The 243,190-nt window shown below is 49.6% G+C and overlaps 2 protein-coding genes and 1 pseudogene across 4 annotated transcripts; 1 reads left to right on the plus strand and 2 right to left on the minus strand.

Annotated features, from left to right (window-relative positions):
- Nucleotides 1-18,445: 18,445 nt before the first annotated feature.
- Nucleotides 18,446-46,072, plus strand: KCNJ1 (potassium inwardly rectifying channel subfamily J member 1). 2 transcript variants are annotated; one of them, XM_053659414.1, is made up of 3 exons: nt 18,446-18,641; nt 38,337-38,357; nt 44,522-46,072. In XM_053659414.1, exon 3 carries the CDS (start codon nt 44,543-44,545, stop codon nt 45,659-45,661), a length of 1,119 nt encoding a protein of 372 aa, XP_053515389.1. In that variant the 5' UTR covers nt 18,446-18,641; nt 38,337-38,357; nt 44,522-44,542; the 3' UTR covers nt 45,662-46,072. The 2 variants fall into 2 exon arrangements, with proteins under 2 accessions (XP_053515389.1, XP_036990139.1); XM_037134244.2 differs by lacking the exon at nt 38,337-38,357 and having other exon boundaries at nt 18,447-18,641.
- A 28,437-nt stretch (nt 46,073-74,509) lies between these two features.
- Nucleotides 74,510-188,460, minus strand: FLI1 (Fli-1 proto-oncogene, ETS transcription factor). Of its 2 annotated transcripts, XM_037134226.2 has the most exons (9): nt 188,191-188,459; nt 125,789-125,997; nt 116,789-116,943; nt 111,931-112,134; nt 103,791-103,856; nt 81,239-81,304; nt 79,618-79,677; nt 77,668-77,715; nt 74,510-76,489 (listed from the first exon to the last, which is right to left on the minus strand). In XM_037134226.2, exons 1-9 carry the CDS (start codon nt 188,206-188,208, stop codon nt 75,960-75,962), a joined length of 1,356 nt encoding a protein of 451 aa, XP_036990121.2. In that variant the 5' UTR covers nt 188,209-188,459; the 3' UTR covers nt 74,510-75,959. The 2 variants fall into 2 exon arrangements, with proteins under 2 accessions (XP_036990121.2, XP_036990122.2); XM_037134227.2 differs by lacking the exon at nt 125,789-125,997 and having other exon boundaries at nt 188,191-188,460.
- Nucleotides 166,844-175,752, minus strand: LOC119041076 (60S ribosomal protein L13-like; annotated as a pseudogene).
- Nucleotides 188,461-243,190: the final 54,730 nt, after the last annotated feature.

Here is a 243,190-nt window from a genome sequence, read left to right on the forward strand (position 1 = left end):
GAAGCGAGGCCTGGAGGGCCAGGCCCAGCGGGATCCGGAGTCTGCAGTAAAGGGCCGGTGCTGGGAGCGAGGGCAGCTAAAGTGTGAGGAAGTGATGACAGCTGGCTCTGATGAGCTGAGTGCCTACTGTGTGCTGGCTCTGCCAAGTGCTTCACGTAAGTAAAAGCTTGTACTTTCCCCAACGCCCTGGTGAGGGTGGTAGTATCATCCCCATTTTTCAGATGTGGAAACTGAGGCTCACCTAAGCTACGAGTCCTCTCATTGGTGCAGCGCTTAGTAGTGAATTTCAGAGCCCAGGTTGGTTTGACGCCAAAATTATATTTCTAAATGTTGTGTGCTGGATTGTGTCCCCACCCCCACCGCAGCCCACCCTCAGATTCAGGTGTTGCAGCCTTAACCCTGGTGCCTCAGAATGTGACTGTGTTCAGAGGGCCCTTAAAGAGGTGATTAAATTACAAGACCGTATGACAGCCCCTGACCCAATCTGACTGGTAATTTTTGCTTAAGAAAAAGACATTTGGACACAGAGAGACGCTGGGGATGCGTGCGCACAGGAGAAGGGCCGTGTGAGGATGCAGCTAGAAGGACGCCAAGGAGAGTGGCCTCTGGAAAAACTAAACCTGCCGACACCTCGACCTTGGACTTCCAGCCCCCACAAGCCCACTGGGCTGTGGTGTTACAGGAGGGCGGCCCAGCAAACCAATATGCTGACCGTGGTGGGCCCCCCTGTGCCTCTCGGAAGCACCTCGCATCACCGGCCATCGAGTGTGGCCTCTACTGTGCAGGTGGGAAGTACCCCCTGAAGATTTCTGAAGTGGGGAGAATTTTCAGAGTCATTTTGGTGAGGGTTTCCCTGGTGGTGGTTTGTATATTATTCATTCATTTATTGGTGCCAATGAGTAATGACGGAGCACCTACTTTGAGCCCTCTGCAATTGCAGGGACCACGTTTGTGGTGTTTGTGACTCAACACCACTCGCTGCCCCTGCCGAGCGGCGTTTTGGTACATAGTGGTAGGTCGTCCGTAAATTGTCACATGAAAGGAAAGTTGTGGGCTAGGCCCTGGGGATGGAAACGATGGCAAGACCAACACAGAGGTGGCCTTCAAGAAGGGCACTGTCCAGAGAGGACGGTGGCCAGTGCCTCGCTGGCCCACAAAGCAGTCAGTGCAAGTGAGGCAGAGATGAAGCAACGTCATCTCACGGAATTTTTGCAGTGAAAGAAGTGTTTTCTATCTGTTTTGTATCACATGGCCTGTGTGGCTGTTGAACATGTAAAATGCGACTACTGAGAATAAGAAAGAGAATTTTAAATCTTATTTCATTTGAATTGACACAGCCACTGTGGTTGGTAGCTGGCACACTGACCGTGCTGTCTGGGATTCATGGCAGGAGCTGCATTCGCGGGCCATGCCCTGGTGCCGTCTGTGCTGGTGACCGGGGCAGCGGAAGATGGAGCCTCCTGACTCATAGTGTGGCTACAGTCCAGCAGCATCAGCACCAGCCCCTGGGTGCTTGTGAGAAGTAAAGAATCACAGGCTCCATCCTAACCCTTGTCAGAGGGAAGCTTCATTGTAATGAACCCCAGTGATTCCTGGGCACATGGATGTTGAGAGATAGCGCGATGTGGAGGACACAGCTGAGAAAGATGCAAGGAACCAAGTATCGGACAGCACCTGGGGAGCAGGGGGGAGAGGCAGAGACCTGGCTGGCTTGTTGCCGAGCTGCACCGAGCTCCCAGGAACCCCCAGTGTGGATCCTGGGGGTCCACATTGCTCCTTTCACTTCTTTCCCACCAGCTCTGATCACTGGGTCCCGGGGGCTCCTTTACCTGCCTCTCCCCTCTCCCTGCAGCCTACAAGTTCCTTGAGGATGGGACCTTGTTTTTGAAATCCGTTGAAAGCCTGGTTTCTGGCATCACACCTTTTATTCCATAAATGCTGACCGAATGCATGCATGCCTGAAGACAGAAATGAGAAAATCAGAAGGAAAGGTAGCTCGGAAAGGAGGGATGCAGAATTCGATCCTAGATGCAGTGCATACCAACTGTAGGCTGGATACACCACCTAAGAGGAATAAGAGCAGGGAATGGATGCCCGGAGTTGAGTGGGGGGCGCTGCAGAGTTTGGAATGCCATCCACTGCGAGGAGAAGCCTGGAACTCCGAGGCTGGTGTAGAGACCAGGGGGAGGGCAGAAAGGCCAGAGCTGGGGCCACGCCCATGTCAGCGGCAAGGCGGGAGGCGGGTCCAGAAGGGGACCTGGCGTTGTGACCAGAATGGCTGGAGGATGGCCTGGCCAGTGTGGTGGCACCATGTTGAAAGGGTAAGAGTGACAGGAAGTCAGAGCGTCGGTGTACCAGGCTCGTTCATCAATAGATATTTTATTCGGTAGCATTTACCCGATGAAGACCTGTGCCCAGCACAGCAGAGGCCCCAGTTCCTGCTGGCCACAGATCCGGAAGTCAAGGGGAATAGAGCTTAGGAAAAAAAACAAACAAAAACCCCAAACACTGATCCGGCTCTCAGCAGGCCCTCAGTAACTGCAGAGTGTGTCAAACACCCCTGCGCCTCACTTCCCAGCAAACGGGCGTTCCAGTGTCACCCGAGGGTCCCAAACCACTCTCCACCTGATGTCGCCAATTTCTGACGTTAGCACCGACCATAGCTGTGACTTTCCTAAAATGAACTTCCCATTCCTGAGTTTCCTCTTATTCATGACTCCAGGCCCAGGTGCCTGAGAGACACTACACGTGGCTGCACAGCTGATTTTACTGAGTTCACACTGTGCTTCCAGAAGTCGGGGCAGTCCACAGCTGGAAGGCTGGGTTTGGGCTCTGCGAGTTGAGCTTTCAATGATTGCACCACTTGGGGCAAATGATTTTTCCTTCCTGTTCCGTGAGGAGGGATATTTAAAAATAAAAAATAAACAGCCATATTTCTTCCTAAGTCTATTGATAAAAATTTCACTTTATTTTTGTTTTGTAGAAAACTCTGAAGAAGCGCCCACTAGCAAGCACCAGCCCTTCCCTGCAGTTGCCATAAGTGGCTAATAGCACCATCTAGTGGTTGAGATTTCTCACTAAGTGGGATGCATTATTTACACTTCCATTCTTTTTTTCTTTTTAAAAAAATTTATTGATTTGAGACAGGGAAAGAGAGAGGCAGTGAGAGAGCAAGAACGGGTGGGGGAGAAACATTAATTTGTTATTCCACTTATTTATGTATTCACTGGTTGATTCTCGTGTATGTGCCCTGACCAGGGATCGAACTCACAACCTTGACATATTGTGACCACACTGTAATCAACTGAACTACCTGGCCAGGGCCCATTCGTTAATTTTTTTAGAAGATTTTATTTATTTATCTTTAGAGGGGAAGGGAAGGAGAGAGGGAGGGAAACATCAATGTGTGGTTGCCTCTTGCGCGTCCCCTGCTGGGACCTGGCCTGCACCCCAGGCATGTGCCCTGACTGGGAATTGAACTGCAATCCTTTGGTTCACAGGCCTGCACTCAATCCACTGAGCTCCACCAGCCAGTGCCCATTCATTAACTTTTATCTTTAGTTTTTGCTTTATTAAAGTAATGTATGCATATATTCAAGGCATCACCTTGTTCTAACTAGTTTGACAGTAAAAGGGTTGGGCCTCCTTTTTCCCCTCGGTCCATCTCCAGGACTACCACTTCCATCTCTTTGGGCAGTTTTTTTTCCTCCTTGGTTTTACCACCTGTCTTTAATTGCCCTGCTTGTAGTAACACTTGTAGATGCTTCCACTTTAGAGACATTACCAAAGATGCCCGCTCAGCTCCCATGCCCCCCCACGCCCAATACCCACGCGCACCCTTCCCACTTCCCATTCTCTGTTCTCCAGGGTGCTCTTGTGTCACCAGGTCTGTTGGACAAATGCTCAGGTTGAACGTCACGTTATTTACAAAATTCCCCTCACAGCTGGTCCACACAGTAACCCAGGCAGCTTTTTCTGCTCTGCAAAGCTTTTTGTTTTCCCTGAAGTCACTAATTTTCTTGGTTTTGTTTTTGGTTTGTTTTTCTCTCAACACCAATATCAACAAAAATTTCTGGCAGTTTCAATTGTCTCTCAAGATGTCTACACCTGTCAGGTGTCCTATTAATTTCCTGTCATGGAGAAACCTCTGCTGGAGCCTCGGTCCCCAACCCCCCGCCGCTGGCCTCCTGTCACCTCTCTCCTGCACTCTGTCCCCTGCTCCTTGTGACCCTGTGCCTCCCCCTCTTGGCTTACCCACTCCATTAGGAGGAACACACACTACAGTTGGTTCTTGGGAAAGAGGACATGGGAGGTAAAAGTCTTTGAGACTTTACATATCTGAAAATATTTCCATACTACTTGACCGACAGCTTGGCCAGGCACAGAATTCTAAATCAGACATCATTTTCCTTCAGAGTGTTGCAGGGATGTCCTCACCTTTGGACATGGTGAAGGTGTCCAGAGCTGGTTTCATTCCTCATCCTGTTATATGTCCTCTTTTTCCTTTCTGAAAACAAGCAGGAGTTCCTCTTTACCTGTAGTGTTCTGAAATGTTCCAGTGATGTGACTCGGTGTGGCCTGTGTCCCTGGCTCTGGGTATAAGGTAGACGTTTCTGTCATTCTCTTTCCTTCTGGGAATTTTTTTTACCTTTAAGACTTAGATTCTTTAACATGCTGATTTGATATCTCAAATCTCCAAGAGATGAATGTGGGGAGCAAGGGCTGGCCAAACGGATGAGGTCACAGAGCCCTTTCATTACCCCCCCACCCCCCGTCCCCCAAAGGACAGTTAGTCCACGGAAGGTGGTTTAGGGGGGACCGAGGAGCGTCCTCCCCAGCTCCTGTGTCCAGAGATCACCGAGGAAAGTGCCAACAGCTCGGATGACATGAGGCGAGTGGGGGACACTGCCCTGCGGGGGGTGAAAGATGCTCGTGGGCGGCTGTGATGTAAGCGAGCTGGTCTTGCTGGCTGAGTGTGCAGGTGACGACTGACCAAAGAGGCGTTGGACCCTGGAGACCTTCCAGGGCTGGGCAGCTGGACGACAGAGGGAGGAGTTGATGTGCCCGGGCGGAGAGAAAAGAGTTCTTGGCCTGCAATGTCTCTGGTGGGCCCTCTACCCCAAAAGGCCAAGACAAATGAAGTGAGATAGATACACTTTTTAAAAGAGCCCCCCTGCTCCACCTGCCTAGGGAGACCCTGGAGAAGAAGGAGCAATTTTAAAGTTAGGGTCCTCTTCGGGAAGGAAATAATCAAGAAGGCGCAGCGGGGGACGTTACAAAGGAAAGCTGAGGGTGGAGAAGTCGGGTGTCGGGGTTCCCAGAGCCCCGCGCAGAAGGGACTGACCCACTGACAGGAGCTGGGGCCCTGCCTTGGAGGCAGTTACAACTTCGGGAGACACAGAATAATCCCTCTCAATCTCCCTGAGAGACCTCTGACCCTGGAGCCCCAGATCCAGAAGCTGGGGGATGGAATGGAGGCACAAATTTCAGCAGCCAGAAGTAAGAGGGACATGGGGGCTGTCACAGGCGTCCCGTGAGGGCTCCGTGTGACAACCCAGGCCCAGGCAGCACTGAGGCCGTCCTGCCCCTGACCTCAGGGTGGGGCTGCGTCCCTGAGGCTGAGGTCCCCCAGGCTGATGTCTCCGGGCTTGCCCACCTGGTACCTGGCCCAGAGCCCAGAATTAGTGTATTTTACTTTTTATCTTTATTACGGCATCGTTGACAAACAAAACTGTGTCATCTCTGAAGGGTGCAGTGCGATGATGCGATCCATGTAGACACTGTGAAAGGACTCCCCCACGGGGTTAACCTATGACTTCACATGTTCACCCTTTTGGGTGAGGATATGTAAGTTCTACTGTCTTAGCCAATTTTAATACACAACACAGTTCTAGCAACATCCTTCTGGGAAATTGTCCTGCTATTATTTTCCTTCCTCTTATTCTCTCCCTTGGCTTGTTCCAGAATCCCTGTCACTTGAATTCTGGGCCTCTACACCTCTTTCTCTCGGTTTCATCTCTTTTGTTTTGTTCTATGTTCTAGAAGTTTTCCTCAAGGTTTCCTTTCATTCCTTCCATTGAGATTTTTGGTTTTGCCCATATTTTAATTTCCTAAAACCATTTGTATTCCCCTAATGTTGGGGACTGCCCTGCTTGGTTTCAGGAGCTGTAACCCCCTCACGGCTAAGGTGAGTGAGCGACCTTCGGACCATAAGCCACTAAGGAGACAAAGCTTATCTCCCTGGCAGGAGCTTCGCTTCTGCTTCTTTTTCCATAACTGGCCTCCAATGCTTGATCAGTTAGCCAACGATGGGTAAGATTCCCCAAGGGGGGGAACGACCTAAGGCAGGCATGATCCCCTGGAGGCCCCAGGGAAGGACTTGGGGGGCTACAGCAAAAGGGGGTGATAGACCCTCTCCCCTCAGCTTTAACAAAGCCTGAGTCCTCAGTCTTTCTGGGAGAAGTCTCCGAGAATTCCTCGGCTATCTGCCTCCTCTGCCTGACTTAAGCCTGAACAATAACAGAGGGTGGTGCAGCCCTGTGCTGGAAAGGGCGGGCTCCCCGGGAGATCAGGCCTGAGAAAGGATATGTGAAATCCTGTGAAGCCTGCCTTGCTAAGAATGCTCTAAATTAAATGATAAGGGTCCTAGCAGGAAACGAGTTTGTTTCCCAAAGTTTTTTAGCCTTTTAGCTAACAGACCCTGACTCAGAATAGGCCCTCAGAGTTCTTTGTATGCTCTCTATTGTTTGATCCTCACTGCCTGACAGTAATTAATGAACTTTACCTGTATTCCTGTGCTAACTGAACCCAATAAAAGCCTGCCCGGGCAAGGGTCTGCGTGCTCCCCCCTTGAGAGTGGCCAGGCCCCTCTGAAGTCCTCCCCCTCTGAGGGAGAGAGGGTCCCTCCTGTGCCGTCCCTTTTCCTCCACAGGACTCAGTAGTCCATGTGAATTTGTCTCGAATCCCATCCCTAACGCCACATACACTGCAGGCCAGTGCATGCTTCACCTTAAGGTTCCTTTATTATGATTTTGGGGTTGTATCTTTTCTATTTGCCGTTTTCTTCTCCCCACACAGTCTCTGTTTCCCCTTCTTTTTTCATATCTGTTTGCTTTGGCTGCTCAGATATCTGGTGACCCTCGAAGAGAATGTCCTGGGCCAGAGGGTGGGGCTTCGCCACTGCCAGGCCCCCTGGTGGACACTCTGGCTGAGCCGTTTCCTAGCAAGAACCCCTGAAAGCAGTTTTCCCTTTTGCAGGGATAGTTGGATTCCTCAGGAGCAGCTCTTTCCATCTCCTGCTTCAAGGGCCAAGTTCTGACTGCCCACTTCTGGACTCATTTGGGGAAGGGAATCGGGGCCCTTCTAGGCATAGGTTTACTCAGCCCTCCTTTGGGGACACTGAAAGAATCAGCTAACCTTTCGTGGTGCTGTGTCCCTCCACCCAGAGGCTGTGCTTTGTCCTCACCAGGGAATAAATCTCCAGTCTGTGCTGCAAAGGGCCAGGAGAAGTTTGCTGCCCGGGATCCGGAAGTCTAACTCCTGTCTTTCCTATGCAGACTCACCCCATCAGCCTTCTTTAGCTGCGCTGCCCGGCACCCGCTTGCAGAGGTGGACGGTGCTGCAGGTAGCCGAGGCTGTGGGGGTTCTGTGGCGTGCATTGTGCGGGCTCCTGGGGGAGGGGTTGTTTTTCCCTCTATAAGCGTAGACGTCATCTGCTTCCTGGTTTTCAGCCATGTTGTTGTTGCCTCCTGTCCAGTTCTCCTCACCCTGGAGGGCTAATGCCTGTTTTTAATGGGTATTTTATTGGGATTTCAGGTGGGAACACAAGCAGAAGCATTTCTTTAACTCACCCTCTCTGCACTCAAGCCATTCACTTCCAGTCACCCACCTGCAGACGTCTGCTGACCCCTTGCTCTGCTGGGGGCTCTGTGCCAGGATCTAGATGTGCAGTGATGAATAAGGCCCCAGTCCCAGCCAGCAAGGATGCTTACCCTGTGGTAGAAGTTCAGCCAATAGTTATACAAGCTTATATAGAAAGGGCATGTAGCTAATAATGATGCTACAGTGTGTCCATAGAGGTGGAAGCAGCCGTCTTTCGAGAGACCCCAGAAGGTGACACAGCCCAGAACATTTGCCAAGGTCCCCTTTGCAAATTCAGTTACCTGATTATAAGCACAACTAACTCCCAAGAGCACGTATTCAAGCTCTAGCTTCCTAACACTGGGGCGAGGTGGCTGGCTTATTAATTTACAGTGAGCACTAGGCCTGTGCTGGGAACTAGACTTCTCAGGGTGGCGACACATCTCTCCCTACGGGGAGAGCTAGGTGGGAAGCCCTGTCATGAGCAGAACATGGCGAGGCGAACCTGGGGTCCAGCAAAGGCCGCTCATTGCACATGGACTGGGTGGTTACTGGCCTTGGCTATTGAAGAAGAAGGAAGGTCATGTTCAGTGGACTGCAGTATTGAAGTCTGTTAAGTGAGGTTTGCCGTTCCCTAGAAAGTCCTTGATTCATGGTGTACCCAAGGCCATTTCAGGTACATCAGTCCAGTCTTTGAGTGAAGACCCAAAAGGGTTGGGCTTTGTCTCAAGGGGGTTCAGACTCTCTCCTCCCTGCCACAGCCACTCAGTCCCCCCCCCGACACACTGGCCTTGTGAAGTTCCACTGGGTGGGGGTGGGGGGGGCAGGTTCTGAATGAGATGCCCTAAGACCGTCTGACAGCTGCCAGGGGACCGAAGAATTTTCTGAGGTCAGAGGGGCTCTGGAAGGTTACAGGAAAAGACTACCTTGCCTCCTTTTGCAGTAACATCAGAAAATACAGTTGTCCCTGGAGAATAAGCTTTTCTCATCTCCAGAGAACGGGCAGTCACTCACCTCAGTGCCCCTCACAAAGGAAGACATCAAGCCCCAGAGCTGTTGGCGAGAGCAAGAACATGGACCTGACCCAGAGTCGAGAGAACCGAATCGTCACGCTCCCTGGCTTTGTGTAACTGGCCTCGTAAGAAAACGTTCACACAGGTGGTTTGCAAAGGATGAGGCAGATACAGGGAGGCTGCTGCTGCGAGGGTTACTGCAGAGGCTGATGCTTTTTCAGGAGGAGCATCCACTGTCGAGATTTTCTCACCTAAGGGCGGGCGCAGCCCCGCACCATAGAACCCAAACCAGCTCAGCCTGTTTGTGCTCTCTGGGCCCCAAAGAGCACCCTGGTGGCCCAATACCTCCTACCCACATCCCCTGTGTCCCCAGGACCCCTGGAGACAGCTACTCCACCCCCATGTCACATTGTGGGGAACACGGCCTGACCTCCCCTGTCCATTGGAAGAGGACTCAGAACTGAAACTACAATTTCCTAGTTCCTGGTTCTACCTGCTCTTGCTATTATTGCACATAGTAATAATGACAGGGATAATAATAGTGCTGTTGGCACAGCACCGAACAACAGCAGGGCACTGACACGGTATTGTGTAAGGCAGGTCGAGTCTGCCCCTTTTTCGAACGAGGAAGCTGAGGCTCCGGCGGCTGAGTGGCTGCCCCCGCAGCAGGCTGCGGCGGTGGAGTGGCGGAGGCCCTCTCCAGCCTCGATTTTCCTACTCCAGGCTCCACGTTTTTCCTGCTGCCCAAGCTCCCTTGGGGCTGGCACCTTGAAATGTGGGGCCCTTCTTCTAAAGCAGTTTTCCTCCCCTGAATGAAATCCTCATTACCTCGGACCCAAAGTCACAGTGGGGCCCAAGGGTCAGCAGGGACATCGGCTGGAAGGCTGGTGAGACCCGCTCTTTGGGATCCAAGGTTTAGATATCCTGGGAGGGCCTGGGGTTCGTGGGTTGTCCTTTACGGACGCTGGGTCCTGAAGACTGCCCCTCAGCCCTAGGTCTGGGTGGATCTTTGGGCCAGGTGGTGAGATGCCAGGCCGGTCACCACAGAGGGAAAAAACTGTTCACATCAGTTACCGTGGCTGAAAAGGCACCCACTTCAAGGTCACTGGACTAGCCCCAGGTACTGGGCTTTGTCACGGCAGAAGCTGGCAATTTCCAGAGCTGGGGTTTGTGTGCCAGAGTCAAGAGGCTGACCCTTATGAATACGTGAGCCTGGGCCAAAGTTTCTGCCAAGTCTCTGCACGAGGGGAATTTGTACCTGCCTCGTCCCCTGAGTGTTCAATGAGCCCAGGGGGTGACCGCGACCAGCGGGAAACAACTCGTGAACGTATTTGTCTTCACTTCTGGTGTCTCGGCCGCTCACACCAGGGGGAGCGACCGAGAATGCAGAGCACAGTGTTCGAGAAGGGAAGGGAGAAGCCCTAGAAAGCCTCGGACCAGAGTTGCTGCAACGCAGGATCAGAGATCCAGCCCCCAACCGCTCCCAGCAGGACCCTCTGGTCCCCGCCCTGCCATGCCCCCACCCCGGCCAGCTGCGGAACAGAGGGCAGACGGGTGTGGGGAGCAGGACTGTGGACCATCCCTGCCCTCTCTGGTTAGCTGCCCTGGCTTGACCTGCATGCTCTGTGGGGTCCCGGCAAGTCTGGGAGGACTGAGGGAGCCGAGGGTGCTTTTCCCAGAGTCCCTTGTAGCCCCAAGGGCAAGACGTCGGCCTGACTCTGTGACCAGGTAGCCATCCTCGGTCTTCCCAATGGAGGCATGATTGTGAGCACCCTGTGGTGGGGCCTCCGTGGGTGTGCGCGTCGGTCCTGGCCAGGCTGCCTGAGGGAGTTTCCGCAACAGAACCCCCTAAAGGACAGGTGCCTCCTTTGCTCACTTTGCCATAACCTGGCACAGTATCGGGGCCACTGAGTGGCACCCTCATGCAAAAAGAGCATAGGGTGCCCCGTGGGAGTGCCATCACCCTAAGGTGCCAGGAAAGCAGGAAAAGAAAAACTACAGGGTGCCACCTGGGACTGTACCTTGAGCACACTAGCTAACAGCCCCTAGAAGGACATTTCTTTTGGTGGCGCTTTACAGGGGAACAGGCATCTGACATTGGCAGGCTGTGCAAGGCAAAGGGAAGAGGAAACTTGATTTCGGTCATTATTTATTCATCAGACAAGACATCAAGTTTTGTAGCTTTAGAGCTCAAGGGTTTCTGGAGGAAGCAACGATGACCTGGAGGAAGAAGTCACCTCCCAGAAACTTCAGGAAAGCCATGCCCATGCATGCAATTAGCAAGAAAAGTGCCAAGCAGGATGGCAAGGGTTAGGGGAGAAAGACGTGTCTGTTGGCTCAGGGGTTGGGCGTCCCCGGCGGAGAGGCCCAGGAAGACAGCCTTCTGTGCGCTGGCTGTTGGTCTGTGCTTCCGCTCGCTGAGACTGAGGTCAGGAGAGTGGCGAGGCGGGGTCTTCAGATGGAAACAGGGTTTCGGGGTGAAGCCGCCTGGCAGCTCATGGGCTGTCCTCTGCCCTGTGCACAGTCATAGCTTCAGTCCAGACACTGCCTCTCCATCTGAGGGGCTAAGATGACCTCTCTGCCTTTTATCCTTTTCCAAAGACTTACTTTTGTATAGTTGCATTTTTCAAACTTATAGTAAATTGCCCACATTTGCCTTTTTGAAAGAGTTCTCAAGTTATAACAAAAAGTAACTTCAAAGAGAAGAGAAATGTAAAAGAAATTTCGAAAAGGAGAGAAGGACTCTCCACAACAGGCTTTGAGATGTCACTCTCACGCCCAGGGCAGCGCCCCGGGCACCGTGGAGAGAAGATCTGGGTCCTGCCTGAGGTCCACCAAGTTCCCTGCCCCGTGGCTGGGTGCTCAAAGACCAGGAGGGATACTGGAGGAGTATTTTATCTTTATAATTTGCTTAATATATAATGCCCGCGTTGCATGGTGGAGTCGGAGTCTTGGGTTTGAGTTCTGGGTCTTCTACTTACTTCTCTGTGGTCTTGTGCAAGTCAACCGGAAACAGGTTCTTCAAGGGCAGGCTGGGAGACGAATGGATTGTTCAACACCTGCAAACGAAAGCAGACAAAGCAAAACATAGGTCGTCTCTAGCTCAGTTTGAATCTCCTTACGAGTTCCCAGGGGGCATTCATAAGAACATTATGTCTAAGACGAAGGTGGTGGGGTCCCGCTCCACTCTGGCTGGTTGGAGGGCGCCTCCAGAATGCTGGCTGCAAAGGCCAGGCTTTTCAGCAGACTATGGGTGGTCTGCAGGGTTTGGGGTGATGTCATTGAGGTGGGGAAGCTCAGGAAATGTGGGAGGGCTGGAGGTGACTTCTAAACTCCCTGTCAGTGCAGGGGTTGCGCGAGTCTCTCTTTCCATTCCAAGAAGGCAGCTACCTGGGGAGCTGGGGGTGCAATGCTTTTCAGATTTCTGGTTTGGCATTTCATGATCCGATATACTGGTACTGCCAAGTTCACACAGTAACTGAGGCCAGGGCAGCCCACATTGACTGCCAACGCCAGGGTCCCTGTTGGAAGGGCCTTCAATGGGTGACCGGGATGGATCTCCCTGAGTCTCTGTGTCCTCCTCTCTGAAATGTGGGCTGGAACACACGTCCCAGAAGCCTCGGCACAGAACGTGGCACTGGAACAAGGTGCGGGCCCCGCAGACCCGGCCTCCGTCTCTTCGAAGGAACCCTTTCCTGCAGACAGCAGACGGCAGGGTTAAAAGTCTGAAGGATGGGAGGAGGCAGGGGTGGTTCAGGTCTCAGGGGTGACAGGTCACATCCCATCCTGCTCAGGACACAGGTCTACCTGATGGAAAGCGCCCATGGCCCCGATCTCAAAGGGCTGGGAGGAGGGCAGGTACTGCTGCTGCTGGCTACTGTTGAGGTGGAGCTTGCTTTAGGGAACCTACTGGAGTCATTTGGTTTCCCAAGCTCTACTGAGTGTCAAGAAGGCCTTGGGGCCCTGCTGAAGGGCAGTGCGTCTTTCTAGAAAACCCGGCAGGAGGAGGGATGGGCCCAAGTCTGCAGCCTCCCAGCCTCCCTTTTTGTTGAGTGTCACTTTCCCGACTGGCCGGGGGAGGGTGGGGGGCAGGGCTCCATCGGCAGCGCAGGTGCGCCTCTGCCGGTGAGACCTGGGTTTGCAGGGCATGCCCCCCCATGTCAGTCAGCAACAGACCAGCGATGTCCAAACATGCAGTCCTGTGTGTCGGGGGTAAACATGGCAATGCTCCTTCACGTAGGAAGGGCGAGACATGGACTGTAAGTGTCATCTTGTGTGGAGACCCATCGTTCCCGCCTTCCAAGTGTCTGTCCCCTCCCCCACAGCTGCAGTAGTGACACAGTGGGACACAGGTTAAAGGTCAAAATCCCAAGCACAGCAAGTCCTTCCGCCGTATGTCTCCACCCACTCCTGCCGTGTCCCACCTCCCGACACGTCTTCTCCTAAACCGACGTGTCTTCGCTGGAGAAGGCCCCGCACCCCAAAGCCACGTCTGCTCTCCAGGATTCAAGCCGTTTCTCTCCCTCATCTCTGCCCCGCCTTCCACAGCCGCCCGGGGCAGTCCCGCCCTGCTGGGAGGGTCCAGTCTAAAGAGCACCGTCTCTAAGAAACTCCTCCAGTTTTCCAGTTAGAAATAACCTCTTCTTCAGTGAATCTGACCTTTGGCGATAGAATGGATGGAACTGGAGACCATGACACTAAGGGAAGTGAGTCAAACAGAGAAAGACAAATACCGTATGGTTTCACCTATATGTGGAATTTGAAGAAAATAAACAAACAAAATAGAAATGGGCTCATAGATATGGAGAACAGACTGCCGTTTTAGAAGGGGGGGTTAGGGGCTGGGGGAAAGGGTGAGGGGTTAAGGAGCACAAATCGGTAGTCACAAAGTCACAGAGATGCAAACCGCAGCTCAGTGAATACACCTGATAATACTGAGGGTCAAGTGGGTACTGGAAGTACTGGGGGCACCACTCCGCAGAGTACATGATTCTCTGACCACTATGCTGAACATCTGAATTGAATAAAGAATAATATTGAAGTCATAACACCTTCCATGCATTTATTTCTTATTGTATTTGTGGTGGTCTTCACTCTACAAAATGTTACTCTCTCGAAGGGAAGGGCAAGAGCCATGTTTTTTCATCATTGTAAGGAATGGCCTCCAAAAGATTTTGATGAATTAAATAGAATTATTAAAATCCTCCCTTTGTCAAATTCTATTTCTTTTTTTACAGTGCCTTGGCCTGGCATTTTTCACAGAGTGATTTTCTTTCTTCATCAAAGGCTGTCAGGGAATGTTTGGGGTGGGGGCTTCCCCAGCACCTTGAGGCCTCCACCATATAAGGGTGCTCTTTTCCTTTCAGTGCCTGGGCCGAAGATCCAGTTCTCCTGGTGGAAAGCACTCTCAGATTACCACCATGCTCTCAGCGGACAGTGAGTCTCAAGACAATCACGGCACACAGAAGAAAGGACGTTTTTCCTCAGAGTCCCCCTGTCCTGTGCCAGTAAGGGGCTGGGAGGCCTGCGAGGCGGGCAGTGCATTTTGCTTGCATCAGAATTGCCACTGCTGCCCTTCCTGGGTCTTGGAAGTTGCCATCAAGGAGGGCAGTGGCCTGGGACACAGGGAATCTCTTCCCTTATGGACAGATGGGAGCAGCTTGCAGGTCTGTAGCTAGAGAAGTGAAAATTCCAACTTACAGTGTTTGAAGAACAGGTGGACATGCTTGTTTTGCAAAAAGCATTAGATTTTGGTGACAAAGTCGGGTGTCAGTAGGTCTCCAGGCTGACGCTGCCTGGCCCTTCCTGTTGGTGAGACCCAGGGGGCTGCAGAGGGTGTAGTCCGTGCAGCCAAAGGACTCATGACACACACACACCCCCCCCCCTGCCAAATCTGAGCACTGCCTCGGAGAGGAGGGCCCATGCCCTCAGGCAGACTTCTGGGGGAGGGGGCTGAGTGGGAGAAGACACGGTGAGGTGTCCACTTGCAGGTGTGGTCAGAGAGTCAGGGGAGGGCTCGTCCTCCTCTCCCTCCACCTGAAAGGTACAAACACGCCCAAGTCGCTCCGCCATTGGGTATGGGAACCACTTTCAGATGCTGCAGCTTTGATAAGGCATTCCTTAAATACTTGCCTCCTTCTTCCCCAATGAAGGGCTCATTCTGTTATACGAGTGTTTGGTTTTTCCACGTCAGACACTGTTAGTTGACGTCTTCATCAGGGAGGGGAGGAGCTGGCTTTCCCACCTCCTGCTCCCGGTCGGTCTCGGCTGTCCACCCTTTCTGTAAGTTGAAGCAAACATTTTATCGCCTCAAAACTCAGTGTTTACATCAATATGACTATATTATTCACAGCCAAGCGAGCGGTGTATTATGGATACATTGTGACGTATAGAAACGTGTGCAGAACCTGAAGCCTACACTCTGGTTTTCTCCAGAGTAAACCCCAAACCCTAGGCTTCTGTTTCCGACGAAGACTCATGACCAGTTTCCCGTGTTCCGGCCTCATATGTCAGCCCTGTCCTCTGAGGTACCCCGTCCTCTGCTGGCCTGTCCCCAGCCTTGGAGAGCTCTCCTCCGGCTTCCTGCTGCCTTCTCCCTGCAGGCACCTGGGGTCACCTCTGCTGCTCTGCCCCCCCACATTTGTTTTTCAGCTCCCTAATCCTTTGCCTGTGTTGTCTCCTTTCGCTTTGTCTTTGTCCTTGCTCCTTGGAACTTGTCCCCGTGTGAATGGAATGCCCATCTCCCCCAGATCAGACAGGCACCCCTAAAGACCTACTGTTCATCCAAATGGCTCCTGCTGGAATATTTGTCATGAATAGAAGCACGTCTTTGAAATGTTCCGAATTTCTTTGAAGCAAAGCTCTCCGGGGACCTCGCCCTGCAGGGCAGGTGCAGAGGTGGGAGGGGTGAACTCCAGGCTGACGCAGCGCCCCCCCAACGAGGAGGGCGGGCTCCGTGGGAGCAGCCTGGGGAGAAGCGGAGACAGGTGGTAGGGGGGAGTAGTGTTTCTGCAGGCAGACCGGGGGTAGGAGAGAGACCAAGAGGGTGAGTCGTGTTGGTTTTGCGGAAGGTGCACAGCTTCACCAGGTCTAATGTCTTCACTTGCACATTATAAGCAAGACCCTGCAACTGGAAGAAAGAATGCATAAGTCCTACCTTCCCAGTTGCTTAGCAACGGCCTTTTTCTCATTCCCTGCAGGTCCCACGGGGCTGTTTGAAGGTGGGGGCAAAAGGCCCCGGGCTGAGGTGAGGTAACTACCTGGTCTGCATAATCAGGGACCTGCTGTGCTGGAGGTACCCACCTTGCAAACAAAAGGGGCACTTCAGGGAACATTTATTTTCCTCATTTGAGGTTGGTTCTGTAGGTCTGAGAATTAACATTTACCCACGAGAGGTGTGGGTTTGTGTGTGTGTGTGTGTTTCCAGTCCTCTGGAGGACACCCACAGTTCACACTCAGAAGTCGGCCTTCTTGGGTCCCCGCTCTGGAAATTGTCCTGTGTGACCCCAGTGTCTCTCCTGCTGAAGCCCTCTGACAGCTCCCACCTGGTTGGAGCAGCCCAGGTGCCAGTCCAGGGCCCTGGAGAAGCAGACACCAAGACGGGGTTCACAGGGCCTGGAGGGGGCGGGAGGGAGGAGGGCAGGAGCTAGCTGAACCCCCTCCGGCCACTGCAGGGATTCAGGGCTGACCCTGAGTGAAGGACAAGGATAGATAGAGGGGATGCTGACACATCCTAGCCTTCCCTGGAGTTTAAGGAGGGCTCCAGCCGAAGTCGATCTCAGGGGAGCTCCCTCCTCCCAGCCAGGGCTTCTGGGTACTGGCGCCCTGCTCAGCCACTTCAGAGAGCCGAGCCAGGGCCCCGGCACAGTGCTGGCTGCACTGGTGGGTGGGCGGGGCCAATGGGCAGGGTCCCAGCCTGAGCGGGAGATGCTGACAGGTGGGGAAGGGGGACCCTGGGTTTGGGAGGCTGTGCCGAGAGGGGGCATGGAATACCTGCAAAGGCGATAGTGGGCCACGCAGGGGAGCATGGAGAGAGGGGTGAGGCTGGGGACAGGGGCGGGGGGGGGGGGAGCCAGAGGGGGAACTGGTAATGCTCACAGGAGACATTCTGTGAAGGGAAGAGTGATGTTTAGCACAAGGTTTAAACTTCTCCTTTTCTTCCCTGCCCCCAACCCAGGGTCCTGCTGCCCCCTAGAGTACTAGCTGTCCCACATGGGAAATCCTCATATAAACTGTTCTAATTACACCGCTCTACTCTTTTTCCTTTGCTGTGACGACTAGTTACCCTTACAAGTGTTGGAACAAAATCTTCTGCATGGTGACGACCAGCAGGAAAGGGGGCTGGGGGACGTGGCAGAGGGTAAAGGGGGGATAAATGGTGATGGAAGGAGATTGGACTTATGGCGGTGAACACACAACATGGTGCACAGGTGATGTGTTATAGAATTGTACCCCCGAAAGCTATATAACTTTATTAACCAATGTCACCCCAATAAATGCAATGCTAAACTATAAACTATAAACAAAAACACTTCTGTTCATCACATCAAGAAGAATAAAATGCTTAAGAATAACAAAGTTAGTGCAAGACTTGTACACTGAAAATCCCCCAAAACTCCTTTCCCCATGTAATCACGCGTTTGTTCCCATTTTGACCTCCCCGTGAAAACCGTGACGTACTAAGTACGTGTAACTGAGAGGTGTCGACTCTCTGGCATGCTGCAGCTCCTCCTGCTCTTTGGTCACGTGGACTCAGGTCAAGCCGGTACTTAACACCGTCTGGGGGAAGGAGACAGGCCGTGGAGGGAGGGGCGCCTGCTCCTGCTCACCTCCTGCTGTTCCAGGAAGCAGAAGGACAGCGTGCTGAGGACACTGCTTTCTGACGCTCTGCTGGTGACCAGCCATGGTCAATGGAGAGCACCATCCCAGCGAAGGCCTGAAAGACGCCCTTTGGGAGGGCGTGAGATAGGACCCCCGCTCGCAGGGGTTGGAGGATGGGGAATGGTGGAAAGAAACCTGACACTTGGGTTGTACTGATTTTCACAAGAGTTTACTCGATGCCAAGTATGTTCCAAGTGCATTACATGCATTATCTCACTCCCCACTGCAGACCTCTGAGGGTGAGAGGCTAAGAACTAGCCCCCAGGTGACAGGGTTGCTGTGACAAGGCCTAGCTCCCACCCTGCTCTGCTAGACAGCCTCTGCTGCAAAGCCCTACACTGCGCCAGGATCACAGACAGATGAATGGCCAAGGGTTGGTCAGGTCAGCCTGACCCAGGGCCAATGAGTGAGTCACAGAGAAACTTTGGAGGGGCTCTATGGGGACCCAGAATGTCCCCACCTGGGGACATCTAGCCGTGGTGCCTGTGTGCTCAACCTCACACATATGACTGGGTCACCGTCACCCTGAGTGTACTGACCATCCGCTTCCCAGTCACGGCTCCATGAACAAATCTTTCTTAATTAACGCCGGCAGCTCAACACCTCTGGTGCATCCAGCCCATTTTACCGCCACGCCTACTCTCGTTGGATCCGGTTCTAAAGTAAACTACGTGTTTGGAAAGCTGTTGCATACAGATGAGTAGGCAGCCAGTCTGAGCTGACCCACAGACTCATAAAAGCCAACAGGGCCTCGGGCACCTCTCACTCAGGACACCCAACCTCTTGGATCAAAGGCGCAAGGACTCGCTCACATTGAGGATCCAGCTGCTTTTGTGGGGACCAAGAAATTGAGTTTCTGACTCAATAGTCACTCTAGCAATCCATGAGGTAAGGGGGAGAAATGCCTCAATGCCCCTTGGTAGAAAAAAGGAATGAATTCTGGTGGAAATTGTAGACCTCTTTTTTTGTACTTCAAGACTAAGCAGAGCATCCATCACTTCCCAGGGGATACAAGTGTGGTTTTAACTCACTCACCTGATGCTCTTCATCTTCTGGTCACACGTGGATTACGCGCTGTGAGCTTCATCCCGCCCATCCTGAGTGGAAGAGTACCGGCAGCTTCTCCTCTTGGTGGTGGACAGGTGTGTAGGGCTCTGGTCTCTCATGGCATCTTCGGCTGCTGCAAGGCCTTGTGTAACAGCAGAACCTCTCTTGGGCCTTTCCCATCATTAAGGCAGAGGCTATGGGTGCTGGGGAGGTCTAGTATGGAGAAGGCTGAAGACTGGCCTCAGTGAAAGATGTTAGTAAGACATTTCACTTACCTTCATCAAAATGCCTCTCCTTCATTTTATGATCCCCAGTGGATGCATTTGGGTTGCTCAACATTCATTCAGCTTCCTAAATCCTGCTGGGGCAAATGCTCTATGACAGTGAATGCTGCTATTCTGCTTTATAGGAGCCCAGGAATGAGCCGTGTGGAGCCTTCTTCCCCAAACTCCTCTGTCTCGTAGATTCTGTGTATTGTCACTCAAAAGAAGTACATCTATTGAGATGCAAGTTTAAGGGAACCTGTGGGGTTTTTTCCCCCCTGTAGTAGGGCATACAAGATGGAGCAAAACCCAGTGATGGTGATAAGGAGGCTGTGGTAGACAGGGACTTACCCAGCCCTACTGTGGGGGGGTCGTGAGTCTGGCATGGGTTGTGTTACACTACGTCGGTCTGCAAAAATGTATCTGCACTAAATCAGCTCAGTTTTTCCGAGAACAGTGGGGAATCTGGGAAGGTGTGATCTGTCAGCAGAGGGTGGGGTTGGTTTTTTTTTTTTGATACTTAAAGCACAAAGATGGATTTTCCTATGCGTAAGAAAACACAGCAAGTCAGTTTGTATCCGGGGCTGAACTAGCAAAGAAGCCCAGTGAGTGTATCACTAGTGAATGAGTCTTGGAGCTCTGGTGCTTTTGGTGGCAGTTGGTTTTCTCTGCTTTTTCAGTGTAGATAACATGCTGTAACTGCCAAGCAGCCTTGCTCTGCAGCTTTGAGACTCAGAACTCCACAGCCATGCCCCTTTCCTTTGCTCAGCAATTCCCCTTTTTTTTTTTTGCTAGCTTACAGATCTACCCCGGACCTTTTCCCAGCTCAGCGGTTTTCCAAGGGTTCTGCTTTGACTCCAGTGCTTTGCCTTTTCCTCGTCCTGTGGCCTCCATGGGTCAAAGGTGTCCTCATCCCCAGAGTTCTCACTGGGTGGCTTATTCGTCTCAGTTGTTTGGTTGTGCGTGTGGTACAGCTTTCACTCCACCTATTTCTTCCACTTCAGATGCTAGTGACGACTGTCTTCTCTTCATTATTGTCCTTCTCACTGATGTTATTACACGCACAGGGTTCCCCCTCACTTTCCTTTCAACACACTTACAATGAGCACCCACGATGTTTTGGGGACTGTGCTGGGTCCTGGCCAGTTATGCAAAAAGCCCCTGTTCTCACGGCCCTTACAATCTAGTGGGCATGTCAGTCTAGCGGTTATGTACGTGGAAAGAGGATAAATGCTGTGATGAACAGGGAGAGTTACACTGCAATGTGATCAGGACATAATCATTTTTTAAAGATCTATTTATTTTTAGAGACAGGGGAAAGGAGGAAGAGCGGGAGAGAAACATCAATGTGTGGTTGTCTCTCTTGTGCCCCCTACTGGGGACCTGGCCTGCAACTCAAGCATGTGCCTTGACTAGGAATTGAAACAGTGACCTTTTGGTTCACAGGCCCATGCTCAATCCACTGAGCCACAGCAACCAGGGCAGACATAATTATTGCACTCACAGGAAGGACCTCCTCTTTTGCCTACAGAAGACCTCATAAAAGAATGATCCTAAACTCTTGGGGTAGGCAGGATGGGGCCTGCTGGGGCAGGAGGAAGGGCATTCCAGAACAAGGAAATGGCATTTGCAAAAAAAAGCAAACACAAAGGCCCGAGAGAGTATGGCACGTATAAGGAATACTAAGCTGGCACCGCTGGGGTGGATGCAATGGAGTCAGAGGAGGAAAGCTGAGACGAGACAAGTTACAGAATGAGACCACATGATGACAGACCTTCTGCGCGATGCTTAGGAGCGTGGGCAGCGTCCCGATGATAGCGGGAGACCGTGCAAGGTCATATTTTTAAAAGGCTGCTTTGTCTGTAAAGACCAAGGCAAGAAATTGCAGGGGAAGCCAATTAGGAGGTTGCTCCGAGGCAGGACATGCAAGGTCTAGTGGCAGACTGGCCCCCTGGGGTGAAGTGTGGCTCTGAAGAGGAACCTAAGACTTGACCTCACTCAGGAAACTTCCCCCAAAGTCCGAGTGATGAACAAACTTTGAATGGAGAAGAACGTTTTCTTTGCATTAACCCCTACCCCTCATATCCCTTAGTCTCTTGGCCACAGCGAGATGAGTTGATGGCCCCACATGTTCCAGGGAGGCAGGGATGGGGTGGGGCAGGGGGTGGTGTTTCAGCTGCTTCCTCCTCATAAATGAGCCCACGGTCTCTTGCTTTTCTGCACTTTTGCCCAGCGTGCATGTCTGGGGAGAAGGGGCGTTTTGAGCACTATGAGCGTGCATCTCTCTCCCCTGAGTGCCTGCGCCTCAGATGAGGCTGAGGGTGTCAGCCTCTTGGTGCACAGGACAGCCCCAGGAATGCCGTTGGAGCCCTGGGCTGAGGAGCCCGGGCCAGGCACACAGGCGGAAGGTGGCAGAGCCGGGCCGCAGACTTGCCTCTGCTGGGCTGCAGCTCCTGCATTCAGCCCTCCTCCTTCTACTTGGCAGGTGTGGTAAGAGAGCTTAAAGTATGAAGGGAGGCCACGCAGTTCAGAATATCTGGAAAAATGAGCACTTTGGGGTTTAATTCCTGACCTGCTTACTTCAGACTAGCCGCTTTAAGGAGACCTAGGACCTTCTCTCGAGAGCTGAAGTAACGCCCGGGGTCCCGAAGGGCACTCAGAGTGGCTCCAGCTCAGTTGCTGTGAGGTCCAAGAAGAACCAAGTGCCAGAATGTGCATTCTGATGTTAGCTCAAGTAACTGCTAATGAGTTTATTGGCACAAAACCTAAGTTTGCCCAATAATTAATTGGGGAAAGTTGACTATGGTAATTAGTTTTAAAGACTTCTGTGTACCGTCTTCTCCTGTGCTCACATCAGCTGGGTGTTTTCAGAGGTGGAGGTGATGGTGAACTTGACAAGGGGGCCAAGAAAAAGCCCAGAGCCCCCATCCACACACATCTCAGGGCCACCGAGGTCACTCTGACTTCACAGGTTGAGGGAAGGACATACAGGATGACGATGACTTCGTGCAAAGCTGGCAGTGAGAAGGCCCTTAGACCTTCCCGGTCTCCTCTGCCTCCTGGAATAGATGGTTCATGAGTAAATCGACTCTGGTCTAGAGAGCAAAGACTGGGTGGCTCAGTTACGTCGTTCATGAATCTTCCTGAACAAGCTGGGGGTTGTGTAGAAGTTGGAAAAACGAAAAAGAATAAAAACAAACACCCTAAAAAAAATGGCCCTGGCAGGGCAGCTCAATTGGTTAGGGCATCGTCCCATTATGTCAAGGTTGCAGGTTTGATCCCTGGTCAGGGAACTTGCAAGAATCCAGCAATGCATGCATCCACAAGTGAAACAATAAATTGATGTCTCTCTCCAATAAGTAAATAAATGAAATTAATTTTAAAAAAGATGAAGGAAAATTTAGAGTGGAGACTCAGAGAAAGGAGAGCCTAGAAAAGTCAACCGTATACAAACCCTTTAGGTCAAAGGGTGTATTGGAGTTTGTTCTCTGCTCCCAATGGAATGACCCTGAGCCATCCTTGCTGGGTTTATTATGAAGGATGTTCAGAGAATGAATGTCAACCTCCCAGTCATTGCCTTGTCAGAATCCATAAATTAACAGAGGGACTGATGCCCTACATGCCTCCCCGATTCTGTTGGAGAATAGCAGAAAGAAACCAAGAATAATGCAGACAGTGAGCAACCTCAAGACTATTGGGAATCAAAGATGCTCTACTCCAAGTATTTGCTTCTTGCAACTCTTACTAAGGGCTCTAGCTGTTAATATAAAACTCAATCCAGCATCACTACATTAAAAAATGGGGCACCCAAATTAATTTTAAGCAATCATCCTAAGGGACCATCATATCCAGCTCACCCATTGGACAAATGGAGAAACTGTGGCTTAGAGAAGTGCAATGACCTGCTCGGAGTCTCCAGGCAAAATATAAACCTGAATTCACCCACCATTGCTTTGGATCAATAATTTCCTCACTCAAAAGAAGCCTATTATCTCCCTAAATCCATTCCCCAGTGGGGACTAGACTGTCTCAATGTGTGTGTGTCTGCTCCATCCTGTGCCCTGCCGTTAACAAGCCTCGTAAGCTTTGCATTCCAGTCAGATGCATGTCACCCACCTCTGCTTGAAAGAGAAGGTGCTTTTTGAATACTCTGTGAGATAGCAAGCCTCAAATTTCAATTCTTTCAGAATTTCCCAATGTCCTTGACCCTCCTTCTTTCTAATTGCACAAACACCAGTGTTCCTTGGCTCAGAGTCAAGAATTATGTCTACCAGGTTATAGCAACATGCCTCCCTGTCCCCAGATTTAAATCTGGGGACAGATTTAAATGCGCAACACAACGCAGTTGAAAGCAACAGGTTAATACTGTCTTGCAGTTGAAACAACCAACGCTCTCTCAGGTGACTACCCCTAGGGGAAGATTCATGCTTCGCTGCCCTTGATTAAATTCTTGGGAGCTTTCTGGCTCTATCCAGATCTGCCATTTGTCCTTGGAGAGTTCAACAGAACTGGGAAACTATGAATAACTGTTGTTAGCTTCTCACAGGAAAAGACTCCCTGCAACTTAGCCCCTTGGAGTCCAAGACCAGTGATGAGATATTTGGAGAGATAAGCGTGGTCCCAGTCTTGTGCTGCAGGGTGCATTCGACCATTGCAGGCACCAGCGTATTCTGAGGCTCTCAGGGAGGTGGACCGCTGATGAATTATGCATAGAGTAGAGAGGGCTTGAGTTGGATTCCGAGATAAGTCACAGGATTCAGAAAGAAGTCAGAGGGTCACTTAGCAAACCCATGGGGAAGGCCAGGGTACGCTAACGTGTAAAGATACAGTCCCTACCCTAGGCAAGTTCCCATTGCACTGGGAGGGAGGCCCAGGTGACAGGCACATTCTACCTGGTGCGTCGCTCTGATCCAGGCTGTCTCTGGCAGCCCCAGAGGGATGCAGTGGTTGGTGGGAGAAGGCTCAGCTTTTCTCTCAGCTACTCCCTTCCTTTAGCTGGAGAGGAGAAGGGCCGTTTTGAGAGATGTTACCTCAGAATGCTTACCTGGAGCAGGTCTGCAAATCCTTCATCCAAACCCACTGTGTGGGAGAACTCCAGGTTTTCTCTGCAGCCTATGCAGATGCTCACCACTGCTGAGATGCAGACCGGATGAAGTCCGGTGGGGAGAGAGGGTAGAGGGGCAGTGGACAAATATGTGTTCACCATTTGGATTGTATTCCCCTTCCTATTAATACACGTGTTCCTTTGGGCTGGTATTTTATAGCCTATGGTGGTGTTCACAGATTTGGATTTTCACAGATAAAGGCTCTTCTGTAAGTGTCTGTGGCGCTAAGGGAAGGGGTATTGACAGGGAAGGGGAGGTGGCCCAGCCAGGCTGGTGCTTGGAGGGACCTGGCTGGGGAGATCTGGTGCTCAGGGCACAAAGCGGATCAGTTCCCTCCCACGGTCCCACGCACGACAGGGACAGCGAAGTGAAGCGGGAAAACAGGCTGTCATTTGAGAAGGTCGGCCGAGGGTTGTGGGCCAAAATTGCTTTTTAACATAGGAAGAGACCGGTTTTCTCACACCTACTGAGGACAGAGTGACAGTAGAATCCAACTTCAGCCTAAGGATGTGGGTTGGATATCAGGAAGCAGCTGGCACGGCCCAAGTGTTGAGAGGCAGGGACAGAGTTCAGAGGGAAATGGGGAGAAGCTGCTGACCGTGTTTCTGTAGAGACATGGATGGGGCCTCTGCCCGTCTCTCTGGACGGTGGTTTAGGGCCACCTGTTTACGGGCAAGGGCAGGGCTTGGCGCTCTTGGCAGCGAATTCTCATCCCATTGTCCCTGAATGGGCTTATCAGGAGCCCTCACTCTCTGCCTTGTGTTCTTGCTGCACCACAAGGTGAGTCCCCAGTGAGACCGCACTCTCTGTAAGCTTCAAAACAGCAAAGATACGTTTCTAATGACACACAGTGTAAGCTTGGACCAGGGACGGCCACTCCCGGCTAACTCCCCAGAAAGGTGAAGCCTTTCTGCAGGCTGCCTGGGTCTGCCCGCCCAGGAGCCTCGCTACTTCCTTGTAGCCTGAGGCCCCAGAGACCCAGCTTTCAACTCCGGGCAGCCAGTACCCTCTCCTCCCTCCGTGCCCTGCCCCCCTCTCTGCCTGGCTACTCAAAGCTCTTGCCTCCTCGCCCTGGTGCATCTCTTGTTCTGTTCTAAATGCTCCAGCACGCTTCTGTACATGGTGCCATCCCAGCTGACCCACCCCCTTCCGGTCACCTATGGTCCGAGCATCCATCCTCATGTACAATCTGAGCTGAGAGATGCTTCGTGAGGGAAGCCACCGATCAATCTCCCCTGCTGGAGCCTCACTATCAGGCAGGGCCTCTGCCAGCTCCTGTCTTTGCCTGCTTAACCACATGGGCGAAGGGGCCCCCTGGGGACTCTAATAGGTGGACCGTAGGCAGGGTAATTTCTAAATGCAGATACTGTAAAGGCCCTGCATTTACTTTGGTGACTAGAGACCGGATGCTGAGCCCTTTCCAGGCCTCGCCTGTGACTGGTGATGAGGAGCAGTCAGCACAGCCCAGAAAGAGGCCGGTCTTGCCACACACAGTAGAGTGTCCCTGCCTCAGAGGGAACAATAGTAACTGGACATGGTGGTAGCATGTTTTCGCTGTCAAACAATTCTCAGCAGGCCCGGTAACGTGGCCCCGTGTCCCAGAGAGGGAGGGGCTGTGGATGTGTTCAGTCCGTGGGCTGGTGGTCAGTGGAGAGAGAGCTGGGCTTCCTGGTGCTCACGGCTCTTTGGTCGACACCACACCTGGATTGCAGAGCCACCCTGCCTCTCTTTTCTGAGCAGCTCCAGACAACAGTGTCTTCTTCCCACCCTGCAGCTGGAGGCTCCAGCTGCTGTGTCCCCAGGCCCCTTGGTCAAGCTGATGTGAGCTGCAGGGACTCACCCTGGTGGCAGTAGTGGGCTAATTTTCAGTATTCCAACTGGTGGTACCTTCACTTTTCTTCTCAGAGAATCTTCCAGAGGCCCCGGCCTAGTACTAGCAAAGACTTCCCATATTCCTTTACCCATGTCTCCTGCAAGTCATGCCTATGTTAAAAAACTCACTCAATTTCTGTGTTTATTCACTCTGCACTGAAGACTGAGAAATGTCAGGCACTTATTTCAGGTTGATAATTGTTGCTTCTATTTTATTTTCCTTAAAAGTTTTTTTAAAAAAATTTAATATTTTTAGAGAGAGGGAAAGGAAGGGAAAAAAACATCAATGTGTGGTTGCCTCTTGCATGCCCTCTACTGGGGACCTGGCCTGCAACCCAGGTACGTCCCTGACTGGGAATCGAACCTGTGACCCTTTGGTTCACAGGCTGGTGCTCAAACCACTGAGCCATAGCAGGCCGGGCTTCTTCTATTTTAAGTTGTCAGGATAGCTAAGTTCTTCACTGGAAACCCGCTATACCATCATGTCATTCTTTCAGTAACAAAGCTCCTCCTTATGTCTAACTGAATTCCCTCTGGCTGCGATTCCAGCTCACTCCACTTACATAGTTTGTCACTCATGCACTTGAGTTCTCCCAAACACCACCTCATTTCATCTGTACGGTGGCCCTGCAAGGCAGATATTAGTGTTGCCATTTGACAGATGGGAAAACTGCAGCTGGATCTGTGCCTGTCCTGGAATAGAGGCAGGGCTCCTTCCCAGGCTCTGGAGGTTTCCTAAGCCTGTCTGGATCCTGTGACTCTGAACAGCACCCTCTGCAGGAGCCAGCGGGTGCTGGTGCAGGCGGTGAGGGAGGGCAGCCAGACAGGCCTGAGAGAGCAGGCAGAGTGTGGCGTGAGAACCTGTCCTCTCTATTTGGCACTGCTACCCCCACCATCTTTGAAATCCAGTGCCCTTCTGCTTACCAAGGTCACTCTAGTTACTGCAGCTTTCTTAGCCCTTATCACAATCTACCATTACCCTGTTTGCTTGGTTCCTTTTTAGTGTCTGTCTAGCTCGCTCCAGTTTTCTGAGTATCAGTCTTGTTAATGCTGTGCCTCCGGCTCCCAGCACAGACTGGCGATAAATATTTATTGACCAAAGGACAATGAGGAAGGGAAGAAAGCAGGGAACAGATCGGCGGGGCGGGGGCCGGGGAGGGGGGCTTCCCTCAGCCCGCTGCTTCTCCTGCCTGCCTTAGACCGGAATTCACCCATCCATGAGCCAAATCTTCAGGGACTGTGGTAGAAGGACCCAGTGCCAGCAGGGTTCCTGTCCCAGCTCTGCTGCATTGAAGCTGCATAACCTCTCTCAGCCTCAGTTCCCTCCCTTGCAAACAGAGATCATTACACTCCGTGGGGTCACCATGAGAATTAAATGAGATACTCTCTGCAAAGCCCCTGCAGAGTCTCTGCCCCTTTCCGCTGCAGTAACTGCGGCCCTTCAGCCCAGTCCTGCAGAGTGAACCCTCACACCCTGCCGTGCGCCTCCGGCCGCACAGGACAGGCGACCTTGGCCAGTATGAGGACCTTTCAGAGACTGTACCTCCAGCCTTCCATCTGTGCCTTGAAAGTTACTTTGAAAGGGATTCATTCTAATGAGTTTCCTCCAATTTAATTAAACTGAAGATGGAAACATATCAAACCAGCTGAAATGACTGTAAGCTGCATTCTCACTCCCCAGCCCTGTGAACTCGGACCAATAACCTGGCCTCTCTGATCTCTGGTTCTCTCCTTTATACACTGGGGACCATGATGACATTCTCTCTGTCACGTGAGAGTAGTTGTGACCATCGAGTTTACACATGGAGAGTGCCTGGAATACAGTAACCATCACAAATGTGAACGTTGGTCCATGGGCGGGAGAGAAAACCACCCTTAAGCTAACTACCCTCCAGAAGATTTTGTGGCCTTGGCCGGTGTAACTCAGTGGGTTGGGCATTGTCCTGAAAACCTGAAAGGTCGCCTGTTTGATTCCCAGTAGGGGCACGTACCTGGGTTTCAGGTTTGGTCAGGGCAAGTGTGAGGGACAACAGGTTGTGAGGGACTCACATCAAAGTTTCTTTCTCTCTCCCCCCACCCTCCACCACTTCCCCTCTCTCTAAAGTTAGTAAACACATCCCTGGGTGAAGATGAACAAAAATTAGCAGGTGATTTCTGTCGCCAGAGCAGCAATTCCAGCGTGATGGATGAAGGTGGCGGCCGTGGACATGGAGTGAGGGGGCAGCCGGGTTCTGCATCTGTTTGGGGGAAGCGCAGGCGAGGTTTGCTGATGTTGGTGGTGGGGTGGGAGAAAGAAAAGAACCAAGAAGGAATCCGAGTGTCTCTGGAAGCAGTGGGTGCTCATGGCACTTGCAGAGCTGAGGATGGCAGGAATTCAACATGATTAACATACAATAAGTCGTATTTAGTGCTAAGAGGGAAAGGAAGAGTGCGTTAAAAAAGCATTTCTAGAGAAAGAATTTCAGCCCAAGGTGGGCTGCCCTGGCGTGCCTCTCACACCTTCCCAGAGGTCACAGGGCCTGAACCCCTACTACCTGCTCTCAGGGAAAGGCCCGTGCCAGCATCAGCCCCCCAGCCCTGCGCTCCAGCTGCCTCTGAGTCTGCAGGGCTGGTCACGCCAACCTCAGAGGAAATTCAATTGGTCTGGCACAATTGGGTCTTCGAGGGCTAATCGAATCTCATCGTTTTCTGAGCAATTTTACTCTCTGGTCCTCGGCCTCTCCCCTCCTTTGTTAATTTTCCCCTAGCAGCCAGCCAAACAAAGCCTTCTCCTCTGGGCTTCACGTATACCAAAATGCACCTTACGTGTCCCCTCAAAGCTGCCCAGAGCCTGCTGTGCTCCCCATTCCAGAGGTTCTGGTGAAAGAACCTTCTTGATGAGCTGAGGGACAGGGACAGGGAGGCTGAAACTGCTTTCCAAGGCCTGGCATGTCCCCAGGCAGGACACATGTCCTTCCCCACACTTCCTCTGCAGACCATGAAGGCACTTCCGAGGCCGTCTTTGGGCCTGGTAACAGAGCAGCTGCCTGCTCAAATCCAGACGTGAGCGTCAGAATTATCCCCCAAACGCTGCTTGTCCTCTGGCTGTGGTCTCCCCACCTGGGCTCTGCAGACGTGCTTAGCAAGGAAGGAAGCCCCCCTTACGGAGGGTTCCCAGGGCTGGACCCTCTGCTGGGGCTTCTGACACCTGACCCTGGCTCAGCACAAGGGCACTGCTGTTCTTACCTCCATTTGGGTGGACAGCAGCCAGGTTCAGAGAAGCAAAGTAGTTCATCCTGTTGGCAAGTGGAATAAGCCGCGCTTAAAGCTGGGTGGTCTATACCACTTTCCAGCCTGTCCCTTCGCTACCCTCAGGATACCTGTTAAACCTCACTTTCACTTTGCCAGCCCCACCACTGGCCTTTGGGGGTGACGGTAGCTCGGTCAGTGCTGCCTGTAGAGTGGACCTCACCCCACCCCACCGCCAGGTGCTAGCAGGGAGGCATCATCGAGGTCAGTGCTAAAGCCAGTGGTCTGTCTTCACCATTCCCGGTGGTCTTCCTGCCGTCTTTTCTCTCCACAAGGCCAAGTGCAGCCCAGGAGCTTAGCAAGATGGGCCATGCCTGGCCTAAAAGGATGTGGGGGGGGGGGGAATGCCATAGAAAATGGGCACAGTTATTGGGAAGATGGAAAGACAAGGAAAGTGAAATTTTAGGTCTGGGCAAAGCAGCAAGACAGACACTTCCCTCTCCAACCTCAAAAAAAAAAAAGCAAACATAAACAGTGAGCGCCAGCATCCTTATCATTCATTGGCTTTTCTTAGTGACTTTTATGAGACTCTGTTTTCCAGTTAATCGATTATATTGGGAAATTAGCTCTGGAAGAGCACCAGCAGCCGGCTCGCCGGCTCAGTCAGGCAGCAGCCGGCAGCAGAGCTGGAATTCAAGTCCAACTTGGGCCCCAGGCGTCAAGGCCAGAGACTCTGGGGCGCCTGCACGCATTCCCCACGTAGACTGGCTTCGCTCCTTCCAGAGAACTGGGCTGCACTTCCGTTTTGGCCCCCTAACTGTTAGCTACTTAGGGTGCTTAGTAGGAGCCGGGTCTGGTCCTGGTGGGGTGTCATCTCACAGCCATTAAGTTTTGTATTGTTCCTGGTGAGGACAGTTTAAGGCAAGGAACTGAAAATAGAGATGAGGTGGCTCGGGACATTCTTTCTTGCTCCTGAGAGCGGCCCTTGCTCAGGAAGCACGCCAGCCCCGCCTTTGGGAAGGCGCCAGCCTCCAGGAACACATAGTGGGGGGTTTGCTCTCGTCCCTCGAGAGGCCCCGAGTGTGGCCTCCACACGTCTGCCCACCTGGCACCAAGGAAGCAGTGAGGACCTGCCCACCCCGTGCCAGCCCTGCTTCTTGTTCCCTCCTCGCTCTTTTGTGTGAGGGGCAGAGCGGGGAGGGCAGGGGAACGAGGGGCGAGGAGGAGCCTGAGTGGTCCCATGGGGTTCTGGCTCACCTCCCAGGTAGGTCTGTTTGTATCAGAGTCGGACGAGTAATGCCACTGACTCCCGGCTCAGAGCAAGGAACAAAATGCTTGAAACGCTAAGAACGAAACTGTGCTGAAGAGAAGAGAGAGAATGGAATTGAGCTCCTCCGAGAGGATGAGCAAGTGAGGGAGGCCAAGGTGAGGCTGCCGCTGTGGTGCAGCAGGCTGCGGCCATGGCCATGGGAATCCCCTCCTGCCCCACCTCTGGGCCATTCCCACCAGGAAGGTCATGAACCCGCAGGCCTGCCGCGCACCGGGGAACTGCTGACTTGGCTCCCAAGCCCACAACCTTAGCCTTTCTCTGGGCCTGGGAGGCGTGAGGGGTGAGTGGGCAGAGCTGAGTCGGGGCTTCACCCTGGAGCTGCCATACTGAGGTCATACTGTGCACAGGGCTCGGTCCTGTGGAGCTCGGTGAGGGTGGATGGGTGGGAAGTGTCCACGCCGTGCTCACTGGCTCTACCCCATTACCACCTGGACAGGTGGGGAAGAAGGATTTCTTCCATAGACGCTGGGAGTGCACCCATTCCTCTGTCTGCTAGCAGAGCTTCTGTTCCAGAGTGAGGGTAAGCGCCCTGGCTGGATGGCTCAGTTGGTTGAGTGTCGTCCTGTGCACCAAAAGTTGTGGGTTCAATTCCCAGTCAGGGCACATTCCTAGGTTGCAGGTTCAATCCCCGGTTGGGGCACATGTGAGAGGCAACTGATCGGTGTTTCTCTCTCACACTGATGTTTCTTTCTTTCTCTTCCTCCCATTCCCTCTCTCTAAAATCAATAAGCATGTCCTTGGGTGAGGATTTTAAAAATAGAAAAGAGTGAGGGTAAGTGGAAACATGCTTTCTGTACTCCCAGGCTTTTGTGACCAAGAAAATAATTTTGATGGTGCCTTTAGAACCACAGTGACCCCTCACTACAGGAGGGAGGTGCCAAGTTCAGCTAAGGGCCCAGCAAGGGTCTGGGGTAGTGCTTCTGGCTGGCGCTGGGGGAAGAAGGAGAACGAGAAAAAGAAGAATTGAGGACCCAGAAGAGAAGAGGAGGGATGAAGATGAACAGGGGGGATTGCCAAGACCCACGCTCAACATTAGAATATTTGTATCACCTCCAAAGGAAGCATCCACACACATTAGCCATCGTTCCACATTTTGCTTCTTCCCTCCGCACCTTGGCGACTGCTGACCCAACTTTCTTCCTCTATTGATTGGCCTATTACAGATTGGGCTTCTTTCACTAGCCCAGTGCTTTCCAGGTCTTCCATGTGGACTATGTAACAGCAGCCTTTTTCCTCACCACGTAATATTCCATTGCATCTACAGCCGCCTCTGATTTCTTGGTTCATCAGCTGATTGACATTTTGGTTGTTTCCACCTTTTGGCTATTACTGTATGAATAATGCTGCTATAAACATTTGTGTGTAAGTTTTTGCATAAGCGAGTATTTTCCATTTCATCCTCATAACCAATAGGCATCGTAATCACCAATTTATTATGAAAAACCACAGCTCAGAGAGGCTCAGTAATGTTTTTGAGATGGAAAGGCTTCTTTTGATTCAATTATGATAGAAGGAAAAATAAGGGGAAATAAAATGAAATGTACCTTCAACTTTTCCAGATTATTATACACACCATTGAGTAAAAAAAAAAAAAACGAAACTGAAAGGAATGAGAGAAAATGAGTCAGCAGGTCTGTGGCAGGCTCCATGGGCCTTCTCTTGGGAGCTGGGACTCAGTGAGGGTCCCCACTGGCCCTGCCCTGGCTGGCCATATGGTCTGGGCTGGTGCCCCCTTGTCCTGCTCACCCTTCTCTCATTGGCAGACCAGAGAAGCAGTAAAGGGCAGCACAAGGCCATTGCCGGAGGAGCTCTCCGGCCATGAGAGGAGCCTGGTGGGAGTCTCCGTGGCAGTGTCCCTGCACTGAGAGGGCATCCTGGGTGGGGGGACCCAGCTCAGGCCCAAGGGTGGCTCTGTGGCGTGGAACAACGGGGTCACCGAGACTCCTGGCTCTGCTTCCCTCTGCCTCTGGGGCTTTCCCAGAAAGCACTTGGACATGGGAATGTGGGTGACGTGCCGCCCCATTAATGGACCTGTGATGGCTTGGCAGGCCCCCAGCCGAAGCTGGTAATCATTGACCCTCAGAAGCTCCCCGGGGCGGGACAGGAGAGCCTGCAGGAACGCGGCCCTCCAGCTAGCCCCCGTGCTTGACCCTGGAGGCTTGTCCTTCTCAGGATCTTTCTGGGAAGTGCAGAGCTACTGTGGCCTAGACACTGGTGCAGAGAAGCCCAGAATGAAAGGTCCCGTGGATAATGACGTGATCGGATATCTTATTCTGTGCGTGGCCGGAACTTGAAGGAAGAACCAGAGCTGGAGGCGGTATTACCGAAGGTGTTAATAGCACGATCATTTTCCATGTCCAAGTGTTGTCTAAGCTCTTTGTGTCCATCTGTAAGATCCATATGAATGCTCCCAATTTTCAGATAAAGAAATGGGCACATCGAGAGGCCAGTTTGCACCTGGTTTCAGAGCTGACTCCAGATTCATACCCCACATACCCACTTCCTAACTCCTGCCTGGCCAGCCACCTGCCGCAGCTGTGACAAGGACACTTCAGACACGAGCTAGAGTGCAGGGCTGACTGCAAGGCATCTGGCGTACCCTCCAAATGCAAGAACCCGGGGTCCCGTGCCCCCTGCTTTGCCCACCACCACAGCGCCCGGCGCTTATATTTACAACATTAGCTCAATTATTCCCTTATTTTATCAATTGCCAAGGTTTGGAATCCTGTATGTTTCCTTAAAAACAAAATGTACTTGTTGCAGACACACAGGAAAAGTATGCTCAGGGCCTGCAGTCCCCATGGAATTCATTCCTTTCTGGGCTGAAAGAACCGAACTGATGTCATAACAGCTCAGACTGCAGAGAACTAGAAGGGTCAGACTAATTCCAGAATCTCGGCCCACACCATAAATACAACTTTAGGTAAACATTTAAATTCTTTCATTAAAATCCAGTGTCATTTGAGGTGGGCGGCTCCACAGATGAGATTTCAGAATTGTTTCATTGCAAATGGGTCCAGTTAAAAAACAACAACTTTCCCCTCAACACACATACTTTGACAAGGTAAAACAAGTGAGAGGGTGAGTATCTTATTTGCAGAAATTATTCTTCACTTTATAAAATAACTCAGCAAAGGATTCCATTCAATATCGAACATCTTAAGAAACATGACTCACTGTATGCAAGCAATGTGTGTTGACATACTGTCTTTTGAGAATATTTCACATATTGTTTTCAGTGTAAGATTATACTTCGAGACACATGCAATGATATTTTTAGTGCAATGGCATTGTTTTTAAATATCAATGAAAACAAAGGCCTAGGAAAGCCTCTGGGGTGTTGCGTCAAATTAATTTGCGGTCCTGAGCTCATCAAACACTCAGGTTCACCAGTGACCCATGGCTGGGGTGGGGGGGTGCTCCAGCCTGAGCGCACTTCAGGGTCTGGGAACTGGAGATAAAATCAGAATCCACAGGAAGCAGAACCCGCCTTTGTCAGCACGATTCCTGCTCGGAGGAGGCCTATCTGTTCCCAGGCCCATCTGACTGAAATGTCACCCAGGATTCTGTAGGGACCTGTCCTCCCTCTCCAGACAGTCTGAGTCCTGGCAAAGGCAGCTCGACCAATTCCAAACCCCAAAGAAGGGACTTCCACACCCAGCAGCTCCCAAGGGCCCCTCTGAGCCTCACTCCCACATGAAGTTTGGAACATCGTCTCCTGAACTCTTTGGACAGGGGTGAGTGGCTCACTGCACACGTTGCTTTCTCGGTGAACAAGCCGGTGGGTGAGCCAGGCTGCAAGAGAGCCGGGTACAGGTTAGGGTGTGAGGAGCCCAAGGGCACAAGGCCACATAGGCCAAGTGTCCTTACCCTGACTTTCCACCCTCTCGGAGTGCAAGGAGACTGAGTCCCACCAGGGGATGGGGGTGGTGGCTCTGTTACCCTCTCCACAGCCCCTCCTGCAAATCAAGCACTTTGAGGCTTTCTCGCCTTCGCTGTACTTGCTTCTGTCTCTGACAAATATTTCTTGAGCATCTACTCTGGGCCAGACCCGCAGCTAGGGGGGCACTGGGGGTAGAGCCATGGAGGGGATGGGTGGGGCTACTGCTCCCAGACCAGCACAGAAGCAAGTCTGTTACTTGAAAATCACTGTACATCCTACAAACAAAAAGGAAATGGTAGGATATAATATTGTAATGGGGGTACAACTTGACTTAAATGGGGCGAGGGGTGGTCAGGAGTTCCCGTTCTCTTTGAGGGACTGACATGTAAGTTTCTTGCTGAGAAGTGAGTGACATTTAAGTTGAAAAACCAAGAAGTCAGCCTGTTGGGGAGAATGGAGGGCCCGGAGTTCCCAGCGGGGGAAAGAGCACTTGATGCAGGCTCAGGAGGGTTGAGTTGCCTGCCCAGGTTTCTACTGTTGGTGTGAGGCAGGACTGGGCCAGTGTGTGTCTTCTCGTCTCTGTAGCCGCAGTCTGTCGTCTAGGCTTGACCTTGGCACTCACTGAGTATTGCTGAGCTGACTGACTCCAGGCCAGGATGCTTTGCCTTCTGCTAGAGCAGTGAGTCCGAAGGGCTCAGCTCACCGTCACTGGCAGATTCTCCTTGTTCACTGGGTGGTGTTGGGGGGGCTCCCCTCCTCCCACAGTGGCCATCTTCATCACAACAAATTTCTGATTGTAGAATATGCAGTAACCTCACCGTGCATATCCATAGGTGCCTCCAAATGGAAGATGGCATCCTTGTAACTTCAGGCCGATGCCCGCAACAAGCCAGGATGACCTCTAACCTTCCACTGTAAGCCCAGTGCTCAACAGAACATCTTCAGCTGCCTCCTCGGTTGCTTCCTAACTGCTGTAGCATCCTTACCATTTCTGAACTCTACCTGGCATTAGAAGGCCCTTCTCTGCCAACATGCACCGTTGCATCCAACGCAGTTGATTCTGTGCCGTCTCCAAGGGGCCCGCACCCTTCCACATGCCAGGCTTCTCTCTCTCTCTGGTGCTTTTTCTCATTCTCCTTCTTGTCCCTGAAAACCTGTCCCCTCTCCACTAATCTAGACCCTCGCTCTCCTTTCAGGTTCAGTATCTAAAAGAGATCTGATCTTTTGCCAACTCTTGCTCTTTTATGAGATCTCTCCATTAAGTAAGGAAATATATGGAAAATCTCCATTCCTGGTGCATACTAAGTAGGCTCTGAGTAAATGTTTGCCTTGGCTCTGCATTGTTTATTAACTATTTGAGGATGCCTCGGGGCTTAAAAACAAGGGCTCCTTGGGCCAACCTAGGTTCTTCTAGATCTTTCCTTCTTTTGGCTTTCTGCTTTGTGACCTTCTGCAAATTGCTTAAGTTCTCTGAATCTCAGTTCCCCACCTCCTAGGGTCGTTGTGAGAATTAAATATGTTAATGCACGTGAGAGATTCTGCTGTTGCGTCTGATGCCCCCTGGAGGCTCCAGGGGATGCCAGCTGCACTGTGCTCTAGGGGGCGCTGTTCACACAGAATGCACCAAACTCTGGCTCAGTCTGGTGCAGGACGCCTGCAGTTAAGAAGGGAAAATTCTTAGAAAAATCTCTACAAGACAGGCCAAGTGGATCCAACTCTAAGTTTCTCTTGGCCTCTACCGCTCTCACTCTCCTGTCACCCTCCCCGCCCTGTCCCCAGGATGTGTTGCTGTCTCTTTAAACTCTGAATCGGGGCAGAGGGGAAGCTCCCCCTCTTGGTCCTTGTTTGCAGGAGACACGCTTTTTCAAAATACTTCAGAAATCACTATAAAGACCCCTGCCTGGTGGAGCTCAGTGGATTGAGTGCTGGCCTGACAACCAAAGAGTCACTGGTTCAATTCCCAGTCGGGGCACCTGCCTGAGTTGTGGGCCAGGTCCCCAGCCTGGGGTGTGCAAGAGGCAACCTGACATCAATGTTTCCCTCCTTCTCTGCCCCTTTCTTTACTAGTAAATAAATAAAATGTTTTTAAAAGTCATTGTAAAGAGCCATAAGGAGACAACACTGAAAAGCACACAGAATAAGGGTCTAAAGGTCAGCTTCCAGCATAGTTTTCTAAGTCCACAGCAAATGCACGCTGGTTACCAGCCCCTGCAGACACCTTGCTTGGGTCCAGCTTCACTAGCTCCTGGCTGGCTGGACTGGTTGGGACATCATGTCTCCTGACACTTCCTGTTGGGGTGCCATGAAGAGGTGAGAGTGTAATTATCTCAGGATGACGAATGACCCAGGTACATAAGTTAACTAGATAGATTTTAAACCCTGACCTTGAGATTTTTAACTCTTTTAAAAAATATGTATTTATTTTCAGACAGAGGGGAAGGGAAGGAGAAAGAGAAGGAGAGAAACATCAATGTGTGGTTGCCTCTCATGTGCCTCCAACTGGGGACCTGGCCTGTAACCCAGGCATGTGTCCTGACTGGGAATTGAACCGGTGATTCCTTGGCTCGCAGGCCAACACTCAATCCACTGAGCCAGGGCAATTTTTAACTTATTTTAATGACTGTTACTATTTGCCTTTGGTGCTTTCCTTTATTCTTTACATCCTGATACGAAAGCAAACGTAAGCGCAAGGTATATACGTGTGTGACTTCTGGAACTGCTTCTCGCCGGTTGACTTGTGAAATGGCCTTGAGGGACCTGGGAAACCGCACCGAGGCAGGACGCTTCAGTAGGGTTGGGCTGGTTTTAGGTGACTTGGGGAATAGTGAAGGGAGCAATTCTTCGCTCTGGGTTAGATGTCAGGAAGCAGGGGTAATTCTATGATTGCGTATGTTAATAAACCTCATTGTTTTGAAGGGAAAAGACTGTTGTGAAGTCGTGGCCAATATTGGTGAAGACGCGGTGGCCCACTCATCTCAGCCAGGATGTGGGGTATTTGCTTGTTTTTGTGGTTTGGACCATGTGCACATTTTGTGTGTTCAGACATGACGATGGAGTGGCCTTGTCTGGTGTGGATGTCCTGTGAAGTTGGGTGCAACCGGAGAATGCCAAGACCTGGCTGTCGGGGCCCGGCCAGCTCCCAATGCCGGGGCTGCTTCCCTCTTTTCAGTGGGCACTGTACTTTGTTGGTGGTGCCAGCAAATCCTAGTGGGCGTCTGTGGTAAGAGAAGGACCGCAGCACTGCCCCTCGTACTGCGCCTCTGCTCAGCCTTGCCAGGGATAGCTCTCTCCCTCTCTCCTGTTCTGACCTCGCTAAGATGAGGCGGCTGCCCTGATTAGAGACAAATCCTTCATAAACACAGGTTTGCCATTCCCAGGTCTTCTATCCCACGTTGGGAAGCTGGGCTCTGATGCCGGCATAGTTCACAGATGCGGGTGGGTGGTCAGAGCCTGGTCGCTCTCTCTGGGAAGCCTTCTCCTTCACTCAGCTGTGGCCTCCCGCTCAGCCCACTGGACTGTGCATGCGAGACACTAAGCAGCCTGGGTCAGCGACTGCTGGTTAACTGCTAGCCGAGCTTCAATTTCTGAACTAATAACAGCAGTTGCTATGGTTTATTGCACAATTACTATGTTTTAGGAATTTCACTTATGCGACTGCATTTAAAACATACTGCCCTGACTGGTGTGGGTCAGTTGGTTAGAGCGTTGTCCAGTAAACCAAGGGGTAACAGGTCCGCTTCCCGGTCAGGGCACTGCTTGGGTTTCGGGTTTAGTGCCCTATTGGGGTGCCTTCAGGAGGCAACTGACTGATGTTTCTTTTTCTCTCACTCTCTCTTCCCCTTCCTCTCTCTCTAGAATCCATGAGTATATCCTCAGGTAAGGATGAATAAATAAATAAATAAAGTGTTTAAAAAACCATACTACAATCTTTGAAAATATTACAGCCATTTCACAAGAGAGGAAACTGAGGCTCAGCAAGGCTACAGGACTTCTCAGGTCACTTGGCCATTAAGCAACAGAACTGAGGTTCAAGTCCATGTCTCCGGACTTACTCAAGCTCGAGTTCCTTCCAGTCTGCCATGACCTGTGCTGTGAATGCCCTGGACCAGGTCTCCCACCCTCTCTTGGTCCCTGTGCGAGGCACAGCCCTTTGGTATTCAGACAGTCCTGCTGGACCAGCTGGTTCCAGAGATACCTGCAGAGCACGGTGTTCCTGAGGCGAGCGCCGGCCCCGGTAGACCTCGTGATGCCCTGGCTCTGGTTCCCAGACTCCTTCCCTGGACGGAACCAGGCCCAGGCCGCATTCCCACCCTGGGCTTCATGGCGAACAAGGCCTGTGCAGACACCCACCCCAAAGGTGGGGTGATCTGAAGTGCATTCCACAGTCCAGCCTGGAAGTGTCCTGAGGTTCAGATGCCCCATTACAAGCCCATGTGGCCAAAAAAAATTGTTTCCACTGGTCTTGCCAAGTTCTATTTAGAACCTATGCTGACCCCAAGTGAGCTGCCTGATAGTGCTAAAGACACCAGAAATAGCTTCCCTCAGAATTACCGAACAAAAGGGAAGCAATGCCTTCTGTCCACAATAGGTTCCAGTATGGAAAAAGTAGTTCGGCGAGCTAGATGACAGGAAGCTCCTTAGGGCTCTGAGCCCGGTTTGCAAATCCAGCCGGGTGGCTGTCCTCTAATAGCTTGAGACCATTTTCATAGCAAGCAGGAAGTCCCCTGAGGTGCATTTGTTTAAGCTCCTAGCAAACCTGTGTTGAAAGGTACCAGATTGACACCCAGCTTGCCTGGTCTCCTCTTTGATGGCTGCTTACAAACCCTGTTCTCACCCCTCTGAGGGCGGCGAACCTTCTGTGCTGCAGTTACTGAGTTCTTATCCTGGGAGCAACTTGAGAGCAAAGGCTGTTGCGTCCTTGGTTTCCTAGCCTAACACCGAATGCATGGTAGATGCTAGATACATAGAGTGTTTGCTCAATTATACTGGTTAAGAAGGCCGCAACCCTACCCCACGATCCAGTTCCATGCCTCACCATGGTTAGGGTCTCAAGAAATGACGACTGATTCAGACTCATCGGAAACAAAGCAGTGCATTTTCATGAAAACTTGGATTTCTTTTTTCACCACTGTGGCAAAGGGACTACAGAAAATCATTTGACTTCTGCTCACAGGCCCCGTAACACTATCACATGAAGTCTCGACTCTCAGAAACTTCCTGATGGGAACCAAGGTTGTGCATGAGCTTTGAGAGGTTTGGCTAAAAGGCAGACTGCGGTAAGCATATTTTCATCCAGAGAAGTGATAGCCTTTAAACTTCTAGAGAAGAGACAATCACAGCAATGTCCCTTACGTCTCTGACGCGGTGGCTGCAGAGCACGCGGGGACAGACGGAGGCGGTGGGAGATTGTTAGAGGAAATCCCAGGTTCACCGCGGCGTGTTCAAAAGTAGATGCCCGCCGAAGAACAGCCTCCGGACGGATTTTTCAGTATTATCACTGGGCAGGCACTCTACACACCTCGCTTAGAGCAAAGGGGGTTTGGTTGACGCGGCTGTTGCGTGCCGATGAAGAGGGCAGTTTCACGGAGAATGAAAGTGTGTCTGTTTTCAGGAATTTGAAGGGTGGTTAGATAGAAGAAACTTCCATCTAACTTAGAGACTGAGAGATGTAGAGTTGTGATGACTTGTCTTGGAAAAGGATCTAGACCGTCTTCCCTCTCCCAGTTTTTCCTCTAGGTCTGCAACCCAGCGGCCTCGCGCGGCCAGCTGAGTACCCCGTGCTGTGGCCCTGGCTTGCGGGGTCCCTGCTACTGCTGCCTGTTCCAGCCCCGGCGTGGCTCTCAGCTCCTACATGCCCTCTTCTGCTGCCCCTGCCTGGGCCGGCAGTGCACCGTGGTTAGTACTGTGTGCACGGGAACGTCTCTTCTCCTAAGCCTCTATAGGGATGCCCTGACTGGTGTGGCCCAGTGGATCAGGCATCATCCCATAAACTGGAAAGTCGCCGGTTCGATTCCTGGTCAGGGCACATGCCTGGGATGCAGGCCAGGTCCCCAACTGGGGGCATGTGTGAGGCAATGAATTGGTGTTTCTCTCACACATGGTTGTTTCTCTCCCTTCACCTCTCTCTAAAAATAGATAAATACAATCGTTTAAAAATATCTTTACAGGGAGCCATATAAGTACAGCAACCTCATTGCATTTATGCACACATCAATTAATTTATCACAGCATACTTATAGAGTTCGTACTAAGTGTGCCTCTAATGCCACCTTCAGGCTTTGGCCTTGATGGCACTTCTGTGCCGCCGAGACGCGGTGCCCCCCAGAACCCTCGCAACTGTGTCCCCTCCTGGCCACTGTTGCATGGACTGGTTTTCAGTTCGAAGGCTGGCATCTCCCACCCCACACTCGACTGGAAGCTTCCTCACGGTGACAAGGCTCGTGTCCATTCGGTAAACAACGGCTTCCCTGGTGTCTCCCGGCAGGTGCCCGGCACACGCACTAGTGTAGACATAATAGTGTCGGAGAATAATGGACAAATGCATCCCATGCACACAGAGGCGATGAGTGTTTCGCCTGTTGCCGGGTTTTCGCAGGGGATGGAGACCCATCTAATGGAGATCTTCCGGAAAAGGTTTTCCTTTGGGCATTAGACAAACCAAGCACATTGCAGTTGCCGATTTCCTGAGCTCACTTCCCTACTCGACTGGGAGCCCCTTGAGAACAGGAACAGAGTTCGATTTGTTGAAATCCCACACAATAAGCGTACGCTCAATGTTTGGAGAGCTTACAAGAAGTTCATTTGATGGGAATGGATGGTTTACAGAATGATAATGCTTAAATAATTCACTGGCTTTGCCGGGCCACTCAGAATACCTTGGTAAATATCAGCTAATACACAGCCCTTTGCTTGCTATTAAGATTTACTGATTTAAATAGAAAGTAACCTAAAAACTGTGCGTGTTACATAACCCAGACACCGGAGCCAATCTTAAATCAACAGATTGTTCCAAAAACACATGTTGGCTCTGTCTGTGGTTGGATTACATGCCATTGTCTAAGCAGAGCTGGGTATGTGCTGTGTGAATGATGAATTTATCCTGTGGTCTTACAATCTCGAGGTATAATTCTTCTCACTCTTTGAATAAATAAATCAACAGTACATGTGAAAAGTACCTTCACTAAATGCCAGATTTTATCACATAAATCCCCAAATAAAGTCTGCTTTTAAGCCTCAGTTTCTTACATAACAGGGAGTGTTGTATAGCGAGATTAACATGGTATCTCATTTCTTCCTGGTGTGACCTTCCTTTCATCTCACAAATATGTACTCATCTATGTCTAAATATTCCCCTGGGCCTTTGTCAACACGTGGAAATCTCAGCATCTCAGGGAGTTTCAGAGAATAGGCTGGGAGACTGATGACAACTAACTGTTTCTGGTGGAAAGTTATCAGGCACGACCTTGGAGAAAGCGCAGGAGTGCCACAGAGCGTGGCAAGGAAAGGAGAGAAGTGCCGGAACGCAGCCTGTGCCACTGCCCAGGGACCTCAGCCGGTGGCCGGGCATGTCTTAGCATGACGGTATTCAAGCCATGTGAGAGTTGGAAAGATAAAATATATACCCAGGTTGGGGCCTGGTCTGAGAACAACCAATTGCCTTGGTTTAAACCACACAACTCCACTATCCAATGAAGTGTTTTAAGCTAATACCAATTAGCATCAGTCCACTGACCCAAAGACTAAATTATATAAAGCTGGGTCTAAAGGAAGCCAGCCAGCATACAGAGACCAACTCCCAACACTGCTTCCTTGTTCTTCACAGCCATGGATGCTTCAGGTCAAAGCATGTTTAGGATTTTGGTAAGTGCGAACCATCTGGGGAAAGCAGTAGAAGCAGGTTGGTTCTGTCTCAGTTCTTTGCAAGGCAGTCTGATGATATTTTATTAGTAACAGGCATGGACGCCCACACTTATCTGAGACATAAGTCAAGGGGTACTTATTCACACAACAGAAATAGTCTTCATCTTCAAAAACAAAATGAGTTTAAGAGAGACAGGAGGAGAGTCGTAGGGAAGAAAAGCCCTCGGAAGTTGGCAGGTTAGGAGCTGTCTCTGGCATTATAATGCATGGCAAAGAGAATGTGGGTACAACTGATCATTGTTGGCTTTAGAATGTGTCATTTTATGTGAGGGCCACTCTATGAAGAGCGTTTTAGACAGTGTGAGCTTCGTGAGCCTGAGAAAGGGAGAGCACCCGAGGGATGGTCGGTGCAGGGAGAGGAGGCGTGTGCAGAGAAAGGGGAGAGACTGGGCAACGAGGCGTCCCTTTCTCCCTCCCTGAGCCTAACTTGGGACCATCACTGAAAGCTCTCCGAGGACTTGAGGCCAATGAGGGTTGGGGAGGGGTGAGGGCAGGCCCCTTTGAATGTGTGCACTGCTGTTTGCTCTCCCAGTAGCTTTTGAAAATATACGTTTCTTTAGAACCTGCCCTCAGAATTTCAAATCAGCCCAGCTGTGGTTTTCTCTTTGCCACTTCTACTAGGTGTTGACTTCTTGGGCTTTCATCCGGTTCAAGACCTTAAGCAAGAAACTGTGGAATATCGGTTTTGTTTAAAGTTTATCACTAAGTTGGTTTCGCTTCCTAGTTTGTATGAATAAACCCATTTTTGAAGGGGGATTTTGAGAGCTATTTTAGAAACATATTTGCATTTCATTAAAAATACCACGAAAACACTGCTAACTGGGGCGAACAACCTTAGAGTGGGGGGGCACACCTAGAGGACAAGGTAAGCTCATGTGTATGACCCCTTGATTTCATCGCTGTTGGCTGTTTAGGGGGAAATCCCCTCACTTCCTTGCTGTACAATGGGAGTCAAGATAATGTCATCAATAGGAAACCATTGATCAGATCTCATTTGAAGGGCTTCACTTGTTGACTGAATTAGTCCCTTTACGTTTTTCTAAATGAATACTAACACACAGAGTACGCTAGCAGCTGGGAAAGAGGAGTGAATGAGATGTGGTGTTACCTGTACGAAATGACTCTTTACACCAGGGCTCCCAGCCCTGCAGCTCGGGAGCAGGGGAGGAAGTGGGAGGTTCTGACCGACGGTGGCCATCCTGCCACTTTTGGGAGGATCCTGGCACATCGTGAACAGGGAGTGGAAACAGGGTGTGGGTGCACTGAGAAAACTTTAGAGATGACACAGTAGGACTTAACCAAACCGTACTGAGAAACTTTGTTCTAACCAGTGCTGGGCATTAAAGCCAAAAGGAAGTTGATTGATACTTGTCTTAAGATGTTTCAGGGAAATTTAACTTTAGAAGAGAAAATGTCATAACTGAGACATGGTATGATAGAGGCTCTGGACGAAAAGCAGGGGACATTAAGCTCTAGTTGTCATCCTGTCACTCATTAGATATGTGACTTTGACTACGTCATTGAAATTTTCTGAGTCTCCATTCCTTCATTTAATGTATGAGAGGACTGAACTGAATCAGGATTTCTCTTGGTAGGTAAGTACCAATAATAGCACCACACAACATGGTTTGGGCAGTATATTTACTGAGCTGGATTTTTCATAGTTGTTTATTTTTATATATTACAAAAAATGTAAATAGTGCATCAAGCTTCTGCTTTCACAGATATTCTTGCTTAACATGTGGTTAAATTTATTTTTTAAAAGGAGAGCTTATTTAAAAGAATTGTATCAAAAAGTTGTAGTACAGCTCTTGATGGCTATCACAAACATTTTTAACGTTGTGCATGACGGAGGTCAGAAACACTCTTAGGTTCCTTCCATTTCTATCTTATTGGAATTATTTTTCCTTTCATATTTAAGCCACAGGGTCTTCTGGTGGAGAGTGTCTATCGAAAATAGTGTTGGGGTATCCAGAATGAACTTGTCAGCTTGCCCAAATGGTCAGATTCCAGATCGTTTGGAACGTCTTTTCATACATAAGTAACTCTTTATGTGAGTCACCTACGTCACCGCTGCTATAAATATAATTTTGTTTTGTTTTTCTTTGATGTGTTTTCAGATCAAGGCGTTGACAGAAAGAATGCTCAAACATCTTCGGAAGTGGTTCGGCACTCGCTTTATCGGGCATTCTCGGCGAAGAACAAGGCTGGTCTCCAAAGACGGGAGGTGCAACATCGAGTTTGGCAACGTGGAGGCACAGACCAGGCTGATATTCTTTGTGGACATTTGGACGACCGTGCTTGACCTCAAGTGGAGATACAAGATGACCATCTTCATCACAGCCTTCTTGGGGAGCTGGTTCCTCTTTGGTCTCCTGTGGTACGCCGTGGCCTATATTCACAAAGACCTCCCTGAGTTCCATCCGTTTGCCAACCACACCCCTTGTGTGGATAATATTAATGGTTTGACCTCGGCTTTTCTGTTTTCTCTGGAAACGCAAGTGACTATTGGGTACGGATTCAGGTGCGTGACGGAGCAGTGTGGCACTGCCATCTTCCTGCTTATCTTCCAGTCTATACTTGGAGTTATCATCAATTCCTTCATGTGTGGTGCCATTTTAGCCAAGATCTCCAGACCCAAAAAGCGTGCAAAGACCATTACGTTCAGCAAGAACGCGGTGATCAGTAAGCGGGGTGGAAAGCTTTGTCTCCTGATTCGAGTGGCTAATCTTAGGAAGAGCCTCCTCATCAGCAGTCACATCTACGGGAAGCTTCTGAAGACCACAGTCACTCCCGAAGGAGAGACCATTATTTTGGACCAGACCAATATCAACTTTGTAGTCGATGCTGGGAATGAAAATTTATTCTTCATCTCCCCACTGACAGTTTACCACATCATTGACCACAACAGCCCTTTCTTCCACATGGCAGCAGAAACCCTTCCCCAGCAAGACTTTGAATTAGTGGTGTTTTTAGATGGCACCGTGGAATCGACCAGTGCCACCTGCCAAGTCCGGACATCCTATGTCCCAGAAGAAGTGCTTTGGGGCTACCGTTTTGCCCCCATAGTATCCAAGACCAAGGAAGGGAAGTACCGGGTAGATTTCCATAACTTTAGTAAGACCGTGGAAGTGGATACTCCTCACTGTGCCATGTGCCTTTATAATGAGAGAGATGCTAGAGCCAAGATGAAGAGAGGCTATGACAATCCCAACTTTGTTTTGTCAGAAGTCAACGAGACAGATGACACTAAAATGTAATAGTGGCTTTTCCACATGAGTACAGAGATGTTTGAACATACATAGTGACTAGAAGCATTACAAAGCAATCAACATTTGGGGGGTCTGAAAGTAGACAAAAGCTTTCCAAGTCCACCAGCACAATGCCCTTGGAATCCATAATCATGATCCTACAAGACACACGGCTGTACAAGCCTAGTGCGCATTGTATGTGCAGGAAGCTGGAACACAGAAGTCATGGGAGCTCACTTGTAACTTGAATATTACTGTCATTTGAAATTATGCGGTGTTGATAGGAACAGACAAAATCATCAAAAGTTTCATGAGATCTTTTCAAAAGTCTCCTTGAAGAAGTTACAAGCTTTACGTAGGATCAGGGAAAACCATAGTCTCATTTTGATTCTACAATAATAAATAGGTCACTTTGTTTTTTTGTTTTTAAAAAATTTATTCTTTTTATTTTTCCTGAATTTATTGGGTGACATCGGTTAATAAAATTAGATAGGTTTCAGGTGTATGATTTTATAATACACCATCCGTAAGAAGGTGGTCTAGTTTTATTTTTTAGCATGTATCTGTTCAATTTTTCCAACACCATTTATTGAATAGACTGTCTTTACCCCATTGTGTGTTCTTGCCACCTTTGTTAAATATGAATTGACCATAAAGTTTTGGGTTTATATCTGGGCTCTCTACTCTGTTCCACTGATCCACATATCTGTTTTTACACCAGTACCATGCTGTTTTGATTACTATGGCCTTGTAGTATAGTTTGATATCAGCTAGCCTAATTCCTCCAACTATATTCTTCTTTCTCAGGACTTCTGTGGCTATTCTGGGTCTTTTATGGTTCTATATAAATTTTTGGAATATTTTATCTAGTTCTGTGAAATATACCATTTGTATTCTGATAGGAATTCTGTTGGATCTATAGATTGTTTTGGGCAGTATGGACATTTAATGATGTTAATTCTTCCCATCCAAGAATACAGTATGTGCTTCCACTTATTTGTATCTTCTTCAATTTCTTTCTTCAGTTTCTCATAATTTTCCAAGAACAGGTCTTTTACATCCTTGATTAAATTAATTTCTAGGTATTTTATTTTCTTGTTGCAAATGTAAATGGAATTGCTTTCTTAGTTTCCTTTTCAGATAGTTTGTTATTGGTGTATAAAAATGCAACTGATTTCTGGACATTTATTTTGTATCCCACTACTTTGCTGAATTAATTGACCAGTTCCAGTAATTTTTAATGGAATTTTTAGCTTTCTCCATATACAATATCATGCCATCGGCAAGTAATTTTTCTTTTACCATTGACTTTTATCAAAGGAAAAATTGTCTCCTGAGTTTGGAGGAGCTGAACCAATCAAAGAGAATAAGAAAAGACTGTCACACAAAATGCATCTGTGCTACTTTGACCTTTTTGAGCCCTGGTCCTTGGAGCTTCCACCTTGGTCTGAGTCACACTGCGTTTCTGGAGGAGTGAGGGAAGGCTCAGTCCGTGGACTTGCATCTCCACGTGCTCCCACAGAGATGAGCCCTGAGCCCAACTTGCTCTGCACTGCATCCACACACTGCTGCCCAAGTCGAGCTTTGGCCTAGATGATCTCATGGTGTATTTAGCAGAAGCTAAGTCACCACTTCAGAATCTCAATGACTACTCTCCTGCAAGAAAGAATGCTTCATGTGAAAATCGTGGTGATATCTCTTTTAATTTGTATTATGGGGTAAAGGGCTACAAATATGTTAAAAGGGTGTCTCCTGATTTTCTAAGAAGGCAATGAGGAGTTTGAATAGGTAATGTCAGCTTAGAAGGCAAAGTGCCTCTAAGGCTTCTGGGAAAAAACTGCGTCTTGTCTTTTTCTGCCGGGTTTGCATCGAAACATTGTTTCAAAAAGAGAAGTATGACAGAGAAAGGAATGGCACGTGGCTTCACAGTGAGGGAAGGGCTGGGCCTTCCTTTCTCTAAGGCTGATACTGCATCTTCTACAAGGAACCAACTTAATATTAGAACTGACCTCTAGGGGGAGGTTTTACTGTGAATGTCTTATTTAATTCCCCACCCGTTATTGTGAATGTATTCTAGAAAGGATGGTACTCAAAGCTGCTTAGGAGTCAAAATGATTTCAATGTGTTGATTAATATATTAAATCTCTGAAACGGTGCACGTTCTTTCTAAAACTGTCAGTCATTATGCATCCATGGTGACAGAGCAGCTGACGGAAATCCCCTTGCTGAGGGTGGGCTTTCTCCTGGGAGTGGTGGGAGGGGAGGGAAGATGGCAAGTAGGATGCATATGTTGTCTGGGCTTCAGCTTCCCCGGGAGGAAATGACCTTGGCTGCAGACATGCCCTTCCTGAGCAGCTCCAGCACATCCCTCCAGTGTGAGGCTTTGCACATGGCGCAGCGGCGGCCAGCAGTTGTCGGTAGGGGGTGGCTTCGTTAGGCTGGGCCTGGGGTTGATTGCACTTGCACAAATCCATCCACACAGCCTGATCTTTGGGACCAAGCCCAGTGGGAAGTCTGGTGGGTTCACAGTTGCACCATTAGTCAGTGGCAAAAAAGAGCGGACACAGCTGGCCCACACGGGAGATTACTCTGTGCCTGTGTGTCGGCATCACGCTGGAACCTACTGATGAAGCTAAAGGAAATCAGGCATCTCAGGCTGGAGGAGCTAGAATTCTCTGCTGGCCCACTGTAACCAGGCTTGTGACTCTTTCCTCCCTTTGTAAGCCGGAGAGAAGATGCGTGGACTCGGTCCTTCACGTCAGAACACATTCTTCCTGGTCTGCTCTTCGCATTAGCAGCAGGCTTGGGGACTGCTGGAGGTCAAATGATCCAAAACAATCTGTTTCATTTGATTGCCAAGAATGCTGAATGACAACTGGAAGCTTTATGATGGGCATTTGTTTCTGGGTTATCTGATGGAAGCTTGCTTGCTTTCAAATACTCCTTTATTAGAATTAAGGCATTCTGCCCCTTGGAGTTTCCTTTTTAATGTAAATTCTCGCTGACCCTCTAGCAGGCAGGAACAGACATCCAGAAAAGCCCTTGGGAAGTGCCCTCCCCCAGGTACCCTAAGGGGTGGCTGGAACCCCAAAGCATCATAAAATCCCTGAGCATTTAAAGAGAGAGGGTTATCAAGGGCATGGGAGCTCAGTGAGTAAAAACATACATGGGAAAGAGAAGGTTCCGGAAGGCCGACTCAGCAGTGCTAAAGGCAGGCCTTTTGTTCTAACGTGGCACCATTGTTCCCAGTAGGATCTGACTACATCAATACTGCTACAGACCATGTTATTAAATTTACTGATTTATCCATTTGACAAGGAATGCAGCAGTGCTTATTACTTTTGGGAAAAAAAAAAAAAAGACTGCATCCCATGATGCATTACCATAGTCCCAGTTTCCCTTGGTGCTGATTCCACTTGACTTGCCTAATCTATCTCTGTTGCTATGGGGATTTCGACTGGGAGAGTCTGATCCTGGTTTATCTTCCTGGACTTAGGTTGGCTCCAGCTCCAGCAGTTCGAGTTAAGATTTGGGAGGCTGTCTAACAACTGATTCCTCAAGAGAGAAAGGGTGAGGGAGAGATCCTCTCTCAGTTGCCAGATCTTAGGAAGTGAGGCGGTTAGCGTGTCTGTTTCCATGGCTGATGGGCACGTGACAGACAGGCCAGCAAAGAACTTCCTTGGCGGGTTGGGTGGACCGTGGAGGGGCACCTTCCTTGGAGGTGTTTCCTAAAATGGAAGATGGGTCCTAGACAGGCTGATCCAGCGAGCAGCACGCGGAGTCTTCCCCCATTTGGAACAAAGGTTCTGAAAACCCCTGCAGCAGAGAAGGCCCATTGCCCTTGGCCCCGCCCCTGGGCCGCGGTTGCCTGCCATTACAGGAAGTGTGTGTCAATCAAAGCTTGACAGGGGAGATAGAGCATTTTATTTTGGAAGCCAGAAGTTTGAGAACAATGACTGGAATTTCCTCTTTCTGTCCAGCAAGGGCTGTTTGTCACTGGGGAGATAAAAGTCCAGGGGTAGGGAATAAAGGTTATCGGGAACTGCGCAACGCAGAGCCTCGGTGGGGGGGGGCGGTTACCCGGCGAGGAGGGGTTATGGAGGAAATCTATTTCAATGCCTGTCATTAAGTTTCCATTAAAAGAACATTCAGTTAGGAATTCAAAAATAATTTAATCTCCACAGCCAGATGCACCCAGCTGGACTCCTTGGAGCCGAGCCCCACCGAGGGAGATTGTGCTGGGGCTGCAGGGGAGGGCTGCTGCTGCGGGCCCCTTCTGTGCCCCCTCCAACGCACCCTTGGCCCCTGACCACACTGGATGTTCTAGAAGACGTTTGTGTCTTTCGAGCAAGGGAGAAACCCCAAGACTTGTGACAGTAGAAGAAACTTGCTATGCAGGCTACTTCCCGAGTCCCTGTAGGGGGTTCGGTTCCGTCTTAGGCATATGTGACCCCATTCAATTCTCCCAGAAACCCTATGAGGCCCTAATATTACACCAATTTAAAAAGCCGTCATCTGAGGATATCTTAATTGATTTTAGAAAGAGAGGAAGGGGGAGAGAGAGAGAGAGAAACATCTACGTGAGAGAGAAACATCAATCAGTTGCCTCCTGTCTGACCAGAACGGGAGACTGAACCCACAACCTAGGTGTGTGCTCTGACTGGGAATTGAACCTGCGACCCTTGGTGTGCAGAACGATGCTCCAACTAACTGGGCCACCTGGCCAGGGCATATTCCACCTATTCTTGACTCAAAGCAGCCCAGGCAAGGGACTGACTGATCCAGAGTCACTAGCTAGCAAACGGCAGGGCAAGGTCCCCAGCCCAGATCTGTCTGTCTGTCTTGAAAGCCCATGAATTTAAAATCGCTCGAGTCTACATCCTATCATGGATCACCCGTGAGAGCACTCTCGGGGCATCAGACATTTACCTAGAGCCCTTGGATGGTCGGCCCGTGTTCCTGGTTCTGTCTTATACTGTGGAGGAGCCCCTCATGGCTGAGCCAGGGCAGAGGCCCAGGCCAGTGCTTGGAACTTCTGTGTTCCAGGAAGAGGCATCGCTGTGCCAGGGCCTCTGGACCGGCTCCCCTCTGGCATCTGGAAGTGTCCGAAAGCTCTGCCTAGTCCGTTGGTGGAACTACCCTCCTACCTCACCTGTACACTAAATATGTATTCTGATCACAGAGGTGTTTTATTTCCATCTCTGAGTCATCTTTCATTTGAACTGGAGGCATGTTATTCCTATTTGACTGATGGGTAAATGGAGAACGGGGTCTGTCTTCTCTCTTCACCTCCTGTTTGCAACACCACCTAGTCAATAAACGGTCTCTGAGTCAGTGAGTGGAAGAGGTAACCCCCGATTCGCTTCAGCCAGCACAGTCAGGGACGGGTTTGAGTCCACATCTGTCCCAAGAGCGTTTGACTAAGCGACGTCACGCACTAGCAGTGGGACCTTGACAGACAACGTCAACAACTTTGCTTCTTTATTTGTAAAACAGAGTTTTAAAGTGGAGTTAAGGGGAGGAGTTGATGAAATAATCAGTGTAAAAATTCTTGTGTAAAATGTAAATGACTATCGCCCTGTGGGTTGGGCGTCATCCCACAAGGCGTAGGGTCGTGGGTTCGATCCCCAGTCAGGGCATAGCCTCACACTGGGTTGCAGGTTTGGTTCCCAGTCCGGTATATACAAGAGGCAACAGATCAACGTTTCTCTCCTTCTCTTTCTCCCTTCCATCCCTTCTATCTAAAAATATAAATAAATAAATATTTTTAAGAAAATGACTATTGACATGACAGAATAGGGCAGGAGCATGGGTTTGAACTCTGCTCTGCAGTAGACAGAGGCCGAGGAATCAGAGTCCTGGGTGGCACTGTGACCATGAACAGAGGCCTCCGGGGACCAGCGACAGGTCTCAGATGTCTGTCAGGTGTCGGACAGGCTCACTGGGGCCATGTGAGTAGAATCCTGGTGCCTTGAACTTCATTTCTGCCCAACAGGTGCCCACGAATCCTACCACACGAATCAGGTCCTCGGGACACGGGAACGAGGGAAGCCAAGCTGGTTTCTGCTGCTACAATGAAGGAGACCAAGGGCCTCGAACTGGGCTGGCGGCCCAGAGCCAACCCGGAGAGCTGCTGATTATGAAGAAAATAATTCTTTTGCCTAATGCAACATGCTTACAACTGTTTTTCCCTAAAATGGTATAGGGGCATTATGGCTAGCAATAAAACTATTGGTTATATTTTTTAAATTATGTGGGATTTTAAAAAAATGCTTTATAATCCATCCTCCTAGGCCTATGCAGTCAACAAACGAAAGTCACCTGAAGTAGTTCTTTTCCCTGTGTGACTGTGCACTGACTCGCCAGGGAGTTGAGTTCATTTGTTTCTATTTCCAATTACTTAGAGCTTGTTTTTTGTTTTCCTTTTTTCTTGAAAGATTTTATTTATTTATTTTTCGAAGAGGGGAAGGGAGGGACAAAGAGAGGGAGAGAAACATCAGTGTGTGGTTGCCTCTCCTGTGTCCCCCACTGGGGACCTGGCCTGCAACCCAGGCACGTGCCCTGACTGGGAATCAAACCAGTGACCCTTTGGTTTTCAGGCCCACACTCAATCCACTGAGCCACACCAGCCAGGACTGTTTTTCTTTTGTTTGATATAACAGTTTTCTTTTTATTAATTATGCAAAGAGTTGGTATGGTTTCAAAAATCAGAACAGTTTAGGAAACTCATTCCTATTCTCTATTTCATTCCTCTTACATAAAGGTGACCATTCTTATTAATTTTGTCATGTGGCCACTGTTTCTTTGGAAAAATGCAAGGAATACATATTTATTCATATCCCCCCCCCCCAGTTTTACAGAAAAGGTAGCTTTCCAGAAACACTGATCTGCAGGGTTTTGTTCACTTCCCCATGTATCCAGCCCACCACTGTATGGGGGTACAATTCCAACACCTGTTGTACCAAGGACTCCCCCTGTCCCCAGGCCTCTCCACTTTCCCTAGCTGATGCTTTTGCAAGAGTGCGCTGGGGTCTTGCTCCAGAGGCCCCTGTCCTGCCGTTCTGAGCAGGAGAGGTAGTGCTTGCGCCTGTTTTGCATTCCGGAGGACCCGCCTCCCTCTGCAGACTGCCTGCAGGGCTGCTCTGCCTCCTGAGCTGGGCTCTCGCAACCAGCCTTCTCTGTGGGAGACAATCTGCTGGGTTCTGGCAGCTCTTTAAGGATCAAACCTCATTGAAATTAAAGTCAAAACAGGTGTCCTCAAGAGAAATCCCCTTCACTCCCCTACATAGCCTGGGGGGGGGGAGTGGTCTCTGCAAAAGAGAGGAAGATGCCATTCTCCGAGCTTTCTGGATATTCGCCTTTTGATTACAGTCCCAAACCTACCATTATGTCCAAAAGTTTGTGCACAGGTATTATTACAGTTAAAACTAATGGAATACAGACAATCGCGGTTCGATTCCCAGTCAGGGCACATGCCAGGGTTGCAGGCAGGTTCCCTGCAGGCCAGTTCCCAGCAGGGGACGCACAAAAGGCAACCATACATTGATGTTTCTCTCCCTCTCTCCTTCCCTTCCCCTCTAAAGATAAATAAATAAAATCTTTAAAAAAAACTAATGGAATAAATTAAATCAATAAAATGCTGCAGTCGAAGTAAAATGAAAAGGGCGAGGGAGACAGATAGGGGCAGGCTTTGGATGAAGGAGGTAGCAGCTGACCTGGGCTTAATGGATTGGTGAGGTTTGGAAGATGGGAAGGGGATGGGTAGAGGGGTGGGTGGGCAGTGGGCACGCGCCCCAGACTCACAGAAGAACAGGGTGTGCATGTGCATGGGGCTTCTGGGAGGGAGTGTGCATTAGCATACAGGGGGTCGTGGCACTGTGTGGTCCGAGAAGGTTCCATGTCAGGCCCGAGTTGGGATCCCGGCTCCAGTAGGGATCACCAGAGTCTCTGAGAGGCCGTGGCATGATTAACAAGTATTTGATGAACATATCTCTGGTGCTGGGATATAGCATGAGGTTGGAGAAGCAACAAGAGATGGAAGTGAGCTTGCTGGGGAGGGAGAGAAAGTGCTACTGGTCCCATTGTTCAAGAGAGGAAACATGCTCAGGGCCATAGAGTCAGCGGCTTGTGTGCCAGGACCCAGGGCTAGAGTCTAGGGAAGGAAGAAGGCTCCAGATCCCTAAACTGGTTCCTCGGGGACACAGAGGCCACGTGCACCCACCTTCGCACTGGGCACCCAAGGAGCCTGGGGAAAAGGGGAGAGGCTTGTGTCCAGGGTCACAGAGGTGACTTCTACACCCAAGAAGGGGAAAGGAGGCCATTCACTAATCAGTGGGCCGTTTGGACCACCAGCAAGTCAGCTTCAGTTAAACTAAAAGTAGTTGTTAAAAGACAGTAATTATCCTGCTGGCTCTCTCTGTTCCCCTCATCACCGGTGGTGGCAGAGCCAGACTGTACCTGGGCCGCCTCTTACGGGTGCGCGCTGTTGAAAGCATGAAAGGAAAAACACGGGTAATGAAGGAGGGGAGGGGAGGCTAGATAGAGCGCAGCGTTGGGGCTTGAAGGCAGACTTGGTCAGACTCAGCTTCCCATTGGCTAGTTGTGTTGTCCACAAGGAATTCTTAACGTTTCTCAGCTTTTTCCCCCACCGGTTGTGAATAACAATTAGTGGCCCTCAGAAAGTGTCAATTGCTGACCCAGTCTGTGCTCCAGACACTCCACCGGGTGGCTAGGAGAGCAGAAACGGGTGTAGGTCTAGACCTACCAGAGAGGAAGGTGGGAGGAAGGGAAATCTCCAAAAGCCTGAATCCTAAGCAAGCCAGCACGTTCCATTGTTGCAGCGCGCCTCTGGCCAGGAGGTGGCGCCATCCGCTTCCAGATCACACAGGTGAAAGGGCCCTGATTGGAGAGGAGCCGCCTCCGCGTCCAGCAGTTTAGGTGCTAGCGAGGGCTCTGGTGTCCTCAGAAAGCTACGATCCATTACAGCACTGAGAGGGACTAATACCTGGGTCGTGTCATCACTGCTGGGCTGATAAACTGACTGTGAAGGATGTGAAAAATACATAAAGTGGCCAAAGAGAAAGTTGTCACAATGTATTAAGAGTCTGCCAGAGTCCAGGTGCTTTACATCTTCTCCACAGAAAAGTGGAAATAAAATTACAGTTCCCCTATCACAGGTGAGAAGACTGAGGCTCAGAGAGATTGAGATACATGCTCACGGTCCCTGTGTAGCTAGTGAGGGCAGAGCTGGTTATACAGCTGTGTAGTAGACACTTAAGCCTGGCTGGTGTAGCTCAGCGGACTGAGTGCAGGGCTGAGTGGGCTGTGAACCAAAGGGCTGCTGGTTCAATTCCCAGTGAAAGCGCATGCGTGGCAACCACACATTGGTATTTTTCTCCCTCTCTTCTCCTCCTTCTAAAAATAAATAAAATGTTTTTAAAATAAACATTTACATGTATTTTCTTATTGAAGCCCCATCACTACCTTGGGAGGCAGGAACAGCCCACCCACACACGCACACACAGGTCACGCTGTGTCAGAATTCAGGAGCTTGCCTCAGTAACAGGCCGACCTTGGGGTCCCGTGTCCGGGAGGCCTGGCTTCCCGCTGCGCTCTATTAGGAATTTGGTGCGTCACTTCAGCTCTCCGAGTCTTAGCTTTCTCACCTGGAAGATGAGCTCATAACCAGACCAGCTTGTGGAGAAGCTCACTAGGGAAAACGTGTTAATTAGAAAGCAAGACGCCACTTTACGGGATTATCTTTCCTGCAGACGCCTAATAGCTTAATTCACAAGAGGACATTCATGAAGCTGTTTGCTACAGGATTATGTGTGGTGAGGAAAACCCTAAGCGTACCACAGTAGGGAAAAGGGTGAGTGCAGAACGGACCGTAACAGGACAAACTCCGCTGCCACTTGTGACAAATACTCGGGCACTCGGCGAAGTCCTGGGCACACGCTGGAAAACAAACCACGCCAGAGGCTCCACGGGGCCCACGTTGTAGGAACGGTTGATGGAGACACAGTGGTCACAGAGGGGCAGGGTGCAAGGGGACCCAGCCCAGTCTGGGGTGCCCGGGGGAGCCTGCCTGAGGAGCGGAGGGCAAGGTGAGACCGGAGGCGCTAGAAAGAGTTAATGTGGGATGCGGGGCGTGCAGGGTGAGGGCCACTGGAGGGGGCAGCGCAGGAGGAGGAAACATATATCCACAGTGCAGGACAGGAGGGCGGAACACACGGCAAATCACACGTCAAAAACACGTGATGGTTTTAGACAAAATGTCAAATGAAATGAGTGTGAATCGAAAATATTAAATACTGTTTAGAAACCAAGCACCAACGTTTTCTGTGCACCTGAGGAGTCTTTGGGCTGTGGGGTTACTTGCTGAAGAAGCAGCGACAGGTTCAAGGGGCGGCCGGTGCCGTGGGCAGGACATTAGAGTAGAAGTCAGAGAGACTTCGGTTTTCCGTTTTGCCTCGAACTTCCTGTAGCATCTCAGGCCAAGTGCCTGACCTCGCTGATCTTTATTCTTCTTACATACATTAAAAAAAAAAAAAACAGCCCTGGCTGGTGTGGCTCGGTGGACTGAGCGCTGGCCTGTGAATCAAAGGGTCATTGGTTTGATTCCCAGTCAGGGCACGTGCCTGGGTTGTGGGCCAGGTCCCTTGTAGGGGACACATGAGAAGCAACCACACATTGATGTTTCTCTCCCCCTCTTCCCCTCTCTAAAAATAAATAAATAAATAAATAAATAAAATCTTAAAGAAAAAACCTAGATGATCTTTAACTATGTTTTAGGCTAAAAACTTTATGACAGTACAGCATTCAGAAAACAGTAATATAGTAATAGTAAGCCTCCAGATTAATTTATGAGTACAGTGACATATTCTAAATGTTTCCTTAAATTGTGCAGAATCAGGTTTTATCAAAACTACCTTACTGGGATTCTATTTTTTAAAAATAAGATGTGGAGCCCTGGCTGGTGTGGCTCAGTTGGTTGGAGTCTCGCCCTGTAACTGAAAGGTTTCGGGTTTGGTTCCTGGTCAGGGCGCACACACAGGTCACAGGTTCCATCCCCGTGCAGGCGCCCATGGCCCTCAGTCTGGGTGCACAGGAGAGGCAACCAACCAATGTTTCTCTCTGTCCCTTCCTCTTTCTCTAAAAGCAATGAAATAAATACGTAAGCAGGGTATGGAGAAAATAAATATATTTTAGTAGTGTGCAATGTATGACCTCAGAAACATTCTCCAAAACACTTAACTAAGGTTCACGGTGGGGGGAGGGGGACTTCAAGAGTTTTCAGCACCACTGTCTTTGGAAGCATCATTAAGAGAAAATCCAGCACATGGCAAAGGACGTTAACTCTTGATAAATTCCAAGTCACGATGCGTTACAAGGCCAGTAAAGTCAGACGAGCAAACCCTGAGCAGCAGGGTGAGGGCGGCCTGCTGGACAGAGGGGGCGGCCCCACACGGTGCAACGCAACGGCCCGCACCACCCGCCGGGCTCCTCTGAGCTGCACGCTTCCGCGAGGGGCTACCCAGCAGCACGCCCGGTGGATGCCTTTTGTGAGCCGATAGACATGTTCGGTTGCCCTTTCAAATAAGCCATATTACTATAATACAAGAGGAAACCATTAAAAAAAAACGTTAAACTCTATTTGTTAATTAAAAAGTTTAAATTTAAAATTGAAGTACTTTTAACACAAATAATTTTGTTGCATATGTATGTCTATACATACGTTTATATACACATGAACAGAGACAGAAGGAGCCACAAATCCATCCATTCGTTGATTCAGCAAATGGGCTTCGTGGGCCTACAGGGCTGGGGGCTGTTAAGGGCAGTGGGGACTCAGCCATGAAGAGAATCACCACAGGACCCACCTTCACAAACTTACTTTCCAGTGGAGGGAGATGGAAAATAAACGAATCCTTGCATACACTTAAAACAATTCAGAATCAGGAGACAGGCCGCAAGGACCACTAGAAGCGGGAGGGACGGAGAAAGGGTGAGGACAGGCTGCCTGGGGAGCGGCCCTGAGGGCGGACCAGTGGAGGAGCCGCTGTGCGAAGTTACTGGACGGGAGTGCCCCAGGCCTGCGGTCCTCAGCCTCGGCCCACACTGGCATCACCTGGGAGCCTCCGCAAATACTGATGCTTGCTGTCCCGAGGTTCTGATTTAATTCCTGGGCCCTGGGATTTCTCGGTCCTTCATAAGGACGTTGACAGACTTTCCCAGTGACACTGATATACAGTGAGTCCGAGAACCAGTGGTCTGGGCGGAAGCAAGTGTAAGTAACGCACGTTCATTATCCAGTCATCGTTGCGTGGTAGCATTACGATCATTTCGATTGTCTATTTTAAAAATATTCTGTGTTTTACAGGTTTGCTATTATAACCATGCATTTTTCTGTAGAATAATTCTAGGGTCCTAGAAAAAGATCCAGCCAGGCGTGTCCAACATTTGGGCGTCTCTGGGTCACACTTGAAGAAGAGTTGTCTTGGGTCACGCATTAAATACACTGAGACACCTAATCACACACACGAAATCTCATGTTTTAAGTAAGTTTATGATTTTGTGTAGGGCTGCATTCGTAGCCATTCAGGGCCACATAATGGCCCATGGGCTGCGGGTTGGGCACCCCCGACTAGGCCTTGAATTCTAGCACTGGACCTGAACAGCTGTGCAATCTTGGGCAAGTTATGTTACCTGTCTGGGCCTCAGGGTGTTCTGACCTCTGAGATTAACTCTAAATCCACGAATCTGTGACCTGGAGCTCTGAGCGAGGAGAAGCACCTGGCCAGACCGCGCCGTCCCAAACCTGACCACATAAGATGGGGAAGGCGGCAGCAGCCTCTTGTCTCCAAACTTCTGGGGTTTGGGAAGATCTTACCAGATGCTTCTTTTGCTATTTAATGTAGTTTTCCTGTGAGCTTAATTTCTGTTGTTTTCTTATTTCGAGCTGTGAGCAAAACACTGAAAGATGAACTGATTCTCCCAGCAGGACCTCCCTCTGTTGTCCACCCCATCGCGGGGCTGCCCCCCCCCGTCTCTGAGACCCTGGTCAGAACTGTCCAAGGCCAGCTGGCAAAAGGCCTTCTCTTTGGCGTTGGGAATTTGCCAAGACTGTACCCACGTTTCCCGGAGCCATTCTCTTGTCTCTTGCCCTTTGTCCCCAAAGAACACGGCCCCAGGAGCTGGGCCCGAGTTTCTTCCCCAATCACACCATGTTCTTCAGGACTCGGTGGCGCGGTAAGGAAGAAAGAGAGTCGGGCTCGGGTTTGTCACCTGTTCCACTTCCTGGCCCTGGTGGAAGGCTGACGTGTTGGGGGGCCTCACCCCTGGACTCTGTGGTCAGGATTTCTGCTACTAAGAGGACAGTGAGGCGTGGTGGAGCGTGAGGGTCACAGCCCCAAGTCCGGTTCCTCTCCCGGCTCTGCCCCCAGGAGCTGGGTCACTTCCGCACCGGGGGTCTCTCAGGAGGGCCCAGGTGGCAGCACCTCATTGGGTGACCGTCTTCCCAGCTCTGAGTTCAGCATCTTTGCCTGTGCTGCCTGAGATGGGCCGTGGGGGGAGCGTTTACACCCGGAAATCAGCAAATACATACAGCACACCGGCCCTCCACGCCCACCTCCCTGAAGAGCAAAGCAGTCCCAGATTTTCGAGAAAAAGAGAGATGTGCAGTTCAGGATTCCTCTTCGTAGCTACAGTCGCCAACCCAGGCCACTCCAGGTGGCAAATGGAAACAGGGTTTTTTACAGCTGAAAATGACCTCTAGGAACGTGCAATTCCTGGATTCCACCACTCATTGGTCAGAAAGGCCGTGTCTGGTACTTCGGACTCAGCTAGGGCTCTCGAGGTCCTGACCACAGAGGTCTGGGGCGGGGGTGCCCAGGGCTTCTGTGCGGGTGACGGTGAACACGCCCGGCCTGGCAGCGACCCTCGGTGGTTCGAGGGCAGATGTAGCAACAGGCTCTTCAGGGAGGTGGGCGTGGAGGGCCGGTGTGCTCTATGTATTTGCTGATTTCCAGGGTGTAAACGCTCCCCCCACGGCCCATCTCAGGCAGCACAGGCAGACCCTGAACTCAGAGCTGGGAAGAGGGTCACCCAATGGGATGCTGCCACCTGGGCCCTCCTGAGAGACCCCCCGTGCGGAAGTGACCCAGCTCCTGGGGGCAGAGCCGGGAGAGGAACCCGGACTCAGGGCTGTGCCCGTGCTGAGCCTGCCGATCCGTTTCCACCTTGACAAGGTAGTTACTGGTCCCCAGTTTCCAGGCAGCCGGATCCTGGGGTGAGAGTGCCTGTAACTCGCTGGTCCTCACTGGTGAGGCCGGGGCTGGGAGGCAACACAGGCAAGGCAGCCAGGGCTTCCTTTTGGAAGTGACTTCCCAGGGGCAAACGGAGGAGCATGGGAGCAGTGAGGCAGTGGCCGGTGTCCTTACGTGCCCTGGGTCCCCTTCTGGACGAGGAGTCATCCTTGCTCTCCAGGGACTGGCCTGCCACATGCCGGTCCTGCCACGTGCGACTTACTGGTAGCTCTTGCTGCGATCTGGGGAGGAGAGGACATCGCTCACCGCCAAGGAGAGACAAAGGCAGAGACGTTTTGGAGCAGGCACCCCCGTCCTGAAAGTCTGTTCTACAGCGCTTAGCGCACTGCCGGCGGCGGGGCCAGCGGCTCGGCAGCAGCCCCTTGCAGCAATGCTTCTTCAGGAAGGAGAGGGGGTGCACGGCTGGGGAAGTCTAATGGTCACTGGACAGGTGGGAGCACCAGGTCGGAAAGAAATACTTTAGGGAGAGGGAGGGAAACGTCAATTTGAGAGAGAAACACCCATCGGTTGCTCCTGCCTGTGCCCAGACCTGGGATCATGCCCATAACCTAGGTGTGTGCCCTGCCTGGGGATTGAACTCGCAACCTTGTGGTGTAGGGGATGATGCTTCAACCAACTGAGCCACCCTGTCAGGGCAGCAGAGGTTCTTAACAGCTGCAGAGTTCTTTCTTGAACCCTCTCCTGCCTCTGTTGGCCAAGCCACTCTGCCCTCCTGTGATCCGACCTTGACCTTCTATCTTCCTAGGTTAGCACGGAGCCTCTCTTCTTCCTGACCTCAGTTCTTCTGTCTGCCTTCCACGGTGGCTCTGAGTAGGCCCTTCCTGCTTCTTTGCTTCATAGCTTGTTCAGCCTCCAGACCTCTGCCCTTGGCATTGAGCAACCCCCTTTGGTTGAAGGCAGGGTGGGGTGAGGATGGGGACCCTGCCCGAGCCCCTTTAAGAGGTGGATTATGGCCTCAGGCTTTGGCCTCCATGCACTGAGGAGAGGGCCTCCCCCGGCACCTCCTCCCCTGGGCCCACCAGCCACCGCTGGCTCTCGGCAGGCAGGTTTGGCATCTGGAAGGGCAAGAAAGGACTTCTCGGAACCTGGCGAGGGACAGGGACATTTGGGGGTGCGCCTGAGGGGCGGTTTGTGCTGACCTGGGGGAGGAGACAGGGTCAGTTAGCACAGAGGTGGAAAGAGAGGGGACCTGAGTAGGGGTAGAAGCTTCAGCTTCTTGAACTGACCCCCAGTCTTACCCCCGCATTACTATCATCCTTTGAAGAAAGCCACATGTAACTGCCAGGTCACTTGAGCTCTCCACTGGGGTGGACTCCCAGACCAGCTGAGCTCCTGTAGCCCCACCAGGCGGGAGGCAGCCTGGCACAGCCTCTGTCCCTCGCCCCCTCCCCCTCCTCCACGTCTTCCTCCCCACGCAGCCCCCTTCCGCAACCCGCCCTGCTCTGCTACGCCTTCCCGACCTCCACCTCCCCACCCGTGTTCCCCCCCAGCCCCCTGCGCCCGCGCCCGGCTGGGCCCTCCCCGGGAGCCGGCGGCGGCTGGGCGGGCGGTGGGGCTGAGCCTAGGCCGGCTCCCGCCGTCTGCGCGCCGCGCTCCAAGGCAGCGGGGTGAATGGACAGCATCCAGTCCTGCCTGCAACTTGAAAATAAAAATAAAACAGAGAGAAAAGAAATAAATAATAAGGAGCGCGCCAGAAAGCCAAAGAAAATACAATTGCAAGGCCCGACCAGGCTTCGAGCCCGCAGTCGGCCTGGGCGGCAAGCCCTTGGCCTTGGAACCCGCGGGCCCTTTGTGCGCCCCCCCCTTCCCCTCGGCACCCCCTGAGCTGTCTGTCCCCGTTGAGGAAACACAATCCGGCCTGTGCTGCGACAAGCCCGCGCCCTGGGCCAGAAGAGGCCTTGAGCCGACCCAGGCCCGCCACAGGGGCCGCCTTGTTCTTTGTGAGGGCAAATATTTATTTTGGTTCAGGTGGACCCCTTTCCATAAAGACCACCTGGTTGTAATCAATAACACCTATTTTCAGATAATCTGCCTCTCTCTAGGCAGAGCCCACGGAACTCACCCAAACAGAGACCTTTTCAAAGGGAATTGTAAATGGGCTGGATTCACAGAGGGCTGGCGCAGGGACTGCGCAGCCGGGGGTGCAGGCAAGAGGGGGAGGGGCCCCACGGACCTGGGTGGTCAGGACAGAGTTGGGCCAGGTGACTGTCTCTGCTCAGACCTGGCGCAGGGCAGCTCCTGCTCTCTCGGTCCCCCCACCTACCAGCCCCACCAGCCGCACCCCAGCCCAGTGGGTGTGGGGCTGCTCCTTGGAGGTGGGGCGGAGGTAAGGGAGGGTTTCCAAGAACCTTTCTCAAAATGAAACACATTAAAAAAGTTTTCCCTGATGACCAAATGTTGCTGCTGAGGGGGACTTCTAGAAACAGCAAGAGCAGCTTCCTCTTCTGCCCAAGAGAACATCTACTTGGTCAGATCAGGCTTCTGAGATGAAGCACAGCCGGAGGCATTGGGCCCTGGGGCGTGCAGAGGGGCTTCCCAGACCTTACCTGCACAGGGCGGTGAAACCAGGGCGCCTCCTGGAGCACTCACCCCGCCCCCTGGGTGGGGGGGGGGCGTTGGCAGAGTTCCAAGTGCGGGGATAAGGCAGGCAGCAGAGTGGAGAGAACCGCGCCCTCCTGGTACTCGCATTCCAGTGGGGAGAGACAGACAATAAACAAGCGCGCGGGTAAAATACTTCGTGATGAGTGTTCCAGGAAAAAGGAGGCATGTGCAGATGCTTTGAAAACTGTAAAGGGCTTAGCGTTTCAGCTCTGAGGTAGAGTCAGCTGTCCCGCGGGGCCAGCTTGTTTCCTCTGGGGCACTTGTCAGGGAAAAGGGTCAGAAGGTGCAGACGGCTCCCTGACACCTCAAGGCCAGGCCCACCTCCTAACCGTCTCGAAGCCTCAGAATCCCCAGCTGTGCGTTGGGCGTGGCGACGCCAGCCTCACTGGGTTGCTGGAAGGGTCCAGCGAAAACCGACAGCACACTTGGCTCTATGTTAGCTCCTCCCGACACAAAATCCACATTTCAGTTCGAGTCCGGTGGAGAAGTAGTATCCTGTTTGTTGGAAATGCCATGTGTCATATGATATTTCCATAACATAAGATTTCGAGGTGAAGCGCGGGGGGCAACTAAGTCCTGGAAGCTGGGGCTCGGGGCTCCTTTCCTGGGAGATGCTGCTGTCCACCTTCCCACGCTTGGTTCAGGTCTGTCGGGGGAGCCTTGCCGTGGGCCCCAGACCCCTGGGAAGAAGCCTGATCAGTACCACGTGACCCTCCTGGCCACCGCCACTGGGCCCTGACCTGAGGTCAGCCAGTCTATGGACTTCAAGCAAACCTGGAGGTGATCGGAGTGAGGAGACAGTCATTAGCTGAGCAAGCAGTTGGCCGGCATCTCAGCTGGGAAACACGGAGACAGCACAGGGCAGTGGGAGCCCGGGCAGTGGGCGCACAAGCAGGAAACCTGAAGAGGGAGTTTGGTCACGGGAATCTCGGAGCTTTCCCACTTGAATTCCTTGGATCAGGATCCATGAGTCCGTCCTCCATTTTTACAAGGTTCTCGTCTCCCCCATCCCCTTGAATTGTTAAAATTTTTTTTATTGATTGATTTTAGAGAGAGAAAGGAAGGGGTGGGGGAGAGAGAAAAGAGATTTGTTGTTTTGCTTATTTACGCGCTCCTTGGTTGCTTCTTGTTATGTGCCCTGACAGGGGATTGAACCTGCAACCTTGGCATGTGTGGATGACATTCTAATCAACTGAGCTACCATGTCAGGGCCCGCCTCCCCCCTTGGGTGTTTTAGGGTACATTCCCAGTGCTTGAAGAAGCTTGAGGGAGTGCCTGTCCCTTACGACCCAAAGACCCCACCTTTGGTGAAGTCTGCCTGTATACTGTACACATGCTCTTTAACCGTATGTGGTGGTAGGGGATAGAGCAGATCAAGGACAGACATGCCATGTGCCCAATGGTGTTAAAGCCCCAGCAGATAAAACTGTTTCAAGAATGTTCCTTCTTTATCTGTTAATACGGCCCTCTGCAGTGTCAGAAGATCCACTGGGAAGTCCTGGAGAGTGGCTTCTTGGATCCCAGCGCTGCTTTCCCACCCCTGGAGGTGGTGGGAGAGAGGGGAAGTGGCTGATTCACTCGGTCTTTGTGCTGGTTGGGCCAGGCTGGGGCTGGACTGACGTCACTGCTCCTCCACGAGAACGTGGCTTTCTCCCTCCGGTGAGATGTCCTCAGCACTGGTCCTCAGCTCTGAGTTTGCTCAGAGATCAAACTTGGGCTCAGACACCCTGGTGGGTGGGGGTTGATGGCCCAGGAAACGGTTATGATGAGGAAGGGTTGAGGGGCAGGAAGAGGGCGGCGTGTCGGAATTTAGGATAATTAAATTTGCTGTACAGCCAGCACTGATGGCCTGGGTCATCTGCAGCTGGATCTTTGGTCATAAATCCACTAAGACCAGGAAATTCCATGTGTTTTCACAGAGACCAGTATGACTGAGGATTTAGTGAGGAAGGGTTTTCACCTTCTAAAGATGCTGGGAGTCTGCGTAAACTACTATGTTTGCATTAAGATTGTTATATACTCAGCTCCCGGAAAACCTAGTACCAGTCCCTCTGTCTTTTTGTCATAGTTTTTCTGGGGAAAACCAGCAGCCCTCCTGTATGAAGGACATTTGTCCATCTGCTGCGATTACCCAGAATGCTGGAGGTGGAACAGACTTCCTCCAGTGACCTGCTGCACGTGGTTACAAGGCCACGCCGTAGTCCCGACTCTCGCTTTCCCTTCGTTGTCTTTTGGGCCTTCGTCAGTGCAGAGCTGGGGGTCATTTGTAATGAACCCTCAATGAACGGAATAACTGACCTCCTGAAAACGAGACATTTTTTGTAAAGGAAGATTTAACCTAAATACACATTCCATGTGTATGTGATTTTTGTGGTACTTCCCGAGTTTTCTGGGAACCCTACTCAGGATATCCCTCTTGGAATTAGCCAAACCTCCCCATGAGGAAGGGGCTGGCATCTCCCAGGAATGCAAGGCTCCTAAGCGTGCAGAGCAGCTTAGTGATGACTTGGTCCTTGGCCATGTCATTCATCACGTGGGTGGAACCCGGATTTATTCTCCTGCACCCTCCTCGCTCCCACCTGTCCACAACGTTCCTTCCAGGGTCGGCCGTGAGTGTGAGTGGCCATCCTGCCATTTGGTTGCTAGCTGAAGCCACTTGAAAAATTAGATCCATTGGAGTTTTGTGTCTTGCATTCTGATCAGGTGATTACTGCTGTTTGCAACGGTTCAGTGTGAAAGGAAAAGATTGAAAATCATTGGGAATATTTTTTGAAAGCACATTTAAGCTATAATCCAACTAACGGCACTTTTCAGAAGTTACTGACATTCATGCGTCTTCCTTACAGACCAAGTGCTTCTGGGTAGAGTTTGCATTCTCCACATTTTAAAGTTCTCAAATGCGTGCTTGATGCAAAAGGGTTTCCTGGTGGTCATATATTCTATGATGAGTTTTTTAAATGAGTAAACTTTGAGTTACTCAGAAAAATACCAGATAACTAGAAGTTCCTAAAAAGACGGGAAGAGCAAAAGAAGAGAAAGTCGTCAGAAAAAAAGCTGAGGTGTCTGAAAATATTGCTAGAATACGTGTGATGCCTGATCACATATTTCCGAAAGCTGGGGTCTTGGGGCAATATCACAATCAGTGGGGCAAGAAGTCTTCCAGGGAAACCAATTAGCTAGCGCCTAACCCTGACTCAGCAAAAATCACCATGCAGATTGGAAGAGTGCTCTGGGCTATACTTCAACTGTCTCGCCCATGCGTTTTATTTTCTCTGCGTATCTCTGGAGTCAACTGTGAGGGAGCAGCGCAGACCCCTCGCCCTGCCTCTCAGAACTGCCGGGCAGCTGGGCTTTGGACATTTCTGCCCAGCCAGGGGCAGTTAGATAGACAGCAGGCGTGGATCCGACCCTTCTCTAAAGCCAGGCACTCGCGTGGCGCTAGGAATTCAAAAAAAGAAGGGAGACACAGTTCCTGCCCTTTCTGTCCTTCAGGTCTAATGGAGGATGCAGACATTCAAACCTGATAGATCCCAGGGTCTCTAATCGCTGTGTCTGAGCGCCACCCAGCAGCCAAAGGCAGCGACGAGGCCACAGCATTTCCGCCCCAGCCCTCCTCAGAGAGCTGCTTTTCCACACTCACCAGTGGCATCCCACTTTGTCTCCTTCCAGTCTCTCCCCTGGATACTTGGAAGACTTTTTTTTCCCTCCAAATAGTCCCCATTCCCAGCTAGCTCCTGGTTCATTAGCCTCCCTGGTTAACTCCCTTCCCTTTCTCTAACTGTTCTCCAAAGGCACAGAGGTGTGTGTCTCTGTGCACACACACACACACACACACATGTGGATGTGGGGAGGCAGAGGCAGGCGAAACCCACGACTGAAGGAACCTCACAGCCCCTTGCCTCCACGCATTGCCAACTCATACACACGTCAATGAAACGTGAGGTCTTAAATGTATTCTCGTGCATCTTTCTTTTTCTACATCCCTTCTTTCTCCTGCTTCCTTTTCCTTCCTTCCCTTCTGCTTCCCACCCTGGGGTATTTATTCCTGAAGCCATAGGTGGAACAGAGCAAAGTAAGTATCCGAGTGCAGTGGTCTCAGGGCCTGAAGAGGCTGACAAGAGCATCCAGGAGGAGGATTCTAGAGTGTGGCGTGAGTGCCCAAGTGGAGCAGAGAGAGCACTCCGGCGGGTGGGGGGAGAGCCTGCCGTGGGAGTCGGGGCTTGGGCAGGGTGAGTTGGGGGTCCCTTGCAGGGGGTGGCCTGGCTTGGGTACCAGACTTGAACAGCATTAGGAGGACACCCATGTGGATGCACAGGCTAGGTTACGGTAAGGAGGGTGCCTGTGTAATGGGGTGGCAGGATGGGAATTGAGCGCCAAGGCAGGGAATGAGTCACCTGGACATGGCAATGCAGCCAAGAGGGACTGGTAAGTACTTAATTATAATGAACGGAAACCATGTTTCTCATCGTTAAACAAAAGAACCACAAACAGGGACAGGGAAAAACTCGGGTGAACTCTGTGGTGTTAGACGGGAAATGGATGCATCAGCATGAGCTCCAGTGTTCAGTATATGCAGGCAGATATAGAAATCAATACAGAGGTAAATGCCTCCACATGTATGGTGGTTAATTCTGTGTGCCGGCTTGATTGGACTTCGGGGTGCCCAGAGAGCTGGCAGAACATTATTTCTGGGTGTGTCTGTGAGGGAGTTTCCAGGAGCGATTACTGTTTGAAAGAGGAGCCTGAGTAAAGAAAGTCACCCTCACCCACGCGGGTGAGCCTCATCCAGTCTTCAGGCCTTGGGGAGAACACAAAGGGGAGGGAGGCTGGACCCCCTTTCCCTGCTTGAGCTGACGCGCACACTTTCTTCTGCCCTCGGACGCTGGCACTTCGGGTTCGTGGGTTTTCAGAATCAGACTGGGGCTCTCTCCGTGGGCCTCCCATTCTCAGGCCTGGACTCACTCGGACTGAAATACAGAATTTGCCTTCCTGGTTCTTCAGCTTGTAGATGGCAGACTGTGGACCTTCCCAGACAATTTCTGCAATAAATTTATATATACATATGTATACATGCACACAGAGGGTGGGGCAAAAATAGGTTTACAGATGTGGGTAAGGGCCATGCAGAGCTTATTCCTGTATTATTATTTGTTAAGTATTTATTAATAACAACTGTTCATTACATATGTTTGTCCAGAAGGTATCCAGCCATGTAATGTGAAAAATAAAGACATTTATGGAAGAAGATACAAGGAACATTGTACAGAGGACAATGACATCTCAGTCCCCTTCAGAGTAGGCACCTTGGGACCTCACACAGTTCTCCCAATAGCCATCAGCTGCCCTGTCATATTTTCCTGAATCTTGTCAAAGGTCTGAAATCTCTTCCCTTTCAAAGGTGATTTTAGTTTTGGGAAAAGCCAGAAGTCTCACTAAGAAGCACGGGCGATCCTTGGGGAAATGACAAGTCCCCTTGGGGAGGGGACAGGGAGCCCCCGGCACGTTGTCGAGAAGGCGCTCAAGGACCGATGGGAACGCGGCGAGGGACTCAGAAACCGACCTGAGTCGCCTTCCACTGGGACAATGTAACCTGCAAAATAAGGTGATAAGAACCTATCATATCCACCGAATAAGGTAGGGAACCATGAGTCTAGAGATATAAATAAATGAATGAATGAATGAATACATTGAAACTTGATGATGAATGGGCCACTTACATAATTTCAAAGTGCGTTCCTACAAAGTACTTATGAATTGCAAGGGGGGAACAGAAACTTCACGGTGGAGAAGTCTAGCAGGCACCACCATAAGCAAGCCACAGAAATAAACTGCATCAATAATGAAGCAAGCTGAACTCATGGGCTACGCACAGGCCGCAATGAGAAGGCAGCGACAGTCCTCCTGATGTGGCTGTCGGAGACGCCTCACCTAAATCTGATCGCAAGGGAAAAGCAGAGAGCCCACAGTGGGGGCCGTTTTACAAACGAACTGGCCTCTGACGCTCAACGTCGTCAAAGTGTCAAAGGTCAGGGAAAGACCGTCGGAGTGTTCCAGGCCAAAGGTGCCCGGTAATTAAACGCAATAGATATTTCTGAACGGGATCCTTTTGCAAAAGACTATAGCTGGGCAAATTAGTGAAGGGTGAATGGTGCTCGAGGATTCTGCAGAGGCGATCTGTCCATGTTAGTTCTCTGATTTTCAGGAGTGTGTTCAACTGTGGAGAACAGTATAGTAGGAAATACACACTGAAGTATTTGGCTGGGATGAAGAACCAGGTTGGCAATTTATTCTCAGATGGTTTAATTAAAAAAATGTTCTTGGTACTGTTCCAACTTTTCTGTAAGTTTGTGACTGTATCAAGCTTTTAGAAAGTTTTTAAGATAAAAAATAGATTCATAATGTACAATAACATAGAGGAGTATGGGTTAATTCCATCTTAGGATATCAGAGAACAACAGAGACATACACAGTTTTGAATGATAAGGAAGACCTGCTTTTATCAACTAAGGCACTATCTCTCATTTTTATGGTCCTTTTCCACATGCAGAACATTTTTACGTGCAGGGTCTATGTAATGCCCAGGCTAGAGTATAATACTCATCTAGCCTTGAATGGCTAGAGTATAATGCTCATTTGATAGAGGGCACCCCAGCTCAGAGATAGTAAGCTGTAATTAGGGCCGTGGAAATGCTGGGCTTCGGAGCCAGGCCTCTCTGACTCCATCCCCGTTCGCTGTGTATTCATTCCGCCTTTGTTTTACTGACCGACTACTGTGCACTCCCTCCTACGCGGCACACAAAACAAACAGAATGTCTTCTCTCAGGGAGCTTACCGGCTGCTCTGGGCACGCCAACAGCCCTGAAACCCTGATCTAAGCTTACTAAGCATAAAATCCCAGCCCCGGACCTCTGTTTCTCAGTGAATTGAAAAAATCCAGCGCAGCATTTCTGACAAAGTGCATTTTGAGCGTTCCTTCATAACACTCCTATTGTACTTGCAGCATGCTCTGTGGACTCGAGGTGCCCCCGGCCCCAGGGAAGGGCGGCAGCCAGGAAGGGCACAGTGGGGCTGGGGAAACGCAAAGGCTCTCTTGAAAATCCAATTACTCCCACTTTTCACTCATTCGGAAAGTGCCTTTCTGACCACAAAACAAAATCTATGCTGTACTCAACTCTCCACTGACAGTGCTCACCACTTAACGAGGGCTTAATAAATGTTCTTGGAAAAAACCTAGCAAATACCGACAGATAACGGTGATTTTATATATATATATATACTTCCTGTACAGTCATTTGATAAAGGGGTTTCCACAGGTGTCATCTAATACCCTTGCAGGAGATATTTGTTGCTCTGCTCCCCGGTTCATAGGTGCAGAGAAGTTGCCCGTAGGTGGAAGGGTCAGGATTGAAACCCAGGTCTTCTGGCATTACATCCTTGCTCGTTTATCTACCGAAGTTTATCTACTTAAATTGCCTCTCTTCCCACTAAGAAAACACACGAGGTAACTCAGTGAAAACCTGAAGGTTAGTTTAGCGATTGCAGGCAAGTGAGTGGTCTCACTGGAAACTTTTCTGTTTCCCCTTAGAGCTTTTAAGCTAAGTGTAAATTGACTATGTGCTTAGGAATTTACCAGCTCAGACAGACTGAAACAATTAGACAGGAGGCCAAGTAAGAGTGAGAGGGAGACAGACCCCAGGCTTGTGCGCAGACATTCCTTTCAAAAGCTTCCCTTCATATCCTTTCTCAATTGGCTGAAACCCTAGAGGTTTGGCTGGCTAACCCACTTCCTCTCAGAAGGGTCTGGCCCCACGGGAGCCTGGGATTTGTAGTCTTGAAATCAGACGACCTTTCATTATCCTTCGGCTGACTCCCCGGCTGGAGGAGTGCCTGTCAACTTCAGTAGCTTTCTCTATGATGAAGTGTCCAGGGTGCTTTTTTGCAAAACGCAGAGTTCTTCCTGGATATGAGTTGAAGCCTCTGTTTATTCACGAGAGCCCAATCCCCTGGTCCCCCATTCAGGTTCTTTATTACCTCCCCACTCTCTGCCATTGCTGCTAAGCATAAGCACCGGTTTACTGACTCCTCCCGAGGGCTGGACACAGCCCAGCACTGCTGTTAACAGTAGAGGAGCCCCTCAGCGGCAGATCCCCAGCTGGGTGTGGGAGCGGGGTGGCCAGGCCCAGGAACTGCTTCCCAGAGTGGTGCCTTTTCAATCATTTTTAAGGCAACACGTTTACGTGAATAGATATTGGAGGAAGTAGAATGTGAAACCAAGTCCGCAGACAACTTGCAGAAAGCTCCGCGTTTTGTTTTGTTTTGCTTTGTGTTTCATTTCCTCGCCAACCATGGCCTTGGCCTGACAGTGCCACCTTGGCAGAGGACAGACAGCTGTTCCCTTCCGCCCTGGTGTTCTGGAACCTCCTGACCTCACTTGGTCTAAACTAGTCATGCCCCGTCTGCGGGCCCACACTTCATGTATTGCCCATGGACTAAATAAACATCATACACATTTATTGTTCAATTCTACGAAGATATTATTGGTTAAAGAAAGTAATGATCATTTTAGGTGTTATTAAAATTCTGGTGCCCTGGCTGGTGCAGCTCAGTGGATTGAGTGTGGGCCTGCAAACCAAAGGATCCAGGTTCGATTCCCAGTCAGGGCACATGCCTGGGTTGCAGGCCAGGTCCCCAGCAGGGGGCGCACGAAAGGCAACCATACATTGATATTTCTCTCCCTCTCTCCTTCCCTTCCCCTCTAAAGATAAATAAATTTAAAAAAAAGATATCCAACATAATTAGCCATTAGGAAAAAATGAAATAAAATAAAATTCTGGTGGTCATTAACCATTAAAGATGTTGCAAAACAGCAGATATTGAAAATATAGATTCCTTAGCCTGGGAGTCAACAATATTTTTGACACTAAAAATATATAACCTCCTGCTCAAAGGGCTGTTGGCCAGCATCCTGAACTGTGGAGAAGATTGCTTTTCATAGACCGGCTCACGGCCGTGCCTCGCTTCTCTCTTCTTGGCTTGCGCTGCTCGTTAGAATGAATAAACCTCATGGCAAAGGTGCAGGATGGTCGAGTGGGGAAAATACTGAACTAGAAGCCAGCAGGGCAAAGATCCTATTTGTCTTCTTCGGCTAGCCAGCTGGATGCCCGTGAGTAAGCCAGTAAACCTTAAAGCTGGGCCCCACAGGGGAATCAACACCACTCCCCCCTTCCACACAAACACACTTAGGGAGGGAATGGTGTCCCGGTCCTGTTAGTGAGCAGAAGAGCTTCTTCAGTGTGGAACAGATCACTGGGAGCAAGTCTAAGGGGCAAGATTTGGCCAAAGTTCTAAGACTTTACGGAGGTGGTAAACATGAGTCAGTGTTTGAATGGGGTGTAGAGTTCCAGGGGCACCCAGCTTTCGGCCTATGGTCGCATGCAGCCCAGGATGGCTATAAATGCGGTCCAACACAAAATGGTAAATTTACTTAAAATATTATGAGATTTTCTTTTTGTGATCACATGTCACAAGGTATTTAATGTGTGGCCCAAGACAGCCCTTCTTCTTCCAGGGTGGCCCAGGACGCCAACAGGTTGGACACCCTGGAACAATAACATAAATGGAGCCCCTTTAAAATGGAGCCGGCGCTGCCACGCCAGAGAACTATCTGCGAGTCTCATGTCTCAAGCCTTTGGAATGTTAAAATGGGGCAAAATAACCGTAGGCCTGGGCCTAAGCCACCTGTTTCCCTAGAGACTGTTTGCAAAGATAACAAAAAAGCAGTTGTTATGACGAATGGTCTGATAGCTACTGGATTGAAAATTTAAAACATTGTTTAGCATCGCTATGTTATGGTATCTAAACCAATAGAAATACTTTCTGTCTATTGATGCAATTGTTCCCCTTCCCTTTCTCAAAATACTCATTGCCGGTGTCTCGTAACTGGAACATCTGGAACATCGTCTGCGATTCTTTCTGAAACTGTTTCCGGAGTAGCTCTTCTTACTGATCTCAACAAATGCTGCGGCCTGTCACTCTGAAGAGCCTTTTTATTCTTAGGTTAGAAAGGGCATCTAAAAAAACCTTCTTCACATGGAGAAGCATCCGTGGTCTGAGCATCCTTTACGTACTTCCATGTCCCCTAAGGAATGCTTTGCAAATTTCAGGATTTGGCAAGTTGTCTGGCTGAGGTAGAGATTTTCAAAAGACTACCACCAAACTATTCTTAAACATAACCAGCCTGCATCGTTTCTCTTTCTGTGCTCGGGCTGCTAATACCAAGTTTTATTTTCTCCTTTCTTAGAAGTCACAGGAAAACTCCTACACACACACTCTCCCTCAGAAGACTAACATCCTGGTTGGGTCGCAACAGCGGGAGGCACAATACAAAGAAAGTGGAAGAAACCATTAGAATTTCAGTTTCCATTTTTTTACACCATTCTCTAAAGTTTTCTATTTTGTGTTTGTTTTTACAATACTAATAATAATGCAACAGTTTGTGTGTATGATTTCTACACCAATGTGCATATATTAAAAATATTGCTTAACACATTTTTTAGTGGCAGGGTGCAAGTTAAAAAAAAAATCAGACCATCAGGAGCAGCCTCATTTTATTCAGGCAGACACGTTGTCTAGGAGGCACCCAGGGTTACCAAGGTAGGATTATAGGGTTACCTATGCTCTGAGCCTAATTCCTCATGACATAAATGACTTTCCAGGCCTCATTCTATTTCTCATTATAAAATAGAGAAATGGAAAACAAGCTACCTAACTGTGAAGCACTGTGAATAAAGTTTCTTCCTTGGGAAGAAAAAAAGACCTTACAAATTGGCACGGACGATTAAATCCTGGCATGGGATTGGAGGAAGCCGGGCCATCGTATTCTTTGTCGGAGTATCAGAAGGATGGCTACTTGGGTTTGAAGAGCTTGGTGGATGCAGCAGAAGGAAGTGTAGTGGGCAAGGCCCAGGGTGGACCAACCTGTGCGCTTTGTCCTGGTTCTTAGACACAGATTGTCTGTGGCCTTGACCGTCATCCTATAAAACTCTTTTAGGCTGGAGGGAGATTTAAATAACATTAAAAAGAAATCCCTGCAAACATCATAACAACGTGAAGGTTAGTTTGAAGCACGAAGTTGCCTGGGCCACCGAGTGCCCAGACTAAACGTTATTTCTGGGTATGCATGTGCGGGTGTTGCTGGATGAGTTAGCCTTTGGACTGGTGGGTTTGGGGAAGTAGACTGCACTCCCTGCTGCGTCAACCAATCTGTTGCACAGAATAGAACGAAAAGGCTGAAGAAGGAGGAATTCACCCTACATTTCCTGCCTGCCGGCTTGAGCTAGGACACTTCTCTTTCGCTGCCCTTGCATGGGGATTTACACCTTCAGCTCTCCCGGTCCTTAGGGCTTTGGGTTTGGACTGGAAGCACAGGCCTGGCTTTCCTGAGTCTCCAGCTGGCACACAGAAGCCCATGGGGCTTCTGAGCCCACGGTCATGTGGGTTTAATTTCTCATAATCAGTCAAGCTCTCTCTCTCTGTGTATATATATACACACACATATATATATTTAAATATGCATTTCTCTGTATATGCATCCATGCAAATATATATAGACATTGTATATATGCATCGTTCTGTATATGCATCTATGTCAACATGTATATATCTATATCTATATCTATATCTATATCTATATCTATATCTATATCTATATCTAACCTTCTACTGGTTCTGTTTCCCTGGAGAACCCTGACTAATACAAACAACACTCAAAACCACATTGGTTTTTTTTGTTGTTTTTTTTTACTTTCTACTGTCATGCAGTTTGTACACCTCTCAAAAATTCTTCATGGTTCAAGAGGTAAATAGAAACCTGCCCCTGGGAAGACCCCTTGGCCCACTGGAGGGGGAAATAAGAAAACGACATCCTCAGTTCTGAGAGAAGAAGGCACAATTTATTGAGTCAAATTATTTCACAACAGAGTCTTCAGTGACAGTTGTCAGCTTAACACTTAATATAGTTTAAAAATGTCAATGGTTACCTGTAAAATTATATATACTTTAATATCTAAAAATATATTGCATATATGGGGCAGGAAAATTCCTTGTATCCACAAGAGAAGGTTTGCTTGCTCTTTTCAAAGTTGTGGTGATTGCAGTATGTTATGTACACACACTTCCAAAAGCGTAAGGATTTAAATGGCTCACCCTGCTCGCTCGTCCATGCTCTGTTAAATATCTTCACCAGTGCTTCTCGTTCTAGTAAGTCAGCAACATCAACATCCTCTTTTTTTGGCAGCAAAGTCACATTATGCATTAAAACCCAGCTATAAAAACGTACAAACAGCACAAATGTACAGATTGACAAAAGATGTACAAATTACATTTAAAAAAATAACAATGACTGATTTGATAGTAACATTGCATTTGTGACCGAGGTCAACTCGTTTATTTATTCTTTTTAACTTTTTAATTATTTACTTTTAATACTGTGAGATATAGGAAAATAACTCTGCATAATTTATACAGTAAGTTGCCTCCGGATTGGGTGACCCTGGACCGACGCTCTGACAAGCGCACAGCGCTTGCGGATCTGTTTGTGTGTAGAAACCCCTCAGACTTCTCAAAGTCCTGGGGTCCATTGTCATTATTTAAAAACAAAAACAAAAAAAACAGTTATTCAGCTCTCTGTCAGGAGTGTCTGCACTTGCATTAACATTGCTTAGTTTGTATCTTGCCTATTTCTAAAGAGAATGATCACCCTAGCACACATTGCCCACTCAGGAATTTTGCAATGCTCTTGGTGCCTCAAGTACACGCTCATGAGATTTTCTTCTAAATTCCAGTTGGCTGAAAACTTCACTGGCCTTACAACCAATGTTCCAGTTGCCATCCACTGAGTTAGGTGCTTCCAAAAGAAGATCATAAGCTTCCTGCTTCTAGTTCCACTAAGTCTCAAACCAGAGACTAACTGGTTGAGTTCATGATTCTTTCTCATCCTGCGCCCTGCGAGGTCCGTGATAAGACCCGTGTGTTGATAAGAAACTGCTTTGGTCACAGAAATATAAAGGAAATGTACAGTTTCTCTCACAGAACCATGATACCACCATTCCAGTAATCTAAGTGTTCAACTCATAAGATGAAAGGAGATTGAGAATCCAAACTGGCCAACTGGCCCACAGAATTATCCTTTTCTTTGTTCAAGGTAGACAAAGCCAAAGTTACCAAGATTTAAAAAGAGAGGTTTGGTTTTTTTTTTAAAGAACAAATACAAAGGTTCGATCCAACAAGAAAGTACATCCAGTTTCGTTTTGTCTTCAGAGTCCTACAAGTCCAAAGTATTCCAGGAAGTGTGAGGGATGAGGCCACCGATGGTTAAGCTTCTAGTAGTAGCTGCCTAAGTGTGAGGGTACGTGGGTGTTAGGATGGCGGGGGACGTTGGGGTTGGGGTAGATTCCACCCGTGGGGGAGGTCCAATATTGTGAGGCTGCTCCGAAGAAGCTGGAGGAAGTGACGGGCATGGAGGAGGGGTGGGGAGGGACAAAGTTCACCTTCTGTTGATGGGCGTGGTAGGAAGGCATGTAGGAGATATCAGAAGGGTACTTGTACACGGACGGCTCAGTTGGGTGGGGCTGCAGAGCCTGGGCGATGCCATGGAAGTCAAATTTGTAGGCATACCTTTTGCCATGCACTTTGGTCATAATGTTTTTATCATAGTAGTATCGGAGGGCCCGGCTCAGCTTGTCGTAATTCATGTTGGGCTTGCTTTTCCGCTCCCCCCAGCGCCTGGCCACTTCATCGGGGTCCGTCATTTTGAACTCCCCGTTGGTCCCCTCCCAGGTGATACAGCTGGCGTTGGCGCTATCAGAGAGTAGCTCGAGGAGGAACTGCCACAGCTGGATTTGCCCGCTTCCTGCAGGTGGTGAGACCGGGAGAACACAGAATGGTTTAGCCTGCAGAAGTCAGAATCCTATCCCGTAAATGCAAGGATTCTCCTGGCCTCTGTAAGAAACCCTTTATTGCTTTTTACATGTGGAATCTACTTGGCAGCCCGTTCTCTCATTGTTGAATTCCTTTTCTGTTTGCCACTGAGGTTGGCATTCTAAGCATAGTTTGATCTTAAAAATAGTTTGCCCCAAGGCCTGCTGCAATGCACTGTGGGTAAGGAAGTACTGCATTGCCCAGAACTAGCAGTGTGATTTGGGGTGAGCCGCAGCCACGGCCGCTGCTTTTGGCAAGATGTTTGAATTTTCTTCTATAAAGGCCCGACTCACTGTCCATCTCTGCTTCATGATGGTGTCCCCAAGGTGTTGTTCCATGTCGGTGTAAAGGGGTCTGAGCCCGGAGACTGCCATCAGAGTCAGGGGGAGAAGGGCTGGCCCAGGCCTCAGGCAGACCGGCCCTGCCGTGCTCCTGAGCAAAGCCCTGGCCCTCGGCTCCCAGCTCTAAGTGGAGGGAGTGGGTGGCCTCTTTTTCCTCTGGGCAGGAATGGCCAGGCACTAAAGAATGGGCCTGAACCCAGGGCAGCTTAGGTTCCCTGGGGCCTCACCCTCACACAGGGGCCCGTTAGCTCCCATGCAGGGATCCTGACTTAGAACTCACTTGAGAGCGATTTTTGATCATAGACCTTTCAAATACATTGTCAAATGTATTTTCTCTGCAAGTTTTCAGGGCTATAGCTCTTTCATAAGGCCAGAGAGCTTGGCAATGCTTTCTCAAATGAAGAATAAAACACCTTTGGGATAATTATTCACTAGTGCCTTGCACAAGGCAGGTGACTGAGAGCCCACTGGGGCTGATTCCTTCTCCCTGACCCCCATCTTTCCCTCCGGAACTTCTGCCTGTGCCACTCTGACTAATCTCAGTCTTAGTGCAGGTGTGAAATATTCGTTTTCCACCAAATACATCGCTGCCACAACTCACCCACCCTGACCTCTCATTTGGACACTACAAAATGAGTGTTGAATATTTTAAAGAAAACGGTGCATGTTACACCCAGTCAAGCATCTGAACTTAGGACAGAGGTCTCCGTGAACTCACAAAGCTATAGAACATTCTGGAAAGAAAACCTTCGGGCCAAAGTCAACTCACCGGGGTTGGCTAGGCGGCTGCTGGTTGGGCCCAGGATCTGATAGGGATCTATGAAAACAAAACAGGGAATTTGCTTTACTGTTTTTAAAAATATAAAAACAACAGCATTAACAATGAGAATACCCCAAAGGTTTATACTTTTATTTAAATATCATAGGAAAGCCTCATTTCAGAGAACTAGATGGCTTGTATTTGCAGACCGACCCCGAAGATCTTGATCAGAGTTACGGTTCATCCCAGTGTTTATAGAAATGGCACGGAATAGTAACAGCATTACTTTTTTTCCTATTTGGTGTCTAAAATCCATAGATAATGCTGTTTTTACCTAAAACAGAGTAATGAAACCATTTGGAAAGGAGCTGGCTAATATTTAACCACAACGAATAAGGTATACATGGTTTATTAAGCGGACCTAAAGATCTAATGATTCCTGGTATTTAATAGGTCTACCTATTACTGACAACTTTCCACACCTCTGCTCTTCTGAGGTAGCACAAAACATACCTGCCTGGAAATGAAGCAGCCTGGTTTCTAGAGGCAGCTATGTTACAGGCTAAACTCATTGGACAATCTCTGAGTATCAGTTTTCTCATCTGCAAAATGAGTGGGTTGGGCAACTGGATTCCTCAATTCCCTTCTGGGACAGCATTCTGTGATTTTCAGCTTGAAAAGGTCAACACTAGTCAGAATCTGTATTTTAACTGCAAAATGACTATTCTTGATGTCTCAGTTTACTTAAAATTTGTGTGATCATTTAGCTATTAAAAAAACCCTTTTCAATGCTGGTTTTGTGTGAGGTTTGTCTTCTTTTTGCAGGGGGATAGATCATGGTAGAGAGCTGGATCACAACTTGGCTGCCTTGTCAAAGGTTTGGTACCATTTTATGCTTTTTATAGTTATAATTGCAATTTGTTTTAACTCAACATGATTTATGGGTTTCTACTTAGAACTTTAAGTTAACTCGAAGAGTCTGTAAGGCCATTTAGTCTACCCTTTTCATCCACATGGTATGACAACAAAAATGTTTTCGCCAGGTCACATCTGCTTCTTTTGTTGGGAATTCATTAAAATCCTATATGTGAAGTTAATCCTCTTTTGTGTTTCTAAAATTTCATGGTGCCTTGTAAATCAGTTCTCTCATTGCTCTCCCTTCAGTGGAGATAGAAAACTGTGTCCACCCCAAAGCAAATGGCTTTCTCAGAACTAATCTCAGTTGGGTCACATAAAGAAGCCACAGCCAGCCTCGGGGGTGGGTCCAAGGGCATCTTCAGTCATCTGAAGGTGCTTCACATACAGTGGGGGAAATATATCTCCAGAGTGTGAACTAGGAAGTGTGACTGGAAATTATGGGGAGGAGACTTTGGATGGAATAGTGGAAGTGAGCCCAGCGGGGTAGTGAACTCCCTGTTGCTCTAAGTATTCAAGTAGCAATGGGGTAATCATAAGACTGAGATGTGACAGAAGGATTTACAGACCTGGATGCCTCTATCCTTCCTAATAGTCAAAGCCTCAAATTCCACAGTTTTGAAAGTTCCCCTGCCTAAATCGTTAAGTAGATCCATCAAAGGATGAAGGTATTTCTGAAACTAAGTGTGGTGAAACTGACATAAATAGGCTCGGAGAGCCCTTGGGGGTGTTATAGCTCTTATAAATTAGCTGTGTGGCTTTTAGCAAATCACTTTGCCTCTCTGGGCCTCCGTTTCTTTATTTTACAAAATGAGGCATTGGAACATTTCATCTTCAATATTTCTTTCACTTCTGATATTTAGCCACCTAGCTCCAGTGCCTGTCACTTGATTCACAGATCCCTTACAGACAGCCAGCTGGAGGCCCTTGGTGGAAAGGGGGTGGCAAACGCAGCCTGTTGTTTAGACCCCCTTCAGTTGACCACAGGGAATCGGTGGCTGCCTGAGAAGCAGAGAAGGAACCGCCCACCCCATGGACAAGTACCTGGCTGGGGCCGTTGTTCGGTATTCTTACTCATTGTCTGTGCTCCTGCGAGGGGAGGGCCTGCAGCAAGAAAAGAAGAAACACAGTCAGCAGGGCCAGTACTCACTCACTCTGTATGCACTTATTCATTCATCTTATTTTGTGAATATCTGGAACCTACTATGTGCTGGCGCTGCTCCTGATGCTGGAGAGTCAGCAATGCGCCAGGGGCTCCCAGTACCACTTACATGTGAACGGTGCAGACAACCACGGACAACAATAAACACATGGTATAGCACGTCTAATGGCGTTGGGGCTGTGGGTTTCAGTTTTAAATAGAGAATTTAGAGAGGCCCCTCGTGGGAATGTGACCCACGGGAAGGCGTTTGAGCGAAGGTTGCCTGTGTTTTGTATTTCCACGTTTCATGAGCTTCCCTCCACTGCGGCCACAGCGCCCCCTGTGGTAGGTCTGCATCCTTGTTGTTGGTGCCCGGCCTGGGGCTTAGTCTGCCTGGTGCCCCCACTACTGCCCGCCCTCCCCTCTGACCTGTCATATGCCGTTCAGCCGGTTTAATCTCTCTAAACCAGGTCACTCCACTGTACAAAAACCTTAGTAATTCCTTGCTGACTGCAGAATGAAGGTCTATCTTCATAGTATCCTTCCTGGCCCCTTCTTACCTCTGCTACTACTTTCCCTTCACACTCGCTAAACTCCAGGAACCCGGAGTTCTCACTGACTGTCACACCTCGAGGTCCTTCCGTGGCACCCACTCCTGGGAGGGTCTGTCTGCCCCATCGCTGCAGGTCCAAATCCTACTTCTCTCTCTGGAGCCAACTCACGTGGCCCCAGGTCCCGAGGGCCCTCCTGGATACACCCGGATAAAAAGGGACGTGTGCAGAGTGAAGCGTGATAGCCCCTCTCCTCTGCGGGTCCATGCCTGACCCATCATTGTAAACTCCAAGTGCCAGATTCTGGGCACGTAGTGAACAAATAATTCATAAGTATTATTGAAAGGAATCCTCATCATTGGTGGGGTATACATTTGTAATCCCAACCTCTTCCTCGAAAGAATTCCCTTCAACATCCATTGACGTGCTTGATATTTTACTTCCTAGACTTAGCAAGATGGATGCATTTCTGGTTCAGGGGCTTGAGTCGTTCTCTTTTCCCCTCCCTTGGTGGGAGATTGTAGGTCAGACTTCAACACAAATTACTATCTGAGACCCTTGACATCTCATCGGGTTATCCTCCATCTCAGCCTTTCACAAAATGCGGACGGTGACGTCAATGTGGCTAAGCTTTGACAGTTTGAGCAGCAAAGTCATAGACGGTCATCATCATCATTTAAACCCAAATCCAGTGACCTTGCAGACCGACCCTTGTCCTGAGAAGCCTTTGGCCTTCAACAATTCTAAAACCAAAAGCAAAAACGAAGCTCAAAGATCCAAACAAACCCTCTTTTCAAAGAACCAATTCAACAATTGGTTGACCCTAAATCGACAATTAGTTTTAATGTTCACTCAGAAAACAGGACAACAAATGCTCGCTCCTATCCTTTTTTTAAAATATCTTATGACCTTGCTCTCCACCCTGCCCTCAGAAAAATGTTTCCCTTCCAAAGGTAGAATGACATTTACTTACTTTTGTTGAGGCCGGAGTTCATGCTGTTGCCCCAGGCTCCTCTCCTGACCGAGTCGTAAGAAGGGTCTAATGAAAAACAGCAAATAGTCGCACGTCAGCATCTCCTGCTTTGCACAAAAACTGCATGGAGACGATCTTTCAGCAATCAGGATAAACTAAAATGAATTCAGCAGTTATTTTATAGGCACTGAAATTCCAGAGTGCTTATTGCCCTGGGGGTGCTCTTGCACCTGGGGTGAAGGGGGCAGAAGAACGTGACTCTTCTGATTGGGAGCCGAAGGAACCAGAAGAACCCCGAAGTGGATGGAGGTCAGGGGGTGGCTGAAGTTCGGTCCCTGGCATTACTTGTTGTGAGACCTTGGGTGACTCATAAGATATTCCTGCATTCAACCTTCATTAATATGTAAGCAGAAATTTACACGATCTACTGACCTTATAGGGTTGAATTGATGTCTGTGTTCCACTCTTGCCCCCCAATTCCTGTGTCGATTCCTAACCCCAGTGTGCTGGTATCAGGGGGTGGGGTCTTTGGGAGTCGATTAGGCTGTGAGGGTGGAGCCCTGAGGGATGGGATTAGTGGCCTTCAGAGAGGAGGGTATGGAGCCGGTGTGCCCCCTCCCTGCCCCACGAGGACACCCCAGGAGGTCAGCAGGCTGCAGTGCAGAAGAGGGCCCTCACCAGGATCTGATGGTGTGGCACTCTGATCTCAGACTTCCAGCCTCCAGACACGTAGGAAACAAATTTCTGTTGTTTATAAATCTCTCAATCTATGGTACTTTCTTATAGCAGCCCCAACAGATGATCAAATGTTAGAACATGTGTGAGACATCTTCTAAAGCTTCCTACAAATATAAGCTAATGCAAGTTTAGAAAGAAAAAGTGTCCATAGTAACTCTGAAGAGATGGGGAGTGCCCAAATTCAAGACTCCATGAGGAGAACGGGTCAAAGCCCCTGACTTCTCGGGCGGCCGGCTCCAGCCCCTCCCTTCAGCACACCGGTGCTGTGGGCCAGGTCTCAGAGGTGTGAGCACATGCCCGCCTCTCCGAGGGCCTCATGCTTTTCTGCTGAGAGTGGAGAAGGCTGGGCCTCAGGGCCACGGAGGAAGGAGAAAGGCCAGCGGTGTGGCTGGGAAGAGGCTGGAACAAGAAATGCGAACACGGAGAGATGCCACCTGCCTGAACGTGACTAGAGCCTCGCTTCCAAGTTGCCACGGAAACACCTCCATTGAACCTGAGCATTTGTGATCCCAACCTCTTTCTTGAAAAAAATCCACACGCCTCCATCGCTGTGTTCAGAAATCACTTCACTAACTGGCTGGACACTTCCCCTTTTCCTTTCTCGTGGCTGTGACACTGAGCAGGACTAGCAGAAGAGCTAAGGATACAGAATGACGACTTTCAAAGCCTCTCCATGAACAACGAAGAAACCATGAAAACCATCTGGACAAATGGGGCACAAACCTCATCAAACAGGCTGATGGGGTGAGACACAGACCATCCCCCGACCCTTCCAGAGCCTCCAACGAATTAGAGTCAGAACTGCAAAGACAAATGGGCTCCCCTGACCGCCTGTTTGCTCACTTCTCTGGCTGAGAAGAACCCAAAGACGGGGACAGTTTTCTTGTGGAAAAATCCACCTGCGAATGCATGTTCCTTCTGGCTCTGGGAAAGCCGGTGCAGTGTTTAAATTACAGTATTTAGCAAGTGGCATGGAAAGCAAGCAGAAAGTGAGGGGGCGGGGTCGGGGGGAGACAAGCAGGGAGGGGAGACGAGAGACAAAACTCAAGTCATTCAAGGGGTCTGTTGTTATTTTTATTTGACTTCTCCCCCCGACTGTTCCTCTTGCAAATAGATGCCCCTGCCTGCTTAAAAACAGAATAAAACAAAAAGCCCAACTTGTCCACAAACTCGGAATGAGGTTGTCGGCTCCAGTGGGCACTTTCTGGACCGTCCTGCAGGGGTCTGCAGAGTGTACGCAGTACTCGCACGAGCCCCAGGAAAGGCGAGGAAATCCTTCCAGGGTTTCTGCGTGGCGGGGGTGCCAGATAGGCCTCCAGTACTTTATTCCCATTATCTCAGAGCGGCTTCTGCAGTGTGTGGTGTGCTTGGCCACAGTGGATGCAAAGTAATGGGACACGCGTTCTCTGTCCTTGCACTGAACTATGAGAAGATAACCAAGATGGCGAGGAACTACGGGTCGCAGACCCAGGGAGTGGTGGAGGCGGTTAGCTGCTGGAGACTGGTGAAGAAGGGAATGGTGAGTGCAACTGGGGTCACGGGGACTGTGCGAGACCTCGTGGAGAGGGCAGTGCAGACAGACACAAGGCAGAAGTGGGCGAGGACACGCACACGTGATGTCTGAGGGACAGACAACCCTGGAGGCGACCGCCTGGCTGGAGTAGAGGAAGAGGTGGAAAGAGAGGGCTGAAGGAGAGAGAGTGGAGGCTGGTCCAGGGCCGCGTGGCGGCTTAATGACCCGAGTCACAGGCGTGGGAGCCCAGAGACACTCAGGGAGCGCAGCAACACCAGGCTAACTGTGTGGTAGGGGAGGTGAATCTGGGAGGAGCAGAACAGAAAGTGGAATAAAAAGTGACAGAAGCTCATGCACAAAGAAAAAGCAAATCGCTAGGTTCCAGGAATCGGTGTGTGTTATCTAAAGCCCCGACTTGCCTTCTGACTTACCAGCACTCATAGAATCTGTCTCCAAGTTTCGGATTCAGTTTTTCTACTCACTCATTCATTTACAGAAGGCCTCCTATGTGAAAACAGTCTTATTTTCCTTTAGACCAAATTAGGGCTGTGGCTACGGCTTACCATTGACCTCCTATCAAGTTTTCCTCCTATTCTTCTCTTCTAGGCCGAGGGGCAGAGCAGGCAGAAGTACAAAAGTTACAGAAAGCATGGACGACTTCTCTGTAGCCACCAGAGGGCCTGGCACAGCGGGACTTTTCTGTAACTCCAAGTCCCAGGTCACAATTGAAGCTGATGCCTTATCATGAAGCATTTGGCAGCCCTGACTTGGCTGTGATGCCTCAGGGCTACAGAAGTATAAGACAGGATACTCCTGCAGGCGCACTTGGGGGTGCGTGGGGGGGGTGGAGATGGGGAAAAGTCTGGCTGAGAGGACAATGGAGGTCCCCATCAACCCAAAAGTCCCCTAGCAGGTACAAAAAGGAAGCAACTAAACAGAGAGGCCATCAGCAATCAGCCTGAACCGTTTCCTCAATGCAAGGTTAACAGAGCAATCAACAGCAACGGGCCAGGCTGGGGGCCGGTGTCTTTGGCAAAGTGGTCGTGGGCAGTGCGTGGCCTCTGAGAGACACACACCCCAAGTCTCCCTCCCGTTGCTTTTTCATCCTGAGCTATTTGGTTGCAAGTCCTGCCACTGGCACCTGAATCTACAAAGGACACCCAGGGTCATTACGGAGTTTAACGAACGCATGCAGTGGGCACTGGGCTTTGTAGGGACATCCACTAAAAAGGTAAGATTTAATGAAAACCAGAATTTCTGGAGTAAGTCCTGCTGCAGAGATACAGCATGAAGATGGAGGAGGCCAACGCAAGAACCAAGGTCTGGCTTTCTGCCTTGGAGGCTGGAAGAATCAGGCGGCCTTGTAGACTGGATGAGATATCCAAGTCAATACCTGGCCCAGCGCCCAGCGCCGAGTCAGACGTGGAAAATGTTGGCAATTAATGTTACCGTTTGCATCATTATTATACACGTAAAGCATGTTCGGGCCGAGAAACAGGTTGGACAGCCCTACCAAACACACGTGACTGCCCCCCCCAGCCCCTGGCTATGCTCTACTCCTTATGTTCCCACTGGCCACCCAATTCAATCAGTAAGTAACTCATTGTCTGCCTCTCCCACCCAAATATCAGGCCCCCAAGGGGGGGTCCCTCTTCTGTTCCCTAATATAATCAAGCACCCAGCACAGTGCACAGCCCAGAACGAGTGCACAAACAATAAACATCTGTGGAATGAATACGTAGATGGGCCGACACTTTCTGGTTTGCTAAACGTGCACATGTCTCACGGTTGTCCACTATTTCACTGGCTGAGGAGAATTCAGGGCCCCACCCTGACTTCTACCCACTAGGTTGTCTCCAGGTGACTGCAGTCCAGGTGACAGCGATGAGCACAGACTGTACCAACCCTGAGTGCCCTCTGAGCATGATGGACAAGAGTGCACCTGTTACAGGCACAGACCCCTGCATTTTATTGTACACAGTCTTAATGTCGTTGTTGAAATGAGGGTTTGCTTTTTGCCCACTAAAGGTCGTGCAAGTGAAAGATTAGCAGAGTGGGCAGCTCCAGTCCCAGACACATACACAGAAATATGTCTATAACCAAAATGGGAAAGCTTGGACCAGGGAGTGAGCCCCGTGATGCACACTCCTGCACAGACACTGTCTGTGGCCGCGTCAGAGCTCCCGGACCCCCAGCTGCTGGGCACAGCCTGGAGGCGTCTCTGGTGCGTGCGCTGACCCTTGAAGCCACCTGACTGTGCACTAGTCCTGCCCCCTCCCCCCACACCTGCAGCCAATATGGTGCCTGCACTCTGCTTCCTGAGAACTGACTTCTGAAAACACAAGCTTAAGGTAGCAGCCAAGAGCACAGTGTGACTGTCAGGGACCAGCAGAGGAGTTGACAATCTCCGAACTTCCGTGTGGTGGCAGATTGCTTCGTCAGCGGAGAAGCACACCCGGGTTCTGACAAACTCACTTTTGACTTGTGGGACGGCCGCTGCCGCCTGGCTGGAGAGAGTACCAAGATGACAAATCTTATTGGGATTCTTTTCCAGACGAGTCACCAGCAGGGCTTTGCCTAGAGCTTGTGGTCTCAGGCAGGCCTGAGGTTGACTTTGCAGAAGCAGAGAGAGGCCAGTGCCCTGCTGTGGGGAGTCTGGGCGCTGCTGGGCATTGTGGGGGGTTCTGCCTCAAGTTTGTGATGGCCCGAACAGCGCCTCCACTATGGGCCACGTGACGCAGCTGAATTTGTCACTGCCCAGGCTCTTAGATCCCAGGAGAGTCTCCGGGGTAGAGGCATAGGAGCCTGGAGGTTTTTCTCTGAGAAGTCCCCACCGGAAGAGGAAGTTTTTTACTGGATATGACCTCAGACATCCCAGTGTTAACTCAGTTTCTGCGTGAAGCTTTACATGGGTCTCAGAAACCTGGCCAAATGTCGCAGGAAAAACACTTCCTTCTGCTTTGGTGGCTCGAGTCCACTCTCTGAAGGCCCAGCAGGAGACACGCAGCTCTCCCTTTTGTCATGACCTCACCCCGAGGCCGATGACGCAGGGACACCGGCACACAAAGGCCTCTCTCTTCATTCCTCACGGCAGAAGGCCGCACTCTCGATTACTTGGTGGAAAAAGATGAATTTCCCCTGAAAGTTCTCATCAAGTTGCTGGTTGCCGCTGAGAAAGCTGGCAGCACCCAAGCCTGTTTACCCTTGGAGAGCCCAGCTTTTCTGAATGCTGCCCTTTCAGAAAAGGAGGAATGGCCATGGCTGCCTGTGCTCAGAGAAGAAGGCCTTTCTTAGATCCAGGCCCCCTTTCTTGAGAAAGAGTGAGGATGACAAAAGAGGAAGGCTCTAATAAAGAGGACTCTGTGAGCCCTGACCGGTGTGGCTCAGTGGGTTGGGCATGGCCCAGCAAACCAAAAAGGTTGCCGGAGCAATTCCCAGTGGTGGGCGGACCAGGTCCTCGGCACGTGGGAGAAGCAACCGATCTATGTTTCTCTCCCTCCCTTTAACTTTCTCATAAACAAATAGATAGATAAGAGGACCCCGAGACCCTCAGTCTTGACTTTCTTAAGAAAGAGCCAAGTCCATCAAGAGGGAGATACATCACCTAGACAAACTATCCCTGGGAAGAATTGCGTGCATCCGGGAGCACCACCCTCGTTGTTGGGGGAGCACTGGGCCAGATGCTCCCCCGCAAACCCCTATTCCCTCTGAGGTCCTGGCCTCCCGTGGCCCAGTCTCTGAGGAGGAGCCTGCTGGCCACCAACCCAAGCCGGGTTGCTTTCCTCTGAGCTCTCCTCCAGGGATGCCTGTGCAAGACTGCTCTGCTGCTAATACATGTCTTGTTTGTCCCTATAACCCCTGCCCGTGACCCACCAGCCGTCTGACCCCCAGGCCAGGCCTCCCACTTCAAACAGTGTGAAGGCAACTAGTGCACGGGCAACGCACGTTTCCGGAAGGTGTGGGCACCCCCGTGAACGCACCCTTTCTCTCTGCTGGGCCTTACTTCTGTGGTTGCGACGCGGCATTTAGAGACAGGTCGCCCTGGGTTCACAACTCAGCTCTACCGTTTGCTCTGTTGAGTGATCCTGGTCCAAAGGTCCCTCCACCTTTTTGGACCTCAGGTTCTGCTTCTCTAAAATGGATGAATGTTTTATAAAACCACTGGGGAGATTAAACAACCATTTGATAAATGACAATTTAAAAATATACGCAATATGCTTATAGCCTTTACAACCATCCTCGCACCCTGACAAGTTTTATCTTGGTGAGTTGAGGTTGAAAAGCTCAGTAAGGAAAGACCTTGGAAAGGGTAAGAAACCATAAAGGAGGAAGGCTAGATCTGTTCCTGTGAGCCTAGATCAGGGATTCCCAAATTGGAACGAAGAGTGGCCCTATTTTTAAAAAAAAGAAAAGAAAGAGCGCTGGCTGGTGTGGCTCCGTGGGTTGGGCGTCAGCCCGCAAAGCAAAAGGTCTCCGGTTCAATTCTCGGTCAGGGTACAAGCCTGGGTTGCATGTCTGGTCCCAGGTCGAGAAACGTATAAGAGGCAACCGATCATTGTTTCTCTCCCTCTCTTTCCCCCCTCTCTTCCCCAGTCTCTAAAAATCTTTAAAACACACACACACACACACACACACACACAAACACAAAAAAAAAAACCAAGAAGAAAGAAAGAAAAAACAAAGAAAAAGAAACTGAAACTGATTGTCCTGGACCCCGGTTTGAGGAACAGGCCCTAAAAGATAACACGGGGCAGGGCTGCGTGCGGCCTGCGGGTACGTCAGGCGTAGGTGTTATGCGGCGTCCTTCTTGCTCTGCCAGCTGACAGCTCCCCCGTGTCCCTACGCAGCTGGCTCTGACGCCGGGTCCTCACCTCGTCTCAACCCGTTCTATAGGGCAGGGGCAGCCCAGCCTTCGCCTCGGTCGCATCTTATTTTTCAAAGAGCAACAGAGGATCTTGGCTTCCACTGAGACCTCAGGAGGAGACAAATATCTAGGGAGGGCTTGCTTCAAACTTGGAACTCATAGGGAAAAAAAAAAAAAAACATCCTGGATCAGATTTCCTCTGCTCAAAGTTCTTGTCCTGGAATCCAAACAGCGCCCCGGCTCAGAACTGACCCGCTGCGTGGAGCATAATAGGGGTACTGTTTAAGATATTATATGTGCGAGGGAAAAAAGACATATGAGAAAAATGCTTGAAAAATGGATGGGTTTTAAATACGAAAAGTTTGGAGAGGCAAGTGGCACTCGGGCCAGGCACAGCCCGCCGCGGTCACGCGAGGCTTCCTGCTGAGCCCGGCCCTCTCTTTCATTTTTCCTCCCCTGAGCCCCGTGTCTGAGTGACACTGAAGTCTAAATGACTTCTTTATTTTGATAAAGCCTCAAAGTGGGATTTCTGAGCCCGCCTAATGTAGGAAAGCAATTCATCCTGATGAGATTAATTGGACGTTTGCCCAAACTTCCCTCCACATTGGGCTGTGTAGACACAACGCAGCTGCGTGCCTCTCCGGCCAGATCTGCCTCCGGCTTCAGAGGATCCCAGGTAGCAAGAAAGGACACCTGACCCGCACTTAGGTAACAGGGCTGGGCGTGAAATGAGCGGAGCTCTGCATTCAACCCCTCAGCTCTGCGCAGGGTCCTGATCAGAACCTCTTACGCTGATGTTTCGAGGGGAGGCGGCTCTCACGCTCTCTGGCAAAAACGGGTGCAATCTGGTGTCGGCTCCACAAGTGAGTTTTCGCATCGTCTCCCTCCAGAGTTATACAGGCCGAGGAGTCCCTTGTAGGGGTCCCATGTTTGCTGCCCTTGTCCTGCTCAGTCTCCTGGTGTCATTCTTTGTGCACTATCTCCCGTGCTTGGTGACAGATAATTTCTTGAAAGACAGGGACTGTATCTTAAATGGTTGTTTCCCTCTCCCACCCCAAGAATTGTCCCCTCCCCCAACACCGGATTATTCAATTTAATTGATATCTCCACATTCATTCACTTAGCAAAATTTTGCTGAGTGTCTACTGCTGTGCCAGACCTTGTTCTATGGGCCGCGAATACCGTTGTCCCTTTTATCCACGGCTTCCCTTTCTGTCCTTTGGTACCTGCCCTCAACCACAGTCCAACAAATATTAAATGGAAAATACACACTTCCTAAGTTTCACATTGGGTGCTGTTCTCAGTAGCGTGAGGAACTCTCACGTTGTCCTGCTCAGGACGCGTGGTCATCTGTGTCCTGCGTCTCCGCGCTGCATGCTCTGCCAGCTCCGGAGTCACTCGGGGGCCCTCCGGGTTGTCAGGTGGACAGTGCGGCTGTCACAGCGCTTGTATTCACATCCCCTTCATTTTACTCACTAATGGCCCCCAAGCACAGGGGAGGGACACGGGCAACTCAGAGGTGCTGAAGGGAAGCCATAAAATGCTTCCTTTAAGTGAAAGGTGAAAATTCTCGACTTAATAAGGAAAGAAAAACGTGATATGCTGACATTGCTAAGATCAACATTAAGAACGAATCTTGTATCCGTGAAATCGTGAAGAAGGAAAAAGAAAGCCTGGCTAGCTTGGCTGTTACACCTTAAACCGCAAAAGTTATTACAGCCACAGTTCAGGGTAAGTGCCTGCTGAGTCGGAAAAGGCATGACGTGCGTGAGACACGAAGAGAAGGTACGTTTTTCCTGATGACAGTGTGTTGTGCCCGGAACCAATGAGCCTATGTGAGAACGTCAGCAAGGGGTCCCCTGGAACCAGGGACACCCCTGGAGAGGGGTGGTTACAAGACATTTTAAGAGGGAAGGAGAGAGACCATTCACATAACTTGTATTATAGCATGTACTATAACTGTCCTATTTTATCATTAGTTATTGTGGTTAATCTCTTACTGTGCTTAATTTATAAATGAAACTTTGTCATAGATATTACGTACAGAAGAAAACACAGTACACATAGGGCTTCATACTGTCAGGGGGTTCAGGCGTCCACTGGGGGCCTTTGAGCGTATCCCCCGTGGACGCAGGCGGGACTACTGTACAGTGATGGCCAAATATCCTCGCTCAGTGGACTCTCCAGTCAAACAAGTGGGAAGCTGCATTGCGTACTAGGAGGTGCTGAGTGTGATTCGAGGTGCACGAGCCAAGACGTGACCTGTCTGGCGTTGCGAGACTAGGTCCCTCCACAGCGCTAGATTTTCCTTCTGGACACTGACCAGCTCGCCCTAAGCTAATCTCGATATCCTTCTGGAAAGCCAATTCCTTTCCATTTAGTTCTTTATCTAGTGAGAATGACTTCATGTTGCAAGACAACAAATTAACCTAAAAACCTGACAGCATTTTTTTTTGATGTTTGGGTGAGAGGTTGTAAAAGGTGACCTGAGCCTAGTCTACTAAGGAGTTCACCAGTTTTTGCGTATTTAGAATCAGGGTAATTGCCAAATCTATGGTCTTAGACGCACACCGACTTAGGACTGCCATTTAAATCAAGAAATTTCAAATGTCAACACTTGCCATGATTGGCCTTTTGATTCGAGTCTGAAGTGGGTTGCAGGGAAGGGCAATTCTCCGGGGTCAGAGTGGGAAGAGGGGACAGGTGAATTCATCCTGGAAGAACACGCCATCTTTGCAGCCCGCTTGGTGAGCTTGCAATGCTTCCGTCCCTGGGTCCTGCATCCACCCAACAAGAGCCCAGCAGTTAAAGAAAAAGAACCATCAATTTTTGGTAGGTAGAACATGGACTCATGTAATAGAATCAGAGGCTTCTTTGCAGACTGGAAGCTACCTCAGACATTATCTAAACCAGACATGCAAATTAGCACAGGCCTGGAGGCCCACAGCATGAAAGAAATCAGATGTGACCGTATAAGAATTTTAATAGAAATTGAAAGTATGACTCATAACACGAAAACTTCCTTTCTCTAAACTCCTCTAGGATATTGCACAGGACTGAGAATTATTTTACCAGCAGGCCAAAAACTTTTTAAGCTCAGAGATTTTTCAGAATAATACCAAGAACAATTTTCATCTCTTCGAGATAGTGGTACCTAAATCTTGTCAAGCAGAAGGCTCTTTGTGGTTCTACTAAAGGATGTAAAGATTTTCATGGGAAGGAATCCCATAGTTTCTCTTTAATCCATTCTACACAGGGAAGCAGCTCATTGTAATAGAAAGAACGCTGGGATGGGGTTCTGAACTCCCTGGTCTGTCTCCCGCCTCTGCCGACTAGGAGCTGTGTGAACGTGGGCAAGGGACTTAATGCCTCTGCATCTGGACCTACCTGTAACAGGGAGGTACTTGGGGAAAAAGAATACCTCTAAAATGTAAGAGTTTGGAAAAGGAGATGGCCTATTTAATCCTCCCAGGGTTCTGTTGAGAATAAATGAGCTTATGCACGAGAAAATGCTTCATACACTCCAAAGTGTTCTATAGTATTAATTATTAATCTTTTCCAGAGTATAATTCATTGGAAATGAGAAGTTAACCTTTCTTGTGTCAACCAAAGTTAATTTCCCAGGGTTCTTTCCATAGTAAAGCAGAGGGATTGAGTAAATATTAAATTAAATGGTCAAAGACTAGATTTCCTTCCCCAGTGAATCCAGCCTGGTCGGTGGTATTGAGTGGAGAAAGAATACAGGCGAACACCCACAGCTGAAGACTATAAGGTGGTCTTGTAGTGATGAGGCCCGTAGACAGCATGTGGGTGTGGCAATGTTCCGAGAAGAGGCTGTGGCGTTCGAGAGTAAGAAAGACTCGTCCTGAAGAGGGTGGAACTTGAACTGGGCTTTGAAATTGAGTTGGATTCTGGTGCATTAATCATCTCACTCCATTCCCACTTTCTCTTTAGAGTATGCCTGACCCAAGAAATTGAACTTTATCAAAGAAGCACGTTAAACTTCTTTACTGACCCTCTGTTCTCAGACTTCTGAGTCTGGAGAGGAATAGCCCGCGGGGGCCCTGGTTAGTATTTCTGGCCATAGCATTTCTTCCTCAATGGCTATCCTCTCCCAGAAGAAATAAGTTCTTTATTACGTTAGACGGAGGCTTCTCTGAAGAGAGCAAATTGTTGCATTTATAAAAAGAACTTGGGAAACTAAAGTTTCCATATTACAATAGGAAATGATGCCAGCCATGCCTTTACTGTCCTTGAGAAGACGCCCCACCTCCGCGCCTCTGTCTGGCAGAAGAGCAGCTTCTCTCTCTCTGGGTGGAGAGCTAGTGAGAGGGACAGATTGAGGGAGAGGATTTCGTTTCTGAGCGCGAGGCTGAACCATCTTCTTTTAAATACTTTCCAGCTACTACTGCCCTTAAACAGCCTCCCTGTAGAATTTCTAAACCAGTGTATTTAGCAAAACAAATGCATCTGGAATACTCTGTGTTCAGCAGGCCCTCCGTGGGCCACCTGGAGGACTTGTGGCCCTGGCCTTGTCTTTCTAAAGCACTTTGGGACTCCACTCCCCCAACAAGCCAACAGGGGTCACTTCCAGTTTGTACTATACACCAAGACTACATGGCAGTGGAAATGGAATTACATCACCCAAGGGCAATTTCATTTTGAGTCTTAGCTTTGCTATCTGGAATGGGATGAAATACCTAAGTCAAAGCGAAACTTGGTAGAGATGGGAGGCCTCAAATAGTAATAGTCAACAATTTGGAAATGAATTGGAAATGCAAAGCCCCAATGGCCCACTTAGTGAGTGTGAAATGCCAGTGAGATGTGTGAGTAACTGCAATGCAGCTCCAGCCCCCTGAGCACACCCGGTCCCGTGAGGCCCCTCCCTGGGGTGGTAGGAGGAGCCCTTGTCTGCCTGAGTCTAGTGGGAAGGGTGCTCTGGAGGTCAAGTTGCTCCCAAGTACCCTTCCCACAGCCTATCATGTTCCTGATTTCACCAGCGAGCATCTAAGGCAGCTTCAATAAACATACAGACAAAAGACATGCCCAAGGAGGGCAGGAAGGTCAACAGGGAACTTCCAAGCAGCCAGGAACAGGACGGGGTGGGGGGAGGGGCCTGGGTGTCTGTTAGCACAGGGACAAGAAAGGCCCACAACTGTGGTGGCAGAAAGGGTGCTCATGAAGAGCAGTGAAGGCGCATTTCTGTTCTGTTAAGTATTCAGATAAAGCGCTCAGGGGTGAGGGTGGCGCAGGGGGAAAGATTACAGAAGCAAAGGTGCTCAGCTCCCTCTTCCTCCTCCACTCGCTCACCTGCCAAGCGTACATATGAATGAGGAGTGGCTGGAGCACCCTGGCATGTGTCTTCAAAACGGCCCCAGGTATCCTAGACCTTTCTTCCCCTTCCACGAGAACCAATGGATCAATGAGGCTTAGAGAGGCCAGGGATCTTTCACCTGATGTAACGTGAGCGGAATTTCACAACTAGATTTATTGGACTAATATCCATCTCCACCTCATTTATTTTATAAAGATTTTATTTACTTATTTTAGACAGAGGGGAAGGGAAGAAGAAAAAGAGGGAGAGGAACATCAATGTGTGGTTGCCTCTCACTTGCCCCGCACTGGGGACCTGACCTGGCCCACAACCCAGGCATGTGCCCTGACTGGGAATAGAACTGGTGACCCTTTGGTTTGAAGGCTGGCACTCACTCCACTGAGCCACACCAGCCAGGGCCATCTCCCCTCATTTTAAAAATCAAGTTTATTGCAATCCTTATTGAGAGTGTTACTCAGTAGATCCATTCCTTTTCTAATATGTTCTTTTTCCCTTTAGTCTTTAAAATGTGATATTAAATGCAAAAGGATGAATAATATTATGTAAATTATAAAGCATAATAATAAAAATGACATCTGTGAAATCATTTCACTTCTTGAAATGCAAGCACTGAGCAGACTGAGTCATATTCCTGAGTGTTTGGACCATAGCAGGAATCTATTAATCTAACCATATCATTGTAACGACTAAGTGACATCAGCTTCCTGGAAGCAACGGGCCTTTCCCTGGATGGCGGATGGAACCGGGAGAGGCAGCCGTGGGCCTGGTCACTGCCAGGGCAGGGGGGGCTTCGGAGGGGCTGCAGTAGAGACTCTGTTCTGCTTCATACTAGCTTTCTGGCTGGGCCTAACCTATCTGAGCCCCAGTTTTCTCGTATGTGAAATAGGAATAACAACAGCAGCGACAAAATGGCGTTGCAGTGGACGAAGTATAAATGTGGAGTGAGCAGAAAAGCTCTCGGCACCTCGCACGCACTTAACACACGTGAGCTGTGGTTGTTCTGGGGAAGGGCAAGAGCAACGGTCAGGACAGGAAGGCTGGAGGGAGCGGAGGTTACATTTTTCCTGGCGTCACTTCTCCTTGGCTTGGTTCTGTCCTTGGCGCTGTCTGTCCTTGGTTCTGTCTTCTCACCCTGGCGCCCACAGCAAGGGGACCCAGACCCGAGGCACATCCTAGGGGAGTTTAAGCTGATAGAAAACGGGCCGAAGGGTGAAGTGGAGCTACCTTCTTATGCATGAATTCTGCTCTTGGTGGGCTCTCTCCGCTACTATGGATGGGACTGATTGCAGCTTCGCAGAAATAGCCTGGGAGTCAAATGAAGGGGACACTTACGGCAAGGTAGAGAAAAAGACGAGTACCCTCTGCAGTGGACAATGCCAAAGTATCACCCTTGTAGTGAGAAATATCACAAAGGGTTAGTTTTTACAGAAAACTTTTGGGGAGCAGCTTAAGGCATGTAATCTAAGTTTTCACCCATCCATCCAATGGCCTTGTCTAAGTTTCTGCCTTTAAGATACTTCCGGTCGTGAAAGACAAAAGACCATTAGGATAGGATTTGCTGGATGCTGAATTGTAAAAACAGTGGTAAGTCTGAGCAAAGCACTGAGGAAGGGGTGGTTGAGACCCTACCGAGGAGGGTTGTCTGAACTGGGCCTCAGGGCGAGTGTGGCTTCCCAGGAGATGGGGAGGCGCCTGTGTTGGGGGTGGGGAGGACAGGAAGGGTGTGCGAGGCCAAGGGAGGACAGGGGCCCGTTCAATGTTCTGCTTGAAAACAGACCAGGCGGGAGTCAATTCACAACTGAAGGACACAGTTTTCTGTCAGATCCTAAATGGGCAAAACTGTCCTTCTGGGCAAAGCTGTCACATCTCTGGACCCGAAGTGACTGAGACTGATCTGGGCCTTCTGCCTCTGGCGACCCTGCCTGGCGGAGGCTGGGCGGCCTTCAGACACGCACGCCAGGAAGGCCGGTCTTGCCTCTCTGTCCCTCACTCTGCGGCGGCAAAGCCAGCTGGTCTGACTGACTGCAGGGGGCAGGAGAGAGAAGTGTCTGCTCTGAGCTCTACAGGGTCACCTGGGCTGTGCCCATCAGCCCCGCACAGCCCCGGGGGCCTTGAGGCTGACCTGCACGGCCCTCTGAACTCTCTCTTGCAGTGAGATGTATGGTGGTATACAGTTTTAAAAATATTTTATTTATTTGTTTTTAGAGAGAGGGGGAGAGAGAGAAGCACCAGTATGAGAGGGAAACATCAATCAGTTGTTTCTCACATGCACCCCAACCAGGGATTGAACCTGCCACCTGGATGTGTGCCCTGATTGGGAGTTGAACTGGTGACCCCGCACTTTGAAGTCTGACGCCCAACCAACTGAGCTATGCCAGCCAGGGCTCTTTAAAATAATGAATTAATCAAACACAAAAGCTGAGGAGAATGACCATTAGAAGATATTTGTGTGTGTATTTAATATATATACATATAAATATATATTATATATATATACATACACACACACACATACATATACATATATAGTAAATCCTCCAAGGAATAAAATGTACACAATTTGAATTATTCTTGAGATGAAAGAGCACCCTAAAATAAGGAGATTCATGCCTTATCTGAAACTAAAGACAAAAAGAAGTGCCCCAACCAAACCCCTCTCTGCCTGCAACAGTGTAATACCGAACGTTGTTTGCCTTTCTATCCTGGAACAAGTTTACACTTGTCTTAGGAAACAGGCTAAGTGTTTCCAATAATTTAGAGAAAGCGTGTCCTCGTTGCCGTGTAACCCACATGTGTGATAACAGCACACGCAGCACACCCACAGAAAAAAAATAACAGTTCTTTTACTTAGAGAAAGGAAGGATAATGGTTACTTAGAAAGTGTCCCAGACAAGCTGTCAAATTGAATTCAGAGAGCTGGAGTCTGACTCCGGGACAGGGCTGGCTGGCTGGCTGAGTTCCCCGGGGAATGGGGTTTCCTGCCTGCTACAGTTTACAGACAACGATTCTTTGTTTCCAGCAAGCTTTCTCTCTCTCTCTTTCTCTCTCTCTCTCTCTCTCTCTCTGGTGGAAAAAAGCTCACACAAAAAAAAACATGCTGCTCTCCAAAGAGGGTCAGATCGAAAGCAGACAAAACATTAACTCTGGAATTTCAAAGGAAAACAATTTTTAAAAAACCAAAAGAGCAAGCTACTGTCCATTCTGTAATAATAAATCTTGCCTTTGGACCCCAGAAACTCACACACACATTCAACAACCGTCCCTACTTCTGCTAAAAATGGATTAGAGGTATTTCATCATAAAGGAAAAACATATCATGACAAAGTTCTTCACAGGCCCTCCTGTGAGTCCTCCATACCCTCAAGTTTAAGTGCATGTTAGTTGACATAGACCGAGCCTGTGGAGCCACAGAACCTGCTGCATAAGAGATGTTATTTACTCCCTAAAAATAACAGGAGATTACCTCACAGCATTACAGGCCTTTTCCTACGGTACACGTGTGCCAGACCACCCCCCACACGCCCACGCCCACGCCAAACACCTGGACACTCTGTGCACCCTCCCTCCCACTCAGGATGCCACCCGAAGCCCACCCTCCCCCGATGCAGGACCTGAAAACACACCGCCCTCTTTCACCACTCCATACATACAGCGCGTGGCTGCAGGCATAGATGTCCTGCACTCATCCACACTTTCCCCGTTAAAACAAAACTCAGGGCACCTTCTAAAACTTAAGTTATAGAAAATTTCACAGCTGGGCCCTCCAATCCTGCCAATCTGATTTCAGCTCGACCCCCACCCACTTCCCCTCCTTGGCCCTGCTTAGCTTGAAGCAAATCCCTGGCTGGGGGCTCCTTTGCTGAGCTTCCTGTCTCACAGGGAGACATCCCACTGGGCCTTTCAGTTTCCTGTGGGCCACGTGTCACACGGAGGCCTTGGTGCCTCCATGGGGCAGCCCCACGCCGCCCCCGGCCTCCAGGAACCCTCCTGGGTGGGTCCCTTCCCCCAAACCCAGCATGAACAGGAGCCGCCTCCCGTCACAGCCCCACAGTGCATGGCAGACCCAGGCACTGCGACTGAGGTCATCTTCGGTGTCTGACACCGTCCCTCCCTGTCATGATCCTTGCCCAGCACCACCCTGCGGCGTATTTCTAGAGGCCTCCCATCGACCTCTAAAATTAAATCAGAAAGGCCACTCCACAGAGGGTGTGAACACAGCGGGAAATGGCAGGATTTGCTGACACGTCGCTCACACTCCAATGCCCAGTGTTCCTTACGTACGGCCCCAGCCGTGTCTCGGCCTCTAAGCCCCGGGGGGTAGGTGCTGCCCAGGCACCGCAGTTCCCGGCTCGGGCTCGCGTCCCCCACAGAGCAGTTCCTTAGTGAGTGAGGAGATGAATGGGTGTGGTGGAGGAGGGCACAAGGCACAGAGTTTGGGTCCACTCCTGACCGAGGCACTGAGGGACTTCGCCACCTGCGTGGCCTGGGCTGGACCCGTCTTCTCTGGCCTCCCATCTCCTCAGCCACGTGAAAGGTTCGGAGTGGACGTTGGACTTGAGCATTGAGTGATGTTTCGTCTCTTCCTCACTCTCGGGGAACTTGTTACATGTAGCGTGCGTGGTTCCATTTCACGGCACGCAGATTCGTGTTATTCCTCAACACTTCCACACACGTGTCTGCCTAATAAGACTTGAAGTGACTTGGCGCCCATGGCATTCCCACGTCACGGGATGGGCTCTGGTATCCTTCATGATCCTCCCTCAAAAATAGTAGACTTATTTTGCAACAATAATATAATGACTGTCACACCCCATGAAGCTAATGTCGAACGTGGAACGGTGTGTCAGACACTGTGCTTGGCAATGCGTGGGCACGCTCTCCTGTCTGAAGGGTCATGAAAATTATCCTCATGTTCTATGTGAGAAAATCAAGGCAGCAAAAAAGACTCAGTGGCTTGTCCAAGGTCACAGAGTCTGTCTGCATTCAAAGCCCGAGAGTTTAGCCAATATGTTATAATGCTGAAATGAAAGAGTAATACCTGCTCTAGGTCAATGGAGGGCATTCACTAAGGAAGGTGTGAGAGGCTGGCAGATGCTTGGATTGGACACACCGAGGTGTGAGAAGCAGCCCGGAGGGAGGGGAGAACCTGAGGGACCTGCACTTGAACGCTACTCTGCTCTAAAACCCGGGGGGGACGTCAAATGCACCCTGCCATCCGTCTGTGTCCTGTCTGCTCTGCCTACAGAATGGGATCCTAGTAACATCAGCCCTGCCATCCCTGGTGACAGCGTGGGGCACAGATGAGGCCGTGGACATGAGACGCTTAGCAAATAGTGAGGAGCTGCAACCGGCCGCTGCCACCTGGAGCCTCCGGAGAGAGGCAGGACTCTCGTGGGCACAGTCTCTGGTTCCTGTCAGGCTACCAGAAGAGACACATTTCAGAGTTTCTCCACTCTGTTTCCTGTGCTTGGTGCATAAGCAGACAGACTTTTTATCCATCAGCCAAGGCAACCACTGGAGATGGCCGTTTGCAGGCAGGCAGGCAGGCAGACAAGGTACCGAGGTGGGGAAGCGGTTTTGCATTCAGCAGCAGGTCCTGCGTGGCTTCCCAGGCTGGGGCTGGAAGCTCAAGGCTGTGCGGGCCATGGTGAGTTTATGAGTTCCAGGAGTTAATAAACAGGGAGCTCAATATCCTCTGACTTTTGGAGAGTCAGAGGCATTTAAACAGATCCAGCATGACCCTGAGGAAATGAGGGTTTACGTGTGCAAAGCTCTCCGAAGGAGAGAGATCTGCTGATTCGTGCAAGCTGGTTGTCCGGCTGCGGACGTGGGGAGGGCCCCAGGGCAGGGTTCACCAGGAAAACCAGGGGGAGCTCTGACCTGCACCTCGGTGCCCCAGCGTGGAGGGTGGAGAGAACAGGGTTTGGGGGGCCAGCGGTCCTGGCTCCAGGGCTATATGTACTTGCAAAAGCCACTTAACTTCTAGGGCCCCAGTGTCCTCCTTGTAAATTCAAGTTACCACGAATCTCCTTTTTATTTTTAATTTTTTAATCCTCATCCTTTGCTCAGCCTACACCTTCATTTGTATACCAATAGGTCCTGCTCTTCCTTTTCTAGGTTGAGTTGAGGCCACAAAGGTCAAGATCCACTGCCCAGCGCATCTCCAACGAAACCTGGGCGGTTCCGAGATGGGTCTTACTCTCCTCGCTCTACTTTGTGTCCCTATCATGTTGGCAGGGCTTCTGAATTTTGGCTGCAAGCTGCCAGAGTAGCCTGCAGAGCTTGCAACCTTTTCACTGCCCACCTGTCCCTCCTAGAGACTCTGAATGAACCGGTCCTGTTGGGGGTCCGGGCATGGATATTGTATTTTTGCATTTTCATTGTAAAACATATATAGCATTTACTATTTCAACCATTTTTCAGTGTGTGTCGGCAGCAATAAGTGCATTCACGTTGTGCATCCAGAACAATCAAACTTCTTATCTTTCCAAACTGGAACTCTGTCCCCACTAAACAATAACTCCCCATTCCTCCCCCGGCCCCCAGACGTGGGACCCGCCATCCCACCTTCTGTCTGTCAGGTGAGACTGCTCCAGGTGCCTCACACGAGTAGAGTCGCGCCGTGTTGGTCCTGTGGCACCAGTACATGTGAAAAGCTCACCTGGTGCTCCCTGCGTAGTTAGATTGGGCAGTGGTGCCACGCAGGGGGTGCGTACGAATTCATCTTTGGGAAAAGAGAATGGCAGGGATGTAGGTGGGGGCGATCGCGGGAAAACGGTGCGGATGGAGAAAACTAGAGGAAAAACATTCAAATCTCTGCCCAAACTGTACACTTAGGCCAAGTCCTGTTTCCATGAAAAGCCAGCTGGAGGCAGAAGGGCTGTTTGTCGGGGACACCAGGTGCAGCCCAGGACCCTGACCCGCAACCTGGGTGTGAGCCCTTGCTCTGCCGTTGACATCGCCCAGCCTCACACTCTCTGCCTGTGAAGCGGAGAAGATCGTGTCTGCCTCCCAGGGGGCTGCCGGGCTCGAAAGCAGAGGCACAGCGTGTGAATGTGCCCAGAGCATCACCAACATCCCCGCACATGGCAGCCGTGGCTGCTGCTGCGAACGGGCAGTGAAGCTTCCATCACATATATTCCTTCAGTGCATTGGCCTTGGTGACTAACAGTAGAGGGATCACAGCTGTTCTAGTTGGGTCCAGTCTACAGCCATAGAATATTTTGTTAAGGGACTTAAAGACCATTATAAATGAATTTTTTAAAACTAATCTTACTTCATGGGCATAAGTAGCCCTTAGAGGGCGCAGTCCTTTCCAAGACACAAGCTGGAAGGACGATTATGCCATAGCAAAGTCAAAGGCACTCTAATCTGATATGTGTGTTGAAGAAGCATGCACAGACATCATCTCCCCAACTTCCTTCCTTTGTGCTGGACGCCAGCACCTGCCTGTGTGGAGTGTGCGTGGCGTGCGCGCACATGCACAAAGAGGACCCTGGTGCTTTCGATGAACTCTGGGTTTGTTTGGGGCTCTGTGAGTGTCTTCATTTGAACGAGATGGAGCCAGGGTGTGTGATGGGTCCTCTTTATTTTTCCATTTAATATTTTAAGAACTAAAGGTAGGGATTAGAGAAAAGCAGAAGAGAGCGAGGTGGGGAGGCTGGAGAAGCTGGGTCAGCTTTGTCTTGCTAATGCACTTTGTTTTGTGGCTGCTGGCGGCTCAGACAGATTCAGACCATCTCACAAGGGGGAGGCAACGGAGCAGCGAGACAGCTCGAGTGGAAAGCGTTACTGGGGACAAAAGACGCACCTGCAAAGCGCAGCCTTAATCGTCTCTGGAGGCCAGGGCCAATGTGGGGAGATAAATGCCCAGCACCACCTGAATGAGACCCTGGCAGCAGGCGTTTGCCTGGATACTACCGCTAATTCATTTCAGAAGAGGGTTGCTACCCAGCTAGAGCGAGCAGCTCCGGGGATGCCTGAATAAGCCTGGTGGCCTCACAAATGGACTCTCTGTGCACAAAAGGACCAAGGGAAGGAAATGCAACATGGCAGGCAGAGGAGAGGGCTGAAAGCTAAGACCCCTGGAGGAGTAATATGTGTTGGTTATTAACACAGTTCAACTCGGACAAACTAGCTTCTAAACTGAAATCTCTATTGTAAACCCAATGTCAAAATCCTCTCCTTGGCTCTGCCCCAGAGCCTCATTAGTTAATACTGACATTGCCAGCCGGCCTCGGCCTGCGGAGCTGGAGGAACATTCAAGGACCTTATCCCTCTCTCCCTCCTTCCCTTCCCTTCTTTCTTTTCCCTCCAGGCCTTTCCTCCTGTCTCTCTCTCTTCCATCCAAGAAGTGGGCTCCTACCTGGAATGAAATGAAGTTCCATAACTGAACTAGACCGAAGCAAAGTGGCTCTGCATGAAGGCAGGGCCCTCACTCTGTGGCTCCCAAGTCATTGCCCTGGAAGCCACCGACTCGAGCCTGGGCTCGACTCGAATGGATTCAGCTCAGCCCCTTCATCTGCTGGGACATTAGGACACTCGGAGAGATGAAGCAGTTTCCCCCAAGGAAGCTGAACGTGCCCCGACAGCCAATCGTGTGAGTTACTTACTCTAATGCATTTTTTCTCTTACAGACACTTGCAACCCGATGTTAAGTAGGCCATCAAGTAAAATGTGGCTTGGACTGTAGAATGAGTCACTGTAATTGAGTTTGCACGGAAAAGTTCAATCGACTTGATTTGGAAAGGAAAACAGTAGCATAAATAGAACCGTCCCAGGGCGGGGTAAGGGAGTGGGAGGCAAATGAAAACCACGAAAGTTTACAATCCGATTCATCACATTGTAGATTTTCTCCACTGATTTTTTTTAATCATCATTTGATTATAATAAATTACTAACGGGAAATACAAAATCTTATGTGATCGAAGATGTGACCTTGGCCGAGACACCTGGGTTGTTTGTGTCTGTTTCCTCATCATCCATGAGGGATTTTTAAAAAAATCCTTACTCAAGGATATATTTATTGATTTTGGAGAGAGAGAGGAAGGAAGGACGAAGGGAGAAGGAGAGAGAGAAACGTTGACTTGCTGCTTCCCAAACGTGACTGGGGACTGAACACACAGGCCAGGTATGTTCCTGACTGTGAGTCAAACCTGCAGAAACTCAGTGTGTGGGACGATGCTCCAACCAATGGAGCCACCTGGCTGGGGAGCCCCTGAAGACTTGGAACCAAATGGTCTTGAAATTTATTCCATGAGAAGGGTCTTACATTCTCTGACGTTTTATGCTGTGCTACTCGAAATGCAGCCAATACGAAAATCTTCTGCCTTCCTTCTACATTATAGTAGGTGTGCATTAAAGAAAGGCAGGGAAGGAGGGAGACCCGAGGCAGAGAGAAAGCGCGCTGTGCCCCTGTTCCCTCCTCCAAGGAACGCTTCGTTTCCCTTGGGTAAGTTTTCCTTGTTCACAGTTTTTCCTCCTTTTGCCATTTCATTCACTCCGTGCCTACACTGTAACACAGTATCTGGAGCAATAAACCTTTACAATACTGTTTCATAAATAGAGATGTTGAAAAATGCTACTGTGATGTGTGCTAAAATTGTCACTGGTGAAAGTGTTCACCGCAACCGTTCTCCTCTCTCAGCCGAACCAAATCAACTAGACCAAATCCTCAAATCGCCACTTTGCACTTGGTAAAAGTTGTTTAAATGTTGTTGGAAATGCAGCGTTCCAATAACCCCTAAAAATCATTTCCTTATCTTTAGCAGAGAAAACACAGTTTTCAGTTTTGACAGGGAGTGATATCCATTTCATTCTAAGACCGACATATTTTTTCTCAAGGAGTAACAACTTCCAATCTTGTCTCTATGTCATTATTATTATACAAGATGTTTCAAAATCTTGCCTTTTTTTCCCCCCAACCAGCAATACAAGCTGGACACGCATTGGCGTCTGGTCTCGGACGCCTGAAAACGCTGTCTACGCGGAGCGAGAAGGTTGGCGCACAGAGGGGAGCCGCCCTACACCCTCGTTAACAGCGCGGAACGGCGCTGCGCCCAGTACTGAGCGAAATTCTAGGTGCACGAGAGAACGGACTTACCTTCTTTGACACTCAGTCGTGGGGACTGGTCTGCATGGGAGCTTGTGTTATAGGCCAGCAGTGAACCTGAAAGGGAAAGCGAAAGCAGGTTACAACCGGGACACGCCCCTGAGATGAAGAGCAGGAGGTGCAGGGGGGCGGGACAGACGTGGAGAGGGGAAGAGGGACAGGTGATTGGCTGGGACAAAGAGTTAATGTAATCCATCCTGGGGACTGTGACAGCTTCCTGGAGTTAGGGCCAGAGTAGGCAGCACAGAATGTCCGTGGGCGCACGCCCACGAGCTCCCCAGCAGCCATGCGCGGTCCTCGGGTCCACACTACCTCACAGCAGGAACCCGGGACGGGAGTCAGCACCCAGGGCCTCTCCTGGTTCTGCCATTAACACCCCTAAGCAGGTCTCTAGGTCTAGACCTCGATTTCTCCATCCGCCCAATGAAGCGGTCGAACTGTAGCAGTGGGTGGCCAATCAGCAGGCCCGACACACAGTGTCCGCGGCATTCTTCTCTGTTTTGGTTTGGTTTTGTACAGCGGCCAGAGTCGACTGCAGCGTGCAGCCCTCCAGGCCCTGGAGGGGAAGACCGACAGCCCCTCCTGCTAGGACAGCCTTTGGGCTCACTGGCAGGCCCTCTGACCGGCTGCCGGGCACTCGGGGAGTGGCTGTGGTAGAGTGGGGGGGGGGGGCGGTGGCAGTTGTCTCGGCAGTCACTTTGCCTCCCTCTGCATATGTCTGAGAGAAGGCAACTGAACGTGAGGCACAACCCATCGAATTTCCTGTCATCCTTGACTTCTGATACATTGTACAATCTTTTAAAATTAAACTGTAATGCATGCCGTGTCTATCGGGTACTAGTGCAGGCATTTAAAAAGCATTGTAGGGTTTTTGTTGTTGTTGTTGTATAAAAACATTCTCCCTTCTTTCCTAATACTTGTCTTATTCTTTAGATTCAAGCAAATTCAAGAGTTTTATTTGTAGGTTTTTCTTTCCTCCAATTCTCCTGGGGAACCTCTAACGTGCTATGAAGACCCGGGCTGGGACCTGCGTTTACCAAGACGGGATGAGCTCCGCAGGGCTGCTGGAAGCTGAACGAGTCTCTGAGAGGGACCCCTTTCCCTGCTCACTGTGGGCGAGTGGGCGGACTCCGGTGCCAGGGCTTGCCGCAGGGAAGGGGCTGGCAGACACTCCTATTTTTAGTCTCCAGGCAAGGAAGGGAGGCAGGAGTGGAGCTGCGGCCCCACCCAGCCGTGGGCGTTTGGTTGCCTCCCAGCAAAAGTGTGCCCCGCCCAGCCAGACTCGGAGGGAGAGAGTGTTATAAAAACCGTCCAACTGCTTGGAACCTCTGACTTCTGGCCTGGGCAACTTCTTTCTAGCTCTGAAATAGTTCCAGAAAAAAAGGAGGAGTGGCAGGGACATGATGGTACTGAGCCCACGAGATGCCGAAGTGTGGACACGCAGGTGCCGATTTAGAAAGGAGACAGTCCCGGGCACGTGCAGTCCAGGAACCAGATGCGTTTGGTTGGTCCATTCTCACAAATACTAAGGACCAAGTGAGGCTGGGGCAACCTCATCTGAACATAGTTGTTATGCAAACCAGAGCTTAAAATTAGACTCGCCACTTCGTACACAGCCTTGTGACATGCATCAGTTTGCCTAGTCCGCTAAGCCATAGGCTCCTCATGTATGTAAAATGGACAAATCATCACACCTAAGGTGGCGTTGTGCAGACAGTGTAAATCACCACATATAAATTGCTCAGAAAGACCATGGCTCATAATAATTGTTCACTAAATGCTAGCTATTATCATGATTATTTTTACATCCCTTCTCCCACCATCACATACAATAAGCCCATTATAAGAGAGCTTGCTGGACATTAGTCTTGTCCTCTGGAATCACAGTTACGAATGGGTCCTCCTGCAATAAGAAATAATGCTCCATGACTAGAGGGAGGCTAAGAAATGGAACCAAATGTTCCAAGGGAATAGAAAAAAGTCTCAGGAGTAAGACCAGGAATGTCTGCCTCTCGGTCCCCGACATTCTCTCCCTCAGGCTAAAACCTCATGGCTGGAGCAAATAAAGAAAAATGATGGTCTCAGAGGAGCAAACTGCCGAGTCATTAGGGCAGATTTAGCTAAGAGCACGAAGCTTAGATAAACCGCATTTATTAAATTTCCCCCCGTGCTGGAAGTTCTTCTCCGGGCACACGTGAGTTCCACAGGAAACTCCCAGAAAGCCAAGAGAAAGGGTCCTTTGACCTCTGCAAAGCTCGCATGAAATACATATTTCATGGTAACCTAGGAAAAGGATTTTGCCCTGAAGACTGTTCTCGGTTCAAGTTTCACTCCTAGAAGGAGAGGCTGGCTTCCCTGGGGAGGGGCTGGTCACGCGCATCCGCCCTCCCTCCTGGGGGACCAGCATTCCCTTCTGTCCTCTGCTCCTCATTAAGTTCCCCACGCTACCCAGGGTGGCGGGGTGCACCCTGTGCCTAAGGGAACGTGCTCATTCCCTTAGACGGTCCTCCCGGAAACCTGGCCCCCTGCGCTCTGGCTCTGGATTTCTTGCTCTTGCTTTCCGGCTCTTTCTGTGTGAGGCTGTTGTGCTGCTGAAGTCCTGGTCTTTCCCAACACGGCCGCCTCAGAGTCCACAGGCCGAGGGGAGGAGGAAGACAACACTCGTGGTCGGCTACTTGTGGCAGAGGCTTTACACTTGCCTCTCAAGTAGCCTTCCGTGACCCCTGCAAATCCAGTGTTTCCATTTCAGGGAAGTCAAGTACTTTGCCCGGGATCACACAGCCAGGAAGCCCAGGAGGCAGGAGGCCCATTCCAGTCCAGCAGACCTGCAGCCTGCAGGCTGAATCTCAGAAACTGACAACGCTCACCTATGGCGTTGCAAACCATCTCCCCTTGTCATCCTACCTTTCAGGAGCGTGGGGTGATGATGGAGGAGGGAGGCTTCTAGTCTATTCCTTGACCTGGGGGTATTTAAACGAGTGGGTGGTAATTATTTATGATAATTCTTTGAGTTGCCCATTTATGAGTTTTGCACTTCTCTGTATGTTACACTTCAGTTGAAACATTTGTTTACTTTCCTCTTTGTTTATGTGCTAACGCATATACACAGGCACATGCGCATTTCTCTTCGGGGTCCTGAATAGCATGCCGTGGCCGACGTTGAGAATGGAACGGCTTTCCCAATGTGAAAACATAAGGAAAAATACACCTCCGTTTCGGAGTCCATCCACCGCTCGAGATATTATTCGGGATCTGAAAGACGATGGAAGTGAGTGGAGTAAAGCCTTGTGGGCGTTGGGCAGAGCCCAACAATTGGGTTTTCTGCAGGGCTGCACTACCCCACCTAACCGGCTCTGTACCTGAGGCACCGGGTACAGACAAGGGGCGTCCCAGTGCCCAAGCCTTCCTGTCTGTCTCACGGAGAATTCTCATTCTCGTCGGCTCGTTGACTCTGGGTCTCCCTTTTCTCTGCACTGTGTCGATGGCTTGGGTGGGGAGGGTGGAGGGAGGAGGAAGGTAAGGCCTGGCTGGCTGACTGCTGGGTCCCGGGAGACCTGGCCTTTGGTCTGCTGGGATCCAGTTCGCTCTCCCCGGCCAGAGCCGGGCCTGGAAGGGATAACGCTTCACCAGGCCTGGACCCATCACCTTTACCCGGTCCTCTGAGGCTGCCGGTGGGGACTCCGCAAGAGGCCAAATGTGTTTTCCATTAAGTTTAAATTAAAAATGAGACTCCAGATAGACACCTTCTCTGTGGCCTCCCTGTCACACAGCATATTGCATCATCTCTGTGCCGCCACTGTTTAAGAACACAGTTTCTCAGCAGCTCTCATGGGCCAGACCCCGTTACCCGTGTGGAACCTGACTTCTCATCAAACGAAAAGGGCTCTTTTTCCTTCTCCTGCCTGTGGCCACCCCGCCCAGGACCTCCTGAGCTCCCAGAAACCCCAAACTCCCCCCAGTGGCCCTGAGTTTGAACTGCCAGCTAGGGCAGCCCTCACCCCCTTTGGGTTCCTGCCCAATCTCACTTCCTGCAGCCCACGACTGTAAATATGGGCCCTGCCAAACGGGCTGTGCCCAAGTGAGATACTGGGGGGCTGCCATTCGGGTCCAGAGTGGGGCACCACGGGGAAGAGGGAAGGACAGGGCTAGTGTGGCGATAGGTTTGGCTAATCTGCCCCATTCCAGGAGGCCGCAGGAAAGTTTTCAGAAAGCATTTATCTCTTGGGACAAATAAAAACAGAAAACGCTGTGGGCAAAGTGGTCTGGCTCTCAGCATGGAAGGCCCAGGGGAATGAGGCTAATTCTGAAGCAGAGATGGGAGGACAAGTGTGGCGCAGGTTAGCTCCAGCTGTCTCGGCCATCTCAGCTCAGAGGCGGGGCTGTGGGCCCGGCTGCAGCCTAGGGCATCCCAGGCCTGGGTCTTGGAGTCCAGGTGGACTTCACTGGCTACATGTGTGCCTTCGAGCCAGTTTCCAAAGCACTCCAGGCCTCAGTTGCTTTAGCTTTACAATGGGGACTATAGATACTCCATGTGGTGTCCACAAGGGGGCGTGCTGTCCTTGTAAAGAGAAGGACACCTGGGGAGATGCACACCTGAGTCCTAGAGTCCCCAGGAGGCTCCAGAAAGATCCTCAGAACTCTCTGCACCCTTCTGCTCACCCGGTTGCTCTCCCATTTCAAGTGCGCGCAGCATTACAGAGGGACGGCTTGGGGGACAGCCACTCTGTTGGGGACAGCTGAAAAGCCTGGGTCTAAAGAAACAGTACTCCTCTCCCACAGAGAGGCTAGACTAATGTCAACATGCCAGGGTACCGGGCGGGGATAGAAGGGCTTGGGGCATTGCTATTTATTCTCCACCCTGGAAAATTAAAATTTGTTTTTAGGCCTGGCTGGTGTGGCTCCGTGGATGGAGTGCTGGCCTGCAAACCAAAGGGTCGCCAGTTTGATTCCCAGGCAGGGCACGTGCCTGGGTTGAGGTGGGACAGGTCCCCAGTGGGGGGCACACTAGCAGCAACCACACACTGATGTTTCTCTCCCTCTCTTTCTCCTTCTCTTCCTCTCTCTCTAAAAATAAATAAATAAAATCTTTAAAACACTGTGTTATTTAACATTTAAAGTATAGCTGCCCCCGAGGCAGTCAGAGTCGATGTGCACGTTCTGTGAAAGTGCGCAATGCCGGAGCTGCCCGTCCTACACGGTTTCCTCTTCACCGCCCACGTGCAGATAGATCGGGCACTTCGGGGAAGCACATCCGACTCGGAGCCTTCCACGCCACAGGTCTGTTCTGAGCTCTCCAGCCCTCCTCCCCCGTGGCCTCCCCTTAGCCCGCTGTACCTCCTCCGTCGTGCAGAGGAGCTCAGCTCTTTCCCCTCCACTTCCCACCCAAGTGCAGACATTTGAGCCTCGTGCCCTCCTCAGCAACGGGACAGGTGACAAAGCACAGGGCATCGCGTCCCTTCCTCCTGACTCTCCTCAGCTGTCCGACCTCTCTCCCCCAAGCGCTGGCCTCCCTGCCTCAGCACAGAACGCCCGCTGGAAGTCAGTCTGGAAAAACAATCAAGTGTTTGAAGACATGCCGGTGGACACCAGGGATTCCTGGCAATCCGGGCAGCAGACGGCCCCCAGGCACGTGACCTCCTGCCGCGGTTCTGCAGGCCAACCGCCACCCAAAGCCTCCGTCCCAGAGGCTGGAACCTGAAGGTGGACACCAATGAAAAAGAAGCACGAATCAAAGTTGCTTTTCCAGGGTAGCTGGTCATTTTAAGTGGAGGTTCCTCCAAGGGCCTCTAGACTATGACGATACCGGGCTGGGGCGAGTTTTTACGGACTTGATGTAGGCATTTCAGTTTTTGCTTTTGTGGGCAGATGTGGTTTTTATATCAACTCACGGAGCTCTTTCTATTTAGCTACTTCACTCAACATTGTATCACACACACACTTCGTTCCATCTCCTCTCAACACTGGGAGTTTGTCCCACTAATAAGTTCCTTTCTGCAAACTTCCTTTTCTTTTCGTTACTTCGGGGCATCTTCCTTGGTGTCCACAAATATTCTTAAAAACAAAGAAGGAAAAAAGAAGCCAGCTACACTTCTCATTGCCCTGCTGCCTACACCCCCTAAATACCACATTTCCTGGCCCCCCATCTCCCACTCTCTCGTTTGCTCTCATTCAGCTGAGAGCCCCTTCAGTGGCTGCGATGACCAGCTCACCAAATTCCTGGTCTCACGTTAGGGTCTAGAGGAGACTCAGGCTGTTTACGGCCCTGCTGGAAAGCAGGGCCTAGAGACCCTATGGGGTGAGTGGGCTTTCCCCACACATCAAGTCCAAATGAGCTTGACCATTTCCCCAACAAGGGCACCTGTCACGGAGCCCAAAATTATTGGCCCCCTGCTGCTGCTGTCCATCCCTTCTCTCACAAAGGAAGACAAGGGGCTGGGGACCACTGGTCCTCCTCCCATCTGATCCAGGGGAAGCAGAAACCAGGCCCCTTTGGGGCTTTTGCTTTGCTGGTCTCCCCTCCAGCGCACTTCCACACCTGCCCTGCCTAGCTGGCATCGTTGCAGGGTTCTGCACAAAGACCCTGTTTTTAAAAAATTCTATAAACACTTAAAGGTTGAGAAATACAGATTGCTAGAAAATGCTAATTCTCCAAAGCTCAGGAAAAAACTGGGTGGAACATTGCCCCCCCCCTTTTTGAAATGGTTGTTTCTCGGGCTCACCTCACGTGGCAGCAAGACTCAGACGTGAGGTCATGGCTGTGGCGTTAACATGTACTGCGTCACTCACGCCCCCCTCCCTCCCCCCCCCGGGTGCCAGACACTCCACCGAGGTGACTGAGGAGCCTGGAGCCAGCGGTGGAAACTTCTGAAGCATTTTTAAAATTTTTCATTTTTAAAGCCAGAGTGCACTGTGCCACGCCACGCAGCTCCCTGATGCAGAACAGGACAGACATTTGCAAGGGTGACAAACTGAAGACCCCTGAACAACAGAGAGCAAAGGAAGAACAAAGTAACCCAGGGCCCAGGAGACCCGAAAGGCAGCCCATAGCCACTGTCCAAGGATCTCGGCTTTGAAGGGGCTTTGGAATCATCAGACTCATTCTCTCCAAGTTTAATGCCTTCAAGATTCCCCGCAGCCTTGGCCACTGACGGCAAACACTGTATAACCTGAGCCTGTCAGCCTGCCTTTGGGCCGGGCTGACAGGTAGAAAGCTTCCTCGCAGAATGAGTCCACATCTGTTTCCCTGTAGCTTCAACCCCTGATCTCAGTACCATCTCTCCACAGAATAGTCCTTTCATACGCGGGCCACTGATTGACCACCTGGCCTGGATCTCCGGCGAAGAGTCAAGGCCAAGACGGTCAGCGGGCCGCAAAGAGTTCTCTGTTCCTGTCTCCGGGTTTCATATCAAATTGTCGGCGCTACAGAACGCTGTCGCGGAGAACCCCCCTGGACAACTGCATGCTTTCTTTCGTAAACTCTCCTGTTCTGAAGCTCTTTGCACCCTGTGTCAGGGGAAAGCTTTGGACAGATCTAACACCCTGTGGCGCCTGCTACTTTCCTTGTTCAGCTCAGAAGGGGGTGCAGGTGGCGGCCATGAAGGTGGGGTTGGGAGGGGCCAGGGTGACCCCAAGGATAACAGGAACTTAATGTGTAATTTCAAATCCTTAAATCCTAGGTCCGTGAATCTAGAATTACCGCAGGAACCCTAAGCACTGCTCAGGAAAACGCCAGCGAGGGCGTCCATGTATTTATAATCACAGGGCTGAGTAGTGTCTGGGCAGGGGCTTTCGTGGGTGGGGCGTGGGCAGCCTCTGGCAGACCCCTTGGGGCCACAGCTCCTTACGTTTCCTCCATTCCTCATCGCCTTCCTTTGACAGCATGGGGCTGGGCCGGCCCTCCTGCAGGGTCAGTAGGAGCCGTGGCCTTGGCAATGTGACAGACCCAAACCCACAGCACCTGCGGCATCTGCCCAGCATACTCCCACGCAGGGACCCAACTTCCTTCCCCGCACGGACTCCGTGGGCATCCCATCTTCGCTGGCAGCAGCCGGGCAGAGCTTTCTCCCGGCCCCCGGCATGTGGGCTACACCCTCCGGGGCCGGTTCAGGGCCCAGAATACATAGGCACTTACTTTCCCTGAGGTAACTGAGGTGTGACAACAGCACGTCTGTGTTGTAGAGGGAGGTGGCTCGGAGGAAGTCCTCCTTGTTCATTTTACACAGTTCCTTGCCATCCATGTTCTGGAAAAAGGCGGTGTCGATCTCCATCAGGCTGTACTCCTTTATCGCCCACTCCAGCCACTGCCGCACGTGCTCCTGCGTCCACAGCGTGGGGTCTGCGGGGAGAAGTTCGGTCAGCAGGGGCCGTGGGCGTGGGGCGGGGGTGCAGGGCTCCCTCCACTTCACAAAGGCTGGGCAGCCTCTCTTCACCTCCGTCTTCCTCCTCCATCCTTCCCCAACCCCTCTCTCCTCTCTCTCTCTTTCTTCCCACCCCTTCCTCCTCTCTCTCCCTCCCCTACCACGCTCACTGGGAAAGCGGGTTCCCTCCCAGATGGTCCTCCGAGCTCTCCCATCTGGCTCCCTGGCATCTGGCGCTGCCTGAACCACTTAGCGCTCTGGCAAGGCTCTCAGATGCCTCACTACACACCCTGACAGCACACTCTTCAAAGCTTTGGGAAGTCAACTGAAACCTCTGTCTGAGAAATGGTGGCATCCAAATGAAAATAAACACAGTTCCACAGATCCAGGGACCAGTGTCTCTGGAAAGGGAAACCATCTGTATCGTGAGAGCACTGATGATTTCATGGAAGAACACGATCCTCAGATGGCGACAGAGAGCACATCTGGGCACACTCGTCCTGCGAGCCCATCTGCGCAGATGAGAAACCCACTGGTGTTAGCCCCGAACGTGAATCCAGCCTGCGTTTGCGCCCCTCAGACACAGCTGTGCAAAAGTTTCTACCAGACCATCCCCAAAACGTTTTTAGAATGTATAACTGCCCAAAGATGAGAAATGGTGTCAGAGAGAAAACCTTTAGCCCTTGAGGGAACATCAACAATAAGGACAGAGGGTCTCCACGTAAGACCCTCAAGACTGTCTCAGCCAGGGGGTGTGTGCACTTTGGATGGTAGTGAGGAGTCCAGTAGCTTCCATGGGAGGTAGAGGCCCTTATAGCTGATCACTTTGCACAGTCTGGAAGCCTCCCCCCTTCTTGGCTAACCAATTATTGTGAATCTAATAAACACTTCGAATGTGCTCATCATGGCAGAAAACGACGTGGCCCTCAGCCTCGTGAAAGACCCAGCCACGGGAAGCGTTCGGGTAGGAAAGCAGGTAACGAAGCAACAGATTTTCTGGTGGTGGTTGAAGCAGTGAGAAGTGGAGGACAGTGTACACGTGGAGTCATGCAAGGCTTCCTGGAGGAGGAGAGGGGGCAGGGCGTTGTATGTCAGCCCCAGCTGCTATGGGGCCTCTTTTATTATTAGCAGGTTTATTCAGTAGGAATATCAGCCCAACCATGTCACCCTCTCTTGCTAAGACTTTGTGAAGGTTCTGGGCAAAAACGGAAACCTAGTTTGAATGTTTAGGGGCAGCAGAGGGGAAAACAAGGTTTTGTTTTTGTTTTCTCTCACGCCCTGCGGCTCGCCTGCAGGGGCGACTCTCCTGTGCTCTTACTCAGAGCTTCCGCTGGCCGCCCTGGGCTGCCAGGGCCTTTCTGTTTCTCTTTGGTTGTGACACGTGAGAATTGGCAGGGAGGTGGCTGCATCTACTTTGCAAAGCGTCCAGCAGCTCCCCGTGTGTGGAGCGGACAGGCTGGTGGTGAGAGAGGAGAGTGAGGAGCAGAAAATCTGGGTTGCAGGCCACAGGATGACGCCGACTGTCATACCGCAATCCGGTACCCAGCAACTCCAGATTTGGGGTGCCTACTGCTCCTACACGTCACTTATCAAGAAAACCCTACAAGTGGTGTGTCTGTTCATTTGACAGATGGAAAATAGAGTCCTGAGGGTTAAGTGTCTAACTCAAATTGAAGTCCCAGTCTGAGCCGGGGTTCCCGTCCGGGCCATCCCGGGGCTTCATTTAGTTGAGGGGCAGGTCCCCTGTTGCCGAAGCCTCTTCTCTTTTCCTCTCACAGTCCTATCTGAACTCGCCTGTGAGTTTCTCTGCTGCTAAGCAAAACAGAGAGCTCTTCTTATAGCTTCATTGTATGAGTCGAGCAATTAGGGATGGACCGTTGGTAACTGGAAATAATTTTGCACCATTTCAGAATCGCAACAAAAAAAAATATGGAGGAGGCTGAGCAGTTGGGTTATGCAGCACATCACTTCATCTGACCTCCTTTGCTTGTCCTAACTGCTCATGTTTAACACTCAAGGCCTTCGATTTGATTTTACACCATGCAGTTAGTTTATTATTTCCTCTCTTGCTTTGAGCTCTGCCACAATATTATTTCTCACCCTTTACAGAACAATGAATTATAAATCTTTCACTTTGGATCATGCTAAATTCTTCCAAATGCATTTCCTGGATGATTTAGTCCTAGTTTTTTTCTATCCGTACTCGGACCTGGTGGTTAGCTAGGGTCCTCATATATACTTGTCTTAAAATCTCCCCATGGCCCTGGCTGGTGTGGCTCAGTGGATTGAGCATGGGCCTTCGAACCAAAGGATCACAGTTTGGTTCCTGGTAGGGGCACATGCCTGGGTTGTGGGCCATTTCCCGGCAGGGGACACACGAGAGGCAACCATACATTGATGTTTCTCTCCCTCTCTCCTTCCCTTCCTCTCTAAAGATAAATACATGCTATTCTTAAAAAAAAATCTCCCCATAAACGCAACTGGTCTCTCCATCAATGTCTTACTGCCTTGATCCGTGGACTGGCCCAGATGAAACTTACCCTCATGTCCAGGAGGCTGACCTGGAAGAAGCTGAAATGTCCGAGGATGAGACTTAAGGACTAAGCCCAAAGTAAAATAGGGGAGTGAATCCACACCTAGTGACTTCACTAGACCAAGTGCTTAAAAACCCCTTGGTATGAAGTTGCACCATTTTTATTATTACTGCCATAGTTACCTTGGTCCGCTGATGACAGACACTTTGATATTCTTGTTGAAAATATTTCAACACTAATTTAGAGTTGAAGGGCCACTGAGAAGTCTGGCCATCTTTGCCCCCTTTTGCTATCCCCTCCCAAAAGTATCTGCAGATGTGAGGTGATGGAACACGGGGCTAAGACAATCTCTGGCCCTGGCAGGGTGGCTCAGTGGGTTGGAGCATCGTCCCATGCACCAAAGGTTGCGGGTCCAATTCCCAGTCAGGGCATATACCTAGGTTGCGGGTTTGATCCCGGGTCAGGAGGCATATAGGAGCAACCGATTGATGTTTCTCTCTCATATCGGTGTTTTTTTTTTCTCTCTCTCTCTACCTTTGAAAGCAATAAATATATCCTTGGGTGAGGATTAAAAAAAAAGACAACCTCTGATCCCCTAACCCTTCAGTGTTCGAGGTCTCTTTGCCATGCTGGCCACTGTGCATCAGGCTGGGAGTTCAATACCACATGGCCAATGGCCTGGTGAGGCTTGGCTTGGCTTGGCTGGGCGGAGTATGGACAGGCTCCCACCCTGTCCACTTTGGTGCTGTTTCATTGTCTGTCTTCCTTTGATGTGAAGGGGAAAGACACAGTGCTCTTGGACCTTACAAATGCACCAGAGCTAAACACTCCCAGCTGGGGTCCTGGAGGAGGGTCGGCATTGAGTGATACAGGTCATGGAATGTGGATGGCGCAGTTTACACAGTGCCCGGCACCTGGAGGAGGATCAGCGAATGGGCGCTGTGCTTTCTCTGCCTTGGCGAGCCCACACGCTTGTGGAAGAAGGAAACTAAAAATGCTTCACAAACTGTTTTCAAGTCCTATAGGTGCAGAAACATTCTGATCAGCCCGCGCCTCTCCTGCCTCACTGACCCCCAGACCTCCCACCCCTGCTGCCACCTTGAACTTGGCCCAGAACACTTACATGGGTGCAGCTGTAGTCCCAGGAGATGTGAGACACAGCTTCCCATGGAAAAGAAACACAAAGGGCCAGGGAGGAGAGGCCCACACAAGGCCACATCTTCTAGGCCAAGAAGCAAATGCCTTCGGATTACCTCAGACACAACTGCACTTACGCTTTTCCAAATGGAAGGAGCTTTACCTTTTTGGTAAAGTTATTTTGGTGAAATGAGTTTTAATCTCTGCCCTGTAATTCACTTTGCTTAAGGTTTGCACATTCCAGCTCCTTCCACCTGGCACCAAATCGACACATTTCAGTTTTCAAACTCCCTTTTGGACCAGACAGCTGGGCCTGCTGGTCTAGCCGAGGCCGAATGTCCAGCCAATACCCTGAGGCTTGAACAATGATTTTATTCTCTGTGAGCAATAGCACCAATACTTTGGAAAAATAGGCTATTTATACCTAACGATATAACTTGCTGCACGCATGTGAAGGAGCTCCATTTGTTAAATATAGTTATTTCTATTTTGAAACTGAGAGAGCTGGCTATAATTGCGGAAAGGTGGAACCCTGCCGGTGCCAGGAGGCACGTGTCTGGGGGGTAGGACAGGCCTCGGCAGCCACCCTGCTCCCGAAGGGCAGGGTGGGCACGTCCAGGGCTTCCCCAGGCTGCTGCCGCATTCAGGCAGCCTCGCCTCTGCTGGCTGTGCCAGGTCTCATCCCCCGGGACAGGGCAGGGATCAGAGCCTGTGGGCGTGGCCTGCCCGAAGGCGGGCTTCTGGAATCTGCCTGTCAAGGTTCTAGTGACATTTGGGAAAGTGTCTTGGACAGCAGCTAGGGAGAAAGGTGAGAAGTGCAACTTTCCCAAGTCAGCATTTCCACAGAGAGCAGGGTACCGGGCCAATGTTCAGATGCCACCAGGAGATACCTGCCCTTCGACCACTGGCCCAGAAGGGTGAGGGCATGCGTGCCAGCCAGCTGCCAGATTCCCAAGGTTACCTGCAGGGACGATGACCCTCCTCTCGTTGGTGGTCATGTTGGGAGGAGGGGGGCCATTCTTCTCGTCCATGTAGCTGTTGTAGTTCATGGCGTTGGACTCGCCCCCACCGACCAGCTTGCTGCATTTGCTAACACTGCAGTCCACTGGAGACTCCCTACAAGGAGAGGAGACAGAGGGGGGAAGTCGTCACTGCCACTGCGTCCACGCCGCAAGGGAGCTCACCCCAGCCTATCGCTCAGACAATGGGAGCCGTCTCCCAGCCCCACCTGGTGTCGGGGTGAGGAGGAGGATGCTGCCGAGGCAGCCCTATTTCTATTCTCCATGCTGCCCTGCCAGAGTTGCCTTCAAATCCCAGCCTGATCCTGTCATCATGGAACTTAAAAATGCCTGGCAGCTCCTGCTGCCCCCAGACTGGAGTCTGGACTTCTCAGGACGGGCCTGCAGCTCCCACTCATCTGCCGCGGACATTGCGCCTTGTTGCCAGGCAGCCTACACGCTGGGGGCCCTCGCACCGGTCCCGCCCATCCCCCCTGTGTTTCTGTGCTGGTTCTAGGACTGTCATGCCCTGGGACTCTTAGCTTGGCAGGTGGCCCATCTCCTTGTTGGACAAGGGAGTTTCTTGAGATGGTGATTTTACTTTTCTGTAACCTCGAAGTAGATTATAGCCAGTTCTCTACAGAACCTTGATTAGGAGATGAGTGGTAGATGTTGCCTAAGTGAATCGTTTCTATTGTATGAATATGATTTGAACGCATTTTTATACACTGCTCTATTTGAATTTCCTAATAACCCTCCAAGACAGGCATGGCGGTGGTTAACAGCTTCTTTTTTATACTTAAGGAAACTGAGAAGCGAGGTGCCCGGGCCAGGGTTGCACAGCTAGCAGAGGGGAAAGCAGGACTCAGGTCTTTACTGCTGAGCTTCCCCATCAAAACACACATGCAGAAGAGCTGGTCACTGTGTGAAGGAGGAACAGAATCCAAGAACTTCAACCCAACAGACAGGCTGTGGCCCCTGTGGCCTTTTGCAGCCCCGGCCCCCAAGCTCACAGGGGAAGCATGTTGAGGTATGCAAGTGACAGAGCAAAATCACCCAACGTGGTCTCGATGTACATACATAGCCCAGTAAGCACCTGGGATTTTGCGATAGGGTGCAGAGAGGCTGCTTACTGGCTTCAGCTCAGCAACAAGCAGCAGGCTGGAGACCTGAGCCCAGAGCAGGTGGAGATACCTGGTGCCCAGAGCAGGTGGGCAGGATGCGCCCCACACCTCCAGAGCCTCTCAGTGTGCTCAGGAAAAGCACCCTCCTGCCCTGCCCTCACCTCCACTCAGCCACTAGGCAGCAGCAGGACCATAGGAGGAGACTAGAAGGCCAAGGAGAGGCTCCAGCTGCGGGTCCTTGGAGCAGGAAGCATCGGTTCTGGCCCCTCGGGAGACACCAGCACATTCTCTCCAAACCCAGCCCCATGCCAAGGAGTTCAGACACCGTGAAGATTACGGCCGCCCAGCCCTGGGCCACACAACCTCTCCGGGCTGTCCAAAGGCCTAGCTGCCACCTTCCCTGCTCTGCTGTGGTCAGGACTGACCATCGTGAGGTCTCAGCAGCAGGGTCGTGCCAGATGGGGTCCCACTCATCTCGCAACGCGTGGCAGGAGCTCCACAGGCAGCGAGAGCAGCCTCTCAGGCAGAAGAAGGGAGTAACAGCCCTGCGGGGGTGGGGGGCTCGGCAGGGCGGGGAGGCCTGAGCACATTCAATAAAGAAAATTAAATGAATTTGTTTCTTAATCTGAAAGGAAAAAAATACTGAAGATCACTTATCATAGCTGGGAGATAAATGCTCCACTGAGATATTAGAAGTCAGACGGTAATTTTTTCCTGATGTCTTACAGAGGGGAACATGGGCTGAAAATGAAAATAAGATGTATAACTTACACATGTTAGAATTTAAGGTTTTACTATTTGCCTACTGTTTTTCCAGGCAGAGAACCAAGAACCAGCCGTCAGAGCCCCAGATTGTTGAAGGTTTAATGTCCCCGTGGCAGTGCGAGGGAGGCAGTAGCTCATCAGGACTTTTCACCAGGGGTTGGCCTTTGGCTTCTGCTGTTGAGGGACTTGGCTTGAGATGAAGCCATCCCTGAAAGACTCTGGTCCTGGTCTGAGATGGCTGTGGCCGAGCTCACTGGGACCCCTCCTCACAGCCAACCACAAGTGGGGTACATGCACATAGACACATACACGAGCACTCATGCATGCACACACATGCATGGACATATACACACCAACGCACATACACACCCAACACATGTGCACATACATGTACCCTGATGTGCACACACACATGCACATATAAACACTCCAGCGCACACACAGCCCCCGCACCACAACACACGTGTGCACACACAAACATGCATACACACATGCTCGTGCACATGCGTGCACACATGCGCACACGCACAGTGCCACCAGGGTCTGGTGGCCTTTCTCAGCATACTTGTCCATAGTGAAGCAACTCAAGTGCAGCAAAAGTGGGAGGATTAAGTTGACCTTCAACTAAGAGGGCAACGTTTGCATTGGCTGGGAACCCCGTGGCAGGGGTGGGGTTGCCAGAGCACGCTCTCCCCCTGGAGGAAGCCAGAGCACCAGGGCTGCGGGCAGGGGCAAGAGGCCTTTCCGCCCACAGAGCACTGCCTGCCTCGGGGCCGAGGCACAGAAGAGGCGCCCCTCTGCGGGCTGCACTCCCCTTTGGGAACACGGGAGAGATGTTCCAAAAAATTCTTTCCCGCATCAGCCTGGCCTCTGGGGATTTCCAAACCCAAAATGTACCCCTTGCTGTGGAGAGGCGAGAAGTCAGAACCTCAGAAATCACTGAAATGCAGTGACCCTTTTGGCACCCATGGCAGGGTGATTCCCTGGTGCCAGGAGCAGAGAAAAATACGTTTGAAAAAAGGGAGAGGTTTGATGAAACCTCTCCCTGCCCGGGTGGTACCCAGTAGGGAGAGGAGCTGTGAGCAGCACCGTAAGACAGGTGCCCCCCGGGGAGGTGGGCACTGAGGATGCAGGAGCACCAGCTCCTGGAGGACAAGGGTCAGAACCAGGGTCGAGACCGGGACTCTCCTGTTGGGGTGACCACTGGGAGCCAAGCGGTGGCTGGAGCCTCTTCATTTCCTATCCCACAGAAACTCATTTCTCTTTCCTCCGCTTTCCTTCCTTCCTCCCCTGGGTGCACACCTGCTCCCCAGCTGGGCAAGGCAATCTGTTGGGGAGCTCCTCGTTTGGAATGGGCCCTGTCCTCAGTCCCGGACCCCTCAGCGAGGTTCTGCACAGGGGTGCACTCTGGGAGCAGCCTGGCCCCCACCCTGGATATGGCACTCGGTCAGGCTGGCCCTACCCCAACGGCTCGGAGAGAAGGAGGGGGTGCTGTGCCTTCACCGCTGGCCTGCCACATGCCCCTCCACTCTCAAGTTCTTGGGCACTCTGCCTCCTCCACAGCACCTGCCTCGTGTGCAGCCATTGGGCTCTGCTGCTACCCCTAAGAGGTGGGGGTGGTCCAGGTGAAGCCCAGCATAAAGGCTGCTCTCTAATGAGGCAGCTGGCGCCTTTGAAGAGCGGGATGAAAACAAGAGGGAAGGGAGGGGAGCACAGATGGAGGGGGAGAGGTTTGGCCATTCAGCTCGGCTACCCTACCGCTACTTTGTATTGAAACCTGCACTTTCAGCGAGCATGGGATTGGGGCCCATGGGCAGCTGATGGCACTGGGACAGGTGACAAGAGGGTCTGGGGCTGCCACAATAGAGCAGAGAGGAGGTGGTGGCTCCGAGAGGCTGACTCAGAGCATGTCCATCTCGGCCACGATTCAGAGCCATGGCCCCGGAGGCTGGGGCAAAGGTGGCGTGAACCTCCTAGCCTGGTCCTTTATTTCGCCACTGGACGTAGCTCCCTACTCCTCTAGTCATGTGTTTGTGTGTTCAGAGAACATGGCTTTAGAGAGACTGGGGCTCATTTCTGAAAGTGCCTTGCAAACCAGGAGCCATTTAAAACAAGGTGAGAAATCTTCGGGATTTGAAGAAAGGAGATTTCAAAGGCTGCTCCCGAAGAATACCCCTTTAGATGAACCAAACACGTTCTTTCCTTTCCCCCTGAACTCAGGGCAACTTTGCTCAGGGTGTGCAGAGCCACAAATCTGCAGCCCGGGCTCACTGCCAGCAGAGGCCAGTCACTCACGCAGACCATGCGGAGTCCTGGGGCTGAACCCAAGCCACACGACTGCTTTAGGGCCTGTCATTCATATCTTCCATGTCATGTGTGTACCTGGTGCAAACATTAGGATTTAGTTTCTGTAGGATCCATGCATAGATGGATGTGTATGATTTCTTTTTGTTTTGAAAAGAAGAAAATTTCAAGAAAAGAAAGGAAATCACCCACAATAAAGCCATCACCCAACCTAGTAGGTATTTTCATCTCTGTACACTCTGGAATCCTGCAGATGGTTTCCGAACAGGCCACGTGTGGCATGCTTCCTCCTGCGAGGGTCAGAGTCTAGGAAGCCCTCACACAGCCCTTCAGAGAGGCAGGAGTCACCGGCGTGTGAGGCTGATATTCCTGGAGTTGAGATGGAACGTGTCTAGGTGTCTAGCAAGGCCATCCAGATCCTGGCCTGCAGTGTGGGGAGTGTGGGGCACAGTAGCACTGCACTCAGGTCCTGCCTGCCCGGCACACAAGGCAAGCAAGTCCTTGCATTCGCTCTCCATAAACTGATATTCTTTCCCCCAGGGATGTTTTCTCCGAGCCCCGTGGTCGAGACAGGATGCAGCGGAGTTATTTGCAGACCACAGTTTGGATCAGGTTGCTGAAGTCTACGTCCAGCCCAGAACCTATGGGCCGTGCTGTTTCACGAACAACTCGCTCTACCAGACTCAACCACAACAAGAAAAGAGGAGAAAGAGAGCAAACCTCCCACAGTGTGGGCAAGCTGGACTTTCTCTGGTTCCTCAGACCTCGGGCTCTCAGTGGACCTGTGTTCAAAGAACTTGCAGCTTGGATAAGAAGGAAGAAGGGCACTGTAGCTTTAGGCAGCAGAATGCCTTCTCCACAGACAGAAGTGCCTAAGGGGGCTTAGCACATCTGAGGAAGTAACTCAGAAACCCGCATTACCACCAACACACTGTAGCTCAGCTCTGTCCACTTGAGGTAGAATGTGAGCCACACATACAGTCTTAGGTTTTCTAGTAGCCACACGTTTAAAATTTTTTAATAGGTGAAATAAATGTTAATAATATATTAAAATATACCAACTCAATATCACCAAAAGATTATCTCAACATAACCAGTATAAAACTAACTAATGAACTACTTCACTATTTCTCCCATACTAAGTCGCCTAAATGCCGTGTGTATTATGTATGTGGAGCACACATCACTTTTGAATTAGCCATCCTTCGAGGGCTCAAAAGCACCACCGGGCTAGTGGCCGCCGTAGGGACAGCCCAAGTCCAGTCCATGAGCCCAGGAGCCCAGAGTTCCAAAACTGTATCCTCTGCTTTGCCTTTCTCATCGAAACTGAGGAATGACCCTTTGCATCAAAAGTACCGTTACCAGTAAATAGTACCCAGGGGATAGAGGAGCGATTTCAATAGGCTGGCATCTGCTCCATCGCGGCATTTCTTTTCCTGTGATCACATAATAGGATCCAACATGGTTCCCCCCCTGAGCAAAGACATCTTTCCAAAAACCCTTGCTTCCCACGGCCCAGCCATCCAGCTCACATGTGAACACTGAGAGGGTGTTTATGAGGTGCTGGGGACGGCTGTGCTGACCCCGCTCAGCCCCGAGAGCCCACTGTGTCCCCTTTGTTTCTCCAGAGGGGGGTGAGAATACATCAGTCTTCCTGAGCCTACTTTGTCACCTGCTGATGGTCTGGGTCAAGACGGGCCAGTCAAAATCAAGGGCTGCTTTGTGCAGTCAGAGCTAGGTACCTGCCCTCTGGGGAGATTGGAGGGCTCTCCTGCCTGCAGCTGGCTCCTGGTATGACCAGAGCCAGGAATGAGCTGGCAGGTGGGTTCTGAAAACTGATTTCCCCAGGGACCCTTTTTTGCCCAGGATTAGCATCTTGGAGCGCTTGAGGCTTCCTTGAGCAGTTGGGTCACCTAGGTGGACTGGCTGAGCACACACACAGGCTCTGTCTAGGGCAGGGACCAAGGCTGACCTTGGTCTCCGTCCTGTAGGCATCTACAATAATGCCTGCACAACTTGGAATAAGCATCTCCACTGATAAGCCTTCCCTTGTGGTCAGCCACACATTCACCTGCTCACTTAACTATTTATTAAGCACCTATCATGCGCTCAGAAAAAAAAAGCCCCACCCACATTGAAGGAGGGATAAGAGCCAGAAAGAGGTAAGAGGAATCAAGGCAGGCGAACGTGACAGGTGATGTTTTAGATCAGGTGGTCAGAGAAGGCGACATTCAGGCAGAGACCTGAAATACACGAGAAAGAGAGTCCTAAGACAAGATGAAGTAGGAAAGTTCCAGGAAGAAGGAACACGAGGGAAGAGACTCTGGGGCAGGAGTGTGGAGGGAAGGAGTGAAATGGGGAACAGGGTGGAAAAGAGGGTGTCTGAGGGGTGGTGGAGTGACTTTGGCTTTTGTCATAAGCCAGTAAAGGATTTTGAACAAGACACTTAAATCGTTTCTGAGGATGACTCTGGCTGTGGTCTGAAGAACAGACTTCAGGAACGCAAGAGGAGTGGGGAGAACAGGGTGCCGCTGGGGTGGTCCAGAAGGAGAGGTGCGGCTGACTCTGCTTGAGGTAGGTGGTGGAGGTGAGTGGTGGATGGATTCAGGATCCAACAGACTGAAGACTCGCTAGGGGTGGCATCTGGAACGTTCCCAGGCATCGGGGGACACGAAGGCCAGGCCAGGTGGGCGGCTTTCCTAAAGAGCCCCCCTGGCTGCTGGGGTGAGTGTTGGCACAACTGAGAAGCTACCTGCAAAAGTACAATCCACAGCACACAGGGAGGGGCAGGGAGGTGGCGCAACGCCCAGGAGTCAGGATGCCTGGGCTCTGCGGCCAGCGTTGCCTCCTCTAAATCTTTGGACAAGTCATTTGCCTCGTCAAAGCCCAATTCACCTTCATATGTCAGTATGTAATCACAGTATCTGCCTCATAGGAGAGTGGTGGGGAGCAAATGATAAGACAGTAGGAAAAGTGTTTCACAAACTGCACCCCACCTACAATGTGAGGAACTCAATAGCCATACTATCTATGTGGAGAGACACTCATTTACAGGGCTTTTGGCCCCAAGCCTCTGAGCCTTCCTGAAATCCTAGAGCCAGGAAGGGGCTGGGGTCCCAGGGACTGCTTCTGGTTAGTGGGGTTGACATGTGGTGGGCCTGGGTGCTTCCACAGGCAGGTGGGAGACCAGGGGTTCTCAGGAGAAGGGCTCCCTCTGGGCCTCATGCGCACTTCCTTCTTCTCTTTCTCTCTTGACTTGTTTCCTTGGGGACCTCATCCACTCCACAGTTCAAGCACGTTAGAGACGAGGCCGAAACCTAGATTCCAGCCCCACAGTATTATCTGACCTTTAGTTTCCAAAGCCTAGCAGACATTTTTATCTGGGTGTTCTATTGTTTGTTCACAAAATCTCACAGAGAGCACGGACATCTCTCTTCAATGCATCTCCTCTCCCCGCACCTGCGGCTGCAAACAGCACCGCCTTCTTGGCAACCCCTAGGCTTCAGCCGTCCTTGGTTCTTCCCCTCACCTACCTGTTGGCCTGACCCCGGAAATTATCCCTGTGATTTGCTCCTCCTGTCTCTACCCCTGTTGGTTTCTAGAATCATCACCACTATCCTCATTCAGGACATTGAAATTTCTTGTCTGGGATAGTTCTACAACCTTTGAACTTGTCTTTCTGACTCCTCCTTTCTATTCTCTGTATGCACTGATTGTCAGGTCTCTCATCTGAAATCATAGCTCTGATGGTATTATATGTCCCGTCTAGGCTAGGTCAGTCTTTGCAAGTGGAATGAGCTCTATAACTTCTTAGCCTGCCATTCGGGTCCCCCTCTTATTCTTACACGTTTATCTCCCTGTGCTATGGACTCTGGATTACCTGGTATTTCAGGAATGAGACCAAGGTTCTCTCTTACTCAAACCTTTGCTCCAGATGATCACTATCACCGTCCAGCACTCTCTGAGTTCCCGGCACTGTTCCGGGTTCTTTCCCTGAAGCATCAGGTTAAGCCTTGGAACAAGCCTGGGAAGATCCTCCAGGGCTGTTTTGGAAAGGAAGAAGCTGGTGCTCAGAGGCGCAGACTGCTCGCCCAAGGGCAGAGCCAGGACTGGCGCCTGGGCTAACTGTCCCCAGACATGCTCTTCCTGGGCCCTGTGATTCTTCTCTCCTTGCACTCTCCTCCCACTTCTACAGGCACAGTCTTCCCTGTGCTGGCACCACCAACCTCAAACACACTTTCCAAGTGCAACGTGTCCTCCCTCACACAGCGAGCCCTTCCACGTGTCCACCTCAGCGGTCAAATCTGGACTTTTACTTCAAGAATGGTTTGGTCGTCTTTGCTCTGGTGAGGCCCACCCTGAGAGACCAAGTGTCTTCAACAAGGACAGGGAAGTATATCTTTTTGCTAAGTTATCCCCAAGGCGGGGGGCTGCACCTGGACCTGACACAAAATACAGGTTCCACTTGTGTCTGCAGAGGAGACTATGAGCCTAATCCAGAGACCCAGGGGGGCTTGCTGGCCCTGCTCCACCCTCAGCCCTCACCTCTGTAGCACTTTCTCTCCCTCTCTCTCTCAGCTCTCTAGGAACTGACTCAGGCTCCTGGCTCAGCACCAGGGCCTCACCTGCTGCAGAAAACCCTAATGCCAGAAGCCACTTAGGTCAGACATGCCTACTCAGACGCTTGGCAGCGAGCCTCCAGCCTCCCCAGCCCCACACCTGGCAGCGGCTTTGCCCAGCCTTGGAGCCGCACAGGCCTGGCGGGCTTACCTGGATCCATTCATGTGGTCATACTCCCGCTTGACATTGACCCTCACGGGCTGATTAATCCACTCCTGCTGTGGTGGGAGGGGGTTGATTTTGTGGGGCTGGCCATAGTCAGGACTCCCTGAGGCGGTCATGTCGGCCTTGGGGAGATGGGCCGCGCCGTAAGCGGAGTCGAAGAGGGACTGGTCGTCACTCACCACCGACAGAGCCTCCTGGAGGGCCAGAGAAGGAGAGAGAAAGCCCAGTGTCACTCTTGGCCCAGTGCCGCTCCTCACCTCCTCCTCCTCCTCCTTTGAGCTAGCAGGGTGGCCGCAGGCTGCCCCAGGCTGCTGACTGCCTCCCACTTGGGGCAAGTTCACCCTTATGCAAATGTGATGATGGTTTCTTTGTCAGTTACCCTGGATGAGGGGGGAGCCAGGGCACTAAAGGTGGGGGTGGGGATCCATAGGAGTGTGTTCATTTGTTGCATCTGCAGCTGGGACCCCTGGAAAGGGGCGTGGGCAGCCAAGAAAAGCAGCTACACAGTGCGTGCCTGTGGTGGTGCTGGGACCCAGCTAGGGGGAAATGAGAGTACGCATCCACTTTACAGGTGAGCCCAGAGAGACCCACCCAGAGAGGGTGAGTATTTAGCTCAAGGCCACATAGGGGAAGGGTGGGGCAGGGCTGTGGCCCCAGCTAATTTTGGTTTCTTTATCTGTAAACAGGAATAAGAATAGCTTTTTCAGAGGTGTTGAGTGGATGAAATGAGAGGATCTAGGTACAGGTGTCTGGCTTGTAGGAAGTGCTCCACTCTGGGCGTCAGTCAGAGCCTGTCCTGGGTGAGTAAATGAGTCCTGCACTTCCCCTCCCCAGGACAGATGGTCCATCAGCCTTTGTCGCCTGGCACCTTGAGATGACAGTTCCCTGTCTTAACCTGGATGATTCCACCTGCCCAAGAATGAGCGTGGGGTCGGGGCTGTGTGGATGGGAGGATGGGGGGGGTGGGGAGATCCCCTGGAAGAGGCTGCTCTGCTCCCCCCTCAGGCTGTCCTGTGGTCTGACGCAGGTCTGCAGAGACCCTGCGTGGGGAAGGGAGGCCTTGCCCTTTCCAGAGATCTTCAATGAACCGCAGCATGGTAACGGGATTCTCCCATTATTCCAAGCCACATCCAATCACAGGGAAGCCAGGTCACGGACTGGGGCGTGGCGCTCACTGTATCCCACGCTTACACGAAGTGAAGTTGACCACTTTTGGGGAAAGCAGGTAGTGATCTATAATTAAGCATAACCTGAACCAGACAATCTGCTGTTGTGAAGAGGAGATGGAAGAATACACGGAAAATACAGCAGTCTCCGGTGTGTACTAAGTGCCACACCACGACTGTCCGTCATAACAACTCTTAGGGTTCAAGCAAAGGTTCTCTCGGGCGACCTGTGATGAGCTGAATTGTCCCCTTGAAATTCATTGGTTGAAGCCCAGCCTCAGAAGGTGACCGTATTTGGAAGCGGGTTCTTTAAAGAGATGATTAAGTTGAAATGAGGCCTTCCCATGGGCCCTCATCTGACTGGTGTCCTTGGAAGAGAAGGGTATGTGGACACACAGGGACACGCGTGCACAGAAGACCCACCCCATGAACAGCAGCAGGAGGTGAGCGTCTGCAAACCAAGGAGAAAGGTCTCCGAACCTTGCTGCCACTCTGACCTTGGACCTCCAGCCTCCACAACTATGAGACACTAAAGCTTCCGTTAACAGAGCCACCGAGTCCGTGGTGTATTGTCACGGCAGCTCGAACACACCAACTTTACTAAACCCGCCTGGTACCTGTAAAATTGCAGTCTGCTCCTCTGGCTAACAGCCTATCACCTCACCTCTCTCCGAGGACTGTGCTCGACACTCAGCTAGGTGACAGCCATGCTCCAAAGAAAAAGGTCCTTCTGTCGCTGCTTCTCACTGGGATCGGGGCGAATTCTCGAACATACTGCAGGAAGACTGCTCCTGCACTGCAGGGCTTTGCCTAAGATAGATCTGGCCAGCGATGGCTCTTTCAAAGCTGAGCTGCCTGTACAATATCCAAAGGCTCACATTCTCCTGGAGAGGGTGTCCCTTGATTCAGACATAGAATCTAGTAGGATCCTTCTTTATTTCCTCTTGCATCATGCCGAGAGGAAAGTCGTGTTTCTTTGGCCATTGTATCCATTACCCATACTTTATTATCTCCATATAACAACTACGTTTGGTTGTTACATCCATTCTACCTGTCAGTTAGGGAGCAGCCCTGACTCCATACCCCAGACTAGTTTTGAACTGTCATCCAAGCACACAGCATTATGGTTCTACGTTGAAAAGTGTGACATTGTGATCTTCCAGAGGGCTGAGCTCAAGTTCACAAATGTCCTGGGGTTCTACACTCAGCAAAGGGCCAGTTCCCAGCTAGGACCCATGAACACCCTCTCAGAGATCAAGGTGAAGAACAGTCACCACTTCTGCTGCAAACGGAGACTGGGTGTTGTCTTCTGCTCCAGGGAGGGGCTTACATGCTCGGTATTTCATGCACACATTTTGAAGTTTCCAATTAAAAAATGTCTTCCATCTCCCTTCCCCTAAGTTAGGGGAAAAGATGATGGAATAACTGAGGCCAGGAGGCCTGGAAGGCAGATGGGGCACAGCGATGGTCTGATGAGAGGCAAAAGATCTCTACCATCTTCATCCACACAGAGAGTAGGGCAGGACGTAAGAAAAGGCAGGATGGTCAAGACAACGGGCCAAGAAGATGGCAAGATCAAGAGTCACACCAAGAGTGTACGACAAGGAGCAGATCAGACAAAGATGGGGGCCATGGTGGCAGCCCTTGGATAATGGTACTCGGTAACTGATGAGACAATGTGTAGGTGAGATAAGGGTGCAAAACTAGTTTGAACTCATTTTGGAATAGACTTTTCCTTTAGACTACAGTTCACAGTCAGAGGGAGCTCATCAAGTGGCAACATCAGAGGAGGAGAAAACCAGATTTATTGCAGAACCCCTCACACTGTCCAGTCTGGGACCAGGGGTCCAGCATGCACACTTCCCCCTGCAGGTCTCTTCCCTCATGACACCAGATTCCCACACTCCCACCTGTCCCGTCTCCGCATATTCCCTGGTCAGCTCGGGCCCTCGGGGAAGTTGTAAATGCCACAGTCATCCTGCTGCAACCCCTGCTCCAGCACCCCTGGGAGCTTGCTTGTGACTGACCACAGCAAGCCTGTGCTCATTGGCCTGTGTTCTAGAACTCAGCTCCACCGCAGCCATCCACCCCATATTGTGCGGTGCCCGTGCTGCAGCTCTCGTCCAGTGCAAACCCGTCTCACTGCTCACTGAACGAGCCCCACTCACGCCCACCCCTGTGTCCTATAGCCTGCTAGCCCTACTTTGTGCTGGGAGTACCCTTCCCCCAGCACAGCCAATCCTTCCCATTTAGTGCGGTAAATGAGATCTTCCTTACTTCGTGAAACCTTCTGGATAATGCTGTGACCCATTTAAACTGAAAGCCTGGTGAGAATACTGCTTGGGTTCACACACACACACACATACACACACTACTTTAGTTCATAATCATGACAAATAAAGGGCTTTTTCTTTCTTCTTTTCTTTTCTCCCATAGTGGTATGGAGAAAAGGATTGGTGGTTGAGGGAGGACAGAGAGGAGGTGAAGGACAGCCTCTCTGTCCGGTCTGACGGGACCAAATCAGAACGCCCGCTACGGGCAGGGGGTGAGGGGGTGGAGACCACTGAGCAGGAAGAGTGGATCTGGAGAGTTGATTTGGGACCTGGTAAAGAATTGAGAACAGGCTAACTGTCTTTGCAAGAAAACAACACCCCTTTGGCTACTTAGGGCCGAAAGCTTTGGGAACATCCAAGACAACAATATTATCGGAACCTTGGCAAGGACACTGCCGTCTTCATGATAGACAGGGAGACCTTCCCCAGACTGCTTTGGGGGCTGCGGGCACAATAAGGGGAGGTGGGTGTAGAGGGGGACAAGGCAGACATAAAGCATGGTGCCGGGTGACTGCAGTGACAGGCGCAGCCTCACGGGCGCCATGAGGGTGACTTGCGGTGGCTGTGGGCACCACTGTGCTGCATTATGGGCCACGGAGCCGCTGGGCTGGCGGCATTCAATTACATGCTGCAGCTTATTGCGTGTGTGTAGTTGTTGCTGTTTACGTGTATTTTATGGAACCACTTACTTTAACTTAAACCCTTCAAACTTTTAACGTTTGAATGTAGAACTCTTACATGAACTTAAAACGCATTACAGATATAAGTGCACTGTTGGTCTGTAAGAGCTTTTCATTGAGGAATTGTTAAGCATTTAACTTTGGGGCAATAGACTGAATGCATATATATATATATATATAAAAACATCAGCATAAAAATCCATAAATTCTTCTCAGAGTAACTAAATTCCTCTGGTTTTTCATGACTTTGCTGCTCTGATTGACCCTGAGCCCTACACTCCTCATTTCATTCCAAGGAAGACAAGTTATTCTTTTAATGACTTTGAGTCCAGGCGGCTTCAGGTTTGCAGGGCTGTCCACCCCGCAGCCTCGGCCCGCATGCAGCCCAGGATGGCTATGAATGCCGTCCAACACAGAATCGTAAATTTACTTAAAACAGTGTGGGATTTTTCTGTGATTCTGTGTCACGGTGTATATAATGTGTGGCCCAAGACAACTCTTCTTCCAGTGTGACCCAGAGACGCCAAATGGTTGAACACCCCTTCTTAGAGCACACGACATGAAAACTGCCTTCCAAGTAAAAAATACAGAAGTGTGAGCTCTGCCCTGGCTGCGGGGGCTCTGTTGGTTGGAACGTCATCCCGTACATCGCAGAGTTGTGGGTTCAACTCCTAGTCAGGGCGCACACCTAGGTTATAGTTTCAATGCCTGGTCAGGACGCCTATACTGTTTCCCCCTCGCATCGATGTTTCTCTCTCTCACTCCCACTCTCCATCTTCCTCTCTTTCTAAAATCAATAAACATATCCTTGGGTGAGGATTTTGAAAAGAAGCATGGGCTCCCTAATCCTGTGCGGCGCCCAGTCTGGGGTTATTCTGTGCCCCAATAGCCCAGTAGTTGCCACTGTGATAGGAAGCCCTCATTCGATTAGTCATTACATTCTGGGGAGCACTCCTCCTTTACCCTGCTGAACACTGGAAAGGCCGGGCCAGAAATTCAGGATGCGCTGGTCCTTCTGCCTAGATCCAGAGAGAGCCACACGGTCCCTGGACTCCAAGCAGGGAAAAGATGCAGCACCTGGCACCGCATTTGGCCTCATAACCAGAGAACTCAGGCAGAGGTGCCCCCTGAGAAGTGGCGGTTTAGTCCTGAGCTAAGCAGATGGCTGTGTGTGCCAGCAAAGTGCTGACCAAACTGTATCAGTTTTCTTTCCCATGAACCCCTGTTGGCCCAGGGAGCCAGAAGAGATACATGGCCAATGGGGCACTTGTCTTAGTGTGGGACTCACTCAGTCTGGGTAAGATCAAGGCAGCAGACAACAATTTATTAAGTGCAAAATGCTGTTTACTCTACACGAGTAATCTGATTTAACCCTCCCAGCAATTCTATGAGGGATGTCTGTTTTCACCCTTATTTTTTCAAATAAGCAGGTGAATATTCAGAGAAAAGAAATAACTTAGGCCACACAGCAAAGGAGTGTGATTCAGATCTGCCGTGTGGGCACCCAGTCACTACCATTCACTGGCGGAGGAGAATAAACCCCGAGGGTAACTCTGGTGGTCCTTGTGACCTAGAGCACAGTCTTTGGAGTCAGGGAGCTTGGCGTTCTAATCCAAGCTCATCAGTGCATCACCTGGTGCAATTCATTTTGGAACTTCATTTTTTCATCTGTAGAATGGGGATAATAATAATACCTAATCTGATAGACTTTGAATAAAGATAAAATGAGATCATATAAGTGAAATACCCAAATCAAGTGCCTAAAGTTCTTAGGACATAGTAAATCCTATATTTTAAAAAAGTTTTTTGTTTTTTTTTTTAAGGAAGCACAATGCAGAGAGGTGGTGTGGGAACCTTTGGGTTGGAGATGGGGAGGGAAATGAAGACAGATAAAACCAGTGAGATTACCCCTTTCTCAACTGTTGGTTACTTAAATGTAACCAAGATTGCCTAAGGTCCAAAATTAGCAAGCTTGGAGATAACAGATTTTGACATGTGAATTCTATGGGCTTTCTAGAGTATTGAGCTTACTGTACTCATCTGAGTTTTCCATTGTCCTTTTCCATACACGTTGTTCCATTGGGCCCCAGTCCCCTATCTTTCTGGCTTCTGAATTCAGCCTCTAGGTGGCAGAGATAAAGCTCCGTGAAACAGCCACACAGATGAGGCAGGGAGGCATCTATGCCTAGACCATCAACACAATGGGTGGCTAGCACCTACTCATATTGCTGTTCATATATCACACAGGCAGGAAATATCAGAATAATGCTGCGTGCATTTCTGTGAATTCACAAACTTAAAAAACTTCCCTTGTTTTGAAGTTTGTTACATAGATGTGTATATTATATGTGTATGTGTTCTTTTCTTTTCCTTTTTCTACCAGCAGATGAATCTTCTAACATTTGTTTTCCTTAGATCAAGTCAGAGGTTACTTTCCATGTGTCTATCAGTTAAGTGATGGGGGATGTGGTCAGAACGTTGCCACGTGATGGCCCTGCTGATACGAATGAAGAGCAAAGAACTGCATCTCCAAATAGCGTTGCTGAGGCAGAGATGGAATCGCCTGCAGAGCAGCAAGAGTGGGCCCAAGAGGCGTGCCGAGGCCTCCCCGTTCTGTTCAGGAAAGGAAATCCCGGGGCAGGGAGGACGCACGTGGTCCACAGTTATAAGCCAAATGCAGTTAGAAAAGGAAAAGTCCCAACTTTTCCCAGTCATTTCCCAATTCTTACAGTTGGGCGGAGTTTTATTTCTAGCACAAGTTGTGGCTGGAGTCCTGGCCCCCATGGTTTCCTCCGCTTTTGTTCCCCTGTCCTGCCTGGAATCTTTAAGGACAGGTTCTGTGGCTGAGAAGCTCTGCTGGAGGCCAGTGAAAGGAATGTCAAAAGCAGCCAGATCAAGTCCCCTGCTACTGCCCCTGCTCAGTGGGTCCACCTGACTCCCAGACCAGGCTGCTGCAAAGCTTTTTATTACATTCTTTGCATGAAGACATGAAGTCCCTTTTCCTGCCAGCCAGAGAGTGTAGGAAATGCAGGCAAGACTTTAGGAGGCAGGGTCCTCTGTCTTTCCCTTTGGAAACCAGCAGGCTCTGCAAGAGTGGCTCTGGATGCGGGGTCTCACCATGGCCACTGTGGAAGTGTCAGGAGAGGGTGGCTGCTGTGAGTTGCTTCAAGACCTCTGCTCCTCCCTCTTTTCTAACAGCCAGCCCCCTTTTGGCTCATTATTTCCATCCCACAGAAGGCAAGTGGAAACAGGGAAGAGAAGGTAAATTTCCTGAAAGTTGAATGAGAAAGAAGGTGGATTCTTGGCCAGCGTGGTTCAGTTGGCTGACCGCCGGTCTGTGAACCGAAAAGTCGCCTGTTAGATTCTTGGTCGGGGCACATACCTGGGTTGCGGGCCAGGTTCCCAGTTGTGGGCATGGCATGTGAGAGGTGACTAACTGAAGTTTGTCTCGCACAGCGATGTTTCTCTCCCCCTCTCTCTGCCTCCCTCCCCCTCTCTCTAAAAATAAATAAATAAGCAAGTAAATAAATAAATAAACTCTATTTCAAAAAGAGAAAGAAAGAAGGCGGAAAACAGCAATTAGCCACCAAATGTAGACTGAAAGCTCCGCTGCCCAGGGCCCAGGGCCGGGCTGCAGGCCTGCCCCCAATGGGGGCGACATTCCCAGTTTTTCCCATCAGGAGGCAGGGTTGCTTTCTCTTCCCCTTGAACTTAGACTTTATGACCACCTCTATGAATGGAAGGCAGCAGAAGTGACCTTGCATGACTCCAAGTCGAAGTGATGAAAGGTGTCACAACGTCCACCTGCTCCTTGCTTTGCCTTGGGCTTCCCAGTCCTTGGAAACCAGCCACCACGCTGTGAGGAAGCCCAGACCAGCTGAGGCAGAGAATCTGCACTGAGGGCCCACATGGAGGGCGCCCGAGGCTGTCACCCACCAGCCACCAGCCAGCGTCAACCTCTAGAACTGTGACTGAGGAACCTCCAGTGGAAGGTTGACCAAACTGAGGAGCGTAATTGCTGTTTTATGGCTCTATATTTTGGGGTCGTTTCTTATGCAGCCATTGAACATCTGCAACACGTTAACCAACAACAAGAGAACTCTTGTTCAAAGTAGGTAGAGGATGATTGCTGTGTGTCATTGCCCTGTGGCTGCTGGTGCCGGGTGGCAGGACTCGGCACCGAGGCTGACCAGGTGGGGAAGCTGAGGCACAAAACATAGGCTTTTTCGGTTTGTAGCGTGAGGGAGACTCAATCTTTGCATCAAGATCTAAGTCCTCACCCCGACCAGTGTGGCTCAGCTGGTTGGGCGTCATCCCGCCAAGTGGAAGGTCACTGGTCTGATTCCAGGTCAGGGCACATGCCCAGGTTTCTGTTTGGTCCCCAGCTGGGGCACATGTGAGAGGCAACCAATCCATGTTTCTCTCCCTCTTTCCCTCTCTTTAAAAGTAAATAAATAAAATCTTTAAAAAAAAAGACTCAAGTCCTCTGATAACAGTGGAGTTACGCGCAGACAAACAAGCACCATTTTTTTTTTAAGCTAGAAAGAACAAATAGAACAAGGGCTGTTTGACAGTGGGACACTTACAAGGAACTTACACCACCGTTACCTCATTTAGCCTTTCTAAGTCTTAAATCTCATCTTAAAAGACAGGAGTGAGGATCTTCACATAATTGGAAAGGAATCTGAGGCTTAAAGAGCCTTAGCACTACCCCAGCGGGTGTGGCTCAGCTGGCTGGGCCTCTTCCCTCAAGGAGAAAGGTCACTGGTTTGATTCCCCATCGGGGCACATGGCTGGGATGCCAGTTGGGTACCCAGCCAACGTGCAACCCATCAGTGTTCCTCTCACATCAATGATCCTCCCTCTCATCCCTTCTCTCTAAAAATAAAGAAATAAAATCTATTTTTAAAGAAAGACTCTCGGCACTTGCCTTAGGTATCTTAACTAGTGATCCTCTGAGTTGGTGGCCTGAGGCGGTTTTTTCCCCCAAACCATGTCCAGTTTGGTAACTTTAACCCCAGGCTGGGCCACGTAGCCCATCTGCCTCAGAAGCTCAGACTGCTTGGCTGATTTCTAAAGTATCTTCTGGAAATTTGGCCCCCTCACTCCGCAGCCCCCTTTCCTCCTCCCTGGCACTTAAATCTTCACTCACAGGGGAGGGGGCGCCTGCTGCAGATTACCTGGAGAAAGGCAGCCAGCCAAGTGCCTAGAAAATGGAATGGGAATCCTCTGCAGATGAAAGTACTTTATTTAATGGAGTTTAATAAATTAAGGGAACGAGCCTAAATGAGTTCAGAGAAGAGGGTCTTGGTCCCATAAAGGCATGCATGTAACAAAATCCAGAGCGTGGCCCTCTCTTAATCACTGTCTCCCTGTAGACCCTTCTCCCGCTCTCCTGTGGGCATTTACCTTTGCCCGTTGACTTTGAGTTTTCACAGTCACTTTTTTTGACCATAACCACATTTAAAGGGCAACTGTAAAGATCAAAGTTAAATCCTCCTCCCACAGAGAATGATTTTACTGCTGAAAAGAAAAAAAAGTCCTGCATGTGGAAGGTAAGCGGAAGAGGGCAGAGGTTGGTGGGAGCTCCAGGAAGGGACATTTGCTGTCTTTGCAGTAGGTCTGCCCACTCCCCAAGCTGCTTTTTGTCCATGGCAATGAGGACAGCCGAGGGGTATGTGAAGTTTGTTACATTGGACAGTCCAGAGGCCACACTGGTCTCTGCTGAAAGGGGGTGACCTGACCACTGAGATGGACCCCACAGTGCCCAAGGGCCAAGGCAGAGGCACTGAGGCTCACTACGGTTAGGAATCAAGCCATGTTCTCTGGCCAGTCCTGACGGGTGAAATAAAACCCTCTCTGGAGGAAGAGGTGATGGTTGACAGCTGTCACCATCTGAACAGAACCCCAGTGCCATGGGGAGAAGCTGGCAGGGAAGGCAGTAGTGCTAAGAGGTGACCCTGAAACACCAGCAGAAGCAGTTCCTTGTGTATTTCACTGCTCATCACTTGCACTGGGATACTATTCTGCCTGGTTGCCCAGGGGTGGCTGTACTGGCCATAAAAGATACCGGAACACTTCCATACCAGTGGCTCAAGTGCTGCTGCGCTGGGCCCCTCCTTTCCCTTCTCTGCCCAGGACAATGGAAGGGTCAGTGACTGGCACGGCAGGTCCTCCGCGAATCTGCTCCAAGCCAAGAAGTTGGTGCCCTGGTGCTGGTGCCATCTAAGTGGTTATGTATGGGAATGCCTTCCCTGAGCTGCAGTGTGGTTTTCTGACTGCACGGGCGGTGGCATGTGAGGACCCCTGGGGATCTGGGTGAAGCTGGGAGCAGCCTCCATCCCCCAGAGGGTCCTTGAGCATGTTTGCTGCAGAAAGGGTCAAAAGGCGCAGGCGAGGGGAAGCAAGCCACTTAGTCTCTCTCTTCACTCCATAGGGTGCTGCTTTAAAAATCTGCTCCGGTAAAAGGCACCGGCTCCCAGCTGGGTCAGTGTGGAGCTTTATGGGCTTTGTGACTTTGGGCAAATTACCTAACCTCTTGGTTCCTGGAAAATTTTAACTGTCGTCTACCAAACGTTTAACGCTCTTTGACAATGATGGATGGCTGCACTGCCCAGACCACAGAGAGCTGAAAGCTTGGAAGAAGCATCCTCTGGGGCTTTGCTGCAGTGCGTCATTGGAGTCTGGATGTCACCCATGGCAGGGATGCTAGAGCAGTCTGGGAGCCAGCACAGAGTTCCTGAGCTTTCTTATTACGTGCGTGGGGGGCTCGAAAGCCTTCCCTTGGGGCCCGGGCGTTACCGGTCTGGCGTGGAAGGTGCACTGAAAGGATCTCAGTCTGGTCTGTGGTGACAAGAGAGGGCTGTGAGTGACAAAGAAAAGGAGGTGAGTGAGGTGGTTCAGTTCTGAGTGATGGGCTCCCCCAGGGGCGAACAGCCACTCGTCCACCAGGGGTGGTGGGGGATGGCACTTCCTGCAATTCTTTGTAAGCCCTGGGGAGAGGAGGAAGTGTAGGTGGCATGTGCCCTTATGTGCTTCTTTGACTCCTGGGGTCATGGGAACTTTCCCATCCTTTTTCAAAACGACTAAGTCTGCAACTAGACGCACCCTGGAGGGAGCAACCATGCCAGTGGTATTGACTGTTTTCATCCCAGTTGCTTGAACTTCTTGGTCCTTAGTAGGCATGCAATGCCTTTTTTCTTTTTAAATCCTTACCAGAGGACTTTTTAGTGCTTTTAGGGATAGGGGAAGGGAAAGAGAGAGGGAAAGAGAAACTTTGGTTGCCTCCATATTGGTTGCTGGCCAGGGACTGAACCTATAACCTAGGTATGTGCGTGCCCTCACCAGGAATCGATCTCATAACCTTTTGGTTTATGGAAGGACACTCCAACCAACTGAGCCACACTGGCTTGAGCAGCAATGCCTTTTTTTTCATGGATACAAAAACTCCGGAGCATGATGGGATATGCACAGACCTTCCCTCCCCTGTCATCACCAGGACAGCGGCCGGACTTCCCGTTCTCTCTCTCAGCTATGAGCAATTCCCATCAGCCTCGCACCCCAAGCTTGTCCATTTCTTTTTCACCAGCCACACCCAGTGACCGTTTCTTGTTCAAATTTAAACAAGAAGCCACTGACCGCTCTCCCCAATAACAGCTGAGGTCCTTTTGCTTAGAAGCTATGATCTTATCCAACAATGTCCCCACGTGACAGTTTTCATGGCAGCTGGTGCCCTTATAATCACAGGAAGCCCACGAGGAAACACGCACACGGGGGCCCTCTGCTCTAGTCTTTCCAGCTCTACCCAAAGAGCAGCCTGGCAGGGGGACGAGGGCAGACCCAGCCTAGAGAAGCCATCTTACTCCGATGGGCAGACAAGGCATGGCAGGAGACTCCATTTTATTTTATTTCCCCACAGGGAGCTGGGGAAAGGGGCGCCTCTGAATCCATCTCCCAGTTCTGAATGGCTATTCCCTTTCTACGGTTCACTCCTGAGAAGCTATGCTTGGTGACCTCCTGGCCATCTAGTCCTGAGTGTTGTGCAGGCTTTCCAACTTGCACATCTGGATGACCCCTTCCATCCAAGGTGTCAGTTCTTTTGTGGGCCTGGGGCATATGGTTACCATATTGCTGCCGTGACGTGTGGCAAAATCTTTGATGAGGGGGGGTAATGGAAAGAGGTGGTGCCCGAGGAGCTCAGTTTTCTGGGCTGGCTCAATAGCCTGGCCCCCTCCCCGCCTATTTTATTCTGCCCCTCTGTTCCCATTGCTCCCTCTGTTCATTTCCCCTTCTGTCTCCATTTATTTCTGCCTTCTGAGTCCCTGGTTCTTCTTTCTGCATTTCAGCGCCCTATTTTGAATAGTTTCTTTTTTGTTGTTGTTATATGAGACCTACCACCCATTTCTCATCTTTAGATACCTACTTAAATATACGTTTCTGGGCTGCTCTTTGGGTGTCTGCAAACGCATCTGAAAATTAGCATTTTCCCCCCTTTCTCTGCATAGACTTGCCTCCTCCTCCCCTCTGCCTCATCGCATCTCATTCACCCACCCAGCTTTGTGGAGGACTTGCTACGTGTCAGGCATTCGGTAAAGCACAGGGACAAGATACATGAGAGTGAAAAAATCACATCCTTGTCCTCAAGGAGTTCAGGTCTGGAGAGACAATGGACATCAAAAGAGATACTCAGATGGGAGTGGGAGGAGAAGGCAGTGAGTGGGATCTCAGGCAAGGCCTCCTGGAAGAGGAAGACCCTTGGATGGGTGGAAGGTGACTTTCCAGAACTCCTCAAGCTCCACCGCCCCCTCCAGACCACCACAACCCCTCCTTCTGCTGAATCTGCACTCCTTTCTATCTCCACGAATTCTAGACTGCCTCGTCACAGTGCCTTTATTGGTATTTAACTCCTACCTTATACTATAGTTCTCCATCAGTCTATGTTCTGTCTTCCCAACTCAACTGAAAATCACCCTTCAAGGATAATTTTCACTGTAGTTTTCCACAGACATTATTAACACTCGCTAGCTAAGTGTCTTGATTCTCTCACCTTTAGAATGGGCACAATGACAGAAGCTGCTGCAAAGGACGGAGTGAGTTTAACATACACAGAGGACAGTGAGTGCACTGTGCTTCGACGTTACCGGAAGAGCCAGACTGCCAGGACCAGAACTGTGCACCTACCACTTGTTAGTTCTATGGCTTGGGGCAAGTGCTTTGATCGCTCTGTGCCACAGCTTCCTTTCAGTAAAATAGTAATGCTACTAATAGTATTCCAATTCTCGCCTGTCACATAGGAAGCGCTCCCTAAGCTTGATCTTCTATTAGAATCCACAGGTTCTACTATAGAAAAAGCACTTCATTTCTAGGAGCCTCTTTCCTTACCTGTAACATGGAAGGACTGGCTCCGATGATCTGCAAGACTCTCTGAGGGCCTCAATCCCCAGATCTCTTTGTGGGTTGATCCTATAGCCCATTTGCCTGGGACACAGTTCCGGTCTATGCCTGTCGTTCCAAAAAACACTTCCTAACAGCTTCTTCTACACTCAAACGTCACTTTGGATGATGCATTCTGTGGCTGTGCTACCCGTGAGGATGTTCGGGTGCCTTGGAGTGTCTTAGCTCCATGGGCCATTGGTTGTCACGCTGGCTCTCTCTTCCAGGGAGGAAGGAAGGGGAACCGAGGACGCCCTGTCTGGACACAGAGGCCAGGCATCCGCTCATCTAGGAGCTCAGACTCCCTCTCCGGTACACAGCTGGGCTTTCGGTTGGCAGCCACCCTCAGAGCAGTCACCCACTGGGTTGGCCTTCGTTCTTGTTTGACTTGAGTGCCAAACCTAGGCTGTCTGGCACTGAGCCTCCTGTCTCTCGGCATCCATCTATAGGAGGGGGAGATATTTTGTGAACAAGCCCTGCCATAGCCTTCCAACAAAAACATCTCGGTGGGATTACATGGGCATATTTTCTTTGTCAATCTCAGTAAAGCTATTTGAACAGAAAACCCAGCCGAAGCCCACTGACAGCTCCTGGGGACTTGGGACTGATTTAGTTACTCTATGAAGGGTACTTAGTGTTCTGCTCTTGGAAGCTTCTGGACGTACCGGCCTTGCCCAGTAGGAGCCACGCCTGTCTGTCTGTCTCAAGGCCCTGTGTCCTGGTGGCAGTAAGGCTTCATTTTTGACATTCCAAAAACTGATGGGAAATAGGAAGCCAGCCCACCAAGCAGGGACGCCTTGAGGAGATGTCCAAAGACTCCTGAAAGTTTCTCAGCTCTTCTTCCCTGCTCGGTTCACTTTCCCACAGGGACAGGCTGTCCACTTCTCACACTGCTCCTTCTGCTTGCTTTCCTGCATGATTCAGACCTCTTGTGTTCAATATGGGCCTGGTGATTTTCACGAGAAGCCCACGCTTACTGATGTCAACCTTCCCAATGCTGCCCTTCTGGGGAAGTGCGGGAGCAAAATGCCTTCGGGGAAACCTTGGGGTTATCTTGTTCCTTCTAATCCTAGGTCAAAGGTGTCAGGTCTAACAGTCTAAATGACTTTTGAAAAGGTTTGGGGCCCTGGCTGGGTGGCCCAGTTTGTTGGAGCATTGTCCCTTACACCAAAGTGTTGCTGGTTTGATCCTCTGTCAGGGCACATACCGAGGTTGTGGGTTAGACCACCACCAGGTGGGGTGTGTATGGGAGGCAACCGGTCCATTCGATTGATGTTTCTCTCTCATATTGATAATTCCTCCCCACCCCACTCTTTCAAATCAATAAACATATCTTTGGGTGAGGATGGAAAAAAAAGGTTTGAGGATTCTTGGAAAGAACTAGGATATGCTCTTCAATCTCGGTCTTATAATAAAATCAGAATTAAGAAACAAAACAGAGAGTTTATTTAAGCCTATTATTTTCTAATAGAACAGAACTGAACTCTAATTTGATTCTCTCTAGACCACTAGACATTGGTGCTCATAGAACTTTCTGTGCTAGGAACTGTTCTGCATTGTGCAATACGCAACAGATGTGTGTGGCTACTAAATATTTGACATGTGGCTAGTGTGACCGAGGCACTGAATTTTAATTTTTTATTTTAGTTAACTTAAATTTAAACACAACATGTTACTAGTGGTGACCACACTGACCAACACAGTTGTAGACCCTGGCGGTTGGTGGCCCGATTATGTGCTGTTCAAATCTTGCAAAGGGCGTGTTGACTATTTCTTTAACACACCCTGTCCCATTGTGGACCACAACAGATACTTATCATGAAAAAGCATCCATCCTTTCATGCACTCATTCACTTAACAGACACTTACTGGGCATGCATTATGTATCAGGCGCTGTGGAAAAAGTCAGGATATGTGAATGGACAAGTCACTTGCCCACATTTTAATGGCATCTGTTGACTACTGTAAAATTAGATTGGTGGAAACTTTCCCTCCACTGATGTGATCATAACTCTCCAGTGAACTAAATATGTGACAAGAGGCAGACAGTCCTGTGAACAAGAGGGTCACCCCGATGTGTAGGCAGCAGCTCCCAGTCTGCTGTGTGGTCTCAGCCTGGGCTTAGTGGTTGGAAGGGGAGGGTAGGAGAAGATGCTGAGTTAAATATGAAGGGAATTATGGTATATTGTGAGGTTTAGAAGAAATAAGGAAGCTCCACCAAAGAAGTCTGGGAAGTGTAAGGCGCTGGGACTGTGAACAACCCCAGGTGAGGCTTCCCTCCAGACCCCGGTGTGGCCTCCGGAGAGCAGCAAGGCAGCCAACCCAGTGCCGAAGGAGAGGGTGGTGGGACCCGAAGTACAGAGAGGGCACCACCAACTGCCAAGGCAGGGGGATTTCAGAGGAGGGGAGAGCAGTGAACTGAGCAGGAATGTGGCCCAGGGGCAGGGTGTTAACACTTCACTGACTGTCAACAAATGTACCAGGGACTTTCCTGGCCATAAATAGCAGGCTGAGGCCTCAGGTAAACACTTCTTCCCATCCTCTGAACTGCGTGCAGCAGGGAGAGGTGAGTGGAGCCTTGCCTCCACCACTCTAGAAGGCTCCTTGTAAGCAGTTGGCAAGTGTGCTTTCTCCATTTAGTAGAATGCGTGCCTCTCCTGGGAGTTCCTAAAACAGTACTTAGGTGACAGGTGATCTGCCAGGGCAGTGGTAAGGCCCTGCAGTGAGATGCTCTGTACCCTCACCGACTGAAAGGCAGCTCAGGCCCCAGAGCCCACGTCCCAGTGGGTGGTAGCTGGACCCGGCCCTGGAGCTCACAGGCTGTACACTCCTGGCCCTGCTACACATCAGTGGTGCTTCTCACACCTTCAGCCTCTATAAGAGCAGCGACTCTGCTGCACACAGCCGGGTGGCTCTGACTTGCCCACGCTGCCTGGCGGCCCTTCCCTTTCTCCCTTCGGCCTCACAGCCGTGCAAAAAGATGGGATCTTTGCTGCTAACGTTATCTTGCTCCTCTCCACCTCCTGTTCTTTCCATTCACCCTGTCCCCACCCCTCCCAGTCCATGGCCCACGCATCATCTAAGCAATCGCCCACCACCCCAACCCTAAGAAGTGGCCCCCCAGAATTAGGATGCCCAGGTTACCGTACCCCTCTGAAGGAAGGGCTGCGCACACATGACCCCCCCCCCCCAGGCCTTAACTGGCAGCATCAGAGGGGCTGAGCTAACCGAGAAAGATTTGATCTAAAACATTGACTTGTGTAACTCAGAGCGATTACTGAATGGTAGTTTTAGAGAGATTTCCCCTTCCCTCCCAGCAGATTAAGCCTCCTAATTATTTTAAATTTAGGCTAATGTTGAAAATAATGGCATTCTCTAAGCATACAGAAAACCACCTGGGGCAATTAGGAGAAGGAGGGGGTAACATGCTGCAGAGCCAGGCAGGCCAGTCCGGGAGGAAGGAGGTTGCCCAACTTTGTTCCAGGATTTCTCTGACTTCATTTCAGGGTTCCCGGTGGGCCAGTACTTCTGCAAGCACCAAAGGTGAGCTCCAAGAGGGCCAGGGAGCAGACAGCAGACAGAAAAGATGTGCTTAGATACCATTATTTGTTGTGGTAACAGGTTTATTCTTTCAGGCCCTGGCGACCCCCCCACAAAGAGCTTTATGGAGCACATCTTTCAGTTCAGAGACTCTCTGACCATGCTCCCTCTGTGTGCACGCACATTCCCAAATAACCTTCCCATCACACAGCTCCTCCCCCACCCCCACTCTCGGCCCGCACGTTCGAGCGAAATTACTCTCTGCTCTTAGCAGCAGAGAGTGGACGTGGACGGCAAGGAGGCATCTATTTTCCTCTACTATCAGGGCAAGTGAATCAAGCCCCCATGTGTCCCTCACACGTGGGGACAAGAGGCCCCGCCGGGAGGGTATGGCCAGGCCTGATGCAGCCTCAGACGTGGCCCTTTGCTCCTGCAGCAAGAGGAAAATCCTGTCAAAATGGCTTAACGATCTTCTAATATTTCCATGCAATTAAGGCCACATCTGTCTCCCAGGCCCCCGCACTCCTTTGCTAGCGCACAGACATGAACCAAACAGTCTGTCTTGTCGATCTGGAAGGTAACAAAGGGCTCCATTCATAACTGCAGGCACTTTCGCCATTTTTTTTTCAAAGTAAAATAGAGTTTTCACTTTGAGAATAACCTGTGTGGCAAGCAAGCGAAGGATTTTTTCCCCCTAATAAATCAAATTCAACAGCCTAATAAAATGCTGGCTCCCCCTCCCCCATTCCTTCCCTTCCCCCTTCCCACTGTCCCACTCCCTGCCAACACTTGTGCAGAATAGAAAGGACTAGGTCCACCCAAAGGCGGTAGGGAAAGGAGCAGACGAAGGTAATTAAAACACCTTTTGAAGGTTCCATGGGTTTATCTGGCAGATGAAGCATTAGAATGAGTGAGGGTGGGTGGGCTGGGGGAGAGGGTAGGCAGATAGTCCGCCTTTTCTTCCGCACTTTACCTCCTTTCTCAGCCTTTCTGGGTTTGTTTCAAAATACTCCTTTTTTTCTGCTGCTCCCTCTGCCCCAAGACCACCCCCAAACATTGGGTAAACTTCAGCTTCCTTCTTTTGCGTGGGGAGGAACAAGGGAACCATGCGACTAAGGATGGAGCAAGGACTCTTGGGCCACACCTGCAACTGAAGCCTTGCAGGAGCTGCCTCCCCTCAGAACAAGGCAGCGAGATAGATCTCCCCGCCTTTGAAGCCCCGAGAGTGAGTTTGCAGAAGATAAGTGCTGATAATCATCGGGTGGGTTTGGTGCTTCTCCACAGCACACTGGGTCTTCTGAGGTTCTCTCTGCACTCACAGGCCTTAGAGACTCTCATCAGAAAACAGAAGGGAAAATGCAAAACCAAGCAGTATCTGCTGCTTCTTTTTTCTTCTTCTTCTTTGTTTTGTTTTGTTTTTGTCTATGCCCTGGAAAGCCTTGTATAGATACTGTAATACAGGGGAGTCCACAGCAGAAATGCAGCCTTAGGTCTCTGCATTGTTCAACTTTTTTGTTCTGACCTCAATGAAGAAGAAATTAAAAGAGTGAGCCAAACATTGATCACAATTACAATCTGCCCAGAGCATTTTTTTTCTACAAAGTGCTTTTGTAGGCATTGTGTTATCTGCCCCCCATGACAACTCTCTATGTAGGGCAGATGGTTTACAAGCAAAAAAAAAAAAGATCCAGCCTGAGCTAGGTTATGTGACTTGCCCAATGTCACACCCCTAGAAGTAGGGGTGTTAGAAGAAAAAGCCAGATTTTCCTGCCTTTAAAGCTGGGTTCTGTTTATTCTACCAAATGCAGAGGCTCAGCAGCTAGAAGGTTTCCAGAAAGTGGAATGGCCTTGCACTTGGGCATCCTGCCTGGAAGCTTTTAGAGGGCTGGGGTGGCAGTGGATGAACTGGGAAAGGTGGGCGGTGGGTGGGGGGGTGCTCTGAGCTTGGCAGCACTTGAGTAATGCAAGGGAGGGAGACAGAGCCTTGGCTGTGTTATAGTTCACAGCATTGGTTATACCCGATTTCTTAGTGCAGGATATTAGCAAGGGGGGGGTACCGGTTGAAGACGTATTGTAGACTAGAAACAGTGATGGGAAAGGGGACCCAGAGCTCTGACCTCTGCTCCACCAGTGACCAGCAATGGAGTCTTAAAGAAAAAAATGACTTGCCCTGGCCAGGTACTCAGCTTCATCCTGATATGCCAAGGTTGCAGGTTCCATCCCCAGTCGGGGCACATACAAGAATCCACCATCGAATGCATAAGTGAGTGGAACAACAAATCTCTCTCTCTCTCACCCCTCTTCTTCTTCTTCTCTCTCTCTAAATTAAAAAAAGTCAAAAGAAAGGATGACTTCTCTGATTTTCCATTCCCCCTTCCATGAAATGAAGGAGAGGGACAAGACGGCACCCAGGCAGAAGGGTAGGGAAGATAAGGGTAGACGGGAGAGTGTTTTCGCCCCCATACGCACCATCTCTAACTGCAACTACACAGTGACCGTGGTAGGGGGAACATTGACTTGACTGGTTCAGACTGCGAGGCAAAGCACAATGGTAGGATCTGCCTGCACTTACCTTCCTAGCTTCAAGGTTCTACGCTGCTCATGTGAGGATCCTTAGCTTAGGGAACTATTGATGCTATTTATGTCCATAACAATAATGAATTATTTCCACACAAGTTTTTATTAAGCAGTTCTGCCCCTGATTGTCAAGCCCTCAATATTATATACACATTATTGCCAAACCCTCAATATTATATACTATATACCTATTATATATAATATTGATTATGTATAAAATATTGAGCATCTGTAGTTGAATAGAAAGTAAACCCTCCTCAGAAACATCAGCAATAACATGACGGCAAAAGTAACTGGAACTCATCCTGAGAGAAAGTTTCCTCATGGAAAAGGTGATCTATTGTCCACATGATCTCTCTCAGGAGCCTCAATAAACCCTTAGTGGCCACTTCTAAAATGGGAGGTGAGACTGTGGGGTTTGATGAGGCAAAGGGGCACTTATTTGATCTCTATTTGAATTTTTTTACAAGAATGTACTCATGTGCTATTTACTTCATCAAAAATCAGCTTTAAAAGATGGGTAAAAACAAAAGGAGCATCCTGTTCATGGTGGGGAGACAGGGGCCTGAACAAGGTTCCCTTCAAGGGCTTATTCGTGCTTATTCATGACCTTGGAGGGAGGCACCGTGTTGCCAAGGGCCAGTGCTCAGGTGAGGGCTGGCTGCCTAAGGAGAAGTGAGATGCTTCCATGGTGTCTCTCATGCACGTCTCATCCTGAATTCCTTGCTCAGTGCTTTGTATTCTGGGCTCTCGGTTTCAGGACCAGTTAGTGTGGTCCTCAACACTGAGCGTCCCATGACGCTGACAGGTGGGCCAGAGCGGGCACCTCACTTCACTGAGGACCAGATGGAGCGGCTCGGGGGCCCTAGGCCTCCCTTCCTCGTCTCTGTTCCTGGTCAGGGGGTCTTTCTCCTGTTCCCATGGGGGTCCCACTGTAGCCCCACTCTGTCGCAGACTGGATCCAACAAAGCCAGTTTGAAAAAGATCTTCAGAAGTCTCTGTCCCTCTAAGAATAGATCAGCCACAGAGATATGCACTCATGAGTGGAATCTAATGAACACAAGAAAGGAACACACAACATGGAGACAGACTCAGAGATGGAGAGAAGGATGATAGTTTGGGGGTGTCAGCGACTGGGGGTGTGTGGAGGGACTGAGACAAAAAGCACAAAAGAGTAAAAGCTCCTACACAGACAAGAGTATGGTGACGGCCAGAAGGACGGGGGCTGAGGGAAGGTAGAAGAGGGCGAAGGGGGGATAAATGGTGATGGATGAGACTAGACTTGGGGTGGTGATCACACAGTACAGTGTACCGATAAGGTGTTGTGGAATTATGCACCTGAAACCTGTACAATATTGTTAACCTATGTCATCCCAACACATTCAATAAAAAGAAAAAATGGAAACAATAAGAAGAAAAAGAAATACGCCTCTTGGGCTCAGAAAGGTTCCCCTACTCTTCTGCTTACACTTACAGATCCTTTAGAAAAGGTTCACTTGGGGCCTGAAGTGGAAGGTTTAGCTTAATCGCCTGGTTGGTGTCGTCCTTTGGGAGGTAGGCTGGGTGCTGAGTCTGGCTCTACTGCCAACGGCAAGCGGTCTTAGTTTTTCCCATGACTCCCCACAGTTACCTGCACATGCACAGATACCCAGAAATCACAATGTATTTTGAAAACTACTAAATACTGCACCATAAATATTTAACTTATGCAGATAGTATTCTAACAGAAAGTATGCCCGTAGACAAAGTGGTAGTTATCTATCTTTTTCTAGAATCAGAAAAAATATTCTTTTTAGTTGTCTTTGCATCGTGTATACAGGATTTGCTGAACATCTGCTTTGGAAACACACGGTTTATTGGTGTACGACTAGCCGTAGGCTTGCTTTGGAGATCACAGCCACAGTGGAGATTGTTATCAGGGCCTGACGTGTCTCTGAAACGGACGTGTCTCAAGCAGTCTCTCCAGGTCCCTCCATTCTCAACCAAGTTGCTCAAGTGACAAACCAATTCAGGATTCTAACCCAACAACTAGAATTTCGACTGTGATGAATCTGCTACGATTACATATCTTAAGGATTTCAGAAGCCAAAGTGCCCATACCAACATCAAAAACTGTAGCTTGTTAAATCATATCACCCCTGCCTTTGGAAGTTTCCTGCCTGTCCAAATCATCAGCAGGGCTTCTTTTTCTAACAATCTCTAATGGCTCGCCCTGCATCTATCAGGTGGATGTGCTCAGCTCTTCAGGATGGAAAGTAGAGAATAATGTACAGGTGGGGGCGGGGGACCGAGGGGCGGTTGTCTGTTCAGCTCAAGTAGCTCGCATTTCCTGTTTAGTGGGTTTGGGGGATGGTTTTAAGAGGAAGGTCTCCAAGCAACCCAGAGAGACCGGCATCACTGGTGATGCCCCATGACCTGAGATTTGGCCTCTGGATACCAGAGGAGGGTTTTAGTTCTAGGGATCGTCAAGACCTACCACTCCCCAAGTTCTCTTGCCCCCTCCCGCTGTGCTTTCTTCTATTCCTTCCAAGGTTCTCTCTTGAAAGTTGGGTTAAACAATTTGTCAGACCAGCAAAGGACACCCTTGAGGATAAATTTTAAAGAGCATCTTATTTTGTTTTTTTTTATAAAGATTTTATTTATGCATTTCTAGAGAGAAGGGAAGGGAGGGAGGAAGAAAGGGAGAGAAACACCAATGTGAGAGAGAAGGATGGGTAGGTTGCCTCACTCAGATGCCCCGCCCAGGACTGAGCCCACAACCCAGAAGGACGACCAACCAGCTGAAACACACTGGTCAGGGCAAAAAGTATCTTGTTCTTAACACTATTTTCTGTGTACGAATTTCCAAGGGGACCTGGCATGTAAGGGTGCAAGGGCTGAGAGAGGCTCTGAAACCCACAAGCACTTCACAGTTCTCCCAATACAGCCAAATTCAGACTCCCGATGGGTTCAGCCACCTGGGGAATTGCAGTCATACACGTATCTGTTACCTTTTAGTTGCCTATCTTAACTGAAGCCCTAATACTACTGATAATCACTGTGATTATTTCTTGATCATCAAACTGATCTTTCAGGGAATTATATCAACCACACAGTTGCAAAGTTCTCCTAGATTCGAGGCCAGCTCCCTGAAAATTAAAACCAAATGGTATCTTAGGAAGTACATTGTTTTGGGGATTTCTCCAAATCTTAGAAATGATAAGTTCATCTTAAGTCTTTGAATACAAATGATAATCACAAATATCTTTAAGTTATTATAGAGAAATTTAAACATTTTTGCCAGGGTCCGGAGCAAAGTCCTGGGCTGGTTTAATGCCTACACTCGGCTCAGCCCTTGCCTCTCTCACTTTCTTGAATGGAAATAGCAGAAGACACATGTTCTAGACTTATTTCCCTCTATCCTGTTATTTTAGCAATAATAACTGAGATTTTTAGGCTATTTTATAGTTTAAGACATTATCTTAATGGGAGCCTTTGCACACCTAAATCTTATTTAATCACCCCAATAAACCCCTCCCCTATTTTGCTGATGAAGAAAGGAAGGTTCTGAAAGGCTAAGACCTCCTTCCTGGTCACAAAGCCGGCATGCAGCAGGATGTGAGCCCAGCCCTCTGGGCTCCAGGTACCCAGCCCTTTCCACAGGGCTGCCCTTTCTCTGATGCCTTCTTTGCCCCCAAACACCGTGGCAGTCAGTGCATTTATTTATTTTTCATACTGATGCCACTTTTCTTTCCCTTTTGATCTCGCCTCCTTGGTTAGATTGTAGGCAGCTCAAAGGGGAGATCCTTATCTGTATCAGTTTGTTACCATTTTAGCTTGCAGTGGGCTCATTAGGGTCCAGAGACACTGGCTGATTGATGGCATGCACTGGACGGGGGGCTGCTGGCTTTGACATTTTAAAACGGCACACTTCCTTCGGCGACACAGCTTGCCGGAGCCACAGGCCTCACTGCCATTTTCTCAAAACCAGGAAATGAAACTGGCCACCAAGAGCAAATGACCAGCAGCCGGAGCATTAGTGCAAACCAAGCAGAACACAAGAGATACAAACTGCGTGAGTCACAAGGACAAATGCATCGAACTCGCAATTATCTTGGAAGAAATGGAACGTGTTTCTTTCTCTCACCCTGGTTTGAATCACAATCACCCTCAACCTTTTAACAGCTTACATTGTGTACCTAGATGCATGTTCTCACACAAAACTCCTCCTCAGACCTGCCCTTCACGACAGTGTTGGTCTGTGGACACACACCATACAACCTCCTCTAAGTGTTTTGGTTGCAGTTCTGAGCTGGGCAGGGCTGTTTCAAGTGCAGAAGAACGCCATTTTTTTTCTCACATTCTCCTTTCTCTCTTTTCTCCTTCCTTCCTCCTGTCTTTCTTGTAACCAAGTCAAATATCTAGCCAATGATGTTAAGCATTTTTGGGGGGTATTTGACTGCAAAGGTGTTTTCTGTCTGTGGCTACGGGGCATTTGGAATTTGGGAAAGGGGGCTGCTGTTGGAAAGGTAACAATAATCTGAACGCCGTTTTCTTGGCAGCAAGCCCCTGACGATCATGTGCTCTGCCCTCTTCCCCGCCACGCTCACAGGTTGTAGCTCAGAAAGGAGGAGCCTGTGGGAGCCCACGCCTCTCTGAAAAGGCCAGTTTCTCCAGCCTTTTTCATTCTGATAGGCCGCCTCGAGAGGAGAGAAAATAAAAGACACAAACTTCTTTGCATATGAATGCACGAAGATGTGTCTTTCTGGGTACCTTTGTTCCCTTTGAAAGGCAGGGAAGCAGCCCTGGAGACCTGGCTAATTAGACAAAGACAGATGGGCCCAGCAGAAAACCTGGACCCGTGTTTGCACAGCTTCTTCTGCCGCACCTGACGTTGCTGCCAACCGAGTCCAAATGACAAATGCGGTCTTTGTCGCTCTGTCCCAAACCAAGGTCAATGTGCTGTGTGACTCACTTCACTTGTTATTATTGGTTTTACTATTACTATTTTTTAAATCTGTCCTGGCCCAGTGACTTAGCTCTGTTTACTCAGAATAAACCAGGTTAAACAGAATGAGGGGGAGCCAAGGCAACGTGCCCTAGAAATGGGTAGAGATGCTGAAGTTCCCCTTGGAAAATGAATCCTGTTCGTGCTTCTGACAGCGTGGTTCCTGTACTTGTGTCAAAGTCACTTGTGGTGTTGATTAAAAATGAAGCTTCCTGGGCCCATTCTGGCTCCAGTGAATTAGATCTAGAGTGGCAGGAGCCCAGGCCTGGGAATGAGCATCGTTTACACTCCCCAGGTAAGTGTTTGTCGGGTGCAAGTTCCAGAGCCTGTGAGGTGCTCAGGGGAAAAACCTGTTCCGAACACCCTCTCTTCTGCCGGGAAAGCGCTGCCCATGGAGGCGCAAGGTGCTGAAAAGCCCAGCGGCAAAGAGGCCCCTGCGTGTGTGACCCACTGTTGCCCACACCGATCTGTAGAAGGCACCTTTGAAATGCCTGAGACACATTTTGGAAGCAGTGAAATGTGCTCATAGAAACTGTACCACAAGTCCTTGCAGAACCCTACCTTCCTGGGTCTCACTTTTCCCTCCCCCCAATCAACCTCCAAACCAGGGTGAGAAGGAGGCATGTTTCCCCCTGGGAAAGACAAATGCAGTAACTAACGCTCAAAAGAACAATCACTCCTGGTGGGGGGAGGTGGGGAGGGAGAACGTTAGCTAATTGCTCCTTGGCATTTTGGCTTGCTTCGCTATGTGTTGAAAGCAATGTTACCTATTCCTTCCCCCCATCTTCATCATTTATGTCTAAATCTCATGTCTTTAGAAGGACTCCCCTTGAGCCCTCCAATCTAAGTGATCTCCAGCCTCAAGTTCTTTCTCAGAGTTCTCTACTTGTTCTTCATCGTACACACCACATCCACACGTGCGAAAGCCCGAGTCATGTCTCTCTCCCACTACACTGAACTCCGTAGCAGCAGGGCCTCTGGTCTGGTTTGTTCACCTGTCTTAGCAGCCAGGACTTCACACAATGCCTGGCAGACAGTAGGCACTTCGTCAATATTTGTTGCCTGAGTGAATGTCAAGAGTTTTATTCTAGCCTTTTATGCAGAACATGTGAGTTAAGTGGTTTGGACTCACAGTGCTTCTGCACATCTGAATTTCCTGGGAAGCTTTTTAAAAATACGAGGTCCCTCCCCACCCCCCCACCACATCTCCTACTTGATGAGGAGGAGAGGCAGGCATAGGAGTCATGTAGTGATCACCGGCTTGTGGGCAGAGAAAGGAGGGTACTGGCCAGTGTTATTCTGGTCTCTTCCGACTTGCTATAGGTTTTTGGACAAGTCTCTGCATGTTTTGTTGCCTAAATTTCACTATTTAGTAAGAGTCCCACTTGTCGCTCCAAAATGCCACTGTGAGATGTTGAAGCGTTTTGAAATCTTAATAGGAGAGTGACTCTGAAGTTCAAACCATGGCTGCTATTTCTAGTAGGATGGGTTTCTAACCTGCAGCTGTGAACCTGAGGTTCTGCCCAATGATTTGTAATAGGACTTCACACAGAAAGACTTTGCAGACACTGCTCCTTGAACAGAAAAAGGACTGCTCGATTTGTTAACCACCCTCTCTTCCTCGACCTCTTGCTTTGTGGTGCAGAAGTTACACAAGCAGATGTCAGACATGCACGCTGACCATGGCGTTTTCCCCCACGGGCATCTACCTGCAGCGAGGCTACCTGTACCCAGAGAAGAATCGGGAGCGCGCCTTGCCCACCCCCACAGTCAGGCCTGGGCAGCTGCCACCGCAGTGCTGGCCTTTCCAGCCCAGGTCGTCAGCAGCACAGGAAGCGGAGGGCACTGCTAATGCACATGTCCCTGTGTGGCTTCTGGTCACGGCCTCACCCTACCTTCAAGCCTGCACAAGCTGCAAGAGCGACAGGAAACGGCCAGGCGTGTATATATAGCCACACTGTGTTTATCCAAAAGTGCTGTTTTGCACCAATTATTATGAACATTTTCATGGGGAGAGGACATGCCATCTGCCTTTTCTGCTGGGCCTCCAGGGGTGCTTGTAAAATTAATCTCTCCACCAGAGAAGGAAGAGGGACATGACGCCTTTTGGTTGCCTCATTTGCAAGGTGAACACACCGGTGTACTTTCTTTTCCAAAGGATTTCCGGGTCGGTTCGGCCAAGGCTCAGAAAAGATGGGAAACAGCAGTGGAAACATGCAGGATTTCCAGGAGCCTGTACAGACGGCCCATCTGGGGAAATCTCTCATTCCGCAGACTGCGTCTCCCCTGGAACTCATTAAACAGCCTCTCCTTCCCCCACTACATTCTCCAGGCAAATAAAGACGCACACCCCTTCCTGGTGTGCCGGTGCACTCCCTTGGTCTAGCTCCCCAAATCCCACTGGTGGCTGAGCCATTGGAAAAGTCCTGAGTGTCCAGATTGGGAAGGCCCACCCCACAAACCACCTCTGTTCTCAGGTGGGAGCCTGCAAGAGGGAAGGAGGGAGGCCTCTCCCAGCCCGCTCTTACTGCTCCGTAAGCGTCCATTCCTTTATCAACATTCTGCCTACGGGCATGTTGCTGAGCCCACCCGTGGCGTCAGCAGTTCTGCTTGGCCCTTTACCTTGCTCCTCTCTCTGTGGAACAAACAGTGAACGAGGATTCGGAAGCCCGTGAGCTATTGAAACACGGGACCCACCCAGGCAGCTGTAAGGGCTTAGGTGTAGTGTGTGCACTAGGCGACCTTGTGCAAATGAGGAAGCTTTTGAAGTTGACGTTTCCATCTGTAAAATGGGGACAAATGAGGGTGTGAGGATTGGATGAGAGAATATTAGTCAAGTCTTTAGCACGGTACCCACGCCACCAAGCACGCCTCCCGGTAGTAGAGAATCTGAAATCAAAGTGGGACTGGAGCGAACAGAATCCTGCAGGGTGCAGACCCTGATTTTGAGACTTTCCACGGTTTTATGTCCTACAGCCTTTTGTGCTACTTAGCTGGCTGGCTCACTCAACATGCATAAACTCTGTATTTTGAGATAAGACCTGCTTAGGGGTCGGGTGTTAGCCCAATGTAGTGCCTCAGAGGACTCTCTCACATAATGTCATTTAATAAACATGTCATCTAAAAGTCATGGTTCTCTTTATTATGAAAAGGCATTAAAGTTACAGATGCATTTGGAAAAGATAGGCATCCATTTAGTGCAAACATTCTGGAGGACAGTTTATAAGTTTTTCCAACCTCTCAGACCCACCAGCGGATGCCCAGACACATTCTTCCAGGCTGGCCCAGAAGAACCCAGCTCAAGGAGGAGAGGTGAATGCTCCTCATTTCACCTCCTCATAAGAAGGAGGGAAGTATGTGTATCTATTTTGTATACTTTCTATTTGGTCCAAACAGGCCAAAGGGTGTGAAAGGGACCCAGGCTGTACTGAACCGGAAGCGCCTGCTAAGTGGACCCGCATTTCCCATGGAAAGTCCCCCCATCAAACGCAAGCCTGGTCCTTTTCTTTCCTGCCCTCTTTCATTGTACCGAGTCCCAAACCATTGTTCAGCCTCGTTACTGAAAGCTGAGCACACAGTGGCAGGGGCCAAAGGCTGCGGCTGTGTGTGCCTGAGATTAAGACTTTTATCTGATCTTCGACAGCTTGCAGAGGAAATCCTGTTCCAAAACCCAGAGCCCTGAGCGAAAGGTTGCCAGCAGTTCTTCCCTCCCACCTGCTAGATAAATCAGGACACCTGAAATGCGAACACGGTCTCATTGTTTATAAATATAATAAGCTCACTTCCCGTTACTCTATTAATCCCTCCTCCTATTTTTTTTTTAACGCTGAGCATAAGAAAGTCTCTAGCAGAGCCCTGCTGGCGTCCTTCGTGTCTTCATCCACGGCAGGTCACAAGCACTGGGGCCGAGCGGAAGAGGCTCCTCAGAGGGTGTGCACCACGGTCCCTTCTGGGGACCCGTGCAGGGACTCAGTCAACTCTTCATGGGCCAAGACAGGCGCTACATGGTCAAAACTCCTAGAACCAGAGAGGGCCAGGTGGAAGGGCGTGTTCTCTGGTGGGAGGAGTAGAGGTTAGGAAGAGTGTGGGTTCCCTTCATTTCTCCCTCCCCACACCCTAGCTGGGGGGCTCATTCAATGGGGTTAATTTTCCAAGTTTATTACATCCCTGGGCGTGATGCGGTAATTCCTGCAGGTTACCTGAGAGTTACAGATGCTCCCTCTGTAGCTGAAGGGAGGCATCCCGACCCAGGATTTGCTGGGCTGGGGGGAGTCTGTCCCGATTCTGCTCCTTTGCCCACCCTCCTTGTGTCACTTGTTGGAGCAGATCTGTTGATCAGCTGGCCCACGGGTCTGCCCAGGGCCATGCTGGGGGCCTGTGGGTTACCCAAGAAACAGGAGGAAGAGCTTGCCTGAGGGAGCTTATGGGGCCAGGGGGGTCCTAAGAGAAACAACACAAGAGAAGTAGAGGCATGTCAGCCTACAGGGATCACCTGGGGAATCAGGCAAGAAAGGGAGGTTCAGTTCCAGATCTCACTACAGCTGAGGGGTTTGGCCTCAGTGCCCTCCCAGGTAGGGAGCCAAGGGGGACACAGACCATTCCTGAGATATTTTCAGCCCCTGCCAGGTAATTCATGAAGGAGGAAGACAGACCCTGCTGCCACCTAAAGAGAAACTGGAAGTGCACGGCCTCATCATCTCCAGGGTGCGCCAGGCCCAACCACAGCCCCCTCCACTGTAGGGTGTGGCGGGGCAGCATCAGCTCCGTGGACTGAGTGGGGCAGGCTTGGGGCTGCACCTCCTGATTTCCCTTCCAGCAGAGCTAGTCTGCTCAAGGCCCACTTGAGAGAACCCCCCCTTTGTTTTGTTTTGTTTCAGCTTGTAAAGAAAATGAACTGGCCAGTCAGTAGGGAACTGCCCTGAGGGGAAGTGGGTCATGGGAGGGAATCTTTACTTCTGCCCAGTGTAGGACAGAGCGCAGGAATGCTGTTCTTCCCTCCCTTCAACTCCTTTCCCCTCCACTTAACAAACAAAGGAAGCAAAGCTAGGCCAGGCATGGAGGGCGGCACCCCTTCTGCTCTGAGCCGGCTGTGGCCGGCCCTTGGGACAGGGGCTCTGGGCTCTCCGGTGTACTGCAAGGTGTCCATCTAGGTTTGTGAGAGCTGACTGCGTGCATCTCTGCCCAGCTCCACATTCCTGACCTCCCACTGGTAGCTTGAAGTCAGCCGGGGTAGACATTTTCATACCATGGAGATGGATAAACGTCATACCACTGTGGAGTGCTGGTAGTAAAACTTTTGCCAGCACATGTGGTTGGATGCACCTGCTTCCCAATCAAATGAGGCAGATCCAAGCTCTGAGGCCTCAGGCTGCAGTGAGCCACCTTCTGAAGGTGATATATCAGCCCTCTTTACAGCCACTGCTATAGAACTAACACTCAGATTTACCCAGTTCATGGCTGACTTCATTATATGGGAAGATTGGAGCTCAGCATCCAGACATCCTAGTTCCTTACACTCTTTCCCTGGGGAACTTAAGGCAGTTTCCTGTGGCTGCTTTTCTAATCTATAAGCTATAACATATATAATACTAGCCACTATGAATTTAGAAGCTACTATTTGCCCAATTATAAAATTGAGCACTTTATCTCATCTAATTTCATTCTTACCCTAGCCTCATGAAATAATTTCCTCATTTTATAGTTCCGAGAGGTGAGGCTTGGAAGGTTACCTAGCTTGTAAACGGCAGGGCAAAGATATGAACTCCAAACTGTCTGACTCCGAAGGGCACTCCTTCCAAAGTCTATGCTCTTTCCACCACACGACATGCCCCTATTGCTAATAACAAATATTGTTTTTTCCTTGAAATGTATACCTGAGTGATGTGAACTTTAGGCAGGAGCTTCACGCCTGCCACAACCTGCAGGGCCACCCTGCAGTCAGGGTCACCCTCCCCCCACCAGAACACACTTCCTCTTCCCTCTACCCAGCCGTGGTCCCTCCCCTGCTTCAACCTCTACCCAGAACTTCCTCCTCGAAGCTTTCTCTCATTAACCCCACCCAGTTTTGATCGCTTCACCTCAAATACTCACATTCACACTTACACTCGATTTCTTTTGCCTTGTTTTCGTAACTGAAGTTCGTATGGGTCTCCTTCGTTAGGCTAGACCGTGTTCTCCCTGGGTGCTCTCGCCGGTGCTGGCCCTGAGTGCGGCCCCAGGGGCCTGCCGGGTTGGCCTCCCTTGTCCGTGTCCATGGCCCTCCCCGTCCGCAGCAGGGGCATTCTCGCGACCATCGGGCCTGCCGACTCAAGTACCCTCTCTGTTCCAGCCAGAGGTGACGCCGGTGTGGGGCTTGGGTAAGCGGTCAGGAGAAGGTGCCCGGGCCAGTTACCGTCACTCAAGGAACTCTCCTGTCCAGCCTTAACCTTCCATGTAACTTCCTTTTCCAGTCTTAGGCCCGACAAGGACTTGAGTCTCTCTGAGAGGTTTTAGGATTTCCCAAGCTGTCCTTCCTACACCCTGCTCCCTGAGATGGAATTGGAGGTTGAAACTAGCAACGGAGTAGGAGTGGGGGGCTGGGTTTGGGGAGCTATCTTTCTGTTTAATCCTGGTGCTGTGGCAGGTGTGACCACCTGGGTGAGAAGTGGGTGTCGGCTGGGGAGGGCGGAGCTGAGACGGGAGTTGGAACACAGTTACACACGTTACTTGGTGCTTCACGAGCCTCCACGTGGACTTAGAGTGAAGGCTGGACCTTGACCTTCTGGGAGAAGGTGTCAGTGGTGTGGTGATCACAGCTGGTCTGATTTGCATTTGGGAAGCCGGACCGTGTCAAACAGCTCAGCTGATGTGAGAGCCATTCCTACCAGGTGTCCCTGGGCAGCTAGGACTCCTCCTTCCTCCCAGACTCCTGTCCTCCCCTGTCCCCTACTCCCCTGTGCCCTGTTCCTCTCCGCTACGAAGACCCAGCCGGGGGCCTCCCACTCCATGCTCTGCCCTCCTCACACGTTAGCAGGTCGTCCTCCCTCCTGGCCTACACGTTTAGAGTGGCACACACGGCTTTCACAAGACGGGTTCTTGTGGTTTGGGTTTTTTCCTTCATCAGTCTGCAGCTGCTAGTTTTGAAACCACCAGCGCTGAGGCAACTCAGTCAGAAAGAGAGCAAGAGAGAATAAAGAAAGGGAAGACAAGATGTCTTTCTGTAAATCCTGTGTTACGTTCACGAGGTCTGGGTGGCAGCCTCATCCTGGCTCTGCCTCCTCGGACAGGCTTCTGTGAGTGACAGGCCCTGACCACTTCTGGGGGCCGTGGGCATCTGCACTCTGTAACCCAGAGTCTCTGGCCGCCTGTGGTCACAGGTGAGTTGTGAGTGGTCTAGACTTTCCGTTATGATCTGAAGGGGACCCACCCACTTCCCATGTACTGCTGAAGGTGTGCGCATGTATGGACATACCAACACGTCTGTGCTGGGGCCAGGGGAGGGAGAAGGAGGAGAGACACGCATGGGCTGGCCCATCGAGTGGGCCTCTTTCCAGATGCAAACATAGATATTTAGCTGAACACAGACTTGAGGCAAGAAGAGGAGACAGAAATAAACGAATCCAGAAAAAACTCCACATTCAGGTCTCCCCTCCCCCTTCACTGCCATTTGTGGCAGCTAATTATAGTTTTTATCTAAACCAAGAGAACACCTAGAGGCCCAGCCCAGAGTCTGGGCCGAGCACGGAGGCCGGTCCAAAGGGCCAGCTGGCGAGCTCTTTCTGGTGGCATTTGCCTGTCACCTGTATGCTGGCATTCCAACTCGAACCTCACAGCTCTCTGTGGGCTGGCAGCAGGAGGGAGGATCGTGGTGACAGCACCCAGGAAAGGAAATGAGAAATGACTGGGTCTCCAAGTCAGGCCTACTCGGACCCGAAGGGCAAGGCCAAGTGCAGGCAGCTAGGCCTCCATCGGCCTTTGTTGGTGCCTCTCCTGGAACAGCAAACCCAGTCACTCCGACATCAGGTTGTTCCTGGCCGCCGCTCTCCTCACCCTGCCTCTCCACTCGCTCCTCCCAAATCCACTGCAGGTCCCTTGAGGGCATGTTTTCTCTGCATGACCTGTGAGGCTACCCAGCACAGTGAGTACCCTGCACATAGTAGGTGCTCTATAAATGCTTACTATAAAAATTTGTTTTAATCCTCACCTGAGGACATTTTTCCATTGCTTAGAGAGAGAGAGAGGGTATAGAGGATGGGGAGAAAGACAGGGAGAGAGACAAGGATTCGAGAAACATCTATTGGGCGCCTTTCATATGCACCTCGACAGGGGATCAAACCTAGGCAACCTAGGTATATGCCCTGACTAGGAATCGAACCCATGACCTTTTGCTCTATGGGATGACACTCTAAACAACTAAGTCAACCTGACCAGGGCTATAAATGCTAATTTAATAGACCTGAATGAAGTATTGGTTGTCATACCCTCTTATAAAAACGTGTACTGATTTCCCGCCACCTACAACACAAGATCCAAATTCTCCGTAGCCCACACCTGCGGCACTCTTGCTCACATGGCACCCACCTGTTCATGGTCACGCCCCCGGAACACCCTGTCAGGTACATACAGCCCAAGTCATTTTCAAACCTGCTCCATTGCCACCTATACTCTGTGAAGCCCTTTTCACCAGAGCTAGTTGTTCCTTCAGTTGGTCTTTTGCGACAGTTTGTGTACATTATTGCAAAGCACTTGCTGTTCACTTACACCTATTTCCTTCAGGGGAATTCATCAAACTTTGAATTAATCAAAGACAAGGACCATATCTTACATATGACTACACTCTCATTGCACGCTGCCCAGAAAGAGTAGGTGCCCAAGAAGTGTTGGATGACTTAAAATTAGTGAAAGAAGAAATGGCTTCCATTCATCCATTCTTTAGAATCTCAAGCAGGGTCTTCCTGCACTTGTCCTGCTCTTTCCTGTTGCTTTTCCGCAGGTGGCCATCTCCGGGGCCTCAGCACACACGTGGTACCAGGAATGCGGTTCTTCCGTGTCCATCTCTGAAATGTATATACATCCTTGTGCAGCAGTTCCATAAAGTTATCCAGAGCCGTTGCTGTTCCTGGGCCTCCAGCGTCCATAAAGACATTGATTCAGGCCCTTTACTACCCAGGGATGTAAACACCCGTGGAGATGAACTTTCCTGGGTCACAGTGCACCTCCTCCAGGAAGCCTTCCCATACTAGGGATTTTTCTTTTCTTCTGAATTTTTTGGGGCTTATCCCGCGGCCACTGCCTAATCTTCCCCCACCCCTGCTCTCTTTAACTGTTCTACTGTTGTTTTGGACACATGCAGTTGTCTTGGATATTTTTTTTCTCCTGATTCTTTGGAGATTCCCCCATCTCCTACCCCTGTGTTCACAGTACTTGATACATAATCAGAATACAAAACAAATGACGGCATGGGATGTTCTCCTATTGCCTTTCTGCACACTGCCTCACACCCCAGACTGGGGGTTTCCCGAGAAACCTTTACCTCCGCTGACTAGCTCTGATCAAGCAATATTAATTAGCAGTATTTTAGTGACTATACTTCTTGTTATGGCAGAAACCTCCATAATTTGCATGCTTTTGACCCACATATTTGCACTTTACTGTGGAAGCTTCACTACTTAGTTTCTTTGTTCAAATATTGACAGAAAGTATAGAAGTTTTCTAGCAGAAAGAGCTGCTTTTCCTGGGGCCTGAATGGCTGATCCCTGTAGAGTTTGCTTATGGCCCATGAACGCGCATGTGTGGCCAACTGTAGGTACGCAGGCCAGGTGGGGCGTTTTGCTGCCTACAATCACAGACTTGGTGTCTCCAGCTTGTTCCACCTCTTGTGCCGGCTATCCTGTCCTGCATACCTCCTGTGGTGCCCCGCCTTCTTTCTCTGGGTCCCACCTCTCTGAAAGCATCCCTGGAGATAGCTGTCTCCTCTCCCTTCTCTCTTTCCCCTCCCCCAGCCGCTGTCAAAACTCTCCAGGTTTGCTAAGCTAAGCTCGAACAAGTGCAGTCACTCCAGACATGTCATGAGTGACTTCTGCATTTTGACATGAGCCTCCTGGAGGCTCAGAGGATGAGATCATGGTGACCATTTTGGGCAATGGGATACTGGCGATGGAGACTTTGGAGTCTTTCAGAGCCTTCCACCCCAGCTACCTGGGACACCTACATCAAAGGCCAACTGTGGGCAGGGAGAAATGTCCCCCTACCCTCTCTCTGCTCTGGGATGACCAGAGAGTCTAACTCTAAAGCCCCTTAGTGGGGTTTTAAGCTGGAAGGGTAGAGATGAAACTGCCCCTGTGAATACCTGGCCTGGGTCACCTGGCTTGGAGTTCCAGGTTTGGAAATTCACCCCAATGCCTTCATTCCCAAACCTGCCCTTCTAGAAAATCTGGAGTTGGCAAGTTTCAGATTCATTTGCGTCAACATGTTGTTTGGTTAATGCAGCCGAGCACCAAAAAGCCCATTTTCTTAGAAACAGGAAATCCCAGTGTGCCAAGAGTAAACAGATCCCAGCCCCCAATGGTTGAAGTTTCTTTAGTAACTCCCTGACCACAAGGGTCTGTGGGGCTGTGTGCTTGAGCCAGGCACACTCTCCTGCCCATAACAGATCAAACACAGAGAGATCATCTCTCTGCAGCTCAGCACCTAGAAGAGCTGGGAGCCTGAACCGTGCTCAAGAGAGGCCAGGGACGGGCTAAGCACAGGATCCCAATGGCAAATGCAAGATGGTGCAGTATCAGAGAGTTTTATAACTTTGCAGGCATTTCCCCTGAGATCTCCATCATAGACTCTTCCACCCTAGTTGCTTCCCATTTTATTCTTTCTCTCTTCCATCTGAGCAGATTTCTTGTCTGTTCTATCCTTCATCCCATCACGACCACCAATCAGCACAGTGCCTGGAACAGGAGGCACTGGATGCACAGTTGGGGAACGAATGAATGACTAAGGGACACCATGCAAGTGGAGGCATTAATGACGAGTTTGCCTGTCCCGGCTCCACAGGCATTGTGCAGGGGTGAGCGGACATAACTGGTGGTCTCCAGGGTAGGTCTCACAGAAGGGTCTCACTCACCAACTCATCATCACCCAGTTGTGAAGGACAGATTCTACCCAAGCTGCCCGGAGGTTTCAGCTTCTCAGGGTCCACTGAGTGAGCTCAGGTTAGTGGGGGCTGGAGGAGAAGTTAACTGTTTGGCTGGGTGGAGGGGGCAGGGCCGGGGGTGGAGGTGGGCGGAGCCCAAAGGGGTTCTTGCTGCAAAGCAGTCCACTCCCTCCCCAGACAAAAAGCCCTCAGAAAGCTACCTTCCCAACCGCTGCCACACACGGAGAAGGCAGAGAGGGCCTGGCCCCTGTCCCACCAGAGCCCGGCTGACCCTGTTGCTGTGAGGGGCACGGGAGTGGCAGGCAGCTGCCCCAGACGCGGGAGTCCCTGCGCAGTAACCGGGGAGCCTGACTATGGAAGGAAAGAGGCAACTCCGCTATTATTAGCAGCCGCTGTCCACATACGTGAAGTCAAACAGCCCATGCAAAAGAGGCTTCTTGGTAGCAGGGCCTTCAGAGTTGTGAGCGCTTCGTGCTGTTCTGTTAGACCAGGTCCTGGGGTTGCCTGGGATTGGTCTCAGCGGGGCTGCCACCTGGCGAGCCCGGGCAGGTGGGCTGAGGGCAGCCCCCTCCCCAGTGCTGCCGCTTAATGACTTGACAGGGACTCTGTGACTTCTTTAAGATCCCTTTCCAGCATTTCATGTGGGTTTAGTTCTAAAGTCTATAAAGAATATTTTATTAAAATAAAAACAAGAGAAGTCTAACCCTATTACAAAATGCCATCCTAGGCCCAGAAGATGAGGAGAAACAAGATGATATATGCTACTCAAAAAAGCCCAACACCTAACACTCAGTTAATAGTTTACTGTATAGCCATTAGACGTGGCAATGTAGAAGACTTAATGATATAGGGAAATATTCACATTTTAATGTTAAAAGAATAAAGGGGGGTTACAGAAGAACACGATTCTGGTTATATAAAAATAAGGCATATATCTCCACATTAAAAAATCTGGAAGGAATTACACTCATATGAATTGGTTGTTTTCTGGGTTGAGAGACTATGGGTGCTTTTGCATTTTTCTTTTGTGATTTTTCTGCATTTTCCAAATTTTATACAAAGATATGTATTACTTCGGGAATCATTATTTTTTAAAACATACTTAAAAATAAACACTGCATTGAACGAGTAAAGAAAATGGGAGCCAGACAAACGGAGAAGGACAGAAGCTAGCAGCACGCAGTGTGGGCTCTGTAACTTCGGGTGGATCTGGTCCACCCAACCTGCCTCTGCAGACCCTCTCCCCGCCTGCTCACTCCGCCGCTGCTGGGCTCCCTGCAGCCCGCGGCTGCGCAGTGCTCAGGCAGCGCCTCGCTCCCACAGTCCCTGCCTGCCTGCCTGCCTGCCATTAGTCTAGCGTGTTTCAGGAAAGCCAGAGAGGCCCTGGAAACAAAAGCAGATGTGATGAGCGTAAAACAGCTTCCCTGGTCCCGCGTGCAGCCCAGTGTCCGTCGCACTCATCACGAGAGACCGCCTGAGATCTCCACGGTCCCGCGGCGCTCATCCTTTCTGTGCTCACAGCCCTCACTGCCTTTGTGTAAAGCGCCACTTGACAGTTAATTAGGGAGATTTCAGCAACTTCCAAAGGCTCCGTCTATCAGAAATTGGCTGCTGCAGCCTCCCAGGGGAACTCACTCAAGGTACACATAAATTATATATGCATACACAAACACATATATTTTGTATACATGTGAAGACATGTGTGTATGTGCATATGTAGACACATATGTATGCACACATCATACACACACGAGAAAAGAGGGGAGAGGTTGAACATGCGTATCTCTTTGTCCTTACATACCAGTTTGCCCTTTCAACGTTCTGAAATGGTCTATTTTCTTCATCTAACCGATGAGGAAACTGAGAGTCTAGGAGGGGAGTCACATGGCCGGAAGCAGCGGAGTTAGACTCTGAAGGGAGATCTGCCTGCCTCCCAAGCCCGACTCTTGGCACCAGGGCCCTTGCCCCCCCCCCACACACACACTGCCGGCTGCTGAGGTGCGAGTAGTCCTGCAGCTTCCTGCTCCCTGGGCTCCACTTGGCCTCCAGAAGAACCGGGCTCGAATTTGTGGCCATGTTCACAACAGCCCTTCACTTCCAGGTTCTGCGATCAGAAACGGAAGTTTCAAAATACCGAAAGTTCGTTTATGTTGAACATACTGCTTAGGCAAAAAGCAGGAAGTCCAAGAAAGCCTGATCTCATGAGATTTTGCGGCCCAATTTGGATCCACGTCCACATCTGCACTTCTGGATTTTCCACTGAGTCCAACCTTGGCTGCTCGGCAGCTTCTTCCATTGCACACCACCTCTCCCCCTCCCGCCTGGGGTGCAGACGAGTAATACACTCTGTTGCTCTTCACCGAGATTTTTCTAGTGATGGACGGATGTTTAGGTGGTGAGATGGGACAGGCAGTAGAGAGGAACAAGGGGGTACTTGAAAGATAGGCAAGTTTCTTTCCGTAAAGTTGAAAAACAAACAAGCAAAAACAAAAGCTCTGAACAAGAAGTCATCCAAATAAGGCCTCTGTTCTTGCCCCCAGGTGCAGGAAACTCCTGGAAAGGGATCTTGCCTCCTCTTCCTCCCCACAAACCTGGCCTCGAGTCTGCAGGTCAGACTCTGGCCAGGCTGCCGGAGGAAGGGAAGTGGTGGGCTCCGAGGCGCACCTTGGACTGCCGGCTTTGGGGGAGCCTCAGAAGGTGGGGAAGAATCATTTCTGCGTCATAACTCCCCCCGCATGAGAAATTTTGAAGACCAAGTCCCTTATCTTATAGATGAGAAACTAGGGCTAGGAGAAGAGATAGGCTCAGCCGCACATTCAGTTGGTGGCAGGGGCTGGGAGTACAGCCCATACCTACTCCATCAAGGTGTCTCTCTTTCCAGCTATTAACAGCTGTCCTGCCTACCTTTCAGCATTAAGATGGGTTAATCAACATCACAGAGCTTTTAATGACAAAGAAGAAAGTGCATGTTGCCTGTTATAGTTTTATACATATTCCAGTTACTGGGGTAGTTAGTATAGCTGATGTTGTCATTCATTTGAGTCCTTTTCCTTTACAAGCATAGTTTTCTGGGGATGCTGTTATCTATGAGGTTTCACTGCCAGAAAGGTTTGAAGTCTCCCAGGGGCACCCCTGCCCATCTGCACCATCCCGACACCACCCTGGCTGCCCCGGTGGGAACATCTGGAGGACTTGGAGGTAACAATGCTTTGCAGTGCCTTGTGGTTTGGGCTTTGCTACTCATGGACTGGAGCACATTCTCTTGAAGCACAGTTTTGCACAAGCCACACCCAACTGAAACAGTCCAGGAGTGGTAACAGACCTCATCTGGGGCCACCCATTTCAGTGTGGGGAGCTCAGACCCATGTGGTTCACTGTCTCACCTTGTCTACCTGTGCCTCCCGGGTGCAAAGGAGATGCAGCTTTGACAGATATAGCCGCTGTGTGGCCTTGAGAGAATTATTTAACCTCTCTGGACTCCAGTCTTCTCATCTTAAGATAGTACTTTGAATACACACCCCGAGGGCTGGTGTGAGAACTAAAGAGGATGTTTACAAAGTGCCCAGGGCACGCACGCACGCACGCATCCGCATCGGAGCTCCTCCCGCCTCCCAGCAGCCCAACACAGCCCTGCAGGGGAAAGCCTAGGGGCCTCCGTGCCTGGAAGCGGCACCTCTGAGCTCTAGAACTGCCAGAATCCAGAGAACAAGTCCTCCAACTGGAAATCCTCTTCTTTGGGGATAGGAGAGAGAAATTTCTTACACTTAGCATTCATTAAATAAGTGCCACCTTATAGTAAAACCGAATGAGTCTGCTTTACTATTAGAGAGGGCCTTCTGGGAGTTTCCTCCTCCCCGCGCAGGTCCCGAACCGTCCCCTTGGCCCACACAGGTGCACATTCTCTGCTGGCTACACTGGCGTGGGGCGCACGTAGAGCAGGGGGAAGAGCGTAATCTCCCCATCAGTCCAAGTTGCAGTGGGAGAAATGAGCCTTTCACGTGGCAGAATCGGGCATTCTCCCCAGAGCAGTCCATCCCCCGGAAGCCACGCCAGTGGACAGAGGCCGCGGCCATTGCTGCTTTCTCCCCACCTTGGAAAATTACCCAGAGTGCCGCTTTGCCACTGGCTGCCGGGCAGATGCCCTGCTGCTTTCAGAAACGTCCCACCTCCTTAGAATGAAAAACAACAACGTGCCAGGCCCGCAGTGACAAGCCTGCCCTTTCCTCTTCCTCCCCCTGCACTGGAAAAAGTACGGGATCTGTAAACAAGTCATTAGATTCAAGATCCTGCCCAATTTAGACTCTTTGTCTCAGTTTTCTCCAGAGTGAATGCGTGGTCACACCCACTCAAACCAAGCAGGGCCCAGAGGAATGCAGAGCCCTGTGGCCAGGCTAACCACAGCTGACCCCGCCATGCCCGGCTCAGGGTGCTCCCAGGCTGCGAGTGAGAGCTCTGGTTTCATCAGGAGAGCCGAGTCCTTGGACCGGCGAACGGCTAAGCTCTCGGCCCCTGGGTCCCATTCCCCAAAGCAGTTTTAATGCGCCCGGTGTCTCCCCAAACTACCAAAAATCAAAAGTCCACCTCCTTGGAAGTCTGGCAAGAAAACCCCCAAGATCAGCTTCTCTTTTTATTCCTGTACTTCCCTTACAGGCAGGCTTCTAGAAACACAGAGGCTGGAGAAAATGAAAGTCAATGCCAAATACTAACCAGACAGAGAATAACTGCTTCTCCCTGTGGCCCCCCCCACCCCCAGCTCTGGCATTATGGGCTGGGGAGCAGGGCCCCTCTCCTGCTGCGGAAGGTCTGTTTATTCTGAGCTCCATAAAGGGAAACCAGGCCCTTTTCTGACATTTTGGCTGGAAGGGGGTGGGGAGAGAAGGAGGTCCAGAATTTAAACTCCAAACCAGATCAACTTCTGTAAATCTCCTACTGCTTTTTCTGTGACTCCTCAGCGGACCACCTCGCACAGGCCAGGCGCTGACCCGTCCAGGCCCTGAGCTTCCACCTCCAACGGTCTGGCTCAGGACCCCTGCAAACGCCACTAAATGCAGTGACCCCTTCTTAGCTTCTCACCATGCCAGAGCTCCCCAGAAGAAATCGGGGACAGCCTGGCTCCTGAGCCTGGGCAGCTCCCCACTCCCCGCCCCACACCCCGGCCTGACTCCGCCTCCCCTGCCTGCCAGCAGGGAGATGTGTGCTGATGCCTGAAACCCTCTCCTGAGTGGACCGTGGCTTCCTTTAAACAATGAAACCGGGAATTTCCTTTGTCCTGGAAATGTTCTGCGTGTCACCCTCGTTATCCTTATCAGCAGACCACAGCACAGCCAGGGGAGGCCCCAGCGTGCTCAGGACCCATGGGTATCACTGCAAAATGTTTTCTTCACTTTTTCCTCTGCCTTGAATTCAAAGCACGACCTTTACGAGTGGAATTCAATCAGGTCATCTCTCAGATTCCCCAGCGGGGAAATAAAAGTAGCACCGGCAAAGCCCATTGTTCCATTTCAAGAAGGTAAAAACGTTGTTTTCTCTCTGTAGCATCCAACTAAATGAGGTGGGGCGGGAGGGAAGAGGGGAGGTAATAAAAAGACCCTTAAAAATTGTTTAAGGTCTCGGTAATAAAACATAGCCGAGGTCCGGCCTTCCCTCTCCACAAGCCTTTTCAACCCTCTCAGATGATCGACACCTCGCTCTTCGGTCTTTCTCCGAGGCCTTCACTAGTTTTAATGAAACTCATTTTCTATTTGAAGAAGGTAGAAAGTAGATTTCACTGCTTTTGCAACAACAGGAGAGCCATACAGTTAGGAAAAGGGGTGGAGGCGTGCGGGAACTCCAGAAGGCCAAAGGAATTGCAAAAATAAACTTCTGCTAATGTTAACACTCTTGTATTTCGGGGCAGGGATAATTAATTGTATATGTTTAGTCACTTAGCAACCCAGAGCTCTTATTCTGAAAAGCTCGAAATATTTCACATATGTGCTGAGTAAAGTCTTTGGGATCAGAGAGAGCCTGCTAGCTGCATAACTTCTAGCAAGTCACTTGCGTTTTCTCTGCCTCGAGTCCTCTCAGCGGCAAAGTGTATCTAATAATATCGGACATGCGCTCCATAGGCTGTGATGGTAATGGAGTGCTAAAGGCATTAAATGTTCAAGACTGCCTGGCTCATTGGTAAATAATATATATTATTATTACTCTTACTATTATTGATATGACTGATACCTCCTGCCAACCTTGCTTTAAAGCAATCCTGAGGTAAATAAGGGGCAGAGTAATTCCAGAAAAGATCTTGAAAGCCCACTCCCGTCCTTAACCGCTCTACCGTCTCAGATCAGAGCGCTTTCTCTGAAATTCTAGCAAACACCAGACATAGATAGCGTGCCTCTGCAGTAGGCGTTTTTGTTTTGTTTTTTGATCTTGCAAAAATGCTTATAGGGCCATCTTGATTACAACATCACTTCGAGGCGCAGTTATCATTGGCAGAATCTCCCTGTTCTGCAGTGGAGGAAACCGAAATGTGGGGAGACCCAGGTCCTTGTGTAGGGACAGATAGCTGTTCACATCAAAGCCAAGGAACACAGCTTCCCGAGCTCTGTTTGCCAGGGCGCTGCCTTGCTCTGCCCGTGAGGAGCTGCTCCAAGCGGACACCAAGCTGATTGCATAGGCTGGGTTTTCAAAGGTGGAAGGAGGCCTTCCAGAACCTTCTTGCCCTTGAAATTTCTGGATTCATTGCCTATTAGAAGCATGCTTTCTGATACATATGTGCCCTGTGAACTCAGTAAAACACGTATAATAACGGCTCCGAAGGTAGCTGTCCTCTCGCAGTATTCTTTATTACACGTTACTTGCCTTAGTTGAAGAAGAGGGGGGCTAAGAAAGTGACCCACAGATAAAGCCTGGACTCACAGATAGGGCCTGGAGGGGACTATGGTTACAGTGACTAAGCTTGGGAGGCTTAATTTAGCCATGCTACCGAGGAGGCATGTGGGAGGAGGGCAGTCGTTTATTTCATTTACTCACTCAGCCAAACCTTTTCAATGGTCTATGCTCTTTCATGCTTGCTCCTGCTTATTGTTCAGGGTTCAGCCCAAATGTCACTTCCCTAAGGAAGCCTTTGACCTCTGAGACTGGGTTAGGTCTCCATATTATACTCTCCTGAAGCACTCTGTACTTCCCTTTTCATAGGACTTGTACTTACAATGAACTGGCTGAATATCTGTTTCTCTCCCTTGGTTTAATTTCTGTTACAGGGGAGCAGAAATTAATTTCCATCTTTTTTATCTACTACATTCCAGCACCCGGCACATCAAAGGTGCTCAATAAATACATGAATATGTGCCAGGTGCTCCAGTCTCAAAGGCAAATTTGTAGAGTATCTACCCTCAAGGAGCATACAGCAAAGATTAAAAACATTAAAAAGCCACACTTAGGTGCTCATGATGCTGGAACAGGAGTAACTAAATTACCATGGCCAGAAAATTGTATTCTACACACACTTCCTCTGCTTCTTCTAGATGCAATGTGATAAGAACAGAGGTGGAAGATTTTCATCTGCAGAGAAATGTCTCTGAAAAGGCATGAGCTGCAGCCGTATTGAACTAATGAGGGACTGTGTGTAATCAGGGTGATATTATTAAAGACTCTATGAGCATTCGATGGGGTCTGTGGGCTGATCTGTACTTTACCCTTTGTGGAGGGCAAGTACAAGTGAGAAGCAAGACCATGATGTTCATCCCCCTGAAATCATTATATAGTTAGACTGCAGAGACCTTGGCCTTATTTTTCTGTGGCTACTGTCCATCTTAGTTTTAAACAATTCAGCTCAGAAATGCATGCCACCCATTAAGTGATGGACATAGCTCTGAGCTTCACAGAGATGTCAACCTGAAGACTTGCCCAGCAAAAGCCACCATAGGTCTGCCTGTCTGTTAGATAGAGAGGCCTTAGTGACAAGGTCAGATGTCCCCTGGAGAAGGACTGGGATGTTTATTCCTCATGGTAATTCCAAAGCCACAGTGGGTCCAGCATGTCACATGTTTCTATTACCCATGGGCAAGGGCCATGAGAGAAAGAGAGGAACTGCATCACGTCATGGAGCTATCGAGCATATGAATTTTTATAGCTGAGGGTACCACCAAAAAGCAGACTCACTGAGGATGCTCACTGAAGGGAAACTGGGATTCAAAGGCCACCAAACTCACTAGTTATTTTCTAAATTAAGTTGCTTTGCTCACATTTATATTCAAGGGGAAATCTTCCTACAATGAGCTATAGGGATCTGAGAATGAGAAAAGCCAACTATCTCTCAATAGGACAGAGACCTACATAACAGGAGATCATATATTTACTGCAGCACAAAGCATCAGAATTGAAATAACCTTTAAAATATTTTAATGCAATGCCAATGCTTTGTAAATGAGGTAACAGAAACCACCACATTGACAGGGTTCTCCTTGGCTGAGGCCATTTTCCAATGAAAAGGTATACAGAAAAAGCTCATACATTTTTTGATAAGCCCAGTACAAACTTAATCATAGTTTGTGAATATCTCGATGATAAATTCCAAATGCTCCATTTTACAGATGGGAGAAGATGGCATTGTGTTCTTAAAGGTAAGCATCAAACTGAAGCCAGGAGACGAGATGGTAAGCTTAGCCCGAGCTCCAGGCCAGCACTGAGAGCACCCTGGTGATGCTGGGCGTGCGCTCTTCCTCTTGTTTCACCCCGTGTTGGTCAAGAGTAAAGGACAGTGTTAGTTCTCCACGTGGACAACGCATTGCTGACTCAGATAAAAATAATCCATGTAAATACAGCCTTCTGACTGAACTCAGACTTCAGACAATTTTTAACTTGAATTACATAGACTCGCACTGCCCAATAGGGTAGCCACTAGCCACATATGACTATTTAAATTTAGATTAAGTAAAATTAAATTAAATTTAAAATTTAGTTCCCTTTTGCACTAGCCACATTGCTCAGTAGCCACTTGAATGGCTGGCTAGGCTTGTGGCTACCATTCAGAACGGGACATCTCCATCTTTGCAGACAGTTTTATTGGGCAGTCCTGATAAAAAGGTTCAGCACGTTGAGAAGTACTGATGAAGGACACCAAAGCTCTTGTGCTAAAACTTGTGCAGGAGTCATCTTTCTTGTGGAGCTTCTCTTCTGACAAATCAATACTTTCAAAAGACAGATGTTGGAATCTTTACAGCCTAGAAAAATATTGCTCCCTTCTACCCAAATCAAGTTCAAAAGCAGAAATTGAGAGTTGACTGAATCATATTAGAAAGTGTTACATTAGCTATTCCCAAGAATGCAAAAGCTTACTTAGACGAGGCCGAAGGCATAGGTAAGACGATGGGATGATGAACTTGTCCAGAACCTTTACACAATCCGACCTCCCAAAGACACACCATTGTCAGACAAATGAGTTTCCTGCAAGGCTGCATTTCTCCCATTGTGTGAGATGTCCTTACTAATTTGAAATACATATTTGAGATGCTGTTTAGTCTCTTAGTCTCTGTGTTTTATGTTTCTTGTGTGGCAAACACCGAATGCTCCTTCCACAACACATCAGGATCATGGCTGTCATTTGTTTTTGTGGGGGAAGAAGCACCAGGGTTGGCTTTAGCTGGATTGTAGTTCCTAAAGAGTGACAGGTTAGTGTCTGAGCCACTCAAGGTCCAAACTCACAGGCTTTGAAATCCCTATTCTGTTGGCTGGAAATCAAACCTTGATACACAATTCAGTGCATTCAGCAAAAAAAGATGTAAGGAGAAGCTCTGAATCTCCATCTTAAAGGCCTGGATAAGCACTCTAAAATGTAGAAGGTTCACTTCATTTTCCTTTCTTTCTCTTCATTAGTTAGCTACTTCATGTGGGTAGAATATGAGCAAAGGACCCTTCACTTGACTCTGGGCACATCCCCGTGTCTGGTTGCATGGTGTAGCATGAAAGACAGAGGTGCAACATTCCCTAAATTAGTGTTGGTGACTGTTGAGAATAAAGACTGAACTTGTCTTGCGACACAGGGGAAAAGCCACTGTTATTCCTGACTTCAATGCTAGCAGAGGACCATCTTCGAGGCAAATTACTTCTTTCATTCTATTGTTCTTTCACCCGCACTTAGGTCAGCTAAAGCGACATACAGACGATCACAACCCAAATTCATATCCCCTGATCAGGAGAGTCCAGTTCTACCCTCCCTCCTGGCTGGAAAAGTCTTATTTCTTTAAGAGGATGGTGGTGTGAAGCATATAGAAGGACTGAAATCTCTGAAACACCCAACTTCAGGCCTGACCCTGTATTCCCTTAACCCCTGACAACAAGGACACTGAGGCCATCACAGGAGGCGGCACAGGTGAGTGAGACTGGGTAGCCAGTAGCCAGATGGGCATTTAAAAACTTATTAACAAGGAATGTTGTAAAAGATAGGTGTTTTGTATTCTTCAAGGGCAAAGACAAACCTAAAAAAAACTGAGTAGAATAGGTTGGGCAGGAGAATATTGTTTCTCTGGTGTTTTCACATTGACACAACTCTCTTTATCAGTAGAACAAGCCTGGAATTCCTGAAGCTGCACTCATATCCTGCCATCGGTTTTTACGTAAAACCCACATTGATTGGGATGGGAGTTTCATGAGCAGAACAATGGCCGGATATGAGAGAGGGAAAAGAGGAATATGTGATGTTTGGTCTGTACTGGTGCATTTGTAGGAGATGGTGTCTATAAGGGCAGAGAGATAGGAGTGAGTAACTAACTGACGAATTTAAGCAAATACAAGTAAGTCTTTGAAATCATATGAGCCAATGGGTTCAATTTAAGCAATACTTATTATCTGTTGGGTTTCAGCATCGACCTGGTTGAGAATAACAACCAAGGTAATAATAACTAGCTCTCACACAGCCCTTCACGATTACAAAGTGCTTTCAGATCCACACTTGTTTTGATTCTTATAGGAAAGCAAAGAGAAAACAATATTATGATTACTCTCATTACCACTTTTACTTTAGGAATAAAATTGACAGGAAAGGAGAAGATTAGAGACAATTTCTGGCTCAAGATCACAGAGCTAATAAAGAAGTATAAGCCCAGCTTCTGCACTTCAAATTGCACATGACTTTCACAGAACCATTCTGCCATGGCCCCAGTACTTTTCAAAACACTCCAGCATCTTACTGCCAGTCTTAGTAAAATTTCTGTGTCACCCTTCCCGGCTAAGAAGCACCACAAAGCACACACCATTCCTACATTACGTGGTGTGAACACAAATTTACATTTTGTAAATCGGTTGACTGAGATCACTAACCAACCCTTGACAATAAAGAGAGAAGAGTGCTCTCTCTTTAGTAGAAAGTCCAAACAAGGCTCAGAAATGGAAATGTTGCATGATTTACGATTGACAATCAGAATAACTGTGTAATGAGCCACCCAATAGCTATTCAAATGTCTGTAATTCATTAACGCCTTTCTTCAAGAAACTTGAAGTGACTCATCGCTCTAGGTTTTTACCAAATCCACAGGAGAAGACTGCATTACTAGTAGTCTCAATCCTTTTGAGCGGATGGAGAAACTGAGGTGAAGAAAGGGAGAGTAACTTGCCCAGTGCCAGCCAGCTGGCCTAAGGCAGGGCCACGACTCAGGGTCCCCAAACCCCACACCCACACTACCACTTCGAAGGGACTGATAACGTACACGCCGAATCTGGGGCCTCTCCCAGGGGATCGTGGATCTGCTTTGCCGGTTTCTCCCACACAGACTGCAGAAGCGGACCCAGATAAGTTCGTCATCAAAGCATTTTAATGGCTATGAAGAAGACCAACAATGGGGCTTGTTGAAAGCATCACTAGCATCTGGAAAATTCCACTCCACCTGTTCCATCTCTGATGTGACTGACCACTCAACAGGCCCCGTGTTTCATGGGACACTCTCCCTGACCCTGCAGGGGATGTGAGCCCAAAGCCCCTTCCCTGTGATGGGCACACCTTCAGGTGTGACATCCTTGTCTGCCTGCAGGAATTCACCTTCATGGAGGCGTGAGTCCTTCTCTGCCATTGTCAATGTGCTTGTTTGGGGCATGCTAGTAAAACGTTCCCTACTGTTTCCAATTATTCTGAACAATTAAGCATGCAAATGTCTGAACATTTATTAAACTTCTATAGACTTTTAGACTTTAAGGAGAAAAATAAAAGAACCTACAAGAAAGAATCTGAGTCATCAAAGGGCTCTTACAAAACCAGCACTTTGAGCCTTTCATTGGAAGTGAATCAGAAACAGACGTGTGAAATTTCCCATGAAATACACACAGGGCTTTAAATTCTTTATTTTAAAAGGGTGCTCTGGGCAGAGAAGAGGCTGGGTCACACCCAGTCCAAACTGGAGGGTAAGAAAGGCTGCAAACTCCATGAGCTCAACCCCGGCCCCCCAATTCCTCACAGCTTTGTCTGTAGGACCTTTGGGGGCCGACTCTGGGAGGCAGGGAAGGGCGACCACGGTGTTCCTTTACCACACTGCGGACCAGGAATCACATAGAGATCCACGTATCTCCAGAAGGATGAGCTAAGAGCCCCCAGGGCCTGGATACCTTCCCCGAGGCGCCCTGGAAAAATTCTCCTCATGCCAGTTTCCCGAAAGGTTATTTCCATAAAAATAATCTGCTCTTTCCCCCTGCCTTTCCTTCTTTCTCTTTTTTCTTTTCTTTCTTTCTTTCAACTTTAAATTGATTTTAGAGAGAAACATTGAGGTGGGAAACATTGATCAGCTGCCTCCTGTACCTGCCCCTACCCAGGACAGAACCCACAACCTAGGTGTATGCCCTGACTGGGAATGGAACCGGCAAACTTTCGGTGCACAGGATAATGCTCCAACCAACGGAACCACACTGGCGAGGGCTCTCCCTCCCCTTTCTAGCAAAGTGCAGGAAATGCAAGTGCCTCTCAAGTCCCTCATTTTTAGGGAAGGCCTATGTTATACCAAAGAACCCGCTTGAGCAAGGTTACTTGTGCCCTTCGACCCAACATGCTTGTGTGTGTGTGTGTGTGTGTAGAAGGTCCAGGTCAGAATATGGTTGTCTATAAACAGCGTTGTTGGGGCTGGGGAAGTGTTGCGAGGTAACACGGGCCTTTGCTCTAAGATTCCTGACCAGTCACAGTACAGGGCTGCTGTCAGAACACAGCGACGTGTCTGGAGAAGAGAGCGCTCCTGCTGGAACACAGAGACGCGCTCATTCTGACCATGCCCCTTGGCATCGCCGGGACAGGTGCTGGGAGGCTCACCCTCACACACTCCCTTCATGCCATGTAGTTTCCGAGTTATTCTCCCTTTTGAGAAAACCTTTCCGTTCCATTTTTGTCTACCGCAGATTACATGAGAACTGGGTTAAATGAAATCAGTGTGAATTAACCACGATGAAATAGCCTTCGTCTTGGAAATATGGCTCTGGCCAGGGGAGCTACATTTCAGTTTCGATTGTTTTTCATTCTTTGTTTTTTGAATCACAAGTGGCTGACAGCACTTTATTATTTCTTTTCAACATCCTGTTCTTCAGCTTCCTTGGCTCTTTCTGCCCTGATGCCAAAGAGCTGGTGGGCCTTGGCACCAACCAGGTGAAGACTGGGGATCTCCTTGAACTTCTTCCCCTCCTCTGCCATGACCCTGGCCCTCTCCTCCTTGTAGACGTTCCGTCTCAGCATGACTGGTCCCGTCAGCTGGGTGGCCAACTTGAGTTCTTCAGCAAAGCTGTGTCCCTTCTTGGGGACTGAGGTCTTCCTGGGGAAGAGCATGAACTTGGAATGGTACTACTTCGGTCTCTGCGCATGGGCCTGCAAGGACTTGCCAACATGGCCTTGTTCTGCCTCCTCAGATGTACGGAGATCCCAGGGGTCTTGGCCACCTTCTTGTGGATGCAGGCCACCCTTAACTCCTCCAACACTTTGGTGTGGTGCCTCTGTGGGCTGGGTCCCAGCAGGCTGGGTCCTGAGGCAGGGCGTGTGGCTCGCTGGGCCTTGCATCTGTGAATCTCCTGGGCCAGTTGCTTATACCATGTGGCAACACGTCACTGCCCATCCTCATGGAAGTGGAGATTTTTTAGGGTCGTGCTGTATCAGTTGGGTGCCATGACCACTGCCTATGGGTCTTCCCCAAAGGGGAAAGGCCCCTGGAAAGAAAGCGGCACCACAAAGCCTCAATTGTTTCTCATTCCAAATTGATGATCGTTGTAAAAAGAAAAAGCTACTTCAGGTGGCTGGACGATTACTTAGGTGCCTAAGCAGTTCCTATGGAAGTCGCCATCTTCAGTTCCCTAGGAGTTGCATGACCAGGAAGTAAGACCAGAGAAGAAAGTACGAATGCCTGTAGCTTCCACAGGTATTGGCATTTTTGCTCCTGGAACCACCTTTATTGGGGAATGTGCTGTTTCAGGTACATGAATACTTGAGTCCTGCTTCCGGTGTCTCTTGCCCAATTCTCATCTTTAGGCACATCACTTCTTAAGTACTCAGTTATCTCCTCTGTACAACAGCCTCTTTTGTTTTAGAGTATTGGGAGGTCCAGTAAGTTGGCAACTTGTGATGCTTGGCTTGGGAGACATGACAGAGTACAAGCAGCTCTCTTAGTAGTGTTCTTTTGTTACCCTGGATTATGCATGAAAGTCTCAGAAATAATGGGTAGAGAAGTGGTGAGGCCAAATGATAAGAAATGATATGGCATACGAGAGGTAGGAGAGGAAAGCAACAACTTCTGGAATGTTTTCTTCAACTGACTTTGATGGCCCTTTGGATAGTCTTTGAAGCCTTTTTTAAGGATTTTATTTATTTATTTTTAGAGAGAGGGGAAGGAGGGAGAAAGAACGGGAGAGAAACATCAACCAGTCACCTCCCGCACACCCCCAAAGGAGGACCTGGCCCGCAACCCAGGCATGCACCCTGGCCAGGAATCGAACCAGCAGCCTTTTGGTTTGTACATTGACACTCAATCCACTGAGCCACACCAGCCAGGGCTGAAGCTTCCCCCCCCCCTTATATGTATATATTTAGAATTAGAACTGAAAACATATAGACAGGTTGAAATTTTTAAATAAGAGGGCTTCTTTGCTGACCTGTTATACTGAGTTAGGGTGATAAGAGTGAATACTACATAGAAAGGTATAACTCTTAAAGGTGTACGTATGTACGGAGTGGAGGTGGGGAGTTGCAGTGTTAGTGAGGAGAATGGGTTAATTTTCCCTCTAAATGAAGTCAAACTACAACTAGAGTGGGATCGAGCGGTTCATTGGCCCCCGGATAATCACACGTGGAGTCCATCATGAGGCTGTACAGAACGTTGTGGGAAAATGCAAAGACAAGCATTTGGCCCTATGCATTGAGAATGAAAATGTTAAAATAATAGGTTCTTCAGTGCTAAATTATGTTTGGTCCCAAGGATCCTTGGAGCGATGGTTTTCTTTGTTCTGCCAAAGGAAAAAGGAAATACATCAGGAAGCTGCCAGTCCACAGGAAGTCTCACTTGGGCTGATAAAAGGAACTGATGTGAGGTGGCTGTGGATGCAGTTATAAGTCAATCAGCCTTGAAATAACAAGCGCTATTCAGGAGAAACTGGAGCCTGAAGTTAGCCCTTCCTCAATGGTTTCCTTTTAACCTTGCAAAACATTCTCTTCTTTGTGTTTTTTTAAAACTCCCCCCATCTGTTTTTTTAAAGTGTGTGTGTGTGTGTGTGCGTGTGTGTGTGAAGGAAAGAATGAAAATAGGACAAGAGTCAGAGAAAGAGAGAAAAACAGAGAAGAGGTAGGAGGTAGAGGAGGCAGCGTTGTCCAGTTGAAGACCTGCTGTTCTTTGAGCTTCAGACATTTTTCTTTTTACATCTTGTTAGCTCATTACAATGAAACAGAACCTGTTGGCTTCACCCTCCTCTGCCTGCTGCTCAGTGCACCTGTTAACAAGTCAGGCAGCCTCTCCTACCTAGCAACACAGGGCCCAGGTTGCAAAGGCTGGTGGAGGCTGAGCGACACCATGAGTCTGAGCAGGACAGACTGTCAGTGGGGGGTCAGTTAGACCAGAGGGCAAAACACACAACGGCAGAGCATGCATGGTCCTCAGTAGGTAGGTTGGTTTGGAGCCTACTTCATGGATGTGTCCTGTGTCCATCTGGCAATGCATCACAGTGGCTAAGCTCCACGAACTTTGGAGGCAAACAGGAGGACGTTCAAATCATTGCTCTTCCACTTTCTACCTGAAGGAACTTGGGTTAAGTTACTTCCCCTCTCCTTGTCACGGGGATCGAATATGAGCATGTCTGCAAAGGTCAAAACAGTGTTGGGACATAGTAAGAGACAGATAAATAGCTGATTCTTTTTCTTCTCGTGACTGTGCTTGCTCCTCCTAATTGTTCTTCTCCCTTAGGTGGAAAGCAAGTGGATCTCTCGCTTTTAGGTGAGGAGTAGGGATGGAAAGGCCTTTGCTAGGGCTGTTGGTGCTCATGCAAAATGGTGGGTGATAAAGTTTCAAGCTGAATTGGGCCTTTCAGGGTTGACTCTGTGTGTGCCCATTGCACGGCGCCACTTCCTGTTTTAAGAAGAAGAAGAAAGGCCTTCCAGAAACTCATTAAGAGGCTCAAAACTTTTCTTGGACCTCAAAATATTGTTGTTGTTGTTTTTTAAGTTAAGTGCAAATGAATCAAAACCAGACAAATTCAATTTCCCTTCAATTAAACAGGATTTTTCAAATCCAGGGGACAGGATCTTGGGGCCAAATGTGTTTTGGGTTTTAAAGGAGACTGAATTTTGGAAAAGAGTGTAAGACCCAGAGCAGAGGCAGGACTGATTCCTAGCTGGCATTAATGCAAAGGGATTAGCACAGTTCCAGTGTCACTGGGTAATAAAAACAACCCACTCAGAGAAGTTCACAAAGCCCCTCTGGAGAGCCCTAGCCTTCCACTAGCTGGAAAAGATCACTCTAAAGTTTAGGCTCCGGGCTGTGGAGAGCCACATGGGCTCAGAGAGAGTTTCTGGGAGAGGTTCACCCATCCATGCCCCCAACTAAGGAATACTTTAAACCCTGCTTGGGTTCAGAGTCTTGTAAACATGGAGGATGAAAGAACATTTTGAAATCATACCTTCATTTTATACATGAGAACACCTTTAACATGAGAAAATTTACATGAATACTGAAGGAGTGAAGTGACGCCTAAGATGCCATATCTCACTGGTGCAGGGAGGGATTTGGGCTAGAATTCAGGTCTCCAGAGTTTAGGCTGGACAATTTTTCTGTTTTTACTGCAAAATGAGATCCGAATGTTTCTGATGAGCACACTTGGGCTAGAATGATGGGGGCCACTGCATTTATTACTAGTCTACTTCTAATAGTCCCTCTTCATTTTTCCCATCAGTTTTTAAAATTAGAAGGCATATATTAGTGATTTTCAAAAAATCAAATGCTACATAAGTTTATAGTGTGAAAAGTAAAAGTCTACTCCTCCTCACTCAGAAGCAGCCAACTGCTGTTAATGCTTCTTGTATATCCTTCCAGAATTATTACACTTAATAATCACATGTGTGTCTTCACACTTTTTTTTACAGAAATGAGAGCCCACATTCTGTAACTTGCTTCTTCTGTGTAATAGTAGTATGATAGCTTTCTCAATCAGGGTATACAGACAATTGATTTCATTCCATTTAAGAGTTACATGAATTTTCCCTAACTTAGTTATCTAGTGCCCTATTGATGGACGTTTACAGTCTTTCCAATTTTTGCTGCTACAAGAAACACTTCAATAAACATCTTGTCCAGTTACCTGTGCTGTCTGTGTGACCATGTCCATAAGATAAATTTTTTAGAATTAAAATTATTATCAAATTTGTCTCAATATTTAACATCTCAGTAGATATTTCCAAATTGCCCTGTGGGATGATTGTACCAAGTCTGTCCCCACCAGTTGGGTAAGAGAGGGACATGTCCCCTTACTCTCTCTAACATGAGGCATGATTAAGCTGTTCTAATCTTTGCTACCCTCACAGGTGAAAAATGTTCACATTTCATTATTTTCATTTAAGTATCTGTATGCACACACTTGAGAATCTTTTTATTTGCATTTCTTTTTCCAGCATTGTGTATATATAGCATTTTTGCCTATTTTTTTGGTGAGGTAGTCTATCTTTTTACTGTTGGCTTATAATTAGTCTTTATGCATTCAGACATTTGCTCACTTTGTATAAGTGTACTTGTACAAAGTACACTTATCTTTGTACTTTAGAGTGTTTTCCTCTATGTTACTGTATGAACAGAGGAGCTGAAGCTGAGGAAGGGAGAATAATAATAAAAAAAAATTCCCTAGGAGGGAATGTCTCAGTTTCCAAAAGATATCCATACAGTGAACTACTACCATCAGGAGTGAAGAAGGGACAGAGGAAATGATAAGCTGGGTGTTACCTTTGGGAAAATGCACTTAAATTTCCATATAATAGAAAGCCACAAAAAAGATTTGCCAGTGAGCATTGCTTCTTTTGGAACTGCCAGTTGTCAGAACTTAAAGTCAGAAAGCAGAGAAACCTCTGCCCTCTGGAAATCTGGAAGGAACAGAAACATGAGCATTTATGTTCATTTACATAGCATTCTGTTGAGCCCCGTGCCTGGCGGTGTTACTCAAGTTTTGGTTGAATGAAGAAATGAATGAGCATGAATTAAGTGATCCATGTCGAAGACAAAATGACTCTTCAGACAAAAGAAATTAAAACTTAAATATATGTATTTATATAGAGTATAACGGTATTCACTTAAAAACAACTCACAAGCTGAGTACTTTTATAATATTAAAACCTGTTTTCAAATTTTTGCTACTTGAGCAGTACTGTAAAATTATTTATTCTCAGACTCCCTCACACTTAAAATCAGTGAACACCCAGATATTCAGACCTAACACTCTGCTACTGAACAGTTAGATTTCAGTAGACTTATGAAACCCACGCGTGTCTGGAAATGCAGGGTTAAAGCTCCCAGGGCACCTGCAATTCCGGCCTCTTGCCTATGTGTGCCGAGATGTGACATAAGGTCTTTCATTACCTCGGACCCATGGCACCATTTGAGAAAACGGTCCTGCTGCCGAGAAGGCATTTGGGTTTTCAAGCATGCATTTTCTCAGAGTTGGCTTGAGAAGTTCCATACTCTGGGCTTTGGAGCCCAAATTAAAGGCTAGGCACATTGTTCTCCAAAGATGGGAAGTCTCTTAAATATTTTGGTATTTTGCTTCATTTTTGAATGGCTCAGCAATTTGGAAACTGCTATAAAGTTAACGAGTTACTCTCTGGTCCTACTTGGATGATGGTGACAACTTGCTGAGTTTTTGATTTGCTTAGGTGAAACATCAGTATCTCTGTGTGCGGTGATGGACCCAGCCGGCCTATGAAAGTATGTCAGATCTGTCTGAATTTCCACAGAACTGTGATTTGAGTCTCAGGGAAACAACCTTTCCTTTTGTCTCTTCTCAATGACTATCTGCTGACTCATTCTCAAAAGGAACTGAAGTCGTAATGGGCCCAGGAGAGATGGCCCAGTTGAAAAGGCAGCTTGTGGTGAAATCTCCAGAACACTGCAGAGGAAGACATTTAAAGGACTAAAGGGATAATCACATTTTTATGGGATCTGGTGAAGTAGGGTTGCTCTTCCCTTCCCTGTCTCCATATTCAATAAACATATCTTTAAAGACAGCTGATAGCATGGTCTGGTTGCCTGAACCTATCACTGGTTGTTTAATTCTGCCTGCTACTCATTTCTTGTGGCCTCTGATAAGTGATGGGGCCACTCCCATGCCATTTTGTAAGAAGGATGGTGTTGATAGGAAGGACTCGGTTCCTAAGAGACTTATATAGCCCTGTAGATCATCCATCTATTAGAAATTTGTGATTTTTCCTTTCTCTACACAGGGGTGGGCAAGAGTAGGTTTGCAGTTGTATGAGAAACACAGTTTATTTTTGTATTCAATATTATTTATTAATTATTATATTATTTACCATATGAACAACTATAAAGCTACTTTCGCCCACCCCTCTATTTTATAAAGCCCTGATTCTTTGTTATGGTATTCAAAGTCCTCCAAAATCTAATTCCATGCAACCTTCCTACTTCTACTTTCTCCTTCATATACAGCCCCCTGCCCCAAACATACATCGAAGTATTTTATTTTCCTACTAAGAACTTGAACTGTATCTTCCTGCACAAGTCCTGCCCTCCTTCAAAGCCACCACCCAGGCCCACCTATGCTAAGAAGCCGTGTGGATTATGTGGGGGGAGGGTAGAAAGTATTCTGGAATCAGGAACACTTGGCAAGTTAGCCGGCCACTCCGAACTTTAATTTCTCCCATTAAAACAGTAATGTGACAATATTACTTTCCATAGTGCTATTGTGAGAACTAAATGCAAGAGTGTATATGAAACTCCTTTGTAAATAACTAGTGTTATCAGGTCTTTGTCTGTCCATTTGAAATTGTTCTCTCCTTTCTCCAGGCTAATGTAACACTCACTGCAGTCCACTACACACACAAACACGGCTTATCCTCCTCCCAGGTCTGCAGGACAGCAGCCTTTTTGCCGCCCACATTGTATCCTGACAGCACTCAGTCACCCAGTCCAGTGCCTGAGTAAGAGTCATGCAATAGACCTTTCTAACTAGGATGGTCACTGACTTGTACTGCTATGGCTAATATCAGTTCACAATGTTGATGAGGCTAAGGTTACAGAGTCCCAGTAAGGCCAGCTAGCTTTGCATAGAAAAGGGTTATACTGCAGATTGTCCAATGCTGTCAAAATTCCAAAATATTGGCCATAAGGGTGATAAGATGAGGAGAATCCAACCCCATCCATTGCCTCTGGGAAAACACCTCAGAGTACATGGGCTGCTAGTGTTGGGTCTCTTGGGTCTGTGGAAGCATTAGAATGACATCACTTAGGAATCCCATCCTACTGATGCCTTAACACATGAATGGGTTACAGATATGTAGATATAAATCATAAGTGCAACAGAAAATGAAACAGGGTGTGGTCTTCTGCAGAGGAAAAGGCACCTGCGCAGCCCTGAGGCTACAAAGAAAGTTACTATGGTTGGTGGAAGGTTTTTTGAGCTTGTGTGCGTATGTGTGTGTACGTAGTGACCAGCGTCCTTTAGCCTTCTCCATTTGTCACAAAACAACAAGCAAAAAAAAATAGACTTAGAAAGGCTGTTTTCAGTACTAACCAAAAATAGAGTCATGTTATTCAAAACAAAACAAAACAAAACCAAAACGTTATTCTATACCTTCATAATGTAGCTGGTTGTCTAAGATGAATAAAATAGCAGCTTTTCAATTCTAACCCTAGATAGATTGTTGGTTGCTAATCTGAAAATCTTTTTATTAAGCTGCAGATGGAGTGAGTTTTCGTCCATAAAGACTAGGGCTTTGCAGATGGCCTGAGTGTTGACTTACAATTTAGGCATATCTTTTGAAGTCTGAGGTAGGATAAAAGCCTCAGTCCATTAGAAATCCTGGCCAGTGGTTCATCATCATAAAAATTTTCCCATTTTTTTCTGGGACAACTCATTATTAACATAAGACTAATGTTACATTTCTAGAATACAGGCTTGTTTAAAATCAACCAAGTTTTTAAACCGATGCCAAATTAACTGGTTGACCCCAAACAGAAGACACTGAAATCCTAAATCTTAGTTAATGTAGTTGTTATTCAAGACCTACTTACTGCCCAGCATGGAGGATGAGTCCATCAGATAGTTGCTAATGCATTTGAATGTATGATATTATATAGTCAAACAGTCAATTATTAACAGAATTGACAAAAAATTCAGCCCATCTGCCCTGGTCTGTAAAGGGGCCTACTGGCTATTTAAGTAAAACACTATATTTTTGTTGTCCTCTGGTAATGGACCTTGCTTGTCTGTAAGAAAAGAAGGATTTATTTCAGAAAACAGTTATGCTCTAAATCTGGAAATTTTCAAAGTATGGAAATAATTCAAGACAGTAGTAATACATTTTTCATTAAATAATAGAAGTATCTTTATTCCAAAGTGTCAAATTCTCCATGAGTTTTAAAAAGCCTTGTCCCTCTCTTTCTGTCTCTGTCTGTCTGTCTGCCTCATGCACGCACACGCACACAGACCCTTGGCCTCCAGGATTTTGTCATTTGTAATAATGTAATGAAAGCAAACGACATCTTCGCGGTATGGTAGAACATTAGTCTGAAGGTCAGGAGCCCTGAATTCTCACCCTGACCAGCTGTCTGTGTGACCTTGAGTAATTCATTAAACAAATCTGGGACTTGGCGTTCCCACCCATAACATGAGAATATTGAGCTAAATAATCTCTAAATTTGCAAACCTGTAAACTTAAATCTGAACAGCAGCAGAAGTAGAAGGAAGAAACCGTTCACAAAAATAAACCCAAACATTACCAATTTGCCATTTGGTGACCACCTTGGGGGGAGAAGCTGTTCTACGTGGTTGGGGGGGGGACAGATAAATGAATGCAGGAGATGCGAAGGTAAGAAGATGTGCATGGGTGTTCACCCGTCACAGTGAAGGCCGCGTCCCTTTTTGAGGACAGAAATAAAGTCTCTGTCCCCAAGCATTCTTTTCTCTGCTGCTTTCCTCAATGTACAGTACCATCCTGAAGTTGCCCTACTGGACAAGCACGGCCCCGTCAGCGATAACCTACCCTCCCGGACCTGTCTGGCCCCGGGACTCTGCTGGTTCGCAGAGCCCAGCTTCGATCACAACCTTTCCTTCCCGTTTGCTCTCTCACCACTTGCTGGCTGTGTGTTGGTACCCTTTCCTGAGGTAAAGGCTGGCACCTGAACAGGCCTCCTCCACTGGGCTTTGCTCAAAGCTATTTTATTTATTTATTTTTTGAGAGAGAGGAAGGGAGGGAGAAAGAGATGGAGAGAAACATTGATGTGAGACAGAAACATGGATCAGCGGTGCCTCTCCTATGCACCCCAGCCAACCAGGACTGAACCGGTGGAACTGAGCAGTGGAACCGGTGACCTTTTTCTTTGCAGGAGGACACCCAACCCCTGGGGCCACAGCGGTCAGGGTGCTGTGTCGCCTCTTATCCCCTAACCTGCTTTACTTGTTGCTCAGAAGATATGTTATCTCTGGACACAGAATTATTTATTTACGTGGCTGTCACCTCCACTGGAGTATAAATTCCCTGTTTTATTCTCAATGCATAAAGCATGAGTTTTGAGCCTCAAACATCAGAAACACATAGTTAATATCTGTTAAATTCATGAAACAGGTATTATGGTAAATCCAGACCTACGACTTAATTTTCTAACTAACCAAACCCCAGAAGACCTCTCCCCTCAACAATGAAAATCAACAGTGTACATGCAACTAAGGCACAGACCTTATGTGAGCCTTACTGTGACGTATGGTGGGAAGGTACTTTGGCCCCAATTCATGAGGAAACTAAGACTCAAGGATCTATGCACCTTGTTTTAGGGCCACTAAACAGCAGAGCTGAGAAGGAACCCAGGTTTCCTGGCTCCAAGTCTATTCCTTGTTTCCCTGTCTCATTCACCACGTCTGCATCACCTCTGACTGTGTCGCCATCTTTGATGACACCATGGGCCCTGAATCAAGCTTCCACAGATGAAATAATCAGACTCAACTGAAGACTGATTAGAGCTAAGATGCAGTTTTTGAAACCAGGTCATTTCTCAGAGCAGCAAACAGTATCATGTGCTTTTCAACACTGATAATATCAATGTGGGGAGCAGGGGAGGGGTAGGGTGTTGTTTAATACTGCAGGTTAGCTGGCTGTGGCAGAGAGAGAGAGAGAGAGGAATGGCCCCTGCCAGTGTTGCTGCTCTTGACATGATGCCCAGAGCCTTCCCAGGAGATGTTCTTGGGAATGAGAAGAAGATGTGTTACAGAGGGTCTTGTGATAACAAGGGCAGCGAGACTGAGATTTTAGAATCAGATGGAATTGTGCACAAAAGTAATGGCTTCTGCGAAGAACTCCAGATTTCTCTGGCATCCTGAACAAAATACCTTCTCAGTGCTGAGACTGACAGGCATTTTGAAAGACAGACATACCTTCTATTTGAAGAAGAAATATGCAGGTGCATAAAAATCACATCTCAGAATGACTGAAAGATGGCTTTTCAAGGCCATTCAAACTGGGGACACCCGCTCCAGATCTGGGTCTGCAGATTGCATGTGATCCGCAAAGCTCTCAGACCTCGATCAGTATAGAATTAGATTCCACAGACATGTCAGTATATGATCTTGTAAGAACACATGACTATGATATTTTAAGAATAGAGTTGGGAAGGATACTATTGTAGAGCTAATTTGGTTCCACTGTTTCACTTTTGCAAAGATTCTGAAGCTCGAACAGATTTAGTGCACTGTACATTCTCACAGAGACCAGAAGTGGGCTGACCTCCTTTTTGTCCACTCTACTCTCCAAGAACAGTGTTTAAATCATTGTGGAAGTGGGGTCCTGGAACCCCAATATCCAAAGGTCACATGTGAAGAGGAAACTGTGGCTTTCAGACAACTTACATACCAAAGTATACACTCAACGACTCAGTCCATCAGAATTTCAGGGACTGAAAATGGCTTGACCAGCCTCTGATCTGTGGGTGGGTCTGCACAGCCAGGTCACCTGGGTGAGAGACCAGGGTGGCCCTGTGGAGGGACTCACAGGCTCCCACACCCACATGAAGAAGACCTTGACTCCATCCTCGGCTGCAGCACCAGGGTCTGGGTCTAAGCCTGTTCTCGCTGCCCTCCGTGCCAATCCCTGTGTGCGAATCTAAAGAGATGAGCACATCCTGGGTACAGACCACAGCTTCCTCCCTGCGCTCTGGGCCTGTGCTGGAGGTCTGAGCACCGTGGAGAAGAAATTGCTTCACTTCTCCTTAGAGTGTCTCCATCAAGACCCCAGAGCCATTTTACCACTCTTCCTGATCGGGAGGCAGCCTCTGGGAAAGCGGTGAGTGTCTCAGTGAGGGGGCGCTTTCCAGAGCGGAGGGTCTTCTTCCTAACCCGAGACACCCGCTTGCACACGCCGGCGTGAAGAGCAGCAAGCACACGACGTCCAGTGACCACCACGCCCTTCCTACAGGAAGCCTCCCGCGCCCGCTGCGCGCCCACCCACTTTAAACTTGAGGAACCTCGATCCCACAGGCACCCTTGAACCATCACACTCAGTCGTCTCATCTCCAGATTTTCAAGTTCCTTCTGTGGGTGCTTTTGACCTAAGTCAGCATCTTTCAAACTTTCAGAGAAAAAAAAAACTTTAAAAACCACTACTCCACCCAAATGATAAAAATCTCTTGAATTCTCCAAGCCCAACATCTCAGCTTTCTCTTACTCAGCCCTGAGCCCCAAGTCGATTCTTTCGGGTTCTGGGGGAATGGCGGGCTCTGCCAGTGCTCACCTCACCAGCCTAATCGATTTTCCAGACAGACTCTTGCTTGGTGTTGCACAACCGCCTCTCAGCCCAGCGGGCTCCAGGTCCCATTCATTCCCCTCGCTCCTCTAAGGCCAGTGGCGTTCGGGGGTGTCCCTTCTCTCTGCGCCTAACCCCACTTCCCCTTCCAGAGGGAGGAGGCGGGCAGCCCTCTGAGGTCGGACAGGAAACCCAGACCCTCCGCCGTCCCTCTGGGCTGCGCTTCGCAACCTAAGCCAAGCCGGGGGTGCGGGGTAAGGGCAGGGGTTGGCGACGGAGTTTGGCTGGTCACCTGAGGGGAAGTGGCTCCGAAGGGCACGGGACCTTCTTTGAGACGACCCGGGAGCCCTTCCCCGGAGCAGACGCCCACCCGGAGGTGGTGTGCGGAAGCCGGGTGCGGGGGGCGCGGCGCGGAGCCGGGCTGCAGAGATGTCTTGCCCCCGCGGGGCAAGCGGCGAGGTCGGCCCGTTAGTCCCGGGAGCCGCAGGCTCTGAGCGTCGAGAACCGGCAACAGAAACACCAAGAGGAAGGCAACCCGGCCCGCGCTGACAAGTAAACAGGGCTTCCATCTGGAGGAACCCGCTCGCACAGAGCCCGGAGACGTTCACTTGCACCCCATCCTCCTGCAGCCGATCCCCTTGCCCACCTCAGGGCCCACTGGGCAGGAACCCGAGCTGGTGGCGGCGCCCGCGGCTTCCGCCCCCACCGCCTCCAGCCTCGGGCGAGGGGGAAGCCGGCCGCAGTTGGGTACCCGGCCCCGGGCCGAGGCGCTCTGCTCGCCAGTGGGAGCGATCGACCGAGAAATCGGGCCCCCAGTCTCTGATCCGCGCCCGGGATCCCCACCGGGACTCCAGCCGCCCTCTCCCGCAGCCAGTGGCAGCGCGGAGGGAGGGGGCCGGGCTCCGCTCCGGGGCAAGGGGTGCGGGAGAGACCGTCCGCCGGGGAGCCGGGAGGGGGAACCCCGGCCAGTGAGACTTGCCACCCGCGCGCGGGAGGAGACGGAGCGAAGCCGGGCGCGGAAGCGACGGAGAGCGGCCACGTCTTCCGGGACCCGGGCGCCCGCCACCCAGCCGCCCCGGCCGGCCCCACGGCTCCGCGCCCACCGCCCGGTCTCTTACCTTAATAGTCCCGTCCATTTGGCCAAGTCTGCAGCCAAGCCCCCCAATATTCCACACATTGACCCGGTTACAGCCTGACCTCGCAGACCCTTCGTAGTAGCCGGGCGCGGCCTCCGCGGCGCCCTGGGCCCTCCCTGCTGCCCCCTGCGAGCGCCCTGCCCGCGCTCCCCTGTGCACGTTTGTTGTTGTAGCGGATTGAAAAAGAGACAGTTTAACCGGATGAAACTTTTTTTTCAGCTAATTTTGGGAAGTGACTTCACTTTGCGAATCGGGAGGAAGTCCTATCTCTCTCTCTCTCTCTCTCTCTCTCTCTCTCTCTCTCTCTCTCTCGTCTAGCTCTCTCCTCTCTCCTCCGTCTTCCCTCCCCCCACATCCACTCCCCCCACAACTCCGCCGCTCCTGCTTTTCGCATCACACACACTGTATAAATATACGCAGAGATGCCCAGATACATCCATGCGCTGCGCACACAGGATCCTTGCTCCCGAGAGATAAGAACGAGCTGGAACAATGCCCGGGTCCGCGCCCGGCGCCCGCGCCCCGATTCCCGCAGTCTGCATCCCCCCGCTCCCCCCGCCCCGCACCTTCCCCCAAAGTCCAAACCCAGACGCCTTTGGCCTCCTTCCTTTTCCCGGGGCCGCTGGCCGAAGGTGGCCCTCCTGACTCATTCACTTTCCGTTTCTTCCCACAGATACGTTCATTAATGCTTTTTCCAGCCCGAGTCAAACTTTTTTGGGGGGATGGGGACGGGAGAGTATACTCCGGCCGGGGATAAGTTGGAGCCTACTGCCCGGGAAGATCCAGACGCAGACCGAAGCAAACCAAACATTACAAAATGCATCTAATGAGAATTTTTCCACTCCGACTGGACTGCCGAGTGGCTGCCGACTCTCGGAGCGGCTCACCCACACAGCCACGCGGACTCGGGGCGTCTTCCGACGGACGCGGGCGGTGGGGGACTCGCACTCCGCACCCAGCGCATTGTTAGCGGAGGGGCGCCCTCCCCACGGCGCGCCTGGACCCTCTGCTCCTGAGAGCTCTGGGCTCCCCCCGAGGGCGGGGACTAGTGACACCCTAGGTCACCTAACCGCGCCCTCTAGGGTCAACCCCCACACGCTAACCCGGACCTGAGGGCTTCAGCCCGGGCACCCAGACCACAGTCGCCTGTGCAATGCCACCCAGGTCCCAGGACACCTACGCTCAGGCCAGACGTTCCCTTCACGCTGGCCAGCAGGTCTCCAAAGAGCAGTACCCAATGTCGCGGCCCAGACTCAGACTTTTTCCCCCGGTGAGACCCCGGGGCCAGTGCTCTGGACCACATCACCACCCGGCATGTGGCCCGCCTCCGCTTGCCAGCCTGGTCGGGCCCCCGCCACCCCAAGGCGCTCGGCTCCCCACAAAGTGGGGACAAACGATCCCGTTGGGGCAGCCCCAGCAGTCTGGACACAGCGAGGGGACCCCTGGGCGCTTTCGACCTGGCTCCCTTCTCCCCGACCTCCAAAGCAGATTACCTTGTCCGCGCTCTTCAGACCGCGCTTTGGACCTTTTCACTTTTATTTAAGAGTCCACCAGGGGAAGGAGGGCAAAAAAAATCCAGAGGAGATCCGAGTCAATCGAAATGGAAAAAGTTTCCAAAGGGTGTCCACAGCGGCGAAAAAGGTGACTTATTAATTCTTTATTTCTTCAGGAGCAATTGAGCCCCAGAGTTCTCTCGCCTCCCTCCCTCCCTCCCCCTCCCCCCACCCCCCTCTCGAAATTAGTCTCATCAATTCAGCTCCAATTTTGGGTTCGAATACAGACGAGGGTCTGAACGTGACCAGACCTGGAGTGGCGGGTGCAGCCTGCCAGCAATTGAGACTTGGTGTGTGTAGGGGGGAGTAGGGGGGGCCAGGGGTGGAATGGGGGCCGGGCCGACCCCCCCACCTCCTGTCTGCTTCTCAATCCAGGGGTCTGCTCTGGGGCTCCCCTGGGACCGCCACATCTGGTTACCGCTAGCGGGGTCAGTTCCCCCCTTTGCCTGGGGCCACCAGTTCTGGAGTTCAATTAAAAGAAATCAGGTTTAACCCTTTCCTCCCCTCGGCCCAGCCACCCGCCTCTCACTCTTCCCTTCAGAGTTTCCACATGCTTTCCAGAGAGGAAAGAGGTTAAAGGGAAAGGAAGAATGAATTACATCCTTTCAAACCCCAAATTGTTTCCTTTTCAGCCCAGACTCTGCCGACCTTCAAACAACAACAGGGGTTTCAGGAGGGTGCGGGGGAGACGGCTTCCCACTGGGACGAGACCAGAAGCCTGTCACCCCTGGCCGGTCACCCCTCTTTCAGGCAGAAGGGACCCCACCTCCGCCTTTGGGACGCCCTCTTCCCAGTGCTGGGCGCACATTTAGGACAGTAATGGCCAGCCCACACCATCCACACAGGCCCCCGCCCCCACCCCGCGCTGGAGAGGCCCCTGAACCACAGACACACGGGCGAGGTTCTCTTCCCACCTTCTGTGCAGCCCAGTGAGCCACAGGTTGTCTTTGCCTCCTTGACCAGCGCAGTTACCCCAACATCCCTAGCGCCCCAACTCCTTTGAGCAGGCCCTGCCTGTTCCCTTGGGAGTGCTCAGTATGTGACTAGGCTGACTTGAGGACTTGCCCTCCTGTTCTAACTGGGAACTCAGTAGCACTTTCTGTTTCTGCCTATGCACCCAGAGCTATGGCAATTTCATAATTGTGAAGATGGTGTGTGGGGGTGGGGGGTAGAGGAGCAGCTGGCTGGCAGGGGCATAACTGTCACCACTTTGTGACTCACCGACTGGCACCAGAGCCATGCCTTTCCTTATTTACCAGGGCCTTCGTGAAGACCTCCCGTCCACCACAAGGTCCTCTTCCCAGAAGGAAGAGTCCCTTCCTCCAACTCTGAACAGCGTCTGGGGGCTGCAGACCCACCCCACCCCCACCCGTCCTGCCGGGCTGGTGGGTGAGCTGCCGGCTTATGTAACTCTGGATTTGATGCTGCCCTGTCCCGCTGCGGCTGCTTTTTCAAATCCCAAAGGGGGAAAAGCCCTAACCAAACACAACAGTAAACAAGTCTGCCCTGTCTAATGTGGTTACCACCAGACATCTGGAAAGATGGTTTGATCCTGGCAGCGTGCATTGTTTTCACGAGCAGCCGAAGAGAATATTTCGAATGTTTGCATTGAGACAAATTGACAGACAGCCTGCGGTGAGGCCTGCTACAAATGAGAACTGTCCCGGGGTGGGAAGGGGGAGCCCCTGCGCTCCCCTGTGCCCTCCCTCTCCTCAACCCCATTTCTTCCCTCTCGCCTTCCTCCCTTTCTCTCCCCTCTTTCCTCCCTGGCCTGTCTCCTCCCGGCCTGGCCAGGGACTGCTTACCCCAGCCCACACACTTGCACACACCCTCTTTTCTGGCTTACCAGAGACTGCTCTGCCTCTCCCTTTCCCAGACGGGGCAGGGCTGCTGCCCAGGAGCCGCTGCCGGCTACCGCCGGTGCCCAGTCCACCGGCGGCGCTGGCTTTCAAGTCAGGGAGCTCCGGCCCAACAAAGCGGGCCCAACATTGAAAACCGAAGCTACCAGCTGGGGAGGAGGGGCCCCGGCAAAACAGGCCCCCCTCGCATTTCTAAGCAGTCTAGGGTCATTCGCAGAAAGCATGTAAAGGTGGGGGGCGAATGCTCAGGACGCATTTGGATTTGGGGCGTTTTCAGTGGAACGTCGGTGCGATGACTTGCCCCGCACCCTCCGAATGTGACATTATTTTCCCAGATGCGGAAGTCCCGCTTCCCCGGGGAGGGGAGCGGCGGGGGTGAAACGTGTCTTGGCTCGCTCAATGTCAGCCCTTTTGACCCGGTCAAGACTTCCCAGACATGGCTTCCCGCGCTTCTCCGGCCCCAGCCCGAGTTGGGGATGAGAGGGCGCGACACCCGGAGCTGCGTCCCTGGGGTGCCTCCGGACCCCGGGACTGTCCGGTCACTCGAAACCCCGAGCGACGCCGGGCCTGGCCGAGCGACCAGGGCGGATCCTCCCCCTGCGCCCTCCCTCTACTCCTCCCCTCGCGTCCAGCGGCCGCAGCGGGCAGCAGAGCTGGCAGGGGGGCGGCGGGGGGGAGGCGGGGGAGGGACGGGCGAGCGAGCGCCGAAACTCCAGACTGCACAACTGCAGCTTCAAGTGTCTGGCCCCTCGCTCGAGGCCATAATTAATTTGAGATTTATTTTTATTGGAGAACTCCAGTCTCGTCTGACCTTAGCCAAACAAGGCAGCTCGAGCCGCCCCTGGATGCGCTTGAATGCCGGGGCATATTTCTGCAGGAAGGCTTTGCAGGCGCGCCTGCTTTGAATTTGTTTCTCGGACTTCATCTACTCACAGCTGAAGGAAGATTTAGAGCCTCCGCTCGCCCTTCCCGCTCCCCGCCCTGGGTCCTGCCGAAGCGCGGAGCGGGTTCCAAACGCTACGTGGGGGGCCGGGCGGCGGGAGGCCGGGGGCGGGCCTGGGCGGGGAGGGTCTCCGCGCCCCAGCCCCAGCACTCCGGAGCCGGGTCTCCAGACCACTCGGCGTCGAGGAGGAAACCCGGAGGGAGTCCGAGGTTGACCAGAAAGCGCACAGTGACGGGAGGTGGAGACCAGCCAGGGGCCGGGACCCTCACCCGGCAGCGGCGTCTAGATGGGGGCCTTGGTGGGGAGGGAGACTCTCAGCCTCTGCAGTTTCTGTGTCCTGCCTCCCAACCGCCCCAAACAGCATTCATTCTAAGCACAGACCTGTGTCCCTGAAATGCCGTTTCAAGACCTGCCGGCCAGAGGCTGCCCCTGGGCCGGTCTCTGTGACTATTCCGGGGCTGCCAGTCTCTTTCCGTTTGGTGCTGGTGGGGGACGGTGGCAGGGTGGGGGGCGGGGCTTGTCTGCCCCACAAGGCCGCATGAGATGAACCCGTAGGCTGGTTGGTGGGGGAGTGAGAGCCAGGAATCTGGAAGGCTCCTAAAGAGGGGAGGTGGAGGACCCTGGCAGGCTCCAGTGGGGCGGCAGGGCAGGGCCCTTCAGGGATCGCCCTGCGCTCTGGGTGTTGCACGTGCTTTGCACGGTTAGGAGCACTCCGCGGGGTCTCCTGCGCCCTCCACCCCTCCTCGGCAAGCAGAATGTCCCGGCGGAACATTCCCATTAGGAGATCCAACTCCTTGGGTGTGAACTCTATTCTTATGCACTTACCAGCTCTGTGGCCTTGAACAAGTTCCTTAACTTCTCTGTGCCTCCGTGTCCTTGTTTATACATTGATATTATAATGGGACCCACCGCCAAGGGCTGTTATGAAGACGAATGTTTAGAACTCTGACAGTCTTGGCTCTGCCCCTCAGAAACTGTGCTACGTTAACCTCCTGATGCCTCAGTTTTTCATTTGCAAACTGGACCACCTCCTAGGGTTGTTAGCAATATTCAACCGTTAGTACAGATGCCATGCTTAGACCAGGGCCGGGCAAAGGTAAGGGCTGTCTGCAGGACACCACCGTGACCCACTTCCGGCGGGTCGGTGACCGACAGAGGGAACTCCCTGTCCCCCCGCTCCCTTTGCCGCTCTCATCTCGCTCTCACACCCACCCTCGGCGCTGCTGTGGGTGCTTCCCGAGCACTCTGGGTTCTCAGACCCAGCTCGCTGCCTGGGGGCGGTGTGCACCCTTGGCGCCCTGGCCCCGGGTGCTTGTCAGTAACCTGGGAGCCCGTGCCTCACGCGCAACGGGCCGGGGCTTGGCAGCCGGGGGACTGTTTGTGCCCCTCTGGCAACCGGTCGGCTCTGGGAGTCGGCGAAACAGACCCAAGATTGTCCCTGCCACGCAGCCCTCTCACCGCCATCAATGCACCCCTTTGTGCAACAATGCAAACTTTGTGGCTGCTGAAAAATCCATTTTTTCCTCTTGAAAAGAGCTCCTGCGAAGAGCGGCTCCTCTGGCGGCTCTGGGACTCCACCTCCTTCCTCACTCCCCAGGACCGCGGCCCCCCCCCCGCCCGCCACCCCCAATGGTTTGCTTTCCCTCCGACTCTAGGCCTAGGTCGGGATCCCCGATTCTCACCCGCTCAAACTAGAATTTGTCATCTTTAAAGTTTTGGGTTTTCGGGTGTGTGCAGACCCGGGGGGAGGGGGTCCATGCGGGTGGGTGAGACTGCCCCACCCACCGCCCATCTGCAGCCCTAGGGCAGAGCGGGAAGCGAGGGCTCCTTTGGCGGGCTCCCGGTTCCATGGGTTGAAAGTGGGGGTGGTCAGAGGGGTTCCGTGGCGCCGGAGCACTCTCTGCCACCTCCTGGGAGTCCTCCGTAAATCCATAACGGCACATCGATTCACTCATTTTTCACCCATCCATCGCTGATTAGACACTTCTTCCCGTCCAAGCCCCCAGAACCTGGCTTCCCTGCAGTGACTAAAGACCTCGTAAGATCGCGGGGCGTGGGGTCGGGGGGAGGATAGGAGGTGAGTGCAGGTAGACAGGCTACCGGGTGTCAACGAATTTTCCATTACAAAAAAGGTAGGAGAGTTGGACGTACATTTTGGCGCCCCCGGGATAAATCCGGAGTCAGCGCCTCATCGCTGTGGCCACATGCCCTCACTCAAAGCACCCCATTTTGGCATTCTCAGACCCGTTACACAAGAGAGTGGGGGCCGCTTGGGGGCGGGGTTCGGGGAAAGGGGCGGGGCCAGGACCTCGAAGAGGTGGGAGCGCTTTTTCAGAACCACGCAGGTCCTTCCTCTTCCCCACCAGCCCCGCGCTCCAAGAGGCTACCCGGGAGGCGTGAGGACCTCGCCTCCTTCCCACCCGGGGCAGGGCCGCCAGGTCCGCACCCTCGGCCCCGCCTCTCTGGCCAATTTTCATTAAACGTGTAACCCAGATGTCCTGGCCTTGGTTTGTTTACATTTTTGGGAACTGTTGTGGAAAAGAAGAAGAAGAAGAAGAAAAAAACAACCCTTCGACGTGCTGTCAAATAGCAATCTGAGCCTTCGAGGGGGCGGGATGGAAGGTGGGCTTTCAAGCGAGGTAGGGGGTGTCGAACGGGAAGAAGGGGGCGCCGTGTTCACACACCCGCGCACACTCCCTCACCCTCACACCCTCACACCAACCCTTAACGCAGAGAACCTGCGGTGCGCCAGCGGCGGGAGCACACCGAACGGGGTCCGACGCTGGTTCGCCGATGCAGGGGCCGCTTTCTGGGCTTCCCTGAAGAGCCTTCACTCGGCTCATCCACGTCCAGAGCGGCCTAGTGTTCCTCTCCAACCAGAGATTCCCCCGGGGCTGTGCAACCCACACCTGGTTTGAGCACCCCTCTCTTCACATCCGCGGGCTGACGGCGTGGACCGATCCCCTCCCCTCTCCAATCTTTTCCCGAGAAAAGGAAGGAAGACATGATAGGTCCGGGGAGCAGGGGGACTGGGAGTCATTACCTGTTTAAAGACGCTGTCATGTCTTACCTTGACGTAAGACGACGTGTCTGGGACTGTCTGAAACATCCTGAGTTGGCAAGGAAAGGTCTGGAAGGCCCCAGAACCAACCTGGGTAGAAGAAACCTGGGTCATCCGCGAGCAGAGCACCGGTGAGACAGTAGGGGTTGGAGGTGACGACGGGGGAACGCAGAGGGGGAGGACGTTAGAACTGGGGGCCTCCGAACCACCTGGAGCAGCCGGGGAGTCTCGGAGTTGTCAGGTACAGGGAGCCCTCCTTGCTCCTGTGCCCAGGGACCTCGGGCTCAGGGGTGGTAAAGACAGAGAAGAAGCTCGCACTTCTGGCTCTATTCCCTATCGTCCTGTAAACCTAACCCTCTTCTGCCCCTAACCCGAGAACCCGTCTCCCCCAGACCCGGGTAGTTTCACACCTAGGCACGCTGGGGGGCGTCCTGGATGGAGGACAGAACATCGCCCGGATCAGGTAAGTTTACCCACCGAAGCAGGCCGAAGCCCTAGCGTACGGATATTTGCGAAGGTGAAAGCGATGGGGTCCCTGGGGGCGCAGGCCTTCTGCCCGACTCCCCCACCACCCCCAGGACACCGCTAGCGTCAGCTGCCTCCCTCTGCCGTGCTAGGGGGCCGCTGTGGAGGAAGACTGATTCAAGATTCAGGGTACCCTCTCTCAGGGTCCCCGCTTCTCCACTCCTCGGCCCGCCCCGCTGCCCCCCGCCCAGGTTTGAGGGCATTGAGGGCAGAGTCAAAGAGAATGAATGACGCGGCCTCATTTTCCTCATTTTTAATGTCAGGGGCAGATGGTGTCTGAGGTCTGAATTTTGGGGCTGGAAGCGTGAAAACTACCCCAGAATGCCAGGTGCTTCTGGGGGCGTCTCTCCCTGCCCCGCCAAGTCTGGCGACTGGTCCTCTTCCTTCCTTGTCTTAAACCATCTTGAGCGCGGCAGCGCGCAGCTTCTCCGGCAGCCAATGTGTTTCTGATAAAGCACTTTTCTCCCCACTAACAAATTCCAGCTTTTCGGCTCCTGAAGCCGCGATGCACGCAAGAGTTCAGGATCCAGGGCGTTTTCTCCGGGGCTCCTATACTGCCTTCCCCTGCCCTGCACCCTTGCTCCAACCTTTCCCCCATTTTCTTGGAAAGTTAGAGTGCAATGTGAAAGAAAGGGGGAAATGGAGAGAAAAAGAAAGCCCCGGGAGACTGAGAGAAAGAGCCCCATGAAGTCTCGCATTTCCCGGCTGCAACCAGAGCAGGCAGCGGCGCGGAGAGAGAGGCGAGCACCGCGCGCCCCCCGACGGCCCGCAGGGACCAGCACTCACCTTAGACGCCCGCTCCCGCCGAGCCAGCAGGAGCGGGACTCCTGCAGCGCCAGGACGTTCCAGTCCCCGGTGCCAATCCTCTGCGCGCAGAGGCCAGGTCTCCGGCAGAATTAATCCCGCTGACCGCTTGGAGTCAAAGTCGGACTTTCTCTCCGGCGCGTCCAGACGGGCAGCCTCAGCCCCTGCACAGGCTGAGTGGGGCGGGGGTGGGGGCGTGCGGTGCAGGAACCACTGAAGTTTTGAGCGTCTTGCGGCTTTCCTCTGCGCTGCCTCGCTCCGGCTCCGTCCCGCTCCCTCTTCCTCTCTCTTTTCCCGTCGTTTAATTCGATTTCCGTTTTCTTATCAATATTTCAACTGCTGCTTGATGAATTGTTTTATAGACAGCCACCCGTCTGGCCGTGGCTGCTTTTTCAGAAACCTCTTGCGTTACTAGAAAATGTCAGGAACAGGAGAAGCCACACACACACACATCGTAGACGCGACGCCTGCCCCAGGAAGCCCACGCGAGAAGTGGAGACCCAGGCCTTCCTTAAGCTGGTTATTTAGTTTCAAATGATTGCTATGCAAATGATTATCCCTCTTGCCTAAAAATAGAAGTGAAATCTTTGATTTTTCAGGCCTTTCTGTATTTCCTGCCTCAGAGTCGCCCCTTCCCTTTACTGGGTCCTCTGCAGGAGTTCACCTCCTCTGACCCACGTTTTCTAGGCGGCACTTGTAGGGCGAAGTGGATTGCAAATGTTAGAGAAACAACCTATTGGGGGTTTAGTTCTTAAAAAGTATGTAAAAACACCCTTGCTAAGGAGTCATAGCTGGGTCCCTCAATTTGTGTTTTCCTGAAATTTGGGATGCTGCTTATTTCTTCACTTCCACTTGTAGACCCGGCCTTGAGTGGGCTCAGGTTTCTCAGTCCAAGCTCATGTGCACTGTTTCAGTCGCCCAACCCAGGGCCATTCCTCACAGAGCGGACGGGCCTGGGCAGTCTTCACACTCTTGCACGTGCCTCTCCCGAGTTTCTCGTACCTGGGAACTGCTCACCAGGTCCCTGCCCAGAACAGACAGATAAACCTGGAGGTGGGGAGAGGGGATGGGAGCAGACACGTAACAGAGAGACTGGAGTGTGTCAGTTCGTAAGAACGAAACCAACGGCTTTGGGCGCCTCTGAGCATTGGCCTCAGTTTCTCAAGCTCCCCCCTCCTCTTTCTTTTCTGGGCACCTAGATCACTGACTGCTTTGGTTCTGGACACTGAGAAAATTTGTTTAGTGCCTGCTCCCTCTTCTCAGTGCCGCCCCCGCCCCCCACCCCCTCGACTGGCTCCGGAGGTTTTAGACCAAGAGGCAATCGCTAGAATTCCATTTCTGGAGAAAGCACACTCATCACCCAGATCTGCCCACGTGGGGGGTATGAGGACTGGCGGCAGGGTTATTCATTATTTCCTTCACAACAATATCCCGATTTTTCTCTCCGACCCTCCCCCCAAAGCTCAACATATTGAAACATTTTGCTGCTTAATAAGAGCAGCCCAGAGAGCTATGAGGTGAAAGGCCAGCCTGGGACCGTGACTGGGGCTGCCTAGGCTGGGGGCTGATGGCGGGGCTGCCCCCGCCCGGCACATTCCTGACCATTGCTTAGGAAAACAAGACTGCGCTCGGGGAGGGGAAGAGGCTGAAGTACAAGAGGCATGGCCTCTGTAGTTTCATTCTTGGAGAGATCATATTCCTTCCCAAGGGAGCAAACACACTACTCCGAACAACCACAAATAAAACAGAAGGTGCTTCTATGTCCTATAATACATCTCCCAAGGATGCCATTCATTTTAAACAGGTTCTTTTCTAGGAAAGTTGGCGATCTGAAAATGAGGGCTTCAGCTATACCGGAGGAGCTAAGAACTAAACAATTGTCTACTAATTCACAACCCAGATTAAGTTTTCTATCCTTGGTCCTTCCTTTATATAGTTTTTCCTTCTTTTCTCCCTCCCTCTCTTCTCTCCCTCCATCCCTCCTTCCCCCTTCCCTCTCTCCCTTCTTCCTTTCCTCCTTTATTTTGAAAGGGATTTCTATGAGGTCACTTGAATAACTTTCTGCAGATTTTACTCTTCCTTCTTTATGTCTTCACAGTTGGTCCTGCATCTTTACTTGGAGACATATCTGTCTTCTCTCCATTAGATTGTAAGCTCCCTGAAGGCAGAAGTGGGGTTTGTTTTGTTCATGGATGGACACCTAGTGTTCACACAGTAATTGACAGACAGAGAAGAGGAACAATTATTTAGCTACAACCCCTCTTTTTTGAAATAATTAATGAAGGGAATACAGGATAAGCAAAACCAAATTAAGGGAAAAAGACTGACAGGAAATTTTCACCTGATACTGATTCAGTTTTGGCTTTCCAGGGTTACACAACATTCATGCTCATGTGTGGGCTTCATTTTTACCTAAATGAATTAACCAGGGAGCCAGGAATCACCCACCCCGCCCAGCACCCTGGGCGTGGTCAGATGTGAAGGTGTCCAGTCTCCAGGTTCCGTATCGAAACTCTTCGTGTATCTACGCATCTTCGTGTCCTATTTCCTACCCTTCCTGTAATTTCAAGCATCAGAAGGGATACTCATTCATTATAAGGGTCAGGCAAATAATAAAATCTTGGTGGTCCTGGGAAAACAAATGAGCTGAGAATGCAGTGAGGAATATTGCGGAGCCCCTTTGAGACAGGGTGTCGGAGCTGGGCCTCGGCCTGGAAGCCTACGTGTGTGGGAGGCGGGGAGCGTGGTGCACGCCCACTGGGGACGTGCCTACGCCATCACCGCCCAGTCCGGAGGCGGAGGCGAGGCTGGTGTAGGAGTAGGACCTAGTCTATCTCGTCCTCCAGGAGGGTACAACCAACCCTCTTTGTCACCTGAAGCCTTCAATTTGCCAGAAGAAAATTGTTGAAATTGGTAACAGCTGCCCTCAGGAGCAGCATAAAAGAGGAGGATGGGGAACAGGGGGCAGGAAAACTCACCAAAGCCAGCTTATCCCTTCAAATGTTTCCAAAGGGAGACAGGGCAAAGGCTCTCTTGCTCCGTGGCTATTGCTCCCTCACCATCTGTACCAAGCTGTTAACTTGCGCCATAGGTATACAACCCACAGATTAGCCAGCGACCCTCCTGTGGCATTTAGGACAGGAGATTGCACCCAAGAAAGGATCGTATTAGGGGAGCAAAGGGGAAGATACCTGGGTGGTGTCCCTCTGGGCTGTTGAGTGGTTCTTTGATTCTAAGCAAGACAATTAGGACTCAGCTTCCTGATAGGACAGATAAGAGGGCTACAAGTAGGTCACCATGAGCTACCTTCCAACTGGAGCATGCTGTAATTCTATGAGATTACTTAACCTGGGGAAGGATGTGAATTAACAGCAAATCAGTGTTCTACAGTTAGAAACTTCGGGTTCGAATCTTCACTCTGTTCCTGATGACTGGTTATGAGCCAAGTTGTGTCCCGCTAAAGTTCGTGTCTTAAAGCCCTCTGCCCAGTGCTTTAGAATGTGACTATATTTAAAGATAAGATCCTTAAAGAGACAAAAAGATCAAATGCATGGGCCCTGGTGTTCTTATAAGAAGAGGAGATTGGGACACAGGAATGTGGCAGCGCTCAAGAAGGACCGCAGTGAGAAGGTGGCCGACTACAAGCCGAGGGGAGAGGCCTCAGGAGAAACTAGCCCTGCTGACCCTTTGATCTTGGACTTGCAGCCTGAGGAACTGTGAGGAATACATTTCTATTGCTCAAACCACTCAGTGTTTTGTATTTTATTATGGCAGCCCCAAGAAACTAACACATCTGAGAGAGAACATTTTGCCATGATTTGGTTTCCCCGAGGAAGTAAAAGGAAACTGACAATGTTGCCCCACTTTACTCAACCCTTCTAGAGCCTGCTATGGGGATGAATGTGGACCGCATATTAGTATTCACAGTGTGTTTGGCCATGTGTGGCCTTGTGTGCAAATCAGCATTCCTGTCTTTGGAGTGCTTTTCGCCCCAAAGGAAGTCCACAGACACACTGCGTCTCAGCCCCTCAGGTCTTCCTATTCTTTTTGCTCTTACTGATGGCAAAGGAAGGAAGTTGCTTCCTGCTCTTCCAACAAGCAGTTTCAGATTTTAAAGGGTAGCCAACGAAATGTCACATTCCTTATCTCTCATTATTTGTGTGGTCCTGTAGCCTACGACAGGCTGCAAACCTGAGACTGAGCTCCTGGAAATGGCAAAGAAGGCGTAGTGGGAAGTCTGGTCAGGGAGATAAGTCCAGGGAGCAGGGGTGGCGACTGGGACGGGCTCCACGAGGAAGACGAGCCATCAGACTGGGCTCTTTAGATTGCAACCTGTGTGTGACCCGCTTAGTCCTTCGATTACCATCACAGAACACACACACACACATGCACACATTCATACATATCCTCAGTATAAAGAGGCCCTTAGGGTGAGTAGTACCACGTGCAAAATAAGGAAGATTATGAGAGAGAGTGGAAACTACCAGGGCAAGAGATTTGCAATCTAAATGGGGGTGAGAGAAAGGGCCTCCCTTGGCTAACAGATGAGCCCCTCACCCCACAGATAAATGAAAATATGTGAGGTTCCCCAGGATTGGGGAGGAAGAGGTAAGGTTATTGGAGAATGAATGAGACTATGCATTAAGGCAGAGAGAAGCTCTTAAGACCAAAGATTTCAATATACTTGGTATCCATTTATCCAACTCCCTTAGCAAGTCTTTTTTAGATGAAAAGACACTATTCTTTTACTATGGAACATATTTGTCAATATACCTGACTGCATTTTCTCAAATGGCAAACGAAAGGCAGGATAGCATTTTTCTTTGATTCCTGAAAACCTCAATATCATCAATCGGTTTTGGGGAGGATTCCATTTCCTACAGCATCTATGATACTGTTCATAAGGATGCCAACAATGCCTACTGCAAAAGAATGTTGTTCTATTGCAGGTCCTTGCTCAAAGTGTTCATTTTTTCCTTCTAATCTGGTTTTTAGCCATTGGTCCTGTGTTTCTTCATGATTATGCATAGGATCCGGCTGAGGGACAGGTTTTTGTATGTTTGCAGGGAATGCTCACTGAAGGGTGCAGCCGACTGTTGTCCTGCCTTCAGATGTCAACGCTTTGCGATTACAATCATCTGGAAGAGAGAAGACATGGAGTTACGACAAACACAACCCAAAGCTCCATTCTGAGTTGGAAATAAACAGGTCAAGAGAGTTCTGTTTGGTGACACGTTGCACGGCTGCTGCTGCCGTGGTGCATCAAAGTGTTTATCAGGTGGTACACACCCTGGTGCAGAGAAAATGCTCTTCACACCTGCTTCTGAGCATCCCTGCTTTCATCCGCCTTTTGCCTCCTTGCTGCATCTCCTCGTGAACACCAGTTCATTAATTTCATTTTATTAGATGATCCCTGAGGCCTATTCTAGCTTAAATTTTCATCATTCTAAAGAGCATATTACTACTAACATCTATAGTTTTTTTTTCTGGTTAATGGGAGATATCCCATCTCTGTTTCTGTTTAAAACCGTGCACTTAATCCCTAATAATTGCAGTATGATTCCAGATGATGCTTTTATGGCCAAATGGAGTCATTCATTCATTCTTTCTTTCTTTTGCCATAGTTTGGGGGAAGATCATGGAAAGAACCTGCATGATATCACTTTGCCATCTCTGAGAAGGCCAAGGTTTACAAAGACTGTGTTACCTTTGCTGTATCAATCTAGGCTGATTCAACCCTAGAAAGGAAAAAAGAGAACAGATTTAAAAGAAAGTGTTCTATTCAGGGCCTCTTGTAGAAGAGTTGCCATCACATTTGGAAGGTGAATGAATCAGTAACTTTATTTATTTATTTTAAAGATTTTATTTTATTCACTTTTAGAGAGAGGAGAAGAGAAGGAGAAAAACACCAATGTGTGGTTGCCCCTCGCACACCCCTGACTGGGGACCTGGCCCAAAACCCAGGCATGTGCCCCGACCAGGAACTGAACCAGCTACGCGCCCCTCTTCCACCTCACACTCCTCACTCGTGTTCCACAGCCTGAGCTCAGTCCACTGGGCTACACCAGCCAGGGCTGAATCAATGACTTGAAAGTATTCACACACCATTGCAGAGTGGGGCGACTGGTACATCCATCACAACTTTGAAGTGGAAGATGATTTAAAAAAAAAAACAACAAAAAACCTTTCAGACACTATTGAGAAAAATGCCACAGAAATACAAGTGTGCTTACTCTGGTTCCAGAGGACAATGGAAGACCATGTTGTCCAAGGCATAGGTGTTGTGTTCTTTGCCCCTTCCTACCTTCGTGACCCCCATTTTAAAGAAGAAAAAAGAAAGAAACCCAGAGAAAAGTCAAGCCGGGCCAACGCTGGTTTACATCGGACTTGAAGGCTTTCTGGGTATGTTTCTTAATGGATTAGGGTGAGGTGCGGACAGTCGGGTGAGTAGAGCTGCACCTGACGTCCCTCCTACAAACCCCTGAGGGGAGTCTTCCAAGAGCTGAGATGACTCTGGCTAAGTGCTTCCGACTTGTCCAGAGGGAAAAGGAGCTTTATAAATACTTGCCTGGTTAAATACTGCTCTGTTGTATTATTATGGCTGTTGTTGTTGTTTATTATTATTGCTACTTTGTGACCTTCAGCTCTGACAAACAGGGGACAGTGGGGTCCTAGAAAGAGCGTGGTCACTCAGTGTTACCTTAATGCTCTTCACAGCCGCACACAGAACAATGTAGCCCATTGAACAATAAACACTGAGGACGCACCGCTTTGTGAGGTCCTCTAAGGCAACCTGGTTTCCCTAGATAAGAGATCAAAAGTGGAGGGCATGCTTTTATTTTCCTGGTGCATGTTTTTAAATGAGACTTTGTGAAGTAAGCTGTGTCCCAGCTATTTGGCTGAGGAAAAGGGAGATAAAGATTTATTTCAAGTCCTCTTTTCTCTTCTTAAAACTTCAGACTTGGGAGGGACACATGGAGGAGTGGAGCATTTGACTCCAAAATTCTCATTGCTTCTTGTGAGGATGGAAGGACGAGGATATTATATCCCACTCCCATGCAACCTGCATGCTGCCTCTTTGGGTGATGATTTTGGTTCTGTTTTATAGAAATGGAGTAGAAGAAAAGGGGTGAAACAGAGTGAACCTTGAAGACATACTGTTTTCCTCGGTGGGGCACTAAGGAGTGGGGCACCTCCACCCCCATCACTCCGCTCTCCAGGCTGCCTGAGCATGCTTCGTTTTAAGTTGAGCTCGTTCTGCATGGCCTTTATGAGGTCAGACAGCCGCCTTTGCGGGCTGGCTTGTCTTTTGAGGATCCTATTCTTTATACTCAACTAAATTCTTTACGTGAGCTGCACCAGCAGGGTTGCACCAGCAGGGTCACACCAGAACCAAGGGAGGAGTGTTGCCCTGGAAGATGTCACAGACCTGCTGAGTACCAGGAAGTCAAGTGGGTAACACGACTTCAGCGGCTCACTTGGGAACCAGAGACTCCGGTCTCTTTCATAGCGCCCCCAGGGTACACAGTGTGCAGCCAAGGGGGGGTGTGGTATTCTCTTAATTGATGGAGGAGTTCCCAAGGCAGAATATACCCCTTGCGGTGAAAATTCAGCAGGTAATTTGGAGCGGTTTCCTTGCCAGGATGGACAAGAGTGGATGGCCAGACTCTCCAGCTGGGGCGTCCTTTCGATGGGGTCGCAAACTGAATTTTGGCCTGCATCTCCAGGAGACAGCCCGGCCGTGGCCGTGGGGCCCAGACCCCTGGGGTTGATAAGCACTTGCAATGTTGAGTGCTTGTCTCCTCCTGTATCTGGCCTTCTCGCATGTATAGAGTAAATCGGGAAATCTCACCGCAACAGGCTTTCCTGCGAGGAGGCTGCCATTTCCTGCCCGCCCCGCCGGGGACAGGAATGAAGAGGACACCATGCGTGGGTTTTGTCATTTCAGCTCCTGGGCAGGGAAAGCGGGGGTGTGTGCCAAGGTCAGCGATGGTGTGAGAGCGAAGGACAGAGGTATTCGCCAGATGGAGTTTCCATGCACAACTTTGTTACAAGTAAAAATAATCCAGTCACTTCTTTGCATACGTATGCACATACGCAGACACCCATTGCGCGAGTCCTCAGCAGACATTGATTGATGAAACCGATGTGCCTCTGACAAGCTGCCATTAAATTGATTACATTGGAGTTAGTTCACATTTTAATGTACTGAGACACGTTGTAAGTTCCATGGTTTAGGATTTTTATAATTTTGTAAGCAGATAATATTTTCCTAGAGAGAACTGCCTCTCCCCACCTTTCATATTTACCTTTAGGGCAAATTTTATTCCAATTTTAATACACATGCTATTGAAAAGGTCATCCATGCCAATAAAAGGTTCAACATATTGCTTCTATCAAAGGAATGTGTGGATCTATGTATAAAACCTGATCTCATTCTACCATTTTACTTATATGAGATGCTTTATGTAGCACTGAGAACCCTCCAAGAAATTCACAGTCAATTTCCAGATGAAGAAACAGAATGAAACTGAAACGACCTCTGTTTCAGTGGTAAGTTTTAAATACGTTGTTCCATTAAGTGACATTGTTGTTGTTATCCCCATATTTTACTTGGTGAAACGGAATCACACGTGAGAAACCCAAGGCTCGTAGAATCATCTTTCATACATTATCTAGGTCCTGTGTTTTAGATATTATCTGAGTAATCATGTAAGTAATTTGTCAAAGTTTGCCAGGTGAGCCAAAAGGCCTGGCTGGAGCCCAGGTCTTTTAACTCCTAATCTCTTATTCTTGAGTTTCTATCAACACATCCCATGAACCAGGTTCACTCTCCGTCAGGTGGCGGTGGGGCTGCTCAGTACAAAGGCCAGTTCACTGATTTTGCAACTCCCATCTCTCTTTCCATGTTTAAAACATTCCATGTTGCTCTCGATTTCCCTCCCTTCCTCTGAGAGGAGGAGATGTTTGCAAAGACAGTGGAGATGGGTCACATGCATCCTCCACCCAGCTTCCCCTAATGTTACTGTATTTTATGACCATGGTCTGATCATCAGAACTTAGCACTGGTGCAATAGTATTAACTAAGCTACAGACCATTCAGGTTTCATAGGTTTTCCTGCAATGGCCTTATTTTGTCCCAGGGTCCAGTGCAGGACCGCACACTGCGTTGAATTGTCAGGTCTACTCCGTCTGTAGTAGTCGCCCAGTCTTCCTTCTGCGTCATGACCTTGACATTTTTGACAAGCATTGGTGAAGTATGTCTCTCATTTTGGGTTTATCTGAACTTTTCTCAAGATTAGATTGAGGTTTTGTATTTTGGGGAAGAACACTGCAAGGGTAATAATGTTCCTTTGGCAACACATCACTGCAGAGGGTCTGTGACATTGATATGTCTTATTACTACTGGTAATCTTCACCTCCTGGACTTGATCGAAGTGGTGTTAGCCAAGGCAATAACACTATAAGATTACTGTTTTTCCCCTTTGCAATTGGCAAGAAGTTTGGGAGGAAATACTCTGAGGCTATGCAAATATCCTGCTTCTCCTTACTCTTTTGTTCACTAATTTTAGCACTCACTGGTGCTAAAATTCACCTTGAGCAATAACTACTGTGTTCCTTTCATGGTGATTTCACTCATTCTTTCTACATTTAAGCTGAAATTGTCCCGTAGAAAAGAGTTGTCTCTTCTTTTCCCCCCCTTCTCCTTCCTCTCTCCCTTCTTCCCTCTTTCTTTCTCTCTCATTCCTTCTCTCTCTCTCTCCCTCCTCTTTCCCATCAGCATAGACTCGTGGATATTAATTTTATTCTTTAGATAGAAATCCATGACTTCAATTTATTTTGTTGCTCGAATTATTTCACTTGGGCCATTGAGAGCTTGTCCAGGTTGACTCCTGAATCTTTCCGACAGGCCCCATCTCTTTGATTTATTTCCTTCAGCATCTCCTTACTTTCTGTCACTACATGATGTTCTGGGATTAGCTTGTATTTTCTCTGCCCAGCTCTGTATTCAACTTTTTCTCCAAGGATCTGTGGTTCCTTATACTGGAGAATGGGCTTTTGAAGCCAAGATTTAGAAATTAGTTTTTCTTCTTGCTATGAGGTGTTACTACTTCTGCGCCCTCTAAGCAGAAAGAACAAGGAATTACATGTATGTACAATACATGTAAGTGTGTACACATATCTATAATTCTTTCTGTATCTCTCCATCTGTGTGTTAGCCTGCTAGGGCCACCATAACGAATTCCCACAGACTGCATGGCTTAAATATCAGAATTTTATTTGCACAGTCCTGGAGGCTGGACGTCCTGGATTAAGGTATCGACTGGGTTGGTTTCAGGCCTCTCCCCTGGGCTTCAGGATGGCGTCTTCTCGCTGTGGCCTCACGCGGCCTTCATTCTGTGTGTGCTTCCCTGTCATCACTCTCTTCTCTCACATGAACTCCAGTCATCTCAGATTAGGGGCGCCCCTTATGACCTCATGTAACTTCAGTTACCTCCTTAAAGGCTCCATAGTCAAATATAGTCACATTTCAGGTGGGGGCCTCCACATATGAATCATACAACCCAGGAAAATCTGTGTATGTTTTTTAAAAATGAGTTATTACTGATTCCTCTGATGGCAATCCAGTACCACTGTAGCACTGCCTCTTTGCTTATTTGTCATTTCTTGCTCCAAGAGTACAAAATCTGGCACTTCTGATCCACAGTGTATTTATCTGTTTGTTCAACCATAGTATACCTATGAAGCCGTTTCAGAATTGTCAATCCATACCCTTGGGGAAACAAAGGTAGTCCACTGAAGTACAGTGCTTATGCACGGTTCTTTCTGTTTTTACTATCTGGTCAGCAAACGGTTTCCCAAAGTTATGTGGGTAACCTTTTTTTCCCAACCCTCTAGCATGGTGTTGTCAATTCCTTTCTAATGCAGTTCGACTAAACCATCATAGTTACATTGCCTTGAGTTTCCTGATCTCCAGGGTGGAGAATTAAAGTTTACATATAGTACAATTCACGCTTTGTGGTGCATCGTTCTACATCTCTGACAAATGTATAGCATCACCACAGTAATTCCCACAGTTCCGTCACCCCCCCCACATTCTGTTGTGCTGCCCCTCCTTCTGCCCCAGCCCCTGACAACCATTGGGAGTGGCTTTCCATCCCTGCGATTTTGCCTGTTTTGCAATGCCACATAAATGGACACATACAATATGGAGCCCTTGGGTTCAGCTTAGCAACATGCATTCAAGATTCACTGATGTTGTTGTGTGAATTAATAGCTTGCTCCTTTTCATTGCTGAGTAGTATTCTATGGGTGAATGGTACTCATTATATGGATGAACCACGTTTTAGTTATCCACTCATGTACTTAATGCCATCTAGGCATTGTCCAATTTTTGATAGGTATGAATAAAGCTGTAAATATTTGTGTACAGTTTTTGGTAGGTTTTCAATTTGCTTAGGTTAATATCTAGGAGTGGGATTCAGAGCTCCTAATATCTAGCAGCTCTATGGTGAGTGAATGTTTAGCTTTATAAGAAACGGCCCGACTATTTTGCCAAGTGGCTGTGCCTTTTTTTCCTACCAGTAGGTTTGAGGGCGCTGCTTGCTCTTACTACTTACCAGCACTTGGTTTTAATTTGCATTTTCCTAATGACTAATGAAGCTAAACATTCTTCCATATGTGTGCGTCCATCCACACATCTTCTTTGGAGAAGTGATCTTTCAGATCTTCTGTCTAGTATTTTATGGTTTTGTTCTTATTGTTGAGCTTTGAGAGTTCTTCATATACTCTGGAAAAAACTCCATCAGATTTACATCTGCAGATACTTTCTTCCATTTTTCTGGCTTGTTTTAATTTTCTTAAACAATGTCATTCTTGGAGAAAAACTTCAGTTTTGATAAAGTCCAATTTATATTTTTTTCTTGCATGAATCTTGTTTTTACTCTCTCGAGTTCTTGGCTTTATCCAAAGTCATGCAGATACACTCCTTTGTTTTCCTCAAGAAACTTGATAGTTTTAATTTTTACAATTAAGACTATGATCTATTTTAACTTAGTTTTTGTATAAGGTATGAGGTATATGTAGTTCTTCATTATTGAATCACTTACATTTATTTTGCATTTTGACATCCAAATGTTTTAGCACCATTACTGAAAAGACTATCCTTTCTTCATTTACATGACTTTGTACCCATGTCAAAAATCAATTGACTGTATAATAGTGAGTTCTGTATTCTGTTCCACTGATCTGTTTGTCTAACCTTTTGCTGATACCACATTATCTTGACAGTTGCTTTATAGTCAGTCTTGAAATCATAGTGTGAAAGGTGGTATGAGCCCTCTGACTGTTCTCAGGACTGTTTCTGCTATTCTAGTGCCTTTGTCTCCCATATACACTTGCAATTACCTTGATATCTCAAACAGCCTGCTGCGTTGTGATTGGGATGTTGAATCTATAGATAAAAAGAAAAGAACTGACCTATCCGCAATACTGAGACACATACAAATTTGAGCATATCTTTTTAAAATTTTATTTATTTAATTTTGAGGAGGGGGAGAGAAACATCAGTCAGTTGCCTCCCATACGTGCCCGGGGGACCAAACCTGCAACCCAGACATGTGCCCTGACCCGAATCAAGCTGGAGACCCTTTGCCTTGCAGGACGATGCCTGGCCAACGGAAGCCGCACCGGTCAGGGCTGAGTGCATCTTTTAAAGCATTTATGTTCACAACACTGCTGCTTACTGCTGCTTCTGACCTTCCTGTGCTATTGTTACTCAAGTTTGTTACTAGAGTCTGAATCTTAAATATCAGTACGTAGTATCACATAAATGCTTCAGTACTGAGATACCAAATATAAACATAAACTTATCCTAGATTACTGAGGAACTGTGGGTAATAAGTTTCCAAAGTGAAATGTGCGCAGTCGTGCTATGCCTTACATACTTAGAAACTTATTAGTACCCGCATTTTTATATTTGTAATAAAAAAGAAACTCTCCTTCTGTTTCCACTGAACGAATCCTTGACAAAGAAAGATAAGTAGAAATTTGGGAATATATTAAAGGCTCAATAATTTGATTGACTAGGTGCTGTCAAGTCTGATTTAGTAATCACTGTTAAACTGGCATCACAGTGCACTGAGGCAATGCAGTGTGCTGGTTAAGATCCCAGGTCTGGGTCAACATAGACATAGATTTGGGTAATGGCTGTGCTACATACCAGCTGCGTGACCTTGACCAGCTACTTAACTTCCCGAAGCCTCAGTTTCCCCCTCATTAGAGTAAGCATAATAATAGCAAAGAGCTCTGTCTGGTGTGGCTCAGTGGATTGAGTGCTGGCATGCAAACTGAAAGGCTGCCTGTTCGATTCCCAGTCAGGGCACATGCTTGGATGTCGGGCCAGGTCCCCAGCTGGGGGTGTGTAAGAGGCAGCCCATCGAGGTATCTCTTGCACATCAATGTTTCTCTCCTTCTTTCTTCCTCCCTTCCCCTCTCAAAAAATAAATTTTAAAATCTTTTAAAGAATAACAGGAAAGGGTTCTAATATCTTAAAGAGTATTAATAAAGGTTGTTGTTTTATGTATTAAACTACTTAGCACAGTGCCTGGAACTTACTTCTCAATAAATATTAGCTATATTAATAAGTAGCTTTTTATCTTAAGTGTTACAAATATTTTTATTATGTTTGACGAAACTTGGCTACACCAAACTCTAAAGGACTCAGCAGCTGCAGTTGCCAGAGTATACCTCCTCTGAAATGTAATAACATGCCCAGGAACACTTCTAATTAAAAAAAATTACTAAGCTATATGAAATCAGTCTACATGTAAGGAATGAATTTAAAAATGGTCATTTATCAGAAAAAAATTATAAATGACTGATGGCTGACTGATTTTTAAACAGAGCTGGGCAGCAATGTAAGAAAACTCTCTTCAACCTGTGGCTCAGGGGGTCAAGCATCATCCCACAAACTGAAGGGTCACTGGTTTGATTCCTGGTCCGGCCACGCCTAGGCTGCCCGCCAGGTCTGGTTGGGGGGATGTGAGAGGCAACTGATCAATCGATGTTTCTCTCTCACATTACAGTTTCTCTCCCTCTCCACCTCCCTCTCTTCCTCTCTCTCTAAAAATAAATAAATAAATAAATTTTTTTCTTTGAAAAAAAAGACACTCTTCAGTTTCATGCACACACACGCACACAGGTTGTGGTGGGTTGAAAAGCAAGTTGTGTTTAGCTTTAGGAATTCCTCTAGTTCAGTTCATGAACACTTGTCACGCTCGAAAAACAGCCCTTGTCAGCAGCCCTTATTTTCTCATTACTGTTGCCTGATTGTAGAAAAAGCTGCCCCTATTGAACCCCAAATCACCATCATTTGGGTGTAGATGGGTCATCCTGCTGCTTCCACGCACGTGCAGTATTTGATCAAAGTCAGCACTAGCCAGGGAAAAGAGTCCTTGCGTGTAAGGTGTTGGCGGAAGCAGACTCCAGCCGCAGCGCCATGGGACTCTGTCCGTGCTTGTGCTCTTAGACCCGTACATGTCAGAGTTGGTGAAAGCTGGAGACCGGAGGGAGGCGACGTGCATTCAGACCTCTTCGTTTGGTCAGGAGTGAGGCAGGACCACCGTGCCTGAGTTTTGTGCATCAGTGGACCCCGTGGATGGATTTTGCAGGAAGCTCAGGACACCCCTTCAAAGGTGACTAGGCAGCCCCAGCTAGCTAGTGGAGAGGCAGTCACAGGCCCACAAAAAGTTGGGGAAATGCAGTGGGTCCCCTGAGACCTCAAGGGTTTGTTCAGGTGCTGCAAACCCCACTGGGGTCTCTGGGAGCTGGAAAAGCCAGCAACGCCCGGGGCTCTCCATGGTGGGTAAGTTTAAAGTCTCTTTTCTCCGATTCCATTTCCTGCCTCTAACTGCCACAGCTTGATCGCTGAGACTTAGCCACCCGTGACTGTTGAGGGAAATAGAGGGACAATTGAGTGGCTGCCTTCATCTCCTCCCCTGGTACAAGGGGCAGGGCCGGGGACAACTGAACCCCGGCCAGGGCCTGCCGCTCACTGTCACCCTCCCTGCTAAAGCCATTCCATTGAGATCAGAGGAAGAGAGACTGAGAACCTTGCGAGAGCACTTCTTCTGTACCTGATTTTTTTTCTTTGAGCTTAGAGGTGAGGAACTCAGTCTGTGATGGAGAAGGGCCAAAATAATGCACAATAAAGGGGTGATATTTAATTCCAAGGAGAAAGCCGATGCTGAGAAATGAAGGTCAGGAATGACGAAATCAGAGTCTGCCCTGGAAGGCAGGGTATGCAGTCCAGGGCTTGTCTGGTCTAGACACTCACGTCTGCTCCCCGGACGTAGGCAGCCGTTCTCGCCCCCCATCTGGGCCTTTGTTTTCCTGGTCTTTTAAGTGGGGATAAGATCTGCTGTTGAAAACAAGGTGAAGATAGCAGAGGTCCTAAAAAACACACCCCAGGTCTGCGTGCAGAGAACCATGCCTCAAAACTTGATTCTAAAAATTCACTGATAGCTAAAAATACCCTGTTGACACAGGCCTGTCTGCACCCTCCGATTTTTCATTTTACGTGCAAAAATTTATGTTTTTCCATTTTCGTTGGCTAAGGTTCTGTTATTTGAAGGTAAGGTGTGGGAAGTCCTTCAGAGGTTCAATGGGAGACAGGGAATCGGATATAGTTTTTCTCTCTGGAAGGAACTTTCATCGAGACTTTAAAAAAAAGTTTAGGCTCTGCTTGCTACTGTAACCTCTAGTCTTCTGCCAAATGGCAGCACAAGAAAGAAAGCCTCCTTTTCAAGTCTCTGGTTAATAAAACAACACAACGCAAGACAAATAAACAGAAACATAAGGCTTCAGCGCAAAGAACTTAGTGAGCACATGTGTGGCGGGAGGAGTCACCGCTTGGCTGGGCTGGGGCAGGCGGTGTCTCGGCCCGACCGCTGGACCTCAGACCTGCGCCGCGGGGCCCAGGCCCACTGCGCGGTCCCCACGGAGACGAAGTGCAGAGCCTGGAACTATCTCCCAAACAAGCGCCTTCTTTTCGGTCTTTTGATTCCCCACCCAACCTCCTACCCCCTACTTCGCTTTGCTTTGCTTTGCTTTGTTTGTTTGTTTGTTTTTGCTCCTGTAGATTTGAATAGGAGACTGAGTTTCTGGAGGTTGTGACTTCAGACCTGCTGGCTGAATGGTTACTAACTTAGTCCTGAATGAGTGGATGTGACTAGAGGGGCGGTGGTGACTAGTCCTTTGGGCCAGTTTGGGTAGAGTTGAATGGGCAGCCAACTTACAGAAATGAAGGCTCAGCCTTCCTCGGGGTTCTGCTCTTCCCCTAGTGACACTACTCGTTAGGACTCACTGGGCAGTGGGTGAGACCTTGCGCTGGAATGAAGGGAGGGTGGGGGGCAGAGGAGCTGGCTGCACGCAGGGCCACCATCTGGGCGCCCGCGCAGACCTGGAGGGTTCACAGGGCTCCTGCCGCTTTGCCTCCCTGCCCAGTGTGGCTTCTGGTGGGGAGCTGGGGTGCTCCGCCAGCGGCCAAACCCGCTTCCCCTTTCCGTGCTTCTCTCTCCTCTTTTCTTCTTCAAGCTGGAGCTGTGCTTTCTCCCCTCTGGCTTCCCCCGATCCCTCCCTTCGCCCTCCTCTGACACATACCCTCCTCTGGTGAAGGACCAGAGGCTTTGACCAAGACTGAACAGAAGCTCCAAAGCCCGGAGGAGGGCATTTCTAGTCATTTTTCCTCGGTGGGCAGAGAAGGGTTTCTCAGCTCTTCGTCTCTGTCCTCAGGGGATGTGTCCAGGCCACTGTGAGGCAGGATCAGCTGCTGCTGAAACCTGGAAACAAACTCAACCCTTGAAGAACTGCTAAGGATTTATGATGCTTCGGGGGAGAAACTGTTCATACAGAGTCGATGAGACACCTTCTCTGCAACGTGTTAAATCACAGCTGAGGGCGTGAAGCTGTGCTACTCAGAGCAACTTAAATGGCAGGGAAGACCGGGGAGTGGTTGTCTGAGTCTTGGGGAATCAGCTGGAAGGGATTTTCACCGTTTCGAGGTGCTGTTCTTCACTCAGGCCTTATGCTCCTCCTGCTGAGGGAGATCTTCTGGGGTGCAGATGTCTTCTGGGGTGCAGCATCCCTCAGTTCTCGCAGAACTCTCCCCAGATCTCACTCCTCATAGAGGGCTTCACTAGATTCATCTAAAACTTTTTTTAAATGATCACCACAAAGAGAGGAGCTGAGCGACAACCCCAGCAGAAAGCTTTAAGTCTTAACCTCCGTAAAGGTGCGAGAGCCGCCTTCCTCCCTTCCCTTCCCTCTTTCCTGCATGAATCTCCATTTTTATGATTATTTTTTAATCTTCACCAGAGGCCATTTATTCATTGCTTTTTTTGTTTTGTTTTGAGAGAGAGAAACATTGACGTGACAGAGAAAGATCCACTGGTTGCCTCCTTCACACACCCCTGCAGAGATCCAACAGGAATTGAATATGTGGCATTTCGGTTCAGGGCAGAATGCTCCAGTCACCTGAGCCACACGACAGGGCCTTCCAGCAGGGATCTTGACATGGCGCAAACCCCTTTCCTGTGCTGCTCGAGTTTGTCAGGGACTGTGGAGTCATCCTCCGCTCCAGGATGGGGTGGACTACGATTCGACTGCATGAGTCAGGATAACTCGTCCTCCTCGGACAAATCCGGTTCTGGGATGGCCATGGGACCTTATTCTGTTCGAGGCAAAGATTGCAGAGACTTCTGGGAATGTTCTTACTCACTTTTTAGAGGAGCAGTAAATAGCCATTTTCTGTATCTCTGCCTCCAGTTCTGCCAGTGGCCCTTTGACAGCCATGTGGGGAGCCACTCTGAGAGCAAGGTTGGTGCCCCAGAGGACCCTGGGGAAATGTAGCCAGAGTCCTGAATGCATGTTGTTGGAACCCGCCCAACCTCTGGACATCCAATCAGAGGAGCAAATGCAACTTCTAATCGGTGAAGCCATTCACGTCAGCTGAAACCATTCTAACTGATCCAAGGCGTGAGACCCCCAGCAAGCTGTAGGGTGGGCCTGGTGAAAGAGAGCTCCGGGGGAACCCAGGATCCAGCCTGGAGTTTAGGCTCCCAGGCACTATGTATGCATCCAGGAGCAAGTCTGCTCACCCTTCTGTTCTGACTCCTGTGTCAAACAGGTGAATGGTCACTGGGTCCGTATCACAAGGCTGAGCAAGGATCTGATAAGTCAGAGCTTCAAAACCTGTTGTATGGCCCTGACCGGATGGCTCAGTTGGTTGGAGCATCGTCTTGTACACCAACAGGTTGTGAGTTCGATTCCCAGTCAGGGCACATACCTAGGTTGTGGGTTCGATCCTGGGTAGTCCACGTTTTTCTCTCACAACACTGTTTTCTCTCTCTCAAATCAATAAAAACATGTCCTCAAGTGAGTATTAAAAAAAACTCATGTTGTATAAAATGTTATTACCATCATTTGCCACTTCAATCACTGTTCTGTTATAATGAAAATGATAGTGGTTAACTTTATGGAGAGGCTTCAAAGTGTCGGGCCCGCGCTAATTGCTATAATGACTTAGCTCATTTAATCTATATTGCAATCCTATGTCCGTTATGCCTCCCTATTTTGCAAGAGATGAAGAAAAAAGCTTTCAAAAATTAAGAATTTCTTTTAATATCATACATCTGGAAGTGGGAGAGGGGCTTACAAATAAATATTTGGGGATAATGATAATTGCCCAAGCATGTGTTCAAGAAGTTGTCAATTCTACCTAAACTGCCACCGGTCCCAAATTCTCTTAGACCTGTTCCCATTTTCAGTCCCACCACGCAGTATCCAGCTTCCTCTCGGACACGCCAAGTCCTTCAGCTAACACAAATGCTCCCTTTACAACGAACTACTGCACTTCCTCACTGCGCTCAGGAAACAAGTTGTTTATGCTGGAGTGTGTGTCCTGTGTATGTGTGAGTGTGTGCTGTGTGTTGGGGTGTGAGTGGAAGTAGTGGGTACTTCAGATATTTGGAGGCTATGAAAATAAATGCACTCATGAGGATAGTGTCTGAGAGACTGGCTTACTGGTCACACATTGTCACTGCAGGTGGTCTAATGTCTTTCCCTGCAACACTGAAGACAGGTACAGATTTGTCCCAATGAGGGAGGGGCTCCTTGCTGTCTACTACATCAACAGTTCTCAAATGGGGGCAGTTTTGTAGCCCTGACCCCCACGGGGACTCTTGACCATGAATGGAGATATTCTGAGCATCCCAACGAGGAGGTGGTGTGTGTGCTATTGGCACCTCGTGGGTAGAGTCCAGCGATGCTGCTAAACATCTTCTAATGCACAGGCAACCCTCAATGACCCAGCTTCAAGTGGCAACAGTGCTGTGTTGAGACCCTGGTCTCGACATGGCCCACAACAGTGCTGAGCTGTGCCACTCCTACTTGGTCTGGGCTCAGGCAACTGGTCCCATGTGACAAGATCTGCATGAGTATTCTAGAATGTTCACAAATTCATCCCCATACCAAGACCCAGCAAAGCACTGGAGTCAAGCTGGGTGTCCTTCTGCTGGAGGGTCCACTGGCCGCTAGCCAGAAACTGATGACAAAGGGCTCTTACCTGGAGGAATTGAGGTCAGTTGGTGTGCATCTTTTGAGAGGTGATGGGTGGTCTCCAGGCATTCGGTTTCTATGGGGGCCCTCATGCAGTTTGCCCGGGGGTGATGCCTGACCGTCTCTATGGGGACTCCTCTCTCTCCTCCTCATCTCCTCAGCCGTATTTCTGTTGCCTTGGCCCCTGACGTGTTCCAAGGTTCTGATCTCAGCACCTTTGTGTTTCCACTGCCAACCCAGGTTATCACGTTCGAGTCTCTTTTGGAGAGAGTATGACCATTTTCTCTCCTTTAATCCTCTCCCATCTTTGCTCTGGCAGACCCATTACTTAGGGCCTTCCCTTTTGATCCCTAAGCACTTAAGGTAGAATTTTTAAAAGAATAGAATTTCAGAATATTTCTGGTAATCCGCTTGCTATCAAGTCAGAATTTTTTTACAGCCATGTGGATGCCTCTGAATAATGAGGAGAGAGTCAGGACGTACAACAAAGAAAAAAATCACAAAGATGAATATGTCAAGATCTTATTTCACTACATCAGAGATTTCATAAGGTTTCCCCCCTGCACTTTGGAGTTAGGAAGGAGGTCGTGGTGGTAGAGGATAGTTTTATGGCTTCAGCCAGATGTGAAGGACATCTGGTGGCTGGATGTTTGTTTTTTAAGCGTTTCTGAACGTTATACTCGGAGCATGGGAATTGGGAGTTTGGCGGTGGCTGCTCTGGCCACTCTCAGGGTGTTTGCTTTGAGAGAAGAGATTAGAGGCGGTGGTGGAAGAGGTGGCTTGGGCCCTGCTGCAGGCGACTTTTTCCTCTCTGTGCCTCGGTGTCTCTGTTTGGAGATGGGGCGTCCCCCCTTCCTGACATAATGACCGTAATGATTCTGCCTGTAACTGATGACTGCTCATTGTATGACACACACCAGATTAGACTCTTGTCTTATAGTTTCTTATTTCACTTCTCATATGCCAGCATCTGGGATGCTCTACGGAAATGGTTCCTACTTCTTCCAGAATTTACATCATTTTTTCCCTCCATTATGTGGGTAGATATCATTCTTTAGACTTAAACATTTTTCACATTTAGGAATTTTACTGTAATCAAATACAGTGTAATATTTTTTGTTTGCTTGCTTTCCATGTGGTGTTGATGGATTATCTTGAGTTATCCACATCTGTTAGTCCAGTTTTCCTTGGAGAAGTCTCTAGGTTAACAGTATTATTTGTGGCTGTACGTGAAGTGAACTTGCCCACCTGGAAGTCGAACTTTGGGACCTTTGTTTCAAAACTCGAGTCTCCAACCAGCTGAATCAATGAATAACTCTGAAGAAATGGCTACATTTTCTGGAGGAATGTCTTTTGGACTTGAGTCTTAGTTCCACAAAGGCAGCCTGCTGAAATAGAGGATGGCATTTGGTGCTCAAAGTTATACTTGAGGAAAGGAAATGCTGCTATGACTGCATGTGTGGATGGCGAATAGAATCCTTTCCACCTCTTCCAAAAACACTGGCCGACAGGTTCTGACTGTTGTTCAGGCAGACTAAGCTGTCACCTCATAGAGATTTTCTTGAGTTAGAGTTTATCACTGACAGTAGGGAGATGGTTCTGAGGTAGATAAGAAAGAAGCAAAGGTGGACAACATATGTTGAGGGAAGCAAAAAATCCAGAGACTTTCAAGGAAAAAAATAGTGGACTAAATATGAGTAGGAGGAAAAATATTAAGGATTCAGGAGGCGGAAAAAGATCTTGATCTGGGGGCCAGAGGTCAGTGGCCTAACTATGGTCTAGAAGGACCTGTGAGATGCAGATCCAAAATAAAACCCTGGTCCAGATCACATTGGCCTCCCCTATTAGTCCCCCACTGACTTGAGGTGGGGAACGACCCTGGATGGATTCCACACAGGGTCTGCTATCCTTGTGGCAAGGGGCTGGGGAGTGATAGAAATGAACAAGCCTGTAGACTGAGGGCTGTCTTGACCTGTCTGCCCCAAGAGGATCTGCCCATTACTTGAAGACTAGTGACTTAGCACAGCTTAGAGGATTTGCAAAGGATCTGACGGCTGCATCTGAGTGGGGGTGGGGTGAGGGGAAGCAGGGTCGTGCTTCTCTGTGCTCAGATGAGCACCAGCAGGCCACACAGTCTTGTTTTCCTAAACTGGTGGGAAGGATTTGATTTGTCAGGAAAGGCCTCAGGTTTGGGGTGGGGTGGGGTGGGGAGGGGTAGGAAATGTGGTAAACGGGAATAAGACAGTGGAAGGCAGAATGTATGTTGAATGTTTATCTGTATGAGATGTACATATGTACTCTGCTTTTAGAAAAGAAAGGGAGTTTTTGAGACAATGATAAAACAACTTTTTAAGCCCAAAGATGTGCCAGATAATTCACATCTTACTTCTTCCTTTTTTTCTCTGTGACCCTGAGCTTTTGAGGAGCCAGAGACAGTAAGAATTGACTGGAAACCAGGACCTCTCTCTTGTCCTATCCTATAAATGGGGGGTGTTTCTAAAATTTGGAAATGTTAAAATAAAAAAGATAATCTGTGAATAGATCCTTATAATAAACAAAAAAGCCCAGAATGGTTGCCTTTTATGAGATCAATTTCATAGACAGTTTAAATATTATTACCATTTAGGATCACCCAAATACTCTTAGCTCTATTAAGTCTTCATTATTTTTAGCCAGAGAAATCTGACAGATAATACTTTCCTAAGCTTGAAAAAGTTGAGCCAGCCCTTTTCTTTCCATATCTATCAAGTTCAAAGATAAGATTTAGTTCATGTATCAATAAAGCTTAGTCCTAAAAAGTGGGGATTATACTTCCAATATTTATTTAAAAATTTTTCCTTTGTCTATTGGCTAACTTATTTTAGGCTCACGGGCTTGTGCTTTTATTGAATGATAGGCTTAATTCATGTGTTCCGTCTAGATGACTCTAATCTAGCATCTCTCTGTTCACGAAGGTCATTTAAGATGAAAGGCATTAAAATAAGGTAGAGTTTAGATAGCTAAGCATCTGCTTAATACAACCCCTCTCTATATTACTTATTTCTGGTGCTGGGCATCAAAGAAAAAAATGAAAAGTCGGCACTGTTCTCTTAAAAATACGTCAAGGGCCTCCAACTCTTTAACAACACAGGAAATGTCAAATATTATATGGATATAAATAACTCAGTAAAACAGGGTTACAAGAACATCTGGCTTTGCACAGTTCCACGCACTCGGCTGGCGCAGAGGTTTTCCAGTAATACTATCCAGTTGCCGGATTGTGTGAGACTGTGGGGCACAGGAGGGAATTTGAGTGTCAAGTGAAAAATGTGCTTGTAAAAGGGTCTGAGTTGTTATCTGTCTAATCCATCCTAATCTGTTCAGTCATTTGCTCTGGGGGCTCTTAAGAGGAAATACTGACCCCCTCTGGAAGCTGGTCTCTCGGAGAGACACCCCCAGAGCCCCAGGGTTAGGGATGGAGGGCAGAAGGTTAACGACCCCTGAGACACTAGCTGCCCCAATGATAACTGGAGAGATCATTTTTTAAAGGGACAGCTCAATTTTCTGAGGACCTTGCAGCTTTATTTCACTCCTAACATCGTGGAAACCATCTGAAGGAAAATGCTGACGTACATCTCCTTTGTTCTCGCCAGTGTTGCCTCTCACCCTGTCCAATTCTGCTGCGAGGTTCCCCTCTTTCTTTCTGCATCATGTTCTCCACCGTAGGCTTTATTTTTGTATTGAAGACGTGGCTTTCTTGGGTGTTGGGAATACCATTTGGGGAAGGCAATTTATGCAATTTGTTGTCTCTTTATTTATGTGTAAATTGAAAATATATCTATTTGGCATTCACTTAATTATGCACTTAAAGAAGAAAGTAAAGCCCCCCAACAAATAAACACAAAAACTTCACACAAGGTACTTTAGGGTCATACTTTTCTCCTAAATCACAATGTTCAGCCTTGTTAAAGATAATAAAGTGCAACATCATCCACCTCAAAGGAAGACAAGACCAAATATAAATGATGGGAATACCTAAGATCCTTTAGGGCTTGTTCCCAAATAATTCTCTTACTTATTTATTGCGTGAATGTTGAATAACTACTGCACGCCAAGCACTGTGATAGGTAAAACTCAAGGCCCTTCCTTGTCTGTAAGGAATCTACACTCTAGTGGAGAAGGCAACACAAGGAAGTAAACAGTGCCAATCCCATCCAATCCAATCCAATTCATTCCAGTCCAATACAGTATAATGCATTCTGAAAAAAGATGAACCGCCCGCCTAGTGTGGCTCAGTGGATTGAGCACCAGCCCACAGAACAAAAGGCCAATTCCCAGTCAGGGCACACGCTGGGGTTGTGGGCCAGGTCCCCAGATGGGGGTGTGTGAGAGGCAAGGGACTGATATCTCTCTCACACATCGATGTTTCTCTCCTCTTTCTCGCTCTCCTACCCAATCTCTAAAAATAAATAAGTGGCCCTGGCTGGTGTAGCTTAGTGGATTGAGCACAGGCCTGCGAACCAGAGGATCACAGTTCAATTCCCAGTCAGAGCACATGCCTGGGTTGCAGGCCAATTCCCTGCAGGCCAGTTCCAAGCCAGGAGTGCACGAAAGGCAACCATACATTGATGTTTCTCTCCCTCTCTCCTTCCCCTCTAAAGATAAATAAATAAAATCTTAAAAAAAATAAAAATAAATAAGTAAAAATTTAAAAGAAAATAAAGTGAACCATTGGAAGAAAATAAATACCAGGTAAAGATCATGCTTAAATAGTTTTTATAAACATTTGAATATCTAGTTATACTGGTGTCTTTTGATCCCTTCAAGGGCCTTTTTAGAAATCAATCAGTCCTTTGTGGAATCAAATCCAGGTGGGGGAAGCATAGGTAAATGACAATGAAATGATACTCTTGTCCAGCACTGGAACAGAAAGTGGAGATGAAGCTGATTTCTCTCTGGAGCTGTTGGGGAAATTGTATTGAGGTAAGAAAGAAGCTTTTTATTTGAACATGTTTCACGGGCATGCATGATCATCTTCTCTTGCAGCGGTTCCTGGAGACTCCAAAGTGCTACCTTTGTGGCATATTTTTTGTATCCCTTCTCAAAAGCCTTATTCTATTCATTCATTTATCAGTGAATTCAATTATTGTGTATCTATTGAGCATCCAAAACAAGGAATGAAGGTCGTGGCAGATGACAATTCCTTGCTTTCAAGGAGCTCAGACGGGTGGGGAAAAGCCATGTCAACAGACAGTCACAACACGGTGACAAGTGCAAAGGGTCTGTGCTAGAGAGAGACAGATCTAGACAGAAGGCACACCCCCAAGGTGGATGGGTTGGGAAATCATCCAGTGAGTTAAAGTAGTCATATAAATAGTTACATGTTAAATTATATTTTTTTAATTCGAAAGTATCTTTGTTTGCACTATTTGAATAATTTTCCAATTTCCTTTTACTGTGGTCTCTGTAGACTTGGTGTGAAAGGAATGGCCAGTGTGTCACCTGAATTACAGACTCTGCCTGGACTGTGTGTTCGGGTCCCCAGGACTGCAAGAAGGTGCCCTCTTAGGTTTGTTTCTTGGCGGGGGCCCCAGCCCCGACTAATCCAGCCCTGGCCCAGGAGGGCACTGGAGCAGCACTTGCCAACCTGCTTTGCCTACACTTACTTTCCCTTTTCTCTTTTCATTCTATTCCAGGGAATTGACAGAACAAACTGCCCCCAGACACCCTTGAGATCGTGACACAGGCAAGTGCATTTCAGGAAATTCAAACTGACAGAAACTCCTGCCTTCTGCTATTGCAAAAGAGCCGTGGTGTAGCAAGACGCCAGCTCAGAGCCCTGGGCTGCAGCTAAGGTTCTTGACCCTCCCGGCAGAGATGGGAGCGCCTGGGGGGCTGAAAGCTTTGGCAGAGTTGAGATAAACACTCAGGTTAGGGCATTTTTCATCTGTTTAGCCAGACCTCATTATATTGTCAAACAAGACTGTGGTGCTCACAAGAAACAGTGATGGGATTCTTGTTGAGAGTTGGGTTGAGAGGTAGGAATTTATTTTTTTCCACTGAGGTTAATTTTCCTGATGCTGGGATGCCAGGCAAGGTTTTTACTGGGATGGAAGTAGGGGTGGGCGGGGCAAAGAGGGGAAGCTATTGGAGCCTTTGAAGAAAAGTCCAATGGCACCTCTTTCAGTCCTGCCCTGCCCGATATTGAGTAGGAAGGAGAACTTTGCAATAACTTTGCCCACATCCTGTGCAGAGAACACTCTTCTCTAGCTCAGCTAAGAACCTATCCTTAATCGAATACTCTCTGGCTGTGTCCTTTTCTTATACTCCTCTCTGTTGACTCCAGGAAAATGCCACTTTGCTCTTTAAAAAAAATTCTCTTATCTTTTTCAGGTTGAGTTAAATTTAATAATTGCTTAGCCATGACATTCAAAAGTTTGGCAAGTTACCATGCTACCCAGCCATTGGACCAAATTGTATAAAAATTAGTGTGGATCCATGTGAAAATACTTATAATTAGTGCTATAAAGTGGCCTTGCTGAAATAAAACATTTGTATTTAGAAAATCCAAAGCAGCCCTGGCTGGCATAGCTCAGTGGATTGAGCACGGGCCTGTGAAGCAAAGGGTCACTGGTTCGATTCCCAGTTAGGGCACATGCCTGGGTTGCAGGCCAGGTCCCCAGTGGGGGACACATGAGAGGCAACCACACATTGATGTTTCTCTCCCACTCTTTCTTTTTTCCTTCCCCTCTCTCTAAAAATAAATAAATAAAATATTTTTAAAAAAGAAAAAGAAAATCCAAAGCAAATATCTGGCAAGGTAAGTAATTTTATTATCCACTGACTTTCATCATAATTTTATTTTATATTTGTATTGTGCGTTTCATACTTGTAGCTCATTTTGTCTTAATAAGATTCTATGACACAACTTTAAAACATTTAAAACATTATTTATACAGAACATACTTACTGAGTCACTAGTTTGTGAGGATAACCTTACTACGTTCTTCCTCTACTTTTTCAACAGCTGCTCTGAATCTTCTCCTCGCTGGCCGCACCCCCAGCTCTCCCGCTGGACCTCCTGCCCCACCAGGGGTCTTGGGTTCTGCCTCACTGAGAGTAAAGAAGCCATCAGGTGGAAACCTCTTTAACTTCCTGCCACCAAAAAAAGCATCTTCTATCTGCCTCCTTATCACCCTTCTTTCTTCCTATGATGGTGGCGAAGGAGCTCATAAGTAATTATTTTACAGAGCAGGCAACATGCAGAACGGCCTGGAGAACTGTCCAATATCTTATTCCTAGGAAAAGGCAGTGACAAAAATTTGAACTCAAATTTTTGGTCCCTTGAATTTTGGTCTCTCGATTTTTGGTCCCAATGCTCTTTCACTTCTTTTTCCATTAAAAAAAAACCTTCACCCAAGGATCAGTTTATTGATTTTACAGAAACAGGAAAGGGGGAGAGACAGAGAGAGAGCGAAACATCCATGTGAGAGAGAAACAATGATGGGTTGCCTCCTGTACTCACCTCAGCTGAAGATCGACCCTACAACCCAGGTAAGTGTCTCCTTTTGGTGTAGGAGACAACCCTCCAACCAACTAAGCCGGGCAGCCAGGGCTCTTGCTCCATTTTTTTTATAGACTTTATTTTTTAAGAGCAGTTTAAGGTTTGCAATGTAATTGAGGTAAATGTGTAGAGATTTTCCATGCATCCTTTGCTCCCACATGCATAGTCGTCCCCATTATTGACATCCCTCACCAGAAGAGTACATTTAATTAATTATTTGTTTTTAGCAAGGATATACCTTTAGTGACACATCATAATTACTCAGTCTATAATGTACTGTGTTTTCCATGGGTTCAGTACATCTGTAATGACATATAGCCACCATTATAGCAGCATATGAAGGTCAATGCTTCTTTCACTGCCCCAGAAGTCCTCTGTGCTCTGCCTACTCATCTCACCCTGACCCCGCCTGCTGGCAACCACTGACTTTTTATTGTCTTCATAGTTTTACCTTTTCCAGAATGTCATGTAGTTGAAATCATGGCATGTAGCCTTCTCAGACTGGCTTCTTTCTCTTAGACTAAGGCATTAACATGGACTTTGGAGGCCAATAAAGGCACTTAGAAAACAGCCTGGTAATTTGATCACAGGGTTCAGAGCAGATAAGGACTGAAAGTTGTGCCCCTAGGAGATGACAAAGGAAGAACTTCAGGACATTTCAGGAGGATGCTGTGAACCTGAGAAATTCACTAAGTCTGTAGATATTGCAGGCAAATGATGGTGGCAAGTATGTGACTCAACTTCTTAACCCTGACAGGCTAAGTAAGTAAATAAGGTTCACCCTGGAGATTCCTTATGAAATTCCTTCACAGCATTCAGAAGAGCCTGTATGATCACCTGCTATTCTTGTTGTATTTATACAAGTAACAGGTCACATTTATGGAAACTAGACTTATGCAATGAATTTGTCTTTAACCTGGCTATTTTTGATAAAATGCATGTTATTTCAGAAAGAAAATTATTTCCACAGAAACCACAATGCCCAGTTGTGGATATTAGACTCTACTTTGGTTAATTGTCTTTCAAGTTTCATTTTCCTCCTGTGGACTGGACTGGATCTAGAGTTTTTCTAGTGAAAGTGTTTAACTGCAGCCCTCTGAAGTAGTGTTTTATTTTCTCCCGTCCTTTGCCTTGGAATTATTGAAAAACAAAACCGTTTTTTTTTTCTGAGACTTATGATTGCCGAGTGAAGTTAGATGATATAATGTAAATTTGGGGGGAATTATTACAACAGCTCGTGCTTGGACGGTTTCAGTGGCTGATGCTGTGTAAGCCACCCAGAGAGCTTGCTTGAGGACCTGATGACATCATGAATGATTGACTGTGAAGTGTGGTAGGGGGAGGATTCTGTCAGAGTGTCACCGCTTGCCTTCATTCCAGCAAAAGAGAAGCTCTGAGTCTCCCATCTGGTCTCAACTGGCAGCCTTCACACTCAGCTGGCTTGGGTTTGCTCTGATCACTACTTAGGGTACAGGTGTCCTGGTCTACTGCTTCTTCTTCCACTGCTGTGGTCGGCTTGTAAATCAAACACCCAAATGCCTCCTTTAAGGCTCAGGGAACATCTTGGAAGAGGTGGGCATGTAACATTGTAAGAGCCAGATAAGAGAGGCGCCATGGGCAGACAAACAGGACTCTATCCTATAAGAAAATTCTCCCTCTTGATTGAACATGGACCCAGTTACCCTACATCCCTCGAAACCAAAGGATGGACAGAAAAGGGGGAGATGTAACAGTGAAATGCTTCCTCTTTCCGGTGGCTTTCAGGCTGATAGCTCCTGCTATAGACATGCTAATAACTTAGAGGAGTTCTGCTGGCAGGTTAAGCAGCCCCTTTTTCAGTGAGGAGGTGGGGAGGGATGCACAAGGTAAAGACTCCAGCTCAGATCACTGGGGGTCAACCGGGAACAAAGGGATTTAAGAGTTTTCCCCTTTTCCTTGGATCCCTTTTCCTTAACCTGGCTGTCTACAGTCCCCACCCACCTCCTCACCTCTTCACCTCCCCCATCCTCAGGGATGTGATGACTGAGCCCTGACCAGTATGGCTCAGCAAAGCTAAAGGTCACTGGTTCCATTCTTGGTCATGACGCATGCCTGGGTTGCTGGCCAGGTACCTGGTTGTCAGTGTTCGAGAGGCAACCAATCAATGTTTCTCTCCCTCTCTTATCTCCCTTCCTTCCCCTCTCTCTAAAAATAAATAAATGAAATCTCAAAAAAAAAGGATGCCTGAATTTGAGAATTAGTTCTCCCATCTATTGGAACTAGACCTTTTTGGTTAATAATCTTTTCCTCATTCCAAAACAAACAAAAAAGTATGCATTTAAGTTTTTTAAAATATTTTTTCATGACTTGATAGTTCATTTCTTTTTGGTGCTGAATAATATTCCACTGGCTGAATATTTACCCATTCGCTTACTGAAGGGCATCACGGTTGTTTTAAACATTGGCATTTATGAACAAAGCTACTCTGAACATCTGTGCGGCATGTTGTGCAGACCTAAGTTTTCAGTTCCTTTGGGGAAATACCCAAAAAGCATAACTGTTGGGTTGCATGGTAAGAATTTCTTAGTTTTGTAAGAAACTGACCATGGTCTTTCTAGTTGGCGGTACCATTTTACATTCCCACCAGCGATTAATGAGAGATTCTGTTTTTCCACATCCTCATCAGCAGTTGGTGTTGTCAGTGTGTTCTACATTTCGGCCATTCTCTTAGGTGTGTAGTGGTATCTTATTGTTTTAATTTTAATTTCCCCAATGACATACAGTGTAAAACATGTTTTCATATGTCTATTTGCCATCTATGTATCTTTTTTGGTGAGCTCTCTATTAAGATCTTTGACTCATTTTTAAATCAGATTGTTTGGTTTTGTATTGTTGAGTTTTAAGAGTTCTTTGTCTATTTTAAATAATGGTCCTTCATCAGATGTGTGTTTGCAAATATTTTTCCCCAATCCAAGATCGGGTATGTAACTGATGAGGGCTACGAAGACTACCAAAGAGATAGTAAATCCAACCTCTAACTGATTTATGGCCGAGGAACTGGCAAAAGACCAGTTGGATTCAACATGGCAACTAATTTTACCTTGTGGTAATTCCTGGCCTTATTATAAGCTCATTGTAATATAAGCTCATTGTAATATTCACATACTAACGACATACCTGGAGCCACCACAATTAGAAACTAAAAGTCCATGTAAGAATAACGTGACCAACAAGTCTCTTCCAAAAAGCCTCCACCCCTTTCCCAGAAACATCCTGAATATTCCTGCCCCTCATCGGATGCCCTAGCCCTCCATTAAATGAGCCTTGATAAGAGAAGTAAATCCCACTAAACAGGGGCTACTTTGTCTGTGGAGTAGCCAATCTCTGTCTTGCTGCTTCGTAAGAAACTCTCTTGCACTTTAAACTCTATGCTGGCTTGTGTTTGAATTCTTTCCTATGCACAGCAGAACCCGCAGTGAGTCATGGACTTTCAGGTCCCCATCGCCCTGGAACACCTGCATCATCTCTGTGGCTTGTTTTTCTCTCGATACTATCTTTCACAGAGCAGAAGTTTCTAATTTTAGTGAAGCTTGGCTTATCGATGATTTCTTTCATGGGTTGTTTCTTTGATGTTGCATTTAAAAAGGGATCACTATATCCAAGATAACCTAGGTTTTCTTCTATGTTATCTTCTAGATAAACTATCTTCTGCATAGTTTTACATAGAAGTTTTGCATAGAAGAAGAAACTGTAGATCGTTTCTATAGTTTTGCATTTTACAGTGCATTAAGGTCTACAATTCATTTCGAGTTCATTTTTGTGAAGGGTGTGAGGTCTCTGTTTAGATTTATTTATTGCTCACGAATGTCCTGTTATTCCACACCATTTGTCGTAAAGATGATCATTTCTCTATTGTTCTGCTTTTGCTCCTTGGTCAAAGATCAGCTGACTGTCCTTCAGTGGGTCTACTTCTGGACTCCGGACATGTGAGGTCTTCTGCCAACACTGCACTGTCCTGATTACGGTCGTTTTAGAGTGAGCCTTGTGTTCAGGTCATGTCAGTCTCCAGCTTTGTTTTTCTCCTTCTGTTCTGGGTCTCCTGCCTCTCTATGTAAACTTTGGAATCAGTTTGTTGAGATTCATAAATAACTTGGCTGCGATCTTGACTGAGGTTGCATTGAATCTGTAAATCAAGTTGGAAGGGCTGGCCTCTTCACAATATTGAATCTTTCTATCCATGAATATCTCTCTCTTTATTTAGTTTTTTTAAAACATTTTCTTCATCGGTTTCATAGTTTTTTCCCTAGAGATTGTATATGTTTTTCTGTTAATTTGTACCTAAGTATTCCAGGTTTTGGGGGTGCTAATGTGAATGGCATTGTGTTTTTAATGTTAAATTCTACTTCTTTGCTTTTGGCTCATAGGAAAGAATTGGCTTTTGTATAAACCTTGTATGCTGCAGTCTTGATGTATCTGTTACCAGTTTTAAGAGTTTGTTTTTCCTTAATTCTTTTGGATTTTCTATATAGACAATCATGTCATTTGTGAAAAAATAATTGTATGTCTTCCTTCCCAATCTGTCCACCTTTTTCTCCTTATTACATTAGTATTGTGTCCAGTATTGTGTTTGAAAGGAGTGGTGAGATGGAACACCCTTGTCTGGTACCAATGCCCTTTTCACTGAATCATAGTGCCTTTTAGTCTTTTCAATTAGCTAAGCATTTTATTTTTAAATGTTTACAGCAGACATATCTGTCAGGCATCCATTTCCTTCTTGCCTATTTCCAATTGCCCTGATTTTCTGTTTGGGGATCCATATGGTTCGAGGGAATTCAACTGCACCTCCAGCTCTAGCCATGGAGAAATGAACTGACAGCCACATTGGTTGGTCAAGAAGCAGGCTGTGTCCTAAGCTGGTCCAATCAGAGTGGGACTCTGATGTTTTCTCTCCTTCTACATGGTAGGATATAGGAAGAGAAGCCTAGAGCCACTGCAGCAATTTTGAGATCACGAGGGATATGATGTTGGGACCGAGGCTAAACACAGAAATAGACCAAATGCAAGATATTTGTAGCAAATAAAGCCAAGGCCCCAGTTAAACCATAACCAAATGTTCACAGTTACATGAGCCATAAATTCCTGTTATTGTTTAAGCCACTTTGAGACCGGTTTTCTGTAACCTGTCACAGAAAGTATAATTGACTGATATAACCTTTTTCTTCTGAGTAATATATTTTCCCTTACAAATAACTTAGAAAATTCTGAAAAATATAAAGGAGAAACTAAAAAACATTCATAATTTTACTACCCAGAATAATTGCTATTAATATTTTGGGGATTCCTTTCTGGTTTTTATTGAACAGAAAGTAGAAATTATGCTTTTTTTGACATTATGCTTTTATTATATAAAATTTTATGTCTTTTTTTCTGAACATTATATTATATAAAAATTTACATGTCTCTATGTAATCATTAAGAATATGTTTAAATGGCAGCATGCTTAAGCATTTATATTTGTTTCAAAGCTGCTGAGATTGAATTTAATGTTATTCAGGTTTATGTTTCTTGTATATTCCTTTGTAGTTTCTTACACTTTAATTTCTAATCTCTTGGTTTGTATGAAATAGTTTTTAGGTTTCATTTTCATTACACAAACGTGTACTGAGCATGTACTACCTGTGACTGACAGGTTCTGGGCCAGTGAGTGAACATCGACACCAGCCTCTGCCCTTGTAGGGTTCAGTCTGGTGCAGACAGCAGGCACTCACCAGAAATCCACAAAGAAATGCACTATTACACATTATGCTTATGTTAAAGGAAAGAATGCGCATGCTTTTAGCATGGTGTAGAACACATCAAGACCTGTGGACAGACAGGAGAGACAGGTGTCAGATGAAGGGAAGGGTTCCATGCAGAAAGGATGCTCGAGTGAATCCGGCAAATACAGCTGGATTGAGGGAGAGGGTGCAGGGGAGGGAGAACCCTCTTTGCGGTAGAACATGAATGGGGAGAGGCCACCATCAGAGCTCAGCACGCTGAGGGGCTGGGAGGGCACCATGGTTGGAGTGCCAGGGACGAGGTGAGGCCGAGGTCAACAGAACGGCAAGGGCCAGACCAGGAGGGACCTTCTCTTTTCTCTTTAATTTTTCTTTTCTCTTGAGCCAAACGGGAAGTCCTCAAAGCACCTTGGGGGGCTGATGGCAGAGACCTGCGGCCTGCAGACTCACCCAGGCAAGGACGCGTGGGAGGGCGCCGGCTGCAGCCACTTCAGAGACGCTGGCAGCGGGTTTGGGTGGGCGCTGGTGGGGTTGGAAGGAGACGTGGATGAAGGGGGTGCGGAGGAAGGGCCATGCACAGAGCTAGGTGACAGGTTCAATGTGGACGTGAAAGGGACCTCTGGCGTCTGGCTTTGCGCGCCGGCCCGGAGGCCGATGCTCCATCCAAGAGGGGACCTCACGTGTACTGTGTGGGGCCGGGAGAGCTGAGAGATGGGAGATTTCACGTCAAGTGGGCTGCGCGGGCCTGCGGCTCCCGGGCCAGCAAACCGCGTCGGTGAGTCGCCCGTGATGCACATTTCAGCCTTGGTGTGGCAGAGACCGACCTTCCCGGAGAATCAGAGTGAGGTTCGGAGCACCGAGTTTTCACAGCTGGGTCGGGGCAGCCGAGCAGCCAGAGAAAGAGCAGAGCTGTGTGGAGGCTCAGCTTCTAGAGGAAGGGAGTGAAGGGGAAAGGCAGCGTTGCCACAAACCTCTAGAGCGGCACGGAGGTCCGCCAGGACGGGACCAGACTGTCGTCAGATTCACGACGGGGCCTTGGATGACCTCAGCCAGACTGCTGGATTTTGTTGTGTATAATGCGCTTCTGTGTCTAATGCACAGCCACGTTTGTGGCCCAAACTTTCAGGGCAAAAAAATTTCGATTTTTTGTTTTTAAATATTTTATTTATTTATTTTTAGAGAGAGAGGAAGGGAAGGGAAGGAAAAAGAGAGGGAGAGAAACATCAATGTGTGATTGCCCCTCATAGGCCCCACCCGCAACCCAGGCATGTGCCTTGACTGGGAATCGAACCCGGGTCCTTGTAGTTTACAGGCCGGCACTCAATCCACGGACCGGCACCAGCCAGGGCTTTTTTTTTTTTTTATCTTAATAAGAATGTTAAATAGGAGGCTGGCAGAGTCGCAAATGGAAGACTTAAATTGGGGCCTGATGGCATTTCTTGCCTTTGTTTTTATATTTGAGTGGTGGTACCATAGAAATCAATCTTAATCAACTCGGGGGAAGGCCTGAGGAGAGGTCAGGACGTGGGGAGAAGCAGCTTCTGCCCTGCAGCAGCGGCAGGAGCAGCCTGTGTCTCCGAGGGTCGGCCCTGCGGGCTGAGCGCAGAAGGGCTCTCGGCCGCACGCCTGCACCTCGGAATCTGCACCAAGGCTCCTGGGATCTCCCACGTCAACTAAAACGATTCCTTTCCTTCTAGCAGTGTTTGAGATGTGCTTAAAAGTTAGTGCTGCAGGGTCTACTTATGAGGGGAGAAGTTGGAGGGGAGGACCCACCGAGACTGTGGGGTGAGCCCCTGGAGAGAGACTTCTGCCTCCCCGAGCGGCATGGGCCTGCAGGTGGGGAGAGCCCGGCCAGCAGCATGCGCCAGGAGCACGCGGGAGGGGCGCCTCCCCGTCGGGCAGCCAAACGAAGTTGACACCACGGTGATAGAGACTCTTCGTGCTTCTAGAGGAAGGTGAGGAATCCAGACTGCCGCCGGGTTATATGGGCCTGAGATCATGTTTGCTTGAAAGTGTAAGAAGTATGGAAGGGAAAAACAACGGGGCGGTGCTTACCCATCTGGATAATTCTCTCAGCACCCCTATTTGTGGCAGCGCCCCTATTTGTGGCCACAGCAGTAACAGCCACCACGACCGGGTCCGCCCCTGGCCCAGGTCCGCCACGCTCTGTTTTGGGGATCCACTTGGTGTCCTATTTGTCTTAGCTTGTGCGCAGCCCATCACTCTGGGTTTGCAGAGGATTCGTTTATCTTTGGAAGCACGCCTTCCTCCTCTAGACCCTTCCTCGAGCCGTTCCCAGTTCCCGTTCCTATCAGCACCTGGGGTCGCGAAGACGTCCCCCAGCTGATGGATGAGGCCTGCACCAGGCGAGTCCCTAGCGCTGAGCACGCGCGCCGAGGAGCCCTTTCCTTTCCTTTCCTTTTCTCCTTATCTCTCTGCTCCACTCCCCACTGGCCTCCATTCCTCTGGTTTCCTGTCGGTTCCAATTGAGGATTTCGGAGACGGTCCAGGCCTCCGTGAGGGGCAGGGGCCGCGTGGCCTGCTTTAGCTTTGTGTAAAGCAATTGCTTTGTTGCAGTAGCGCACGCCCTGGGAAGTCTGTAGGTAACTAAAATGCTCCCAACTCTCCCTCCGTCCTACAGACTCCTCCCCCAGCAGAGGAAGCCACACCCACAGTCCGCACTCACAGATGTTCAGGCAGTAAATGCTGCGGCCATCTCCGAGGTCAGGGAGGTAAGAGCAGGTGAGTGTCCGTCACAGACGCGGCAGAATGAATTAGTGCCAGGGCTGTCCAACCATCTGGCTTCTCGGGGCCACGCAGGAAGAAGAGTAGTCGTGGGCCACACATCAAATACACTGCGACATGTAATCACAGAAACAAATCTCATAATATTTTCGAGGGTGTCAAACTCATTTTCACCAGGGGCCACATCAGCCTCGCAGTTGCCTTCCAAGGGCTGAACGTAATTTTAGGGCTGCGTAAATGTAACTGCTCCTTACCTAGGCACGGCTGCCAGGTAGAAACAAGGTGGTGGGCCAGATAAAACACGGTGGGGGGCCGATTTGGCCCGAGGGCCTTGTATTTGCCACCTGTGTTTTAAATAAATTTATGATTTTGTTGGACCACGTTCTCAGCCATCCTGGGCTGCATGTGGCCTGTGGGCCGCAGGTTGGACACGCCAGGTAGCCTCTTGGCTAGCCCTGGCCCCCTGAAGGCATGAGACCAAAAATATGTGATTTTTCTAGGAAGTCACATATCTGGAGATGGGGGACATTACCTCAGATATATGCCACCAAAGAGGGTCCCTACTGACATGCCCTCCGAGCCTCTGGAAATGGAAACAGCACAGTGTCCTCTCTGTCTCTCCTCCCTGTCTTCATCTAGTCACTAAACAAGGATTGTGAGTGCCTCCCGCAGCCAGGCGGCACTCCGCCCACATCCCGGGGATGCAGGGCTGAGCACTGTCCATGAGGAGCTCCAAGTCGCGGAAGGACACAGAGGGGAGATAACCCTGCTGTGCAGTGCAAAGTGTTCCGACACAGCCCAGGACATTTGAACGGGAACTTGAAGGTGCATATAGATTTTCCGGGTGGAAATTGGGGAGGGGAAGGCAGCTCTTTGGGTGGGGGTGTAGCTTATGGGAGGGAGGGGTGGCATTAGAAGGGCTCTGTGTTGCCACATGGGTCCTGTCACCGTTTTCGGTGGCGGAGCCCCCTGAGAAGTTAAGCAGAGAGCACAGATGACATCTTTGTAAATGCGTCCACTGTATGGACATCAGACCACAGATACTCATCATTTCCCCGTGGAAGGGAGCTGTAAATTTCCCTCTGAGACGGGCGTGTCGAGAGACGACCCAGCCTGCTGAGGGTGTCTCCTTGCAGCCTGTGACTGCGTCAGCGCAGTCATCAAACAGTGAAAATGCAGCAAGTGAGGGACATGCAGTCAGCGTGAGGATTAGACTCCAAATCCACTAATTTGGGCTTTATTTTTCTTGGGTTTTCCTGTGTGGCGTTTGACAATGACCGAGTGAACCTGCTTTCTCTGTGGGCTGTCTGCACCAATCCTTGCCCGCTCTGGGTTCATTCTTTTGTAGGAAAGGAAGCTTAAAGATTCCCCCTGGCCAGCGGCCAGCGCTGATGAAGGGACACGCCCACGGGCACTGAGATTCATCTGTGGTGGCCAGTTCTTAGTGGGTCCATTTCTCTTAAGACACCATAGACTTTTTTTGAAAGTCATAACTGTGATTTACTTTTTTATTTTTTGTTGTTGACACTATTACAGATGTACCCATCTCCCTGCCTTTACCACACTGTTGCCTGTGTCCATGAGCTATGCTTACAGGCATAAGCGTTCTTTGGCTGACCTCTTCCAGCCCCACACCCCTCCCCTCTGCAGACTGTCAGTCTGTTCCATGTGTCCATGACTCTGGTTTTATTGTGTTCATCAGCTTATTTTGTTCACTAGATTCCACATATGACTGAGACCATATGGTACTTGTCTTTCTCTGACTGGACTATTTTGCTTAGCATAATAATCTCCAGGTCCACTCATGCTGTCACCAAGGATAAGAGTTCCTTCTTTTCTACAGTCCCATAGTACTCCACTGTGTAAATGTACCATGGCTTATTTATCCACTCATCTACTGGTGGACACTTGAACTGTTTCCTGAGCTTAGCTGCTGTAAATAACGCTGCAGTGAACACAGGGGTGCAGAAGACACCGTCAACTTTTTACAGGAGAACCCTGAGGAGCTTTTGAGGGTGTGCATGGAGCGTGTGGGGAGATGACTCAAATGTGCCGTGTTCCTGAGTTTGTGAGTGGTCCTTCCCTCTGTGGTGGGGCAGGGGGCAGGGGAGTTCCCCTGGGAAGCCCCCACTAAAACTGAAGGTGATGGAGAAAGAATGCAGAGAAAAGAGAAGGGGAAAAGCAAACAGATTTCTGGTCAGCAGCACCTGTTGCTTTTGCCACTTCCAGGGTGAGGTTCTCAAGCTGCCTGTGGCACCTCAGATGGGAAGGAAGGCCAAGGCAACACCTGGGAGAGGTCAGGACAAAGTGAAAGGAAGAAGAGGTGGCAGAGGAGAGAAGGTTTCAAGATCTTTCTGGAGGACAACCTTTTCAGGTGGTTGGGTGAACTTGGATGCTTGCAAGCCAAGCCTGTGGCCACCAGGCGGTGCTCTCCATGCAGACGAGGCCCCTGAAGTCAGCAAAGGACAAAGGATGCTAGTGAGGTGCTGCAGGGTTGACTTGCCAAAGTGAAAGCTTCAGAAACTAAGCCCCTTAGAGGCCTTGTCATGTCTGGCACATGGGGGTGTTCTAGATGCTTGTTACTGGGGCTCCGGGTAGATTCTGGAGCCCAAGCCGACGGTGGTTCAGGTTTGCCCATTGTTTATGACCTGTGAAAGGAGCAGGAGTCCCCTGGCCTCACGGGTCCTCTCCTGGCCAAGGCAGGCTGGGTTTGTAGCAGGTGGATTCTGTTGATTAGAGTCTGTTCGGCCGTCTCTGAGACACTGCAGTGTTGTCTGTGGATTCCAAGACTGGGCGGTATGTCAGTTTCCTTCTTTCTGCACATACGGGGCACGGAGGGCCGTTTTTGCAGGGAAGCAGACGGGGGCGACCGACTTGCACGTCACCAAGAGTGAGTGCTGTTGTGGGTGCACCCTGAGCACCTGGTTTGCCTAGCCCCCAGCCCTGGCCCCTCCGTACTCTGCCCCACAAGCAGATAGCTGATCAGAGAAGATGCTAGGAGATAGAGCCTGTGGAAAGTGGGGGGACATTCCCTGAGGGACAGAGGGGGCTGCGACTGTTTTCCCTTCCCTGGGGCCAGGCCTAATTCTGTCCTGGACCCTAGGTGAGCTTTGGCTCAAAAATAATTGGAACCAAAGCTCAGGTATTGGAGGACAGTGACATTCAACCATGGTGTGTAGCCCTGTGACGCTGGGTCCTCATGAGAAGGCACCTCTGTCCCCAACCCACTGCCAATTTCCTTTCTTGTCCCTCAACCTCCTGCTCCTCTGCCTCCACCAGATCCTCTCCCATATACGCTTGCGTGGTAGCCACAGGAATCCTCAGTCCAGCCTTTATTATTCCTCTCCATTCTGGCAGTAAGCCCCGCCCCTGCAGCTTCACAGCTAAAATATCGGCATCCTAACTCAGCTAGAACTCTGAGCTTCCCCTCAAGCCTTTTGCTTGTTTTGGCCGGTGCCTTCTTCCAGGGTCCTCACTGCCCAGCTCAGGCTTCCTTGAAATATTTCAGCCCCTGATGCTCACAGCCATTCTCATTCCCATTTTGTAGACGAAAAGTGAAACTATCAGGACTGACCCTCCTAGGTGGGTGCTGGCTCCGTGTATACGTCTCCCCACCCTTCTAGTCATTCACTGTCTGGTCCCCACTGTGCTAGGAGCAGAAGGGGGCTGGAGTCCTGCAGCAGGGGGCTGTCATTCAACTTTGCCTGACTCCATGGCCACCTGTCCCTGTCTGTGTTGTCTTAGAGTCACACTGTCCTCTGCTGTGTCCTAACCTCTCTCTTTGTTGCTTGCACCCCTCAGCTTATAAATGTATAAAATTCCTTTGCATCTTTGGACCACCTCTCTCAGTGACACACCCACTCCCAGCTGCCATCGAGGTTCTCTTCCTCCTTCCACACGCCCAGAGCAGTTTTCACCTGTGGTCATCATTCCTTCTCCTGACAGTTATTCCTTGCCCTGGTCCAAGCTGTGTCTTGCCTCAGTGGATGCTCCAAAGGGAAAATTACTAGACAGATGTAAGCTGAGGCTCAGGAAGTGCACCGGCCAGCAAATGCGGTTTCATTTGTTCTCAGCTTTGTGCATTTCCTGTGACTTGATGCTGCCGTCAGGGGCTCACTGTGGGCACCCCGACACCTCACTGATCATGCAGGTCATCTAGAAAGGCAGGCTTCGGGGGTGCGGGGAGGGTGAAGTTACATGCCACGAGGCTAGCTAGAATGGGGTTCTGGTCATTTCTTCTCACACCTCTCCAAACTCCCCCCCCACTCCCCCAGTGACACACACAGACACACACTACAAAGACCCAATGCGTCCTGCTCACCATGCATCTCACCTGCCTAGCAGAGCCCATCGTAAGCATCTGATGATTACTTGCTAAGTGAATGGAAGACCAGGCAGGAGAGGAAAATGCCAACAATATTTACCGCACCCCCCTTCCCCCACTGGGTTTGCCGGTGAGGAAGCTCCCTCCTGGCCCAGTCACCTGTCAGGAGACCATCCCAGGGACTGCTGAGTAACAAGGGCACTGCCCTTGAGAGGCAGCGCACCTGTGCACACTGGACAGGTCATTCAGGCCCTGCTGCCCACTGCTGTCACCTGGAGAACGGATGATCACGCTGTCTACCTCGTGGGGTCAAGAAGAGCTTTAAAGGAGTCACAGCAGCACAGTGCCTGGTGTACGGGCAGCGAGGGGGGTCTTAGGTGGTACCGTTGTTGCTGCTGCCATTTTGGTGATGAGGGCGATGATGGCGACGGAGAAGATGGCACTCTGCTGTCCACTTGGTGTACTCAGTACACAATGATTGAGCTCTTCCTGCAGGCGTGAGCCTGGCAGGCAAGGGGAGTGGAAGGATAAACAAGACCAGGCACCCGGTTGTAAGAAGAAGGAGCCTGGACTTCCTCCAACCTGGGGGTCACCGTGGGACCTGTACTCTGTGGCCTGAGTGGGCTGGCCCTTCCTAACAAGTGGGCACCCCAGCTTGGCAAGAGCCTTTGAGGAGGAACCCCTCCTGAGTCTCAGGGAGCCCCATTTGCTTTTTCCCAGAAAGAAGATTGTCGACAGCACTTGAGTCCATCCACCCAAGGCAGCAGGGCTGTGAGGAAGCCTTGGGGTGGGGCCCCGGAGGGATCGAGTTAGGGGCTGGGAGCTCCTGCTTGGAAACCAGAGCCTCTGTGGCCATCACCGTCCTCCACCAGGCCTGGGGGGGGGGCAGGTGCTCAGGGCCCCGTGGGTGAGGCTCCTGGCTTGGGGCCCTCCCTGGGCTCTGCGTCAGTTCAGCAGCCCCAGGGGCAAAGGTACTGCTTGCAGATGAGCAGAGCAATCCTTCCATTTGGCCCAAACAAACGTTTCACTTTTTCTCTGTGCCTGGGATGCCCAGATGGCCAGAGGTGAAGCCCGGAGCCCAGGGCAGCAGGAGCGAGCAGCCCCGGGAGTGTCTGGGGCTGGGCAGCTGCTACAGCCCCTGCTGGCCAGGCTGCCCGTGGGCTGGGACTTGGGCTTCTGACTCCGGGCAGTGTGTTCCATTCGGCTCTACAGGGACCACTGTTGTGACGGGCATTTGAAACAGTCACAGAGAGGCCCCAGCTAGTGCAGCTCAGTGGATTGAGTGCTGGGCTGTGAACCAAAGGCTCTCTCCAGCTTGATTAGGTTGTGGGCCAGGTCCCTGGTGGGGGTGCGTGTGGGGTAACCCACCACACATTGACATTTCTCTCCCTTTCTTTCTCCCTCCCTTCCTGTCTCTAAAAATAAATGTTAAAAAACCTTTAAAAATATATAAATAAATAAAAAGTTACAGAGAGGCCAGAGGTCTGGACCTTTGGGAACAGGTGTCATTTCCTTACTGGCCCAGCTTTTACGTCATGAGGGTCGTCACCCAGTGAGGCTGGGTTGATGTGAATTACCACACTTAAAACCTTACATTCTCTAACAATGAATTTAGTAATGTCTTTCTTAACATACTAATTTTTTTGTCTCTTTATTTTGTTGTAAACCTTCTCCAACTTGGATTCTAGTGGCCTCACAAGTCCCACTGGGGACAGGGGCTTTTTCTGGTGGCGATGCTGTGCTTTCAATTCGGAACAGACGTGGGTGGCGCAGGCAGCCACTCAGCCCCCAGATGCCTCATGTTGTCCTCAGGAAGGAGAGATAAGCCATGCTCCGATAAAGAGCGGCCGAGGAGGCCAAGGGAAAGTGTCCTGACCCCTTGGGAGGCCGTGCCACTTTGTCTCTCCGTCGTCATTCCAACCCCCGGTCAGGCGTGTGTCTGGGAGGAGTCTTAGCTTCGCTTGTAAATCTTCACCCCCCTCTGGGTGCCCACAGGACAAATTGCAAACCTTCTGCTCAGCACCCAGGCCCTCCGCACCCCTGCCGTCCTGCCTGCCCAGCCCTGGCCCCACCCTTCCCACTGCCTGCCTTTCCCCAGGACGCCCCGGCCCCCACTTGGCCAGGCCTCCCTCTCCTCCCAGCCTCTGCGGCTTTGCATGCGCAGTGCTCGGCCCACCTGCTCTTTCCCTGATCTGTTTGTTGGACTGTCCTTGTTAATGGCTCGGATAGCTCCTGTGTGCTCCTCAGACGGGGCCATCACTGCCCCAGTCTGCCCCCTGGCACAGACCCCCCCCACCCACACTGTGGCTGCTGGTGCCTGGCTCTCTCCTGCAGTGGGCTCTGCACGTCCCCTGGAAACTTAGAGACACTCCCCCCAGCCGCCAGCACAGAGCTTGCCGAGTGACGCCCTGGTCTCACTTACTGGAGAGGAGGGGCTGCCCAGGCCCTGAGGTTTGGAGGCGGGGCCGGCCTCTCTCTCTCTGTGTTTCCTGGCATGCCCTGTGAGATGTCAGCAATGGCTGCATTGCACCACCACGTCTGAGCAGAAGGGGTCTCTCTAGGCGCAGAACACCAGGTCCTGAGGCTGTGGCCACGGCGGCTGCTGAGTGGCATCTCCTGGGGAGACGAGGACCAGACGGCAGGACCGGCCAGCCCAGAGATGCGGGCAATGCTCACAAACTGCTGCACGAGAGGATCTCAGCCCCTCTTCTTTCTCAAAAGGAATGCCCCCAACGAGGCCTCTTTCTGCAAGGAATGTTTCAAGATCCCCAGAGAAGACTTTCTTACCTCTACCTTGCCACTCCTAAACTTACCTGCCCTTTTCTTTAAAATAAGGTGTGCAGACAAGTGGTTTCTTTTCATAGCAAAGCGTGCCTGTATGTGACATTTATAACCGGGAAGTCTTCCCGGAACTGATTTTCTCTCCTATTGTCACAGGTTAATATGCATAATAAGAACACTAAGAACTAGCCCTGACCGGTGTGGCTCATTTGGACATCGTCCCACAAAGGGAGAGGTTGCCAGTTCGATCTCCCGTCAGGGCACATGTTTGGGTTTGGTCCCCAGTCAGGGCGTGTACGACAGGCAACCAACTGACGTTTCTCTCTCACACCAACGTTTCTCCCTCTGTCCTTCTCCCTCCCGTCCCCTCTCTCTAAAAATAAATAAATAAATAACATCTAAGAAAAGAATTCTGAACAAAATTTAAAAAGATGAAAAATAAAATATGTTGTAGACCAACTGGCCAATACTACTTATTGGTTTCTTTACCCATTAATTGGATGCTTCCTTTTCATGTTTTGTTTTCTCCCAAGAAAACAGCACCTCACCTCTGTCAGAATGGCTGTTATCACGGAGACAAAAGACAACCACTGGTGGGAATACACAGCCTCCAAGTGGCGCAGCCTCTGGAGACAGCAGCGTGGAGCGGCTGGAAAAATCAAAACGGACCTCCCACGCGATCCAGCAACCCCACTTCCCGGTGAGCATCCAAAAGAATCACCATCGGGGCGTCGACGAGGTGCCTGTGCCCCCCACGTTCACCGCAGCACCACACATGGGCACCACGATGTACAGACACCCTCAGTATCCCTGGTGGACGGCCAAATAAAGCAGATGTGGGCACACACACGATGGATCCTTGCTCAGCCATGGAAAAGGAAACCCGGCCACGTCCCAGCATGGGAAAGCCCACGGACCTCGTGCTTCACGAAGTAAGCCCGATGCACGAGCTCAGGAAGGGTTCAGTGCTGGAGGTGCCCCGTCAGTGTTCGCTGCATGTGCGGCTGCATCAGTCCGGGTCCTCCGTCCCTCCTGACGGTGGAAGGGGAGCTCAGCCCCGCTCGCTGGAGGCTCCCTGACCCCCTTCTGTGCTACAGGGTTAGCCGAGCGCGGCCCAGGGCAGGGATGCTGAGAGCCTCTGCCCCGCCTGTCTGCCCCCAGCCTGCTCCTGACCACCTGGTGGACTCCGGACCAGCCTTCCTGTTGGGAAGGCCCCAAGCAGCCCAGCAAGGGCAGAGCTGAGGGGGGCCCCGCAATCTGTGCTGATCTTTACCCCTGTCACTGGTCAACTGGGAGGACTGAAATGGCATTGAACCTGAGGTGTCCTTAAGGATCACCAACCCCTTTGGTTCATCCCTGAGAAAATATCCTGAGGGGGAAGTGATTGCTTTGTCCGGTAGACATAACAAGACACTTACGTTCACATAAAATAAATATGATAGAAAGTGCCTGGGAGGCCATTTGCATGGAGCCATTTCCAGACTAAGAAACTGAGGCACAGGGAAGTTAACGCGTTTGGCCTGTGACTGGGCATATGAAAGTGGCCGACCGAGAATGGGCCTAATAGTAACTCCTGAGCATTACTGATTCTGTGCCAAGCTCAGGTCCAGGCAGTCAGCGTGCTGCGTCTGCGTCTTTCAGCGGCCTGGCCTAGTGAAGAGGGAGGCAGGGTGATGTGCGTTCCTGTCCAGGCTCCCTACCCCCGCTCCTGCCCCCACCGAAGTTCAAACCTGGTCCTGCTTGTTACCAGGTTTCTAACTCCCTCTGGGCCTCAGTTTCCTCATTTGTACCACGTGGAGGATAATAGCATATACATCGCAAGGTTTTCGTGAGGATTAAGTGGGTTAGCACATACCACGTAGAGGAGAGTCTACCACAGTCAAGAATCTAAAGATACTACTTTTCATTATATATTATACGCAAAGGGACACTGAGGCAGAGAGGCTAAGTAACTCATCTGTGCGGGAACTCATTTCAAAGCCTGTCTTATCCCAAAGCCCAATCTCTTCCCTACTATGCGGGTGTGTCCGTAAACAGTTTGCTGGTGGGCGTCAGGGCTGGGGAGCAGCGCAGCTCCTTAGTTTGCTAGCCCTGCTGGTCGGTGGGGCGCCTGGGTCCTCACCTTTTGCTGTTTTACTGCACTCCTCCCTGCCGGCCTTCAGGGGGCACCATTGAGCCATATGCTTGCCAAGTTCCAGGCTGGAGGACCTCAGTCAGCACAATTGGAAATTACACACGATGAAAAGAAAAGACAAACTCAAAGGCTGAAATCCAAACTGCTGAGACTTTTATCTTTAATGACAAAACAGCCCTTAAAAAACAAATTTACTGCCCCAAAGGAATGAGAGGACTTTTCAGAAGTCGAGGTTATTTCAATGTGTGTTGTTTCTTTCCTTTGCTCCATGGACTTTAAAAAGAAAGCCGTATAGTTACATTAACACCCTCACACACTCGTGCACACACCCCCGCACACACACTCCCGCACACATGTACACGCACGGCTTTGGCGTCACGCTCTGTGGCCCTCACCTGTCAGGATGCCGTGTCCACCTGCGGAATGCACCAGGCGTCTGACACTGAGTCATGGCCTCAGGAATCTAGCGCATCAGAGCGAGTGGGGACCCTGGGAAATAATTGCAACTGACTTTCCTTTGCTTGTTTGCCAGAAGCCAGGTTGCAGTCTGGGCCGCTTCCCTGGAACCTTTCAACAGGAAAGGCCCAGTGCCCCAAGGCTTGGCAGGCCGGCTGTGCCCACCTGGGGGCTGGCCATGCCCTTGCCCCTGCTCCGCTGCCCGACCCCGCCTCTGTGGTCTGCCTCCTGCCCCCCATGGCCTGGCCTGTGCTCTTACGGGCTTGTCAAAGCCCCCGCGGGACCTTTTATCCTCTAAAAGGTGCACACTCAGGGGGTCGCTGTCTCTCTCTCTCTGTCTCTCCTCTCAAACATAAGCCAGGTGTGTGAGGGAGTTACCTGCTCTAAAGAAAAACACTTCCAGTCCCACTGCTTCTAGAAGTCGTGCGGCAAACGCCTGACCATCTCTGAGCCGATGACCCCCTAGTGCAGTGCCCCATGTCATCTGCACCAGCAGTCTCCTGTGTCCTCCCTGCTTGACAGGGTACAGAGGGACAGGTCGCATACATGGCACACAGGTGCTGGAGGGGCTTTCTGGAGGCTCTTGTTCTTTCTGATTTAAATCCAGGGGTCTGGCGGTGACCAGAGTCCCAACTTTTGCTGAGCAGCAGCCGGGTCGGAAGATGGAAGGCGCCCGGCTCCAGTGGTCGTTTCTCTCCACCTCCTGCAGGATTTCTCAGGTGTGTCGGTTAGACCCCCCTCATCTGCATCCCCGCTCCCCGCCCGACTCAAGCCGCCCTTCACTCTCCAAAGTTCATCTTTCCTGAAAGGGCCCTCACTTGCAGCAGCACGATCAGGGGCAGGCTGGTGGGATCTGAGGTGCACTCAGAGGGCCTGCCCAG

Source organism: Artibeus jamaicensis, unplaced genomic scaffold (genome assembly GCF_021234435.1).
Source record: "Artibeus jamaicensis isolate MK-2021 breed Jamaican fruit bat unplaced genomic scaffold, CSHL_Jam_final scaffold_660, whole genome shotgun sequence".
In the NCBI taxonomy this organism is placed as follows: Eukaryota; Metazoa; Chordata; class Mammalia; order Chiroptera; family Phyllostomidae; genus Artibeus; species Artibeus jamaicensis.

Bases quoted from the DNA above. Each gene is read 5' to 3' on its own strand.
- FLI1 (XM_037134226.2), bottom strand. The intron at 79,678-81,238 runs GTAAGTAAATGT...TTCTTGCTGCAG, and splicing joins GAACTCCGGCCTCAACAAAA to GCCCTCCCCTCGCAGGAGCA. The intron at 76,490-77,667 runs GTGAGTTGACTT...CACCACCTGCAG, and splicing joins CAGCCGCCTAGCCAACCCCG to GAAGCGGGCAAATCCAGCTG.
- KCNJ1 (XM_053659414.1), top strand. From the start codon at position 44,543: ATGCTCAAACATCTTCGGAAGTGGTTCGGCACTCGCTTTATCGGGCAT.